Genomic DNA, 235118 nt, shown 5'->3' on the forward strand with positions numbered 1-235118 from the left:
CTCAATGGGTCACACACTTGTGTCACTCATTTTCTCAGGGTCCCTATCACCCTGCCACAAGACTCTGTCCACTTCTCATCCTAGACGCTGTCCCCTCTCACTCCGAGTGTCGTTTCCTGGGTTGTCTCTCTCTTGCACACTCTGGTCAGTGGACCCCACCCTACCCTTTCCACATCTGTGTGGCCCCCCCCCCCGTGTCCCCCTTTCCCTACTTCTGTTCCCTCTCTCTATTCTGTACCCCACCAGGTCTCTCTCCAGTCCGTGCTTCCGCCCGCCCCTCCGTTTCTGAGCCTCTGTCCTGGCCCCCCATCACCCTCCATCGCGGGCTTCTGCACCCCAGGCGCTGCGGTCCCTGTCTCTTTATCCCAGCCCTCCAGGCTCCCCGCCTCCCGCTGACGTCTCGGGACTCCCCGCCCCACTGCCTGGGAAGTGGCGGATCCGGTTTGGTTCAGGGCGGGTCTGGCGGTCCGCGAAGGTGAATGCAGGGAGTCTGGCGGCGGCAGCATGGTGGCCCCCGAGAAGGAGCAGGTATTTGCGGGCTGGGGGCGGGGAGCGGCCGGGAGCAGGCGCCGGGCCCGGCCCAGCGGGGACGCAGTGCGGGTGTGGACGGGTCGAGGCTCCGGGACCGCGACTGCGATCTGCGGTCCCCGGGACGCGCAGGGCTCGGGGTCCCCTGGTGTGGCACTGAGCCCTTCATCCCACCCCCTCCTTGTTCCAATCCCCAGAGCTGGATCCCCAAGATCTTCAGGAAGAAGATCTGCACTACCTTCATAGTTGACCTCTCGGACCCGGGGTGAGGACTTGGGGGCGCCGGGGGCGGTGGCCACGCCCACTCGGTCTCGGGGACCCCTGCTGCCTGCAGCCCTGTCCTTTCTGCTCAGGGTCCCTGCGCTGTTTCCATCCTTCCGTGGGTCTCTTCTACGTTCACTTTGTGTCTCTTTTGACTGTTTCTTTACCCCCTCTCTCCCCCCCCACCCATCTGTCCGGTCCTCTGTCCCGCCATCCCTCTGTCCTGCTTCCCTCCATCCAAGCCACCCTCCTCACCGGGAATCCGAAGGGAAGCAGCCCTTTCAGAGAGTGCAGGCTGGGCAGCGTTTAACTTTTACTGAGCTCTGTGGCTTCGGGCGATCAGTTTCAGCTCTCTGGCCCTCCTTGGCCACCGAGCATGCGGTCAGCGGTCCTCTCAGGATTGCTGTGGGAATTAAGCAGGTTCCTGCGGTGGCACTGCTGGAACCTGAGCCCAGGAGACAGCACCTAATAAGCAGCAGAAACCTCTGCAGCTGCCACACCGGTGTGTTGACCCTGAGGGGCTCCCTTTCTGGGGGGAATGGTCTCTCAGTGGCTTGAGGCTTTCTAGTTCTCTCTAGCCAGGCTGTGCCAAAGGTCCCCATCCCGGTTTCAGGTGTGTTTGTTAGGAAGGCGTTCCTTTCGAAGGGGCCCCTGGGAAGTCCGGAGTTGAAACCAGGGCCTTTGTACGCACATCTGTGGTCCTTTTTCAAAATTTAAATTTAATTTTTTTTTCTCTTTTGGGTCCTGAGAATTGAACTCAGGGCCTCATGCTTGCCAGGCAGGCGCTGTGCTGCTGAGCCACATCCTGGGGCCTAATTTAATTTTTATTTACTTTTAATTTTTAATTTTTTTTAAACTCTAAGACAGGGTCTCACTTAGTTGCTAAGAGCTTGAACTTGAGAGCCTCCTGCCTCAGTCTCTCACAGCGCCACAATTAAAGGTGTGGGTCGCCCTGCCCCGGTTTGTTAGGAAACTATTTCCTTGGTGTGGGGCAGCTTGCCAGCTGTGTATAAACACATTCTGGGGTGTGGTGCCAACGGGAAGTATCACGGCGCTCTGCGTTGCTTGAAAGGTAGACGACCAGGAGGGGGGCAGCTGCCATGGACGGGCCCTGGGCCAGGGACATGCGTCCAGCTGGGGCTGGGAAGGAGACACAGGTGTCCCTAGTGGCTTGGGGGAGGTGCTGGTGAGGTGACATTTGAAGGTTGAGTTGGATTTGACAGGTGAAGCTAGGCAGGACAGCGTCACATGGAAAGTCACCCCGGGAGTAGGCATAAAATATGCAGTCACCCCGATGACAGCGTAGTGTGGCCTGAAAACCGAGTAAAGGTCAAGGAACAAGGTGTGTTGTCCCAAGAGCGGAGACTGCAGAGGATGGTGGCCCCTCCTAAGACCTCCCAGGATCTCACAGGCCACTCTGAGTGGCTGGGATCTTGTTTTCCAGTGCTGGGATGATTGAGGAGGGGGCCACTGCAGGATGAATAGGAGTTTGAGATGCCAAGAAGGAGGTATTTAAGAGTCTAAGAGAGAGGGAGGGGAACAGGTGAGCTAGGTGAGCACTGCAGCAGGAAGGGACAGGGCAGAGACTGCAGCACACAGGGTGGAGCTTGAGGACCAATGGCAGTGGGGAGGAGGTCCCTGTGATGGACGCAGTGATGGCGTCCCCAGACAGTGAAGAGCATGGGCAGGTTTGCGTGCTGTGTTGGGCTGTGTGCTAATGATGAGTCTGGGTGTGCCCAGATGTGTGAGACCCAGGCTGGGGTTCAGGAGGAGGCCAGGCTCCCAGCAGAGTCTGAGAGGTTCTCACTGTCCATGGAAGTGGAAGAGATGTCACAGGCAATATGGCCGCCCTATGGCCACTGTGTCCTTTTCCTTTCCTTTCTTTCTTTTACTTTTTTGTTGCTGGGGATGGACCCCAAGGCCTTCCTATTGAACTCAACCTCGATACCTTTTTTTTTATTTTGAGAAAGGGTCTTACTAAATCACTAAGTTGCTGGACTTGAATTTAGGATGCTCCTGCCTCGGCCTCCCAAAATGTTGGGACTATAGCCACGTGGCACCATGCCTAGCTCTGATCTGATTTTACCAAGCATCTACTATTTTAGACTATGAGATGCCCAGTAATTATAACAAGCCCTTGCATGGTTTGGGACGACAACCCTAAACAGTGCGGGCTCAGGATGGTTCCTAGAAGCTTTGCTAGGCACAGCTGGAAGGACACAGAGAGGTCCAAGCATGGTGCTGAGATGGATACAAAAATACACAGAGGTTTCCCCGGGCCCTGGACGCCTCCCCGCATTGTGATTTCCAGTGTGCCCGGAAGTGGGTGTAGGGAGACTCTTCCTGTGCCTTGTGTGTGCATCAAGGTCGGGCGGCCGTCTGAGATGTATCCTTGGGCTCACTCTGTTGCACAGGCGGCCTCTAACTCGAAGTGTCCTCCTGCCTCAGCCTCCCAGAGTGCCATCTGCCCCTCACGGCTTTTGCTGAACCCTGGTGCCACCTGTATTATCAGTTCCGTAAAATTGGTCCTTCAATGGACTTATCCTGTTACAGCAATCCAGGTCACCTGCACTATCCAAATTCTTTCTGGAATCAGGGACCAGATTTATTTTCAACAGACTTCCTCACCCCCTTGCTCTCTGAAACTCTAGCAGCACCAGCCGCAGAAGCCAGTGAGAGTTATGTGTTAAATTTTACATACGGTGACCATAAAAGGGAATCCTATTCCATCTGAAAGAAACAGGCCAGAGAACCAAAAACAATGAACAGCAAGTAAAAGTATTTTCTTTTAACCTCAACTCTTAACTTGTAAGAATGGAATTTTTTTTGTTGTTGTTTATTAATAAAAGTATTTTCTGACTGGATGATTTGTCCAGTGTTTTCTGGGCTTGCTTCTTTTCTGCTAAAAAAAAATTGTAGCGAAGGGTTAGGCCTGAAGGATACTCAGCTGAGCCTACTCCCTGACTGCAGTCAGCACTGAAAAAGAAATGACTTTCTTGCTGTGTTATTCAAAGTTATTTAAAGCTCCGTGTGAAGGTGTGAAGTTCACGCAGTCGGTCTCCAGCTGGGACCAGCAGGCGCTCCTCCTCTCCTCTGCTCCTCCTCTCCTCTCCTATTGGGAAACAGGGCGTTATTGTTATTTCCGTGACTCCTCAGAGTTCTCCTGGAGTAGGTGCAGCTATTATCTTTTTTTCCCTGGAAGAGGAAATTTAGGCTCAGAGAGGTGAAGCCACATGCTGGAAGTCACACAGCCGCCTCAGATTCCAGCCATGAGCTCTCTTATTCTCTGTCTTATGTATTTATTCCATGGTTTGAAACAAGACCTTGCTATGTAGTTCAGATTGGGCTGGAACTCACTTCATAGTCCAGGCTGACCTTCAGCGCCTCCTGCTTTAGCTTCCTAAGTGCTGGGGTTACAGAGACGCACCATGCCACTATGCCCTGATGGATTTTTCCCCCTATAGTTTTCTTTCCATTCCTTTTTTGAATTTACCTTCTCATGGTGACCATGACCTCTTTGGGCTGAGGGCAGCCAGGACCCTGGCTGATGGCTATTGTGGCTTTTCCCCTGCTGACCCTGCAGGCCACAGTGGGGTGGGGCCCTGTGCACCCTCTGCTTACTTGTAGCTTCCTTCTGGGGGGGAAAGAAGTGCTGCATCTGTCCCGGCCTCAGTCTCCCCAGGCATCAGAGCCACTCAGTCTCTCCAGGCATCAGAGCCAATACCGGGTTAGCATGGACTCTGGCTCCCTCTGGGCACAGAGGGTCACTCGGATGCTCCTACAGGATGCTGGGGTCAGCAAGGACACCCCGGATTCATGCTCTACCTTTGCACCCCCAGAGGGACCCTGTGCCAGTGTGGGCGCCCCCGGAATGCCCACTCCTCGGTGGCTGTGGAGGACGCATTTGGGGCAGCTGTGGTGACTGTATGGGATAGCAACGTGCACACCACGGAGAAGCCCACCGATGCCTATGGGGAGCTGGAGTTCGTGGGCGCAGGGCGCAGGCCCAGCAACGTGAGACTGGGGGTGGGGCGGGGTGGGGTGGGACGGGGTGGGCGGGGGACTGGGGACCCAGAGCAGTGCCAGGGCCCAGGCTGGTCTCCCCACATGGACCCCTGTCTCTCCCTCTGGGTCTCTGGCCCCCTCTGTCTCTGGGCTCTGTGGGTCTCTGTCCTCCATGTCTTTGGGTCTCTGTCCCCCATGTCTCTGGGCCTCTGTCTCCCACCTCCACGTCTCTGCGAATCTGTCCTCTATGTCTCTGGTCTCCATCCCTTCCCCATGTCTCCTCCCGTGTGTCCACAGTTCCTTCGGCTGTCTGACCGCACGGATCCAGCAACTATTTATAGTTTGGTCACCCGAACTTGGGGCTTCCGAGCCCCAAACCTGGTGGTGTCGGTCCTGGGGGGTTCGGGGGGCCCCGTCCTCCAGACCTGGCTGCAGGACCTGCTGCGACGTGGGCTAGTGCGGGCCGCCCAGAGCACAGGTGACCAAGGGCGGGTGGTGACTGGGCCCCAGGGCCACCTCATGCTGCCTGCACTGTCATGGGGCTCTTTCTTCCTCTGAATTCTCCCCTCCGTCCCTCACCTGTCCCTGTACCCTGTCGCTCTGTGCAGGGGCCTGGATCGTCGCTGGGGGGCTGCACACTGGCATCGGCAGGCACGTGGGCGTGGCGGTGCGGGACCACCAGACGGCCAGCACTGGGGGCAGCAAGGTGGTGGCCATGGGCATGGCGCCCTGGGGCGTGGTCCGGAACAGAGAAACCCTCATCAACCCCAAGGTGAACCGGGGTCCGGGAAGCAGCGGGGGGGGGGGGGGTAACGACACCCACATCCAGGGTCTGAGCAGGAGGAGCCTTTCCTGCCCCCTCCTGGAAGGGCTTCTTGTCCTCAGGGTTCCTTCCCCGCAAAGTACCGGTGGCGCGGCGATCCCGAGGACGGAGTCGAGTTCCCCCTGGACTACAACTACTCGGCCTTCTTCCTGGTGGACGATGGCACCCACTGCTGTGCGGGCGGCGAGGACCGATTCCGCCTGCGCTTCGAGTCCTACGTGGCGCAGCAGAAGACGGGCGTGGGCGGTGAGTGGCTGCGGACTCAGGAGCCGGTTTCCTGCGATCGCGCATCTTTTCTGTGTTTTACAAATCTTAACCTTAAGTCTTTCCTGCATGCAGGAAAGCACAGAGCGTGTCGGTCCCCGTCCCCCCCCCCCCCCCCCCCGTGCCCAGCGAGCAGCAGCCAGGCTCCAACCTGAGACCTTGAGTCTAGCAGGGCGGGTGCGCTGCCCCTGAGCTGTGTGTGGAGCGCAGAGCATTTATACCTTGAGTCCTGGGAATGCGCGTACACTCTTGGGCCGGGCTTCTTATAACCCGTATGGACTTCGTGAGTTTCATTCATGGCACTGCATGAGCTGAGTGTGTGAGAGGCCCCCGGGGCCCAGGAAGAAACAAAACTTAGGAGGTCTTTGAACTGAACAATGAGGGTGTGATGCGCACGTACTTACTGGGTCTAATACGTGGTGTGTGTGTGTGTGTGTGTGTGTGCAGATTAAAAAATCCATATACTAGAAAAATCGCGATTCACTGATTTAAGCTTCCCAACTTAAATGTAAAAAAGAAATGTAAACAAACAAACAAACAAACAAAAAAACCCCTAGAGACAGAATAGTAAATCAAAGCTGAGGAAGCAAGGAAATGATAGCCAGAAGGGCAGAAATCAATAAAATGAAACACATGTATGATAGAGAAAAAAATCAACAAAATTAAAAGCAGCTTCTTTGTAAACACTATCTGCATCAACTAATTAACTGTTCTGTGGGGATGCTGAGGCCTGGAGCCAGGGCTTTAGCACTGGGGTACACTGCGACTCGCCTGCAGAACTTCCGGAAAACACTCAGTTGCCCCAGGCTGGCTGGAATTTGAATCCTCCGGCCTCGGACTCCCAGTGTGGGGATAACAGGCACCACCACACTCTCAGAGTTTTAAACTTGTTTAACTCTAGTCAGCTTCAGTAGTATTTTTGAAGTCATCACATAGCATCACAAGTGACTGGTGGGTGCAGTGTCTGCGTGTGGTCATGTGCGTACATCCGAGTATTTGGAACCGAGGGAGGATGCAGACTAGTGCATGTCCGTGTCAGTCTCTAACTCCTGGAACCCACCATCTGTTCTCAATTCCTAGAAGTGTTTTATTTATTTTTTTTGTCACCTTTGTTTTTTCTTTCTTAATTTTAAAAATTAAAAAAAAATTTTTTTGAGACAGGATCTCACTACATAGTCCAGGCTAATCTTGAATTCACTATTTAACCCACGCTGGTCTAGAACTCATGATCATCCTCCAGCCTCAGCCTCCTAAATGCTGGGATTGCAGGCATGCTCCACCACACCTGGCTTGCTTTATTTTTTATTTTTAAATTTTATTTATTTATTGGTACCATGGATCAAACTAATGACCTGGCGCCTGCTGGGCAGGCACTTATGCTGCCCAGCTAAATCGCCAGTATCCTTGTTTTATCTTTTGAGAACTTTCACTATGTAACTCAGGCTGGCTTCGAACTTCCTGGGATCCTCCTGCCTCAGCCTCTGGAGGGCAGGGATCACAGTTGTGCATCTCCATGCCTGCTAGCAGCACTACAGTTTTGTCTTGTGAGGTTGTATGGTAAGTGTGAGCCAGGTTGAGTAGCCTTTATCTGAAACATATGGAATCAGAAACGGCTTGAGTTTCAGAGGTTTCCCATCTTTAGGCATTCCGTGCAGTTCAGCATCTCTAATTAGAGAAATCTGCAATCATGTCAGCATTCGTATTTCCAGTCTGAGCACATGGTCGATTTTGGAGTGTGGGATGATGGTCCATGACCTGTAATTTACTTGTAACCCTTTGAGGCCAGCTTTAGTGTGTGTGCATGGGAACAAATCAAATCATAAAAAGGTATATCAAAAAGCTAATTATTCTCTTTCCCGGTTCCAACTTCTTGCCAGCCAGGGTTATTGAAGTACACCTCTTTGTACATTTCGGTGTGATAAAATTCTGTGCCATAGCCGGGCATGTTGGTGCATGCTTGTAATCCCAGCACTCAGGAGGCTGAAACAGGAGGATCATTGAGAGTTCCAGACCAGCTTGGGCTACAGAATGAGCACAAGGCCAGCTGAACTGCATAGCGAGACCCTGTCTCAAAAAGACGAAAAAAAAAGAAAAAGAAAAAACTGTGCAATTACATTTCCGACTCTGCGGGGTCTCTGGTTTATGGGCCAGGCGTATCCATGTGCTGCTTTTCTCAGGAGCACCTTCAGGCCCAAGTTCTCTACCTTGCTGCTGTTTTTAATCACTGCTGAGCAACTAGACTTGGTAAAAGAGCCCTTGCCTTGCATGTGCCAGGCCCTGAGTTCCATTCACAGTAACACACACACACACACACACACACACACACACACACACTCACATTCCTTACTAAGAAAGTATCACATCAGAGCCCAGCATGGTAGTGCACACCTATTGTCCCAGCACTTGGGAGAGGCTGAGGCAGGAGGATCACTGTGAATTTGAGGCCCATCATAGCAAGATCCTGACTCAAAAAGTTAGATTAATATTTTAATATTATGTTTATTGCCATAAAAATTCTGTCCCTTTATGTGGTTAGGCATCTGCTGTTCCCTTCACGGTCCCTGGGTGGACTGGCTCTATGATAAATGTCCTCCTAAGTCTTTTTAAAAATATCTCACAGTTTAATATTTAAACCTTTAATCCATCTGGAAATGATTCTTCCATCTTTGAAATAAGGAATGCACATTTCTTCCCTTCCTTGGGGAATCATATTTCCTTCATGACTGTTTAATAAATAAAACCATCCCTTAGCCACAGCTAAGTATGCAGTGTTTTCGTATGTTAGGATCCGTTTCGGTTTCTTTCCCACCTCTATATTTATCTGCTCCTCTGCCTGCCAGATGATGCTTGGATTGGAGCAGTAGAGATGTGTGAGGGAGCATCCTTCTAAACGACCTGTCTCCGAAACTTCCTGGCTCTTGTCTGACATTTATGCTCTGTTAAGATTATCTGTTCCATTTCAAAACAGGCACACGCTTCACAGTTCCTTCACCCTCTCCGCCTCCCCCATCACATTCACTCGATGATTAAGAAGAGTGAATTGGTTAGTGATAGTTTTCCCATCTCTTCTGGCCTCAGGCTTAAATGAGACTTCTAAATTTCCTCATAACAATTTTGTACCTTTCTGGATCAAATAATTCCCAGATGTCTGATAGTTTTTATTAAAACATGAGTAAGATACAGGTAATGGTTTTGATTTTTTTTTTTTGTCTTTTTGAGACAGGGTCTCTCTATGCAGTTTGGGCTGGCCTTGAGCTCACTTTGTAGCCCAGGCTGGTTTCCAACTTGCAATGATCGTCCTGCTTCAGCCTCCTGAGTGTTGGGATTACAGGCATGAGCCACCATGCCCAGCTTGATTTGCTGTTTTTGGAGACAGGTCTCACTATGTAGTTCAGATTTGTGTGATCCTCCTTGCCTCAGCTTCCTTAGTGCTGCAGTTACAGGTGTAATCCAGCAAGATACAGATTATTAATCTGAGAAGATTAATACAGATTATTATTTTGACTGCTGTTTTTCTTGCATCAATTCTTTTACCAAGTTCTCTTATTAATATTTTAAGCTTTTAGGACTGGGGATTTAGCTCAGCGGCATAAGGGCCTGCCTTGCAAGCAGGCAGTTGTGAGTTCGATCCCTGGTACCGATAAAAAGGAAAAAGGCATATATATATATATATATATATATATATATATATATAAAAGCTTAAATATATATATATATATATATATATATATTTAAGCTTTTAATTTTTTGCTCAGGTGTCCAGTTTTCTAAGAATGTAAATCATGTTTTATTCAAATAGACACTTTGCTTTTTACAGATTTGTAAAAAATACTAGTTTGAATTTGTTATTCTTTTCTCTTTTTTTGGTCTTTTTGAGACAGGGTTTCCCTACTATGCAGCCCAGGCTGGCCTTGAAGTAGCAGTGATCCTCCTGCCGCAGCCTCCCAAGTGCCAGGATTATAGGCACAAGCCGCCAGGCCTGCTGTTCTATTTTCTTGCATTATTACATTGCTCACAGCTCTAGGATAAGCGGAGTGTACATAGTGGTAATTCAGCCCAGGGTCTTATTTCAGTGGACCAGAGTTACTATGAAGCCATCTTACAGGATTTCGCTGTTGGACTTTGGTAAATGACTTTATTATGTTTGGATAGTTCTTTGCATTGCTATTTGCTTCTTTTCCTATGTGAACTTTTACCTCCCCTGGCTTCTAATTCATTAATCAGTGTTGAGATTGACCCTAGGAAGAAATGCCTGGATCCCTCCGGAGCCCCAGTTCTCTTCTCCCTGGAGAGGTTCAGCAGTGTGACCTCCTCCAGGCACAAAGAGATGATAATTCTCAGCTGGGGCCAGGCATAATGGCCCATACCACTAATCCCAGTACTCAGGGAGGCTGAGGCAGGAGGATCACCATGAGTTTGAGGCCAACCTGGGCTACAAAGTGAGTTCAAGGCCAGCCTGACCTGCATAGCAAAACCTCATCTCAAAATACAAAACCAAACAAAACAAACACAAAGCCAAAACAAAACCAACAAAACAGATGTGGTGGCATGTGATTATGACCATAGCACTCTGGGAGCCTAAGACAGGAGGATGGCAATTTTTAGTTCAGCCTAGACAACTTAGTTACTAAGTAATTTTTATCAAAAGAAGGTGAGAGGCTGGGTATGTAGCTCAGTGGAAAGGCAAAGGGTTCAGAGCTTAGTAAGACACACACGCACACACACAGGTCAGGAAGAGGCACCCTCTTGCCCCAGGGACTCCTGGGAAGCGTGGTCTCCTATACACAGCATGGCTGAGGGGTGGTAACCGTGTTCCTGGCTCTCTTCTCTCAGGGACCGGAATCGACATCCCAGTCCTTCTTCTCCTGATAGATGGTGATGAGAGGATGCTGAAGGTAATAGGAGGGGAGGCAGCCAGGTCTCTGGGCCCCGAGTCTCTCGTGCTGCAGGAGGGGCTGCAGGGTCATTGTCCTGCCTTCTCTGACCTGGTGTCCCCTGCATCCCCAGCGGATAGAGGATGCCACCCAGGCCCAGCTCCCCTGCCTCCTGGTGGCTGGCTCTGGGGGTGCTGCTGACTGCCTGGCTGAGATCCTGGAAGACTCTCTGGCCCCAGGGAGTGGGGGCACAAGGCGAGGTGAAGCCCGAGATCGGATCAGACGTTTCTTCCCCAAAGGGGACCCTGAGGTTCTGCAGGCCCAGGTATGACTTGGGGCTCTTTTGGCTCCTGAGGTGGGAGGTTGGGGCCTGGGCTCCTAGGTATTGGGGGCAGTGGGTTCCAGAAGAGCTGGCCTGGGTGTACAGGATTCCGTGTCTCAGGTGGAGAGGATCATGACCCGGAAGGAGCTGCTGACCGTCTATGCGTCAGAGGATGGCTCCGAGGAGTTCGAGACGATTGTTTTGAAGGCCCTCGTGAATGGTAACCTTTGGGCTCCCTCGTGCTTCCCTCTCAGCTTGGCCTCAGCCTCTGTCCCAACCTGAGTGCTCTGTTAGCCTCGCTTATCTGAGGCTGCATGCCTTTTGTCTCTTGAGTTTTTTCCCTGTTGTGCTTCTCCATCATGAATGCCTGACAGACTGAGAACGGGTCTTAGTCATTCAACAAACAAAAGCCATTTCTTGGTCTCAAGGAGCTGTGTCCTACTGGAGTCATTTGGTGTCTCTCATTCTCTCTCTATGCTGGGGAGGCGACCAGGGCCTCATGCCTGCTAGGCAAGTGCTCTGCTACTGAGCCACACCTCAGTCCTGGACAGAGTGTGAAGTAAAACTTAAGATAAAAGCTTAATGAGAAGTCCTTACCATGGGCAGGGAGGAGCTCCAGGAGTGGGCAGCATTTCAGCTGGACCTTGCTGACTCAGTAGAATTTGGGCTTAGATTGGGGGGATGGGTTGTGGGGCTCTGGGGACCTGAGTGGGGATGGTTGTTTTGCACTGTGGCCCCCCGAGCTGGCCCCCCATGTTTGGGGTGCTAGACAGCAGTAACTTTGGAATCCAAGCTGAATTTGATCAACCAGCTGGGCTCCTTCCTGACTATGTGACCCTCTGGCCAGATTTCCCCCTCTGGCCTTGATTTCTGTCTCTGAGAGATGGAGGTAGCATCTTGCAGGAGTATTGTGAGCCCCATCAGCAGCACCTGATCGTCAGTGGGGACCGTAGGAAGGGGTGTTGTTGTGTGATTCTGTCTCCCTGGGGACACATCTTCAAGTGGACAATGACAGCCAGGCAGATCTGATTTACTTTTCACAAGTTAACCCAGCAGGCTCCTGGGAGAAAAGCATGGCAGATTTGTAAGCTGTGGTTCAAGGGGTGGGGCACACGTGAGCTGGCCACTGGGCTTTGTGGGTAGCACAGGAGATTGCGGTTTGCTCCTTAAGTGTCTGGGGTGCTCAGGATGCTGTGCAGAGCACTGAGCATGCGTATCCAGCCCTGGTCCTCCCCCTCCCCCTTCAAGGACCCCTCCACTGTGTCATTTTTAAAGATGAAGGGACAGAGGCTTAGAGGGCAAAGGGACTTGCACAAGGTCACTCAGTTACTGATGGGTCAGACCTTGCATGACTGAGGAGTCAGCCCCTAACATGCATGGGGCATGCCTGGGAGGGTAAGTGGTCACCAGAGGGCAGGGTATAGTGTCTGGTAGCCAGGCCACCAGGAACCATGGATAACAGGCTGGTGCTGGACAGAGTCCTGAGAGGCAGGGGTGGTGGGGGACAAGGGTCAGTCCTGTGTGTGGAGAGATCCCTGGGAGTGGGAGGGCAGGCTGGGAAGGACACGAGACCTTGACCAAGGGAAGGGACTGTAGTACAGTGTGTGTGTAGCTGGGGGTGGGGGATTGAGGCTGGAGCTGTGGCTGGGGACACAGGGATTGCTCGGGAGACTCGGCAGAGCTGAGGGCTGGAGATAAGGCTTGGGGACTGACGTGCTGTGGGTCGGAGAGGAGGGGACAGGGACAGTTCCTGGGTACCCAGCTGGCTGACAGCAGACCTGGGGAAAAGGGATTTGGATGTAGACTCTGAGCTCAGTATGTGACATGGCATCCACAGAGGGTCCTCGTGATGTACGGTGCCAGGTTATGGGCCACAGCATATAATACGGGTTCTTAAACCCCACATCTGGCCAGGTATGGTGGCGCATGCCAGTTATCCCAGCTACTGGGGAGGCTGAGGCAGGAAGAGTGTAAGGCCAGCCCAAGTGACTGAGACCCTGTGTCAAAATATTTTAAAAATTTCAAAGAAAAAAAAGGGGGGGGGGCTGAGGATGTAGCTCAGAGCTCCCTGGGTTGATCGCCATTACCGCCATATGCCAAGCCAAGGTATTTCCCTTCCTCCTCTCCAAACCATGAAAAAAGCAGGGGAGAGTCACAGAATCACAGACAATTGCGCTCAGAATTCACCTCTGTTTTATGCAAAGGAGTAAAGGCCTTGTCAGGGTCCCACATGTCCCTGCCTCTCTGTGTCCTCAGCCATCAGCCTCACAGGGCTGTGGGACAAGTTGCAGGCTCCTTGGGGTTTGGAACTTTATCCCACAGCTGCTATCAGGGACAACGAAGCCGCAGGGTACCACAGTTGGTCGTCTTTGTAGCAGAGGGCCTTGGTTCCCTGCAGCCACCACACCTGGCTCTCTGTGCTGTTTTCAGTGGCCTCCTGGAGTTATGCTCATGTTCAGGGTTTTTCCAGCCTCATTTTCTGCTATGGTTGCTTCTTTCTTTTTGTGAGGTCTCCCAGGTATAGAGCCTGCCTTTCCCAGAACACCAAGAGACGTGATATGAGTAAGTGATGCTCCTCGGTGGCTTGGTGGTTTCAATCCACTGGTCTGAGTGCCAGCCTCAGTGACCTCACACTTGAGCTGGCCATGGTGGCGCAGGCCTGTAATCCCCACACTCTGGGAGGCTGAGGCAGGAGGATCCCAAGTTTGAGTCCAGTTTGAACAATTTATCAATTTAGGGAAACCGGATCTGGAAGTAAAAGGGCCGAGGATATAGCACCACCCATTGTTCTTACCCTGCCCTGACTCCCTGTCCCTGCACCCTCTCACCTTCCAGCCTGTCGGAGCTCTGAGGCCTCAGCCTACCTGGATGAGCTGCGTTTGGCTGTGGCTTGGAACCGCGTGGATATCGCCCAGAGTGAACTCTTCCGGGGGGACATCCAGTGGCGGGTGAGGCATCACAGCCTGGGGTTTGAGGATCTGGCCAAGACGTAGCTTCCGTGCCCCTCACCCCCAGCCTTTGGACACTTGCCTGGTCCTGCTCCCCATTATGACCGTCCAGCCTTCCCCGCACTGCCCATCCATCTCGATTGTTCTTTTGCTCCCCGCTTGTTCCTTCTGTCCCTCCACCAGTTCATCGTTCACTTGGGGCGGCCCCATCTCCGTCCTCAGCCTTGGAGCCCCCCGGCCTCGGTCCCTGTTCACCTCGTCCCCCACGCATCTTCTCCCGGCAGTCCTTTCACCTGGAGGCGTCGCTCATGGACGCCCTGCTGAACGACCGCCCAGACTTCGTGCGCCTGCTCATCTCCCACGGCCTCAGCCTCGGCCACTTCCTGACGCCCGCGCGCCTGGCCCAGCTCTACAGCGCGGCGCCTGCGCACTCGCTCATCCGAGCGCTCCTGGACCAGGCGGCCCACGGGGTGGCCACCAAATCCCCGGGGCCTAAGGGGGGCGCGGACGAGCTCCGGCCGCCTCAGGTGGGACAAGTACTGAGGACGCTGCTGGGGGAGACGTGCGCGCCCAAGTACCCCACCGTAAACGCCCGGGACCCGCACACCGGCAAAGGCTGCAGGGAGAGTGTAAGCCTGGAGAGGTGCAGGGCACTCCGAGGGTCCGGGGGCGGGGCCATGCCGGGAGGAGAGGGGCCACACAGGAGAGGGCGGGGCCATGGAACATCTGGCCCCAAGTGGCATCCTTAGCCACGCCTCCCGCACCTGCAGGTTTCTCTGCTCTCGGATTGGGCCACCTCAGAACCCTCACTGGAAGCCAGCTTTGGCCAGGCGCCCTGGAGCGATCTGTTCCTCTGGGCACTGCTGCTCAACAGAGCCCAGATGGCCATGTACTTCTGGGAGATGGTGAGTGTTGACTCCCATCTCGCATCTTGGCCTCTCTGCACGATGCCCTGACCTGTGACCTAATGCGCCACACTGCATCCTCACTCCTTGATGTGGGACGCCCACAGCTTCGTCTTTTTTTTTTTATTTCCTCCACAGCTTGCATTTTTCATAAGCTGATTTTTCCATGAACAATGCACAGTACTATATATTGGGCATTCGGTCACACAGAGATTCATCTCATTCTTTCACACTGGTTTCCTGTGGAAGGTTGGACCTGACCCGGTAGCTGACACAAGGAGTCCTTTCCAAACAGTCCCCAGTCTACTTGCACAGCAGGTGGAGCACCTCGGAGAGAGGTCTGAGAAATGAGACAAGTACAAAAACAATCACGGGATTCGAATAGGATCCAAAATGAAGTTGCTTTTATGCCAGAGAATTATCCTGATAGGACCTCTGTTACAACGGGTTTTCCTTTCAGCACTTGGGAGGCTGAGATAGGAGGAGTGCTGTGAGTTTGAGCCTAGCCTGGACTACTAGTGAATTTAAGGCCAGCCTGAATTACAGAACAAAACCCTGCCTCAAAAAACAAAACAAAACCAAAAAATGAACAAAACCCCCAAACAAACAAGAAATAATAGGCTGTTTCAACACATCTGGTCATAGGTTCTGATATTTTAACTGAGATTTTTAAATATCAAGATAAAAATTCATGTAAGATTCACCACTTAAGTTTTTTGTTTGTTTTGAGTTGAGGACTGAACCCAGGGCGTGCAGGCCCTGTGCTTGCCAGGCAGGCGCTGTGCCATTGAGCTATATCCTCAGCTCCTCAGCTTTTTTATATTTCCAAATAAGGTCTTGCTGGTTGCCCAGGCTGGGCTCCACCCTGTGGTCCTGCCTGAGGCTCCTAAGCAGCGGGTGTCTCTGGCATGCACCACCATGCCCGGCCTCACTGCTGAACCCATTTTGAAGTATACATTGGAGAAGCACTTAGTACACTCAGTGTTATATAATCATCACACTACCTACTTCCAGAACTTTAAACCACCAGAAATAGAAACCTTTAGCTTCCTAAGCAGTCAGTCCGCATTCAGATCTCCCCCACCCTCTGCTGACCGATAATCCACTTCTGTCTCAATGCAGTGGCCTATTGCAGACATTTTATCTAAATGCAACCATACACAGTGTGACCTTTTGTGACTGGTTTCTTTCTTTGGCATGTTTTCAAGGTTCATCTATATTACAGCAGCTAGCAGTGCTCCATTCCTTTTTATAGCTGAACAATATTCTATTGCATGAACAGACCACATTTTATCCATCCATCCCTCCATTCATTTGGGTTGTTCTGGCTTTTGGTTATTGAAAATAAGGCTGCAATGAATATTCAAGTACAAGTTATGTTTCAACACTCTTTTAGGCATTTATCTAGAAGTGGAATTGCTGGGTTGTCCAGTAACCTGTGGTCATGCTCTGTGTCTGGATGTTCCCCAAAGCCTCATGCTGTCATAGGTGGAATTTTTTGGGGGGGTCTTTTTTGAGACAGGGTCTTACTATGCAGTTTAGGCTGGCCTTGAGCTCACTTTGTACCCCAGGCTGATCTCAAACTCGAAATAATTTTCCTGCCTCAGCCTCCCAAGTGCTGGGATTATAGATGTGCATCACCACACCTGGCGATAGGTGGGGATTTTTCAGAGGTGGCTCGCTCTAGGGTGTGACTCATGATTCAATGCTAGGATCAAGGGTGCTAGGACTAAGGGTGAGTGATTACCACATTGGTCCCTTGATGGTTTGCCACTGTCCTAATCCTGGTAGTCTAGACAGAATATAAAAGAGGCAGAGGAAAGATGCTAAGGCCCCTTGCTCAATTTGCTATGCTTCCTTCTCCCCACCATGAACTGTTTCTCCTCTGTGATGCCCTCAACCTCAACCGATTATGGGCTGAAATCTCTACATACTGTGAGCAAAATAAACCTTTCCTTCCTTTTTTTTTTTTTTGTACCAGGGATCAAACTCACAACCTTGTGCTTGCCAGGAACCTTTCCTCCTTTAACTTTTGGTTTTGGGTATTTCATCTCAGTAATGAGAAAAGTAACTAAGATACCTTGTGTTTAATTTTTTGAGGAACTGCCACACTTCTTTCCAGAGTAATTGCTGCATTTTACATTCTCATCAGCAATATACAGCAGTTTCATCTTCTCTGTGTTCTTGTCAACAAATTTTGTTTTAAAAAAAATTATAAAATAAACTGGGCATGGTGGCACTCCCCTGTAATCTCAGCTCTCGGGAGACTGAGCAGGTGGATCGCTGCAAGTTCGAGGCCATAGTAAGTTCAAGTCCAGTCTAGACTACATAGTGAGACCCTGTCTCAAAAAATAAACTAAAAAACAATTATAAAATATACATAAAATTTACCATTTTAAGCCGGGTATAATGGTGTACACTTGAAAATTTAGCACTCAGAAGGATCAAGGTTTCAAGTTCAGGCCGGGGATTTAGCTCAGCGGCACAAGTGCCTGCCTTGCAAGCACACAGTACTGAGTTCAATTCCCGGTACCAAAAAAAAAAAAAAAAAAAAAAAAAGATTTCAAGTCCATCCTGGACTACAGTGAGAGTCTATCTCAAAACAAAAAAAAAAAAAAAAAAAAAAGAAAATGAGCATTTTAACAGTTCAAGTGTGCATTTGTGCGGTGTTCGCATTATTGTGCAAACACTGCTGTTATCTTCTTCTAGAACTTCTTTCCAAACTGAACTCTACCCATGATAACTCCAGTTCGCTCAAGCTCCTGGCAGTCACCATCCCGCTCTGTCTGTTGCCAATCTGACTGCTCCAGGACCTCACCCAAGTGGAACCATGGAGTATCTATCTCGGCAAACACTTTTTTTTTTTTTTTAAATCGGTACGGGGGGGGGGGGGGGGATCGAACTGACGACCGCATACTTGCAAGGCAGGCGCTTATGCCGCTGAGCTAAATCCCCAGACCCCAGCAAAGACTGACTTCACCCCCGGCCTCTGATGACCGCAGTTAACTTCCGCCCCCTCCTCTACCCCTCACTCAAACCCTTCTTGCACTGCCTGTGTCCCCAGGGCTCCAATGCCGTGTCCTCTGCTCTCGGGGCCTGCCTGCTGCTCCGGGTGATGGCTCGCCAGGAAGCTGAGGCTGAGGAAGCGGCCCGGCGGAAGGAACTGGCGGCCAAGTTTGAAAGCATGGGTGTCGGTGCGTGGGGGCCACGGCTGGGAGCTGAGCCTGGGGTGCTGGGGGAAGGGCGGGGTGGGTGTGTTGTGTGCACCCTCTGCCTGCACCTTCCCTTGCCCCCTCACCCAGCCCCTGTCCCCAGACCTCTTTGGAGAGTGTTACCGCAGCAACGAGCACAGGGCCTCCCGTCTACTCCTCCGCCGCTGTCCCCTCTGGGGTGATGCCACCTGCCTCCAGCTTGCCATGCAGGCGGACTCTCGTGCCTTCTTTGCCCAGGATGGGGTTCAGGTGAGCATCTGACTCTGGGGACGCCCCTTGGTCTTGAGCAGACCCTGCCCTGAGGACCTCCCTCCTGGGGCTGGCTGGCTCCTCTCTTAAGGGCTGATCTTCCTCTAAGACCCACTCCCACCCATGCCAGTCTTTCCACAGCAAAGCCCACCGCCCTACAGAGTCCCCCTGGGTAAAGGAATTCCTGTTATTTCTAGCAGGAAGTCCTCCTCCAGCCCTCATCTGCAGTCTCACCCACTACTGCTGGAGGAGCTCCCGCTGCTCTCAGGGGAAGTCCGTTGTACTTAAGAGGTCCCCCAGTTTTGGTTCTCAACAGTTAGAGTGACTTCACTCGCTGCTTGTGGTTGTGCACACCTGTAATCCCAGCCCTGGGCAGCCTGAGGCAGGAGGCTCGTTGTCATGAGTTCGAGGCCAGCCTAGGACACATAGTGAGTTCAAGGCCAACCTGAACTATATAGGAGACCTTGTCTCAAAAATAAAAAACAAAAAATTACATAGTGTTCTGAACACAGACAAGTTTTGTTTAGGAAATCCCACCCTTCCTGCAGGAAATTTTTTTCCCCAGGGCAGTACCACTTGCCCCAGATTTCTCTTCCATCCCAACAACTGGACATTTTGTAAACTTTCTCCGTATCCTTCACTTATTTTTTTGAGATGGGTCTCTGTAGTTCTGGGTGGCCTTGATCCTGCTATGTGGCTTAGGCGGGCCTTAAAATCATGATCCTCCTCCTGTCTCAGCCTCCCCAGTGCTGAGATTACAAACTTGTGCTGTGACACCTGGCCCTCAGGGGCCCTCATTTAATCTGACCAGAGGACAGACGTTTGCACCCTCAACAGAGTTCTGTACACCCAACAGGCAGTTTTGTTTATGTGAACAGGAAGTGTTATCCTCATCTATCAGGACGATTTGGCTGGTATTTCAATAATTACGAGAGTCCCTTGCTTCAAATAGCAGAGAAACTGGCAGGTTCCAGCTCTCCTATTTACTAACTATGTTTCCTGGGGTCACTTCCCTTGCATTGGACTTCGAAAAGAAAAAATACCAGTATGGCCCTCTTGAGGGCGTGGCTGGGATGAAGTGAGCTAATCCCTGGAAGTTGTTCAGCCCAGGGTCTGGCTCATGGTTTCCTTAGACATTGACTGCAAACTCTGGGCAAGGTGCCTACCTTTGACCACTGCCCCCAAGCCCTCACCGCTGTGACCCCCACACTGGCACTTGCCCTGCGCCCCATCAGGGCTTTAGTGGAGGCTGAGGGGTGGTTCAGACTCCTGATCCTGCCCATCCCCACAGTCTCTGCTGACACAGAAGTGGTGGGGGGAGATGGACAGCACCACCCCCACCTGGGCCCTGGTTCTCGCCTTCTTCTGCCCCCCACTAATCTACACCAACCTCATCACCTTCAGGTCAGTTCCTTGGGTCGAGATTGGCAGGCGGGGTCCCTAGCTGCTCTTCCTTCTCACTTCTGCCTGCCTTTCTGGTGTGCTCCTTCTCCAGGAGAGGGCCTCTCCATCCCTGCCCTGGGGGGAATGTTCTGGAAGGTGGATCTTTTGGGTGCTCCCTGCAGTATCTGGGAAGGGGGCAGCTCCTCTGCTTTTCTGGTTGTGGTCTGGAGAAGGGTCTCTTTGGGGTGAGTCTAGTGGCCACCTCTGTCTGCAGTGTCTCTGGGAGAAGAATTTGGGAGATTCTAGAGATCCCCATCTGATTCTTTCTCTGTGCTTCCCTCCCTGCCAGGAAACCAGAAGAGGAGGCCACACAGAGGACCCCTGACATCGGCATGGACACGGGCATTAATGGAGAGGGTCCCTTTGGGTGAGTGATACTCCCAGCACAGTGTGTGTGTGTGTGTGTGTGTGTGTGTGTGTGTGTGTGTGTACATACCGGGCAGTTTCAGGACACATGTGGCCTCTGCATCCCAGGAGGGACTGGGTGCAAAGCCTCTGGAAGTTTCTAAAATGTCAAGCTTGAGGCCTGGTTGGAGATTTGCTTCTGCCACCAAGGAAGCCCGTGTGCCTCAGGCTGCATGTGCTTTTGGTCCTCTGTAGCAAGTAGAGTCAGGTGAAGATGTTCATTTAGGGCTTTTTTGTTTTTGTTTTTCCTGACCCTTGAGCTCTTGCTCTGATAGGATGCTGTGGTAGTCATAAAGGTATTTTTAAAGTTAAGCTTACAAATTAGGTGTCATGGTGCACACCTGAAATCCCAACATTCAGGAGGCTGAGGCAGGAGGATCGTTGTGAGTTTGAGACCAGCCTGGGCTACAAAATGAGCTCAAGGCCAGCCTGAACTGCATAATGAGACCTGTCTCCAAAAGACAAACAAAAGAAAACAAAACAAAAAACCCCAAAAAACAAACAGACAAACAAACAGACAAAAAGCAAATGTTCAAGATAAAAGAGAAAATCTAAGAGAAATAGTGCCACAGAGGAAGTTTATATAAAAGCCATCATGCTGGAGGTCAGGGATGGCCTAGTGGCTTCCCGTATTCAGCACTATGTAATGACAGCTGGGCTAATAGCTAAAGTTATAGAATATTCACAATGGACAGCTATTGTGCTAATTTATTTTGAAAGTCAGGTCATTTAATATTCTCATGCAGTAAGGCCTATTACTCAGGTTTTTAAAAGTATCTCACTGTGTAGCGCAGGCTGCCCTCAAACTTACAGAAATCCTCCTGCCTCAACCTCCTGAGTGCTAGGATTACAGGTATGCCCCACTGCACTCAGCTTTCCTGTTAATTTTGACTTGATTATTACTACTCGAATTCATTTGGGTTTACATAAGAGGAACAGGGCTGGGGACATAGCTCAGCAGCACAGTTCCTGCCTGGCAAGTGTGAGGTCCTGAGTTCGATTTCTAATTCCATACAAACAAACCAAGACATAAGAGGAAGAAATTCAAATGGAGGATCAGCACTCAGGCCAGAAGGGTGAGAGATCTGAGCAGATGCTCAGGGCAGGACTCAAAGGCAAAGTTGGCTGTGTGGTCTTCGATCAGATATGGAGAAGTAAGAATTACGGGAGCAGCCTGGGCTGGATAATCTGTGGTCTCAGGAAAGCGAGAAGGTCACAGGCCATTTTGGATTCTGAGTCAGCAAATGGCCTAAGTCAGAGTTTGTGAAGGGAAAGAAGAGGGATTTGGAGAAGAAGCTAGACAGGAAGGAGTCAAAAGTCAGCGTTGGAAAGGTGGGGCGCGGAAGCCAGAATCGGATCATCAGCGACTCGACAGAGGAGATTTCAGAGGTCAGAGGTTGGATACCGGAGTCAGAAGCCCAGCAGCCAGGGCTGGGGGTGCATATATATCTTTGGAGGCTTAGGCAAGAGGACTGCGAGGTGGAGGCCAGCCTGGGCAACTTTTGAGACCCTGTCTCCAAATAAAAGTGGACTGGGGATGTAGCTCAGTGGGATAGAAGGCCTTGTTCATTCCTCATTTGGGTGGGAGGGGGTGGTGGGGAGAGGAAAGGAAGAGAAAAGGAAGGGAAGTGGAGAGGAGGGGAGAGGAAGGGAGGGGAGGAGAGGGGAGGGGAGGGGAGGGGAGGTTTCAGGTCACACAGGGACCCTGGCCATGCAGGTGTGGCAATTGATCCTCCTGCCTCAGCCTCCAGAGTGCCGGGATCACAGGTGTGAGTGAGCCTGGCCAAGGGGAGGGATCGCTCCTGGTGCAGGTCAGGGCTCAGGGCTGAGCCCTCCTCCTCCTTCTTCCCCTCTTCCTCCTCCTCATTTTTCTCCACCCCTCCCTCCGCAGGCCCAGGGACCCCACGGAGAAGGTGCAGCAGCCGGGCCACAGGGGGCGCTGCTCAGGGCGCTGCTGCCTGAGCCGCTGGTTGCGCTTCTGGGGGTCGCCAGTGACCGCCTTCCTGGGCAACGTGGTCAGCTACCTGCTGTTCCTGCTGCTCTTCGCGCGCGTGCTGCTGCTCGACTTCCAACCCGGGTCACCCTGCGCCTGGGAGCTGCTGCTCTACTTCTGGGCCTTCACGCTGCTGTGCGAGGAGCTGCGCCAGGGCCTGGGCGGTGGCTGGGGCAGCCTGGCCAGCGGGGGACCCCGGCCTGGCCACATCCCGCTGCGCCACCACCTGCAGCGCTACCTGGCCGACACCTGGAACCAGTGTGACCTGCTGGCCCTCACCTGCTTCCTGCTGGGCGTGGGCTGCCGGTAAGGGGCCCGAGCACCCTGGCTGCCGCCTGGCCCGGGGCTTGGGGTCAGGGCGGTCTCCTTGGTTTTTATTTTCCCTGTACTGAGCGTATGCAGTGCTCCATCCCTGGCCCTTGTCAGTATTTGCAAATGTATCTTATTCTCTGAAAATGTCCCACAGATTCTAGAGGACAGGATTGGAGCCATCACTGGCTCAAGATCAGACAGGACAGATTGCTTTTTGCCAGAATTTAATGAATGAATTAACTCTTTTCTATACGGCAGTGAGACAAAGTTCTGAAGTTCATGAGAGAAAACATTATCCTAAGTTTCTTCAAGATCTCTTTCTGTTTTCTACTCAAGATAGATGAAGTTACAGTCGTATGGCAACTGCTTTGGATTTTCCTCTCCAATGAATCTCCTTCCTTCTTGCCATTTCCCTTCCTCCCTGTGCTAGGTGCAGTGATGCACACCCAAAATCCCTGTTACTCGGGAGGCTGAAGCAGGAAGATCTCAAGTCAGAGGTCAGCCTGAGCAACTTAATGAGACTTTGTCTCAAAATAAAAATAAAAAGGGTTGGAGATGCATCTCAGTGGTAGAGTGCTTGCCTAGCATGCATGATGCTCTGGGTTCCATCTTCAGTGCTGCGAAGGAAAAGAAAAAAGCAAAAGACTTGGGTGACAGCAATGACTGCTTAAGCTCTGCCAGCTGGTGCAGGAGGCAGCTCCCTCCGTGCTGGGTTACGGTGATCTGAAGTCACCTGACGTGAAGTGTTTATCCAGACAGAGCACACTGCTGCTTCTGTTCACCCTTGTTTACTTGGTGTAAAGTATCTTTTGAGATGAAAGGACAAGGGCTCTTTCTGTTGTGCTCCAGGACTGCCAGCTCTGCTTGGAATATTTTATCAAGTGCTCCAGGTGGCAGAAAATCAAAGTGAGAAGCATTCCATCTTAGGGAGAAGTTTCCATTTACTTCCCCAATTGAATGGATGAATTGCTTTATTAATGAGTGAGTTATTTAAATTTTTTTTTTTTGGTCTTTTTCTTTTTCATAGGTACCAGGGATCAAACTCATGGCCACACACTTGCAAGGCAAGGCGCTTATGCTGCTGAGCTAAATCCCCAGCCTTGAGTTATTTAATTTTGAGACAGGGTCTTGCTATGTAGCCCAGGCTGGCCTTGAACTCAAACTTGCAGCAATCCTCCTGCCTCAGCCTCTCTAACTGCAGGGATCACAGGTACACAGTACCATGCTCATCTGATTCATTGTATTTTGCCATCTCTAGATGGATATTTAGATTATTTCTATTTGTGTGTTTTGTTTTGTTTTTTTGAGGCAGGGTCTCACTGTGTAGTTGCAGCTGGCCTTAAACTCACCGTGTAGCCCAGGCTGGCCTCAAACTTGAACCAATCCTCCTGCCTCAGCCTCCCAAGTGCTGGGATTACAGGCATGTGCCACCACACCCACTTACTTCTATTTCTGTGATTCCTAAACAATGAAAATTTACATCCCGGATGGAAAGTGGGTGGATCAAAGGGCACATACATTATTGACCCAGATTTCCTGTTATGTAGCTTTGCCCACTTACAGGGCCACCATCAGAGCACAAGAGTGTCCCCTTGAAGATGCTTTTGGTAATGCCTGATGCTGTCCATCTTTAACATTTTCTAGTTCTCAATTTGACTTTTCATTTTTCTGTGCATCTGTCAGGGAAAGATGACCTCCTCTGGTTTTAGTTCATGTGACTCTACTTGTTGTAAGCTTACTAGGCACATGGGTACCTATGTCTATGATCTTCATATTTTATCCACCCCACAATTTCATATGACAGTTCACTGAGTACCTGCCCTCCATCCTTCCCTCCCTCTCTCCTGTTCTGTGTTCTAGTAACTTTCTTCTTTTAGTATTTTCTTGCAACTTGAGGCTTGTCTTTTTTTGAGGGTTACTGGAATTGAAACTGAGCACCTTGTGCTTCCTTGGCTTTTTTTTTTTTTTTTTTTTTTTTTTTTTTTTTTTTTTTGAGACAGTCTCACTATGTATTCTAGGCTGGCTGTGAGCTCACTGTGAAGCCAAGGCTGGACTCAAACTCATGAAGATCCTCCTGGCTCAGCCTCCTGAGAGCTGGGATTACATACATGCTCCACCGCACCTGTGCACTTGTGTTTTCATTTTCATATGCTATCGTCAACATTCTTCTATTCTTTAATTTTGCATTTTGAAAAAAATCTGATACTAAAAAAAGTGGCAGAATCAGCCCAAAGAGTTCTCCCTACTTTCTTATAATCGAGGTCTTCCCAATGTCACCACAGGACATGATCTAAACTTGGAAACCACACCTAAAACCCACCAGCTGTCCCACCAACATCCTTTTCTTGGCCCTTTGCCTTTCTGGTCAGCTCTTCTTGTCGTTAGCTGTTGTGCCTTGCGTCCTGTTGAGTGCCCAGTGGAGGCTGGCCTGGGTACCTTTGATGTGGGTTTGGCTCCTGTTCCTTTGGGAATAAATTTAGGCTCTGCATTTTGGGCAGAAATGCTAAGGACGTTTTGCCTTTCTCAATCTCGTAGCCATGTCATCATTTTCATCTTTTTTTTTTTTTTTTTTTTTGAGACAGAGTCTCACTGTGTAGTTCAGGCTGGCCTTGAACTCACTTGGTAGCCCGGCCTGCCTTCAAACACTTGATGTCCCTGCCTCAGCTTCCTAAAAAAGAACAGGCATTACAGGCCATCCCGCCTACTTTCGGCAGTTTTCCAGGCTTGATGACCCTAATCCTTCACTTAGCCATTTACTTACGGGTGTCGGTTACCTGTGCCCCATGTGCATTGGTAACTGAATAAACCCCCTGCAAGTCAGGGTTCTGGGTCCAGCCCCATAGAGGCCTCAGCTCTTCCGAGGGCCTCCAGGGACCCTGCTGCGTGTCTCCCGACCCTAGGCTGACCATGGGTCAGTATGACCTGGGCCGCACCGTGCTGTGCATCGACTTCATGGTCTTCACGCTGCGGCTGCTGCATATCTTCACTGTGAACAAGCAGCTGGGTCCCAAAATCGTCATCGTGAGCAAGATGGTGAGGGCCTTATGGGCCAGGGGCGGGTGGAGGGTGGAGCCTGAGGGGGTGTGGCTTTGGTGGGGGGCCCAGGGAGGGCCCTGTGGAGCGTGGCTTTGGCAGGTGGGCGTGGCTATGAGGGTATAGTGTTGATAGTGGCGGGGCTATGGGTAGGGCAGAGCGCGCTCAGCAGCATCCTCCTCTTCTGCAGGTGAAGGATGTCTTCTTTTTCCTCTTCTTCCTCGGTGTCTGGCTGGTCGCCTACGGTGTGGCCACCGAGGGGCTGCTAAGGCCCCAAGACCGTGATCTCCCCAGTATCCTGCGTCGCGTCTTCTACCGGCCCTACCTGCAGATCTTTGGGCAGATCCCCCAGGAGGACATGGATGGTAGGGACCTGCCTCCTCCCTCTGGCCTCCGACCTCCGGGTCCCCGCTCCAATCCCTGGCAGTGCCTTTGCCAGGCCCCTGAGTGTCTGCTTTTGCAGTGGCTCACATGTTGCTCACGAACTGCTCGTCTGAGGAGGGCGCCTGGGCTCAGCCCGAGGGGCGCCTAGCAGGCTCCTGCGTCTCCCAATACGCGAACTGGCTGGTGGTGCTGCTCCTCATCGTCTTCCTGCTCGTGGCCAACATCCTGCTGCTCAATTTGCTCATCGCCATGTTCAGGTGAGGCCCCAGCACCCACTGCCCCTTCACCCGGTTCAGACCGCTGCACCCTCTTCCTCACTTGGACGTTAGACTCATCTCCCTTAGCCATGGCCAAACTGTCTTTAAAAATTGAGATTAAATACATACAATTTTTTTTTGTCTTTTTTGTTTTTATCGGTACCAGGGATCGAACTCAGGACTGCCTGCTTGCAAGGCAGGCACTTATGCCACTGAGATAAATCCCCAGCCCCAAATACATATAATTTAAATGACCCATTTAGTGACATTAATTATATTCATAGTGCTCTGCAGCTTCACCACAGTCGATTTCCAGAAGTGTGTGCTGTTAAAAACTTCTGTTTCGGGGCTGGGGATTTAGTTCAGCAGTATAAGCGCCTGCCTTGCAAGTGTGTAGTCGTGAGTTCAATCCCTAGTACTGATAAAAAAAGAAAAAGACAAAAACAAAAAACTCCTGTTTCCCTTCTCCAGCCCTTGGTAACACATCTGTGTCTTTCGATCGGCCTGTCCTACATGTTTCACACAGCTGTCCATGGGATTATGCGCTATCTGTCCTTTTGCTTCTGGCTTCTTTAACTTGGCACATCTTCAGGGTTACTCAGAATGCAATGCATTTTTATGGCTGAGTAATATTCCACTATCTGCACGTGTGTCTGCGTGTGTGTGTGTGTGTGTGTGTGTGTGTGTGTGTGTGTGTTAATTACCTATCCATCTGACACAGAGAGTTGGGTCATTTCCATCTTTTTGGCTACTGTGAATAATGCCACAATGACTGTCAGCATGCAGGCATCAGTTCAAGTCCCTGTTCTATTTCTTTGAGCTGTGCACTGAGCCGTGGCATGGCAGGGTTATACTGTAATTCTATGTTTAGCTTTTTGAAGATCTGCCCGCTCTTTTCCATAGCAGTTGAGTCATTTTACATTCCCACCATCAGGATGAGGTTTCTGGCTTCCCCACATCTGCACCAGCTTGGCATTTAACTTTTGTGAAAACCATATTCAGCCTGGCCTTGGGAAAGTGGTGTCTTGCTGTGGTTTTGAGTTGTATTTCTTTAGTGACCGTGTGGTGCTGACCACCTTTCTTTCTGTTAACTGGTGTGCTTGTTTTCTCTTTGGAGAAAAGCATATTCACACCTTTTAAAATAGATTCTCAGTCTTTTTGTTATTGCCACAGCTCTTTATATTTTCTACAGATAAACTTCTATTTATGATTTGTGAACATTTTCTCCCATTCTGTAAGTTGTCGTTCCCTTTTCTTGATAATATCTTTTGTCTTTTGTCTTTTTGAGACAGGGTTTTGAACCCACGGCGATCCTCCTGCCTCAGCCTCCCGAGTGCTGGGATTACAGGTGTGTGCCACCATGCCTGGCTTGATAATGTCTTATGGTGCACAAAGCTTTTGCTTCTGATGAAGCACAAATTATCTGGGTTTTTTTGTGGTTGCTTATAGTTCTGAGGTTGTACGTAAGAATCTATTGCCAAATCCAAGTCACGAAGCCTTCACGACTTTTTTTCCTACAAGTTCTATGCTTTTAGCTCTTTATGTAGAGACTGCTGTTGCTCCAGTTTTAGTTAAGCTTTTATGTATAATGTTTGGTAAGGGCTCAGTTTCATTCTTTGTGCTTGTGGAAATCTACTTGTTGCAGGCTAACTTGTGCAAGAGATTGTTTCTCCTCTTTGATTAGACTTGGTGTTCTTGTTAAAATCAGTTGGCTGTTTTAGTTTCCTAGGGCAGCTGTAACGAAGTCTGAAAGACTTCGTTATTTAAAGACCTGAAAGTCTTTAAATAACAAGAATATACTGTCTTATAGTTCCGGATACAAATTCAATGTCAAGGTTGTGGCAGAGTTGGTTTCTTCTGAGGAGTTTAAGGGCGAATCTGTTTGATGCTTGTCTCCCCTGATCTTTGATTTCAGATGCATCATTGAAATCTCTGCTTTCATCCCTCTGTATGTGCCTGTGTCCAAATCTCCCCATTTTGTGACAGTAGCAACCACCCTAAAGACCTCATTTTAACTTAATCACTCTGTAAAAACCGTATTTCCAAATAAAGGCATATTGTGAGAGGTTAGGATGTGAGCATATGTTTTGTTATTTTGAGGCAGGGCCTCACTATGTTGTTTAAACTCATTTATGTAACCTTGGCTGGCCTTGAACTCAGGGCAGTCTTCCTGCCTCATTCTCGAAAGTGCTGGGATTACAGGCAGGTGCCACTATGATTGGTTTGAGGATGTTTTTAAAGGAGACACAATTTGCCCTATAACATTCATAGATTTAATGGTTCATTTCTGTGCTTTTAGTCTGTGAGTCCGTGCATCTGTCCTTATGGCACTACCAAACTGTTTTGATTATTGTAGCTTTGTAGCATATTTGGAAATTAGGAAGTGTGAGCTCTCCAACTGTTATTTTTTAAGATTATTTGAGCTATTCAGGGCTCCTTGCAAATCCATAATAATTAAAGATTGCATTTTCCATGTCTGCAAAAAAGATTGTTGAGATTTCTTTAGTGATTGCATTTAAACTGGAGATAGCTTTGGGTAGCATTTAATATTTATACAATCTGAAGAGAACAGAGTATTCCAGCAATGTTTTGTAATTTTCCATGTCCAATTCTTGAACTTTCTTCATTAAGTCTATTTCTAGGTGCTTAATTTTTGTAGAAGTTATTGCAAATGAATTGCTTTGTTTTCGTGTGTGTGTGTGTGTGTGTGTGTGTGTGTGTGTGTGTACTAAGATGGAACCCAGGGCCTTTGCACAGAGTTTTTATATTTATTTATTATTACTTTGAACTAAGCTTTTGCTGAGTCACTAAGTTATACTGGCTGGGCTTGAGCTTATGATCCTTCTATCTCAGTGTCCCAGAGTGGTAAGGTTGTAGTATGCCAGCAGGGCTAAGACAGATTGATTTTCAAATGTTGAAATGCCATTAATTTCCTAATATAAATCCCTGGACTTGATTGCTGTTATTTCTGAGGCTGTTTGTATTATATTCATAAAGCTTATTGGCCTGTACTTTCCTATCACTTGGCTTTGGTATCATGGTAATGCAGGTCTCATGGACATTTTATCTCCTTTTTAAATTTTTGAGGAGAATTTGTAAAGCATTTTTTTCTTTAAATGTTTGGTATAATTCACCAAAGAAGCCACCGGCTCCTGTGCTTGTCTTTTTTTTTTTTTTTTTGTCTTTTTGAGACAGACTCTCTCTATGCAGTTCAGACTGGCCTTGAGCTCACTTTGTAGCCAAGGCTCGTCTTGAACTTCAATGATCCTCCTGCCTCAGCCTCCTGAATGCTGGGATTACAGGCATGAGCCACAATGCCCCTCTCCAGTGCTTTTTTTTTTTTTGTCTTTTTCGTTTTTTATCGGGTACCGAGGATCGAACTCACGACTGCCTGTTTGCAAGGCAGGCACTTATGCCGCTGAGCTAAATCCCTAGCCCCATTCAGTGCTTTTCTTTATTGGTAATTTTTTTTTTTCTGTCTTTTTGAGACAGGGTCTCACTATGCAGTTCAGGCTGGCCTTGAGCTCACTTTTGTAGCCCAGGCTGGTCTCGAACTCACAACAATCCTCCTGCCTCAGCCTCCTGAGTGCTGGGATTACAGGCGTGAGCCACCACGCCTGGCTATTGGTAATTTTTTGATTGGTGATTCAATGTCTTTACTTTTGATGTCTATTGAGACTTTCTATTTCCTACAGAATTAGTGTTATTTATGTGTTTTTGGGAATTTGTCCATTTCATCTAAGTTATCAATTTGTTGACATATTCTTTTTTTTTTTTTTTTTTTTTGGAGACAGGCTGTCCTCAATTTCTCAGCGATCCTCCTGCCTCAGCCTTTGAGTGCTGGGATTATAGGCAGGCATACCACATCCAATTTCATATAATTGTTAATAGTTTTCATTTATAATCCTTTTTATTTCTACCATGGTGGCTTCCCTCATGCTAGGCAAGTGCTCTATCACTGAGCTACATCCCCAGTCCTCAGGCTGACTTTTGGGCTTGATTATAATTCCACGTCCAATCTCTACATATATCCACAATGTCCTCCCCATTTGACCTTTGACATCTAACCCTTCGATCATAATTTTGATTTTGTTGACCCTAACATCTGTCTGCTGCCTTGGACTCCGAAGACTTGTTGCCTGACATCTGACCTTGATCCCCACCCCAACTCCTGACCTGCCCTTGACTGTGGATGACCCTTGACCTCTGATTTTGGCAGCTACACGTTTGGCAAAGTACAGGGCAACAGCGACCTCTACTGGAAAGCACAACGCTACAGCCTCATCCGGGAATTCCATTCTCGGCCTGCGCTGGCCCCGCCCTTTATAGTCATCTCCCACGTGCGACTTCTCATCAAGCGTCTGCGCAGGAGCCGCCGGTCCAGCATACCTCCCTCTCCCGCCTTCGAGCACTTCCGTGAGCACAGAAACCTGGCCCTCAGTGGGCGGGGCTGGGGAGAAAGATAAATAGGAGAGAGTCGGGTGTGGAAGGAGGCCCCCAGGACCAGTGGGCGTAGCCAGTCTGGGCGGTGCTGCTCTGGGACCGCCCAGGGGCGGGATCTGAAGCGCACTGGGGACGCAGCGGGAGTGGGCGCTCCCAAGCTGCAGGGGGCCTTTGACTCTTGGACCCGCCTACCAGGTGTGCGTCTCTCGAAGGAAGCCGAGCGGACACTGCTGACGTGGGAGTCAGTGCAGAAGGAGAGTTTCCTGCTGGCCCGTGCGCGGAACAAGCGGGACAGCGACACTGAGCGACTGAAGCGAACGTCTCAGAAGTGAGGGCGGGGCCGGGGGCGGGGCTTCTGGCCATGGGCTATTCCCTGACCAGCAGGGAGGAGTCGGGGGCGGGGCTTGCTAAGGGACGGTGGCGTGGGTGGGTGGGGCTTCTGGGTGGGCGGGGCCGCCAGCCTGAGGGGCGATTTTCCTAGGGTGGACACAGCACTGAAGCAACTGGGGCAGATCCGGGAGTATGATCAGCGTCTGAAGGGGCTGGAGCGGGAGGTGAGGCATGGGGCCTGGCCGGGGGGTTGTGGCAGGGATCCAGGTAGTGGGGTTCCCTTCTGCCCGGGTGTCTCTCCTACTCCCCAGGTCCATCACTGTAGCCGTGTCTTGGAGTGGGTGGCCGAGGCCCTAAGCCGCTCTGCCATGCTGCCACCAGGTGGGCCACCGCCCCCTTCCAGGCCTGGGTCCAAAGGTCAGTGTGTAACGCTGTCAGTGGCTCCTTTTCGGTCACTGACCTCCCTTGTCCCTGGTCCTTCTCTGGTCTCCTTTATGCCATCTCTGCTGCTTTTTCTGGGTTTCTTTGTTTGCCAGTCTCCTGTTGTTTCTCTTCCTCTGTCACTTACTGGAGAGGTGACTTCTCTTCTCTCTTCCCTGCAGACTGAATGCTGCTGGTCTTCACAGAGTGGCCCCCAGTGTCCTGCCCTAGATCAAGGCCCTGATGGGGCCACCTCTGTGCCTTGTCTCTCAGCTGGACCCTAGGCTCCTGGACCATAGTGGGGACACCTTAGGAAGTGTTGCCCATGCGAGCCACAGCAGGCCCGGCTCCTCCCAGTACCAGCCCCACTCTGGGAGGATCAGACTGCAGCCCGAGCTGCCAGTCCTTGGAGGATCCTGCCCCAAGTGGGGGACACAGGAGGGTCCTTGGGGACTACTGACAGGGACCACTGACCTCATTCCTAGCTTCCCCACACTGGGGAAATAAAGCCTTTGAGATCAGTAGTGTCTGGCTGTTTGATCCTTGGGGAACTGGTGGGTATCTCATTTATTTTGTGAGGGCCTGGAGCTAGGTAGGGAGTCCTGGGACCTTGGTGGCTTCAACTTGGGTGTCTGTCACTTCTCCTGCCCAGCAAAAACCCCAGCATTTTGTCTGTACTGTTCTTTTGGTCCCCACTTCAGAGGGCAGGAATCTATCTTAGCTCCCATTTGCTCTGTTTCCCTGGGGAAAAATAACTTACTGATAATCAGCAGATTATTTCCTGGAGAGAGCTGGGTGGGTGGGTGCTGGATACATCTGCCTGGCACTAGACACACAAATGATGCAGATTTGAGGAGATAAATGCATATGTGTCTTTAAAAAGTCTAATTAGTGGAAAATTGCAGGCCACGCACACATGGAGTTGAGGCAGATATGCATCATTATACATGCAATTTAACTAAATAACCCATAACAGTCTAAACTGGTAATGACAAGGCTGAACTGACAGCAATTATTAGTTAAATGGCAAGAAAGCCACCAACAGCCAACACATCCCAAAATCCAAACCAAAACATCTTTCCTCCAAATTGGAAGCTTTCCAACTGGCTGCCTTTTCGGGTGCACAGTAGCTTTGAAACACTGCCAAGAATTGTGTGACACCCAGACTTCTCCTGGAAACCCTGAATCATGGTAATGAGGATGGCAGGTTTTGCAGCAGCAGTGATATGGCGGAATGCGTGCTCTGTGTCTGACTTCGCTTACACATATGAAACCAATGAGTTCTGATAACCCTATGAAGTACTTTCTTTTTTCTTTGAGATTATGTAGTTCAAGTTGGCCTTGAACTCACTATGTAGCCCAGGCCGCCCTCTAACTGTGATCTTCCTGCCTCTGCCTCCTGAGTGCTGGGATTATAGGTGTGTGCCACCATGCCCCACCAAAATAAAAAATTTTCAAAAGGGCTGGGGAATGTAGCTCAGCACAAAGGCCCTGGGTTCAAACCTTGGTACAAACAAAACAAATGGGACTACATGCACACACAAATACTAAATAATTCTAGAAGTTTATATTAAGTCTTGTCTTCATATAGGACCTATATATGTTTATGAGATAGCTATGTAATGTGGGAAAGGAGATACTCAGACCCTTCAGGGATTAGATCCTGGTTTTGGGGGTACACAATTGTGGGAGACCAGAGGATTGAGGCCTAATTGACTTCCTTTGTGAGCACCAAGGATAAAAGCAGCATGCAGAGGTGATGGCACTGCAGGGTCTAGGGAGAAGTCAATACAGCTGAGGCCTGGTTGTTTACCTGGGCCTGTACTGATGGAGGACTGCAGGCAAGAGAACCAGTGTTACTTTAGCTGCTTGTACTCAGGTCTGAATGAATAAAAGGATGAGCCAGAAGCTTGGGCTTCTCTGCCTGCTAGAGCCCCCTGGCTGCCCATGGACTAAACTGTATGTTTGTCTTTCATCCTTGTTTGCCCCCAGTTCAGGGTGACAAACTAGCAAGTCTGGGACCCTACAAGTGGTGCCTGGGTTGGGAAAGACCAAGTGGGTTCGTCCCCAACAGGTGAGGCCCTGGGCAGGCACGTGGAACCCGTGTAGACCAGTTTGCTACACTGGGGTTCAAACCCATGGAGCTACATTTCCTGTCCTGTTCATTTTCCTTTGGAACAGAGACTTGCTGAGTTCCCCATGCTGACCCTTAACATGCAGTCCTCCTGCCTCAGCTTCCAAAGTTGCTGGGACAGTGCCTGCCTTTGACACTGACTTTGAACCTACATCTGTGGGCCCAAATGCTACCACTGTGACTTACCAAAGTGAAATCGTGTGGTGGTTAGGGATAAGTGAAATTTTGATGCTGGGACTTTTGTCACCATGAGTGCCATGGAGCTAGACCCCACTCCTTATAGCTTAAAGTGTGAGACACATTCACCATCTGGGGAAATTGCCAGTTTTGTTCTTTGCCTATGGAGTGAGGGATGCTGTGACAGTGAGGGCCAAGAGAAGGTCCCTGGAACTTTCCTTCTCTACTAGCAAGAAATACACTGAGAAGACACAGGTGTGACAGTCATACATGTTAATTCCACACCGCTGTGTCCTATTCTGAAAGTGATGGGCCTCAGGGAAGGACTGCAGTGTAGCAAAGAGTTAGTCAAGGGGGGACTGTAGCTGTAATTGCTTTTTCAAGGTGGTTCCTTTGCTTGGGTGTTTTGAGTCACTCTAGCAAGTGACCAGACTGACACCCAAGTTTGAGTGGAGTCGGGTTAGCAGGAACTCTTTAAATCGAGCTCTGCCAGACCCTGCAGAGTAACAGCACTATGGTTGTCAGGGAAATGATGCACATGTCCAGATCCTCACTCCGCCTCCTGGCCCCTGGGCCGGTAACAATGTCAATTATCTCGGGCCCAGAAGTCTCATGGCCTCTGGCAATATCTATGAGCCAGCAGTGGACTGATTCGTGAGGAGGCAAAATAACATAGCAGACTCGGTAGTGTTGGCACAGAGGACTGTGGCAGGGGCAGGGCTTCCTGGAATAGGAAGCAAGATCCAGATGCCAAGGTTCAGGGTATGAGGCCACTCCCCAGGGCCCAGTAGGGAGTTCTGTCATCCACGTGGACGGGAACAGCCAGGAATGAGAATAGCCACTGTCCAACCTGTTGATGGGCTGGCTGCTTGTGGCTGGATGTATTGGAAAGGAGCCGACCCCAGGGGGCCTCCCTGGGCAGAGGAAGGGGAGTTATCCCACCTCAGCCTCCTGAGTGCTGGGATTACAAGGGTGAGCCACCACGCCCAGCTGAGAAAAGAAAAAGCTTTGACAGGCTTGGAAAGAGGGCAGAGGGCACTGCTGCTGCTCTGGGTCTCTGCCTCATCCAGTTTGAACCAGGGTGTCAGGGGCCAGAGAGCGGAGCCTGGTGGTGTGAGAGGGGCAGGAACAACCAGGTGCTTGTGGGATATAGGAAGGTGCAGGGCTGCAACTCTAGGCCTGGCGCTGCAGGGAGGAGCCAAGGGGAGCTAGGTCAAGCACTAGCCCTTGCTACTCACCCAGGCCAACCCACCTCTTTTTTGTGTGGTTTTTTTGTTTGTTTATTTGTTTTTGAGACAGGGTCTGCCTATATAGCCCAGGCTGGCCTTGAACTCATTATATAGCCAAGACTGAACTTGAATTGGGATTTTACAGGTGTGCACCACCGTGCCCAATTCGCTTCTGCTACAGAATGCAAATTTCATAAGCGCGGGTTGCCCGGATGCTCCGACCTCTAATGTTCCCTAATTTCGGGACTGTGAGGAGCTGTACCAGAAACAACCGACATCCCAGAAGGAAAGAAAATGATAGCTTTTGCTTTTTTTCTGTCGGAACCCTGGGAGCGTTGAGGTCCTCCTCCAACCGTTTTTATGTAGTTAATTTTGAGACAGGGTTTCTAAAGTTGCGGGATAATCAGAGGCCATTTCCCGGTACCATAGCGCCACCTGCCGGAGGCAGCTGTCCAGCGCACCCTCGGAAAATGCAGCCTACAAGACGTTCTGGAAAGGAAGCGCCTGCGGGGTGGAGGCCTCAACTGTCTGCTTTTAGGATGGGTCAACTCAGACTTGATGACCATAGGTCCGCAATGGTTAGATGTGCATAATATAGTGAAAAGCACAGCTGGACTGGTGCTCGTGTCGTCTGTTTTGGTGGCAGGTACTCCTTTGGAGAAAACGTTGCCCCGGTCTGCATTTCCCGAAGAAATGCCGCTGGCCCAATGGGCCCTCAATTCACAGAGGTTCCTTGAAATCCCTGGACCTGCCCGGCGATGGCAAAGGTTGGCTCTGTCCACTAGGGGACAGCAGGCAGCCCAGCCTGGCATTAACTCGGCAGACCTAAGGCAGTCACTATTTAAGGTATTCTAAGGGAGGTGAGCTTTCTGTGCTACGTGTTGGAAGAAGTCTCCTTAAAAATCAGCCAAGAAGAATGTCTAGTTCACCTTGCTCACTGCTTCCTAGTCTGCGCACCGACCACTGGTCGCTGAGTGCAGCAGTCCAAAGTGGGGCTCTGTTTCTTGGTTAATCACTAGGACCAAAGTGATGGGGTGTTTATAGACTCATTCTGGAAACACAGGGCCCTATTGCTCCTAGGAGAGATGCGCTTTTCCTCACACTGGACACCCTGGCCCCTGCACCCTGTGGACCAGGTAAGAGGCTTAGACTTGGTTCTGGGGGGAGTCATCAGAACTTTCTTGTTGCAGTGACCTAAGTCTAGGTCAAGCATCAGCATACTACAACCCACGGGATAAATCCAGCCTATGACCCATTTTTGCATGGTCCACAAGCTAAGAATGATTTCTGTATTAAGATTTATATATAAAAAAGATGAATACGCAACAGAGACCATATGTCCTGCAGATCTCAAAGTATTAATTATCTGGTCCTTAATAGAAATTGTGCTGACTCCTATCAAAGCCAGCACCACTGATGCAGCATACATCTTAACCAAGAAAAGCACTGGAGATCCAAATCAAGTCCAACAACAAAACTGGTGTGATTGTGTCTTTTGAGGTTATACATATGTACACTGGAAGTTAGGCTATGGGGACATGGGGTGGCTTTTGGGCCCATCCAGTATCAGCTTGAAACCAATGTAATGACCCTAAAGACCAGCAGGTCTAAACTTACTTAAGAATGTCCTAACAGAGAATGGAACAACCCTAGATGATATCATAGCCACCTAAAATAAATAAGATTTGCCTCTTTGGGACATTTTTGCCCGCAGGTTGAATCTGGGCCCCTTGGATTATGGTTGAGGTTGGCCTCATCCTGCTGCTTGGGGTCCTGGTGAAAGTCATGTGCCTCTTGCCTCTGTGTGTGTGTGTGTGTGTGTGTGTGTGTGTGTGTGTGTGGTACTGAGGATGGAACCCAGGGCCACTGGAGACTGTGACTCTCTGTTTTCTATTGGCCCCTGTCACTCTCTGGCTGCCAGCTATTTTCAGTGACTTGTTCTAGCCACTTGCCACTCTTAGCACTAGCTTCCCTTCGTGATGCCAGCACCACAGGTGGGACTTGAGACAGAAATTCCAAGAAGGTAGGGACATGCCATCTGGAAGAGGCTTCACTGTATACGATCAGTGTTGTAGCATAGCGGGGAACAGGGCCTGGATTGGCCCAGGCTGACCTGTGGAAGTTGCTTATATAGGGTGAGCATGGTAGGGGAGGAACCACAGAAGGGCAGAGTCAGCTGTGAGGACTCTGTGAGTGCTGCCTGCTGCAGCCGAAGTAAATATTTCCCGGAATGGCCATGTAGTGCCTGGTGCAGTACAAACCAGCCGCGAAACATTTGGGGTGAATAAAAGTCCCTTCAGGGGAGTGGAGCCCCTCATCCTGACTCACTGTTGGATGTGCTGTGACTGTAAAATCCTGGTCATTCTCCCTTTACCACTGTTTATGCAGCTGGCCACCGTAAGAGAAGAGGCAAATCTCCCCCCACACAGAGGGAGGGACTTGCCTGTGGCTTCCTGTACAGCAGTGGATTCTCATGGCTCCCTGTGTGCTCGGGCATCTCATGCTGCCCTGTGGGTGCTGTGGACAAGGGAGCCAGTAGACCTGCCAGAGTTCATGTGCTTGCTGCACTGGGAGTAATGAAGTCCTTTTTCTCTCACCTGGGAGTCTTGTGTTTTCTGCATATTTATAACATAGGAACAGGCTTACTTAGTAGCTTGAAAATAAGGTAAAATCACATCCCCGATCTGGGCAAGTAGCCATTAGAGGTAAAGATGGTTCTGCTTCCCTGCATACTCAACCATGGGGTTACCGGAGCTTTACCTGCAAAATGTGACTCCTGAGAAGTCAGTACTGGTCACCAATGGAACGACTTGCTTCCGAGATGAGCAGATCCTGTGGCGCCCTTATGCCACCTGCCGTGATGGTGATGAGTTGCCAACTGTCCGTGCCTTTGCTGCTCTGCTCCTTAGGCTGTGATGTGCACTGTCTTGGGACTTACTGAAATAGGCTTTTAATCAGAAGAAGTACAGAAATCTGATCACAAATGGTTTACATTTAAAATGTCACTAAAAGGCTGATGCTCAGAGTTGGAGCCTTTGAAAGGTAGACCAAAACACAGGTGCCATGCTCATCATGGATTAGTCAGCTGTGCAGTCTGCAGGTGGCATCTGGTGGGAAGAGGCTTGTCATGAGGGGCTGCCTTTGGAAGGCAGATCTCCTTCCTAAGCCCCTGGTTGCCATGAGGTGAGGACCCTTCCTCCATCATACCCTTCCACTTTGGAGCCAGCTGAGCATGGACTGAATCCTGCAAACCTGAGCTAAATTAAATCCTTTTTCTCTGAAGTTGTGAGTGTCAGCTATTTTGTTTCCAACAAATACAGAAAATTGGTACCAGAGAAAGAGGGGAGAGGACCCTGTCACCTTATTTGACTTGATTGATTTACTGGTTTGTTGAGACAGGGTCTCACTGTGAAGTTTAAGACAATCCTGAACTCACTATGTAGCCTAGGCTGGGTTTAAATTTGTAGCAATCCTCCTGTCTCAGCCTTTGGAGTACTGGGATTACAGGCATGAGCCACCACAGCTGGCTTGACCACATAGTTTAGAAGCCTTTGAAACTAATTTGTGAAGGGAGTTTAGAAAGGTTTGGAGGTGCCAGCTAGAGAGGCCCTAGAATTCTGTAAGCAGAGTTTTATGGTGATTCTGGCTGGAACTCAAAAGACCAGACTTCTGATAGAAATGCAGACAGTAAAGGCCAGGCTCAGGAGGGGATGGCCAGAAAAAAAAAAAAAAACTTCCATTGGCAGTTGAACTACAGGCCATGTATGCTACACTATGGTAGAAAGTTTTTCTGCATTTTGACCATGTTCTGAGACTTTGTGGGAGGCTGAGATTAAGGGCAATAGACTACAGATATTCTTCATTTTAATGACTTGAGTCCCAGTCCTGTGACAGGGTTATTAAATGAAGACTTGTCTTCATTACTTTACTTGTTGCTGAGAGAAAATATTTGACTGCCAAAGTTAAAGGAAGGGAAGTTTATTGTAGCTTACAGTTTGTAGAGGTTTCAGTTCATAGTTGGCTGGCTCCAACACGGGTGGCAGAGGGGGACTTCAAAGAAATAGTCCGTGGCCAGCAGGCAGGGGATAGCAAAGCAGCAGGCAGCAGCAAGCAATGAGCAGTGACAACAGCTGCCCTCTTTCCGTCCTTTATATTCCACCCACCCAAGGTGGGGCACCCTTAGTCCTAGCGTGAATCAATCCCAGTATCACGTGCTCTATATCCAGCTAAGTGGACCTCTGAAGAGGTCCACTTATGACCTCATGGGGCTTTGGAGGGACATCTAGATACAAGCCATGACAGGTGCTAAATGAGGCATTGTATGTAGTATATACCTTACAATATTCAGAATGAAGAAACTATCAAAATAAACTCCAAATTAATGACTTTTCTTTTATTTACATAATTCTTTCATGCAGTGATGTAATATAGAATAGAACATAAAACTATAGTATGGTACTATAAAAATCAATCTGCAAAAATTACAGCTCTGTATAAACAAGGTATACTGTAAAAAAGAGACACTGAGACTCTATCAACAAGATACACAGAATTGTATAAAAACATGGCACCCGCCCTGGTCAGGAAGAAGGAAGATGTCCTATAGGGACTGTCTAAATAAACTCCAGGAGTGTGGGGGCCAAAACACCTACAGAAGGTTCAGGTGTGCCTCCTGGGAGTATGACTCAAGGATGCAAAAGAGAGAGAGAATATCCTTTAGGTGAGGAGCTCTGGGGTGACCAGTGTTCTCTGTGGAACAAAAGGCCTTGAGTCCAAAAGTTCATGGCTTTTATTGGTATGGATCCAGGATGGGGCAGCAGAGTGCTGGGGAAAAGAAACTTTGCAGGCATCAGCTGTAATGAGAAACAAAGCAGTTTTATACCAGGTACAAATGCCTCCAATCAGCAATACGGCAAAGAGCTTGGTATATGCAAGGCTGGCACCTTTACTGCCAGATTCTCTCTGAGTCCCAGGGCCTCAGCTGAGATGTTGTCTCATGTGTTAACCCTGGAATCTGACAGGCTTGAACCCCCTTCCAGCCATCAGCGGGTGGGAGAAGGGCAGTTCTCACCCACATGATACACCGAGACATCTTGGTATCTTGGCTGGACAAGATCACATTTTTGAGCCAGTGAAGGGAACATCTGGTCTAATATAGCCAGCTCTGGCTATCTCAGTGAATAGGGCTGAAGGAGAGGTCCTAGGGAGAGATCCAGGCAAGGGGCTTCATTTCTCAGCAGAGCACAGATTCTTCAGTGTCTACCTGGACATCTCCTGGTAAGTCACCATGCAAATCATTTGTGAAGGCAGAAAGAGCCAGGGCCCTGGGGGTTCACCTTCTGAGACATAGCCCATGCTGCCCTGCTTGGATTCTTCCTGTGGAGGCTGACAGGGCTCAGCATGCAGCAGATGTTAGGACTGGCCGGAATCTGTGAACTATGAGGTCTGCAGAGGGCCTGCTGCCTGGCAGCATCAGAGAAGCTTCTGCCCGTTCTTTGCACATATAAATTCACTTCTATTCGGGGACAGCAACCAATGATGGGAAAGGGAGATGGAAATATTCACCAGTCTTTAAGACATTCTCAGAGAATTTTACTTTGGAGTCAATGGATACCTTCTTTTCCTCTGATTTTCTACCAGCAGCACTTTCATTCAAAAGGTGGCAGGAGAGGCCCTGAAGTTCTTTCCATTTTCCACAGGAACTGAAAGCATGTAGTTTAATCCATATTATTGACACTTTTTTTTTCTTTTTATGTGGCAGTGTGTCAAAGTACATGAAATCCTTAGGTGATGAGAGTCTTTATATTTTCCTACCCAGACACTCTGCTGAAATGCCTCAAACTTCTTTCGTCCAGTCACAAAGGAAGCACGTGCACATTGGCAGATTCTACGTCCTTGGATATTCAGGATCCAGGGAAGAAAGTCAGGGTGTCCTGCTTCCAGGATTCCACGCAGTGTTCGAGCAGGGTGGTTCCCAAGACACAGAGCAACCTAGTTCCAGGCATCTTGAGGTCTCCTAGTTCAGGGAAAAGGAAAGGAGGTCCATCGGAGTGTGGTCCAAAGCTGTGTCTGTGGTCTTCCTGCACACTTGCACTGTATGTTCTCTGCATGGTGGTGGGAAGAAATAAACCTCTCAGGGTTTTGTGATGACTAGTAGATGAATCAAAGGTGGTTTGGTTCTCACAGCCACTGCAGGTGAGCCCACGTGACAGGAACCTTCTGTTTTGGAAGCGAGGGCAGCCAGATTCACTCTCCTTATCCCCATGCTTAACAGGCTCAGACATGCAGGCCACAGCCGTCACTTTCCCTGTGCCTGAGCTGGAAGTCTTTGTGACTTAGTGGGTTCAACTCTGCTTCCCTCGGGTCCTCTGGGGGATGCCTGCTTCGCCTTGAGGACACAGCTGTACTGCTAAGCACAGGGCTGGCGGTTCATCAGTGAGGGACAGAGGCCTCCAGTGCCACTGAGGCTGTGACAGGGGAGAAGGAAGCCTGAGAAAGAAGGGGCCTGATGGTTTCCCTGTCAAGTTCTTTTGAGGAAACATACTCAGTAGTTTTTTCACCTCTTCCTCAGCATTTCATGTTTCACTATGGAAAAACACAAGGCAGCGCAGAGAATCTGCTTCAATTCCTGCCTCTTGTCTTGGGCTTTCCAGACAGGTTCGGTTTTATGATTTTTGATTCTTTTTGTCTTTTTATTTTTTATCGGTACCAGGGACCAAACTCATGACCACACACTTGCAAGGCAGGCGCTTATGCTGCTAAGCTAAATCCCCAGCCCCCATGATTTTTGATTTCGCTCAGAGCCTCAGAGTCTTTTTCCCTCTCAGCAAGGACCTTGATTCTGGCTCCACGCACTTGTAGCATACTCTGTACTTCAGCCCCGTATCATGGAAACTTATGGATAAGGGTTTGTTTTCCAGTGTCTAGTATTTTCTTCAGAAATGTGTCCCTACAAGTGACTCAGTCTTTGTCTTCTTTCTCAGCCTTATAGGCTCTGGTAAGCTGGTCCTTGGCGGTGGTCTCCCTGATCTCGAAGAAGGCTTTCTTCCGGAACACACCCTACTTGGATGTCTTCTTTTTTTTTGGTCATTTTTTTTTTTTTTTATCGGTACCAGGGATCGAACTCATGACTGCCTGCTTACAAGGCAGGCGCTTATGCCGCTGAGCTAAATCCCCAGCCCCTTGGATGTCTTCTTAATGAGGCCTCAAGTTTACTTCAGCTGCAATAGATCTGCTTCTCTGATTTTTACCCTGCAGCGGATTTTCACAAAGGATGCGGTAACGGCACACGGGCAGTCACATCCCTCCAGTGCCTGCTTACTGTATCTGGGTCCTGGGGCCGGGAAGAAGCAGCCTCAGGCTAATGGGAGCCTTCTGCAGCGAGTTCTGCCCTCTCCGACCCAGTCCCTGGCCAGCATTTCCTCGTTTCATCCTTTCACGGCATTTCTGTTGAACCGCGTACTGTTCTGCTGCATTTTACATTTGAAAATAAGTGGTGTGTTTGACCATCTTCTTGAAAAAAAATTTTTTGGGGGCTGTTTGAGACAAGGTCTTGCTATGTGGTTCAGACTGGCCTTGGGCTCACCTTGTAGCCCAGGCTGGTCTCAAACTCACAACAATCCTCCTACCTCAGCCTCCCAAGTACTGGGATTACAGTTGTGCGCCACCATACCTGGCATATTTGAATATTTTATAAAAAATAAAAAAGATGGGCTAGAGTCTGAGCAGTGGGCTGTAAGTCCAAACAGTCCTTAAATAGAGAGGTTGTTTAATGAATGTGTCTGTAATTAATCTGGTGGAGAAAACTGTTTTTTAAACACTTCAAGTATTTATTGTTGACCCACGTGTGCTGAACACAGAAAAAGATTCCTGACTAAGCATGTTCAATTGTCCAGCCAATGGTGTTTTTAAACTTGATGTGGTGATATAATCTTGACCAGGATACAGAAGGTATCTTGTGGCCTCTGAAAGAGTAAAAATGCTACAGATCATGTGAAACCACTCATAGTACCAGCCCGGTACTCCTCCAGTGGCTCCTCTTGGAATTCCACCTGATTTTATTAGCAGTCTTCATCAAATCCACTGAGGAATGGGATGATTCTGCTTTTGCAGAATCACTTGGTTCTGAAAGTCTCGTGAGAAGACCTGGTTAGACTCAGAGGCAAGAAGATGCATATGGAGGCAGACAGAGGCAAAAGATCTAGAGAAAATTTCAAGACAGCTCCACATTCATGATGTGGCATGAGCATTGCTGGCTTCTTTTAGCCAGACTTATAGTGACAATTGGGTCCAAAACGCAGAGCAGATAAATTTTAAAAACTTAAATTTTGGACCAGAAGGACTAATGTATAAAGTTGGAGCCAGATGAGGTAGGACTGCAGGAGAAATTAGTGCCATTAAAGAGGAACAACGTACTTTGTACAAAGATAAGAAGAAGATGCAAGACGGCATTTCAGGAATTGGCAAGACTGCACCCATCATAGGCTCTAAGGTGCAAACCTTTCATCTGAGAAGAGAATCTTTGGGCACCCTGCTTGAGAAGGGCAAGTTAGGGAATTGGCTTTCCAGAATTCTCTTCACCATGCTCAACTATCCTAATACTCAGTGACCACTACAGCCATGGCCCAGCAGGGCCTGGTTATTACCCACACCAGTGGCAGACCTTGACATTGTTCATGTGATGCTGGTTTTATTGGCACGCAGAATGGATGAGTTCTGGGGTCGTGAAGACTTACACCCAGATTTTGAAAGAAGACCTGAGAGGCCAAGCAGTGATCTAGGAAGCTGTGAGTGAAGTTGAAGGTGCACTGGAAATGTGGAGGTGCCAGGAATGTGGAACATCTGTTGAGGAAAACTGCAGAGAGTAAACCATGCTGAGAGAGACAGAGAGAAAGAGAGACACTGGGACCATGTGGGCTGCAACTAGTAAGACCATAGGGGTGAGGCTGCCCAGGCGCTTTGAAGCTCACATCTGTCCACAACCTTTTCCAGGTGCCAGTATGGAGCTACACAGGCTTTCATGTTTTCTTTTTTTGTTTTCATCTTGCTGTGGTCCGATTTCTTCTGTCCTCCTAGTCCTGCCTTTTGGATTGGGAATGTGTAGCCTGTGCCATTGTCCTTGAAACTGTGTAACTTGTTTTTAAGTTTCACAGCCAAGTGTTTGCTTAGAGTTTCAGAGGAGGCTTTGGACTATTTATTTGAGACAAGGTCTTTTTATGTAGTCCAGGCTGCCCTTGAATTTGCTATGCAGGGATCCTTCTGTTTCAGGCTCCCAAGTGCTGGGATTAAAGGTTATGTCATTGTGCCCAGCAGGACTTGGAACTGTTAAAACTTTGTTGGCTCTTAGAAATGGACTAAATGCATTTACATAGTAAGATGGATGTCAGCCTTTTGGTAACAGAATGTTACAGTTTAGATCTAAACTATCTTCCAAAAGTCTTCTGTTTGGTGTTGGGGCTTTTGGAAGGTGGGTTGGTTATAGGGGTGCTATATTCACTCATGGATTAATCCAAAGATTAGTTCATAGTTCATTAGTTCATGCTGTTTGAGTTGGGGGCTGGGAAGAAGAGTGTGTCAATGGAGGTGTGTCTTTGGAGGGTAGATTGCCCTGTATGGCCCCACATTTCTCTCTCTGTTTCTTGGCTTCCATGAAGTGAGGACATTTCCTCCACCAGGGCCTTCCACCATGATGTTTCTGCCTTGGAGCCAGCTGACCACAGACTGAATCCTCCAAAACTATGAGCCAAAATAAACCTCTCCTTCTTTAAACTGCAAGTTACAGGTCCCCACTCTGAGCTCTAGGCACCCTGAGGGATTGCCCATGGCACAAGAGAACCATGAAAGGACAGGTAGGAAGTGATTTCCCTACTCTCTGAGCTTTGAGTCATCTTAGTTTAATTATAAATAGAATCATATATTTTGTTTATTGAACTTAGAGTCTTGGGGAAAACTGCTTGAACAATTTTAAGAGTTTGGGTGTTAACTTTATTTTTGTTTGTTTGGGTTTTCTGGTAATGGAAATTGAACTCAGGACTTTGCATTTGCCAGGCTGGTGCTTCCAGGAATTAGGAGGCTGAGGCAGAAGGCTTGCTACAAGTTCAAAGCCAGCCTGGACTACATAGCAAGCCCTTGTCTCAGCAAACAAACAAAAAACAAAACCTCCCAAAACAAACAAACAGATATTCTTCATTAAATGAATGAATGAATGAAATGGTATTTGGGGGCTCTGGAGGAAGCAGCTGCCTTTGGTAACTTCCCAGAAGAGATGACATTTCATCTAAGGGTGAGCTGGGAATGAAGCAGATGGGAAAAGGCAGGAAGTTGCTGCAGACAGGGGAGCTGTGTTCAAAGGGTGCAGAGAGGGCCTTGCTTTCCAAGCCTGACATGGTGGTCCCAGTGACCACTACTGGACAGATCTGATGGGGACGTCACAGGGAGAGCTAGGGTTGGCCCTGGGCTGTTGGGGAACCATGGAGAGGGCTTGGAGCAGCGAAGAGTCAGGGCAGGAGGAGAAGCTGGATGGAGAAATGAAAGTGGGAAGGTTCTACATGGGCACTGGAGACCTGGATTCTATTTCCTGTGAGACAGTCAGGGTCACCTTGGGACAGAAGTTGCCAGGGACATTTTGGGAGGTTAGGGCTCTGCCCATCATTTCTGGCAGAGGAAGGTAGGCACAAGACTGCCGGGTAGCTGACAGATCTGTAGCCTTCGAACATGGGTGGTGGTGCCAGCTACAGCCCTGTTATAGGGCAGCTTTTCTTCCATCTTCTCGTGCCTGTCATCACTGACCATGGGTGTCCCCTGTTGTGTGGGGTGATGTTCATGGAGAACAGGGAGATCTCCAAGGCAGGGCAAACTGGGAGGAGCTCTTGCCATGCCTGCTCAGGGGCAGGAGTGGGTGCCGGGGCCAGGGTAGGCTGAACTGCTTCAGTCAGGTCTTCTGGGTTTGGTGCTGGGAAGTGAGGTTGGTTTTCCTCATGGGGTGCTTGAGCCGCTCTGTGGTCTTGGCAAACACTGTGGTTCATTCTGCCCTCCGAGTGCCACCAGCGGTAAAGTGGGTAGACCCAGGCAAGGAAGGCAAGCAAGGTGACCCCGCCAAGGCTGCTCTGTGGGTAGGGCTGCCTGACTTCCTGGCTCTGGGGACAGAGAAAAGGGTGTGGGGTTTCAGCTCCTTTGGGTGCAGCTGGGAAGCTGGGTAAAGGATGCCTGGGGCAGTTGGGCACCAAGATCCAGAAACCTGTAGGGTGCAAGAGCTAACCGAGGCCTCCAGAGTCGTATGGGGGCCTCACCACACTGTATTCCAGCCAATGTAGTAGACAGCCGGCCAGAAGCAGAGATGCAGAAGGCACACAGTGAGGAGGGCCAGGAGCCCGAGCAATGTCACTTATGTGAAGGCCCAGGGGTGTTACAGTAGGCCAGCTTCCTGGCTGAGCAGCTCCTGCTTGAACCTGGGCCAGAATCATCAGTCAGGGAGCTCTGGGGCCTGGGCCCTGGCAAGGATGGGTCTCTGTCTTATAGGCACCCCCTGGTGGGAACCCCTCAATCATGGGGTCAGCACCATTCCCTCGTGCTGCCCCATGTCACTCTGCCACTCCTCTGAGGATCCCCTTCCTGCTCTGTTGCTCTTTGTCCCCTCCTCTCTAGCGCAGGCAAACTTTTCAAGACTACCTTTGACCTCCAATCCAGCTTCCTCATAGACTTCAGTGTAGCCACATCTGCTTCTGCCTACTGCTTATCTGCCTGAGAGGCTTTCTGGGAAGCCTCACCTTTACCAGTCAGCCCGGCAGCTACATCCTCTCTTTGTCTGATGACAACCTGGTCCCTCTGACCCTCATCATCATTGTGACATTCCAGAATGGGGCTCTGGTCTGGATCTATGGAGCCAGAAGGTGATGTATAAGCCCCAGGACTTCCAAGGCAGGAAGCTGGCCTACTGTAACACCCCTGGGCCTCCCAGAGTGCTAGGATTACAGGTAGGCACCACCATGCCTGGCAGATTTTATATTTTCTGTAGGTAGTATTTCTCCGTGTTTTGAGGTAAATTATGTTTTGTCTTAGTTACTTTTCTCATTGCTGAGACAAAATACCCAAGACCCACAAGTTAAGGGAGGAAAGGATTATTTAGCTTACAGTTTGTAGAGGTTTCAGTCCATAATCAGCTGGCTCCATGGTTGGGTGGGTGGCTGAGGGGACATCACAGAGGAGAAACAGCCCATGGCAGGCTTCTTTCTGTTCCTTATATCTTATCCAGGCTACTTAGGGCAGGTAGCACTCACATCTTTAATCCTAGTGCCCTTGATCCTACATTCTATCATGAGTCAACTCCAATGCTGCACACTCTGGATCCAACCACCTTTGAAAAAACCCCACTTAAGACTGCGTGAGGCTCTGGGGGGACATCTAGATGCAAGCCATAATATCTCTGCACGGTTTCTGTGTCGAAGTCCTAATTCTCAGTACCTCAAAAACATGGCCTAGGGTCACTGCATATATAATGAGTTAAGATGAGGTCACTGTGCAGTGGATAGGCCCTCCTCCATCTGATGTCCTTATAGAAAAGGGACATGTGGACACCGATATGCACATTTCAGGGGGACATCAGGTGAAGAGGAAGACAGAGAATGGGATGACAGTTGTACAAGCTGAGGAATGTCAAAGACTGCTGGGAGACCACAAGAAGCTGGAGGGGGGCTGGGATGCTCCCTTAGAAGAAACTAACAGACAATTCAATAGACATTCATTAGATGCACATGGCTACTGAAGTTCAGATTAAAAAAACTTTTTGATCTCATCTCAGCAGCGGTAGAAAAAAATTTTTGAGACAAGGTCTTGCTATGTAGCCCAGGCTGACCTTGAACCCACTATGTAGCCCAAACTGGCCTCAGACTCATGGAGATCTTCATGCTTCAGTCTATCACGTGCTGGGATTATATCACATCTACCAACAAGCTTTATAAAACTGAAAACTCACTGGTTGTGGTGGCACATTCCACTAATTCTAGCATTTAGGGAGCCTGAGGCAGAAGGATCATTAAGTTTGCCCAGTGATCTGAATACACTTCCAATAGTTTCAAGAGAGAAAAACAGCAAATGGAGGAAGTTCTGTTGTACATATTTCTCATTTGTAAGGAGCTTTAATTTTTATGAATAGGGATTGAATTTGTCAAATGGTTCTTATGTGTAAAAGCAGTGAATTAAATGACTGAATTAATTTCTGGGCAAACCCACCCGTTACTAATGTATACAGTGAAGGGTTTGCTAATGATTCTTTTCATCTGTGTGCTGCTTGGTAATTTTCTTAGAATGCCCCTTAAGTGCCTGAGTATCAGGTAGTTATTATGGCCTCAAAGAGACAGTTGAGAAGTATTTCCCTCCTTTAGCATCCAGGAAGTATACTGGGTTCCTTCTTGCTAGACCAATTCTCAGTGTATCCATGGAAGACAATTTCCTTTGTGACAAGGTTTTAAATTATTCACTTAATTTTTAAACTCAGGAATGGGGGTATTTCGATTTCAAGTGTCGATTTTGATAATTTGTGCCTTTCAAGAAGTTTCTCTATTTCCTCTGAGTTGTTGAAGTGATTGCTATCTGCTTGATCACACTATTTACTATTCTGTCAATGTTGGCAGGAACTATAGTGGCTTGTTTTGGATAGGGTCTTGCTTTTAGTCCAAGCTGGCCCAAAACTCACTGGAAGCTCAGGCTGGCCTTGAACTCATGATGTTCATGCCTCAGCCTCCCAAGTGCTGGGGTTATAGATCTGTGCCACCATGCAAAGCTGTAGTGATTTTTAAAATTTGTATTTTTTCTTTTGTATCAGCTCTTAAAGGGAAATGTTCAATATTTCCAATGCAATCTCTGATTACAGACATCAGTTTTTTCAGTTCCAAAAAATTTCTTCTTCTCTCTTCCTCCTCTTTCCCTTCTCTTTCTTCTTGTGCTGGAAATTGGATCCAGGGTCTCATGCATGCTAGGTGTGTGCTCTACCATTGAACTGTACTATAGGCCGTAGGTGTGTGTGTATGATACTGGGAACTGAACCCAGGGGGTTTGCACTGAGCCACATCTCCAACCCCTTTTTATTTTGAAAACTGGGTCTTGTTAAATCACTCAGTCTCCCAGACTGGGCTCAAACTTCCAATTCTCCTGTCTCAGTCTCCCAGATCTGGGATTATAGGTGTTGCCACCATTCCCAGCTCCTGTCCATTTTGAAACTGCCATGAGGTGCAAAGACATTTAAACCTCCTGTTGAACTGATCCTTTCATCATTATGAAATGCTTGTCTTCCTCTCGTACTATTACTTGTCTTTGACTTTAATTTACGCACATTGTTTGCCTGTTACGTGTTTTTTCTTCATCTTCTGACTTTAGACCTATTTGTGACTTCATAAAGAAAGCCACTTGAAAACCAGGCATGGTGGCCCACTCCTGTAATCTCAGCACTTGAGAGGCTGAGGCAGGAGAATCATCTGCAAGTTCAAAACCAGCCTGGCTACAAAGTGAGCCTAAGCCAACCAGAACTGCATAGTGAGACCCTGTCTTGTAATAGCTCAGACCCTGGAATAAAATCCAAGGAAGCAAGGAATCAAGAAATTTGGAGCAAAGGCTTTTATTTCAGGCCTGGCGATGCAGCTCCCTTAGGATGGACCCAGAGACTGTGCGCCACAGAGACTGAAGAAAGGGATTTTAAAAGCAAGAGAGAGTGAGAGAAAAAAAAAAAAAAAACCACAGAGCTGTTAAGCTGTTGACTTAAGTCTGAAAACTGTAAAGCTGTCCACTTAGTTCTGATAACATCTGGAGCTTTTGGTGCCTTTCAAGTTACTCCCATTCTGCGGATAAACATTATCTCGGAATTTGAGTTTTAAACTTATGTGATCCTGCAACTGCTCTTTCCTTTGTAAGAGGGTATTGGTTTAATGGAATTACTGGTATGCCTGTCTAGCCTCTTCTTTGCTTTTCTTTTGTCTCATCTGTTCCTTTTCCCTCCTTTTCAACTTTTCTTGGATATCTATCAAATGTTTTGTTGTCTCCATTTTATCTTTTCTCTTGACTTTTAAGTGTCTTTTTTTTTTTTCACGATCACTCTAGAGCCACGCTGTCTAATGCAGTGCAGTGGCCATGAACAAGCTGTGTACCTGACATGTGGCTAATATGTCAAGGCACTGAATATTTAATTTTAATTTTAAAGATAGGTTATTCAGTTACTGGGAGAGTTGTTGGGTTTTTTTTTTTTTTTTTGTCTTTTTCATTTCTATTGGTACCAGGGATCGAACTCATGACTGCACACTTGCAAGGCAGGTGCTTATGCCGCTGAGCTAATCCCTAGCCCCTACTGGGAGAGTTTTAAGTATGACTTTTTCAATAGTAAAATTTAATGATATCCAAATACAAATTAAATATTTCCCTCTAGCCTCAAGAATTTCTAGTATTTCCCTGGGTACAGATTTTGTTGTGATGAATTATCTCATCTTTACCTCAAAATATCATTTCCCTTTCATTGCTGAAGGCTATTTTGCTGACAGTTCAGTGAGCTCTCCCGTCTGTGCTCTACAACAGTTCATTCTGTTTTACTCTGACATTGTTTATGAGAAGTTAGCTGTAACTCTAATCACAGATCCATTGTATACAATGCACTCTTCACTACTTTGATTACTTGAGAAATTTTCTGTTCATATTTGACTGTCCGAAATTTGACTCTGACATTTAAGTTTGTGCTTATCTTTGTTTTTACTCAGTGTGGGGATCTTCAGAGCTTCTGGTATCTGTGGATTGTTTTTAATTAAATTTGAAAAATATTTTCTCAATGTGTAAATTTTCTATACCAATTCCCCCTTCTCTCCTTTGGAAACTCCAATTATGCATATTTTAGTCTTTTTTTTTTTTTTTGTCTTTTTCCTTTTTACCGGTACTGGGGATCAAACTCACGACTGCCTGCTTGCAAGGCAGGTGCTTATGCTGCTGAGCTAAATCCCCAGCCCCTGCATATTTTAGTCTTATAGACAGGTCACGGAGGCTAAGTTCAGTTTTTCTCTCTGTGAGGTTCATGTTATAGAACTTGAATCTTGGGGCTGGGGATTTAGCTCAGCGGCATAAGCACCTGCCTTGCAAGCAGGAGGTCGTGAGTTCGATCCCTGGTACCGGTAAAAATGAAAAAGACAAAAAAAAAAAAAAAAAAAGAACTTGAATCTTGTTCTGTCTTCAAGTTTATTGATCCCTTCTTCTGCTTCCAGATCATATCAAATCCATTCAATGTAACTTTCATTTAATTCACATTTTCAGTTCTAGAATCTCTACAGGGTTCTTTTTTGACGTCTGCCTATCTTTCCACACATTGTATTCATCTATCCTACTAAATTCCATAACATATTTATAATGGTAGTATTAATGTTCTTATCTGTTTATTCTAATATTGGGGTGCTTTTTTCTCTTGGCTATAGCTTACATTTTTCTGGATTTTTTTTTTTTATCAGTACCGGGGATCGAACTCACGACTGTCTGCTTGCAAGGCAGGCGCTTATGCCGCTGAGCTAAATCCCCAGCCCGGTGGATTTTTAATATCTTGTGATTTTTAAAATTTTATGCTGGACATTACATGACAAAAAACAAAGGAGAAAGGCACGTATCTTATTTGTTTAGTCTCAGTGAATTCAAGCCTTTTATCCCAAAGCCATCCAAAACAAGGGCTAATTATTAGATTTTTCTAAAAGTTGACCTACAGCTGAATGGCACTTTTAATTGTTTCCTCTGTCTTCAGATGGGATTGAAGAAAGCTCACATCGCCACTAAGTTCCCAAATTTCTACACCTCTATCAGGCCCTGACTCCCAGGATGTTGGTCATTATTTGTGTTGGAATAGGTTGGATGTGGCTTTAGATACAAGATTTATCTCGTGATCAACTCCAGCAGGACCCATGAAGCTGAGCACCGGAAAACTCTGCCTCCCAGCTTGTCTCTGTGGCAGCCTCTGCCACCTCCTCAGCACAGCACTAGAATGATGCTAGGAGAACTGGCGGATCAGTCTACCATGTGCTGGAAGCCTCTCAGGATTCTGAGACCTACAGGTGCCTACACTGCTGGACAATTTCCTCTCTTTTGCACAAGGTCTGTGCATCTATGAAGGCTGCTCATGCTCGCATCACCCTTGTCAGGCCTGCACCCCAGATACTCCTGACTCTTTCCTCATTTGTGATTGGCTGATTATTCTCTAGGATTTGGCTTACTAAAGCTATGTGTCCACTCCTCTTGATTAACTTTATAGGAAAGTACGATTTTTATTTTCTCAGTCAAAGATTTTTTGCCCATGCTGAGTGTGGTGGCACATCCCTGTGATTTCAGCACTCCAGAGGCCGAGGCAGGAAACTGCTGTGAATTCCAGGCCAGCCTGAACTATACAGCAAGACCCTGCCTCAAAAAACAAACAAAATAAAATAAAATTCCCACCACTATGGGAACATTGGCTTTTGCATCCTTTAGCTTCAAAAGAATCCCATTGTGGAGGAAAATCCTGATTCAAAAATCTAGTGCCTGGATACATCCAAGACCAAATAAGTCAGACTCTCTGGTGGTAGATCTCAGACATAAATGGTTTTTAAGACTTCTCACATGATTCAAATATGTAGCCAAGGCCAATAATCACTGGTTTGTGACTTAAATAATCGATTTTGAAATCTTCCTTACTCAATTTGCAATTAGGAGCAGTCAAGTCTCTAAGGCTATTTTTCTTGCCTATGAAATAGAATACATCACAGCATTCCCTTCTATTCTTATCTCTGAGAATAAATGTGAAGTTATTACTATGACTGGAGATCTTGAGTTTCAGGTTCTGTGGAGTACTAAGGTGGGTAGAGGGGGTTACTGACTTCTCCACATGTCTGTGGCCACTGGTGGTGGCCCAGAACCCCAGCACTAGAAAGATGACGGATGTGGCCCAGAATGAGGTTCACTAGGCTGAGCAAGGTGACAAAGGAGGCCATCTTGACATAGCTGTCACTTCCATTGCTATAGGAGAAGAAGGTGATGATGGTGCCCATGCCTAGGCCCAGGGAATAGAGCACATGGCCTCCTGCCTGCCACCAGAGGTCACTGAAGCCAGGGTACAGAGCTGTGGAACAGAGTTTGGGAGAGGGCTCAGAGGCTGGAAGTACCAGTGAGCAGGCAGAGGGAGGCTGTGGGTGAGAAGCAAAGAGAAGGGTGAGGAGACTCAGTGTAAGTCTTAGGAGTGTAAGGAGGAAAAAGGTTTGGAGTTGTTGGTCTCACCTCTTTGGTCACCAGACGTTTGACACTAATAAATGCACCTTCTAGGAAGAGTCCTTGGACAAATAAGAGGAGAATGTAGGATAGGAGGACCCAGCAAATCAGCATCAAAACAAGTGGGTTAGGACAGAAACAAGCATTCAGGGGAGTTGGGGAGGAGGGAGGACGAAGACCAGGGTCAGCAGGGACCAGAAGGTTAAGAGAAAACAGTGGGGCAGTCAGACACTGTTACTTCCCTGGGCCTGGAGTAGTGGCCCACATGGGAATGCAGGCACAGGAATGGAGAAGGTGAGGGGACCCATGGGGCAAAGACTTTGTATAAAGAGGAAAAGAATGAGGAGGAGGTTACATAATTACTGTGGGTTTTGAAGTTTCTTGCCCTGGTTGGTAAGCACCCCCTTTCTCTGTGATCCCCCACTAAACTTTCACTAAACTCTCTTCCTACGGGAGTGGTTTATTTGGGGGCTGTGAAGAGATGCTAAGGTTAAGGCTCACTGTTTGGATGGATCCAGGAACCAGGTGAAAAAAGTGGAATTAAGCAAAATGACCTCACAAATACACTGAAATTAATTTCCCACATAAGAAGGAACACTGAGATAAAATGTCCTTCATGGGAAATTGGAAAGGTATCAGCCCACCAGCTCCATTATGGGTTCACACAGGCTGTCAAAGCACAGGGAGGCCTGGGCCGCGGAGCTAGGAGTGAGGCTGGGGATTCTCATGGCTTAGATCTAAAATGGCTCCCCAGATCTCCTGCATGTGCAAGGTGCCTGAATCACAGGAGCTCTGTGCTCATGAGTGGATTCATCTGTGGGTGAGTTTGTGGCTAAAGAGTGGCTAGGAGGCGGAATCTGGCTGGAGGCAGGTCTGTGGGGTGTGAGCTGGAAGGTGTCCCTAGCGCTGCACTTTTCTCTCTGGCTGCCGTAAGGTGAGCAGAATTCCTCTGCCCGGCCCTCCACTAGGCTGTTTCTATCTAGGATCCAGCCAGCCACAAAGTGAGTCCCCTTAAAACATGAGTCAAAAGCAACCTCTCCTTTAAATTGTGGATCTTGGTCATTTTGTCCCAGTGACAACAAAGTGACTAATACAGAGCCTTCAGGTCTCCATGAGTGGGGATGCTGGCCTGAGGATGGTGAGTGAAGAGGTGTCAGGGTGGATATGAGGTGCCCTTCATGCCATCCATGAAGGACAGTGGTTCTTTGTGACAAGAATGGCAGACACAGCTTCCAGGGAGTAGCTTCCTCCTCAGGACCCCGGCTGGAGACCCAGGTGGCTATGCCCAAGCTTGCCTGATGGGTAGATGGGGGAGTCATGAGGAACAGGAAGGAAGGACAGCTGGCAGGGAGGATGGTATTAGGGCAGGAAGCCTGCAGATTTTGAGAGCTACAGGGTGGGGCAGTTTACCAGCACCAAAACCTTCATATCTAAGATAAAGATAAAGAAGAGGATGACCCAAATGGCCAACTGCCCAAGCTGATGTTCAGGAGGAGGTTCGTGATCCCTTCCTCCACGTGGCTTGAGACTTGGAGTGTGGTGTGGGACAGGAAGTACTGGTCGGGGCACAGTCCGGAGGCACGAGAAATCTGGGGGACCCAGGTACTCAACACCACCGCTCCCTCCCTGGCGCTTGCCCCTTGGTGCCTGATGGCCCCTCTCCCCCTCCTTACCAGTGACACTAACATTCTTTACCACAGGGCAGTGCTCCCAGGGCAGAGGTGGCCTGAAAGAGCTGCCCAGATAGAAAAGGCTGCAGGAGACAATAGCGCTGTCATAGGTGCTCACCAAGATGCGTACCTGGAGCCGGACACGGTGGGCCTGAGAGCATGAAGACCACTCGGGTGAGCTAGGGCAACCCCAGCCCAGGCACCTCATTTACCAGCACAAAGGAATAGCCCATGCCACCCAGCCAGGGCAGGAGCTGCTTCCGGACCTGATGTCCACCTGCAGTCACTGCCCCATGGTCATCTCCATGTACAGAAGAGGAATGCGGAAGAGCAGCCGGATGACGACATAGGTCAGGTGGGAGCCACCTGAGAAGACCGCAAGGGCCATGCTCAGGCAGCCAGGCCTGCACCCCTCCAGCCTCTGGGAGGCCTGGGGCCCAGCCCAGCCCCCTATTCCCCAGGACCTGCTGTTCAGGCTCCTCCTTCCCCCACATCAGGCCCCGCCCTTACTTCCTCCATGCTGGTGACACAGGTAAGGGAAACAGTACAGGCTGCTGAACCCAGCGGAGATGAACTACTGAACTAAGGTGATCTCCATTTTTTAAGTCTAACTTAGGTAGTTTGTGGTTCTTACGGCCCAAATCTCCTTGTTCTGAAGGTTCCAGGAGAGGGACTCTTTGGTCCGGGGTCTTCTGTGCCACCTCGGATAATTCTTCAAGGGACTCTATGGGGATCTTCTTCCAGGCCCACAACTCCTGAAGAAACCTTGGGGTCACAGCAGATTTCAGCGAACACGTCTCAGGCACTGGGTGTAAAACTTCACAAGGTTTTGGGGCTGGGGATTTAGCTCAGCGGCATAAGCGCCTGCCTTGCAAGCAGGCAGTCATGAGTTTGATCCCTGGTACCGATAAAAAGGAAAAAGATCCAAAAAAAAAAAAAAAAAAACCTTCACAAGGTTTTGAAAGAAGTGTGGGCAGTGGGGGTGGGTATTTAGCTCAGCAGCATAAATGCCTGCCTGGCAAGCATGAGGTCATGAGTTTGTTCATGAGCATGGGCAAGACTTTAGCTCCTGTCCTGTCCCCCAGTGAGGAGGGAATTGACTTGGGGTAATATTTCCATTTCTGGGAGACTTTTTTTTTCTTATCTTATAAGCAGAGATTAATGCCAAATATTAAACAGCTGCTGTGTGTGAGCCCTGACTCCCCAGAATGGGTGGCACCTTGAAGATTAGAACATCCACTTCCCATCAGTCCTGTCCAGCACAATGGATGTTGAGTGACAGGGACAGGCAAACACAGAGACATTTGGGTATCTTTCCTTTCTCCTTGGTCTACCTTGGAAACTTTAGGCCCAGCTCATACACAGGCATCTGGGCCAGTGTCTCCCAAATGCAATTGTCAACACAGTCATTTCAGCACCTAAAAAATAGGCTCAAAGCCGGGCCTGGTGGTGCTCACCTGAAACCTCAGCCCCGAAGGAGGCCAAGGCAGGAGGTCACATGTTCAAGTCCCACTTGAGCAACTTAGTGAGATCCTGTCTCAAAATTTAAAAGTCTTGTTTTGTTTTGTTTTAGTTTTAGTTTTGTTTTGACATAGTCCCACTGTGTAGCCCAGGCTGACCTCAGATTTGCTGTGATGTTCTTGCCGTGGCTATAGAGTGACGGGATGACAGGCCTGCGCCACCACACCTGGCTGCCTGGCTGGCTTCTGAGGACGAAGCTACACCTCAGGCAAGCTGATGACAGCAGGGACTGAACCCTATCCAGCACCTTGTTCCTAAAGGAAGCGCTCAGAGAAAAGCAGCTGCTGTGCCCACCCACTTCTGCAAGCCTTCACTCCAAAAGAACTGACTTCGCGTGAGGGAGTGTGGGAGTATTCACAGCCATGGGGATCTGGGTGGGAAGCATTTAGAGCAGGCTGGTCATTTATGAGAGGGATGAGCTCAACTGCAGGCCAACTGGGGCCCCAGAGGGACTCAGGAACATGACAGCCAAGATAATCTCATGGGCTCAAAGCAGATCTCGATCCCTGAACTAAAATGCTGTCCCTTTACTGGGTGTGGTGGTGCACACATCTGTCCTCCAGCACTCTGGGAGGCTGAGGCATGAGGACTGCAAACTGAAGCCCAGCCTGGGAAGTTTAGTGATTTAGTGAAAAAAGAAGAGAAAAGAAAAGAAAGACAGACAGACAAAGATTGAGGGGCAAATGCATATAGTTTGGTGTGAAGGTCCTGGGTTTGGTTCCCAGCAGTGCAAAAGAAAACAAACTACCCTTTTAAAGGAGCCCAAATTTAATCAGATCAGATGTAGAATAATTTATGCCCCAGAGTATTGTCAAAACAGTAATCAGCTGGCAACTAAGAGAACCAAAAAGCTGTAGGTGATCAGGGAAAGAAGCAAAGAAGCCTTTCTAAAATTACTGTGATTGGGCTAGGGATATAGCTCAGTGACGCAAGCACCTGCCTGGCAAACCTAAGGTTGTGAGGGGTTGTGACCCTAGGGTGACAAGCATGCCTAAGGCTGTCCCTATTAGAATTACAGACTATGACTGGATGGGATCTATTCCAAGACTGTGGATTGACTTAAGATTTGAAAATCAGTTGATGCAATCCTATTTCTAGCAGTAACCACTAACCTTTTGGGCACCAGGGACCGGCTTCATAGAAGGCAACATTTTTCATGGATGGGTTTGGTATGGGGTGACAGGGTGGTTTGGGGATGATTCCAAGGAGTGCTATACCATGCACTTTATGTAAATTCACTCCTTGAGGCTGAACATGGTGGCACACTTCTGTAATCCCACAATTTTGAGCCCAGCCTGGATAGTTTAGAGTTTTAGCAACACCCTGTCTCAAAATAAAAAAGGGCTGGGGGTGTAGCTCAATAAGGCTCAAGTCTTAGTATTGCAAAAGTAGATTACACAGAGGTAAAGGGGTAATTATTAACCTGAGAGATATACTAGAAGAAAATCTCCAGAATGAAGTTAGGGGATAAAACAAGGAAAACTGGAGAAAACATCGATAGGAAGCAGGTACAAATATACAGAATCAGAGTATCAGCAAGCAGGGAGAGAGAATGGGGAAAACACAAATTGAAAAAGGAAAAGATGGCTGATAATTTTAACAATTAAATGAAGGACACCAAGCTACAGAGTTCAAAAACCTTACTGTGCTCAGTTACTGGCCTTATGGTACCTTGCTAGGCAGCATTATGGTGATGACAGACAATTAACATAAGGTCCTAGGAAATACAATAAGGAGATGTTTTAGAAAGAAGAAATACATTTGTCATTATTTACTGACATGATTGCTATTGTAAAAAATGAAAAATAATCCATAGATATATTATTGGGATTACTGAGTGAATTTATCAAGCTTCTGGATACACAGTTAATAAAATACAATTGGTAGCATTTCTACTAACCAGCAAGAATAAACAGGTAATAAAAAAGTTTAAAGTAACAATTCTAGCCAGACATGGTGGTGCACGTCTGTAATCCCAGCACTAGAGAGGCTGAGGTACTTCAAATTCAAGACAAGCCTGGGCTATAAACTGGACCACATAGTGAGACCCTGTCTCAAGAAGACCAAGCAATGGGGCTGGGGATTTAGCTCAGTGGCATAAGCACCTGCCTTACAAGCCTGCAGTCGTGAGTTCGATCCCTGGTACCAATAAAAAAAAATTTAAAAAAAGAAGACCAAGAAAATAAATGAACAAACACACAACTATAATAACATGAAAATATTTTTAAGTGCCTATGGATAAATCTTTTATTTTTTAATGGTACCAGGGATTAAACTCATGACCTCATGCTTGCCAGGCAGGCACTTATACCACTAAACTAAATCCCCAGCACCTATGGATAAATCTTAAAGAACGTTTAGTTCTAAACTAAACTAAAATGGGGGAGTGGTAAGCAGTGAAGAAAACAGCCTCTTGGAGAGTCACTGCCACGATGCTGGAATATAGCATAGTGAGGAAGACAAGATGGAGGGAAGTGGGTCCACTGAACCCAGGAAGAATCTAAAATGTGAACTAAAGCCCAAAGAGAAAGTGAAGAGAAAAACTTTAGTAAAGAAGGTGGTAGTCATTGGCACCTTCTCTGAGATGGGACTTGCTGCGTGAGAGGACCAATTTGAACCTGCAGATGCAGTGATGGTGACAGTGACTGCTGGTGACCTCCGAGGCCTCTGCAGAGAGACACCACAGTGAAGGGGTGTGGAGAACTTCACTGGCAGGCAAGGAGTGCAGAGGACTTGGTCCTCACACAGGAGACAGTGATTAGTTGGGAGCCATTTTGGAGGCAGCCTGGCTGAGCTAAGAACCCAGAACTGCTGCTGGCTCCATTTAGCAGCTCCTAGCTAGGTTGAGACCCACAGAAATTCTCAGGTAGCAGTGAGTCCAGTGTGTCTGGTCTCAGGGCAGGCCTACTGAGATTATCCACTACCCCACCAAAAAGCTATTGCTGGCTTGCTGGAAGAGATCAGCATAATTCATCGGGACTCTGTCTCCACAGATTGTCTACTAGTGAACCCGGAGAGAATCCTGGAAGTGGATTGTTTGTTTTTCCTTTCCTTTTTTCTTTCTCTTTCATAGCTTTTATATGAATGTGAACATGATTCCTAGCCTCTTTGTGGATGTGGTTCTAGTCTGCCGTTTTTTGTTTTTTGGGGATTTTTTTGGTACTGGGAATTGAACTCAGCACCTTGCACTTGCCAGGGAGGTGCTTCCACCATTGAGCTAAATCCCCGTTCAGGATGACTCTTTCATACTTGCCTTTCCTAGCAAAGCTGTGGAACTGTTTCCCTATCTCTGTGTAAGAAGTAGGAAAACTTTGGCCAGGAGGGGAAAGTGGCTCGCCAGGCGTCCCAGAAACCTGAGGGTTTGAGATGGCATACAGGTGTAGATCTGTGGCTCTCCAGCCTAGACAGAGCCCTCCAGGACAAGAAGCCGTGCCTCCCGGAGGACAAGATGGAGGCCTGCAGAAGGGCACCTCCCAAAAGAGGCAGCAGCTGCGGAAGAGGCCTGTAGATAGTCAGTCCTCCAGCCCCACTCAAGGCTGTGGGATCCCTAGCTCTGTGGGGAGGCACCGCTGTGGAAATCAGCCTTCCTGCTGTCCAGATGATGCTTCTGCAGACACCCCTGCAGCAGCGTGGGTGAATCCTAGGTAAGACTGCTGGTGGTGGGGCTCAAAGGCTGGGGTTGAGGGAGAAAAGCTTTAGTGGAAGGGACAGACGCCTCAAAGTCTCCATCCACCCCTTCAGTTTGGTTCTTGCACCCTGGAACCATGGTGGGGCAGGAAGGGTGATCTCTTGGTTCCCAGCAAATGAGAAGCTGAAGACCTCACCACTTCACCAGAAGCAGAAGGCCTCCTCCTCCTCCACTCCTGCCACCACTTTCCCAGATTGGGCCCACTTGGGGAGGGAGAGCGAGGAGGCGAGAGACACCCTTGGACGGCAACGAGGCTCAAACCCAGCCTTGAAATCCCGGGGATGACTCCATGCTTTCCAAGGCCACCAGACTCACATTTCAGTTTTCTTTTCCTCCAGAAACTGCCCATGGGCCCAGGACTATCCCAGAAATCCCAAGATCTCTGAGAATTTGAGGGGAAGCCTTTCCTGGATCTCTGGGAGGCTTGCCATCCCTGACCTCCATCATCTGTGAGAAGCTGGTCAGAGACCCACCGAGTTCCCAGACCTTGGGCAAACCCACCAGATTCCTCCGGGATGGAACCTGTGCTGTCTCTCACTATGCAGCAATGATGGGACCTTTGGTAGCCCCGCAGTCCCCCGTGACGGTTCCCCATGTACGGGTTTACACATGCACTTGGTTTGCACTGGTGCAAACTCTTTCAAAACAGCCTTCAGACAGGGGCTACCTTCTCAGGAACAAGCACATTCACAGCATGCCTTCCTTTGGTGCCTGGCTTTTCCTAGGCTAAAACCAAACCTTGAATAAGGCCAATCTGGTAATGCAGAATTTGACTATGCCATGGCCAGGGAGGGCAAGGACACGGGGCTAGACATTTGGTTCTAGAAGGAGCAGAAACCTGCTATGGAGAAACCCTCGGTCTCGGTGTGGGTACCTGGGAAACTGAGTCACTGACCTTGCTCCGCTTAGCCCCGCAGGTTTGGTGAGGATGCGTGTGCTGTGGGCAGGGATGGGAAGCTGCAAGCAGAGCAGATGGGGCTCAGGTAGGGGCCAAAGCCAGAACCCTCTGCCTTGAAATCAACGCCCTCCTCGTGGCAATGAAAGCACCCTGCGTCCAGAGACACCAACAGCTGGGAGCCGTTAGATGTGTTCTGAGGGATGTGTGATGTTAGAAAAAAAGAATGGCACAAGGAGGTCAAAGGACTGGCTGATCATTTTTCTGGTTTATTACCTTAAAGAACTTTTCTCTTGGGCCCTTTTGCTGGGCACTATATGGCTCTTTCGACGGGGCGAGGATTTCACAGGCCTGAAGGGGATCCCATGGACAAGACAGTAGAAGAGGTACCCAGGGATGGGGATGATGACCACGAGGTAAAATATGATTATCAAGATCCGCGCCCAGGATGGGTAGTGTCGAATCACCTCCTTTGACTGTGGAGATGCAGGGAAGGGGTTCAGAGAGGGAAAGGTCTGCTCCCACTCATTGAGGTTCCCAGGGCCTAGGGAGGGGCACTCACCGTGCTCGAGTCCCAGGCCACATAGGTGAGGGGCTTCACGATCAGCTTCATCAGGAGGGCTACATACGTGATGAGCAGCATGACTGGAGTCAGGTAGCTCCACACCCAGCTGACGAAGCGGAAGGTAAAGCTGGGCACCAGGGTCTTCATGTCCCCAAGAAACCTGAGGAGGGAAGAGGGTGGGTTATGAGCAGGGCCTTACCTAGCCTTGGGGGCAGGGCCAATCCACCTGTGCATCTTTCAGGTATTCTGTTACAGCTCTGACCCCTGCTTCCTCTTAGGTTCCAGCCTCTGTCAGCCCATCTGCCACCTCCCTCTCATTCACCCCACGAATATGAGCATATCCAAGACGGGCCAGGGGCTCATAAATGCTGGGTACCTGGCAGTGAAAAATGCAAACAAAAGGAAATGCAATCCTCAGGGAATTTATCCTTGTTTTCCAGTCTCATACCCAGCCTCCTTTAGTACATATTCTCTAGCTCAAGAGCTAGGTTAAGAGGGGCCCACTGGCCTTGGTTATCCCTCCTCTTGCTTTCTCTGCCTGTTCATCTGCAGACTCTGCCCCAGGCCCCTCCACTCTCAGACAGGGCCTGCAGCCTGGCTGTTACCACCTCCTGCTAGGACTCTCCTTGTGCTCAGCTAAGCGATCATGTCCCAGTCCCACCTGGCTCTCCTGACAGAGAGTGAGTCTCTAGAAGTGTCTGAGTTCATTGATGAGTTAATAAGTGGAAGAAATGACTCCAGGAGCCACTGCCACCTGTAAATGTCACCCTCTGAGCCTCCACATGAGTTGCACACCTTGGATGCCCACGTATTGGCCTAGCAAAAGTTTGGGATCAGGAAAACCTTGTCTTTGATATGAGCTCTCCTTCTGTTGCTTCCAGCTAGGACTTCTAGGTTCCATCCCTGATTATCTTGGCCCATTTCCTGATAGTTTTGCTTTCCAAAGTCAGACTACTTCTCTCTAGTTGCATCTTTACCACTTGAGCCCAGGACATTGCTAGCTCTACTGGAAGTGTTAGCTCCAATTCTCCTCGCTTCATGCTTCAGTCTCTCCTGCACACAGCAGTCACAGACATCTTTGTAACACATAAATCTGATAATGCTCCTTCTTGACTCAAACCTTCCAATGAGTTAGATTTCACTCTTCATGAACAGGCTAAGTGCCGCCATGGGTGACAAGGCCTTCACAACCTGGCCCACTTGCTTTTGACCCTGACATCCTACTCCAGCCTCTCTGGCCAACTTGCTCCTCACACTCCACACACCATGCATCCTCTGCCCCTGATTCTTCCTGCTGCCATGTTAAGTCAGTCTTTCTCCAGCAGCGTCCTCCCTGGTCCATGACAAAACCTGCTCACAGGTCACTGTCCTAGAGGGCCCTCGCTAGCACCCTGTTAGAATTTGTGCCTCTACACTTTAGCTCATCTTGCCCTACCTCCTGACTTCTTCCTCTCACTTGTCCTTTTTTAGTCTTTGTCAGTTCAGTTATTACCTATCCACACTACTACAATGTGATCTCCCCACAGACAGGGATGTTTTATTAAACACAGCATTCTGGTAACTAGAACAGTGTCTGGTGCATATGAAAACATGGATATTAATGAAATGATAAAAACATTACCCAAAAGACCCTGCTATGTTACTCCAGTTGGTAAGAAGAAGCAACAAGGGGTCACTCCCCGCCCCCGAGACCCATGCTGTCCAGGAGACTCGACTTGGACGTCACCTCCTGGCCCCACAGGCCCAAGCCACAGCAATGTTTTCACAGATGATGACGAAAATGATGGGCATGGGTGTCCAGTATTCGCTCAGCAGTCTGATGAGATATGCGCCAGAGGGGCGAGTGAAGAAAAGGCCACATAGGAACATCAGCCCAGAGATGCCCACTGGAGGAAAAACTGAATTAGAGGTGACTGGGGTCAAACAGAGGTCATAGACCAGGCCAAAGGGCCACTAGGGTGTGGGTCAAGAGTACCTATGAGCAGCTTGGTTTGTTTCCTAAAGAAAGAGAAGGAGTCCTGGAGCGGGACAATGAGGCCCTGCATAAATCCTATGGTGGTACCCAAGCCTAGTAACAGCAGCATCAGGAAGAAGAGGATAGTCCAGAAGATTGACCGAGGAAGGAAGGATGTAACTTCAATGAAGGACAGGAATACAAAGCCTGGGCCTTCCTTAACCTGTAAAGAGAGGAGGAGGAGGAGTTGCAGCATCTTTGAATTTAGCAACAAGAATAGCAAAAGCAAAACACAAAGGTACATTCTATTTTCTCTGGAAAACGCTTTGAAAGCCCTAAATCACTGAGAAAAGCAGATCTTGCCAGGCATGGTGGTACATGCCTAAAATCCCAGCAAAATCTTAAATTTCAGTACGTATATCCCAAGATACTCTGCAAATTATTTAAGGGACATTATCATAACCACTTATGGTAAATAATTTTATTATAGGAAACAAAGGCCATTATGGTCAAAATTTTGGAAAGAAATCTGCTAGTCTCAGTAAGATGTTGTCTTAATGTCAGAGAAAAGGATCAGTTCTCAGCTGTGTCACCTCTGAAAATGGAGTGGTATTAAAGTTACCACTTGCCCTCCTTGAACTACCATACTTAACAAACGAGACTAAGTGAATAGATAAGGCAGCTTTCTGTAGAATGGGCTCCTACGCTAATGAGTCAGGAGGCCAGCCTGAACTACATAGCAAGACCCTGTCTCAAAAAAAAAAATGTATAGAATAATAAAGACTTTTAAAAAAAAGAAAAAAAGGGGAAAGAAAAGCAGACCTCTAAACAAATCTGACAAAGAAAAGTGGATCCACCTCCGCTGTTCATGGCAGTGGCCCATGTTATATTAACAGGGCTGCCCAATACCATGGGGCTTGTAGGGTTTTCCCCATGACACAGAAGTGACATTGTGTTCTGTGGGCCCAAAGTATTCTGGGCCAGGTCACAGCTTTCTGTACTCACCTGCAGAATCCACTCCTCTCTGTTGCACTCAGACACCTCACTGAGTACCAGGCTCTTGGTGTTTGGGTCCAGGCCACTGAGCCAGGAATTGTAGGTAGAGGTGGGGTCACTGTGCAGGTTGGTGGGGGGCTGAGCCTCAGAGGGCAGCGTCCCCATGTTTACCAGCATCGACAGCTTTTCCATGTTCCTGAGGGCAGCAGTTCAATTATACAGGTTGTACAGCCTCTTGGGAGATGGCCTCTCCTATTCCGTCTTTCCTTCTATCTGCCAGCTAGCCTAGCGCTACCAGTTACTGACCAGGTAGGAAACCTAAGAGGCACCCACCCACCTTTGAGGCCATGAATTGGCTGTGTGAGCCTAAAGAGTTGATGACCATAGGCCTCCCAGGAGGAGGGTTTTCTATAACCCCCCAGGGACTTGGGGTGCTTCTTCTAGTGATGGGAACTCAGTCATACCAACCTCCTTGCTTGTTAAGACAGGTAGGTAAAAGTTGACCATCTAAATTTCAAACCACAGAACGCTGGGAGCACAGCTGACTTGGGCTATGTTATCTATAATGTTTCAGAGAGTGCTGCTATGTGACTGAAAACTGCTTGCTCTTGCGCTTGCTCACTCTCGCTAGCTCGCTCTCTCTCTCTCTCTCTCTCTCTCTCTCTCTCTCTCTCTCTCTTACAGCACTGGGAGTTGAACCCAGGGCCTTTGCACTGAGCTATACTCCAGCCCTTTTTAAATTCTTTAAACTTTGAAACGGTTTCTCTTTATGTCACTAAGTTGCCCAGACTGAGCTAGACAGATCTTGTGATCCTCCTGCCTCAGTCTCCCAGAGTGCTAGGATTAGGTGTGTGCCTTAGCCTTTCTAATTTGAACTTTACTGACCACACCAGCCTCATAACTCTATAGTGCAGCTAATGGTCCCTGTGCTGGCCAGATGTAACTATTCAACAACATACTCCCTCCCACCCTGGACCTCCCCGCCTGCCAGCTAACTTGTACAAATCTGTTAAAGCTCAGCAAACAGAATGCAGTAAATCATTAAAAAGATCACACATCATGACCATGTAGGTGATTTTTTTTTCAGGAATGAGAAAAAAATATTTGTATGGGATGTTAAGGGACCCGGAGTAGCCAAAAGCTGTCTTGAAAAAAAAAAAGCAGGAAGATCCACATGTCCTAATTTCAAAATTGAACCAATGAAGCAGAACTGAAAATGCAGAAATAAACCTTCACACCTATAATCAGTCAGTTTTCAAGGGTGCAATGATCACTGAACTAAGAAACAAGTTTATCAGTAAATGTTAAGAGATAACTTCCACAAATGAAGGCATGAATCTATACCATTATAGCCTTACTAAATTAGTAAAACTTGAATATGCTGGCAATCCAAGTGTCTTCACAAATAATCAGAATTTCTATCCCTGGTGTGATTCAAGCAGGCTTGGGTTGCGTTTATATCAAGTTTTACATGCTGCACATTTTGTTTTATGTTTTCCTGTGTTTGTATAATAGGATCGCACAACAGACTTTTTAAAAACACAAAAATACCATTATCCTCTACCACCATCACAAAAATTTAAAAACCGGATGAAGTTTAATCAAGTGTTATGCAATAAAACTGTATACTGAGGAAAGTAACTTGGTGACACTGAAGAGGTATGTGGAAAGAAAATACAACCACCAATATCTTGCAGCTGTTCTTACAAAGAAATCTGTCTCTCGCTCCTTGACCCTTGTGGCTTTCTGACTTAGGAGCAGTGACAAAGATCACATGGCCATGCTGAGGTTTCAAGACCTTCGTTGCCTGCCTTTGTGCTCTTGAGCTGCTTTCTGGGAGAACCTACTGGATGTGAGCCTGGTTGGCACCACAGACAGAACAAGTGTCACTCACTTGGGTGCAACACCTTCAGCCCTCTAGCTAAACAGCCTCATCTGTGAGTTTACACAGGCCCAGGATAAGAACTTCTCAATTCATTCAGAGTCCTGAGAAGCAAGAAATTATTTTAAGGCACTTACATCTGAAATGATTTCTTACCAAGGAATAGATAACTACGCCCAACAACCTCATTCATAGGAATTCATGTTAGAAAAACCTCACAGGTAACATGCATACAAACAGTCCAATTTTGCTTTAACAGTCAACCAGAAAGACTGCAAATGTACATAAAGAGAGGACTGGTTTTTCTTAAACCTGTGATATATATGTATGGACTAGAACACTATGCAGCATTTCAAAAGCGCACACTGGGGCTGGAGGTTTAGCTCAGCGGCATAAGCGCCTGCCTTGCAAGCAGGCAAGTCATGAGTTCGATCCCTGGTATCAATAAAAAAAAGGAAAAAGACAAAAAAAAGTGCACATTAAAATTATACACAATGATGCAGATGAATATTACAAATATATTGAATGACAGAAGTAAAATGAAGGCATCCAGAGATTCTATATGCAACTTCGCAAATTAAATAATATAAACTGAAATACTAAACCATGTGTTTTCAGAAAAGCCCAAGGTCCTGAGTTCAATTTCCAGTACCAAACCAAACCAAACAAAACAAAAAAACCCAACTACATGTTTTGTACAAGTAGGCAAACCAAACCACATCACACAAAGATGATAGAATTTGTCATCATAAAAGTCAAGAGAATGGTTTCCTTTCAGAAGGGAACAAGATTGTGGTTACCTCTATAGAGACACACAGAAAGGTGTTAGAATTATTCCATCTCTTAACATGGGTTGTGTTTATATCAAGTTTTACATGCTGCACATTTTGTTTTCCTGTGTTTGTATAATAGGATCTCACAACAGACTTTTTAAAAACCCAAAAATACCATTATCCTCTAACACAATCACAAAAGTTTAAAAAGCTGATGAAGTTTAATCAAGTGTTGTGCAAAAAAGAGAAAAAGTAGAATTTTCACACATCATTGGTGAGAGAGTAACAGATTAAACCACTTTGAAAATATGACCATCTAAGATTTGCAATAGCCAAAAATGAAGTTCAATCCTTTTGTGACTTCAGACTGAAGGAAAAACCAAAAAAGGCATTTCAATGCACCTTCCCATAGTCTCAGGAAGATCATGTCTTCCCCTTTTCAAGAACTGAGACAGAATACAGTGTTCTCTCTATGCCCATCCGAAAGGATGATGAGGTTCAGCTTGTGTTAGAACACTGTAAAGGTCAGCAGATTGGCAAAGGAGTCCAGGTTTCCAGGAATGTGTCAACCAAACAGGTGCAGTGGGAAAAGGCAAATGGCACAGCTGTCCATGTGGGCATTCATCCCAGCAAGGTGGTTATCACCAGGCTAAAACTGGACAAAGACTACAAAAAGATCCCGGAATGGACAGCCAAGTCTCACCAAACAGGAAAGGAAAAGGGCAAATACAAGGAAGAAACAACTGAGAAGATGCAGGAATAAAGTCCTCTCTTGTATAACTTTAATTAAGAACTGCCAAAATGGGGGGCTAGGGATTTAGCTCAGTTGCATAAATGCCTGCTTGGCAAGTGCAAGGTCATGAGTTTGATTCCGTGTACCACAAAAAAAAAAAAAAAAGAACTGCCAAAATGGAAAAAAATACAACTGTCTGTACTCTAGAGAAATCTTGCATATGTTTACATGTAGAGGCCAGGGCTTCTTCTAGGAGACAGTGCTTATTTGTGGAGGGAGGGTCACTGTGGAGAAACTGCGCCCAGGTTGGCCTTCTCTGGAGACCTTGTGTGACCCACCCAGACATAACATATAGCTTTGTTCTCCATCATTTCCCATCACTAATCACAAGTTCATGTCTGACACAAAATTAATTCCTCTCCTTCTCCTTCAAAACTGAAACCCTAATGAAAGCTAAAACTGGGTCTGATTGACCTAAGGCTCTATGATGTGTACATGATCAACAGGTACACAATTACTGTTAGGAAGCATGAGTCCTAGTGTTCTACTTTACTGAGGATAACTACAGTTAATACTGTGCTACGCACTTCATTCAAAGTAACTAGAAGGGATGACTTTGAATGTTCTCATTCCAAAGAAATGATAAATATTTGAGGTGATGAGTACGATAAATAACTTGATTTTATCACTGTACAATGTATGCATGTATCAAAACATTGTAATATACCACATGTACTAGCAAATGTCAAGTAAAAACAAAACAAAACATATAAATCTCTGGGGGATTGTTTTTGTTGTTTTTGAGACAGTCTCACTATGTAGTTTAGGCTGGCCTTGAACTCACTATGTAGCCCAGGTTGGCTTCAAACTCAAGGCAATACTCTTGCCTCAGCCTCCCAAGTACTGGAGTTACAGGGGTGTCTCACTAGGGGGACATTTTTAAAATTAATGCCTAAATGATAAAAACAAGACTGGTAATGGCAGGACACGACTATGAACCCAGCTACTCAGGAGACAGGAAGGATTTTAAATTTCAAGCAAAGCCTGGGCAACATATCAAGACTGTCTCAAAAATAAAAAGAGCCTGGGGATATGGCACGGGTAGACTTACAAGGCCCTGGGTTCAATGCCCAGTACTTTCAAATAAATAAACCAGAAATGGTCAGACAATAGTCTGTAATTCTGAGAACTGTTTGGATTTAAGTATGCAGAGGGAACAGGAATCGCTAAACTTAGGAGCCCACAGTGAAGAGTGGAGGTAGTCAGGAAACAGACAGCTTCTCTGTATAGGTGTGGTTGTAAGAATGGTTATTTTGTGTGTTAGGAATAGATTAACTTGAGTACGGTCACTTTTAGTGTATCTGTTAGTGCTTGCTATTTCCAAACCGACCGGTTGGCAATCTGTGTCTGAAGGGTCCCTGAGGTATGAAAGGGCTGAGATGACAAAGAACAGGAGGTTCCATGGTCTGCTTTCAGCAATGGGCAAGCAGTGACACCTTTCCCCTTAAGGTCTTTGAGTTCTGATGTTCCCTGGTGCTAGGACCCTCACAAAGGAGCTTGTCTTACTTCTCAGAGCAGCGGTGGGTGAGGACCGTAGCCCAGAAGCCCAGCACAGCGAGGATGAAAGGTGTTGTGAGGAACAAGGTGGCCAGGTTGATCATAGCTATGATGAAGGCATCGTAGAGGCAGTTATTGGACTGGGGCATGTGGGAGGATAAGCAGGCAATGGGACCAAAGCCTAGGCCTAGATCAAACAAAACTTGGCCTCCTGCTACCGACCACACAGTCAGATCATATACAGCTGTTACCTGAAAGGAAAAAAGTAAGTATAAGAGATGATGCAGGGGCCAGGGGTTTAGCTCAGTGGCACAAGCACCTGCCTGGCAAACACAAGGTCATGAGTTTGATCCCCGGGGGGGAGGTGGGGGAGAGAGAGAGAGAGAACGAACATAATAAAGAAGACAAGGACAGCTATAGCAGAAATGCTGGGGGGAGGCAGAAGGCAGTAATGGGACCAGGGGCCCTAAAAATGGGCACTGTGGAGTTCTCCACCTCACCTTGGCAACCAGCAAATGTTTCAGGCCATGTTCTGCCCCTTCCAGTAGTAAACTCCAGATGACGAAGCAGAAAAGGATGACAAAGGAAAGCGACACCAAGACACACATGACCTGCATTAAGAAGGGGACATATCCCCATTGTGTCCCAGCAAGAGCCAACCCACAGGGAAGGATCAAGAGTTCTGGTCAGAGTTTAGCAGGTAGTTGGTCTAGGAGAGCTCTCAGCAAGGGTCGGGGCTGATGGAAGTAGAGCTGGGAGTGAGAAATGTGGAGAAAATGTAGACAAGTGAGGCAGCTATGGATCTGAAAATATCGAGGGACCCAAGCCTGTGGCTCACCTTCCCCAAGGACTTGAGTCCCTTGATCATGAAGGCACCCACAAGACACCAGCACACAAGGAGGGGCAGGCTGAGACTCAAAACCAGCGGCCCGCCATCCTCAAGCCTGTCTGAGACCTTCACGGTTTGCCGGTACCAGAAGTATACGGAGGGTGTCGTCTGTGCACACTCAGGATCTGAGGGGACCTGGCTTTGGATGCGCCTGCCAGACAGGGTGCCCCACCTCTGGGTCCCTCCCTTCTCCCCTCCCCCATTTGTGTTTCCTTCTATCTTCCTCTTCCTTGTCCCTCCTCCCTCCTATTTCCTCTTTCAAATTCCCTTCCAGCTCTCATTTTCCCCTTCTCTTTCTCTTTGGTTTCCTCTCACCAAAGTCACTGGAATTCTTCAATAAGGGACATTTCTCCCATGGAACAGGGTATTGGAAGATGTGACTCAGGTAGAAGAGGATCCAGGAATTCACCGTGTTCATGTACATGCTTGAGAAGAAACATATCTGGGAGCAGAGAGGAGCAGGCTGAGGGATGAGTAGGGAGAGGAAAACAGAGGGAATGTGACAGAGGACTGGGGAGGGACTGCAGGAATATGACCCAGGGGAGTGATCAGGTGACCTGCTCCAGACAAGGGCTGGGCAGCCCAGGGCTCCTCACTATAAAGCTGACGTAGCCCACGCCACCAGCCCAGGGGGTGATGATCTTCCATGAATCCATTCTGTTCTGGTGTATCCTCTGGCCAATTGCCATCTCCAGGAAGAGCAGAGGAATCCCCACAAACAGCAGCATGATCATGTAGATGATGAAGAAGCTGGCTGCAAAGAAGAGTCCAGAATGGTTATGAGAACTATGGCCTGGACTTCTTCCCAGCCCCAAGATGCCACACTCACCACCAGAGGCCTCCTTTGGGGCCTTCAGCACCAAGGCTTACCTGTTTGTACAACCTCACTGTCCCGGGCACCTCGTTTCCTGCTCCCTAATTTCTAGATGGCCCAGACACCCGGCTTCCATCTGCCGAAGTTTGACCTAGAATATCCCCTAGATCTCATGTGATTTGAGGTGGGGCTTTTGGAAGGTGACAGGGTTGCGAGGGCACTATACTAGTGAGTGGCTTCATCCACTAATGTGGTCATAGCTGGAAGGGTGTTCAGGCTAGGGCCTCTCTGGAAGAAGGTGAATTCCTGGGGTCTGACTTGGGAGGAGGTACTCTTACCCCCAGCCCCTTCCTTCCTTTCCGGCTTGTCCTTGTTTTCTGCGTCCACCTGAACAGCTTTCCTCTGCTGTGCCAGCCAAGCCTGGACTGAAAACACCTGAAACTATGAGGCAGAATACATCTTTCGTCCTCTAACAGTGACAAAAAGCTGACTAAATGCACCCTGCTGCTGCCCAGGGCTCTAGCCCTACATCTGTACATCAGATACCCTGTACTGCCAACCCTCTGGTAGATCCAGGCTCCTTGCTCCTATTGTGCTCATAGTACCAACTTTTCAGCATCAGCACAGTTCAGAGTGTGAAGCCTGAGCAGGCCTCCATCCTGCCAGCCCCCTTCCCATGGCTCCTCGTTTCCTGGACTTACCGCTCCCTTTGTGAAGCCACAGGTAGACAAAGTGCCAGAGATTGAACGGCCTCAAGGTGTAGCCCACCAGAGTCATGAGGTATTCAACCTTCCTGGGCCAGAGTGGACGAGCAATGAAGTCATAGCTTTCTTCTCTGTTTGCCTCTTGCCCCTGCTCCATTGCGGATTTCGATTTCAGGACTGAGACAGGTGTCATTTCCACTGAAGAACCTTGCTGCTGTTGCTCAACCCTGGCCTGGGTCCCTAAACTGTATATCTCCCAAGCCTGAGCATTCGAGATCTGGGGCACTGAATCCTCAGGTGCCAAAGACCAGATCATCCCAGATGAGACAGATGTTTGTCCTGAAGGGAAGAGTCCTGAGTTAGTCTGGGAAACCTCTGACTCACTAGATGAGGACGTTTCCAGTCTGGACTCTGAAGTCTGGGCATCTGGCCGATGCTCAGGAGCATCTCCATTGGTTTCAGAGGGAGGGTCCCCTTTCCCAGAAGACCTTAAAAATGTCAACAAGTGCAGTCTTTAGGTTTTAGAATTGAAAATCTACTAAGCTCAAAAACAATCCACACGAATTCCTTAAAGCAAACCTTCCTTTCGATCTCCACTACACATACAAATCCCTCATGTAAGTTTCACTTCTTAGAAATGCTTTAATGTGGGGCTGGGGATTTAGCTCAGAGGCATAAGCACCTGCCTTGCAAGCAGGCGGTCGTGAGTTTGATCCCCAGTACCGATTAAAAAAAAAAGAAATGCTTCAATGCGAAGGTCAGGGACAGAAAGAGCCAAGCTAAGAGGAAAGAATAAAGGAATCGCACTAGAAGGAATCTGAAGACATGGAAGACTAGGGAGGTATCATTGCAGAGGGGTTTTATTTTGTTTGCCATGTTATGGATTATTGAGCCCAGCGTCTTCCCACTGAACTACATTCTCTGACTTTTCCTCCTTTTTTTTTTTTTTTGAGACAGGGTCTCACTATGTAGCCCAAACCGGCCTCCAACTTGTGGCAACCCTCCTGCCCCAGTCTCCTGTGTGCTGGGGTTACAGGCACTGCATCCAGCTGTAGAAGGGCTTTTAAAAGAAACTAATTTAACTCTAATCTGCCTCATTTGCAGGAAAGCTGTTTTACAGGTCTAAACTTGCTTATCTGTAAAACACACTGGTCTCACTCAGGCATTACTGTTCACTGGGGCTACCTCCTGCACCTCCCGTCCCCACTCCCCTCTCCCGCCCACCCACCCTGGTCCTTCTTCACAGCCTTTCTTCTTTCTTGGTCCCTGACTGCTGCTCTATGTCAGCAACAGGATGGGGCTCTACCTCATTTCTGGGGCCACACTCCTCTCTTTTTGCTGTGTTCCAACACGCTGACTTTTCACTGCCACCTCCAAGGCTCTATGGGAGAACAGGCAAGGACTGTGCTGAAAAACAACACAAGAAAATGGCCCATGAATGAGAGGATCTGGGGGTGCAGAGCTCAATCTTTGGTTCCACTTCTACATAAGCAATGAGCAAAGAGACTGATATCAATATATAGTGGGAAAGAGACTTAGTATGTTTATAGCCTCCTACCTGCTTTTGAGTAGTTTTTAAACTGTCTACAAAAAAGTATGTATTGCTTCAATAATCAAGAGAAACAGTGGTAGGGGAATGGGGAAAAAACAAGTTCTATCATGCACAGGTACAAATTCTATATGATGAATGTGATCATTATGTGTATCTAAAATGTAACAATAAAATCTAATTAAAAAAGGAAAAAGAGAAACAGATATCAATAGGTCAAAGTAAAAAGGTGATATTAGACAAAGAAATCAGGGTGAGCTGGGTGGGTTGGCGAACACCTGTGACCCTGGTGCTGGAGGCGGGAGCAGGAGGATTGCCCAGAATTCAAGGTCGCCCTGGACTGCACAGAGAGACTCTGTCTCAAAACACAATTTTTTTCATTTATCTAAATTCAGATATTATATGCAGATTTTGGTAGAACTATTACGTTGAACTTAGTTCTGACCTGTCTTATAAAGAATCGTTTCTCCAGTATATAATATTAGATGAAATAACAAAGCCAGTATCTAAATTTTATTTTGTTTTAGTAACACAAATTAAAATGGTATGTACCATTGTTTTTTTTTTGTTTTGTTTTGTTTTTGAGACAGGGTCTCTCTATGCAGTTCAGGCCAGCCTTGAGCTCAGGCTGGCCCAGGCTGGTCGCAAACTCCAAACGATCCTCCTGCCTCACCCTCCCCGAGTGCTGGGATTACAGGTGTGAACCATCACACCCAGCACCATTGGTGTTTTTGTTTTTGTTCTTTTAGGCATGTATTCACACACAATTTGGAATTTTCTAGTTGTAAGGTCAGGACTTAGATTCACCAAATGAAAACTCTGAGCCACACAAGGAATATTAAAATAGCTAACAGAATTTTGTCTTCGTTTGTCGTTGTCGTCTTCTTCTTCTTCTTCTTCTTCTTCTTCTTCTTCTTCTTCTTCTTCTCCTCCAGCTCCTCCTCCTCCTCCCTCCTCCTTCTTCTTCCTCCTCCTCCTTCCTCCTCTTTCCTCCTCCTTCTCCTCCTCCTTCTTTTTCTTCTTCTTCTTTTTCTTCCTCTTCCTTCTTCCTTCTCCCTTCTTCTTTTCCCCTATCACTACCCTGAGTGTGGAATTCCCACTTAGGGCAGGTAACATTAGTGGTGGGCATGAAGGGACTGGAAAAGTGCAAACCGGTGAGGGGCGTTGGATACAAAGTAACTACAATGACTTCTGTGAGCTGTTTGGTTTTAATGACTTGATGCACTCTTTCACTCAATGTTTGTTGTTGTTGTTTTTTGAGACAGTATCTCACTATGGAGCCCAGGCTGGCCTCAAACTCATGGTGATCCTCCTGCTTCTGGGATCTAGGCATGCACTACCATGCCTGGCTTGATCCATCCTACGTGTGTGTGTGTGTGTGTGTGTGTGTGTGTGTGTGTGCGCGCGCGCACATGCGCATGTATGTCTTTTTGAGACAAGGTCTCACTATGCAGTTCAGTCTGGCCTCAAGCTCACTTTATAGCCCTAGCTGGTCTCAAACTTGCAACAATCCTCTTGCCTCAGCCTTCCAACTTCTGGGATTACAAGTATACACACCACACCTGGTGTTATAGTCAGGGTTTGTAAGGAAAACAATTTAATACAGGATACATAATTTATATAATTTTATAATAGTCATCCAAAGAATCAAATGTGAAAGATTCCACATACTAAAGACCCAAAAAATCCAGCTGAGGGCCAGGATCCAATGGCAATGACCTCCACGAGTCCAGCTGAAGACCTAGAGCCCCCAACAATGCCTCACGCAAATCTTTATCAAAGATCTGCCCTAGGAAGGCCCAAAGATAAGTGGTGGAAGCTAGAAAGTCTGTGCCAGTGGATGAAGGGTCTGTACCAGTAGGCTGAGGGACCTGCACTAAAGCCAGAAAGCAACACTCAAAGTAAGGACTAGGGCTCCCCCAAAACGTACCATAGCCATCCTCAACAACAAGGAGGTCCCAAGCTCCTCTGATGATGGGAACAACTGAGTTCATATCAGGAAGCCAGCTAACAAGCTTTCCCAGGAGACTGAACAGCACACCATGTTCCCCTCTGGAGCCTGGAAGTGATATTCAAAGTAAGGACCAGAGCTCCTCCAAAGTGAACCTCAGCCATTATCAGTGACAAGGTCCCAAGCTCTCCAACGATGACAACAACCAAATTCATATCAGGAAAAAAGCTCTACAAGCTCCTCCAGGAGAACCAACAGTAACAGGAGAACCCAGAATATTACTTCTTCCTCGCCTATTCTCTCATTTTAAATTTTATTTTAAATAAAACCAAACAAAATAAAACATAATAAAGCCATTCAAAACAAAACATTTAAAGTGATATAGAACTTCAAAACAGGATAATAGGAATCAATAATGGCTGCCATGGCTGGTCCGAAGGTAGTGAGTTATCTCAATTGAGTGTTCACAGTCAGTACAGATTGAACTCCTTGTTCTATTCTTTCCCCCCTTCTCACTACTGCACTTGACTAGTCTAAAAAAAAAAAAAAAAAAAAAAAAGGCTGCCATGATGCTTGTCATCTTCAAAATTGCTGTCCTCCCAAGAAGCAACCCTTCCTGAGAATTGGTGTCATGCATAGGCCACTAGGGGGACAGTCAGATGCCAGCCTTTTCCCATGAGTCAGCACCATTCATGGACTGTGGGGGAATAGAATCAGTGCCATGCACAGGCCACTGTGGGGAGAGCCAGATGCTAGCCCCTTTCAGCACGTGGACTAGGAAACAAGAAGAGCCAACCCCACTCCTCATCCCCACCAAAAGCAACCAGCTATCTGGAGAAACACAGGCTGCAATGACAGCTATTGAGGTAAAATAATATGTAATGCTTGTAGTGTTTAGTGTTTTACTGACTACAGGTTTAAAGCCAGTGGTCTGATCATCTATTCAGAGGATAACAATACACAATGTAGCATTTATGGGGGATCTCCTTCTGAAGGTGGCAGCCATTGTTAATTCCCTAGCATCTCGAAGTCCTGTATCATTGTCATTGTTTTGTTGGGTTGGGATTTATTCTGTTTTTGTTTTGTTTTGTTTGATTTTATTATATCTGATCACATCTGATATCAGCTATTTCAAAGACAACAATATATATTATGGCATCCATTTTGGATTTACTCTTATCTTGTTTTGAAGTCCTCTATTGCATTTTTTGTTGTTATTGGTTCTATCTTGTTTTGTTTGATTTTTACTGTCTCGGAAGGTATCTGTAGCTCTTGGAAGACAAGAAGAGGCATTCTGGTAACCATTGTTGATTTCCTATTGTTTTGAGGTCCCGTGTCACTTACACTGGTCTATTTTGACTGGCTTTATTCTGTTGCATTTTACTTGGTTTTATTCCCTTTAAAATAAAAAGAAAAAAAATTGCTGCCCATACTATCAGAATAATAAAATGAAACAAAACAGAACAGAATTAAACCAAAACAGAACACTGAATAAAACAAAACAGGAAAACAAAACAATAGAACAATATTGGGTTTCAAAAACAAGACAGAAGGAAACCTCCCATTTTTGCTACACTGCATACTGCTGTCCTCTCAGCAGATGTTCAGACTACTGGCACTAGGCCTGCAAAGTCAATCAAACAATACAAGTGTTAAGCTGTTTTTGTACCTCAGTTGCTAACTACTCAGCCTATATTCCTCTGAATCAGCCAGTTGCTTATGGGGGGAAACAGGAAGGGCAGGGGGCAGGGGAGGAATGGAGTTCTGGTCTTCCAGCTTGAGCCCTGGTTGGCTCATGGGGAGGGAAAACTGGCTTCTTGTTTCTCCTCCCGGGACCTATATGGCTTCCACTGACTCACAGGAAGGGTTCTCCTCCCAGAACCCAACTAGCTTCTGCCGGCTCATGGGAAGCCAGTTCTTCTTTTTATGTTGTTGGCAACAATCCTCAGATGGGCCATCCACACCCACACCACACTAATTCAGTTCAGCTTGGGTGTTACAAGTTGACTACCAGTTGTCAGTTCAATACACCTGGCTTGATCCATCCTCGTAAGTGAGAAAGTAAACTAATTCCAAATCTATTTAGGGTATAAGTTATTTTAGAAGTATTTAAGATTAACAAAATTTTAAATTTCAGTATTTATATCCCAATTTACTCTGCAAATTACTTAAGACACATTACTGTAACCACTTATGGTAAATAATTTTATTATAGAAAGTGAAGACCGTTACACTTGAAATTTTGGAAAGAGCCGGGCGTGGTGGCGCGCACCTGTAGTCCCAGCTACTCGGGAGGCTGAGGTGGGAGGATCGCTTGAGTCCAGGAGTTCTGGGCTGCAGTGCGCTATGCCGATCGGGTGTCCGCACTAAGTTCGGCATCAATATGGTGACCTCCCGGGAGCGGGGGACCACCAGATTGCCTAAGGAGGGGTGAACCGGCCCAGGTCGGAAACGGAGCAGGTCAAAACTCCCGTGCTGATCAGTAGTGGGATCGCGCCTGTGAATAGCCACTGCACTCCAGCCTGGGCAATATAGTGAGACCCTGTCTCTATAAAAATAATTTTAAAAAATTAAAAAAAAAAAAAAGAAATTTTGGAAAGAAATCCACTAGTTTCAGTAAGATATTATCTTGGATGCCAGAGAAGGGGCGGAGGGGTCAGTCCTCAGGTTTCTCACTTCTGAAAATGGAGTTCTACTAAATTGAAGATGCCTCTTCTGTTCTGATTTGTTGTATTTAACTTTACCCTCTTTGAAATAAAAAATAAAAAAATTGAAGTGCCCCACTTACTTTCCTTAAACTACCACACTTAGCAAACTGGACTAGGTGAATAAATAAGGCAGCTTTCTGTAGAATGAGCTCCTGTGCTAATGAGTCAGGAGGCTGGACCTCTAGTCTTGATTTCTCCAGCTTCCCAACATCTGTATACACCTGCTGTCCCTCCAGAATTTCCATGTGAACAACTGTAGTTGGAGTATGTGTAGCTCCCCAGCCATGTGCTCTCTGATTTTCTATAATAATTTTATTGAGATCTAATTTATGTCATACAATTTTCTCATTTCAACTGTATGATTCAATGTTTTTTAGCATATTCACAGACTCATGCAACTATCACCCCAATCAATTTTAGAACATTCCCATCACTTAGAAAAGAAACTTTACTATTACAGGACTTCCAGGGAAATGACAGAGTAGTGAACATCAGAGAAGGAGAAGGGAAGTGGGTCCCCAAGACCCAGGAAGGATTTAAAACAAGAATTAAAACCCACAGTGAGAGTGAAGAGTGAAACTTCAGAGGAGGAGGAGGACACAGGTAGCACTTTCTCCTTGAGCCTGGACTCACTGTAGGAGGGGCAGCTTGAAACTGCAGGCACAAGGTAACTGCTGTCAAGCCCAGAGGCTGGCAACTCTTTGCTTTCACCAAGAAGCACACAAATGGAGTGTGCAGTTGATGAAGCAGACTGCCATGTCTGGTAAGCTGTCCTAAACAGTCATCCAAAAGAAAGGGCGATTGGCCAGAAGCCACTTGGAAAGGGGCCAACTGAGCTCAGGACCCTGCGCAGCTGCTGGCTCCACTTAGTGGCTCCCAACAGTCCAAATCTACAAGGGACAAGGGGACTACTGCCAACTGGGCGGGTCTGGTTCCAGCCTAGCAGCTGGAGGCCAGCTTGAACTTCAGTGGAAATGTGGGTGGCAGGCTCACTGAGATTACCGTCAACCATGGAGGTGCTGTGGGCTTGCTAGGATTGATGCACATAGATCTGTACTCTGAATACGTTGTCTACCAGTGGCAACAGATATACATCTTGCAGTGGACATTTTTCTTATTCCTTTTTCTATATTTACTTTCTCTTTTTTCCCTCATTGTTTATTCTTGATTTTATTTGAGTGTGAATATGGTTCTAGCTTTTTTGTTCTTGTTTTGTTCTGTTCTTATTTTTATTTCTTCCTTCTTTTCTTCCCTTGTCTTCTGCACCAGTTTCCCAAAGTCTAGGAGAGCCTCCTTTGTCTTTCAGCCTTGGATCTCTTCTACTGCTCTATTTTTTCCCCTATCACCTTTTAAATTTTGTCCCCTGAGAATAAAATCACCACACTGAGGGGGGCTTATTTAGTATATACAATTTTCTGGTTTGTTTTACATTTTTTTATATAACCACAAATCTAGTTCATATAGTTAAATATGGAAAATTGATCGTTAATACAGTTTGTCATTTCCTAGGCAGTGTTTGATTGATTGTACTACTTTAGCCAAGGTAACATAATTGTTAGAATCAGTTGTTCTTCCTCATATGCCAAGACAGATTGCCTAAGGGTCATAAATATACTACGACCAGTGCCAGGGGCTATGCCAAATAGGCAGCAACTTCTCATCCTCAATAAATTAAAGAGGTAGGATCTTGTAATAGACTCAAAACCTAAAAGGCAGCGACAACTGAAAGACATCCCTAAGAATAGTCATTTCCTGAGGGTCCTAAATATTAGCAATAAAGATACCTGCCATAAGCAATTTACAAGCATCAACCTAGGAATTAAACTTAAAAAAAAGAAAGAAAATGAGAAAAATCTTAAGCAAGATGCAACCTCTGACTTCCAGCTCACCAAAAGCAAACTCAGGGAGCAATGAGGCTAACAATTAAAAAACCACCCACCTATACTTGGAAGTGATAATAGCAGAAGTAGCAAACCAGATGAACGAGGCTCTAGAAAAAAATCAAATCAGAAACAATTTCTCAGATAACTATAGAGATGGTAACCATAATGGAACATTTAGTGACCCTAGAGATGATACAGATTAAAAAAAAAAGATATCCTTGAGAAAATGCTAGAAACCATGAATACCCAACACAAGAAGGAAATGGAATCCATGAAACAGATTATTAAACAGAAGATTAAAGATTTCATTGAAAATCTATGTGGCAGAATGAGCCAATGTGAGGATGAAAAATATAAGACAGGATTATGGCTAGTGATCATGAAAAGAAAGAGTTGTTTAAAATAACAAGGGATGAGGCCAGGGATATAGCTCAGTAGTATAAGTACCTACCTGGCAAATGCAAGGTCCTGAGTTTGATGCCTGGTACCAAGGGGGGAAAAAAAAAGACATTTCTCAGAAGAGGAAGTACTACATGGATAGCCAATAAATACATGATTTTTTTAAAAAGGGGGCTACAAGAAATCAATACAGCAGCTGAGAGATGATGCAAAGAACAATAACTTAATATTGATCAGAGTCAATGAAAAAAATGCAGGAGACAGCACAAATGACATTTTTTTAAAAAACCTGTTCATAGAAGTAATCACAAAAAAACTTTCCAAGCAGGGAAATAAAATTTGATGTACAGATAAGTGACACATATAGAACTTCAACTGGCCATCATAAAAAAAAATCTACACCAAGACATGTAATAGTTAAGATTCCAGAAATCCAACACAAGAACAGAAAATTAAAAGAAACAAATCACATATAAAGGGAAGCCCAAAAGAATGACAGCAGACTTCTCATCAAAAACCCTCAAGGCAAGGAGAGCTTGGAGTGAAGTATTTCATGCTCTGAACAAAAACCTCTGGCCCAGAGAGACATACCCTACAAAACTATCTTTCAAAATTGACAGAGAAGTAATCATGATTCCCCATTATGTGGCCTTGAAGCCTTATAAAGTTTTCACTCATTAATTAGAAAGGCTTTATTCTGGGCTTCTTGATATGGAAATATTTGAAGCTAGAGTTTATGAAGTTTTATCCAAATATTTCAAGGAAAAAGACAGACACTATGGTAACTACTATTAAGTCGGGTTATATGGTGGTGAAGTACTAGGTTGCTGAAACAGTCATGCTTTGACCTCTATTGTTATGTTGTTATGTCCTGTTTTATCTCAATCTCCCCCTTATTCTTTAAAAAAAATTAGTTATTTCTTATGTTTGTCTTAATTAAGGGAAAAAATTTAAAAAATTAGGATATATAATAGTAACTCTTTTTGATTTCCTATTAACTTGTTTTGAAGTCCTGTAATACTCCCACGATCTTGTTTTGACTGATTAGACTCTGTTCCATTCTGTATGATAGTATCAAGTTTGAGGATATCGGCAACTACTTTGAAGGCAATAAGATTCACTAAGATGCCCATTCTGGTTTGACTATTGTCTTCTTTGGAAGTCCTGTAATGTTTATAATGCCTAAGTTTTATTGGTCTTGTTCTCTATTGTTTTGTCCAACTTTATAATATCTAATGAGATAGACAATTCTTTTTAAGGAAACAAGAGACAACGTTGATAACCATTGTTGATAACCTTGTACTCTGTTCTACACCATGTGCTATGTTTATCCTTGGTTTTGACTGACAGCTTTGTTTTGCCATATTTGACTGTATTCTCTCCCCCCCAAAAAAGTAATAAGAACAAAGGAGTAATAAAATCCAAAATGTGTAAATTTTGTTGTAAAAAAGAGAGGGGAAAAAAAAAAGAGCTCTAACGGATATAACAGCAAGTGTGTTTAGGGGTGTTAAATAGCTGACTATATCAATGTTTTTGGATCATTGAACACAGCTGTTTGCAATCTCCCTGTTTGAATGTCCACTTTATATTCTTTGATACTGTGATTTGAGCAACTATTTTCAAGATGATAATAAATCTATTAACAGGTGATTTCTTACTGTTATGTTTTTTTTGTAGTTCTGTATTACGTGTACCCTTACACCGCTTTGTTTTGTTTTGTGTTTTTCTCTTTTTCCTCTTAAATAAAATAAAATAAAATAAAATAAAATAAAATAAAATAAATTGACAGAGAAATAAGATACTTCTATGACAAAGAACACCTGAAAAAATTCATGACCACCAAACCAGCACTCCAAAATGTTCTGAACGACATTCTAGAAAGAGACAATGAGTACTACAACTCCATGAATCCCAACAGAATCAATCCATCAGGGAAGACAAGTAATTAAACAGAGAGTGGGAGAGGACCAACAAGAGGAAAGTAACATGACAAGGATGAAGTAATATGTATCAGTTATAAGCATCAATGTTAACCATCTCAATTTACCAGTCAAAAGAAACAGACTGGCAAAATGGATCAAGAAGCAAGAGCTAGAGTGGCTTCATCTGCCACCCCCGTTCTCCAACATGTGAGAACATCTTTCTCTGCCTGTCTGTGGCTGGCCCACAGTCCTTTAGAAACCAAACACTGTGCCTTCAATTAAGTTGCAAAGTTCTGATGGAGAGATATTTGAAGTTGATGTTGAAATTGCAAAACAATCTGTGACAATCAAGACCATGTTGGAAGATTTGGGAATGGATGATGAAGGAGATGATGACCCAAGTTCCTCTACCAAACAGCAATGAAGCAATATTTAAAAAGGTCATTCAGTGGTGCTCTCACCACTTCTCCCCCTGAGGATAAAGAGAACTAAGAAAAGTGAACAGATCATATCCCTGTTTGGGACTAAGAATTCCTGAAAGTTGACCAAGGAATCCTTTCTAAATTTACTCTGGCAGCACACTACCTAGACATCAAAGCTTTGCTTGATATTACATACAAGACCGCTGCCAGTATGATCAAGGGGAAAACCCCTGAGGAGACTGGCAAGATGTTTAATATCAAAAATGACTTTCCTGAAGAGGAGGAAGTCCAGGTACACAAGGAGAACCAGTGGTGTAGAAATGAATGAAATGTGCCTGACATGGTAACACTGTCAGTTGCACTGCTCTGATTATAATTGTTAATATTAGACAAGCAATAGGCAAATGCAGCAGCATAACAGTTGTATTAGCATAGCACTGTCCTCACTGCACGTGTAGTTTGAATACAAATTCCAAACCAATGGCTGAATTTCTTCTAGTCTGAGAAAAAGTTGCTGTTTTTCTTTACTCTGAATAAAACTAAACTTGTGGGTTCTGTGTAGAAAGTCAATATTTTGAGCTTTCCCTGTTTTTTGTAAAGTGATTTCTGCATCATTTATCATCCATTTCACTTGAGTGAGCTTTTAAAATTGGCATTGTAAATAAAGCAACTTGAAAAAAGTTTTCTGAAATAGAACTAACAAAGTATTATCATTATTTAGAAGTTGAGGGGCTGGGGATTTAGCTCAGCGGAATAAGCACCTGCCTTGCAAGCTCGCAGTTGAGTTTTATCCCTGGTACTGATTAAAACAAACAAACAAACAAAAACCAAACAAACAAACAAAAAAAAGAAGTTGGAAACTGGAAAAAGGCTATTTGAAGTAACTATTCCAAGTGGGGTTACGTAGGACGTCTTCTAACTTCCTAGAGCCAAGCAGTATCACCAATATAGATTAGCCTGTAGGGCTCCCTTAGTTGGACCTGAGGACTTGTTTTATTTGTTTTTAAATTTTTAACCTTCTCAGCTTTGAAAATATTGCCTAGAGACTCAGTAACCACCAAATTTGTGGTGTAACTAGACACCTTGTTGGCTTTTCGATTAAAGACAATATTTAATTTTAAAAAAAGAAGCAAGATCCAACAATACAAGAAATACACTAATTCAGAAAGAAATTCATAGACTGGAAGTTACAGAATGGGAAACAATACTTCATACAACAGGAACCTGGAAAAAAGCAGCAGTACCTATTCTATTTGTAGACAAGACTGATTCTATTTCAAGCCAAGAGTAATTAAGAGGGGCAAATAAGGTCACTACATCATTGTAAAGGGAACAATCCAAGAGGTAACGACAATAGTAAATATACACCATCAAATACCAACACACCAAACTATATATAAACAAATATGGGCATGAAAATCAAATAAGCACTAATATAATTGAAATGAAGATCTCAATATCCCACTGTCACAAATAAACAGATCAACTAAACAAAAAAAAAATCAACAAAGAAATATCAGAACTGAACCAAACTTTTGAACAAATGGACTTAGTAGATGTCTGTAGAGTGTTCCACTCCACAACATCAGAATATACATTCTTCTCAACTATACACAGGAAAAACTACAAAACAGATCACCTACTAGCCCACAGAACATGCTGAAGTAAGTGCAAAGGAACTGAAATTGTCCCATGAATATTACTGTCACGCAATGATGCAATGAAATTGGAAATCAAACTGGTAAAGAAACCACAAGAACTTCATTAACACATGGAAAATAAATAATACCCCTTAATAACAAATGTGTCACAGCTGATATTGAAGAAATTAGTCTCTCTCTACAGTTAAATGATAATATCAATATAACACACTGAAACTTATAGCAGTAAATTCCCATATTAGAAAAACAGCAAGCACAAATTAACAACCTAATTTTCAACCTCAAGCTTTCAGAAAAACAGCAAGTCAAGCTCAAAGCATATATGAGGAAGGAAATTATAAAGATCAGAGCAGAAATTAAATGCAGTGAAGACTAATAAAACAATGCAAAGAAGCAATGAATCAAAGAGTTTGTTGTTGGAAAGATAAAATTGGCAAATCTAGGCTGGGGATTTAGCTCAGTGGTATAAGTACCTGTCTGGCAAATTTGAGGTTGTAAGTTTGATCCCTAATATCTCCCCACCCCTGCCCAAAAAAAAATAAAGCAAATCTTTAGCTAACTGCTCTAGTCAGGGTTTATGAAGGAATATATTTAGTATAGAACACATAATTTGTAGAATTATTTTATATTATTCACCCGAAGAATCAAACGCAAAAAAGAGTGCAGATCTGTCCTTGCACTAGAGACTCAATGAACCCAGCAGAGGGCCTGAACCCCATGGCACCATCCTACACAAGTTCTGCTGAAGACCTAGAGCCCAGGGCCTAAGAGGATACAACAATGTCTCCTGGAAGTCTGCATCAAGGAGCTGCACTGAAAAGGCCTGAAAGTCAGTGGTGGAAGCCAGAAAGTCTGCACAGTGGGATGAAGGATCTGTTCCAGCAGGCTGAGGCATGTGCACTGGAACCAGGAAGCTACGTTCAAGGTAAGGACCAGAGCTCCCTTAGAAAGAACCACAGTGATCCTTAGCAACAGTGAGATCCCAAGCATCTCCAACAATGAGAACAGCTGAGTTCATATCAGGAAAACCATGAGACAAGTTCTCCAGAAGAATCAACAGCACACCATCTACCCCTCCAGTTCTCTTTTTATGCTGTTCGCAGCAATCCTTGGGTGAGCCTTCTGCACCTAGAACCATACTGATTTAGTTCAGCTTGATGTCACAAGTTGACCATTAGTTAATCTACTGCCATAACCTTATCAGAAAAAGAAGAAAGAAGAAGAAAAAGAAGAAGAAGAAGAAGAAGAAGAAGAAGAAGAAGAAGAAGAAGAAGAAGAAGAAAGAAAGAAAGAAAAAGAAGAAGAAGAAAGAAAGAAAGAAAAAGAAGAAAGAAAGAAGAAGAAGAAGAAGAAGAAAAGGAAGAAGAGGAAGAGGAGGAGGAGGAAGAGAAGGAGGAAGAAGAGGAGGAGGAAGACGACGAAGATGAAGATAAAGATGAAGATGAAGATGAAGGAAAGAAAAAAAGACTAAAATCATTGCAATTAAGAATGAAAAGGGTAGAACCGGGTGTGGTGGCTCATTCCTGTAATCCCAGCACTCGGGAGGCTGAGGCAGGAGGATCGTTGCGAGTTTGAGACCAGCATAGGCTAAAAAGTGAACCCAAGACCAGCCTGAACTGCATAGCCAGACCCTGTCTCAAAAAGACAAAAAAAAAAAAAAAAGAAAAAAAGAAAAGGGTGAAACCACAACACATTCTGCAGAAATTCAGATCATTAATACCTACCTTCAAGAATCTATATCCTATGGAAAACACAAAAGGAGACAGATTTCTAGATGCATATGAATTACCAAAGTCGAACCAAGAAAATATAAAAACTTAAATAAAACAATATCAGTCAATAAAATTGAAGAGGTAATTAAAAATCTATCAACAGAGAAAAACCCAGGCCCTGATGGAATCACTGCTAAATTCTACAAAAGATTTAGAGACCTAATGCTGCTATTTCTCAAGTTCTTTAATAAAACTAAAAAGGAAGCAATATTCCCAAATTCATTCCTGTAAACAAGCATTACCCTGATATCAAAGCCAGAGAAGGATCCTGATAAGGACCAGCTTGATTGCTGCAGGGTAAGCAACAACTGATATTAATAAACTGGTACAAATACAAATCAAGACCAGCTTGATTGCTGCAGAGTAGGCAACAATTGATATTAATAAACTGGCACAAATACAAATCAAGAGTTTGTCCTAGGCCTGCATGACTTGTGAGACCTACAGTTGGCTTACAGACAAATTAATCTTTAAGTCAACAGCCAGAATTGACACTAGCAAACGGTCTGTGAAGTTCTGATGCCTCAAAGCAAGATAGCACGGCAGCTGAGGACTTGACTCATTCAAATTCCTTCTAGCTTGGTATCATAGTTAGCAGACAGTCGGGTTACTAGTTAACCATGCTCTGCATCAGTGTGCTTTTCCAAAAATGCACAGTTCCTCACTCCTCGAACCTTGACTGCATCCGCAGTTCCCCCTCCCCACACTGCTTTTTGAAGCCCCCTACACAACCTCTAATCAAGCTGTGTACTCAATAAAGGCCAAGGATGCTGTGTCTTGTGGTCTTCATTCATACTCAGATGTGATCATCCCAGTGCCACTTGTAACTAACATATATCTTGTCCATGGTTTCTTCTGCCATCATACCTCTGAGCAGGAGTCTGGTGGTCCTAGGCCAGGGTCCTGATAGAATCCAATCAAAATGTAAAGTACAGGTCAATCTCTCTAATGAACATAGACGCAAAAATTTCTTTCTTTTTTTTTTTTTGGTCTTTTTTGTTTTTATCGGTACCAGGGATCGAACTCACGACTGCCTGCTTGCAAGGCAGGTGCTTATGCCGCTGAGCTAAATCCCCAGCCCCCTGCAAAAATTTCTTAACAAGATACTTGCAAACAGAATGCCAAGATACTAGCAAATAGAATCATCAAGAATATTATATACCATGACCACCAAGTAGGATTCATCCCAGGGATGCAGGGATGATTCAACATATGCAAATCAACAAATGTAATCAATCATATTAACAGAGCCAAGCACAAAAACCATACGATCATATCCATAGATGCAGAAGAGTGTTTGACAAAGTCCAAAACCCATTCAAGATAAAAACCCTACAGAAAATTGAAATAGATTATCTTTACCTCAATCTGACCAAAATAATCTATGAAAATCAACAAGCAGCATCATATTAAATGGACAAAAACTGATAGCTTTCACTCTAAAATCAGATGATAAGGATGTCGACTGGCACCACTCTTATTCAATATAGCTTTAAGAAACTTTAGCCAAAACAATTACACAAGAGAAATAAATAAAAGGAATAAGGATAGGAAGGGAAGAAGCTTAATTATCATTATTTGTGGATGACATTCTTTTTTTTTTTGTCTTTTTTCCTTTTTATTGGTACCTGGGATCGAACTCACGACTGCCTGCTTGCAAGACAGGTGCTTATGCCGCTGAGCTAAATCCCTAGCCCCCCCCCCCGCCTTTTTTATCGGTACCGGAGATCAGACTCACGATCGTGTGCTTGCAAGGCAGGCACTTATGCCGCTGAGCGAAATCTCCAGCCCCATGGATGACATTATTTACAAAGAGGACCCCAAAAATTCCACTAAAAGTTATCTAGATTTAATAAACAAATTCAGTTACAAGCATCATACCACAGTGATATATGCACACCCATATTTACAGTTGCACAGTTTGTAATAGCCAAATCTTGGAAACAGCCCAAATGCCCATCAACTGGTCAATTGATAAAGAAGATGTGGGATTTTTCTATACAATGGAGTACTATACTGTCATAAAGAATGAATTGATAAACTATGCCTTCCCATGAGCCAGCAGCAGCCATGCAGAATGAAAGGAGGATCAAGAAGCCAAACTATGTAAACTTCCAGGAAAATGGCAGAATAGCAACCAGCAGAGAAAGAATCTCTCCAAGTTTTGGTGTCCAGATCCTGGAATATAGCAACATAAGGAAGAGAAGGAGAGAAGCAGGTCCCATGTACACAGGAATGATCTGACTTGAAGCCCATGGAGAGTGACAATTCAGGAACCCAACAAAAATAAGAAAACCAGGGGTGGTGGCCTTGCTGGCTGGGGAGAAGTAGCAAGGAAGACATGCAGCCACACACAGACCCCACTGTGTGCTAGTGGTGGCTCTGCTGGCCAAGGAAAACCAGCAAGGAAGTCATGCACCCCTGTGTACTGGCTGAGGAGAACCAATACAGAAGCTGCCTCCTCCCCTACTGGTAAGTAAATGGGTGTGACACAGGCTGAGATGATAGCGGACACAGGGAGGCAACCTGACATTTATGTTGTAGTTGACTTTGCAAGCCTAGGGCTGGCAATTGGAGAAACTAAAGGATAACAATATACAATATAGTAACAATTGTGGATTTCCTACTGTTCTATCACTGTTTGGTTTTGTTTCATTTTACTGTTCTATTCCCTTTAAAATAAAATAAGAAAGAAACCAAACCATGCCTTCCTGTGAGCCTGTGGCAGCCATGGGAAACAGAAGAATTAAGAAGCCAAACTGTGCCTTCCCATGAGCCAGCTGGCACGCAAGCTGAAATGTGAGAAGAGCAATGTCACTGGCCCCATCCCCCATCCCATAAGCAATTGGCTGATACGGAGAAACTCAGGCGGAGATGATGGCTACTGAAATTTAAAAACATAATAACCTAATGCTTGTATTGTTTCATTGACTTTGCAGGCCTAAAGTTGGTAGTCTGAGAATTTATTTGGAGGATAACAATATGCATTATAGCAACTGTAGGGGGACTTCTTTCTGTCTTGTTTTTGAAATCCAATGTTTTGTTCTATTTTATTGTTTTGTTTTATTCTTTTATCTAATACCTGAGCAACTATTTTGGGTTTGGTTTTTTTTTTTTTTTTTTTTTTTTTGGCTTTTTCTTTTTTATTGGTACCGGGGATCGAACTCACGACCACACACTTGCAAGGCAGGCGCTTATGCCGCTGAGCTAAATCCCCAGCCCCCTGAGCAACTATTTTGAAGACAACAATATACAATATAACAACTATTGTTAAATTCCTATCATCTTGTTTTTAAAACCTACATTGCTATTGTTTTGTTTTGTCATTGTCATTTTGATTTTGTAGTTTTTTTGGTTTGCTTTTTCAGTTTTCTGGGGTTTTTCCCCCTTTAAAATAGAAAAAAATGAGTTCATAAAGATGATGTGGTTGGGGACTTCCAGGAGAACATGGCGGACAGATAGCAGCAGCTATGGAGGCTCTCTGAAAGACCCAGCTTAGAATCCAGGAATGGTGCGGAGTAAGGAATCCTAAGCAAGAGGAGATATGCCCTGCTGACTCAAGAATGAACTGGGCCGAGAGAAACCAACTGGGAATGCAATCCTGGTGCTATAACAGGAACAGATAAAGCCTAAGCGTGGAAGCTGGAGCCTGCACCATTGGAAGCTGTGATTTGGGTTTCCTGCCACCGTAGCTGCATCTAAATCAGCTTGGCAGGGAGAGAGACGCACAAAAGCTCTGAGAACGGGAACTGGTGAACGGAGTTGAGAGCAGGACGGGCGGGGAGCTGTGCATCAACCTGCGGTGAGTGAGGGAAACTGGGATTCTTCCACGGTCTAGAGGATCCAACAGAGGACATTCTGAGACTGGGCAGACTTGCCGGAACAGGGCGCGGTAGTGACTACAGTCACATATCCACCTCACAAGCGGGAGTGGTGAGCAGGGCCTAGCTTACGTGACACTGCTGGCTGAGACTCAGTAGGCTAGCACAACCCAGGTCCCAGCCCTGAAGGTGACCTGGAGGGGCGGGCCGGCATAGGCTGCCTGGTCAGTAGCTCCCTGGTGCACTGTGGTGGGCGGGAACACCTAGCCGGTGCAATTCAAACAGACTGTGGCCAACAGAGAAAGAAGCTGGGCCTCCTATATACGCTTGCATATATAAGGAACAAAGACTATGGGAAGAGGGAGCAATAAGAAAGGCCCCTCGGGACTTCCGTGAGAACATGACGGACAGATAGCAGCAGCTATGGAGGCTCTCTGAAAGATTCGGCTCAGAATTCAGGAATGGTGCAGAGTAAGGAGTCATAAGCAGGTGGAGATATGCTCTGCTGACCCAGGAACAAACTGGGCTTAGAGAAACCAACTTGGAATGCAGTCCTGGTGTTAGAACAGGAACAGAGGGGTCTCAGTGTGGAGGCTGGAGCCCACGCCACTGGAAGCAGCAATTTGGGTTTCCTGCCACACGGCGGCTGCGTCTACATTGGAGACGCGCGGAAGCTCTGCAGGACGGGCGGGGAGCCGTGCACTGACTTGTGGTGAGGTGAGTGAGAGAAACTGACACTCTACCACAGTTTGACTCCAGCGGAGGACATTCTGGGACTGGGCAGACTTGCGGGAGTGGGGTGCTACAGTGACTTCAGCCACGTATCCCCCCCCCAAGCGGGATTGGTGAGAAGTGCCTAGCCTACGTGACGCTGCTGGCGGAGACCCAGTAGGCTAACACAACCCAGATCCCAGAGCCTGAGGGTGGCCTGGAGGGGCAGGCCCCGCATAGGCTGCCTGGTCTACAATTTCCTGGTGTGCTGCGGTGGATGGGAACACCTAGCCGGCGCAATTCGATCAGGCTATGGCTGACAGGGAGAGAAGCTGGGCCTCCTATATAAGCTTGCATATATAAGGAACAAAGAATATGGGAAGAGGCAGCAACAAGAAAGGCTCCTCGGCCCCCAATCCTGAGAAACAGGCAATAGTGGACACCGCACCAATAGACATAAAGCGCTATCTCCAGAGCCTCATAGACGAGGTCAGGAATGAAGTTATTAATGACCTGAAGCTAGAAGTAAGCAGAATAGTTAGAGAAATGCTAAGCACCACCCAAGAAAAAACAGATGGTGGAATGAAAGAACAGAAAAAGAGAGGAGAATTGTTTGATGGAGAAAATAGAGAAAGCATAGAATACGTGAAGCAGGTTCAAAGGGACTACCAGGAAACTAAAAACTCTATCGAAAACTGGCATAACAGCTTGAAAGAAACTAAGGACGGACTATCTGAACTGGAGGGCAGATTTGTAATATGGGAGAATGAAATGAAAAACTTCTTAAAAGTAAAAAAGAAACAGCAATAATACAAAGACTAGAAGATGATAAGAGGATCCATAACTTAAGAATTAAGAACATAAAAGAAGAAGTAGCGACACAAACAAATGAACTACAAAAGCTACTCACAGAAATAATCCAGGAGAATTTCCCTAATTTAGCAAAAGGTAAAGATACTCAGATGTATGAGGCATACAGGACCCCAGCCACCTACAACCCAAACAGAGCAACACCCAGGCATATAATAATAAAAATTCCAGAAATTCAATACAAGAACAGAATATTAAAAGCTGTCAGAGACAAGAAACAGATCACTTACAAGGGAACACCCATTAGAATTACAGCAGATTTCTCTGCACAAACCATCAAATCACGAAGACCATGGGGGGAAATAATTCAAGCTTTGAAAGATAATAATCTCCAGCCAAGATTGATATATCCTGCACAACTGTCCCTGGAAATTGATGGAAAAACAAGATGCTTCCAGGATAAAGAGGAACTGGGGGAATTTGCAACCACCAATTCAACTCTACAGAGAGTATTGCAGGATATTCTAAAAAAGAAAAATACGAAGAATCCAGAAATAGTGGCAGAGAGGCCACCATGAATGGAGCAGAAAACAAAATGAAGAAGACAAACTGACAACTAATGACAGAAAAAGAGCTCAACAGAAATGAGGTAGAGAAGATTGGATGATAGGAACAGCTATTTTGGAGAAAATGACGTCTTAATAGGTAATACTGATTTAGTATCATCTTGTTTTGAAGTCTCATCAAGCTTTTGTTCTTCTGTCTCCATTGGTCTAAACAGGTTGTATCTTATTGGATTTTATTATGTACAATAGTATAAGCAAAAACTTTTAAAGACAAGGAGATTATACAGAAACCATTGTACATTTTCTGATAGTTTATTCTAAATACCCTGTAATGCTGTCATTCTCTTAAATGGTTTTACATTGTTTTGATATATTTGATGCTACAGTATACGAAGTTGTACTCAAGGATTTCAAGGAAAGAGACAATATGGTAACTACTTTTATGTCAGGATTATCTTGTGGTGAAACACTATTCCACTTAAATGGTTATGTTTTGATCTGCGCTGTTTTGCTGTTATGCCCTCTTTTAACCTCAATCTCCACTCCATTATTTACTTTTCTATTTTTATCCTTTTAATTAAGGGAAAAATAAATAAAAATAGCAGGATATATTATAGTAACCCACTTTGACTTTCCATTATCTTGATTTAAAGCCCTGTATTACTCTCACCATCTTGTTTTTGACTGATGTCCCCCTATTCTGTTTTGCTTGATAGTACCAGGTTCTAAAGTTTAGGCAACAGCTGTGAAGATAGTGAGATTCATTATGACGCCCATTCTCGATGACTTTTATCTACTTTTGAAGACCTACAATGTCTCCAATGTTTTGGTTTTGTCGGCTTTGTTCTTTACTGTTTTGTTCAATTTTATTATAACTGATGATATAGGCAATTCTATTACAGATAGTGGGAGGCATTATGGTAACCATTATTGATCACCTTGTATTATGCTTTTACATTATCTATTATGTCCACCCTTTTGATTTGATTGACTCTGTTCTGTTATGTCACATTTGGTTCTACTCCCTTCCAAAAAAGTAATAAGAACTGTGGGAGCAACAAAACCCAAAATGTGTAATTGTCATTGTACAAAAGAGAGGAAAAGAAAGTGCTCTAAACGATAAAACTGCATGTATATTTAAGTGTATAAGATAGAAAATCACTGAGTTTTATTGGACCATTGAACAGAACTGTTTGCAGTCTCACTGTTGGAATGACCACTTTACAAGCTTTAATTTTGTGACTTGAACAATTATTTCTAAGATGACCATATGTAATCCATTAACTAGTGATTTCCTACTGTTTATTTTTTTCTGTAAATCTGTATAACTTGTACCCTTTCTCTGCTTTTTTTCCCTCCTTAAATAAAATTAAAAAAAAAAAAAAAGAAAGGCCCCTCGGCCCCCAACCCTGAGAAACAGGCAATAGCAGACATCGCACCAATAGACATAAAGCGCTATCTCCAGAGCCTCATAGACGAGGTCAGGAATGAAGTTATTAATGACCTGAAGCTAGACATAAGCAGAATAGTTAGAGAAATGTTAAGCACCACCCAAGAAAAAACAGATGGTAGAATGGAAGAACAGAAAAAAAGGGGAGAATTGTTTGATGGAGGAAATAGAGAAAGCATAGAATATGTGAAGCAGGTTCAAAGAGATTACCAGGAAACTAAAAACTCTATTGAAAGCTGACATAACAGCTTGAAAGAAACTAAGGATAGATTATCAGAACTGGAGGCCAGGTTTGTAATATGGGAGCATGAAATGAAAAACTTCTTAAAAATAACAAAGAAACAAACAGCAATAATACAAAGACTAGAAGATGATAAGAGGATCTATAACTTAAGAACATAAAAGGAGAGGTAGGGACACAAACAAATGAACTACAAAAGCTACTCACAGAAATAATCCAGGAGAATTTCCCTAATTTAGCAAAAGCTAAAGATATTCAGATGTATGAAGCATTCAGGACCCCAGCCACCTACAACCCCAACAGAGCTACACCCAAGCATATAATAATCAAAATACCAGAAATCCAATATAAGAACAGAATATTAAAAGCCATCAGAGACAAGAAACAGATCACTTACAAGGGAACACCCATCAGAATTACAGCAGACTTCTCGGCACAAACCATCAAATCACGAAGAGCGTGGGGGGAAATAATTCAAGCTTTGAAAGATAATAACCTCCAGCCAAGATTGATATACTCTGCACAACTATCCCTGAAAATTGATGGAAAAACAAGGTGCTTCCAGGTTAAAGAGGAACCAGGGGAATATGCAACCACCAATTCAACTCTACAGAGAATACTGCAGGATATTCTAAAAAAGAAAAATACGAAGAATCCAGAAATAGTGGCAGAGAGGCCACCATGAATGGAGCAGAAAACAAAATGAAGAAGACAAACTGACAACTAATGACAGAAAAAGAGCTCAACAGAAATGAGGTAGAGAAGACTGGATGATAGGAACAGCTATTTTGGAGAAAACAATGTCATAATAGGTAATGCTGATTTAGTATCATCTTGTTTTGAAGTCTCATCAAGCTTTTGTTCTTCTGTCTCCATTGGTCTTAACATGTTGTATCTTATTGGATCTTATTATATGTGGTAGTATAAACAAAAACTTTTATAGACAAGAAGATTATACAGAAACCATTTTTCATTTTCTGTTAGTTGATTCTAAATACCCTGTAATACGGTCATTCTGTTGAATGGTTTTACATTGTTTTGATATATTTGATGCTACAGTATACGAAGTTATACTCAAGGATTTCAAGGAAAGAGACAATATGATAACTACTTTTATGTCAGATTATCTTTTGGTGAAACACTATTTTGCTTAAATGGTTATGTTTTGATCTGCGCTGTTTTGTTGTTATGCCCTCTTTTATCTCAATCTCCGTTTTATTATTTACTTTTTTATTTTTATCCTTTTAATTAAGGGAAAAATAAATAAAAAAATAGCAGGATATATTATAGTAACCCACTGTGATTTTATATTAACTTTATTTGAAGCCCTGTATTGCTCTCACCATCTTGTTTTGACTGATGTTCCTCTATTCTGTTTTGCTTGATAGTACCAGGTTTGAAAGTTTAGGCAACAGCTGTGAAGATACTGGGATTCATTATGACGCCCATTCTGGTTGACTATTATCTACTTTTGAAGACCTGTAATGTCTCCAATGTTTTGGTTTTGTTGGTTTTGTTCTTTACTGTTTTGTTCAATTTTATTATAACTGATGATATAGGCAACTCTATCAGAGATAGCAGGAGGCATTATGGTAACCATTGTTGATCACCTTTTATTATGTTTTTACATTACCTAATATGTCCACCCTTTTGATTTGACTGACTCTGTTCTGTTATGTCACATTTGGTTTTACTCTCTTCTAAGAAAAGTAGGGGCTGGGGATTTAGCTCAGCGGCATAAGTGCCTGCCTTGCAAGCAGGCAGTTGTGAGTTCGATCCCTGGTACCGATAAAAATGAAAAAGACAAAAAAAAATTAAAAAAAAAGAAAAGTAATAAGAACTGTGGGAGCAATAAAACCCAAAATGTGTAATAGTCATTGTACAAAAGAGAGGAAAAGAAAGTGCTCTAAACGATATAACTGCATGTATATTTAAATGTATAAGATAGACAATGATATTACTGAGCTTTGTTGGATCATTGAACAGAACTGTTTGGTCTCACTGTTTGAATGTCCACTATGTAAGCTTTAATTTTGTAACTTGAACAAATATTTCTAAGATGACAATATGTAATCCATTAACTAGTGATTTCCTACTATTTTTTTCTGAAATTCTGTACAACTTGTACCCTTTTTCTGCTTTTTTTTTTCTTTTTCTCCTTAAATAAAATTTTTTAAAAAAGATGATGTGGTTTGTTTAATATAATGGAGTACTACACTGCCATAAAGAATAAGCTTGAGACATTTCTAAGTAAGATAGATGCACCTTGAGATCATACTCCAAAGTGAAATAAATTGGAAACATGTAAATATCACATTGTTTCTCAAACACTTTCAATGGAAGAAAGCCTCTTTAATGAATGGTGCTGAAAAAAAACTGGTTTTTCACATGCCAAAGATTAAAACTAGACCCACATCTTTCACCATCCTCTAAACTAAACTGAAATAAAATAAAAATGGATGAAAGATCTAAATATTAAAATAGAAACACTAAATCTGCTGGAAGAAAGAAGAGGCAGAACTCCTGTAGGCAAAGTCTATAAACAAAACCCCAACTGCACAGGAAATATCACAGACTCAACAACTGGGATGTCATCTTAATAAAAAGCTTTCACACATCAAGAGAAACCATCGACAGAGGAGACAACTCAGTGTAGGAAAATGTTTGCCAGCTGTTCCTCAAAGAACTAATTTCTAGCATATACAAAGACCTACGAAAGTCAGAACCCCCAAATTTAAAGGCCCAATCCAACAATGGCATTGGAGATGAACACTTCTCAGATTAAGAAGTTGAAACAGCAAATAAATATATGAAAAAATGTTCAACATTACTGCTTATTTGAAATATGCACATTAAAACAATGCTGTGACTCTATTTCATTCCAGAAAGAATGGCTAGCATCAAGAAATCAACCAATAACAAACGCTGAAATGACTGTCGGGAAAAAGAAACACTTCTTTCTGTTGGGAGTGTAGACTGGCCACTGTGGAACTCACTGTAGAGATTCCTCAAAAAAACTAAAATGGAAAGCTCCTTTTGACCCAGCTATTCCCCTTTTAATTCTTTCTGAAAGAATTAAAAGCATCACACCACAGCAAGGTCTGTACACCCACATTTATAGTGGAACAGTTTATAATAGCTGAGTCTTGGAAACAGCCCAAATACCTATCAACTGATAAATGGAAAAAGAAGACATGGAGGTTTTTTTATACAATGGAATACTATTTTGCCATGAAGAATGATAATTTTGAGACATTTCTAGTTAAATGGCTGCACCTTCAGACCATATTCTTAAGTGAAATAAATTGGACACATATGTTTAAATACCACATTGTGATGCTTGCTTCAGCAGCACATATACTAAATACAGCACTGTTTATGTGGTATAAGAAATTGAAAGTGTAAGTAAGGATCAAACTATGACAGATACTGAGAAAAAGGAAGAAAACGTTCAAATGAGGGGCTGGGGATTTAGCTCAGTGGCATAAGCACCTGCCTTGCAAGTACGCAGTCATGAGTTCGATCCCCAGTACTGATTAAAAAAAAAAAGGAAGATGAAGAAAAGAAAATGTTCAAATGAGAAGGGGAACAAGGGAGGGATGAGGGGAAAGGAAGGAAAGGACAAGGAAAAAAGAGAATAGATGGAAAAAGTAGAAACAAAGGTTTTGTAAATAAGAAGAGGGGTTGAGAGTGGAGGGGAATGGGGGAAAAAAGAGGAAACATGATATGATATATCATACATAGTCAGGTATGGTGAAGCCCTGTCTCAAAAAGATATATATATTTATATAGTACACAGGTAGAAATTCCCTATGATGAATATTATCAATATGTATAGCTAAAATGTACCAATAAAAAAACCAGCTAAACAGATAAATGGATTTAATGAAATGATCAGCAGTAGCTGGGCATGGTGGTACACACCTAGAATCTCAGCACTTGGGAGGCTGAGGCAGAAGGATTGCCCCAAGGTCAAACCCAGCCTAAACTGAACTACACTGTGAGACTTCAAAATAAAGGACTCAATCCAAAAAATGGACAACCAAAATGAACAGACACTTCTGAGAAGTACAAATGGCTAATAAACATGCATGTGAAAAATGTTCAATATTGCTGGCCATTAGAGAATTGTAAGTTAAAACATTCAGATTTCATCTTACTTCAGAAAGAATGGCTATCATCAAAAAATCAAATTATAACAAACGTCGGCAAGGTTTCAAACGAAAAAATAACGCTTCTACATACCAAAGTAGTGGTGCATACCTGTACTTCCAGCATTCAGGAGGCTGAGGCAAGAGAAATGCCATGAGTTTGAAGCCAGCCTCAGCTACGTAGTGAGTTCAAGGCCAGTCTGGACTACATAGCAAGACCCTGTCTCAAAAAAATTAAAACAAACATAAAAAATTGCACCTTGTTGATGGTAATGTAAACTGGTACAACCATTATGGAAATCAATATGCAGATTCCTCAAAAAAACTAAAAGTAGAAATTCCATTTGACTTGCCCCTTCTAAGTATATCTCTGAAAGATTTAAAGATACTGTATTACAACACATGTATACCCATGTTTTTAGCAGCAAAACTCATAATAGCTAAATCTTGGAAGCCTGTCAACACATAAATGGATTAAAAATGTGGCATTTATATAAAATGCAGTATTACTTTGCCATAAAGGAGGAAAAAGCATAAGTCATTTGTAGGAAAATGGGTTCATCTTAAGACCATAGTGTCGGGGCTGGGGATTTAGCTCAGCGGCATAAGCACCTGCCTTGTAAGCAAGCAGTCATGAGTCCGATTCCCAGTACCGATAAAAAGAGAAAAAAAAAAAAAAAAAACAAAGACCATAGTGTTAACCGAAATAAACTATAGGGTTTTTTTTTTTTTTTTTTTTTTTTTTTTTGTACCAGGGATCAAAGTCATAAAGTCTGGCAAACCTCACATTTGCCAGATAGGCACTTATGCCACTAAGCTAAATCCTTGGTCTAACTGAAATAAATTAGACACACAAACTTAAACATCTCTTACAGACAAACTCAAATTATAAAAAAAAGAACAAAAATAAAATAAGGAGAGATGTCTTTTGTAAAAGGAAAGGCGACCAAGAGATGGAAGGAGAATGGAGACATGGAGGAAAGGGAATGGGAAAAGGAATTAACATGTCATGTATATGCACCAATTTCTCATGAAGGATATAATCATTATGCACTACAAATATGTACCAATAAAAACATCTATGAATACAATATGCAACATTCACAGAATGAAGGGGAGAAAAGTCATGTGATTATTTCAAATGATATAGAAAAAGCATCTGACAAACTTCAATACCCTTTAATGATAAAAAGAAATCTCAACAAAGTAGGAATAATAGAAAAATACATCATGATAAAATCTAAATATGAAAAATCTACAGTGGTGAAAGGCTGAAGGCTTTTCCTCCAAGATCAGGAATGAGTGAAAGATGCCCACTTTCACTATTTGTATTCAGCAGTACTGCAAGTCAAAGAAATTAGTCAAGCAAAAGAAATAAGAGAGATCCAAACAGGACAGGAAAAAGCAAAATTTGATATAATGTTATATATAGAAAACCTGATCAAGCTCACAAAAAAGTTGTTCAGGGCTATTAATAAATTTGGCACAGTAGGGCTGGGGATACAGCTCAGTGGCAAAGCACCCACCCACCTGGCAAGCTTGAGGTCCTGAGTTTCTCTGTTCAAAAAAAAAAAAAAATTGACAAAGTAGTAGGGCACAAAGTCAACACACAAAAAATCAGCCATTATTTCTATGTACTAATGAACAATCTAAAAAGAAACTTATGCAAACAATTTCATTTACAACAGCAGCAGAAAAAATAAAATGTTTAAGAAATAACTTGATCAAAGGGATAAACAAATTGTACAATAAAAACTACAAAACATTGTTAAAGAAAATTGAAGCCATATATGCATGGAAAGCTGGAGATGGTAGTACACACTAGTAATTCCAGCACTTGGAATGGGGGTGGGGGGCTGAGACAGAAAGATCATCATGAGATTGAGGCCAGCCTGGGATTCATACTGAGTTCAGGTCCTGCATGAACTACATAGTGAGACCCTGTCTCAATCAACCAATCCGTCAAGGGTAATGCACTGTACATATATGGGTTGAAACACTTAATGCTGTCAAGGTACAGGTATCATTTAGAGTGATCAGACAGACTTAGTGCCATTCTTAATAAAATTCCTGGGGCTGGGGATTTAGCTCAGTGGCATAAGAACCTGCCTTGCAAGCAGGTGGTAGTGAGTTCGATCCCCGGTACTGATAAAAAGGAGTAAGACAAAAAAATTAAAATAAAAATGCACAGAAGAAAATGGTATCACAAAGTCTAAAAATAATCAACACTCAGATTACTGACATTAAAATTAAGATAAATTCTAAAAAGTTCCAACAATTATTTTTCATTTGCAAATGCTTTTCCTTTTCTATTGGGACAGGGATGGAGTACAGCAGGAACTAAACTAAAAAACAGATAAACATTCATTCAATTTGCACAAAAGCTAACCACGTGGAGAAAGTTGGACACATTTCTCTAATACTTGTCAGCTTACTTAAGAAGCACGTATCTTCACTACTACTAGATATTTTGTCAAAAGTTGAAATACAAGAGATCTCAAAATAAAAAGGACTACTTTTCTGATTCTCAGAATTCGTGTTGTTAAACCAGGCATGGTGGTGCACACTTGTAACCTCAGTACTGAAGAGGCTGAGGCAGGAGGATGGCTGTGAGTTCAAGGTCAGCCTGGGCTGCCAAGTGAGTTTAAGGGCAGCCTGAACTGCATCGTGGGACTCTGTCTCAAAAAGACAAAAAAAAAAATGCAAATAAAAGATTTTCCTTTTCCCCAACACATTGAAGAATAACGCTGGAAGTGTTACTGCGGGCCTATAGCTCCAGCGTCAGTGTGGCTAGAGGTCTGCTCTGAGTTCGATACCGCCACTCTACTATACTAAATGAGATCAAAGCTAACTTGGAATACAGAGTTAAAGCCCTGTCTCCAAAAGAACAGAAAATAAAAAATAAATTAAAATCTTTGAGTAAAATGGATTTGGAAAAAATTTAAAAAATTAAAAACAGACCAGGGGTTTAGCACAAGCACTTGCCTGGCAAGCATGAGGTCACAAGTTAGAACCGTGCTACCAAAAATAAATAAATATTTTTTAAATAAATTTTTTAAAAATTATCCTTACAAGTTTTTTGCTGAACTGGTCATTCGGCCCTTAAGTGACACAGATGAGTTCTGGCCACCTGGCCTCCTTGATACCCTGTCCCCACCCCCACTCTTCCTTGCTGGGCGAAGGGGGTGGGTGCTGGCCGTGGCCAACACTGTTGTCCCCGTAGCGCCCTGGCTCCCCATGGAGGCCGTGTCCTCTGGGGGCGTCTGCACCCTACCTCCTTCCCTGGACCAAGAACCTCTGAAAGGGCACAGAGAGCTGGTGTCCAGGGTCCTCAGGCAGCAGGAAACAGCTTCCGTCCCCAGCAGGCAGGGACACGGCCGGCGCGGGTTCCTGTCCAGGCCAGTGGCTTCCGCAGAGGGCAACGCCGAGGCCAGGCCCGGCGAGGCGTCGAGGCCGGGACTCCACTACTGTCCCGAGGGCGCCGGCCTCGAGGATAGCGTGTTGCTGGGCTCCCGGGGCCACTCCCCTTCACTTGGCCCTGAAACCTGCGCCTTCCTCTTTGGCTGGTCAGTCACACCGTCAAAACTTTAGGCAAAGACGCATCAACTGAGACGCCTAGCAACGAATCCATATCTCGCCTCTGCTTAGATCCAGCAACGCTCCTTTGCGCACGCGCGGCCTTTCCCGCCGTTTGTTTACACATGCGCCGCAGCTTCTCCTAGCGTGCGCCCTACTTTACCTAGAGCCTTTGCTGCTCCGCTGCCCCAACACGTTTCTGGCATGCAGGTGCTCACAACTCGAACTGCGCATGCGCAGATATGTTACCATCTTGTTCTTAGGACCAACCCCTTTCCTTCTCCACTGTCTGCTGATGAATTCCCTGGTCTGATGGTTTCTTTGAAGTTCCCAAGTGAAGTGGAAGTGTGGAGGAGGTAGGAAGTCTCTTCCCATTCATTCCTTCCACGGTAGCCACCAAACTTGATACACTCAAAGATCCTCATGCCAGTGGCCTAACCAATATGTATCCAACAAGGCAGACAGGGATCTTGCCTTCAAAGACCCCAGAAGGTGGCACACTGTAATCCCAGCCCTCCAGAGGCTGAGACAGGAGAATCACCGTGAGTTCAGGGCCAGCCTGAACTACATAGCAAGACCCTGTCTCAAAAAACCAAAACCAAAACAACAACAACAACAACAAAAAAGAACTCAGAAATATACGGGGGTGATAGACAAGAATTAAAAAAAACAGAGCAAGCCATGCCTGTAATCCCAACACGCTGGGATGCTGAGGCAGAAAGATCCAAGTCTGAGTCCAGCCTGAGCAATTTAGGGACTTATTGAGCCCTGTCTGAAAATAAAATGGACTAGAGATGTAGTTCAGTGTGAAGGCCCTATTTCAATTCCCAGTTGGGAGACCTCAGACAGATTCACTAATATCAAACTGATTTCAAACTTTTTAGTCTCAACACCTTTTTTGTACTCTTAGAAATTAAGGAGTCCAAGTAATTTATATGGCTTACATATATATATGGGTTGTGTGTTTACATGAATTATATCTATCAATGAGAAATTTCTTTTTATCGGTACCGGGAATCAAACTCACGACTGCCTGCTTGCAAGGCAGGTGCTTATGCCGCTGAGCTAAATTCCCAGCCCTATCAATGAGAAATTTCTAAAATAATCATTGTCATTTAGAACTCTTATATAGCCAGACACAATGGCTTGTATCTGTAATCCCAGCACTTGGGAAGCTGAGGCAGGAAAATTATAAATTCAAACCTGATCTGGACAGTTTAGCAACTCAAAATGACCCTGCCTTAAAATAAAACATAACAGGGCTGGGGGTTTAGCTCAATGTCACAAGTGCTTGCCTGGCAAGCATGACTTCATGAGTTAGATCCCCAGTACCAAGTAAAATAAAATAACAAAGGAATTATAGCTCAGTGCAATAGCACTGGGTTCAATCTCCAAGAATAAAAAAAAAAACAAAAACAAAAATAAAAATAAAAATGAAAACAAAAAAACTCCATCATGTGTCAATATAAATAGCACTTTTATTAAAAAGTAATTATAACTTCCACTCCAGAAGAAAATATCATGGAAGACTGACACTGATTTACATCTTTGTAACTCTCTTTATAAGGTCTAGTTGAATAGAAGACAGTTGTTTCTCGTATCTGTTTATGTATTGGACCTATTGAAATACATTGCTCATATAGTTTCTGGGAAATATCAGTGTACACTCAAGAGGACATGAGAGAGATGCAGCTGAGGGATAGCACACTTGCCTAAGCATGTGTGAGTTCTGGGTTCTAGGCCCAGCACCGCTGGAAAAAAGGTCACACATTAGAAATCACAGGCTTGCAGGGCATGGTGGCACATACCTGTTAATTCCAGCAGTTGGGGGGCTGAGGCAGGAGGATTACTATGAGTTCAAGGCTGTCCTGGACTACCCAGTGAGACTCTGTATCAAAAAACCAAAAAATAAAAAACAAAAATAAGAACAACAAAATCACTGGCTTCAATTGTAGTGATTAGACAAAGGCATACAGGAAATTTTCTGGATTCTGTAAGAACTCATTACAGGGGCTGGGGATTTAGTTCAGCGGCATAAGCACCTGCCTTGCAAGCAGGCAGTCGTGAGTTCGGTCCCCAGTAACGATAAAAAGGAAAAAGACAAAAAAAAAAAAGAACTCATTACAGTCTGAGGGAATCATTCAGTGCTTCAGCACAGATTTCAGAAGGGCTATGAAATGTCAGGTACTAACTGCCCTTGGTTTTTTTGTTGTCTTTGTTTTGTTTTGTTTGCTTAATTGCAATAGGAAAAAGTTTTATTAATCACAAATAATTTCCTACTTACAAGTTTGTTTAATACGATGACAAAAAAGATGGGACAAATTCTCTGAGTTATTATGATTAGAAGTGAAAAATGAAGGATAATTTGCTAGATGAAAAGTAAGAACTGGCACACACCTGTAATCCCAGAACTCAGGAGGCTGAGGCAGAAGGATCTCCAATGGGCTTAAGGCCAGCCTGAACTACATAGTAAAACCTTGTCTCAAAAAATAAATAAAGGGGGGCTGGGGATTTAGCTCAGCAGCATAAGCGCCTGCCTTGCAAGCAGGCAGTTGTGAGTTCAATCCCTGGTACCGATAAAAACGAAAAAGACAAAAAACAAATAAATAAATAAATAAAGGAACCCATAAACAACACTGAAGAGAACATTCCAGGGAAAGAAAGAGAAAAGAGTAAAGGCCTAGAGGCAGAAAGATACCTGAGGTATCTTTGAAAGAGCACAGAGTCTGCTATGTTGGGGTGACTGGGGAAAAGATGGTCAGAGATGGGTCAGAGAAGTGGCAGGAAATGAACGTGCATGGAAGGTATTGTAGTCATAGCAGGAATTTGGAGGTTTTTTCAGAGAGAAATGAGAACCCATTAGAGGCTTCTGGCTCAAGGAATGACTCAGGTTAGGACAGGGGGACCCTGTGGTTTAGGGGCAGAGAATAGGATGTAGGGGTTAAGGGCAGGAAGACTGTCCCAGGAGTGCCTGGAAGAGGCCATGCATGGTGGCACATGCTAATCATCCTAGCATTCTGGGAGACTGAGGCAGGAGGATGACCAGTTCAAATACAGCTTAGGCAACTTAGACTGTGTCAAAAATGAAAAAAAAAAAAAATTACACAGCTGGGGATTTAGTTTAGTGCAAAGGCCCTGAGTTCAATCCAGAGTACCACAAAGACAGACAGAAAGGTTAGATGGATGGACAGCAAGCTGACCTTTGGACACTGCAGCCCTACCCAACACCTGACTGCATCCTCGGGCAGCACTGAGCAGGAACCATCCAGCTCGCTGCTCCCTGATGCCTGATTCACAGAAAATTGTACGAGATAAGAAATGTTTGCTGTCTTAAACTACTAAACTCAAGGTCATTTGTCATGAAGTGTTAGAGAAATAATGGCAGGTGGGTTCGAGGAATTAGAGAAAGACAGTACTCAAGAAGGCCTAGCCAGGTCTGATGGTGTTTGCCTATAATCCTAGAACTCAGGAGGCTGAGGCAGAAAGATCACCACAAGCTCAAGGCCAGCCTGCAAGACCCTGTCTCAAAAAACCAAAACAATGAGAACAGTTTAGAAAGGGGAGGATACAATGGAGACTGAGAAGCAGGGACAGGTGAGGAAGAAAGAAAGCCAAAAAGACAGCTCAGAGGATAGCCAGTGCTTTCAGCAGTGGCAGGGAGGATTGGTTCTAATGCAGGGCACTGGGCCAAGAGCAAAATCCCTGATCTAGTCGGTCCCCTTGTTTCCTAAGATTGCTGTGCAAATTACCACAAATTTAATGGTTTAAAACAACTCAAATGGTTCTCTCCCAATTCTGGAGGCCAGCAGTCTGGAAACAAGTGTCTTCAGAGCCATTTCCTTTGAAGGCTCTCAGAGGGTCCTGCCATGCCTGGTGACCCCAGGCGTCTCTGCGCTTGTACCTGCATTGCTCCAATCCCTGTTTCTACCTTCATGTGGCCTTGTCCTCCAGGATTGTCACTTCTCTGTGTGTCCCTTATAAAACACGTCACTTCACTGAGGGCCCACTCAGGTAATCAGGTGGACCTCATCTTGAAGTCTACCTCAGTTACATCTGCAAAGATCCTCTTTCCAAGCAAAGTCATAGTCACAGGTTCCAGGGATAAACCTAAAGTATGGTACCAAAAGGAGAAGGTAACATTGATTATATCCCATTGATTTTATACAATATAAACATTTAAGGGGTCAGGGATATACCTCAGTGGCACAAACCCCTGCCTGGCAAGTGCGAGGTCTTGAGTTCAATCCCCAATACCAAAAAAAAAAAAAAAAAAAAACAAAAAAAACAAAAAAACCATACTGGCAGTAAAGATTTTACATAGCATTTGTAAGTCCCTGAATTTGAAGCCCAGCACCACAATAAAATCTAAAATATTTTATGTAAGTGCAGGAGAAACCAGGGACCTAAACTCCTTTCATCTCCTGAGCCTTCCATCACTGCGGTATCCCCTGAATTTCAAGGCCTTCAGAAGCCAAATGACTAAATGGAGACAGAAAGACTAAAGTTTATGGAAGACATTTTAGAGGCAAGTCCAGAAGGGACCTACGGCCAGACACTAATTATGAGGCCTCAAATTCACTGCAAGGAGTCCTGAGAAATGAGAGGAGAGAGGCAGGAAGGTGCCTGGGTCCAGGTGGGAGAGCAGGGGTCCTGAGTCAGCCTGCGGTTCAAGCCACAGAGCAGGGCTGAAGTGAAAAACAAGATGGGTCTGGCTCTAGGACTGGGAGGGATGTGGCAGAGGGGAAATAGGTTAAGGGGAGCCCGGGGTGGGGAGTGGGGCAGCCTTGGATGTGGAAATCAGGCAAGAGAGAGATGCTGGAGGAGGCCTGGATCTGTGCAGAACACAGTGAACACGGTCAGCTGAGTCCTCAGAGGGCGGTTTGCCAGAGTCTATGTGCTGGGGAGCCCCCAGCGCTGGAAATCTGTGAGGGATTGAGGCCTGACAAGAAGGCAGGTTTAGCTCAGCGGCATAAGCGCCTGCCTTGAAAGCAGGCAGTCGTGAATTTGATCCCCGGTACCGATAAAAAGGAAAAAGACAAAAAAAAAAAAAAAAAAAAAGAAGGCAGGACTCTGGATAGACTGCAAAGGTGCTGGGTACATTGTGGCAATGAGACCCCCCAAGCCCTGGGCTCCCCTGGGGCCTCCTCCTCAGGCCTCTGCAGAGGGAGGAAGCCGTGCCTGAGGCTCAGCTTCCGCTTGCTGTTGGCACAGTCTCGCCATGCTTGTCACTCCAGGGACCCACCTCCGTCTGCAGCACTTTCACTTCCCCAGGTGCCCAGCCCCTGCCCCCAGCACGTGGGAGCAGCAGGTCTAGAACAGGATGCAGTCTCCCCTGAGAGAGAGGGGCCAAGACAAAGGGGGTGGGGAGAGAGAGGACAGGGCCTCAGAGAGAAGCAGGCAGAGAGACAGAGGGAGGAAGAACAGAGACAGGGAGAGGCAGACAGAGACTGAGAGAGAGAGGGAGAGAACTAGAAAGAAGGGACAGAGCCACTGAGAAGGGGAAGAAGAGAAGAGGACAGAACTGGAGTCAGAGATAGCAAAATTTAGCAGCCATGAGGCCAAAGTGTCTCTGAGGTCAGCTGTGGTCCAGGGGCAGCCCTGGAGTCCTGGGGTCCTGGGGCTCAGGGGTGAGCCATGGAGACCCGGGAGGGCTCACCTACTATGTTCTTGGTGGCCACCTGTTCCATGGCCCCTCAGGGACCAGTGTGTGTCCCCTCTGGGCAGGTGCAGGAGTCAGAGACAGACAGAAAAGAGTGTCACTTCTGGTGAAGAGGGGTGGAGCCCCACCCCTGGGACTTCCTTTTTCTGTGTTCTTCCTTTCTGCCTCTTCTCGGCCTCTTATTGTCTCCTCCCCAGCCGCTGTCCTTCCGTCCATCACAGCCACTGCCAACAACCCAGCTGTCGGTGTCTCCAACTGGTCTTTCCCCACTCTAGGCAAAGATGTCGGTCCAGGGGAACTGCCTCAGCCTCATCAAATACTTCCTCTTCGTGTTCAACATCTTCTTCTTTGTGAGTTGCCCCATGGCTCCCCAGCCCTGGCCCCAGTCTCTGCCGCAGCCCCTCCTGCCTCAATCCCCAGACCTCACAGCCCACCTGCGCCTCCCTAGCCCACTGCCACACTATCATCTCCTCTCCAGGCCCTCGGCAGCTTGATTTTCTGCTTCGGCATCTGGATCCTCATTGACAAGACCAGCTTCGTGTCCTTTGTGGGTGAGAGGGGCAGGGATAGTAGGGAGGACTTTCCTGGGACAGATCTGGGCCTACCCTCTCCCCATGTGACCTGCGAGAGTCTCCCTTGTCCTGTGGAGACTCACACAGCCTGATTCTGCAGGCAAGAACCTGGCTCCCACTGACCACTCCCAACTGGGGCTGGGCCTCTCAGAGCACTTAGTCTCACAGTGCTTAGTCTTTCTCTAGCAAATGGGGTTGTGTGAACCAACAATAATAGGGACAGTGACAATGATAGCCATTTCTGAAGCACTTCCTGTGTTAGATTTAGACTAGTGCTCATCAGATTCTCCCACAAACCTTCCCCTCTCTTGAGGTTCAGAGAGGGGAAGTCCCTTACTGGGTGTCACACAGCAAGGAAAGAGGAATAGAAGTAATATTGAGAACAATAAGGAAAATAATAATGGAGTAATTATCCAAGTCCTAGGAGCTGGTAAGTAGCAAGTATTTGCTTTGCATGAAGGGCTGAGTTGAACACATGTTCTCATGTGTCCCTCAAAACAACCACAAGGCCAGGCTGGATGGTACAAATCCATAGTCCCTGTTACTGTGCAGCACAAAGAAGATCACTTGGGCCCAGGAGTTTGAGGCCAGCCAGCTTGGGCAACATAGTGAGATAAACATTTCAGAAAACAAACAAACACAACTAGGAAATGGGTAACAACTATTTCCTTGGCTTCAGGGAAGTTTAAGTGACAGAGCTAATGTCACGAACAAGTGATGGGGTTGAGGAGGGGCTGAAGGCAAGAGGATGACTGAGATCCAGAGAGGGGGCAGACAGGGGCTCAGAGACAGGAGAAGAATTCTCAGCAGGAAACAGAGACTCAAGGTGGGGCAAGGACAGAGTCCCTGGGCCATTGGTAGTCCAATCAGAAACCCCCTGAACATGGCCAGAGATGGGGCTCCCCACTTGGAGGCTGTCTGGGTGGGGCCTGGGGCTGCTCACAGCTCTGCCCACCAGGCACACCCTCAAGGCCTCTCACCTCTGCTTCCAGGCTTTTCATTTGTGCCACTGCAGACCTGGTCCAAGGTCCTGGCCATCTCTGGGAGTCTCACCATGGGCCTCACTCTCCTGGGTTGTGTGGGGGCCCTCAAGGAACTTCGCAGCCTCCTGGGTCTGGTGAGTGCCCCACTCCCACCCTAGGGCCGCTCTTGTACCGTCCCACCCTGAAGAGCTGCCTAGGGAGAGATAGGCCTGACTTCTCCCTTTTGCCCCAGTATTTTGGGATCCTGCTGCTCCTGTTTGCCACGCAGATCACCCTGGGCATCCTTATCTCCACTCAGCGGGTTCGGGTGAGCTTAAGGCTGCCATCACTCACTTCTGGGGGGTGGGGGGTGGAGAGCAAGGGAAACAAGGCAAATAGGAATCAGACACGAGAACACTGAGGGAGATCTCAAAGGAAAGCAGCGAGTGGTGACACCTACAGTCACAACTCCTAGAGAGGATCGCTGAGTGCAGGTCGAGGCTAATCTGAGCAGTAGAGAGAAAAAGAGGGAGGAGTGCAAAGCCCTTGGAGAAGCAATAAAGGTGTAATGACCTCTAAAAATAGGACTGAGCTCTAAGGAAAAGATACACAAGCAGGTGAGGAGAAACAGAAGCCAACCCAAGCATGGGCTTGGGGATCCCTGGGGGGGCAAACGATCTGGGAGTGGCTGGTGGGGTAGGGCATATGGGGGGCGAAGCCTCACCTATCGCAGCCTCACTCAACGCCTCTCAGCTGGAGAGAAGGGTTAAGGAGCTCGCGCTGAGCACCATCCAAAGCTACGGCTCCAACCCGGAGGAGACTGCGGCCGAGGAGAGCTGGGACTACGCCCAGTTCCAGGTGCGTGGCCCCATCGCGCCTTCTCCGGGGCTCCGACCTGACTTGGCTCAACTTTGGTTTCAATGAGACTATCCCTGGACGTGGCCCATCCTCCAGCTCCAGTTTCCTAGCGCACCCTATTCACTCACCTTAATCCCAGATGATGACATAAATATCTCCAAGGTGTCAGACGCTGGCGTGGCTACGCCCCCAGCCTCAGGCTCTGCCCCTGCTCCCGGCCTGACCTCAAACCCATCTCCCGGTTCCCTGATTCCCTAACAACATCTCGCATCACCGCGGGTCCTGAGCCCTCACTTGCATCCCTCCCTCAGCTGCGCTGCTGCGGCTGGCACTCTCCACAGGACTGGCTCCAGGTCCTCATCCTGAAAGGCAACGAGTCGGAGGTGGACCGTGTGCCTTGCTCCTGCTACAATTCATCCGCGACCAACGACTCCACAGTCTTTGAAAAGATGTACTTCTCCCAGCCCGGTGGGCTCGGATCGCGGGCGCGGTCCAGACACAACACAGACTTGTGCTCTGTGCCAGCCTACAGCCACATCTACCGCGAGGTAGCTGAAATTTGGATCAGGAGCTGCTCAATGGGAGGCGGCCCTGCCGGGGGTGTGGCCTCGTGAGACTGGGCCGCGGAGCTCCGCAGGGCCACAGAGAGGCGGGGCTACAAGGAAGAGCTCAGTCTTACTAAGGGGAAGGGTAACCAGGGGGCGGGGTCTTCCAAAGGGGCGGGGTCTGGAGAAAAGGTGGCCCAGGAGCACTGACGCCTAGAGAGCCAAAGACTGGAAGAGGGGAGACGGATGCTCAGAACTGAGACTAGAGAATTCCAGTAACTAGAAAAGTGGGGGGCTGGGGATTTAGCTCAGCGGCATAAGCGCCTGCCTGCAAGCAGGCAGTCGTGAGTTCGATCCCTGGTACCGATAAAAACGAAAAATACAAAAAAAAAAGAAAAAAGTGGGTCGGTGCTTGCAAGAGAAAAGGTGAGGTAGAAAGAATACTGAGTCTGGGCTTGAGGACGAATCCCGGAAAAAACGCCACCTTTAACTTTTCCCCTACATCCTCAGGGCTGCGCGAAGAGCCTCCAGAATTGGCTGCACAACAACCTCATCTCCATAGTGGGCATTTGCCTGGGCATCGGTCTACTCGAGGTGATTTGGCTCCGCCCCCACTCGCGATTGGTCATATAGTGGCCCCGCCCCTGCCCCGGGAGGACGCATGCGTGAGAGTATCCTTCCCTCATGGCCCTCTGGCCGCGGCTTTGGGGACTGGAGGGGGCGGAGACCTATCTTCTATGAGCTGATTGGCTATACGTAGAAGACCCGCCTTTGATTAGGCACAACACCCCTCCTTTGCTTTGCTCGCAGGTAAGTCTGATAGTTCGTAGCTGAGCTGTGCATCGATCCGCCGGTAACCCAAGCCGCAGGTCTCGGGCCTCCGACGCGCCGCGCTCAGCCAGGGACAGCAGGGCTGGGCGCTGTGGCCACTCCCTGTGGGGCACCCGGGGTTTGGCGGGAATCTGACCCACCTGAGGATACAGGGCGCCGCTAGGCAAGGTGTCTACCGTCCTGGGGCGCTGGCTGCTGTGTGATCGAGATAAGGAGCAGCCCGAGACCAGGAGACCAGGAGCGCAGATGCGGTGACATATGAAGCCCCAGAATAAAAACTCCTAGGCTTGCTTCGGACTTCTCCTTACCCTCGACGAGCCCCGCCTCCCTACCTGCTACCGTCTCTGCTGTCATTCAGCCTGCTCTGCTCACTTACTTCTCCCAGTTCTCCTGTAGCTCTCGTTACTCTTTTTCGCAGTTACTAGAGATTGAACTCCAGTCCATTTTTATTTTTTTAGTTTGACAGTCTCACAAAGTAGCTAAAATGCCCAGGATGGGTTTGAACTTAAGATCCTCTTGCTTCAGCCTCCCAGAGTGCTGGGATTACAGGCCTAGGACACCACTCCTGGTTCCTAACTGCTTCTTTAGCAGTCTAGCAGCCCTCTTTCCACCCGCTGGACCCTGTCCCCTGACTTTTCTCACGTGGGGCCCCACTCCCCTCCAGCACACTTCCACCATCTCCATTCACCATCTTCTTTCTCTGTAGCTTGGCTTCATGACGCTGTCGATATTCATGTGCAGAAACCTGGACTACGTCTATGACCGACTTGCTAGATACAGCTGAGCCCGACTCCACCCCTCCCGTGCCCTCCCCGCTCCCTGGAACTATAAGTATTTGTTTAATCCCTAGTTTGCCTGGGCTTTGAGCGCTCCCCTTATTCCCCTGGGGCACCAGGTGTCTGCCTACCCTATAGCCACCATTTTCCCCCCAGGGGAACCTAGGGCTTCCTGTCCCACACTTATCTGATGGCCAACCACCTCCCACAAGATTATTTTTGACCCAAACCTCAAATAAATCCCCTATGTTTTGGTAAAATAACTTTATCCTCTGTCAGAACACAAACCAACACGCTTTGGGAGGGAAAGGGAGGCAGCAGTCGAGTCCGGGTCTCACATACAAGAAAAAGGGGGTGGGGACTCAAGGGCCTCACCCCTCTGGGATACAGTCACAACCCTAATACCCATGTATAAATATCTTGTTATATTAAAAAAAAAAAATATTTCCAGGGCCTCCCTGACTCTGCTCTTGCACAGAAAGGGTTAATTTCAATTTGTGATGTCATATCACAAAGAGGAGTGATAGGAAGAGGCAGATATGGGTGGGGCCAGGAAATGGAACTAGTCAATGTAATCAGGGCCCCCAAAACATCCAGAAGAGCAGGGGGCCCCTGAGGGTTGTTCATTCCTGTCCCCAATCCCTGACATGCTACTTGGCTCTCTTCCTATTAAGGGACAGTCCTTATTGCTCAGGCCTCTGAGGTCAGCCCCTTTCAATCACAGCCCCCTCCTCAAAAGAGGAGTATGGAGAGCTGCAGGGTCCTTTCTGTGAGGAGGGTGTTCTGGGAGCAGGCCAGTTGTGGGGTCCCCCTTCAGTCCCTGACCAGACGGTAAATATGGTGCTGGGCCCCACGCTCACTAGTGGAGACCTCGAAGACATAGGCAGTGCACAGCAGCAGTTCCTGGGTGTCTCTATTCGTCACCACCTGCCAGGAAGCCAGGAGAAAGAATGCTTAGGCTTGGACTGATGATCCCCAATGGCAACCAGGAGACTCCAGTAGGCCTTTTTGCCACCACCCAAGGAAGGTGCTACCATATTAGAGGGCTATGCTAAGGGGTAACTGTGGGGCCCCCAGTACCTCAGTTTCCTGGATGAGGCCCCCCGGCCCACAGTCACCTGCAAGATGGTGAAGTTCTCCAGGACGCTGTTCATCATATAGCGCTCAGGCAGCTGCCGCAGCTTGTGCAAGAAATTCACCAGGTATTCGCACATGGGCGAGCGTAGCAGGCGGTACACGAACCGCCCATCCTCCAACTGGGCCCGCTCCGTCTGAACCAGGGGCAGAGAGTGGGGAAAACAGAGGCTCAGAGGTTTATGGTCACCCCAGGAACCAGGTGCACTCCATAAACTCTCTGGTCCTCTGAACCTGCAAACCCCAGCCCCTCAGAGCAATGCTATAAATTCTCGATGACTTTTGATTTCATCTGGCCACCAACCCTCTAACAACTCCTCTCTGCCATCTGACAGCTGTACCTGAGACCATGCAAGTCCCAAGAAATCCCAAAGTGTAACTTATGAGCCTCTTTACCCTGTAAACTCTGTAGGCACAGGAGCCTTTTTAATCCTAGTAACTAACTCTCAACCCCTTTCTCTTTTTGATTTTGAGACAAGAGTCTCATTATGCAGTTAGGGCTGGCCTTGAACTCACTATGTAGCAAACTGGCCTTGAACTTGTGACGATTCTCCTGCTTTGGCCTTGAGTGCTAGGATTACAGGTGTGTGCCACCATATCCAGTTTAATCTCTATACCTTCCAACTCTCAAAAATGGTCCCTTCTAACTTTTGAACTCCATCACTGCCCCAAGCCCATGCATTACATCCTCTAACAGGCTAAAGCCCTCCCACCAGACAAATGCCAAATGCCTGCCCCATCGTGGCTTCCTGGCATTGTGGCACCCAGCCTGGCCTCCAGCCTCACCTCCACTTTCTCCACCACCTGCTTGCCGAAGGAGCAGACTTTGGAAGAGCAGGTGAGGGTCATGTGCTCCAGGCTCTCATACTGGCTGCTTACTCCATAAAAGCCACCGCTGCCACTGCTGCCACCGCCAGCACCCGCCTCCTCACCACTTGGGCCCCAGTTCAAGTCAGCCTGGGAGATGGGGAGCACAGGACAGGTGGAAAGGACATCATTAGAGACTCTGCCCAAAGCCTGCTTCTTCCCATTGCCCACCCCTCTTTCTGAGTTCCCATCTCTCCAGGAAACGGTTTCAGAAAAGACCCACCCTTAGGGGCTGGGGATTTAGCTCAGTGGCATAAGCACCTGCCTTGCAAGCAGTGGGTCGTGAGTTTGATCCCCAGTACTGAGAAAAAGAGAAAAAGAGAAGACCTACCCTTGCCCTCAGTATGGTGAGGTCTGGGCCTCAAAAAGTTCTTGACCCTCTGTCCTTAGTATACAAAGGGACTGGGAAATCAACTTCTTCCCCTTGAAGCTTCCAACTCGAGTCCAGCCCCTCCCAAGGCCTGGTTACTAAGGATGCAGTTATCTCTAGCAACCAGCTAAGACCCAATCATGTGACTCCCATCACCACCCTGGGTGCTAAGGCAACAGTCCAGGTTGCAGTTCAGAATCCTCTCTAGCCTTTTCAGCTGATGCTCAGAGTTGAGACCCTCTCCATGACCCCAGAGGACAAGGGCACAAACAGTTGTCCTAGAGTTATTAGACCAGGCAGGGTCAATGCACCCTAAGATAGCATCAGAGTCCACTAGTTGGGACTCCGGGGTCACTCCCTCATCCTGGTTGCAGTCACTCTTCTCAGGGGCCTGACTCCATCCTCCATCCGCCATCCTGGCAATCAGGCCTTACAAACCATGCAGCTCAAGGCCTCACCTGAACCTGCAGAAGCCAGTCCAGACCTGAGAACTAGGGGCTCTGGTTTAAGCCTTGACCTGGGCAGCGCATGCCCAGGGCTATGGTACCATTTCATAGGCCAGGAAATTTTACAACCATGATCCATTGTGCCCAACAAGACCAGTGCAGTTCAAGCCCCATGCTGGTTACCACAGGAGTTCAAACCCCAAAACATTCACTGACATTGGCTGAATCCCTATAGCATCTATCACTGTGCTGGATACCAAAATAAACAGGCCTAAAAAAACCTGAAATAAGCTGGGTGTGGGGTGCAAGCCTGTAATCCCAGTGATATAAGAGGTAGAGTGGCAAATCGGTGGGGAAATAAGTAGGAACTATACATTTCAAGATCCCAGGGCAAGGCCAGATAACCCTCAGGACCACTTATATAGAACTTCTCACCAAGCTCCCACAAGAAGTGGACAGCATAAAGGAGACAAAATACCACGAGGAGCTACTATCATGACTCCTCACGACAGCCCAGTGCTGGAAGTACAGGCACGCACCACCACACCCAGCGTGGTGAGCCATTCCTAAAGGACAACTCCAGCACTCAGGAGGATGAGGCAGGAGGACTGTCATGAGTTCAAAGCCACCCCATGCTACAGAGTGAATTTAAGGCCAGCCTCAACTACATGGTGAGACCCTGTCTCAAAAAGAAGAAAAAAGAAAAAGAAAAACTTAACATAAAGATGGATCCACTTGCTGGGGATTTAGCTCAGCGGCATAAGCGCCTTCCTTGCTAGCACATGGTCATGAGTTCAATCCCTTGTATCAGTAAAAAAAAAAAAGATGGATCCACTCTCACAATACAGTTGTCCCTCAGTACCAGTACCAGGATTCTCCATGGTACCAAGGTATCATAGATACTCACGTGCCTCATATAAAATGGCATAGTAGGGCCAGGGATTTAGCTCAGAGGCTCAAGCACTTGCCTGATAAGCATGAGGTCATAAATTTGATCCCTGGTACCAAAAATAGAGAGAGAGAGAGAGAGAGAGAGAGAGAGAGAGAGAGAGAGAGAGAGAGATTATAGCTAGGCATGGTAGCTCACCCCTGTAATCCCAGTACTTGGGAGGCTGAGGTAGGAGGATCCTTACTGAGTTCGAGACCAGCCTGGACTACAAAGTGAGCTCAAGGCAAGCCTGAACTGTATACCCAGACCTTGTCTCAAAACAAAAACAAAAACAAAAAAAGGCATAGCATTTGCATAGAACCTGCATACATCCTGCTGGGGTTTTATTATTGTTTTGGGTTTTGTTTTTTTTTCCCTTTGTTTTTGGGTTTTTTGAGACAGGGTCTTGCCGTGTAGTTCAGGGTGGTCTTGAACTCACTATGTAGTTCAGGCTGGCCTCAAACTCACAGTGATCCTCCTACTTCAGCCTCCGAAGTGCTGGGATTACAAGCATGCACCAGCATGCCTGGCCCTCCTGTACACATAAATCACCTCTTGATGTCCAGGTGGTTCTCCACAATTGTGGATCTAACTATATTCTCCACCTGCAGCTGGCTAAATCTGCAGATGTAGAATCTATACCCAAGATACCAAAATGCCAAATGGTACCTAGTATCAAGCCTATGTGTAATATACGTTCAGTGAAAGTTGCATACAGGTCTCTACAAAGGCAGCTCCTTCAATCACTTCTTCAGGGCCAGACATTGTCTGGTAGAAAGTAACAAAGGGGGCTGGGGATTTAGCTCAGCGGCATAAGTGCCTGCCTTGCAAGCAGGCAGTCGTGAGTTCGATCCCCGGTACCGATAAAAAGGAAAAAGACAAAAAAAAAAAAGAAAGTAACAAAGCCCAGTCCCCTCCAGAGAGACCAGAACCACCAGGCCCAGCGGCAGATGCCTACATTCCCAACACTAGGAGGCCGAGGCAGGAGTATGAAAAGTTCAAGCCTACACAGGGCAACTTAGCAAGAACTCATCTCAAAATAAAAATTTAAATTAAATTAAAAAGAAAAGAAAAAGGAATGGAAATGTAGCTCTGTGCGAAAGCCCTAGGTTCAATCACGAGCACCAAAAACAGACAGGAGGACATTGTTCCTTGGCAACAGGACTTGATGTGGTCAGGTGAGGCCTGTAGATGCCTGAAACATGGCAAGCCAGTCCCAGCGCCATATTAGTCATGCAACTGAGGTGGCAAAGTCTAACGGGATCTGGGGGCACTCTGGGGACCAGAAGTTATGTGTCCCTTCTGAGGGGACACAGAGCCATGGGGGCAAAGGGGCTCACAGCCATGAGGACAGAGAATAAGGCCCTGAGACGGAGTCCCTTACAGCCCGGACCTTAGTGGGGACACCACATGGCTCATAAACACTTGGGTCTCGCAGCCAGAACTTACCCAGAACTTGACCAGGAAAAAGGCATGGGGGGGCCCGCGATCATACAGCTCCCGCAGACCGCCCTTCTTCTCTGGGAACTTGTCGTAGATCTGCCGGACGTCCACACTCTCCAAGGGGGGTGCGCCGGGGCTGGGGCAGTGCTGGCTGATGTGGACGAACAGGTGCCTCTGGTACTGAGCAGGGTCAGCCTTGTAAGGAGGGGGCAGTGGACCTCCAGCCTTCCCTGCAGGCGCCCAGCCGGCGCTGTTGCAGTCCCCACAGTGTCAGCTAGCTGTCCACACTGCCCACCAGCGCTGGGCCAGGCCCTGCACTGTCCGCCTCCTTCTGTCCTTGCACCCCCATACCTGCTTGGTCCTTGACTCTTGGCCCCATCCCCTCTTCTCTGCCCAGTCTTGTGCCTCATCCTCTCTCGCCCTCCATCTTCAGCTCCCTCCAGCTCACACTCGGCCCACAGATCCCCAGTGCCCATAGGCGAGCCCCACCCCCATTCAACCTGGCCCTGGATGGAAGAGGGGCTGATGCATGTTCACTGGAAGGATGAATGGGAGCCCATCCAGCCCACATGCAACTCTGTCAGTCCCCATTCTCATGACTTCTCTCAACTTTCTCCAAATCCTACAAATCCTCCCAAATTTCTCCTCCAATACAAATCTATCTTTCCAGACCCAACTGCCTCCAAATCTGTGTGTTCCTGGACCGTTCCCTTGATCTCAATCAGACAGGATCACTCTACTCTCCCATCCTTTCCTTGGTTCCTCAACTACCTTAGAAGTCTGCATCCCTCAGCTGCATCCCTGCCAGCTCCTCCTGAACCTGGACTGCCCACCACTCTTCTCCTGGGCCAGGATGAGGATGCTTGCTGTAGCAGATGGAAAGGCTGTTAGAAAAAATAGCTGCCAACTCCAAGGACTGAACAGAAATTTCTTGGCTCACATAACACGTCAGTGTGAGTGTTCTGCAGGAGCCTTCCATGCAGTGATTCAAGGCTCCAGGTTCCTTCCTTTGTTTTCCTGAAATGCCATCCTCTGCCCATCTCTATGCCTAAAACATCTGACCCTGCACACGGGGAACCCCTACACAGCCCTCAAAGCCCAATTCAAAGACTGCTGTCTCAGGAAAGCCTTCCCAGGGTGACTTCCTGACTTTCCCCCCATGCCAGCACACTCGGTATCCATCCAATCATGCACTGAGAGGACTGTTGTGCATAGGTGCTGGGGCTCTCAAAGACGGCAAGACAAAGTCCCTGACCTCAATCACAGTCTACCGGCACAGAAAGAAAACTGAAAGATCAACTCGAGGGATAATGTAAACTTCTGAGAGTGATGTACGCTGCAACAAAGCTCACAGTAAAGTGCGGTAAAGGGACCAAAAAAGGTGGCCTCTGACGTCTTTCATCAGGTGATGTAGGAAAGCACATTCAAGACACTGAGTAAAGGCCCAAATGAATTTGGAGTCAGTCACAGTAGCATCTGGGCAAAGCACATACCAGGCAGTGGAATGGCAGATGCAAGAGCCCTGAGGCAGGAATGGGCCTGTGTGTTTGAGAAAAAGCAAGGAGACGAGACTGTAGTGACTGAACAGAACGAGCAAGGCAAAAGGCAAGAATGGGGGTCAGACTACAGATCTTAGTGGGCAGATGAAAGGACTTTAGCTTGTGCTACAAGTGGGGTGGTAGGTTTTAACATAATCAACTTGAGTTTTACAGCAATTGGCAATTCGACTGGCATTTATCTACATGGCAGAGACCTAGTTCCTTCATTTACACTGTGATAAACTACATTTCCCAGGCTCCTTTGCAGTTAGACCTTAGACAACATGATTTGTTTTTGACCAATGGGATGTGAGCAAACCAGTCAGATGCCACATTCAAGCCAGACCCATAAAAACTCCTCACAATCTTGCCTTTTTCCCTTCCTCCATGTGCTGGCCAGATGTGGAGAATCTAGCAGCGGATTTCCAAACCCTAGAGAACAGTGAGCCACAAAATGGAAGCACCTGGAGCCCTGAATCACTGCGTGAAAGGCTCCTGCCGAACACCCACACTGACATGTTGTGTGAGCAAGAAACTTCTGTTCAGTCCCTGAAGTTGGCAGCTGTTTCTTCAACAGCCTTTCCAACTACTACAGCAAGCGTCCCCATCCTGGCGCAGGAGAAGCCTAAGCCCAGAAATAAAGATCTGCTTTCCCAGCCTCCTAGTGAGTATCACAGAACCTATTGGACAGTGGGAATCTAAATGGGTTTGATAAATGAACAAGTAAACAATGTCCTGGAGTTTTCCTGACCTTCCCAACCTGTCACCCACGACCTTCCAGTTCCTTGACACTGGGGGATTTCAAAGTATGGTTCCCCAGAGCAGCTACAGCATCAGCTAGGAATGTTAGAAAAAAGGAATTCTCCAGCCCCACCTCCAGTAGATCTAGTGAATCTGAAATTCTGAGAATGGGGCTATTAACAAGCCCTGCAGATGATTTTACACCTTTTCCATCACCCTCTGCCTTCCAAAGAGCTCCCAAATTGTCACTCACAGAGTCAACTGCATCTGGAGGTTCCACAAAGGCTGAGAACTCCACCAGCTGCAACCGGGCAGTGCCCAGGGCCCGAGCCTGCCAAGCTGGTGGTGATGGAGCAGGTGGAGGCAGGGGAGAAAGGGCTTGGGGGGGCTCGTACCCTAGAGAGAAGAAATAACAATAAAAATTGCTAACATTCACTAGCTGCATTAGGCACTTTTCTCTCTTGCCTGTCTCCACTTGGAAGCTGAAAAAGCTAAATACTCACTTTCCCAGCCTCCCATGCAGCTAGAGGTGGCCATGTGACACAGTCCTGGCCAATGAGACGTTAGGGAAAATCTGCTGGGGGGCTTCTGGGAAGGAGTTTCTTCCTGAATGAAAAAGACAGAACTTTGGGAGGAGAAAGCTTTTGGCCCTGGCTAAGTCCTGCTTGGGACATGATGCCTGGAGTCACGGCACCCATTTTGGCACAATAAGATAGAAGCTAAGGGAACTGCAGAGACAACAGTCCTGATATTGCTGAGCTTCTGAGCCAGCTCTGGAGCAACTCATCTCCAGGCTTTATATTATATAAATAGCACCATTAAAGCCTATTTAAGGCCCAATTAATTTCAGTGTTCTGTTACTTGCAGCCTGAGATATTCCTTAGTGATAAATCTAAGAGCTAGAGACTTCTTTCACTGGTTAGTCTAAGCATTCAAAATCACCTGAGCATGGTCTCCGAAAACCATCTCGGTGGCCAGGGAGACAAGAGTCTCCCTGGGAATGAAACCACAACTAGGGAAATCAAATGAAGACAAGTCCTACTGCTTCCACTAAGACCCTGGATCCAGCCATGCCTGAAGCTATAATTCTGGACTATCAGTTATTTGAAGTAAGAAGTTCTTTTTCCCCTCTTTAGTGAGCTTCATTTGGGTTTCTATCACTTGTGGTCGAAAGCCTATTGACAAATCCACTTCCCTTTTGTTTCAGAAACTAACAAGTGACAAAACACAAATCCAGGATGGGTGGCTACAGAGGCCATGCTCTTAGCCACCACAAACTCTTATCACACACGCTCTGCCCCAAAACACCCTGCCTTAGGAAGATGACTCGCCTGACTGATGGGAAGGAAAGAAAGAAAAGGCAGCCAGGGCCACAGAGAGGGGAGAGCAAGAGGAGCGTGGAGCAGGCCCTTACCTGGAAGGTCAGTGGATGGGGGCGTCAAGGACAAGGAGAACTGTGTCTGTGAGAACGGCTTCACACTGTGGGAGGAAGGAAGCCAGGTAAGCAGGCGAGTGGGGCTAAGGTCCCTGGAGGCTGTGACAAGCCTGATCCTGTGCTGGGACATCACATGCACGATGCATCTCACTGAAGCCAATGAAGTGCAATCACTGCACTTCTCCTTTTACACATCAGGAAACTAAGGCATAACGGGTCAACTAATCTGCCCAAAGTCACACAGCAATTGCACAGTAGAGCCTGGACTGGAACCAAGGGCAGCCTCAACCATGCAGCCCATGGCTTTTTGTTGTTGCTTTTTGTTTTCACAGTACTTGGGACTAAACCCAGCGCCTTTGCATTAAGCTGCTTCCCAGCCCAAATTAATCCATGAATTGTCTTTTGAGACAGGATTCACTATGCAGTTCTGACTGGCTTTGAACTCACTTTGTAGCTCAGGCTGGCCTTGAACTTGCAACAGTTCTCCTGCTTCTGCTTCCTGAGTGCTGGTTTTACAGACGTGTGTGCTACCACGCCCAGTGCAATTTTTATTTCTTTATCTTAAGATGGTAAGCTGCACAGGCTAGGCTGGAACTTGAGATCGTCCTGCCTTAACCTCCCAGCCACCTAAATTACAGGTGTGCAATACTGGCATTTTGGCGCCTCCCATAAAATGGCAGAAGAGAAAGCAAGTTGAGGGAAGTGCAGAGACAATGGGGAATACAGACAACAGAGGATGGGTGAAAGCTCAGCAGGGTGGGAGGAAAATGACTGGAGGTCACATTGACAAAGGTTGAGGTGGGGAAGTAGTGCTATCCAAAAGAACTCCCTGTCTGCTGGACTGTCCTGCCGCTGCATTGTCCACCCTGGGAGCCACCAGCCACATATGGCTTCTAGCAATAGTGCGGCCAGGATACCTGAAGAACTGACTTTTACATTTTATTTAATTTTAACTAATTTTAATAAAAATAACCACATGTGGCTAATGGTTACTGACACAATCCAGGAGTATCGCGGGAGACAGTAGCAAGGAGACTGGGAGGTCAGAAGTCAGGAAAGAGGTCAAGGGTCAAAAGACCAAGACCAGAAAGCCATTCCAGGGACCTTCAAACCCTGATTTGCAAAAACTCTGCCCCAGTCCTTGTCATCTCAGTTCTGAAACCTAAACTCCAAGATTCTGCTCAGCAACAGAATCATTTGTCATCAGGACTATCATTCAAATGCCACCTCCCCAAAAAGGCCTTTTGTGACCTGTGTTTAAAATAGCTCATGGGGGGCTGGGGATTTAGCTCAGCGGCATAAACGCCTGCCTTGCAAGCAGGCAGTCGTGAGTTCGATCCCCGGGACCGATAAAAAGGAAAAACAAAACAAAAAAAAAAAAGTAAAATAGCTCATGAGCTGGGGATTTAGCTCAGTGGCACGAGTGCCTCCCTGGAAGACTCAAAGTCATGAGTTCGATCCCTTGTACCAAATAAATAAATAAAACAAAATAAAATAGAGCTCTTGCCAGGCATAGTGATGCTCAACTATAACCCCAGCATTTGGGAGGCTGAGACAGGGGGATTGTTGCAAATTCAAGCCAGCCTGGGCTACAAAGTGAGCTCAAGACCAGCCTGAACTGCACAGGGAGACCATCTCAAAAGACAAAAAAAATAAAGTAAAATAAAATAAAGCTCTTTGGCTAGGAATGGTGGTGTGTGTCCATAACCTCAGCACTTAGGAAGCTAAGGCCACAGAATTCACATGACCAACCTGGGCTACACAGTGAGTTCAAGACCAGCCTGAGCTAGATAACAAGACCAGCTTAAGTAAACCCAAAAATAAATATTAAAACCAAAAAAGAAAGGGTTAAAACAGAGCTGTTGGCGCTGGTAGACCACCTACCCAGCACGTGCAAAGCCCTGAGTTGGATCCCCAGCACCACAAAAATAAAGTGTACTAAAGTTTAACTGCTGTGGTGGTACCCACTTGTAATCCCAGCACTCTGAAAGACTGAGGCAAGAGGATCATAAATTCAAGCCCAGCCTGGGCAACTTAGTGAGTTAGTGAAACCGTGTCTCGAAAAGTTTAAAAAAGACTGGAGATGTAGCTCAGTGTGGAGGCCTTGGGTTCAATCCCTCACACCAAAATAAAAAAAAAAAAACCTTCATATGCCTTTCTTTATTTATTATGTTTATTCCTTTCCTTATGAATTCTTATTGTTTACGTAAGCGTTATCTCCTCCCCTTCCCGGGACATACAGCTCCCTAAGTCAGGGATTGTCTAGGTTGTTCATGCCATGTCCTCAGACTGAGCGCGGTACCCACCCCTAAGTATGTGCTCAATAAATATATGATGGGCCAGCTGCTTCATGCACTGTCCTTTCACTCCCGACTCCTGCAACTTCCCAAGCTTTCCCACCTAAGGGCAGTGTCACACAGTGTTTTCTCTGCCCTGGCCCCTACCTCATATTTCACCTGGCTAAATCCTCAGCTTTCAATACTGCTTCTTCAAGAAACCCCTACAATCTTCTCCTCAACCCTAGAACCCTTGCTGTGGGTGTTCATAACGCGTCACTTCTCATTTTCCAACCTCTGTTTATGCAGATGATTTTGTTAAAACTTGCACCCCTCTTTAACACATCCTGTCACCCTTGGCGCCCTCTTAGAGCTGAGAAAGGCCCTCCTCAGGGGCCCATTTTCTTCCCAGTCTGAGAGATCACCCCTGCTTTATTCTCAGCCCCAAACTTGCTATCAAGGGGATGAAAATGAGTCTTCCCAAGAAACTCTAAGGTTCCCTCTGTCTTCCCAGGAGTCTCTGGGCCTATAACTGCCTTCCCATGAGCCTCTGGGAATGGCCTTCCACAGGCGGCCATCCTGTGAACATCCTCTGGGCCTCTCTCATGCACAAGTTCCATGTTGAGCTCATTACTGCCCAGATCTGCGCCTCTTGTGGGCTACACACCTCCAAATGGGCCCAACTCCAGTTCCCAGGCAGAGCCCAGGATCCATCCCTGCTCAACATGCCCTTCCCTCTGCTCCTTGTCCTCCTCCTTACTATGCCACCTCAGAGCTGGTCAGTCCTGAGCAGATGTAATGTGCCAGGTCCTAGCCTAATCACTGTACCTGTCACCCTCATTTATTCCATTGACAATCCTGTGAGAAAGGTGCTCTTGCCCAACATGTCAGCACACACTTATAATCCCAGCACTTGGGATGCTGAGACAGAAATATCCCAGCAAGTTCAAGATCAGCCTGGTGAATCCCTATGAGACCCTGTATCACAAAAAGGAGATAAAGAAGAGGAAGAGGAAGAAGAAAGGCAGTCTTATTACCACCATTTTTGGTTTTCTGTTTTGTTTTGAGACAGAGTCTCCCTATGTAGTCCAGGCTGGCCTCGAACTCACAGAGAGCCTCCTGCCTCAGCCTCCTGAGGCAGGATTATAGGAGTACACCAGCTTATCCCCATCTTAGAGCTGAGAAAACAGAGCTAGGCTTCAAATCTAGACAGCCTGCCTCCAGAATCCAGGTTCAAAAGACAGCTGAGAGCTGGAAGATGGGGTGGAGGTGGAGAGCAGGTGCTAAGCTGAAACACAATGTACTCACTCTGGAACATTCCAGGGGGGGCCAGAGCCCCCTGACCAAAACTGGAATAGCTCAGTGGCCTACAAATGAGACAAAGAAAGGGGCATTAGTTGGTGCTTATTGGCAGCTATTGATCCATCCCTACAGCTCCGAACCCCACAATCCTCAACCGAGGCACCTGAGGACCGGCAGGACCCAGTTTAGCCTGCAGGGAAGGTGCGGAGATGAGCTGGGCAGAGGACATGGTAGCCATCGTCTGGAAAGCCTTGTCCTTGGAAACCTGGTCCTGGGAAAGTTGGAGATCCACGTTAATGGGGTGTCCTGGTCAACACAGCAAGGGCAGGACCACGAGCGAGTAGAGCAAGGATGGGAAGAGGCAGATTCGGGGAGTCCAGGAATTGGGTGGGCAGAGGATGGCACAGGGCCCTTTGCCCCTCCTGGTCTCCTCGGGGCAGGGGCTGCCATCTGGGGCAGAGCGGGTGGGACGGGGGCAGGAAGACTTACCACATTCAGGGCCTGCCAGAGGGGATGGGGGAAGGTACCAAGGGAGGAAAGAAAACATGACTTAGGAAGCGAAGGCTGAACTCCCCACTTCCCTGCCCTACCAGCCCACAGGGCCCGCCACTCTGAGCTGAGCAAAGGGGCTACAGGGGAACTGAGGCATGGATAAGAACAGGACAGAGGTAGCCAGCCCTAGAGGGGAAAGGGTTTCCAAGCCCAAATAAAAGATAGTAATGAGAATTTCTAGGGTCAAGAAAGAGCCAGAAGTAGAGGTTTCCAGATGCCCAGGCAACAGGAAATGAGAATTTCAGACCCCAAGGGAATAGGAAGTGACTGTTTCCTAATCCAGACAAAACAGAAAAGGTATAGAAAAGACCGGAAGTGAAGGCATTTAGACCTAGAGAGAAAGGAACGAAAGCTTCTAGGCAGAAAAAAAGAACAGGAAGCAACTGTCCCAACTCCTCCACAGGAGGCAAAAAAGACCTCACATCAAGCAGGGTAGAAAGAAACAGGAAATCCAGAGGATGGAGAAAACAAAATGAGTATGAAAATTTCCAACAGGAAATAAGGATTTCTAGGCACGAAGAGAGTAGGCAGGTCACAAGAGGGGCTGGGAAATGGGACAGTGAACCAGACAAGATGGGGGAGCACAAGAAGGCAAAAGAAATGATACCACTGGGAAGGGACAGGATCAGAGGAAAGGGAGGAAGACAAGGACGGTAGCCAAGGGAGAGACTCGGTAACCCATCCTCACCTGCCCTGACTCAGCCTCACCCTCCACCAGCTCTCCCCTAGGGAAGGGTCTCAGCAGCCCACTCCCAGGCTCTCCAGGCCTCCAACCCATCCCTCTGGGTCTGTGGTCATCTCTGGGCTTTGGGCCCCCAGTTTTCTGGGTCTCCGTTCTCCACCCCTGGGTGTCCAGCCTCTCTCCATCTGTCTCTGTCTCTCTCTCATCTCTGTGCCCCTCTCTCTGGATCTCTGGCCCCCTCTTTCCCTGTCCTGCTCTCTCTGGGTCTCTGTCTATCTCAGTCCTTACCTTCAGTTTGGACTGGATTTCTCTCGATTTCCTTCGAGCCAAAACCTGGATGTGACTAGAGACCTGCAGGAATGGACAGAGAAGCAAAATTGGAGCCATGGTCACCCACTTTGATACTGCTTCTTCTTCTCTCCTGCCCGTAGTGCCCCTCGACAGGAAGGATGGCGAAGATGTGGGACAAGCAAAAGTTCCCTCCCAAGAACTGACTACCTTATGGATCACCTTGTCCCACCCCCGTCCTCCCCTTTTAGGCTCTTTTGGTCTCCAATTCTGCTTCTACAACAACCACTACAGAAACTATCCCCCAATAGGCAGTGCAGTCATACTACCAGGCCTGCCAAGGAGCCAGACAACAGCCCATGAACCAGACACCCTTGACTGGGGAGCCCACAGGAAGAGGTCATCCCGAAGGAGAGAAGCCAGCCCCAACAGAAGCCCACACGCCAATCCTGAGACCTGTTTCCGAGTCCGGGTCTTCCCGGTTCTGAGCTTGATATAGCGGGCAATCAGTTCATTGCGACCTGAAGAGTCCACACAGAAGAGTTAGCTGGTCAACAGAATTTCCTTACTAAGGACTGCAGCCAGCTGGGCTCCCAGGTCTGCTCGGGTACAGGGTAGGGGCAAACTCCTGTGAGCAAACCCCAGCCTTGCCACATACTAGCTCTGTGACCTTAGGCAAACCACTTAACCTTCCTCTGTCTCAGTTTCCTCATCTGTGCAAATGGTGATGCTAGCTTCTAGCCCAGGTGATGAGACAGATTTTTTACATGGACAGTGTTCAGGGCTCTATGAAGGTGATTATCGTTATTACACAGTAGGGGTCAGGACAAGAGAGGGGTGAACTCACCATACATCTTGCCTTCATCAGACAGGATGATTTTCCGGCGGCCACAGGGTGGGTAGATGGCCAGCGCCTCCTGGAAGCTCTGCTCAATGTCTGGGCTCCAGACACCCTCTGCATCTGGGCCACCATCACCCCCGGCCCCCTCGCTGCCACCCGTGCCCTCCTCACTGCCTTCCTCACTGCCAGTCCAGGTGCTGCCATCCTCCAGGGGGGCCCCAGCCCGGGGTTCCCCCATCTGGGCCTGGAGGAACACAGAGCTCAGCAAGCTTCCCCGATCCACCCAGAGGGGCTCAAAACTGTAGACTTGGGGCCTGGAGTCCTGGGTATGAAGGAGAGCTGGGCCGGGACCCTCACGTCTGAGGGAGGAGGACAGGGACCTGGGGACTGCCTAGGCCTAGTTGCCTGGGTCTCAGGGGAGAAAGAGGATGAGTCTCTGGAGTAGTTTGGGAGGGGAGGTTGTTCTCCCCTCAGTTCCCGAAGAGTTTGCACTGCCAGGAAGCCTAACCACTCCTGAGTAATGCCTAGGACCATGAGGGCTGCAACTTTTGAGTGTGGGTGACCAGTTCAAAGAACACAGCAGTTGGGTCAGTTGCTGGGCAGCAGAGTGTGGGGGAAACCTCCCGGTCCCACCCCTAGAACAGGTGTTAGGAAGCCAGCAGCTGCAGCTAGAAAGGAGGAGGGGCCTAGGCCCAACACAGGCTGAGCCGAGAGACCCAGGGAGGGGACAGAGACCAGCGAGGGGGAGGGGCGCAGTTGGGAGATGGGGGCACGACAGAGATTGAGGGAGGGGGCAAGGGGCCAGAACCCAGAGAGGGATAAGGGAACGGGAGAGGCGGGAGCAGAGACCCAGTGAGACAGGAGCAGAGATTGAAGGCGAAACTGATGCCGACCTGGAAAGAGCCACAGAACCACAAGCTGGGGGACAAGGGCGCCCACAGAACTACAGCTGGGAGCACAGAGGTGCCCACAGTACCACAGGCTAGAGGACAGGGGCGCCCACAGAACCACAGATTGGGGGGACAGTGGCTAGGACCATCTGGAGAGCCAGAACAAAGGGCCCAGGCGTCCCCTCCCCCAGCTTCCCACAACCCTCGTCAGGGGCGGGGCTGCCAGCCTGAGCGCCACCCCTCCGGCCCGGCCCCGCCCCTTCCCCTCCCGCTATGCCGTAGGCTAGATCCAAGCCAAGTTCCCTGTGACTTTCCAGAGGCCGGGAACGGGGAAAACTTTTTCCAATACAGTATGATCCCGCCTCTCTGGAGGTTCAATGTCTTCCGCAGTTCTCCCAGGACCCGAGTCTAGATCTCCATCCCCGCTCCTCCCTCGAACCCCAGACCCAAGGCAGAAGAAGACAAAGACCCGAGGCCCAGCCCAGTGCCGCTGCGCGTTCAGGACCCCCCTAGGCCAAAACCCTAGCCCAGCCCTCCCATGTGGCCAGACAAAGAGAAGGAGGCGGCGGGGAGGAAAGATCCCCCCTGATTTCTCACCCCAGGCCTCAAACCTCAAAAGCACATCCGGGATGCCCCGCAGCCCTCCCTCGGCCACCCAGGGGGGCTCCTCGTGTCCACAAGGCGGGCCGGACGCCCACAAATCACACCCGCACACCACCTCGATCAGAAACACACTTGAAGTCTTTCTCGTGGCCAAGTGGCACCAAGACTCCACGCCGCTACTTGCAGGGTCCCAGATCCCGGCCACCCCTCTTCCAGATCGCACGCGTCCCCAGCGCCCCAACTCCGCCAAAGTTCCCACTGCGCCCGCGCGCGCGCAAACTCGCGCCTTGGGCCGAGGGGGTGCGGGCCTTTTCCAGAGTGTTCCCAAACGCAACCTCATCTCATCCCGCGTTAACTTCCCACCCCAACTCACACACCCCAGAGCAGGATCTCGACTCCCGCCGGCGCCTTCCTACCTCCCGGCCTGGGGCTGGGGAGCCGCGGGCGGGCGGGGCGCGGCGGCGGAGAAAGTTGCCGGGAGCTTTGTTTGGGAAAAGTGGGAGGGACCGAGGGGGGGCGGGCCCGAGGCGGCCGGCGGAGGGGACGGGATCCCACAGTGACAGTTTGGGGGAGGATTCTCGCTTTAGGAGAGAAGTCTAACTTCTCTGGGAAGAACTCGGGATTCAGGCGCTTGAGTCCCCAGGACATAAAAAGAGGGAAGGCTTGGGACCTCCCGGGTCTGAGGGAGGTGGCTGGGGGACCTAGGCCTCCTGAGTCTGAGCGAGGAGGCTGGACCTGGACCCCTGGCGTCTGCACCCCTGGCTATCCTCTGGGACATAGGTCCCTGTGGTACTGATTGGTAATTATACAAACACGGAAGAATCTTTAGTGTCAGCCCCAAGTATATTCCTGAAGCTTAGGCCACTGGGATGGGTCCGGTTGACTCCTGTGCAACATGGCTTCCTTGTGACTTCACCCATTTAAGAGTCCTAGACAAGATCTACAGAGGTTGTTAGAAGTCCCGGGAGGTATGGGATCGAGCTCACATGCCTCGGTGGCCTGGAGGCCGTGGTTGTCCTAGGATGGGACAGGCCTCAGCCCCAGGAAAAAAGGGTTAAGACCCTGACTCCTGATTCTTTAAAAATGGAAGAGTGGCCAGATGTGGTAGCATGCCTGTAATCTCAATACTCGAGAGGCTGAGGCAGGAGGATTGCCATGAGTTTGAGGCCAACCTGGACCAGATAGCTAGAACCTGTCTCAAAAAAATAAAGAAAGAAGAATAAAACAAAAAAGAAGGACTGAACGCCCACCACCATGTGCTGCCAACTGGATTCTGAGATCCTAAAAGGAAAATAAACCTGGAACCTTAACCTTGGAAGACAAAGCTTCCAAAGAAAGCAATGTTTTCACTTTTTTTTTTTTTTTTTTTTTTTTTTTTATTGGTACCAGAGATGGAACTCACGACCACCTGCTTGCAAGGCAGGCGCTTTTGCCGCTGAGCTAAATCCCCAGCTCTGAAAGCAAGGTTTTTAAGTGGAATCAGATACAGGAAAAGGAGAAGGGAGGAAGGAGAAAGCCTCAGAGGTAAACCGAAGGAGCCAGGGGAGGTGCTAAACTCCTCCTGTGATCTCAGCTCAGCCTGGGCAATTTAGCAATTTGGCGACAAACTATGGCAAAAAATAAAAAAAGGGTCCGAGGATATATAGCTCAGCGGCACAGTGTCTGCCTGCCTGAGAAGCACAAGGTTCTAAATTTGATTCCTGGTACCAAAATAAGTAAATAAATAAATAAATAAGGGCTGGGAATACAGCTCAGTGTAAAGGTCCTGGATTCAATCTCCCGTGCAAAAGAAGAAAATAAAAACCCTCATGAGGAAGTAACTAGAATGCTCGGATCACGGCGTTTCAAGAGCACAGGGGGGCTAGGAATGAAACTGGGGTAGGGGACTAAGACACACAGGAGACTCAAATTTAGGAGCCTGTTCTAAAGAGAGGGGTGTGGCCTTAAAATGAACCAGCTATTTGAGATATAGTCCTTTGCACCAGGACTAGCATTGAAGGGCTAGGTCAGAGCATACAGCTCTGATAGTGTACTGGGTCTCCAGGGTTAATACGCAGAAGGGGCGTGGTCTTTGAAGGAGGCGTGACCAAAGGAAAATAGGGCTATGGTTTGTGTTTAAGGGAGAATGGAGGCGTGGCTATGAAATAGAGATGCAGACTGCAGGATGAAGTCAGAGGGTGGGCGTGGTCAGGACACGGGGGCGTGGCCACCCCTAACGCTCCAGGTGTCTCGCGTGGGCTGGAGACCAGAACTGTTTGGACTGTAACTGTCCTCCGCTGACTGCAGGAGTCAGGGAGTCTGGTGACTGCTGTGGTCTAGCATAAGGGCGGGACACAGAAGAAGGGGCGGGGCGTGGGCAAAGGTGAGGCCTCAGGTGGGACTAACTCAAAAGAAATCTGGGAGGAGGGCAGACTGTGTGGGATGGAAGGGGAGGGAATGGAAGAAAGGCCGAATGGGTGCACAGTAGGGAGTTGCATCGACAAGGACCAAGGACCGGGCCTGGGCGAGGGACAAGATGGAGGTGTCCCAAGGGGGTTGTGGCCCGGTGGGATGACCGCCCTGACCCCCTTTTTGGCACAGCCTGTCACCTGGCCATGTGGCATCCGCTGGGCCTGCTGCTGCTGCTGCTGCTCCCCTACGCCTTGGTGCCCCCCTCGTCCTCGGCCCCCATCCACGACGGTGAAGCCCAGGAGAGCTCCTCAGATTTCCTAGGCCTCCAGAGCCTCCTCCAAGGCTTCAGTCGACTTTTCCTGAAAGTAAGTGTTGGCGGGAGAAGAGCAGGGAAAAGGAGAGAGAGACAGGGCTATAGAAGACAGGAAGACAGAGAAGGTAAGAGGCAAAGAGGACAGATAAGGAAGAAAGGGGTGGGAACAGAGACAAAGGGACAGGTGAGAGACAGGAGTATGGGGCTGAGGACAGAGACAGGACAGATAAACCTTGGGGAAGAGAAAGACTTGAGCCAAGGCCTGTGCGCATCCCGGGAGACAAGGTCCAGTAGCTCACCGGCCGCCCCTCGGGCCCTAGGATGACCTGCTGCGGAGTCTGGACAGCCTCCTCTCTGCCCCTTTGGACTTCTGGGGCCTCCCCAGAGACTTCCACCAACAGCAGGACCAGGAGCGCCAGCTGGGGAACAAGACCCTCTCCAGCCACCTCCAGATTGACAAGGTGCCTCCGAGGGGAACCCTGGCCTGCAGTCTCCTGAGCAGAAGGAGCACGGGGAGCAAAATAGACTTGTCTTCACTTTCCAACCCTTCTGTCCCAATAGGTGACGAACAACAAGACAGGAGAGGTGCTCATCTCTGAGAAGATGGTGGCCTCCATGGAGCCAGAAGGAAGCCTGGAAGGTGACCAGAAGGTAAGGACATGGACCACCCCAAGGAACCCCTACTTTTTCTGTTGTTTAGGAGGGGAAAGGAATTCACCTCCTGCTTTCTCTGGATGCGACTTCTTGTTTTCAGTTTTGTCATCTGTTAAAGGAGAAACCAAAAAAAGGTGTGTGTTGGGGGGGACCAGATCAGAGATGAGGTCCACAGCCTCAGAATACATCCCCAGGGCCAGAGATATAGTTCAGCAGCACAGTGCCTACCAGGTAAGTGTAGTGCTGAGTTCAAGTCACAATACAAAAACAAAACATATATATATATATATATATATATATATATATATATATGTGTGTGTGTGTATATATCCTCAACTATTGAGGAAAGCACAGAGAGTTTTGCGAGCTCCAAATGCTTTGTAGACTAAGATATGCTTTTACTTCCAAGGGCTTTGTAAGATTCACACAAACAAACCTCAAAATATGTTTGTATTCAAAATACGTGTTCTTCTCCAGGACTTAAAAAATCTATCCCAAGTCCTTGTTAAACTTCTTCCTTGTAAATTTCAAAAGGTATGCTTTGGGGCTGGGGGTTTAGCTCAGCAGCATAAGCACCTGCCTGGCAAGCAGGTGGTCGTGAGTTCAATCCCTGGTACCGATAAAAATGAAAAAGACAAAAAAAAAAATTTCAAAAGGTATGCTTTAACCCTGGACCTTCATAATGATCTATAGCCCCAGCCCTTTTTAATGTTATTTTAAATTTTCAGACGACCTTGCTAAATTCTCCAGGCTAGACTCAGACTTGATTTTTCTGTATCAGCCTCCCAGAGTGCTGTGATTATAATTGTATGCCACCACACCCAGCACAAAATGTGTTTTTTGGGGGGCCAGGTATGATGGTGCATGGCTGTAGTTCTAACACCTGGGAGGCTGAGGCAGGAGGATTGCCATGAGTTCAAATTCAGCATGAACTACATGGGGAGACTTTGTCTCAAGCCAAGCATTGTTGGCTATTGGTGGCACATGCCTGTAATCCTAGCACTAGGGAGGCTGAGGCAAGAGGATCACCATGAATTTGAGGACAGCCTGGGCTACCTAGCTCAAAGTCAGCCTGAACTATGTAGTGAGACTCTGCCCCACTCCCCCCAAAAAAACCAAGGGCTGTGGTGCACGCTTGGGAGGCTGAGCCAAGAGGATTGCTGTGAGTTCAAGGCCAACCTGGTTTACACAGCAAAACCCTGTCTCCAAAAATAAACACAAATAGGGGGGTGGGGATTTAGCTCAGAGGCATAAGCACCTGCCTTGCAAGCAGGTGGTCATGAGTTCAATCCCCAGTACCAATAAAAAAAAAAAAAACCCACAAACAGTAGAAATAAAATGTTTAATATGTTTGTTTATTTATATATTTATTTCTGAACTGTATGACAGGAATTGCTGACATCAAGATATTTTCCCCTAAATTCTTGCACAACATCTTGTAAGAATATTCTCCCTTGTGACCTAAGTATTATTTTTATGGCCAAGAAAAATAATGTTGTTTAAAAAAAGAAAAGAAATGTAATGCTGTTATCAAACTTATCTCTGTTTTATTTTACTAGGGCTGCTATAACAGGCCCACCAATTTGGTAGCTTAAATGATGGAAATTTATTGTCTTACAGTTTTAGAGCTTAAGCTTTCAAGATCAAGGTGTCAGCAGTCAGTTTCTTTCTTTCCTTCTTTCTTTTTTAGTCCTGGGAAATCAAACCTGAATACTTATTATATGGAGCTACACTCCCAACCCACTTTTTAATTTTATTTTGAAAAAAGGCCTCAGTTTCTCAGACTGAGCTGCAGTTTGTAATCTCTTTGCCTCAGCACCCCACCCCGCCATCCCAAGTGTGGGGGTCCCAGGTGTGCGCCATCATGCCCAGCTTGAGAAGTTTCCTTCTAAGAGGTGCAAGTGAGAATCTGTTCTCTGCCTCTCCCTCAGCTTCTGGAGTTTGCTGCGCATCCTGGGCATCTCTTGGCTTTTCGATGCCTCTTCCTGATCTCTGCCTGCATCTGCCTGGCATCCTCCCTGTGTGTTTCTGTGACCAAATTTTCTATCTGCATGAGGACACCAGTTAGATTAGGTCCCAAACTAAGACTTTATCCTAACTAATGAGCTCTGCAATATCACAAACAAGGTCACATCCCAAGATATCCAACATACAAATTAGAGAAGGGTAGCTATCTACCCCGAAGGCTTCTCAAACTTCAGCTTGTTATGTGCAGACACTGGGTGGGGTAGAACCAACTAATCTTTGTCCCTCCCACTTTGAGTAGCAAGGTCCAGAAGAACATTCAGTCCACCATCAAATTTCCCCACTTAAAGCTGTCCTTGAAAGCTGGTTTCATTTTTGATCCAGGATTTGATCAAAGATCCCACACTGCATTTATAATCATGAGTCTTTGGTAAACCCAAGAGCGTTTCGTCGCAAGGCCATTTGTACATTCAAACTGCCTTCTAAACCTCAGTCTTTAATCCTAAAGTGCTTTGTAATCCAGTAGGCATTATAAACTCTAAAGTTCTCTATTTACTTCCCTTTTAAAACCCCCCAATTGTATTTTTAATGCCCAACTATTGTAGAAATCTTAGTGTCTTTAATTCTAAAGTATTTGCAAACCCAATGGATTGTAAACCTCAGCTTTTTAACCCCTAAGCTCCTGTCAGCTCTTAAGTGGAGTGAGCTGAGTGCTGGGTGTGCTATGTAGAGTGTGAGTAAATCTTGCCTCTCCTTCCCAGTTTCCCAAGGAGAAGGAAGCCCTGGTGTCCCCTGGAAAGGGCATAGGTAGCTCCCATCCGCAAGCCCACCGCCGAGTGGCCTTCTGGATCATTAAGGTGCCACAGAGGAAGTTCCATCAGGAAGCTAAGGAGGTCGGCAACTGGCAAAGCGAGAAGAAACACCGCCTGCAGGCCATCCGGGAGGGGCTCCGAGAGGGGGCCCATGATGGTGTCGTGGAAAGTGGGGCCCAGGACTTCCGCCCCAGGCTGCCTGCCCGCAAGACCCACTTCGTGTATATCTTCAGGCCCTCCCAGCAGCTGTAGAGGTGGGGCTGGAGGGCCCTGCACAACCCCTCCCCAGGTCCCACCCCCAGCACCATATGGAAATAAAAGAGTTCTAACACCTAGTAAACTCTCCAGGTTTGGTTTCTCATTCAAACGGGGTCTAGCTCCCCAATGAGCCTGTCCCTTCTAGCCCTGTCTGCCCTCTCAGCCCCCAGCTCTTTCACCCCAGTCCTGACTGTCTGCTTGGCTACCATATTAGTTTCCTGTGATACCATAACAAGTAATCACTGATTTAGTGACCCCAAAGCAACACAATGTCTTTTTTTTTTTTTTTTTTGAGACAGGGTTTTGTTCAGGCTGGCTTTGAACTCACTATGTAGCTTAGGTTGGCCTTGAACTCACAATGATCCTCCTGTGACAAGAGATATCATCCCTGGCCACAACTGGCTTGAAACTCAAACCGATCCCAGGTGACTCCATTTTGTGGCCACTCCAGATAGCTCTGCCCTTTAACCTGTGACTCTGTCCCCTCTGGTGTTACTTGGAAGCTTCTCAGGTCCAGTAAATATACAAAGCTGAGCATGCATGGCCTACTAGAGTCCTCAGATCACTTGAGGGGTCTCCTTCCCACAGACTACCCACACCCACCCTGTGCTACAGCACAGGTCCCAGTAAAACTCACTGCAGGGGTTCTGTAAACCTACTTGCTGTTTGTACCTCAAACAGTGTGAGCAGAGCAAGGCACATTAAAAAGAGCTGTAAACAAATAGGGGCTGCTAACCCGGAAGAGCTCCAGAGACCCGCAGCAGCCCATGAAAATCTGAGCAAGCTGATGGCAGAGAACATCAGACACTGGCAGTGTCCACCAGCTGGCCAGTGACAAGCAGCACTGACCAACCACAGTGATGGACATCGACTGATAGTGTTTGGCAGCGACCAGCGGAGAATCCCAGAAAGGCAGCAGGAGACACTGGGAGAGCTCCAGAAAGCTGCCAGAGGGCACTGGGAGCCTGAGCTACAGAAGGGCTGGTGGGGGAGCTGGGAGCTGCCAAGGGCTGTGACTCTGGGGCCAGAGCCACAGGCACTCAAAGCCTAGAGCTGCTGATGACACTGCACTTTGCTGGGCCGTGACTGCCATCCAAATTGAGCAACAGAACCCTCAGCTGATAGGTGACAAGATCATAAAACTAGAGGTAGAATGGAAGAAGGTTGACCAGGAAGGGTATTTCGGTAGCAAGTTTGTTCACTGGTATTATGGATTAAAAACTGATGGTCAACTGAACGCCAGCTGGATTACATCAGCACGGTGCTGAGAATAGATGTCCCACCTGAGGAAAACTGCCAACATAAATAGAGACGTGGAGAAGGAGATAGGAGGCATTGAGGCGTTAAGGCATTGAAGCATTGTGGATTCTCCTACATGTTGCTGTTTGAGCCGTCAGTTCTCCTGGAGAAGCTCTGGTTCTCACATCGAGCACTGCTTCCTGGCTCAGGAGGGGAAGATGTGTGCTGCTTAATCTCCAGGATGAACTCATCATACTGGCTTCCTGGCATGTACTCCACTGTGCTTATAGTTGGAGGAGCTCAGGGCCTTCATGTTGCTGAGGATGACTGTGGTGCTTTTCAGGACAGCCCTAGTCTTTGTTTTGAGTGTAATTTCTTGGCTTCAGTGTAGCACCCTCAACCTACCAGCACAGTTCCTTCACCCTGCTGGCATAGACTTTCTGGCTTCCACTGTTGATCTTTGGGCCTTCCCAGCACATATCCGTAAAACAGACTGGTGTGAGTCCTTTTTGTGGGCTCTAAACCTCCAGTTGGACTCATGGGAGGCATTGTCATGAGCTCTGGGTTTTCGCTTGGACTCATGTAAGACATTGTTGTGAGATTCAGGCCTTAGCTGAATAGTCTGTGTCTTTGGTGTTGTTGATAAATTTCCTGCACTTTCTTATGTTAACTCTGGGTGACCATCATAAAATAATATTATAAACTCCATGTCCTGATTTTAATTGTTCTCTGTACAACCACTGACTACAACAATTGGTTTGCAGTTCTTGGGTTTGTAGACTGAAATTATAGACATCTGCTTCTATGGCCATTTGGTTTTGGTTTTGGGGAGTTTTATTTGTTTGTTTTTAGAAGGGGTCTCCATATGCAGTTCAAGCTGGCCTTGAACTCACTTTGTAGTCTAGGCTGGCCTTGAACTCACAATGATCCTCCTGCCCCAGCCTCCTAAATGCTGACATTACAGGCATAAGCCACCATGCCCAGCCCTCTATGGCATTTGATATTGAATTTCTGTATTATTCTCTCTGCAACAGAAAAAAAAATCTACATTTTATAATTAAAGAAGTGACACAAACTTACTTACTTTTTAAAAAATATATCCAAGCAAAGCACAGCGACATGTACCTGTAGTCCTAGCTACTCAAGAGGCTGAGGCAGGAGACTTACTTGAGCCTGGGAACACAAGGGGTAGCATCATGATGGGCAACATTATAAACTCCAGTTAAAGAAAAACATATTTTCCCGCTACTCTAATGGAGTAGGTAGTATCAGAGTAACTCTCCCACCACAAGTACCTATGAGTTCTGAATATAGCTAATAAAAATGACTATTCTGCCAAGGATTTACCTTAGTAGCATAAACGCCTGTCTGGCAAGCACGAGGTCCTGAGTTTGATCCCCAATACCAAAAAAAAAAAAAAAAAAAAAAAAAAGGGACTGGAATCATAAGGGTGCCAAAGCAGATACAATTCACAGAATCATGGTTCCAGAGAGCAGGGAAATGTGGTGAAATGAGACTGCCTTCAAATGATTTCCTCTCAGGTTTTGCCAACTCTTAAAAATACGCTGGGAGAACAAAGGCAGAAAATTGCTGCCCCATGGGCAGAGTTCAAAGGAGAATTTAGAGCCTCACAGCATTGGGGAAGGAAGAATTTGAATTCAGGATCTGGCAAGGAGGAAGGAGCCAGGAAACACCTCAAGCTTTCAGGCAAGAGCCAGAAAAAGCTCTACTCTAGAACTGGGAGCAAACTCAAAACAGATCAGCCTCAACTGGATCAAGACGATCTTTCCAAAGCTGGACATGATGGCACATACTTGTGATCCCAGCACTTGGGAGGCTGAGGCAGGAGGACTCCACAAGTTTGAGCAGTTCAAGGCCACCCTGGCCTGAATTGCATAACAAAATCCTACCTCAAAAAAGTAAAAAAAAAACTTCCCATTCTAAAAATTTAGTAGACAATTTTCACACTGGATTAGACCCAAGAGAGAATCAATCAGTAAAAATATCTGGTCTAAGTCAAAGAGAAAATGTATGGAAGTATATTATGAGGGCAAAATTATAGAATGAAAAACTTAAAGACATTTAATGTAGCAGTTATCAGTTGGTGGCCTGTGACTGTACTCCTGCTGCCTGTCACATATTAGCCTGCTAAGCTCAGCCAGCCTTGACTGTCTGCATCCAGCCGCTTCTCCCAGATAAGTGATGGGTCAACATGACTGCATGCAGCTGTATTGTTTGTGTTTTTCTTGATTCGGAAAAATATATACAGTTTCCCAACTTGCTTCCAGGACTTGATGTCTGGGACAGACTGGCCCAGTCAAGGACACATTTAACTCTACCTGCTTCACTCAAGCCCCCCTCCCCTCATTCCTGGAATGTAAATACTTCCTTTTGGGTTAATTTACTTATAACTAGTTAGCTTGATAACATGACTTAATTCATGTAACCAATCACGTAATAACCTGCCATCAGCCTTGTACTCTGCCTTCCAAACTCCTTGGTGCAGAGCATTTTCCTTTCAGTCTAGGGTTTTTCCACATCATAAAAAGTATATGAAATGTATAGATCACAATGTCTAACAGACATATACTGTAGTCTTAGAAGAAAAGAAGGAAAAAAAGAAGAAGGAGAAGAAGGAAGAGGAGGAGGAGGAAGGGGGAATGAGAATAAAGGTTGTCACAATTTATATCTTAAATATCCCCCAAAAGGCTCCCAAGTTCAGCAGTTGGGCTCTTGCAAGGAGCCCGGATCACAGCTCATCAGGGAATTCATCTGCTGAAGAGTTTGGGGCTGGACATGCTATTAGGAAGTGGGGTCTGGCTGGAAGAGGCAGGCACTGGGAGTGTGACCTGGAGGAGCATATTTTCCTCCCCTCCCTCTCCCTTCGCTCTCTCTGCTCCTTGAAAACCTTGACCTGTGCTGTGTTCTGCCACACCCTTCCACCATTGTTGGGAGCCGCCGACACCGGTCGCCTTACTTGGCGGACGTAGGGCCTGTGGGTGGGAGCGGAGCCTGAGCTAGATTGCCCCTCCCATCGAGTGAGTCAAGTTGGCGCCTGCTTCCTGCCCCCTGATTGCGCTGGCGACTTAAACAACCCGCTCTGTAAGATAGTCTGCCTAGCAACAGCTGATGTTAGCCAGTCAGCCCGCATCGCGCGCTTTGAACTGATTGGCTACTGTTGCCCTATAAAAGTGAATGCCTCTCCCGCCACGAGAGGAAGCACAGAGAGGAAGCACAGAGAGAGATAGAGAAAAGTCCACCGGCGAGAAAGGGCTGGTGGCAGAGAGGAGGCCTCGCGGAGCCCACGCGGAGATAAATAAAGGCAAGATTGCACACCGCCAGACTTTGTCGTGTGTCTTTCCTGCCGGCCGGGAGCGACCTCGACATTTGGTGACCCGCACGGGGACTGATCAACCCCGAGACACGGCGGTGGTGTGCAACGCTCCAGCGTGGTGCTGCCGGACAGGTGAGTTGGGGATAAGCCTGGGCTCTGGGTGGCGCGCACCTACAGGGCTTTTAGACTCCCCTCAGGCTCACGAGTAGGTGACGGGTTCTTTAAGTCACACGCGGTGAGTTACAGCCCTTAGAGGTTGAGAATGGGTAATTTACCGAGCGCGGAGGCGCGGCCCTTGGTAAAGGCCCTTAGAAAGCTTTTAAAAGCTAGAGACCTCAGGGTAGGTCAAAAAACACTAGAACTATTCATAGCAGAGATAGATAGGGTGGCTCCCTGGTTTTTACCCACGGGGCATTTAAACCTGCCGTCATGGGAGAAGTTAGGCGGGGACCTCGCTTCGGCGGAATTGGAAGGGGATATTTCGCCGGCTATTCGCCCCCTGTGGGAAATGATACATGCGTGCCTTGACTCCTATGCCGAGTTGCGCCGCGAATTGTGTGCGTGCGCCGCTCGAAAAAAGCAGAGAGAGGAAAAAGGGCCCCCGAGCGCTCTCTGGCGGGGAGGAGATAGAGAGCCATCCGCTCCGCCCTGGAGCTCTTCTCCAGAAGCGGCTCCCCGCCAAGAGGCCGCTACAGGGAACCCTCCCTTCTCTCAGCCGGCACAGGAAGTGACGCCCCGTTCCACTCTGTCGCGACCGCCGTCCTATGACGTTGCGCCGCGGGGCGGACGGTATTTTCATGGGCGGCTACTCTGCCGAGCAGGCTGAGAAAAACGCCGGTTGAGGAAACGGGGGCTGGGGATTTAGCTTAGCGGCATAAGCACCTGCCTTGTAAGCAGGCAATCGCGAGTTCGATCCCTGGTACCGATTAAAAAAAAAAAAAAAAAAAAAAAACGAAAAAGACCAAAAATAAAAAAAAAATAAAAAATAAAAAATAAAAAGGGGGAGTAAGCCAAGGCCTGCCTCCAAAGGCACGGTTATCTATGGCATGACAATGGATGGGCCCGGATCCGGTGGTTAGCTGGAACCGAGGCGCGGTTTGTGTTTTTCTGCAGGAATCGGGACGAGAACCACTGTGGGTCCCAGAGAGGTTGCGACAAGTCCCTCGACTGAAGATCAGGCCTGTTCCACCAGAGGCCAACCGCAGACCCAACAACAAGATGAGCCCTAAAAGAACTGCAGGACAATCCCTTTTTGGGGAGCCTGGAATGGCTTGCTCCCCTATGTTTTACCATTGTTAGGTCCCCTGTGCTCCTTGCTTCTGCTCTTACTTGTAGGACCATTCTTGCTCCGATGGGTTACATCATTTATTAATGGGCGCCTTGCGGCGGCCTGGCGTCAAGTACGCCTGGTTGCCCATGCAGCCCTGGCAGCAGCCCGTGATGGGCACAATGACCCCCAGGCCTACGCATGGCTCGCTCTGGCCTACACCGGGTCTAGGTGTGGCGGGTCTTCCGCATTCCTTCCCTAATGACACCACACAGCAGGGTAGGTGAGTCAATGACGGGTAAGAGCGTGCCTCCCCAGCACGACTCGACCTAAGCCAGGCCCTACCCCATGGCGCACGAAAGCCGCTGGATTACTAGAATCTGCCCAGATCTAGATGCCTCTCCGAGGGGATCACACGGAGGGGCATGAGTGCATGCCTATGTGCATCCAGGTTCCGTCCAGTTCACTCCTGGCCCTGGAAAAAGGACGAGGGTCTCAAGGCCTTGGCAGACCCGGGGGCGGCCGACCAGGGTCCAAGCCAAGGGCCTACGGTGGGCCTCAACACAGGGCATAAGCCTCTGCACTCGATCCAGGGCGGGCTGCGATGCATACATTCATTCAAAGTAAATAAAATAGGGGGAGATGTTGGGAGCCGCCGACACCGGTCGCCTTACTTGGCGGACGTAGGGCCTGTGGGTGGGAGCGGAGCCTGAGCTAGATTGCCCCTCCCATCGAGTGAGTCAAGTTGGCGCCTGCTTCCTGCCCCCTGATTGCGCTGGCGACTTAAACAACCCGCTCTGTAAGATAGTCTGCCTAGCAACAGCTGATGTTAGCCAGTCAGCCCGCATCGCGCGCTTTGAACTGATTGGCTACTGTTGCCCTATAAAAGTGAATGCCTCTCCCGCCACGAGAGGAAGCACAGAGAGGAAGCACAGAGAGAGATAGAGAAAAGTCCACCGGCGAGAAAGGGCTGGTGGCAGAGAGGAGGCCTCGCGGAGCCCACGCGGAGATAAATAAAGGCAAGATTGCACACCGCCAGACTTTGTCGTGTGTCTTTCCTGCCGGCCGGGAGCGACATCGACACACCATGCCTTTCCTGCCCTGAAGCCAGCCAGACATGGACTGAATCTATAAAACTGTGAGCCAAAGTAAACATCTCCCCCTTTAATTTGTGGGCATTAGGTATTTTGTTCAGTGACAAGGAAAGTGACTAAGACAAAGCTAAACAATATTGAAGAGTCCTGTCCCAAAAAGTTTACTAAATTGATGAAAAACATCAACTCAGATTCAAGTTTTAGCAAAGCGAAGGATCATAAGCCCAAGGAAAACCACACTTTGGAATTTCATAATAAAACCTATGAAAACCAAAGACAACAATGGCACAAGTTACCATTATCTGTCATAGCAGATCTTACAATATTACATAGATAATAAGAGAATATTATGGACACTTTTTGCAAATGTGGCAATTTGAATTTTGAGAGAGAAATATGGGATAAACTCCCTGAAAAATCACAACTTGCCAAAAACAATGTAGAGCAATTGAGTAGTTATATTCTTTCAAAAGGAAAGTGAAAGTTGGCTATGATAGTGCCTACCTGTAATTCTAGCACTCAGGAGGCTGAGGCAGGAAGAACACTGTGAGTTTGAGGCTAGCTTAAGATGTATAATGTACTCAAGGCTAGCCTGAACTACATAGCAAGATCTTTCCCTAAAAAAAAAAAAAAAAAAAAAAAAAAAAGATGTTAAAAAGAGGTTTCTTTCAGAGTAATGATTAGGACAAAATAAGATGAAAATTTTTAGACTATGGGCAATACTATGTGTGTATGTCTTTTTGATTTTTTTTTTCTTTTTTGTCTTTTTCATTTTTATCGGTACCGGAGATTGAACTCACAACCGCCTGCTTGCAAGGCAGGTGCTTATGCTGCTGAGCTAGATCCCCAGCCCCTATGTATGTCATTTTGAGACAGGGTCTCACTATGCAGTGCAGGCTGGCTTTGAGCTCACTTTGTAGCCCAGGCTGATCTCAAATTCACAGCAATCCTTTTTCCTCAGCCTCTTGGGATCTGAGGTTGTAGGCATGCACCACCATGCCTCGCTCAAGAGTTGGCATTTTAGCTGGACATGGTGGTGCACACCTGTAATCTCAGCACTTGGGAGGCTGAGATAGGAGGATCATTACAAGTTCGAAACCAGCCTGGACTACAAAGTGAGCTCAACACCATGAACTACATAGCGAGACCCTGTCTCAAAAAAGCCAAAACAAAACAATAAAAGTTGGTGTTTTATAATATGGTAAAACTATTTTTAAAATATTCTGTTTTTGTGGGGTTTCTTGTTTGTTTGTTTTGTTTTGTTTTGAAACCAAGTCTTGCTTTGCAGCGCAGGCTGATCTTGAATGCATTATATAACCTAGGCTGGCCTTGACCTTATGGCAATCCGCCTACCTCTGCCTCCCAAACTCTCAGATTACCTTCCTGCACCACCATCCTGGCTTAAAAATATACATATTTTTAGATTTTACAATATAACACAGCTCTAAAAGGTGAAGGGAAAAATAAAAATACAAAAGAGATAATTGAAAAAATTCTAGAGTTCTAATAAAGCTAGGGTGTTCACTACTTGCATCCTGTACTGAGAAAACCCTTGGCATTCATTCTTACTAAGCCATCATGAGACCTCATTAGTCTGGTGTGGCAGTGCAGGCAGGTAATTCCTACACTTGGGAGACTAAGGCAGCATGACTGCCATGAGTAGGCAGGAGGACTGCCACGAGTTTGAGGCTTCCTCTGGGGTCTTATAGTGAGTTCAAGACAAGCCTATATTGTACAGCAAGACTCTGTCTCCAAACAAAACCAAAACAATAACCAACAAATGAAAAAAACCTCTTGAGGTGGATGTTATTTTTCCCAATTTAGAGAAAAAGCCAATGTTCAGAGAACTGAAGTCACCTGCCCAGGTCACATAGCAATGGCAACAGGGGCACTAGATTTGCCTGATTATCCTTTCTTTCACTTTTAACTGCTCAACATGCCACTTGCTGAACAGGTTCCTTTCCAGGAGTTAAATAAGCCAACATCTATCACCCAAACTAATAACTAGCAATTAACTTCTAGAAGCCTAGGATTAGCACCTCAAGTCCTCACAGCAACCTAAGAAGCCAGTATCATTTCCATTTTCAGGAGAGAAATTGAGACTCAGGGCAGGTAAATCACTATTCCAAGGACACAACTTTTTTTTTCCTCCAAACGGAAGTTGCCAAGTCTTTAAAATGGCCAGGCTGTGCTCAAACTTGCAATCCTCCAGCCTCAGCCTCCCACAGTGCTGGGATTACAGGTGTACGCACTATATACCTTGACACCAAATATCCTTCCTGGAGGGTCAATTTTGGATGTAATCCTCTTCCTCTAACCATGGAAGATAAGTGGTTTTTCCCTACTCTCTCTAAAAAAGAATGAATGAAAAAATTTAAGAGAAAGCTTTCAAGGAGCTATTAATACAACAGTGTGCTGGGCATGGCAGTGCATGCCTGTAATCCAGCACTTACAAGGTTGAGGAAGGAGGATTGCTGCAAGTTGGAATCCAGCCTGGACTACATAGCGAGTTTAAGACCATCCTGAACTGCACGGCCTGTCTCAAAACAAAAAAGCACTTAAGCAGATCAGGTTGGGGAGACAAGACCACAAAGCTGGACATCATTGTCAGGATTCTGGAAGGCGTGGCACAGAACAGAGGACCACAAAGGCATAGCTGAGAGGCTGAGAAAAGGAGGGTGGACAGAGGCGCCCTCAGTCCAACTTTCCCTTGCTCAGCCCTATTTCACCAAAGCTTAAAGCTGAACAGAAGATCGCAGTTCCTGGTTTTCATTGTTTTATTTTGGTTGGTCTTATTCTGTTTTGTTTGGTTTGATTTTATGTTATCTGATGGCATGCGCAGCTGTTTTGAAGATAAGATACATTATGGCAGCCATCGTTGATTTCGTATTATCTTGTTTGAATCTTGTATCACTTTCACTGTTTTGACTGGCTTTACTGTTTTGTTTGGTTTTATTCTAAGAAGAAGAAAGTAGAGGAAGCAAAGGAGGGAAAAGAAGAGGAAAAAAAGGAGGAAGAAAAGGAGGAGGAAGTAGAGGACGACGAGGAAAATAAAGAAGGAGGAGGAGGAGGATTGCAGACTAAATGGCCTCTCCTCTACACCACTAGCTACCAACTCTACAGTGGTCCAGCTCTCTGCTAGTGTGTGCCTGGCTGCTCCAAAAGGCTGCATATGCCTCCTGCTACGCATGCGTAACTGCCAGGTCACAGGTAACAGAGCCTTGTGCGGAGGGAGGAGTCCAGGCGGGGCGGGGCTTAGAAACGCATGCGCTCTTTGCCGCCACTGCGTGCGTTGGGCTCTTTTGGAGGGAAACACGCGCCGGTTTCTTGTCTGCGCGCTGCTGCTGTTTCTCGCTCTCGCTCGTAGCCTTCAGCTGTGTCCCAAGTGTGGGATACGACTCCAGGTAAACCCTGCCCATGGCACAGTTGTCTAGAACACTCCTGTCAGATAGCCCCATCTGAATCCTGACAGAGCTCCCCAAGTTGTAGGAGAAACTGGTCAAAACTAGGGCCTTATGGAAGCTTTGGCCAAATTGCCCCGGAAATGCCACAGGAACCCACTAGGAAATATGGCAGGTGACCCCTGAAATTCTCACAGAATCTTCCAGAAATTCTGGCATGCTTCTCAGAGCCCGAGTTTCCCTGGATCCTTAGAGACCCCCTCCCCCAATCCTGTCAGAGACCTGAAAATCTGTGGGAGGCTCGGAAACCTGAGAGTCCCCAAATCCAGCCAGATTCCCAAATCTCACCTCCCCAAAGTGCCACCAAGGACCAGCTTCTGCCAGGCTGGATGGAGATGTGTCCATCTCCCCAGCCAGTTGTGACGACGCAGGTCTGTAATGCCAGCACTCTGAAAGGCCGAGGCAGGAGAGTTGCCATGAGTTCCAGACCTGGTTATGATGGAGATGAGGCAGGACATGATCAGGGCACAGGAGAGTATCTTGCTCTCCAGGGACTCCAGAAAACCTCCTGAGGGGGCCCAAGAGCCTGGAGCAGGGCCATGGACAAGCAGACTTGTGGGGTGGTACTCAGGTAACATCCTAAACTGCGTCCTGAGAGCAGCAAGTTTGGGGGATGGTGCTGAGCTCCTATGAGCCTCAAGAGAGTGAGGGACTTAGGGGTTGTCAGAGAAAGAGAAAAATGACAAAAAGTGGCCAGGAGCTGTGTGTATCACTCCAGCCTGAGTGTCCTGGGGTACTAGGGAGCCATAGGACACCTGGGAATAGGTAGGGTCAAACTGGCACAAGAGGCCAGTGGTTTGAATCCGAGCTAAAACAGCAAGAATGCCAGCTGCCAAGCTAGGTATGATGACACACACCTGTAATCTTAGGAGGCTGAGACACTTAGGAGGCTGAGGCAGGAGAATTGCCTGTAGTTCAAAGCCAACATGGCCTATATAGTGAGGCCCTGTCTCAAAAAATAGAACAACATGGGGCTGGGGATTTAGCTCAGTGGCATAAGCACCTGCCTGGCAAGCTTGAGGTTGTGAGTTTGATCCCGAGTACCACAAAAAAAGAAAAAAAAAAGTGGGGCTGGGGATTTAGCTCAGTGGCATAAGTGCCTGCCTGGCAAGTGCAAGGTTGTGAGTTCAAGCCCGGTACCAAAAAAACAAAAACAAAAACAAAAACAAAAACCAACAACAACAAAAGACTGCAGCTGTCAGGACCACATGGGAGCCCAGACACACCTGATTTGTTCTGGGTGCAGGTGAGAAACGTTTTTCAGGGAGCAGCGATAAGAAGGCAAGCCAAGCATCCCAGCAGAGACCAGAGATAGAGACAGTTGGGCCAATTTGAGGAACAGGGTATAGTTTGGAGCTGCTGGAGAATTCAGTGTGATTCAGGGAGGAGAACCAGGTGGCCAAGGTGGGCCTTTGTCTGCCAACTTGATCAGATTCTGTCCTTGGTGCTGGGAAACCAAGGGAAGGGGAAGACGGGTCTGCTCGTGGGAATGGCCTAGAGCCTGGGGGTGGGAAAGGAGCTGAGGCAAGTGGCTGACAGGCTAGTCAGGTGAGAGCATAAGGAGAATCACCCTGATTCCACAAGGGACGTAGTAGCCCCCTCCCACTATCCCCACTTTGATCTCCACCACCCACTCCCAAGGTCCTGTTTTGCCAACCATAAAACAGGCCAGAGCAGGAGCTGGCCAGTGTGGGCAGGGCTGGCAAACAAGTTCTGAGAACCCAGAGGGCCCAGGCATAGGAGGAAGGATGGGTCCCCACCCGAGGGTGGCTGCACTGAGAAAGCCACGCCTTTTGTGTCCTCCTAGGTGCTCTCTGGGCAGCCAGTCCCTTTCCCGACCCTCCCAGGCTTGGAGAGAAGCTGATAGCCTCTCGGCAGCCACAGAGGCAAGCTTGGCCCATGGACCAGCCAGACAGCCAGGCTGGCGGCCCAGCTGCAGAGGGTGAGTAGCTGGGCCCTTCCTGACCCCAGAGGTGGAGGGATCTAAGGTACACGGGCATCAGGCTGGGACTCCAATGGGTGGTGCAGTCCTGCTGGCCTGCGTACCTACTCTATGCCCACCCACCTGTTCGTGCCACTCATCTGCTCTGGGGAGGCCACACCATACACCCAGAGTCCCCTTCCCCTCACCTGCAGGACCCCTCTATGCGGGGCGCTACCCCACTCCCTGAACCTGTTTCTTCAATAAACCCAAGGCCCTGTTGTGCGCTCCCCTCCCTGTGTCACTTTGCTGTGCACTGACACGTTTGTGGTCTGTTTCATCTCTGAGCTCCACAGGCTGAGGCTGATTTACTCCCAGTCCCTAGCAAGTGCTGCCCCACAGAAGGGTTGTATGAGTCACGTATGTAATTTTTAATTTTTTTTTGGTACCAAGGTCAAACTCATGACCTCACACTTGCCAGACAAGTAATAAGATTTTTAACCTCATATACCCTAATAATCTTTTCTGCTATTAGCAATATTAAAATGTACAAGGACTTTCCTTTCAAATGTCATCAAGACCTAGTGTGTATTTGACAGTAACAGTGTCCTGGGTGCCACTCACCCCAGCTCAGGTGCTCAGAAGCACGTGTATGAGTTGGTTCTATGCCTAACATAGCAGGAACTGTCACTGTGTGGGGCACATGGGCGGCTGCAGAACCGGCTTCTGGGGAAAGGTGATGGGCCACTGCTTCCACCCTTAAGGGAGCACATCCTGATGGAAGAAGTCAGGCGCCTTTCTCAGAGGCTCCCCAGTGTCCCCCAGCACAGCCTACAGCTTTTCCCAAGGCCCAGGCCTGGCCACTGGCCACTGGCCAGGCTTTCCAGATAGGAGGTCTGAGGCCCTCACCAGGATGAGGAGACAGAAGTCAGGCTCACTAGCTGAACTACCACCTAAATATCACTTGTGCCAGCAGAGGGCGTACAGGCACCAGGAACCATGGACCAGGGCTGAGCCAGTTTGGCGGGCTTCCACAGAAAAGGGAAGACACACCCAGAAGGCAACAGTGCCAGGAGGGGTGGCAGAGGGACAAGCAGACACAGAAAGACAAGGAAAGAGACAGGAACAGAGGAAGAAGAGAAGGCTGGGGAAGAGAGTTGCCAAGATACAGGAAGAGAAGCACAGAATTGGAGAGACGTGTTGCCAGTCAGAGCACAGGAAAGATGGAGAGGAAGTGGAGCAGAGGACAGAGAGGGAGGCCCTGAGTACTGAGTGAGACACTGAGGTGACATCTCCCTCATAGCCCTGGGAAGGGACTGCAGATGTGCTGGTCCCCAGATCTCCTAGCATCACCCAGCTCAGCTCCCCACTGCGCAGCAGCCTGGGCAGGTGACCTCACTGGAGCACTGAGGCCTCTCCGTAACACAGGACAGAGGGTGACCAGAGCCCTGCCTTCCCACTCCCCGAGGGTTCCAGCCATCAGGGCCAGTTATGGTCACAAGACTTAGGAGGTTGGGAAAGGGAGTCCCTCAGCTGGACAAGGGACCCTGGGCAAGTTCCTAAATCCCGGGCCTCAGTCTCCTCATCTGTAATGTGGGGCTGAGGAGAGCTGCCTCCCATGCTCACATGAGGTGTGGCACCTACTAAATGTTCCACAAGTACCTGCTGTATCACTGCATCTCTGCCACATGCCAGGCCTCTCCAGATTCCATGCCCCACCCCCAGGACGGTAACATGGCATCCAGGCCCCAGTGGAGCAGCTGAGGCAGGGAATCTCTTTCCCCAGGCACTACTGCATGTCCAAGCTGCAGCCCAGGTGTCTCAAGCCAGCAGCCTGTGCTCAGGAAGCTGCTGCCACTGTCTAGGGACCTGGAAGGTTGCTGCTGGCCCTGGGGGGACAGTGGGACCAGCCTCATGGAGACCTCTTCCCATGTTACAGAATGCATGTGAGTGTGTGCTGCGTGCAGGCAGTGTGCAACTAGCAGTGAACAAACAGCCCCTCGGGACACACAGACACACACAGACACACACACACACACACACACACACACACACACACACACAGAGCTGGCTCTCCCAGGCCTGGTAAGTGGGGATCCATCTACCCACCCTATCCGTGCTTTACTGGGAGGTGTTTGAGGCTCCAAAAGAAGCGACCTCACCACAGACACACAGGCAGCTCAGAGGCAGATCTGCCTGGCCAGATCCAGCTCCTGGTCACCGTCCTGCTGCCCACCCTGCTGTGACCCATCCCTTTGAGTCTTGGGGCTCTGGCCCAGGACTTGGCTCTGGTGACGTCAGCCTTGCCTAGGGATGTGGGGAGAGAGAGCCTTGGTCCCTGGGGTAGGCTGTGGACCGGAGATGCGGAGATGCGCTGGTGGGATCAATGCAGGCTGCCCACACTTTATTGGATTGTTCCTGGCTGGGGCGGGAGGGGGCACGCCCTCAGCTCCTCCCAGAATCCTCCCTTCTTGCCCTCCCCCACACCTGCCCCCTCTGAGCCTGGCTGATGAGACTGGAGAAGCCAGGAGGACCAGGTGATCTCAGAGCTTGTCATGTATTCCCAGGCCCCCTGGACAGGGCAGAGCAGGGGACTTCCTGGGCCGAAAGATGCAGTGCCCTTGGGGGGCTCAAAGACCGTCACTCCTCCCTCACCTGAAGCTCCCACCTTCCCCACCGGCCCCAGTCCCAGGCAGCTCCAGTTGCGTCCCCTCCCTTGGGAGCCTGAGGACCAAGGACAGTGTTGCCCTCTTCCTCTCTGCTCTCTGACTGGGGGCCTCGTCCTCTTGTCTCCTCAGTTTACCTCTGGGAGCAGCCAGAGGACATGAGCCTGGGGCCACTGCTCAGCTTAGAGGAGCAGATTCTCAACTCCACGTTCGAAGCTTGTGACCCTCAGAGGACAGGTGGGCGGGGTAGGCTGAGCACCTCGGAAGCAAGATGGGGATGGAAGTGACAGGGCTGGGCAAGGCAAGAACACGGCAGGTGACTGACCATGGGAAGCTTCATTCAGTAAAGAAGAGGATGGGGCCAAGGCAAACCTGGGGGCCATAACAGAAGGTGGCAAGTCTTTGGGATCCTGGTGGGAATGAGGCTGCTGTCCCTCAGCTCTGTCCTCATTGGTCTGCTTGGTGAGGTGGGGTACCTGGGCCCCACTTCCAGATAGAAAAGTTGACCTAGAAGAGAGAAAGAGACTTGTCTTAACATGTCCCCGTGGGTGACATTCTGTACCCATGCTACACTTGGTCCCTCTGTGCCACCCACCCGCATGGCGTGCTCTGTCTCAGGCACTGTGGCTGTGACCCGTGTGCTGGCCTACCTAGAGGCTGTGACTGGCCAGGGACCGCAGGATGCACGCCTCCAGACATTGACCCAAAGCCTGGACCCCAATGGGGAGGGTCCTGCAGCCACTGTGGACTTGAACACCTTCCTGGTGGTCATGCGGAACTGGATCGCTGCCTGTCAGCTGCATGGGTGAGGTCCTGCACCTCCAGCCTCTTCCGGGTAGTCCTTCCCAGAATCCAGCCTCGAACCAGGCCCATAGAAGGAGGGGAGGGGAAGAAAAGTGAAGAGCGGGTTGGGTAGGGTGAGAGGACAGAGTGCCTGGGAGATGGAGGCACCTGGGATCTCTGAGTCAGAACTGAAGAGGCCCAGAACTAAAGAGGGAGAAGGGGAAAGCTGGGAGGCTCATGACCCCCACCCCGTCCCTTCCCAAACCCAGTCCCCACCCCTCCTGCTTTCCCATCTGGCCCCAAGGCTTGCCATCTGCCCTCACCTTCCTCCCCACAGGGCCACAGGACCACAAGCTCACCTGTCCTGGCCCCCTCTGCCTGCCCAGCTTGGGCCCCCTGCAGGGCCAGGTCAGGATGGTGGCAGGGTGGCTGCAGGGGCCTTAAGCCTCATCTCTTTGATACAGGGGATTAGAGCTGGGAGAGGAGACCGCCTCTGAGGGAGCCCTGACCTCCCCGCAGCTGCCATCTGGTGAGAGCGCTATATATAGAGTGAAGCAGGTGGACCCAAGGGGCAGCCCGTGGGGGGACTTCCGATGGGGCAGAACAGGGGATAATGTGTGACCAGGACCTTTGCTTTCTCCTGGAGCTGTGACTTTGGCTTTCTTGGTGCCTTGTGTACCTGCCCCTTTGTCCCTTCATTGAGCTTTTGGGGTGGGTTTCTTCCTCGGAACTGTTCAACCCTCCTACCAGCAGCAGCCTACAAGAGAGCCTTGCAGGGCCCACCCACCCCTCCTTACTCGGCAGTCCCCAAGGTCCCCCGCAACACAGGTGCCACCTGGGTTTGTGCCCAGGCTGTTTGCAGCCAGACTTCCTGCACCTCCTCAACCTTTGCACCTTGGGAAAAGGGGAAGCCCTGATCTGCCCAGGCCTGCGGCTCCTGCTGTCTCCACTCTCTCTTCTTGGAGCTGTTTTCACTGGCTTAGTCCCTGCCCTCCTGTTAGGTTAGCGGGTGTGCTCACCACCCTGTGCCCGGGATCTGGCTCAGCCATGGAGTACCTGCCTAGCTTATGTGGCTGAGGCAATGGGTTCCATTACCAGCCCTGAAAGTGGGGGGAGGCGTGTACACTTCTCCATCCTTACAAAGCTGGAAATGAAGTGTTTTTGCCGCCATCTTGAACCTTCTTTGTGAGCTTGGGGCCAGGGGAGGGCTGTGAGCCCACAGGAACAAGCCAGACAGTGCAGGGCCAAGAGGGCAAGGATAGAGAGAGAGACCAGAATCCAGGAAGCTTGAGACTTGTGGGGACAGAGAGAAAAGGGTAGTGTCAGAGAAAAGAGCCAGGGGAGCCCAGTGGCTGGCAGCTGGCAGGAGACCTGCAAAAGGAATTGGGTTGGGGAAGTTAGGGTGTCCCAGGGTGTAGAAGGGGTGGGGGAGGGGGTTTATCCAAACACCCAGCCTGGGTAGTGATGAGCCAGGGGCCTTTCCAGGGGGAGTCCTCTAGGGTCTCATAGCCCAGAGAGCGCAGAGGAAAGGGGAGTGTGGAGGTTGTACCCCAGTGTTGAAAGTCACCCAGCCTAGCCTGCTTTCTTCTGCCCCCCTCCAGGATGCCCAGAAGCCGAGGAGCCAGCCAACCTGGAAAGCTTTGGAGGCGAAGACCCTAGGCCCGAGCTGTACCTACCCTCAGATCCCCGCCCCAGCCCCACTCTGTCTCTAGTTCTCCAGATGCCTGGGTTGGGTAGGGCTTGATGCCCAGTGGTGATGGATATGGGCGGGTGCAGGGCAGGGGCCTTGCTAAGCTCAGGGAGAGCAGAAAAGTCCGGCCACTCTTTCTGTTTCTCTGAGCACCCCCATCACCAACACCTACACCCACCTGACCTGGGAGAGGGCGAGGGGCAGCACAGTGACCACACCTGTCACTCTCCAGGTCTGCCACTGCCGACCTGCTGAGCACCCTGGAGGACCTGGAGCTCAGCAACCGGCGGCTGGCTGGGGAGAATGCCAAGCTGCAGCGCAGCGTGGAGACGGCTGAGGAGGGCTCTGCTCGCCTCGGGGAGGAAATTCTGGCCCTACGAAGGCAGCTTCGCAGGTGGGCTGCACCCTGGCCACCTGCCTCACAGCCCCAGCCCAGCCTCATCTGCACCCCCCCCCCCCCGCTGGGGGCCTTTTCTCCGGTTGCTGTCTTTTAGCTTTCTCTTTTGCATCTCAGTCCCCCACCCTTTCTGGTTTTGTCAGTCTTTTCCTTTAGCTGTGGATCTCACTCCTCACAACCCATTACTCACAACTGAACTCAGTGTCTTCACGATGAGCTACATTCCCAGCCAGAATCTCACTGAATAGCTCAGCCTGCCCTTGGGCTTTTGATCCTCCTGTCTTAACCTACCAAGTGCTGGGATGACAGGCATGGACTCCTCTGTCCTTCTCTCCCTGGCCCTCTGTGGCACTGGCCTTGTCCTGCCTCTGTGCTTGTGCCCCACGTCTGTCGTGGTCCTGTTCTTTAATCGCCCACTTTCAGGTTTCTGTCCCACCTCCTCAGTCTTTAGGTTGAAACTGAGTCTCTGTGGCCCCTGCTACAGAAAGGGCAGTCTCTGTGCTCCCTTTCTCTCTTAGTCTCTGTTCCCTTGCTGTGTGGCTTGATCTGCCCCACTGAGTGCCTGCCACTGCCCTCCCCACTGTGGGATTTCTCTGGCTGCTGTCTAAGTGGATCTGTCTGTGTCTCTACCTTGCTCTCCTCACATGGCTCCTTGCCCCTTCCCGATCAGTACCCAGCAGGCTCTGCAGTCTGCCAAAGCTGTGGGCGAGGAGCTGGAGGACCTGAAGACTCTGGCCAAGAGCCTGGAGGAGCAGAATCGATGCTTGCTGGCCCAGGCCCGGCAGACGGTGGGTGCTGGCCCCTTCCCTCCTCCTTGGAGTCGGAGCAGCTGCTCCAGGTCCTGCTCACTTTGTCAGGCCTGCCTACACTCCTGCTGCAGTAACAGCAGGAGCCATTCACCTATCCCTGGGCTACATTTGCTTTGTTGTTTTGGGGAGGTTGTTGAAGTGTTTTTGTTTTTGTTTTGAGACAGGGTCTCACTTTGTCCTGCAGGCTTACTTTGAACTCACTGTGTAGCCTGTGCTGGCCTCAGACTCATGATGATCCTCCTGCCTCAGCCTCCTGAGTGCTGGGATCACAAGCATGCACGACCATGCCCAGCCTGGCTTGGTTTGATTTGGAGTCAGGGACTTGCTGTGTAGTTCAGACTCCCTTGAAACTCAGTGACCCTGCTGCCTCAGCCTGCTGAGCACTGGGATTACAGGCCTGAGCTGCCACACTCAGCTCCCAGGCTGAGGCGGGGAACTCTTGAGGCAGAGTCTAGAGTGAAGCCTTTGTCCTCTTGGCTTGGTCAGGAGAAGGAGCAGCAGCACCTGGTGGCGGAGGTGGAGACCCTGCAGGAGGAGGTAAGCCAAGGCCTGGCAGCACCTGTCCCCCTGCTAGGCCAATGCCCCAGGAGCCCACAGCTTAACAGCTTGAGCCTGCAGGTGAGCCCGTGGCATCCCAACAGCGTGTGAGTGCCCTGGGCTACGTCACAAAGTAAGAGCTACACCGTTGACAAGAGCGGGCTCGGGAGGGTCCTGGGCTTGCCTGATGGCCACCGAGGTGGGCACGGACCATTGCTCCCCTGCTGTGGCTCAGCGTGAGCAAAGCAGAAGACACAGGTAGACGTGGAGGACATGCTTGCCAGGAGTTGGCTAGCACCATTTATGTGTCAGCTCTACTTATGGTAAAAAGAACATGGGCTTTAAAGTCTTCCCTGAACCGGGGATTTAGCTCAGTGGTGTAAGCACCTGCTTGGCAAGCACAAGGTCATGAGTTCAATCCCTGGTACAAAAAAAAAAAAAAAAAAAAAAAAAAAAAAAATCAGCCCTGAGTTCAGATTCCTTCTCTGCCACTTACACAGCAGGTAGTTTCAGACACAGAGCTTGTCCTGTCCAAGTCCTACTTTGTTTCTGCTTTACGGTACTGGGGATGAAACCTAGGCCTCAAGTGTGCTAAATAAGGGCGTCACACCTGCAGCCCAGTATCACCCCCTGAGCTTTAGTTCCATTCTCCAAGAGCCAAGGAGGAGACTTAGTTGTTCTGTGAGGCTGTTGTGAGCTGTAAACACTAGCCCTCCTGCCAGGGCTCGCCTGTCTCAGCAAGTGGAGTTCAGCCTCACATCCAATCCCAGCCTCATTTCATGAGACAGAAAACGTCATCTTAGTTCGTCCTGGATCCACCTAGTTCTTGTAGCTGAAACTGGAATGCCACAGTGATGGCATTGCTGGTGCCCACTCCGCCCTGAGGTGGCATCTGAGTTGCAGGGGATCCACAAGGGGCCCTGGTGCTCCAGGAAGCTGCAAGTCTCCGCCGCATACCCATCCTCTCAGCTCCTCAGGAGATGCCTGATCTTTCTCCCATCTGTTCCCAGCCTAGGGAGGCCCATGCTGCCTGCAGATCTCTGCACTCACAGTCCTGGCCGTATCTGCTGGTGGCGCCTGCAGCCATCTGCACACCCTTCCAGGGCCCCAAGGAGGTCTAGCTGTTTCCCATGGGCACACAGGGCCTTGCCAGGCCTCACATGGCATTTATTAGTCCTTCCCATCTGTGGATCTGAGGTTGAGCTGGGAAGGGCGCAGAGCCTCTCGGATTCCCAGACTTGCCTGGGACTCTGCTGTTCTGTGTCCATCCCCTCTACCCCTCACAGCTTGGGGCTAGCTCAGGACTCATTTTCAGCCTCTGACCTCCTTTTTTTTTTTTTTCTTATACTGAGCTACATCCCAGCCTGCTACTTTTTTATTTTGAGATGGGATTTTGCGAAATTTCCCAGGCCATACTCAAACTTGTGATCCTCCTGTCTCCAGAGTGCTGAGATGACAGGTGTGGTTTTTCTCTGACTCTTCAGCACTTTCCCCCAGGTCTGAGCATCTCTGCCTGGTCAGGGTGGACCACATATTCCCTCTAAAGCTGTTGATCCTCTAGATAGGATTTTTACCTTGTCTCTGCAATTTTTTCCATTATAACATGGTTCTTTTGTCAGTCCCTGCCTGGGACAGTGGGAATCACACAGCAGGTGGCCACCCTGGTATGAGGTGTTGTGTGAGTGTGGACAGGATGAGATGGTTTCTTCCAGAGCATCTTTTCTACAGATGAGAGAAAGGCTCTTCCTGGCACCCACCTCTTCACACCTGATGGCCTCCATGGACCGCAGAAGTGACAAGCAGGGGAGTGGCAACCAGCACCCCTGCTTGGAAGTGGCAGAGAAGGCCTCTTTCAGCCTCAGCCTGTAGTACCAACACTGAGGTGCAAGCTGCAGCCATTCTGGGTCAGCACCCTCACCCAGCTGCCTACAGAGCAGCTGTAGATTGAGGTCTCCGGTTACCATTATGGTTACAGTGACGGAGGATAATGCCAGTAATGTGACACTTGCCCGCCCAGAAGGACACTCAGAGGACAAGGGCAGGCTCTGGTTTCTGCAGCAGCAGCTGAGTACCAAGTGCCCCACCGAGGGGCCCAGGCTCTGGCCCGTAATCCCTGCCAGGTGGACAGATGTTGATGCAGCACTCCTGCCCGTCCTTCCTTCACCCTTCACCTGGCAGCCCAGGCCGCTGAGACTGAGACTGAGCTGAGCGAGGGCAGCTGATGGAGAACTTGGAGCCCAGCCTGTGGAGCAGGATGGCGCTGGCTGTAGTATCCCCAGGCACAGAGGAGGCCACACCTGAAACACCAGCCAGACTGCATTGCTGCCTAATGCACTCCCTTTGAACACTTCCTCACCAAGCACATCCCTGCTGTGCAGCTTGGGGGAGGCTTCTGGTGCTGGACGCATCAGGCTGCAGTTTGGGCTGAGTTGCACTGGCACCCTCTGCCATGTCCACCCCTGCTTGCCCTGCCCTCCTGGTGGCCAGGTTGAGGCTGCTTCCCTCAGCGCCCTGTTCTCACCCAGCACCGCATCTTCTATGGGGGCAGCCTGAGCTTGCAGACAGGGATTTGAGCTTACATTGCTGGGGTCTGCACCCACTTCCCCTCATTGCAAGCTTGGCCAGGGCTCCTAGCCCCGAGCTCCTCTGCAGTCTCCGTGAGGCTGGCAGCGAGGCTAGCGCGGAGCACTGCCTGGGAGCCTGCTGCAGGTCCCAGATGACCCTCACCCCAGCACAGAATAACAGCAGCCAAATGCAAATGCACCAATGGCACAGGACAGATGACCTGGATTTTATCACAGACAAGGGGCCCAAAAAGTACCTGTGAGGAAAATGACTGTCAGATTAAAAGAAATGACACATTTCAACCCAAGGCAATGACAGGCCTTGTTCTACACAGGAACCTCAGCTCCAGGTTGAGCTATGTGGCAAGGTCCTGTCTCAAAAAAAAAAAAAAATACTGAATTAAAGAGTTAAGTATCTGTGTAAACATGCATAGCATGTATTGAGCACTGTGGGCACTGGCTGGCAGTGCCTATGCTCACTGGCATTCAGCAGCATGTGGCATGACAGGCAGGTTGTGTGGCCTCTCTGTGCTTGAGTTGCCTCTATCTTTAAAATAGGGACTGGGAACTGAGCTGACACAGGTGAGGTGCTCCAGAAGTGTCAGAAAATACTAGTGAGTGATTGAATCCTAAGAAAGACCTAGGAAGCAGGTCCTTTTTATCTTTCCCCCATGCCTACTCCCATTCTGGGGGTTAAACTCAGGGCCTAGTGCTCTACCACCAAGCTCCATCCCCAGCATTTTTTTAAATTTCAGATGAGTCTGGCTAAGTTGCTCCAGCCATTCTCAAACTTGAGATCCTCCTACCTCAGCCTCCCAAGTAGCTGGGACTGTAGGCATGTACCACCATGTCTGGTTCCCTTTTGGTTGATGGGATGCGCACACAAAGAACTCGGAGTTGAGGCTCCACTGAAATGAGGGGATCGAAAGGGCCACACATGCGAAGCGCCTAGTGCAAGGCCAACACCCTGAGTTTTCAGCAAATGACAGTTGTTGACATAAGTGTCAACATGCTCTGAAGCCAACTGTCCCGTGCACTGTTCTCTTGGGGCTGGGGATTTAGCTCAGCGGCATAGGCCCCTGGCCTTGCCAGTGTGTGGTCATGAGTCCGATCCCCGGTACTGATAAAAAAGAAAAAGACCAAAACAAAACAAAAAAACAAAAACAAAAAAAACCCTGTGCACTGTTCTCCAGAATGGGAAGCTGCTGGCCGAGCGGGAGGAAGTGAAGAGGAGAAGTGAGGAGCTGGCCACAGAGAAGGACGCCCTGAAGGTGCTGCCTCTGCCTGCTGCCGGACAGCTTTCCCCTGCAGGGCCACTGTCACTGTCCCAGGTTCAACTACCAAGGCCCTCCCCGACTGAGCACAGGACTCCTCTGGCAGGATCCAGCTCTGCAGCTCCAGAAGCTCCCCTGGGACCCCCTTGGCATAGCTGACATCCACATTGTCACAGAGGGGCCAAGGAGAGGCCTGGGAGCGGGGTGGTGGGGCCCAGGCCAGGGCATCCCGCAGGCTGGAGACAGATGGGCTCCTTCCTTGGCAGCGGCAGCTCTATGAGTGCGAACGCCTCATTTGCCAACGGGACACCATCCTCTCCGAGGTGAGGGCCCCCATGCACATCTGCCCCTAACCTGTCGTCCCAGAGTGGCCAGAAGGTGTCCCTGAGGTCACAAGCATGGGATCTGGAAGCCACTCTTCCCTGGCTGTCCCCTCTCAGCCCCCAGCCAGTCCCATGATGAGTAGCCTCTGCCTCTGGAGGCCTGGGCCTGGCCTCAGCTGGCTTTGTGTTTTCCCAGCGTGCACGCCACACCGAGAGCCTGACCAAGACAGTGGAGGAGTATAGAGCCACCACGAGGGTAAGTGCCCAGCCTGCCATCCAGGGGACCTGCTGCCACCTCTCTGCACACAGAGCTTCAGCTGTCTCCCATGTCTTCCTCTGCCTTCCAGGATCCCTCCCTCCTTCCCTCCCCCACTCCTCTCCGTGCTTCTCTTCTTGGGCCAACTCCCTGCAGCACTTGTTTTGGCCTCTGGGCCACTCTGGGCTCCTACCTTTGTCTCTCACATCCTGTGCCTCCCTTGTCCCTCTCTGAGTCAGTCTGTTACCATCCGTACCGCACTTTTCCAGAGGTCCCCACCTCTGCTGCCTTCCCATACTTTTCCTGGCTGTGGTGCTGTCTCTTTGGCTTCCTAAGTGTGTCACTGCTCTCTTCCCCTGGTCCCTTGGCACTGCGAGTCTGGAGAAGTGGAGAGGAGTAAAGAGTGGGCAGAATGGAGAACCCAGTGTCCTGCTCACCTCCCCTGCAGGAACTGAGGCGGGAAATCTCTCACCTGGAAGAGCAGCTGTGTCAGGCCCAGGAGGCGCCAGATGAGTGAGTGGGCGATGGGGTGTGGGGAGGAGCCTGAGGCAGGCAGGCAGGGCCCCTGGGGGTGGGCTGGCACTGGCCATAAACAGAAACAGCATCCATGTCTGTGTGGCCAGGTTGCTGGAAGATGCCCAGGCCAGAGGAGTGGGCTGGACCATGCCCCTGCCCCCATCACTGGGCTTGGAGATTGAAGCCTCTTGGCAGGTAGGCCTGACACCTCTGGACTATACTGGAGGCCAAGACAGAGTCCCTCCAATCTGATACTCACATTTGGCCTGACCCATGGCCCTGAAGCTCTCTTGGTGAGCCCCTAAAGCACACTGCTGCCAAAGAGCTTCCCACCCTAAACTCAGTTCTTTTCTCCTACATCAGTTCCCAACCCCAAATCTACCAGCAATGCAGGCCCAGCCCTGTCCCACCCTCCTTTTGGCCATCTCAGTCCTCCACCTTGTCCCTAACCTGTCTCCAGGCCCCCTGCCCACCCTCACATCAGGCCTCCCCCACCTCCCACCCTTCCCAGCCCCACACCTGCACCCTCTCCACCTCTGTCTGGCCCTTCCTAATCTCAGAAGTGGCTTCTTCCCAGAAGCAAGAAGTGGCAGGTGCCAATCTCTGCAATCCCCTTTGTGGAGTGTGGCACTGGGGAGAGACCAGCCAGGAGGAACCCGAGGCTCCATCTGAAGTCCCAGACAGGGGACAGGTGAGCAGGGAAGGGCATGATGCCACAGGAACCCCTTCATACCTTTCCCCTGCCCCCCATGACCTGCTTCATGAGCAGATGCTTCCTGAAAGCCCACTTCATGCCAGACCTCAAGCCCCCAAGCCACGTGAATACCATCCTTGTCTTCTTGGGATAGACTCGCAAACACTAATTGAGCAGTGGCTTCCATTAATAAAACCCTGCCAGGGATCATTTTACCTAAAATTGTAGCCAGGCATGGTGTTACATACCTGTAATCCCAGCACTCAGGTGGCTGAGACAGGAGGATCTCTGTAGGCTCACGACTTGTCTGAACTACATAGTGAGACCCCATCTCAAAAAAAAAAAAAAAAAAAAAGAGAAGGAGAAGAACATTAAGTGGTTCAAAGAATGAAGCCTTTCCAGGCAACAGGAACAGCCTCAGGGGCCTAAATCCATATCACACTTGGGGGTCCTGGTGGCTCAGGCTGGCTACTGAGGGCTGAGGCCCGGTCAGGTGGTGAAAGGGATCCCTGTCATCCTGAGATGTGGTGCTTTTCTCTGTGGGACCACAGAAAGGCTCGGTGCAAAGGTGTAGGGATGAGCTCTAACAGCAAAGAGCACTCTGGGCTGCGTGAGGGACCAGTTGGAGGCCTTGGGGACAGAGCACAGGGACATGTGATGAGGATGGAGTGGACAGGGCTAGGGACAGCCAGCTTCAGGAGTGAGTGATGAGAAGACAGCAGCCAGCAGCGGCATAAGTGCCTGTCTCGCAAGCAGGCAGTCGTGAGTTCGATCCCTGGTACCGGTAAAAAGGAAAAAGACCAAAAAAAAAAAAGAAGACAGCAGCCAGATGACATCCTGAGGGCCACCATAGGCAGCTGGGCACACAGGCAGTGACTATGTTTGAAAGCAGTGTCAGGTCTGTGATGGGCGGAGGTTGGGGAGGTAGCCTGGGGCGCACAGAGGCCCTAAGGTGGGGGCTGGCAAGTGGGAGAGATGCATGGGAGTCCAGGCCACCAGGCCCTTGACTCCTGGGTTCTGCAAGAGGGCATGTGGGGACTCGGGAACAGCTGTCCTATTTGTGGCTTCTGCCCTGGGAGGGTGACATAGTCACACAGGAGAGACCTTAGAAGGTAGAGAACTCACAAGAGGCATGTGCACGGTTCTGGGGCGCAGGGGCGGTGGGGAGGGGGGAGCGGGAACTGTGCAGCAGATGGGGCCAAAGCCTGGGGCAAGCGTTCTGAGTGGCAAGAGTGAGGGCCACTTGTCCTTTTCATTCCCACAGAGAAACTCAGAGGAAGAGCCAGAGCCTGAGTGCCCTGCAGGAGTGGGAAAGGAGCTGTCCCCAGGGTAAGCAGCGAGGTCATCACTGAGCAGCTTCTTACTCCCAGTGACACCATTCACCCCCAGTGACCCCACTAGTGGATGAGTGTCTCCCCTTCACTCACACAAAACCTTGCTGAGGGGCCCAGGCCTGTGGCCAGAGCTGGGCGAGACCCTGACAGCTCTGGGTGAGCTGTGGCACCTGGAAAAGGCAACCCGAGGGGGCCTGCAGCACCAAGGGTTTAGCCCAGGAGCAGCTTTGAAGGAGGCAGGGTGGTCACCTCCTGCTAGGCACACCCTCCTAGACCTTCGGAGGCCAAGCAGGGATGAGACCCTCATGGGTGTTGCTGGACCACCTAGACTTAGCACTGGGCTGGGAAGCACATTGGCTGTACCCCTAAAGCCCCATCCTGGTGACTGACACATGGCTGTCACAAGGCTGTGTCCAGGCCCCTTGGCATGTAGAATGCATTCAATGTCCAGGCCACCCGGACCCCAGGCTCTTGGTGGTGTCTCCCTGTCCCCTCCACTGCAGGGACTACTGAGGCTGCTCACCATGGCCTCTGATGAGACTTGTCTGGGAAGAGCTGAGATTGGACGGGCGGGTGTCCAGAGCTGTGCCCTCCCTGCGTCACTGTCACCCCAGAACAGAGAAGGCCCCAAGCACAGCTTGGGGCAGGGCCGGTGCCAGCTGTTTGCAGGGAGGGCTGGGGATCTGGGAGTGAGCAGGGTGGCGAACACTGGTGTCAAAGGTGGCCAGGGCTGAGCCTGACCCTGACAGGTTTGGGGGGCTTAACCTCCTGGGTCCAGAGTAGATCAGACAGCTGGGGAGAGGGGCAGAGCCTGCTGCCTGACGCAAGGACTGAGGCCACAGCAGTGTTGTCGCTGAGGGTGTGAGTGGAGGCGTGGACGGCTGGGTGCTTGAGAACTGAGTCTCCAGAGCAGCACTGAAGGGGCTCAGCGGCCGTGATCCCGGGGGAGTGGAGGCTTCAGATGCGATTCAGGCAGGGGCAGAGCTGAGCAGGAGCTTCGGCCTCACAGCTCCAGGAACTGTGCAGGCTGGACAACAGTGCTGTGGAGCACAGGTGCAGTGCGGCACAGGGTGTCAGAAGTGGGAGAACCTGAAACCCCTGTTGAGAAAACACATTGGAAGCAGAGGCAAGAATTCTGTTCCGAGATAAAGAGGATTCCTTCCTATTTGAGGGGATCAGAGTCTGGAGAATTTGATAGAAATTCCCCCCAGAAGCACATGCAGGGGACCCCAGGCCCTCCTTGGGCCCATGTGTGCTGTGACCCCACCTCCTTTGAGGCTGCCTCTCAGGCCCCGGGGCAGAGGAAGCCTGGCCAAGGGAGGTGGCTTCCAGTGACTTCCCTGCCCTCAGGTTGCATGGAAGAGAAGAGGAAGCAGAAGCGGAGGCAGTGGAGGAAGCAAAACAACTGCTCAGGGTAGGCAGTGCCAGCACCCTTTCTGGTGCCCCGTAGTCACTCCAGCTCCTCCACCCTGCCCCAGGCTAACTCCTTCCAGCCCCCACCCCTCCAGGACTCCTTTGGAGCAGGCGGAACATTTTCAGTGCACCTTGAGATAACCAGGCCCTCACAGTGGCTGAGGTGGGTACAGCCAGAAACCCCACAGCCATCACACAGTCATGCAGTGGGCAGCCCTCCCCAGCTGCCACATCTCCCAGCTTAGAGCCCCCACTCCTCCCTGCAAGGGAGAGACTGCAGCCCCAATTCAGTCACGGGGGAGAGGAAAGGAAGCAGTGAGAAGCCCGTGGTCTTCAGCCGAGGTGTGCGAGAGCCAGCCTGGCTGTGTCCCTGGCCCCCTCAGGACACTGGTGACACTCTGGGGCCCAGATTGGCCAGATGGCTGCCCTTGGGGATGCTCCACTTTGAGCAGCCTGGCCCTAGAGCCCACCGTGCTTCTGGCCCAGACAATGTCAACTCAGACTCTGCTGCCCAGCTCTCCTGCTCACAGCCACGCAGTGCAGGGCTTGGTCCCTCGCCTGGTACAGTGGTGGCAGGGATGAAGATGTGTGTGGGGGCAGTCTTCTGTTTTTGTTGGGTTATTGGTGTCATCATCATCGCCCCTGGAGCAAAGCTGTGGGAGTGGGAAGGCCCAGAGCTGTGGAGAGGAGACCCTACCAGAGCCCCAGGCAGGAGGTGACCTGTGAGCTGGTCACAGGCATGGGGCAGTGTGAGGCCCAGCACGGGGATTCGTACCTGCAGAGGTCCTGGCACTACCAGAGCTGGATGGGATGTCTGAGATGGCAGCGTGAGGGACTGGTCAGTCACATGCTCTTCTGAGCCCTGCCCACTTTTTTTCCTTACTTTTTTTTTTTTTTTTTTTTTACCGGTACCAGGGATTGAAGTCACATCCACGCGCTTGCAAGGCAGGCGCTTATGCTGCTGAGCTAAATCCCCAGACCCCTTTCCTTACTTTTAAAAAAAAAAATTTGAGACAGGGTCTTGCTGTATGGTTCAGGTTGGCCTTGAACTTGTAATTGTAGTGACCCTCCTGTCTCAGCCTCTTGAATGCTAGGATCACAGGTATGTGCCACCATGCCCAGTTTCCTGCATTCACTCCTCTAATCTCCATGGTTACCCTATAGAGAGGGGACTGTCACATCCCTGACAGGTGAATGTAAAGAGGCAAAGAGGTGTGGCATGACCTGCCAAAGGATGCATGGCCTATAAAGTTGCAGAGCTGGGGCCCCCACCTGAGCTCATGTCCCAGAGATGCTCCCACACAACCTCCTGTGTGCTTACTGCATCCAGTGGGCTGGCCCAGGCCACTTCTAGTCCAGGACCCAGTGCCTCAGTGGTGTCTCCTTTGTCCTCCCAGGCTGACCCACCCATCCTTCTGAGTGACCTTCAACCTGGAGACATTGCAGGACAACCTCCTGAGAGGTAATGGGACCCACCAGGACTGTGGAGCTTGGGGACAGCTAGCTGGAGGTAATTGCTTCCCTTCTGTCCCTCCATAGTCCTGCCGAGCCAGTGCCCCAGCAAGCCCTGGTGCCCGTGGTGAAGGAGCTGGTCCCAGTCGGGAGGCCCTGGGGCCAACACTGCCTGTCCCCACTGTATCCCCAGCCACCCAGGTGCACCCTCGAAGCATCTCCAGAGGCGGGGCGGGGGGGTAGCCAGACCGGGGAGGGGGTACCTCAAATTCACACTAACCCTAAGCCCCCTCCTGCCTCCCACCAGGGCCACTCGGCACCTGCTGCTTCCCCCTCGGGTCCTGGGCCCAGTGCTGCTGCTGCTGCTGCTCTCAGTGCTGCTGCTGGGCCAGGCCCCGCCGCCCACCTGGCCCCACCTGCAGCTCTGCTACCTCCAGCCACCGCCTGTTTAGGCACCACCTCCCTCATCCCAGTTTGGTCCTCTCATGGCACCAGTGCACGCCATTGTGTTGGGAATTTATGTGGCATTGCCTGATTTCCTGCTGCTGTGACTCCATTTCTTAACAAAAACAAAAGGCACCCAGCAATAGCTTTGACACCATGGATTATTGATCTAACCACGAAAGACGAGCAGGGAAGGCGGCAAGGCCAGGATCTCTGCCACTCTGCAGCCTTCCCTCACACCCAGAAGATCACAGCTGTCATAGCTGCCAATATCCCATTGGGTGGGAGGGTGGGTGCCACTGCAGGGTCGGGCACATTGCTGCCCACGCTCAGTCCTTGTGTTAGTAGGGGGCACCGGGCAGGCAGATAAGTGGCCCACTGAGTGCATCCGGGGCGAAGGCAGACCACAGGGCCGGAGCCCACTGCACTGCCAGGCTGGATGGAAAGGGCTCCCGGAATCCAACTTCGGCCTCCTTCCTCCCTGGTCTGTACTCCACCCGGCCCCCATCAGGTAGTGACTGGCTTCAGCTGCCCTATGGCCAAGGCCAAGGTGGTTCCTGTCTAACTGCATCCTAGGTCGGTAGCCGCCCCTGGGTAACGCTGACCATCTTTACAGCTGTGCCGCGTTATGGTGTTGGAGACCCCCTCCTAGCCTCAGTTGGAGACCGAGAAACCCCCCCCCCCAGTTAGATCACCACATAGGAGCGTGGGACTGGGCTTGTGCAAAGGGTTCTTCCCAGATGAGTCGCACGTGCCTTTGGCCTTGGAGATGGTGTGGCCCGGTGACAGTGATTTAGGAGGGTGTGGTAAGAGGCAGAGGAGCAGAGTCTGTGCAAAGACCAGGCGGTGGAAAATAGACGGGGGGGGGGGGGAGGCGATGTCCCCTGTGCTGCGGTTTTTTCTGTTTTTTTGCAGCCCGGGTAGGGTCTGAGGCTGCGGTGTGTTGGGAAGTGAGATAAAGAGGTAGGAGAAAGCAGCGTAGGGGAAGAGCCCAGGCCATCCCCAAACCGCCAGACTCTGGAGCCCCGGCTCCGGGCGGGGCGCGTCCTGCGGTCTCGGGAGCGCGAACCCTCGCCGCAGACCAGAAGAGCGCCGGGTTGCTCCTTAGCTGCAGAATCCTGTCTTGCTAGAGTAGTGGGGAGTCTGCACCTTTGAAATTACTCGCATTTAGATTCCAGCTATCCTTATGTCCCTTGCTAGCTGAGAACTTGGGAAAATTACTGCTGCCTTTAAGTCGTGTTTATTTGTAGTATTAGGCCAACTCCCCGGACTTGTAAGGAACACTTACTCCTCCTCGTTGAAAGTCTGTGGACACAGTCCCGCCCCACAGCCTAAGGGCCAATGAGGGCGCGCTTGCCAACCAGTACGCACAAGCCCCGCCCCTCTGTGAAACTCCACCCTCCTCCATTTCAGACCAATCAGAGTGCGGTCCGCACGACCTTCCCCCTCCTCCTCTTTCGCCTGGTCGTGAGTCTGAGCCCGCTGCGGCTGGTGCGGAGTGTTTGGCTGATTAGGGTTGAGGAGCGGGGCCAAAGGACTGTCGGCCCAGCCTCCAGAGAGAGAAGCAGATTCTGATTGGCTGCCTCCTGGCTCCTCGCTTCACCTGCGGCCGAGGTGACTCCCCGCCTCCGCCCCTCCCCGCCTGGCGCCCCCTGCTCTCTCCGGCAGCTTGCTGTCAGAAAGCCCTAAAGAGGCTGCGGTGAGCCAGGAGGAAAGGCTCTAATTAAAGGATTTTTCTACGAGTGGAACTCTATGCTGAAGCACTGTATAGTACAGGATCTGGTTTAATCCTCATCTCACAGACGAGGAAAGGCAGGTTTAGAAGCCGTGTTCCTAAGGAGAAGTCTAGGGCGACAGCAATATTGAGAGCAAATGAGAGCTGAAGGACAGAGAACGGAGATCCGGAGGCCAAAGGAAAAGGAAGTCATGGGAAAGCCAAGCAGGGGAAAGGAGCAGGGTAATTAAGAAGGGAAGTTTCGGAACCAGAGTTGAGAGGGGAAGCAGAGATCTCCAGAAGGCCAGGCGCGCGGGAGGACACTCAGAAAAGGACCCAGTGAAGGGGCAGGGACACAGCGGGGACAGAGACGGCGAGATGACAGGGCTACAAAGAAGCGGCAGAGACGGGAGTTGGGAGGGCAGACGCAGTGCAAGTGCGCACAGAGGTCCAAGGCGAGGAGGACTGAGCTGCCTGGGCAGGGCGAGGTCGGGAAGGAGGAAAGAAGCCGGCTTCCCCGAGAAAAATGGAGCGGGGGGGGGGAGCTGGGCGTGGTGACGCACAACTGTCATCTCGGCACTCGGAAGACTGAGGCAGAAGGATCGCCGCTAGTTTGAGGACAAACGGGGCTACACAGTGAGACATTGGCAAGCGTGAGGTCCTGAGTTCGATTCATGGTATCAAAAAAAAAGCGGGGTGGGGGGCTGAAAGGTGAGACGTCCAGAGTGGCCGGCGCAGACCCCACACAGAGGCGCAGGACACTAGCGGGCGGAGCAGTCTTTATTGGCGGCTCAGGGCGTGTCCAGCAGCAGCAGCCGGTGCATGTACGAGTTCAGCCAGTGGCGGCGCTCGAGGGCGGCCAGCAGGCGCGCGCGCTCCCGGAAGGCCGCGTCGTCCGCCAGCGCCAGGCTGCGCCGCGACAGCCGCGTAGCTGGACCAGCCCGGGCCTGGAGGGAGGTGCGGGAGCTGCGCGAAGACGGGGAGGCCGGGTTACTGCGCACCCAGACCCCGCCTGCCGGTGCTCCCTGCGGTCTAACTCGGAGCCCGGTTACTGACCTGGTTAGGGATTCTGCCTCCCCTCCCTTTGTTTCCCACCCCAGTCCCTGGGTTCCCTCGGCTCGAAGCGCCCTGAGGACCCAGCCCTAGCCCAATCTTGTGCTCAGGTCACGGCCTTGCACAGCAGAACCGAGCCCGCCGTGCGCTGAGAATGAACTGATGTCCAAATCTCCGCTGCCTCGCCCACACCTGTCCCCTCATCTTCCTCCTGCCCCTCCACTTCCCTCCTCTTCTCCCTCGACACGGTGCCAGATGCCGCCCTCCCCTCTCTGGATCTCTTATCCCTCTCTTGGGCCTCTGTTCCCTTTTCTCTGGGTCCCCACCTCCCATGGGAGTCCTGGGTTTGGCACCTACCTGAGGACTCCCACGAGGGGCAGAGCGACACCCGAGGCGGTGTGGGTGTCCCAGGGCATGACCAGGAGCAGGAGCAGCAGCAGCCGCATCCCGGGGGCCCCGGACAACTGGCGAGTCTCCATCGCCTGTGGAGAGAGGACGGGATGAAGTCCAATCCCAGCCCAGATCCTGGCCCCCCAACCGCCCACCCCTAGGCTGCCCGCAGGGCACCCTACCGAGCAATGGGCTTGGGCCAGCCACACGGGCATCCCCCTTTTATTGCCTCCCCAACCCCCGCACTGGGCAGTGACGCAGGCTGGGCTGGGGGTACAGGGTCACTTCCCCCCCCAGGCTCATTAGGAGCTGCTGGCGGTAATGAGGAGCCGGGGGTGGGGGCCCTGCCACTGCTTGGCCGCCACCAACTAATTGGAACCAGGAGCTGGGACCTGAGACAAGGGAGGGGGAGAGAGACAGAGAGGAGGTTACAGGGGGTGTGTCAGAGGGATAAAAATAGAGGCTGTGGAGGGACCATGAGAGCACAAATCAGAGACAGAGAGAGGGACCGGGAACATAAGAGAGGAAGCACTGGTGACTGGTGACGGGAGCAGGCACAAAGGGAAGGAAGGACAGAGACAGAGGCCAAGGAAGGAAAGGGGATTAAGAAAGGGAGCAGCAGAGCAAAAAATAAAAAGGAAGAGATGGCGGCAAAGGGGAAAAGCTCTCAGACAGATAGAAGGACAGGAAGGACAGCAGCCTGTTGCACAGGCCCAGTGACAGCCCAGCAGGAAGAGACCAGCAAGACTGAAGAGCTGGGGACAAAGGAGGGACTGGAAGTGGCAACAGGCACCTGTAACAGGGCTGTGCAGACAGGTGACATGATGGGTAAACTTACAAACTCAGAAAGCGTGGGACAGGCCATGAAGCAGGGACACAGACAAAGACCCTGAGTTCTGGGCAGGAGTCAGGATATTGTGATGATATAGCCCAATACACCCACTGACTCTTACAGTATTTTGTTTTCCTTTGAGGCAGTCTCCTTATGCAGTCAGGATGACCTTGAACTCACTATGTAGCCCAAGCTGGTCTCAAACTCATGGCAATCCTCCTGCCTCAGCCTCCCAAGCGCTGGTATTACAGGCACGCACTACTACACCTGACTAAAAGGGGACTTCTATACCCAGTGGGGATGTGGGCGAAGGTTGGAAGTCCTAAAGGGTAGGACAATCTGGACCATGGGAACCTGGACTTCTAGTTCCCCAGACAGGAGGAAGCCAGAGCTTGGATTCCTGGGCCTAAGAGTGGATGAGATGAGGTGAGGCCGGGCACCTGGATTCCTGTATTCTGAAACAGGAAGGGCTGGCAGCCCAGACTCCTGGGTCTGAGTAGAGGGAGCTAAATTAGGAAGGAACTAGGGGCCTGGACTCTTGGGTTTGGGAGGAGAGGGCAGAAGATCCTTGGTTTCAAAGATAGTTTGATTGGGTGACATCTCTCTCCACATCATCTAGTTCCAAACTCCCTTCTCTACCCTAGAGACAATGTCTTTCATCCGTGTTCCTTTAAGAGCCTCAGTGCGTTGCTAGGCTCCCAGGATCCCCAAGGAGGGGGTCAGGTGCGTCACCTGTGCACCTATGGGACCCTATGCTGCCCCACCCAGAGTCAGTCTGCAGCGTTCACCTGTTTCTGCCTTCAGCCTCATTCACCTGCTGCTCCCCTGGACCCCACTGAGCAGGTAAGAGACCCCAGGCCCCAGCGACGCTGTCCATACAGGCGCCTGCCATTCTGCCTCCCCTTCCCACAGACCATGTGTGTATTCAGAACATCCTTAGTAAACAGGGAGCCCAGAGTCCCTGCTCCACACAGCTATGGAGTCCAGGCCAGGGCTCAGAGGTCCCTAATGCCCTCTAACTCAGGGCCCAGGATCAAGTTCAAGATTCCTAAGCCTCAGTCCTTGGAAAGTGTAGACATCTGAACACTCAGGTTGCTAACCTCTCGAAAGAGCCAGGGATGTAGACCCCTGGACCCTCTCCCTGGGGGAACCAGGAGTCTGAACCCCCAGCAACCTTCCTACCCTGGGGAGTCCAAGAGTCTCACTCCTCCCTCGGACCCCAGATGTCAGCCCCGGCCCTTCCTTCTGAGACTTCTCTTGTGTAAAGAACCTTGAGTATAGGGTCTTGGGGACCCTGGAGATGAAGGTGACCCCCTGTCCCCTAGAAATCTAATGCCCTCCAAAACTGTAATCTAGAAATTCTATAGGCTTGGAAACATACTATACTGGGCCTGCTTGGTAGGCATGAGATTGTGAGTTCGATCCCGGGTACCAAAAGAAAAGAAACATAATATACTTTCCCAATTTTACTGGGATCCCTCAAGGGAGTAAGGAAATTATCTGCACCTCCCAAGAAGCCAGCGCACCTGCCTCCCTTCCCTGCTGCTGACCCTCAGCTTGGGCCAGGCCTTAGCAGTGAGGATCTGCTCCCCTCTCTGACGCCAAGCAGGCCCCTTAAGGACCGGTTCACCTGGGACCTGGGAACCGGAGCAGCGGAGGGGCCTCTGGAGTGTGGGTGGGGGCTCGAGAGAGGGCGGGGCACCGCGGAGTGGGCGGGACTCCAGGAGGCTTTGGGTATAACCCATCCTTCCCGCTTCACTCTCACAGCTAGAGGCATCTCCCTGCGCTATGAAATTCTACAGTCCGATTCTCTTTCTCCTCGTCTTCCTCCTCGCCCTCCTGGGCTCCCAGGCTGCACCTTCAGTCTCTCCACCCGAGGGCTCCCATTTCCAGGTGATGGGCCACTCCGAGGCGACCTCCCCTGGCGCTTCTGAAAACACCACTGGAGACTGGCCTAACATGCAATTCTCTGGGACTGTTCATCCTGAGCCCCCCAAAATGCCTCATGCAGTTTCCCCTGAGAACACCCCCCTCGATGTCACTGAGACCCCCAGGCCTGATCTCCTAGAAACCCCACACCCACAGTCCCCTGAGACCCACCAGCCTGACCCACTCACAACCTCAGAAGCAGAATCCCTGGACAGCCGCCTTACTAACCCGTCCAAAGCAGCACTCCCAGAACCTTCTGAGATGCCGGATCCTACCCTGATAGACACTTCACACCTCGGCTCTTCTGAGACCCCCACACCTAGTCCCTCAAAACCGATACCCTCAAAATATCCTGAGACCCTACCTACTAACCATATGCAGTCCACCCACCAAGAGTCCCCGGAGATCCCCACACTCAACACGACAGAAATCTCACACTTTAAAAACCCTGACCCCACCAAGCCTCTTGAAACCGAATCTCTAGAAACCCATGATCCTGGCACCACTGAGACCCCCAATTCTCAATTCCCCCTGATCATCCATCCTGACCCCACAGAGATCCATCACCCCAGCCCTCCTGAAACGCTCCAAACAGAACTCCCCACATCCCAGCACCAGGATGCAACCAAGATCCCCAAAACTTTCGCCCCTGAAGTCTCCACTGGTTTGCACCCTGAAACTTCTGCATCCGTCAAGGACGTAGCCACTGCCCTCAGTGAGCTGCACCTGGGTCCCTACCCCACCCTTGCGGCCACCCAGCCTGATGCCTCTCAACCGCCTACCTCAGATTCTCCTGGGACCCGTGAACCAAAGGCCCTCCAAAACTCTGACCCCAAAGGCCTAAGAGCCCCTCCACCTTTAGCCCGGATTGTGGGCCTCCCTGCTCCTCCAGAGCCCCCCAGTCAGCTGCTCCCTGCAACTCCTCGGGCTCCTCAGCGGCGCAGCCGAGAGGAAAGAGTAAATACTATCATCGTGGTGGAGCACGTGAAAGAGACCGGTGAGGGATCAAGTCGGAAGTGGGTCTGAGGGAGGAGGCCGGGCCTGGAGTCCCGGGTCTGAGGGAGAAGTGAGCTAGGGTCTCGAATCATGAGCGAATCCCTCCACAGGCGTGACTCTCGTGGGGCGCCCACGCGGCTCGACTGGAGGCGCCCTATGCCTGTTCTTTGCTGGGACTGGGCTTTTGATCTTCATCGTCCTGCTGCTCTGGTGTCTCTACCGGCGGGCTGCCCGACACCGGCCCTTCGCACACCACCCGCTTCCGGACAGTGGAGACGAACCGGGTGAGTGAAGTGTTCCCTTCATTACCTGCTCGTTTCCTCATCCCTCTCTTGCCGGACACTTTCTGACGCCAGAAAAAAAAACACAGGTCTGCCATCCAGTCAGTGAAAGGCTTGACCCCTCCGCGATCACTTCTGTGCCTAAAAATCTGAGATGTCGCGCACGCCCGGCCCGCCCCTAGCCCAAGAGAAATTTGCCTGGAGTCCAGAGCCCCGGACCGCTGAGAGGACGCAACCAATCCCCGAGCTCGCCCCGCCCGCCCCGAGGCCCCACCCCTGGAGTAAGCCCCGCCCCCAGAGGCTCACCACGCCCCTTCATTTGTTCAAGGGGCCTTCCCGCTTTTCTTTACAAACTCAATTCTAGCGATGCTCCGGACTCCTCATTGGCCCGAGGCCTAGCAGTGAGATAGGCCTGGTCAGGCTAGGGGTGACCTCTTTCCTTTGCTCCTACAGTTATACATCTGGATGCCCCAAAGGAGCCCTACGACCTCTACTTTTATGCGCCCGATGCCTGGATACCTTCACACATCTCTACCAAACAGCCGCCACCCACACCCCCGCTGCCACCCAAGCTCCCCCCACCGCCCCGCGGGGGATGCCCCCAACGCCTAGAGCCACTGTCCCCCGAAACGCTCCCCAACAACTTTGTGTGAGCCCCTTCAGTCCCTGCATGTTCACAAGAGAGCAAGAACCCCTGTGTCCTGTCCTCCTGGAAGCTTTGCTACTTAGTGGGCCTCTTGGATAAAGAGTCCAGCACACAGGTGCTTTCAATGGCAACTGGAGAACTCTGGGCTGAATAAACCAGATGTTCCCATGGCTACGCCTCCTTGGGGGGGGGTAGGGGAATGGGAGCGAAGCTGGGTACCACCGGGCTCTGAGCGTCTGCTGGGATTGGGGATTAGGGGCTTGACTTTCTCTTTGGACACAGGAAAGGGCTGAGAGCTGGAGCCCAGGGCCAGCATTCCTGTGACCCAGAGTCATCGATCACTCAGTGTACACCAAAGCATTTTATTGGGAGTGGGGCCGGGCAGGATTTACAGTCACAGAGACAGAGACACCAAGACACAGCCCTGCCCGAGGATAAACACCCCTCTCCCCAGCCCCCTTCTCTTTCCTGGGATTCTGTGACTTCTACATATGTTCCCAGAATTCTAGGCTGAAGGGGGGTGTGAGAGGGGAAACATCCCAGACTTGTAAGTCATTGAGCCCCCTAGGGACATCACAAATGGCCACTGAGAAATGAAGGGTAGTCTGAAACCACCCAGGAGAATAAAGTGCAAAGGAACTGGGCAGAAAGGGGGCATCTAGAAACCACCACAGGAAGTTCAAAGATGGCGGCTTCAGACCACTGAATTAATAGACTTGAGCAGCCACTATTTAGACCTGAAAATTGTGTCAGAGAAAGTGCATGGGGTGGAGAGAGGCATATCATTAAAATGACCGTTTTGGTTATTTCCCCTAGACATGGCACAAAGCTAGGGATAAGATGGGGAACCTGGTGTTCAGCAGAACCTGCTGGGGGCCTGGGGGGGGGGACGGGACTTAAAACCGCCATTTTCCTTCAGAAACGCTGGTGAGAATCAATCCCTGGAATGGCGGGGATGGGCGATTGGTTAACCCAACCTAGAAGATGCAGACTGTAGTCCGGAGAGATTTGGAACTTCTAGAGGAGGACATTGAATTTTTCTGAAGGGGAGTGCTAAGTAATCCCAGGGATCAGCCTGAGAATCCCTTGGGTCAGAGGAAAGGAGGAGTTGCCTCAAAACCACAACAGGACAAGGTTAAACTGTCCATTAAAATAAAGCCCTGAAAGGAGAGATTTCAAACAATTGAGGCAGCACAAATTGAGGAGGGAAAACTTTAGGGAATTTGGGTATCCTTGAAACCACCAGACTGCGGCTTCACTACCCCTGAGAGGCAGTTGGGATGGGAAGAGGTTTTGACAGCACTGGGAATAAGAAAGAGTGCTTCTTTAGGCCTGAAGCAGAACAGAGAGGACACTGTCACTCAGGCCAGAGTTGTATGGAGGTCCTGGAAACTGCCATTCAGTGGGAGGCACATGGTCAGTAGTCCCGGACAGGGGGTGGGGGCCTTGGGGGCTGAACTGTGCTGTGTATGGCCCCATAGGAAGGAGGTGGGGCAGGAGGAGCCCCAGGAGGCTCAGCCTCATCCTCCATTTCACTCTCGTCACTGCCAGCCAGTTGGTCGTGGCCAACGAAACCACACTTCTCCTCGCTCATCTCCTCTGGCTCGGCCCACGGCTGCTTCTCTCCGGAAGCGAAGACCCCATAGAAGATGACGCCCCCGTAGTGCACCAGGGAGGCGATGAGGAACACGTACTGCCACTCCTCCCGCGTCTGTGGGGGAACCACAGGGATGGGGTCAAAGAAGGGGCCAAAGAAACAGGATGCAGCGGGGGCCAACGGGCGCCCACCTTGTGCTTGGTCATGGCACCCACGATGATGGGGCACACCATGCCCGACAGCGTGCCCACCCCGTTGGAAATGCCCATGAGGATGCTGGCATAGCGTGGTGCGATGTCCAGGTGGTTCACGTTGAACCCTAGTGGGAGAAAGGTACGATGCATCACACTGGGACACTCCTGACACCCTGTGTGGGGTGCACCTTTGTGAGGCAGCTTCATCCTAAGCTGATCAGAGACCCCCACACACACTACAGATTTGTGCTTCTCACCCGAGATTGCGAAGCCGCTGAAGCCCACGGCAAGAACCAGGAAGGAGATGGCGACGCCCTTGGAGTGCGAATAGCCCACCACCAGCAGAAGCGTGGCTTCCATGCCGAAGCCTGCAGAGTGGCAGGTCTGCTGAGCGCCCCCAGTCCCGCGCAATGCCCCCCCCCATTCCAGCAGCTCCACCCACGATTCCAGCACCTAGGCCCCCAGCGGCTGTTTGTGGCCCTAGGGCTGGAGATCCAGGATCTATGTCAGATCCGTGTACCTTCTCATTTTTCCTCTCTGCTTCCACTCCAGGGGCGGCTCATCCTCTCCAGACCCCAACTCTGAGCCTTTTTTTTTTTTTTTTTTTTTGTCTTTTTCCTTTTTATCGGTAGGGAGGATCAAACTCAGGACTGCCTGCTTGCAAGGCAGGCGCTTATGCCGCTGAGCTAAATCCCCAGCCCCTCTGAGCCCTTCTTTCTCCCTAGTTGGTAGCCTGCTGCCCGCAGCCCCGAGTAAGCCTCACCCTTACACTCTGAGTTCGACCGCCCCTCAAACCAGTCCACAAGGTGGTCTCGGCCTGACTCAGACGTATTAGTTCCGTGCAGCTCCGCCCTCACCCATATCTGTCCAATCAGCTTCTCTTTGACCAGGGCTCTGCCCATACCCCACCCTCTCAGCTCGCCCATTGGTTGTGCCTCACAGCGCGCTGCTCCGCCCAGGAAGACCAAGGCCACTTGCAGCCCCGCCCCGACCACGCCCACTCACCCCCGCAGTTCATCAGCTTGCGCACGTTGGTAGTGGACATGATGCGGCGGCTCCGCAGGAAGTCGGCGATCTGGCCACCAATGGGCACGATGATGGTCATGACCAGGTGAGGCAGCGCCGAAACCAGGCCCACCTGGGAGAGCAAAGTACGGAGTAGTTGTAGGGAGGGCCTCGGGGGTTGCCACTGGGTTCTCTGCTCCCTGCATCTCTATGCAGACCCCGTTCAGGTCTCCTCTCCTCCTGCCAGGCCCTACCTTGCTGATCTCGAAGCCGAACACTTCTTCAAAGTAGGCGGGTTGGGAGATGAGGAGCAGGTAGAACGTCCAGCTGCGGCAGAAGTTGGCCACGATGATGGCATACACCGGCATGGACGTGAAGAAGCGCCGCCAGGGGGTGTTAAACTTCTGCAGGGTGGAAGGGGCTGCTAAGACTTTGGCGCCCAGGACCGGATACTTCGCCAGGGGTCTTGGGGACTTCGCTAGACTCTCTCAAAGAGCCAGGGACCCTGATTTTGCTGAGATCTCGGAGACCCAAAGGCATTAGCCACAACATGTTCCCAGTGGTATCACCAGGTGACAGTTCATGGCTGCAGGGCTGGCGCGGGCTCACAGTGACCCCTCAGGTTCGAAGATGTTTGGACCCCAGAGTCAACCTCAGGGACTCATAAATGTGAGCCCAGAAGTCTCACTATACAATCACATCCCTTAAGTGTAGCCTCACTCACTCGAAAGAATAGTTGTTTTTTGAGAGGAGGCCTCCCTGTGTATTACTTTTTTTTTTTTTTTTTTTGGTCTTTTTCCTTTTTATTGGTACCGGGGATCAAACTCACAACTGCCTGCTTGCAAGGTAGGCGCTTATGCTGCTGAGCTAAATCCCCAGCCCCCTCCCTGTGTATTCTAGGCTGGCTTTAAATTCACCCTGTAGCCCTGGCTGCCCTGGAATTCATGGTGCTCCTCCTGCCTCACCCTCCTGAGTGCTGGAATCACAGGTGTGTGCCACCATGTCCGGCCACATCCTAATCCCCACATTCTAATTCGGTCTCCTCTGCTTTTAACCACGACTCATCCGTGCTTCTAGTTCCCTGCTAATCTCTCCTCCACCAGGTGCTCTCGGGCTCTCAGGGTCTACACCCCACCCCCTTCGGTTCAGTCCCATCTCCTCTGAGAGTCTTCAGGAACCTGCCAGGATCTACATGGGGTGCAGGCTCGAGCCCCACTATGCCCCCGCCCCTCCTTGCAGACTGGGCCGGACCGTGAGGGGGTTCATGAGCTTGGCACTCTCGCCGATGGCGTCCTCAATGTACTTGCGCTCCTCCTCCGAGATGCTGGGGTGCAGGGCAGGGGACTCGTAAGAGACGAGCAACCAAAACAGGTACCAGAAGATTCCGAAGCTGCCTGAGGAGGGTCAGGAGGGGTATGGGAGCAGGTGACAATGGGTCCCACTCCTCCCCAGAGCCACCTGGAACCAGGAATCCGGGTCCCTTACCGTAGACATAGAAAACAGAGCTCCATCCCGAATACTGCACCAGGACCCCAGCAAGAGGCATTGCCACCACTGCCCCGGCGTAGGAACCTAAGGGGTGTGGGGGTGGACAGAGAACACACCCATCTTTCGTGGATCCGGAAGAAGGACCCTTCCAGCCCTCGCCTTTCTGGGACACAGAGGTACAGGCCACAGGCCCTGTCCTTAATCGCAAGAGCTGTGTCCTCTTCTCCCTTCCTCTCACCGCAAAAGGCTGTCGTGGCCAGGCGACTCCGTTCTAAGGGTGGGGCCCATTTGCTCCAGATCCCATGGCACGCAGGATACGTGACCCCCTGGAGAAGAGAAAACCCAGGTCAAGGAGAAGAGACCAGGTCAGGGGGCTGGCCGGGTTGTAAGAGGCTGGGCTTTACCTCTACCAACCCCTGCAGGATCCTCACGAAGATGACACAGCCATAGTGGACACGAGCAGCCGATGGGATCAGCATGTTTAGCGTGGAGGTGGCCACAATGGCAAAGCCAAAAACCCTGTGAAGGTAGGAGAAGCGGGTCCAGCTATTCCGTAGGATTCTACCCTTCCTGTGACTCCTACCTGGCCCAATCGCAAGCCCCACCCTCAACCCCAGTCTCTTCCATTTTCTCCAGATCAAACGTCCCTGCAATTGAAAATCACACTAAGTCCACCCACACAACTGTAGCTCCCACCCATCTTGAAATCCCACAAGGCACCTGTTGGCTGCGAATTTTTGGCAGATAAATCCTCCAGGAATCTGAGTGACAATGTAGCCCCAGAAAAAGGAGCCATGTATGAGGCCGACAGTCTCTGGATCCCAGGAGAACTGGGCTTTCTGCAGACCAAAAGGCACATTAAACCAGCGGCCCTGCCAGAAGGCTCTGCCCTCCAGCAATCAGCAACCTGGGAACACAGCATCTCAGCCAATCATCAACAAGGGTTCCCTCATGCCTCCAAAACTTGCCAATCAAGGCTTACAACACCATCGACCCCACCAGTTGACAAACTGCTTTTCATGTTGCTTAGGGCCAGCAGATACCAAGGGGGCCTGTGGCTGTGGGCCCTAGAAGTCTGGTGCGGCCTGCTTCCTTCCCTCAAGCCCCCTCCCAAAATGTCCGGAGGACCATGTACAGGATGGCTCTTTATCTAGGTCTCTCCAGTTTACAAACTCTCCCTGGGTAGGGTCAAGGCAGGGACAAGAATCAGCTAAATCAGAGACCGTCCTGATTGTAAAGAAGCAAAGGTCTGGCTTCAGATAGGCCAGGAGTGTGGCTTCTACAGTACTGGACTTAAGAGTGACAATTCTGCGAAGCCAGAGGGCTTCAGGTAGTGGCCAGAGCAGGAAGGTGGAGGCTGAGGCAGGAGGCCAACCTTGGCCATTTAGGGAGACTCTGTCTCAAACCAGAAAGGGTGAGGGATGTAGCTCAGTGACTGAGTGCTTGCTTAACATGTCAGAGCTCTGGGTTCCATCCTCAGGACCTCCAAAAAGAATCCAGTGTGAAAAAGCAGGGAGGAATTTGGGATTGTGATTAAGTAAATGTGACCCAAAGACATGAGCCTGTAGCCCAAGCCTGAAGGAAACTGCTAATAGGTTCAAAATGGAACGGAAGTAAACATAGGGGACCATAGGGGGCGGGGTCTACTTTTCTAAATCAAGGATCCAGAAATAGGTGCGGAGCTTCATTCTGATGGGGCGGAGCTTCATTTAGATAAAGGTGGCGCTTAAGAAGGGAAGAGGTCAGAGTTGAGGTCAATGCTGAAGGGCAGCACGGGTGGGTGAGGTCACCATGCGGTGGGTGGGGTAGAGGGGCGTGGTCCTGGAACGAGCATGACATCACTGGGCGGGGTTCTGCCCGCAGCTACCTGCACCACCACGTGGCCCCCGCGGTGGGTCGTGCTGTTGTTGACCATGGAGACGATGGCCACGCCCAGGTTGCAGCGGATGCCAAAGCTGATGCAGAAGCCCAGACCACTCATGATGGCGATAATGTAGCGGCGAGGGAGGCCAAAGCAGGTGCAGTCCACCACCGGCGGGTCCCGGGTCTGTGTTGTCACTGGGCGCCCGTCAGCGCTCAGCTCCAGCGTCTCCGCACCTTCCTGCCGCTTCTCCAGAAGACTGCGGCAAGAGTAAAGAACTCCACAGGCCGGGCCCTCAGCCTGCTTCTCCCGCGGCACAGGCATCCAGGGGAAACCCTCCAGCTCGTCAGGAGCCAGAATTCTAAACCCACAGCCTCGCCCTCCCCAGAAATCCAGGTCCCAAGCTATCTTCTCCCAGGCTCCAGGAATCTCCACCCCAGATCCAGCTCCCTCACACCAGGAATTCAAGATCCCAGCCCCTGGCTGGGGATTTAGCTCAGCGGCATAAGCACCTGCCTTGCAAGCAGGCGGTCGTGAGTTCGATCCCTGTTACCGATAAAAATGAAAAAGACCAAAAAAAAAAAAAAAAAAAATCCCAGCCCCTTTCTCCCCCACCATCCTATTATCGCAGGCTTTAGGATCCAGAGTCTATGCCCCCCCACCCCCACCCCAAGCCCCAGAGATTTCCCAGCCCCCTCTCCCTGATCTGACTCTATTTTGAGGAAGCAAAAGGTGTTAAGGAGAGGCCTCAGCAAAGGTGTCAGCTGCTTCCCAGCCAGGTCTGTTATATATACCGCCCTCCTCCACTTCCAGGATGCTCCCTGCCTGCTGCTGGCCCAGGTGTGGGGCTGCCAACAGCTGACGCCAACGAGGCCACCAGAAACCCATCCTGGGGATTCGGAGTGGGAGAGGGGACAGGGCCATGGAATCCAGCAGCCCAGCCTGGGCATCCCTGGGAAGCCCGGAGTTCAGGTTGTCGGCCTACGGACCAGGGAGGGAGAGTAGCGGGTGGTGTCCTGGCAGGGGACAGATGGCCCTGGTAGGGAGATTGGCTCATTCCCCAGCTAGGCTCTCGCCCCCGCCCATTCTGCCTGCAGGATGGAATCGGAGATGATGGATGGGCCACTTGGAGGCCACCTCAGACCCAGGGAGAGGCTGCGGGGAGAGAGAGGTGCTGTGGGGAAAAGAGAGTAACAGAGATGGGGCTTCCACAGAGACTCATGGAGACAGGTGGGGAGAGACACAAAAGGAAGGAAAGATGGGGGAAGGGGTCCAGAGAGAAGGGGGCATTGAAACCCCAAAAGAGTGGAGCAGGGATGCAGAGAGGGAGACGGAGATGCAGAGATAGGGCAGAAACCCCGCAGACACGACATAGCTGCAGAGGTAGAAGAGCCCCAAAGGGCTGCAAGACGGCAAAATGAGGAGACAGGAGACACAGGCTGTGAGAGGTGTGGCCCACTCCGAGGCGGGGAGGCAGCCAGGGTATCAGGCTGGAGCCCAGGAAGGGGCTGGAACAGATGGAGGCGAGGAAGACTGGGACGGGGGAGGAAAGAACAGCCAGACGGTCTGGGGGGAGGGCGGTGGGAGGGATTGGAGCACACAGCCGCCCCTCCCCCAAACCTAAGGTGGTGGAGGGGGCAGTTAAGGAAGGGGATGGAAGGGGGGGGGCGGTGGACAGCGTGGGGGTGCGGGAGGAATGAGACCCTGAGAGGGGGCAGAGGCAGCTTTTGGAAGAGAAGCCACCAGAATGAGTCCTGTAAGGGGAGCAAACCCCCACCAGAATATGTCAGCCAGTGAGATGAACCTTTGGCCCCACGTTGCTACTGATGACATTTGATCCTGAAACTCACGAAGTGATGGCAGTCCCTGGAATTTGGAGTTCACTACTTATGAACTGGGGTCTCAGTATTCCACCTCTATAGAATGGGGGAAGAGAAGGCATACGACTTACTGAAAGGGGAAGGCCAAGATGGCAGTAAGCTAAGACCAAGGATGCAGATGACAGCACAGAGGGGAGAACCTGCAGGGAGAGCCTCGCCTGGCCTGGAAATTTGGTGCTGAGAAAAAAACCGATATTAAGAAGGTTTTCCATCACCCTCTCTTAGAATCTCTGTCCAATCTTCAGGTATCTGTTCCCTTATGTCTTTTAGTTTCTTGACGAAAGGTCTCTAAGTAGCCCAGGCTGGCCTCACAGAGATCCTCCTGCTTCAGCCTCCCAAGTGCTGAGATCACAGCCTGGCACCACCACAACCAGTGCCCTTATGTCCTTTTGGTTCTCTCTTATCTTCCCAGTGTTCAGCTGAAGAAATAGAATCAGAAAGCAGAAGTGTCATGGCCAAGGTCATGCATGAGAATGCAGTGGGGCCTGATCCATTCCTGGCTGTTAGTAGGACCTGGCTCTAGCACCCCCTCCCCTATGTCCTTGTCCTAAATTGCCCTGGGCAATTTTTTCCGGTCTGGGAGAAACGTTGGCCTAAACCAATATGCACATCCAGGAAAATCTGTAGCCTCTGCCCCAGGCTTTGAGAGAAACTGATCTGGGATGAAATGATGGGTCTCATAGTCAGTCATTGATCCCCTCACTCCCAAGTTGGGTCTCAGTTTCTTAGGCTGGTCTAGAGAGTCATATGGGACACTATGCTGTATCCAGTACAGGGCTTCCCCACTCCCTAGCCATCCTAGGGAACCCCACCACATTCCCAGCTTTGCCTGATTGTCCTGGCTGAGGTTGTGAGCTCTTGGGTCTCTGGGCTCGCAGGGGGGTCCCTCAGAGAGGTGAAGATGAGGCTGTGATGGACAGAGAAACCCAGCCCCAGAGGAGCAGCTGAAAAGCAGAGACCTAGGGAGGGGCTGAGGCACGCATCCCCAGGCTGCTGCCCCCAGCCCCCGCCGTCTGCGCATCTCTCCCGCTCTCCTGACTTCGCACTGATGTATTTTGAGAAACTCGTGAAAGGAGGCGAGAAAAAGGGTGGGGAGGGGCTGGAAAATTGGAAAAAAGAAGGGGTGAAGTTAGCTCCCCTTCATCGCCCTCCCCACACTGCGCCATCCTCCTGCCTGCCTCCTCCCTCCGGCTACCTTCTTCCTAGCCTGACTCCAGTCTCTCCTGTTACCTGAAGCTAGCAGGGGACCCGCAGCAGGCAGGACTCCTGTCAAACTAAGGAAAGGACTCAGATGGCCTACTGAGATGGACTGAGGGTCCCCCAAGGTTGGGTCAGGGTGGTGGGCCAAGGGCACAGGGTCCCAGGGCAGGGTGGCAGAGGCAGGGCGCTGACGAGGCGTCTCCTCCCTCTCTGTGGCCAGATATTTTTAGGTTTTCCCGCAGCTGAGTAATTTTTCTGACTCCAAGCCAGAGCCAGGGTTGGGGGTGAGAGATGGGGCAATGTCCAGAGTACCTTCGAGTGATACCAGGTCACTGGGGTCATTGCTGTGAGTGAGAGGAAGTCCCTTGAGACTCCAGCCTGCTCCTTTGGAAAGTCTGTCCTGTTTTGTGGGCCTAATTTTTTAACCAACAACTCCCTTCCCCCAGCCAGGGACCTGGGACACCCCAGCTTCTTCCTCTCAGATTAACCCCCCTGAAGGACAAGGGCCAATGGGCCCCAATCCGCTTTATCGGCAGATTAAACACTCTGACTGACAGAATCGCAGAAAGACATGGAGAGAGGAAAGACCCAGGACGAAGACAAGAGAACCCACAGAAAGCCACAGAGATACAGAGACCCCAAGAAACAGGACTCAGAGAAGAGAAAGTGGAAAAGAGAGGCTCCGAGTCAGCGGCTGCCAGAGATTTAGTGACAGCCAGAGTGAAGGAGGGGACAGAGACCCAGAAAAGACAGGACAGAGACCCAGAGATAAATGGGAAGAGACAAGGACACGTGTAGAGGGAGGGGAGAGCAAGGAGACTCAGGCAAATGGGCAGAGACGAGGGGTGAAGTTAGCTCCCCCTTCTCTTCTGGGGCTGGAAATGTCCGGCCCCAGAAGAAGGGAGGACCTCAAGTGCGGTGAGCTGCAGAAAAATGAGCGAAACTGGACAGGTGTGGACGGGAGGACCGCGCCGTCGGACCCAAGTGAGAGACCGGGCTGATGGGTGGACCCGACACGCACGCGCCTGCCGGGACTGCCTGTCCCTCTGTCCATCTGTTCCCGGAGTCAGCGCCTCCCTCCGACCCGCACTCTTTCCCCTCCCGCGATCCCCCCAGGCTCACCGGTGCAGCCTCCCGAGGGCGCGACCCGCCAGCTTCCGAAACTCCTCCTGGCGGAACTCCATGGTGGCCGCCCCTGCAGCGCGTCCCCCCGCCGAGCCCCCCGCGCGCGGGCCCGGGCGGCCGCGTCCGGGTTCCCGGGGTTCGCCCCGGCCCGGCCGGCCCCGCAGCTCGGCTCGGGGGGAAGGAGGCTGCGAGTGCCTATGCCCGGGGGCCGGCGCAGGAGTGAGCGCTGGGGGCGGGGCGGGTCGAGACCACGCCTCTCATCCTAGGCCCGCCCCCTTCGCAGCCCGCCCATCCTCAGTCTGCCTCTGTGAGCCAGACCACGCCTCAGGTTCTCTCAAACTCGCAGCGCCCCCCACTTGAGTGGGTTCCCAAAGTTAGATACGTGAGCCATCCTTGCACCCAGATTTTCACTCCCGACCTGTGTTCTTTTCTCCATGAGATTCGAGGAACCCACCTTAAGCCTCGCGAATCGCCCACGTTTCCATCTCCTTTGGGTCCATCTTCCTCAGCGCTTCCTTCTGCGTTTCATCTGCCTGGTCCTCCGCCCCCACCCGTGCCCCTCAATTCCGTGCCCATCTCGTGTCACCTCTGGTCCCACATTGTCATTCAGACTTCTTCCTCTTCTTCAGGAAATCCTTTCCCTCTAAATTCCAGCTTCTACTTCTACCCATCCATTGTTCCTCTTTTTCCTCCCCCTGCCCAATTTCTGCATCTTTGGGCTCCATCGCTGCCGTCTTTCCCTTTTGAATGCCACACCCCTGCGGCTCCACAGCCCTCCTGGGCGTGATCCCTGGGTTCCATTCCATCCCCAATTTCTTCCCTCTGAATCCCCTTCCCCGCGGCTATATCCACCTCCCACTGTTCGCTGCGACCCCAACGTTTGCTCTCGACTCCGGGACCCTGCCCCCTCCCCGGGGATCCATCCTTGGGGAGTCGTGAGCCGGCTGGGCGCTGCTCCGCCCTTTAAGTCATCCCCACCCCCCGGGCTCCGGCTCCGCCTTCTGGGTTCTGTCCCCGCCCCTAGATCTGCCCGCCCCCTTGTCCATTGGTTGCCCTCTGGGACCCTGTCTTCCATCCCTCGAATCTGACCCTGTCCCGAGTTCTCCAGGCCCTGGGGATTTGTTCGCGCCCTCTGAGCGCTGGCTCCACCCTATTCGTTCCAGCCCCGCCCTTGGGTGAAGACCCGCCCCTGGTAGAGCCCCGCCCCCGGGGGGTGGGACCCCACTCCCTCTGCTGTGTCCTGCTCTGGCCTGCACTCCAGCCCAGGTCCGGGCTCCAGCAGCGTCCTCCTTCACCACCGTCTCCCCGCACCGGACCGCAAATGCATTTGGGATTAAATTTTCATGATGCTCCCCGCGAAGGGGAGAAAGACGCAGACTCTGAGGCGGGCGGGCGCCGGGGAGCCGGGAAGCCACTGAGCGCCGTGGTCTGTCACCTTCAGCCTGGGCTGCCTTGTGACCATCGGTGTCCCAGTAGTGTCTATGGTTGAAAAAACGCCGGATACCTCGAGAGGAGGCAGTTGCGAGCCCAAGGAAGAAGGCGATGGGGCCCGGGACTCCTGAGGCTAAGGAACAGTTGAGGAACCGCTCACGTGCGCCACCCCGTGGCGACAGAGTCCCGCGCTGAGCGCGGAGGCGGCGGCCGCGGCTCCGGGCCAGGTGTGCGGGAGGAGCAGATGGTGAAGAGGAGGGAGTGGGAAGGGGGCCGCTCCGATGCCAAATCCTGGTCCTCGCCGGAATCATCACCATGGAGACGGAGAAAGGAGGAAAGGACCCAACCTCACGCTTTTCCAGTCCTGGGAATGAGTTCTATTGCCAAGGGTCCCCATCGAAACTACAAGTCCCACAGGCGGCTGGGCTTCATGAGTGGGGTTCATTCCTATCGGTTTGCGCTGATAGGAGAAGGGATGCTGGGAGGTGTAGTTCTCGGAATCTGTGACCTGAGATCACGTTGCGCCCTCTGGTGGACACTCCTACGTTCTTTGCACATCCAGCCGATTGGTTTTAGCTTGCTGACCTTTTGGCCTCAGTTCACAGGGCTTCCACTACACTGGCCTGCTCTTCCACATTTACCCTTGAGGTCCCTCCACTCCCTTATCCCTTGGCCTCAACACGGAGGGAAGGCTGTTGGTCATCACTCATAAACCCAACTTACGATTGCCAGATGCTCTCCCACGATGGAGGATACTTACTTAGCCCAAGAAGAGAAAGTATGAAATTAGGGCCAGGCTTTATAGCACAGACCTGCAATCCTAGCGCTCTGAGAGCTAGAAGGATCAAAATATTTGAAACTACTCTACGATTGAATGAGGTCCTGTCTTAAAATGTAAAGGGGAGAGAGTTATAGTTTAAAGGTCTTGTATTGACAAAATATATGAAGTTGGAAGTTTTCTAGAATGTATAAAAGGGCTGGGAAGAAGGTGTGGGGTAGTTTAGTTCAATGAGAGAGCCCATTTGGAGAGGCCCTGAGTTTCATCCCAGCAGCAAATAAAGGGGATAGGCCTGGGGGAAGATAGGGGTTTGTACCCCAAGTTAATCCAGGTCAGCTAGCAGTGGTGGCTGAAGCCCTAGAAAATCTGGTGTGACCGTGATGCACAAGTTTTCAGGAACTGGAAGTGAGGCTCACACTGCAGATGACATGGGTGAAGGGACCCGAAAGTGCCTCCGGGGAAGAAACCCCTGCACAGGCTGAAATCCCTGCATAGACTTCCTGGGTGAGGGGCCTGGAGGATGCTCTGTGAGGACAACCCGGCCCCAGTGAAAGGGACAGGCCGAAAGGAAGCCAAGCGTCATGGAGCCTGAGCACTCAGCTGAGGGGCTAGACCTTCTCTTTGGAGTGCTAGGAGCCCCAGAGGTTGTGCGCTGCAAAGGGCAAGCGCAGGCCGGAGAAGCCAGGGAAGCCAGCAAGGGGAGGCACTGGAGGCCAAAATTCGGGCTCAGGGCCCACAGGGACAGGGATTTTACGGAACTCAAGACCCAGTGAATTCTTCCTGCCCATTTCCCAACACACACACACACACCCCGCATCCCTAGCCAGAGTCAGGAAAAAGGCAAAAATCTTTTATTTCAATTTTAGAATTCAATTTTAGAATTCTCCATTTGCAAGAATGGGGAGATACGCTGGTTAAGAAGGCACAGATAGCAGGGGCATGGCCACCATCAGTTGCTGAGGAAAAAGAGAAGTCGGATTCAGGACCCAGAAGTCCAGCCCTGCCCTCCACCTCCAGACCCCAGGTCCAGGCTCAGCCTCCTCCCTCATATCTGGGGTTCTAGGCCCCCAGGCCTCTCCTTGGGACCTTTCGCTTCTGGTGGAAGGCCGCTTTGCTTTCCTCAGAGTTGATCCGCAGCGGGATGTAGGCATCCAGGTGATACAGATTCTGGGAGTCCCCCATCACCAGGCGATTCTCTCCAATCTCCAGCAACAGCCCCAGAGTTCCATCCTGGAAATGTGTGGGTCTCAACCGCGCTCAACCCAGACCAGGCCAGGTGGCACCACGTGTGGTAAATATAGTGGGCGAGGGCATGGGGAGCATGAGGCCCAGGGCTAGATCCCACCACCCCTGTACCCCTCCAGCCCCAGCCTCAAAGCTGAGGCCCCGCCCCTGCCAGCCAGCTCACCAGTTTAGGGAGGTCAATTTCAGCCAAGAGGAGGTCGGGGGCTTCCAGCCAAAGGCTCAGGTGCGGCTTCTCAGGGCTGAGGGAGGACAAGACTAGGGGGCTGAGGGAGTAGGCAGGTCTCAGGAAGCAGCAGCCCCAGCACAGGCCATAGGAGGGTCTCAAGGCAGGAGTTCCATCTTCTCTCCCAGCTCCCTCCCGGAGCCCCACTGGGGCTAGCAGGGAGACCACTGGGAGCTATTTGGGATACCCGAAGGCTCACCTTCCCTCAGGGCCCCGGGAGTCAGGCACATGTAGGTTCCCCAGCTCCTGGATCCGAGGACGCTGCTTGGAGCGGATGTTCTGCTGCGAAATGGAGCCCAGGAAAGTCCGGTTCTTCATCATGCGCCATTCTAAGGTGAGAGAGGCAAAGATCTGTCCTTCTCACTCTTAGGTGGTTGGGTCTAGAGAGCTTCCATAGAGGCTCCGCCCTCTCCGAGAACACCAGCCCCGACCACGCCCCAAGGCGTGGCTTAAATAAGCCACACCCACATAGCCTCTCACTTCCCAAGTGGGAAAATCACTTCTCTAGATGCCCTGGCTCTGTCCCCTACCTGGATTCGGGCTCCTTGCACCACCCCTCACTCTGGGGATACCCCATCCCTTCCCTGTAACCCAGTCTTCAGAAAGTAAGAAAATCCCTGCCCACACCAAGCTCGTCTTCCAATGGTGGCCCCTAAACCTTGCCAGGCTCCACTCCTGCCTGAAGGCCCAGGCCCCACTTCTCACCCGGATTCAGCTGTAAGTTGTACTTATCCTCAAGGCCCTCCCTGGCGATGGTGATCACGAGCTCCCGCAAGAAATCACTGTTCTACCAAAAGAGATGAGATGGTGGGTCGGGAAGTCAGGAGGCCAGGAAGGTGAGACCCTGCCCAGACCTCACCCGGTACCCACCAGCATCCTCCGGTAGAAATCGCTGTTGACAGCTACATCATATGCCGTGCAGCCCTGGCCTTCTGTAAGAAGAAACAGCTCATGAGACCCCTTGCCCGCTGCAGGAAGCCAGGCATAGGGCCAGTGAACCAGAGAGCCCCACAAGTGACAGAGCTCAACACAGCACTTTCCAGTCAACTCAGACTGGTGTCCTCAAAGGCTGCAGCCTTTCTCCTCAGTTTGCAGATTGCCCTGTCCCCAGGGATGCCCCTGCTCAGGAATCCCCTGGTCTGGCTTTGGAGGTCCAGCGTCCTGCAGGCCTCCTACCTCTGAGGAGAAGCTTCCCTCTCCTCTAAAAGTGTTACCTGTTTAAATTTTTTCAGTACCCGGCCACCACAGGTTGATCACCCAATCATTCTACCTCCACATCTGGCTCCTCTGTCCTCTGCCTAGAGCCAAGAGCCTTCTTCTCTGTCTCTGCTTGATGAGCTCCCATCCCTTCAAGTCTTACATCTGATACTTCCTCCTCAAAGAAGCCCTGGGTATCAGTGAAGACCCTCTAGGGACCATGTCCTCTTCCATGCAGCACAAATCATACCACACCCTGAAGTTGCCCAGGTGCCTTCGCCCTAACTCATGACTGGGAGTTCCTCAAGGATGGGATCTGGGTTTTGTAAATCTCACTTCACAGGACACAGCCCAAAGCTTGGGCCCAGAAGGCTTCCAGAGATAGGTGTGAATTGGGAAAAAAAAAAAAAAAAAAAAAAAGATCTACAGGCAGAAACAGGGACACACAGAGATGGACACCAAGAGGACAGGGGAGAAATTAGGGATGAAAGTCTGAGAGCAGGCCAGAGATGAAAGCAGGAGATCAGTTAAGGAGCAAGGAAGCCCCTACCCAGCCCTCCTCTTCCCTCCCCTCCCCAAGCAGGACAGCAAGTAAGCAGCTTAGCTGGCCCAGCAGCACCAAAGCAGCTGCCTGGGTGCTGGACTCCCAGGAGGCCAGGGCCAGGCCAGAGGGAAATGGATCAGACTGGAGGCAATTTCCGGCCCCTGAGGGAACAGGTCCTAGGCCCTGGTTCCTGGGTCTTAGGAAAAGGAACTAGGGGCTCGGACTCCTGGGTCCTCTGAGGACACTGACTTGCATCCAGCTCAGCATGAGGCTCTCCCAGACTCATGGGGATCCGAAAGCCGGCTTGGTCCTCCTCTAGCATTTGAAGCAGCTCATCCTCAGTCAAGTCAGCCGGAGGAGGGATGGAGGGAGAGTGACAGATGTTGATGAAAACCTTCCCTTCCGATGAGTTGGTCTTTATGCAGAAACCTGTGGGAGTGGATTTGTCCTGCCCATCTGTCTCTGCACTACCTCTGTCATCATCCATCCTCCCTCTACCCTTTCCTCTTTTGAACTGTCTTCTTGCTGGGCCTCTATCTCCCCTCCACTGGGTCTCTCCGTCCCCTTTTTAGTGATCTGTGCCCCTCCCTGTCTGAGGCTCCGACCCTCTTCTTATCTTTGAGCATCTGTCCTGTCTGTCCTTCCGGTTTTTATCCCTAGGTGATCTTTCTGGGTGTTCGTTCATGCATCTACCTCATTTATTTCCCAGTATTGTGTCTCTTTCTACCCCCAATCCCTTTCTGTGTCTCCTGCCCTCCAGCTCTATCTCTCCTCTCTGGGTTTCTGTTCTGCTCTCTCTGGGATGAGTCTCTAGCTCTCTGGGCTGCTGTTCTTCTCACCAGGCTGAGGCTGGATCTGTGTGGATTCTGTTGTGGCTGCCTGGGCTTGCTGGAGCTCCCTGGAAGCCTGTGAAGGAAAACAGCCTTCAGCTTTGAAGTCTGTGCTATCAGATCCTTCATTTGTTCCTCAAATGTTTATAAAGCAACTTATACATGAAAACTATTTGTAACAGGAAAAATGAGGCATTCAAGGGCCTCTTCCTCCTTCAAGGACATGATGAACCCCAAATCTACTCTCATTTCTTTCACAGCCTGGTAAACTAAGTCAAAGAACTACAATTCCCATAGGTCTTGTCACTCTAGTGCATTCTGGGAGCTATAATCCAATCACTAGCACCAAAGACCCTAATGTTCAGTGACCTAGGCATCCGTACCTGCAACAGCAGCTCCTCGAACCTTGTCGTCTCATCACCCATCGTCTCTGCCTCTCTCAGCTCTGGTTCTAGCAGTGTCGAACTTGACATGACCCTGGGAAATAGACCTAGGTATCCTCAGCACCCTCGATGACATGGGGAATTTTCCCCGGGATCCAAACTCTGCATCCCCCCCCCCATTTTTTTTTGTACCGGGAATCGAACTGAGGATCTCGTGCTTGCCTGGCAGAGGCTATGTCACTGAGCTACATCCCCGAGGGGATCCAAACTCTGGAGCCTAGCCTCAGGCTTTCAATTGATTCCCCAACACACACTTTTCCTTTCAGAAACCTAAATGTGGGCTGAGTCTATAACTTCACCCTAGATCACATACAGTCGTCAAGTCTACGATCAGCTGTCATCTGCAGACACACCGCAACTTGTCAGATGTTTCGGTGAAAACCACACTTCCAGTCTGTGTCCTCCCATACCCTAAAGTAGCCACAGATCGTCCAGCCCACAATTATTACAGAGCAATTAAATTCGAAATCGGTAGCCACGCCCCTCACTTCATCCACTCAAAAATAAACCCCGAGACGATTCTCCAAACGCCACACTCCCTATAGAAAGTCGCACTTCCGCTCGCCCCTAGCAACCGCTGTAGGGTCTGGTTACAGTGCAGTCAAGGCTGCCGTACTTAAAATCAACGTCTATCCTAAAAGACTGTCCTCTAATCTTTAAAATATCACTTCAAGAAGTCCCTCTCCAGCAGCCTCCCCTCGTGTACCCGCTGCCTCGTCGCGTGGAGGAGACCGCATGCTCCGAACTACATTTCCCAGAGTCCGCCCCTAGGCCTGTTCCCGGGTCCGCAGGCGAGGGAGTGGGCGGGGACACCCGTTTCGTCCTGTCTCCCCCTGCACTTCTCCTGGGTCCCGCCCCTTGCAGTTTGGAAGGGGCGGTGCTACCCTTCGGACCTCAAGGTTCCTCTTGGTCTGAGCGCACCGCAGTTCTTTGTGGAAGGCCGTGCAGGCGAGCGATGACTGCGTCGGACGCAGGGCCCAGCGTCCGCGAGATTTTTTCCACTCTGGAGTACGGACCCGCGCCGGAGAGCCACGCATGCGCACTGGTGAGGGCCTGCGGCGCCGTTGCTCCCCCTCCTTTCCCAGTCCTCGCGGCCTTGGTTCAAGCGCGGACTCCCGTGATCCTCCGCCGCAGTTCAGCTACTCCGCCCCTCTAGGCTTCCGTCCTTTCCCGTGGCGCCTTACGACCCAGCCCAAGGGGGTTTCCCGAGAGCTTCTTAGTGGCTGGCTCAGCGCTTCAGGCTGTTCTCGTGATCCGTAGTGTGGTTCCTCTGCTCCGCGTCGAACTCCACTCCTCAGAACCCTTTGAGAGGCCCGTGATTCCTAAGGAGTCTCCCCCAGCCTCCCATGATTCCCCTGAGCTCTGGATTCCAGTGGGGCCCCGGAAGTCGCGACTTTCCAAGTGCCTCAGATCTGCTGTGGTTCTCATGGTCATCGGGGACCCCCAAAACACATGGTGCTTCTTCAGATTCCCCCCCCCCTTCCCTGCACGGGGGGTTGAACCCAGGGCCTTCCTACTAAGCTAAAGAAAATCTCGCAAAATCGCTGTGGACTGTCCAGGCTAGCCTCGGATTGGAGATTCTTCATCTCAGCCTCCCTGAGTGCTAGGATTACAGGCGCACACCACCACGCCCGGCTCCTTAGCGTTTTAGTACTTGTAGTTTAGTTTAGTACTTTAGGGATCTCCCAGAACCCCAGAATATGTGAGAATTTATGTGGTTATCTTAAACCCCTCAACATCCCAATGGGAAGTCTGTGATCGTGGGAGTCCCATGGGGGCCTGTGATCTATCCAACCCTAGTCAGACTCCCCGGAGGTTCCTATGATTCTTCAGCGCCCTGAGAGCCCCCCAAATCTCCTTAGAACCTCCAGGGACTCCCATGATCTCAATAAAGTCCTCGAGAATACTAGGGGTTCCTCTTGGTAAGTAGGCTGGTGGGATTTTGTCCTCTCCAGTTCCTTCAGGGAGCAGTGGTTCCGAGCGGAAGCAAGGTGGCCCGAGCCGGGGCAGTTTTTGGAGATTGGGCAAGGGGGTGAGACTGCTGAGGAAGAAAAGGAGGTGGAGGACTGAGGGGACTGCAGGTGTGAGAGCCCCGAGACAGCCACAGCAGTGGGTCAGAGTTCTATGCTGATTGGACCTTGCCTCAGGACCATTGACCTGGAGACAAACCTGGGACTCACCAGTGCAGACTGATAATGAAACTCGCCAAGCGCGTTGATGCACAGCTATGATCCCAGCACTGGGAGGCTGAGGCAGGAGGATCAATGGGAGTTCCAGGACACCTGGGCCACAGTGTGTTCAAGACCAGCCTGGACTACACAGCGAGACCCTGTCTCAAAAAAACAAAAATAAAGAGATCAGGCAGGTGTCATCGTGCACTTGTGTAATCCCAGCACTCTGGGAGGCTGTGTCAGAAGGATCACAAGTTCTACTCCAACTTGGAAAATTTAGCAAAACCCTGTTTGAAAATAAAAATGACTTGGGGATGTAGCGCAATGATAGAGCACCCCTGGGTTCTTGACATCACACACAAAAATGTGCACTGAAATTTGAATTTGAGTCCTTGGATTTTGGATCTGTGGTTTTTCCCCCACCAATAATAAAGGTCACAACCTCAGTGCCTGGGCCAGACTCAACCAACAAACATGTTTCCTTTGGCCTGAGCTTTTGTTTTTGAAAATGTCAGCTGCTGGACAATTAATTCCAAATAAATACCCGGGATTCCAGCTTCTCTTGGAAATAAAATTCCATAATGTAGCAACCTCTGGCTCCAGTTCCCTGACAAAACTCATCTGGAATGAATTGTTGCTGTCATTTTAGATTAGGTTGTAAACTTTGCAGTCCTCACAGACCCTCTGTTCCACTTACTTGACCTGCCAGGCCCTGAGGATGTTCCTTTGGGATTTTTCTTTCAGGAGATTTCCCATCTTCTTCTGAGTAACTGATACTTATAAATTCCCACTTACCCCTCTCAGCTTCAGTAGTTATCAACATCTTATCCAGTGTTTCCCATCCCATTTTTCTTTTTGCTTTCTTTAAGAGTCCTTTAAACAAATCCCTAATGTCATATTATTTTCCCAAGCATACTTTGACTTTCTTTTTTTTTTTTTTTTTTTTTGACACAGTCTTGCTTTGTAGTTCAAGCTGTCTTCGAACTTATGGTGGTCTTCCTGCCTTTCCCTCCCATTTGCTGGGATTATAAGCATGTGTCACCATACTCAAGGCTTTGTCTCTGTTTTTAACAGATATGGACTCACTTTGTTGTGGAACTATTGCTCAGTTATTACATTTCACAGCATTAATAGTTAATTTTTTCCCCAGGTACTGAGAATTCACCCCAGGGCTTTCACACTGAACTATCTCCTCAGCTCTTTTTTTTTTTTTTTTTTTTTTTTAATTTTGAGATAGGCTCACTATTATGCCCGAAGATACCTCAAACTTGGTATCTTCCTGCCTCAGCCTCCCTGAGTGTTGGGATCCCCAGCTTGGCATAACGCATTCTTCATTCATGATTACAAATCCCTGACTGTGGTAAAAATGGCTCTTTCCATCTGCATATTTGGGTCACTTCGAGGTGACCATTTTGTTTTATAGAGAAATAAGACAGGCAGAAGGCTGCTGAGACAGGATGCTAAGAGAAGAACATTTAGAGGAGACAGTGGGATGTGTGTGTTGCTTTAGCAACAAGGAAAATAGGACAGGGAAAGAAGGAAACCTGGGACATATGGAGAAGATAAGATACAATAAAAGGAACAGCGAGCACCGGAAGGAGAGTTATTCTGGGCACGTAACATGCCCTGATTCGTGTAATCCTCACCACGTTCTTGTAGGAAAGGACTGTGATTAGCCATGCTGCAGATGGCTTCACCAGAGGTGAAAAATATTAGAAACCCCTGGCCTGAGCCAGGCATAGTTGCACTGCCTGATAATCCCAGCATGTAGGAGGCTGAGGCAGGAGAATCACTGCAATTTCAATGTCAGCTTGAACCACATAGCAAGACCTTGTATCAAAAAAACCCTAATAGGATTCAGCCCTGGCTGTGTATCCTAACTCTAGGGATGCCACCATGCCCAGGCCATTAGGCCTCACAGCCCAAATAGGCTGCTCAGGGCCAGGCAGGGTCAGGCCTTGGATGCAGGGGGCAAGATCAGGTGGGCAAATGCAGGAGTCCCAGTCTAGAAACCTAAGCCCCACATCCCAAAGACAGGTTTCTGGTCTCCTAGGGTGCGGAGCAGGGCTGTGCCCAGTTACAAGAGTGCAGAACATCCCAGGAAGTACCAACTCTCTGGTTTCCTGCTGGGTAGTTCTGGTACATTCCCTGTCCTTGTGGTGTAGGTACTGTAGTCCAATCTGGGGTCATTGTCACCTAGTAACAGCCAAGTTATGTAAGGTTTCTAGAGAAACAGAAAGTAAGCCGGAGGTCATTTCTCTGTAGAGGAGAAAAGGGTTTAGTAATCATTTATTCAAGTTCTCCATATGTAAAAGTCCAGGAGAAGCTGGGGTGGTGGTAAATGCTTATACTCCCAGAGCTCTGGGAGGCTGAAACCAGAAGATCCCAAATTCAGTCCCAATCTGAGCAACTTGGCAGGACCCTGCCTCAAAATGAAAGATAAAAAAGGGTGCATGGGGTAGAGAGGAGTAACATGCCTGTCATCCCAGCATTCAAGAGGCTGAGGCATGAGGATCACCTCAAGTTTGAAGCAGGCCTGGGCTATACATTGAGTACAAAGCCAGCCAGAACTACATAATGAGATCCCATCCCCCCCCAAAAAAAAAAATCTAACAGAAGGAGACTGTAATATGTATTAGTGTGAAGACCTGGGGTTCAAACTCCAGTACATGAAAAAAAGTTAATAGAGGCAGGCACACCTGTAATCCCAACTACTCAGGAAGCTGAACCAGGAAGATCTCAAGTTTGAGGTCAGCCTGGGTAACTGAGCATAACTCCGTCTCAAAATAAAAATTTTTTTAAAGAGGGCTGGGAATTTGTAGCTCAATAGGAGAGCACTTAGCTCAGATGAAGTCATGGATTCGAGTCCTCATGGCACTGGCTGGCTTGGGTCCCTGTCTTAGTAGAAATGAGAATTAGAGCTAAAGCAATAAAAGAGTTGACAGGCAAAAGCTTGGGTTGGAAAGTAAGAGAATGCTGGTTTCAGCAGCACCTGTGCTAACATGGGAACCATGCAAAAGATTAACACATCCCCTGCACAGGATGACATGCAGATTTGTGAAACATTCCATATTTTTTAAAAGAAAAAAGAAAGCAAGAAAAAGAAGAAAATGGCCTGGGTAAATTGGGGATTAATAAGCTTTGTTCTAATAAATTTATCCTAAATGAGCAACATACATTTGTCTGCAATAAGGGAGAAAGGGAGACTATAGAGTTCAAGGCCTGGGGATGTAGCTCAGTAGCATGGCGCCTGCCTGGCAAGTGTGAGGTTGTGAGTTCGATTCCCAGTACCAAAAAAAAGTTCAAGCTTTGTGCTGTTTTGAGTTACCTGCTGGGCATTTGTAGGCCCAAGTGAAGAGTTGCAAGATTTTTTTTTTTCTTTTTGTCTTTTTCCTTTTTATCGGTACCAGGGATCAAACTCACGACTGCCTGCTTGCAAGGCAGGCGCTTATGCTGCTGAGCTAAATCCCCAGCCCCAAGAGTTGCAAGATTTAGCAAAACACTATTTTTAAATCTCTGACTGCCTCTGAAGAAAACATAGGTCATGCTTTTAGTGAATAACAGGTTAAGGGCTGGAGTTAGTTTGTCCTTTGTCACATGGGCTATATCACCCAGGACTACAAAAGAGTCAAGTGAAGTGGTACCTGCCTGTAATCCCAACACTTGGGAGGCTGAGGCAGGAGAATCTCTTCAAGTTCAAGGCAGCCTAGACAGTGAGTTCAAGACCAGCCTGAACTACATGGACCCTGTCTCAAAAAAATGAAAAAAGAAAAAGTTAAAGCCAGTGAACTTTAGTGATGGGAATGTAAAGTGGTAGCTGTGGAAACTGCAGTAAGCTCAGTGGGTTTACCTGTAGCCCTGAAAGTCTGCCCCCGTGTGTACCTCAGGAGACAAAACCACAGGCAGAGTTTTGCACACTTTGCATACTTAGGCTGAGGCAGGATAGAAACACCCAGTCTAGCTTGGACAACCTACCAAGACCCTGCTTTAAGATTTAAAAAAGAAGGGGCTGGGATTTAGCTCAGCGGCATAAGCGTCTGCCTTGCAAGCAGGCAGTCGTGAGTTCGATCCCCGGTACCGATAAAAAGGAAAAAGGCAAAAAAAAAAAAATTTTAAAAAAGTAAAATAAAAAGGGTTAGGAATGGAGCCTAACAATAAAGAGTGCCCCTAGATTTGCTCCTCAGTACTAGAAGAAAAATTAAAATTTTCTTCAGTACTAGAAGAAAAATTAAAAAAAACAAGGTCCTGATATACATCCTGCAACACAAATATACCTGGAAAACATGCTAGGTAAAAGAAAGGAGTCACAGAAAGAGCACACTGAGGGGTCCTATTTTTATGAGATGCACAGAATAGGTAAATCCACAGCCACAAGCAGATTCGTGGCTGCTGGAGCGGGAATGGAGAATGACTTTACCAGGTACAGGTTGCCTTTGGGACGGATAACTGTTGTAGAATCAGATAGAAGCGATGGTTGCACAACTATAAATGTACTATAGGGCACTAAGTTGTATACTTGTTTGGAGTACTGGAGATGGAACCCAGGCCCTTGGCACTGCCAACCCTTTTTAAAATTTTATTTATTTATTTATTTGTTTGTTTGTTTTTATCAGTACCAGGGATCGAACTCACGACTGCCTGTTTGCAAGGCAGGCACTTATGCCGCTGAGCTAAATCCCCACCCCCAATTTTTTTTATTTTTAAATATGGTCTTGGGCACCTTTCTGCCTCTGCCTTTTATGGTGCTAGGAATACAGGTATTTGCAACCATTCCTGCTAAGTTGTACTCTTTAAAATGATTAGAATAGTGAATTTTACCACACTAGAGAAGAAACCAGGAAGATGAGTAGCTAAGCTACTCGTAGAGCAGGGGGCCCTAGATTCAATGGCCAGTACCTCATAAAGAAAAAAAAAAAAAAATAGAAGAAAAATAATGAGCTGATGCAGCGAAGAGGTACCAGTGTCTCCCCCAAGAAGATTCTGGATAGGGACTGAGCTGTCCCAGCTGTGTCATAGGCCCTTTTCCAAAATGTCCCCTCCCCCAGGCCTGGCTGGACACCCAGGACCGCCTCCTGGGCCACTATGTAAATGGGAAGTGGCTAAAGCCAGAAGACAGGAATTCCGTGCCATGCCAGGACCCCGTCACAGGTACATGTTGTCCCCCATCATCAGGAGAGGGCCATTTGTGTCTTCTAGCTGTGCCCACCCCATTCTCTTGGTTGGGGGGGTCTGTGGGATGGGGGTGGGACTTCTAGCCAGCCCCCCCCACCCCCGAAAGTCATCCCAACTGCTGGGGGAACCTTCCTGACATTCTTAGCTATTACAGTCCCTTCTGTGCCCGGTAATCCAGGAATGACCAGGCACAAATGGAGGAGCTGGGGACCAGCTCTCCTGCCTTCAGGTACCAGCGAGCTCTGGGAATCTTAGCCTAGCTCTCTTCTCACCTGAGTCCCTACATTTTTCTTCCCAGGAGAGAATTTGGCCAGTTGCCTCCTGGCAGAGCCTGACGATGTGGCTGCAGCAGTGAAGGCAGCCTTGGAGGTCCTGGGAAGCTGGAGCAGAGTCCCTGGAGCCAAACGGGCCCAGCACCTGACCAGGTGATGAGGGAGAAGTGTGGCCCGTAAGCCACTGAATTAATTGGCACCCGAGTTTCAGATTCCCAGCATGCATTTGGGGCATTAGTGTTTAGAACACCCATTTCCCGTGATTCTCTGAGACAGGAATGAAAAAGCATCTTGTTTCTTAAAATGCCCTCAGGATTCAGTAGGGTTCAGTATACCCCCAAAACCTGTTCTCCACTGCATTTTGGAAGCAACTATCAGCAGAGATTCCATTTCTCAAAATACAGTTGAGACTCATATTCTCACTATTGGGTTGAGGTGGGGGTTATGGAGGGCCAAGATACACAGTACTCCCAGGGTTTGAGAAATTCCAGACTACATTGCCCATAAATCTTTGGTGCTCTATGCTTCTGGTGAGATGCAGGGGTACCCCAGGTATTGATGGGGATTGTAGTCCTGGTTGCCCTAGGACTACCCAATCCCCTTGCTTTCTCCATAGGCTGGCTAAGATGATCCAGAAGCACCAGCGGCTGCTGTGGACACTGGATTCCCTGGTCACTGGGCGGGCTGTTAGGGAGATTCGAGATAGGGATGTCCTGCTGGCCCAGCAGCTGCTTCAGTACCAGGCAGTCCAGGCCCAAGTTCAAGAAGAGGCGCTGGCAGGCTGGAAGCCCATGGGTGAGGACCTAGTATCCCATCCCCAGGTCCCTTTCTCTGAGAATCCAATGTAGTGACCCCTATCCCCCTCATTCTTTCCTCGTAGGAGTCATCGGCCTCATCTTACCACCTACATTCTCCTTCCTGGAGATGATGTGGAGGATTTGCCCAGCCTTGGCAGTAGGTAAATGATGGGTTGGGGTCCTAACCCTTTGATCTCAGAAAGGAGGAGATTGGAGGCCCAGAAACTCAGGTCTAGGGAGGAGGCTGGGCCTGGACCTCCAGGTCTGAAGGAGGAGGCTGGACCTGGACCCCTGGATGCTTGAGTTATTCCCCTTCCCTAGGCTGCACCGTGGTGGCCATTGTGCCCTCAGCCTCCCCGACACCCCTCCTTCTGGCCCAGCTGGCAGGGGAGCTCGGCGCCTTCTGTGGGATCCTCAATGTGATTATTGGCCCTGCCTCCCTGGGGGCCACCCTGGGCCTCTGTCCTGGGGTGCAGAAAGTGGCCTTCTGTGGAGCCGTGGAGGTACCCTCAGGGCTCTCATTGGGGGCAGAAGGGGCTGGGCCCGGCGGCTCCTGCTCCGCTGAGCCCTGCGGGTTCCTCAGGAAGCACGTGTGCTGCGGCAGAGCCTGGCGGGCCAGAGGCTGGAGCTGAGCCTCGCGTTGGGCACAGAGTCATTGCTGCTGCTCATGGACTCAGCTGACCTGGACTCAGCCGTGGAGGGTGTTGTGGACGCAGCCTGGTCTGACCGCAGCCCGGTGAGACACATGCACTGGAGTCCCCAGCGTCCTGGGGGACGTCAAGTCTCTGCATACAGTAGGGTCCCACATCCCTATTCATGGGTATCCAGTTCTTAGGGACTTAAAGCTCTGTCTACACCACATGCGTCTGGACTCCTTGCTCACTTCGGAATCTCTGTGACAGGCCGTCCTATCTCGGGCCCTCTCAGGCTCTGTGTGCGTCGCCCTTAGGACTCTTCATTTCTCTGGGTGTCCCTGTCCCTGGTCTTCCCATCTCTGCCTTTGCCATCCCACCTTTCCATCCCTGCATCCCCATATGGATTTGTTTCTCCATAAGCCTCCTCTGTCTCTGCCCCAGCCCTCCATGGGGACATCTCATCCGCTTCCTGTATCCACAGGCCCTGATGTTGACCACTTGGGTGTCCATTCCTCACAGGGAGGTCTCAGGCTCCTGGTCCAAGAATCTGTGTGGGAGGAAACCTTCAGGCGACTCCAGACCAGGATGGGGCAGCTAAGGTGTGGCCGAGGACTAGATGGGGCCGTGGACATGGGAACCCGGGGGGCCGCTGCCCACTATGTGGCCCAGTGCTATGTGCAGGAGGCCCAGAGCCAGGGTGCGGAGGTGAGTCCCAGATGGAGAAGTCCCAGATAGGAAGCCAGGTAGGGCAAGCCCGGTCTGAGGGAGGGGCACTGTGTGATGGAAGATTCTCTGGTTGTTTCTCTGTCTCTCTAGGTGTTCCAGGCCATCCCTGTGCTCTCAGCCAGCCCATTCTATCCCCCAACATTGGTCTCGGGTCTGCCCCCCGCCTCACCATGCGCCCAGGCAGAAGTGAGCCCCTTAGGATCCCAAAGATGTGGTCTCCCCAGCCCACAGTCCATCACAGGTCCCTGGGTGCCCTCATCGCCTGGGCCTGGGATTGCTGACTGCCCTAAGCCTGTGCTCTAATGGGTGGGATTTTGGAAGGAGGGGTTCATCAGACCCCTGAGCACCCAGAATCCCTTGCAGGTGCCTTGGCCTCTGGTCGTGGCCTCCTCTTTCCGCACAGCCAAGGAGGCACTGGCAGTGGCAAACAGCACACCTCGGGGAGGCAGCGCCAGCGTGTGGAGCGAGAGGCTGGGGCAGGCACTGGAGCTGGCCTACGGGTCTGTGAGCCCTACCAGGCAGTGGGGGCGGCCTAGCCTCCCCTCTTTCCCCCCAGTTCCATCCCCTTCCCCAGCAGCCTCCCTTCCCCCTTCCTGGCTCAGCACTCCAGCTTCCTGTTGTCCTCTCTGACTTCTCCATCCGTCCCACAGGCTCCGGGTGGGCACAGTGTGGGTCAACAGCCATGGCCTCAGAGACCCCGCAGTGCCCACAGGTGGTTGCAAGGAGAGTGGGTCTTCCTGGCACGGGGGCCTGGATGTGAGTGCCCCTCCCCATCACCACAACTGTGTCCCCTTGATCCCTGTTCCCACCTGGGGCACCTTGAAGCTCATGACACAACCCTTCTTACAGGGTCTGTATGAGTACCTGCAGCCCTCAGGGACCCCTGAGCGGCTGCCCTTTGAGTACCAAGATCTGAACTATGACAGCTTTGGTCTCACTGTACCAGTGAGCCTCCCGGCAGGGCCTGAAACAGGACCCAGGTGAGCTGTTTCAGTGCCAGCTGGTCTTACACTGGAAGGAGAGATTATGTCAGGCTCCCCCAAGGACAAGACGCCCAAAAGGAGGCTGGCTAGGGCCATTTTTGGGGTCACTGGGTCCTGTGGAGAGTGGCATGGTCAGTCGTAGTGCCTCACTCACCCCAGGCCTGAGGAGAGCCTTGCCCTGCTCCATAGACATCTGTGCTCCACCAAGGGTTTGGGGTGCACTGGAGGCTCATGGGAATGGGAATTGGAATCCCCCAGAGGCTCATGGGAATGGGACTTAGAGATTCTGCAGGACTTCATCAGAGCTTGGGAAGGTTATGCAGTGGGGCTCCTCACACCTCACCCTTGTCCAGCCCAGTGCCCCCCTATGGGCTCTTCGTAGGGGGCCGATTCCAGCCTCCTGGGGCCTGGAGCTCCAGGCCCATCTGGGACTCCTCTGGGAACCTCCATGGCTATGTGGCTGAGGGCGGAGCCAAGGACGTGCGAGGCGCCGTGGAGGCTGCTCACCAGGCCGCTGCTGGGTGAGGGGATACTATGGAGAGCTTGGGTCGCAGGTGGCAAGGAAGGGTTGTGGGGACCCCAGCGGCTGCCGAGCTGGGACCCCTTGGGGAGGGGCTGGGACGGGGTGTATATCCGGGAACCAGACCGGGGGAGCCCCAATGTGCCCCGTGCCCACAGCTGGGAGCATCAGCCTCCAGGGGTCCGGGCGACCCTGCTAGTGGCGCTGGCGGCTGCGCTGGAACGCAGGGGAGCTGGCCTGGCCGAGAGGCTGCAGCAGCACGGAGCCGATCCAGAGGCTGCCAAGACGGAGGTGGAGCTCAGTGCAGGGCGACTCCGGCTATGGGCGGCCTACGCCCAGGCTCAGGCCCAGGGCCACACCCTGCAGGTGAGTGGGCTCTGCGTAGGGCAGCCAGATAGGATCGCCACCTACCTAGAGGCTCTTGAGGAGCCAGGCGTGGGGTCGGAGCCTTGTGCCCCCACCTGCGGTGAACAGAGGGCTTCACTTCCTCTGCATTCAATTTCCTGTCTGTGTCACAGGCAGACAGTGTGCCGTCTACAGTGAGGTTTCTGCAGGTTGGGTTATAAAGCCTGTTTAATGCATGTAACTATGATAGGTTTTTTTGTTTTTTAAATCGGTACCAAGGATCGAACTCACGACCACCTTGCAAGGCAGGTGCTTATGCTGTTGAGCTAAATCCCTAGCCCTCTATGATAGGTTTTTGTTTTTAAAAACAGAAAAACAATTGGAGCCAGGAGTGGTGGCACATGCCTATAATTCCATCACTCAGGAGGCCGAGACAGGAGACAGGAGGTCAAGGCCAACCTGGGCTATACAGTGAATTCAAGGCCATCGTGAACTGCATAGCATGACCCTGTCTCAGCAGACAGACAGACAGGAATGGTGGCACACACCTGTAGTCCCAGCACTTGGGAGGCTGAGGCAAGAGGTCAGCCTGGGCTATACAATGAATTAAAGGCAAGTCTGAATTACATAGCAAGACTATCTCAAACAAAAAAGCATAGCTTAGGGCCAGGAATTTAGATCAGTGGTATAAGCACCTGCCTGGCAAGCACAATGTTGTAAGTTCGTTCCCTGGTACAAAAAAAAAAAGCATAACTTAATTAGAGTCAGTTATATTCAGCTACTTAGCAATGAAATGCTTTTTATTCTTTTCCTTTTTTGAGACAAGGTCTCACTAGGTTGGCCTTGAACTCACCTCAAACTCCAAGTGATCCTCCTAAAAATAAAAATAAATTTTTAAAAAAGATCTTCCTGGGGGCTGGGGATTTAGCTCAGCGGCATAAATGCCTGCCTTGCAAGCAGGCAGTCATGAGTTCGATCTGTGGTACGGATAAAAAGGAAAAAGAACAAAAAAAAAAGATCTTCCTGCCTCAGCCTCTAAGGGCTGGAAATTATAAGCCTGTGCCACCATGCCAGCTTTGAGCATATTGTTGTTGGATCTGTTATGAAGAAAAAAAGATGAGAACAGGGAAGGTGATGAGAAGGTGGGAAGGGTAGCCAGGTTCCCCTGCCCGGTCCCTGACCTGCCATCTGTCCCTACAGGTAGCAGGGCTCAAAGGCCCTGTGCTGCGGCTTCGGGAGCCACTTGGTGTGCTGGCCATTGTGTGCCCTGATGAGTGGCCTCTGCTTGCCTTCGTGTCCCTGCTGGCCCCCGCCCTGGCTCACGGCAATGCTGTGGTCTTGGTGCCCAGCAGGACCTGTCCCCTGCTGGCCCTGGAGGTTTGCCAGGTACAGTTACCTGCCTGCTGCAGCTCCCAGCAGACTCTGGGGCAGCACAAGAGGTGTGGCAGGGCTCCTTGGTAACTATGGTAACCTGAGTCCCAGTGTCCCACCCAAGGCTGCATCTGTATATGGCCCCATCCCTTCCCTTCCAGAGCCTCACAGCCACACTCCAGTGCTCACTCTTTCACCCCCAGGATGTGGCCTCCATGTTCCCCGCTGGCCTGGTGAACGTGGTGACGGGAGATTGTGACCACCTGACGCGCTGCCTGGCCTTGCACCAAGACGTTCAGGCCCTGTGGTACTTCGGATCTGCCAAGGTCCGCTCTGTTTCCCCCTCAGGGTTTAGTGTCCACAGACGAGCTCCTCCTGTCCCCACACCCCCGTCCCAACTCCTCTAAAGAGGGGAAAATACCTTGGCCACAAGGTTCTGAGGTCTTGCCCCTTTACAACCACAATTGCTAAGAAAGGGCATCTCCTTAGCAACCAGGGCCTAAGAGCTGGTCCAAAGACCTCATCTCATTGGATGACTCATTGCTTAGGACCACACCCGAGTGACAGTTGGAGCTGGAGCCCCAAGTTGGCCCACCCACATCCCCTATTGGTACAGCTGGGGACTCCCAGTGACTGGTGCCCTAGACCCCAGTCCCATCGATGTGGGTGTCCATGGGGAGGAAGTTCCCTAGCCACAGAGGAACTTTGCCCCCAGCATCTGGAAAGGTTGCTGGCTGGAAGGCCAGGCCTAAGGTTTCTCCTCTCTTAACCTGGTGCTAAGAAAGCAGCTACTTAGCAGACAAGCCACTGACAGCACTAACCCCTCCTCTCCCCACCCCAGGGCTCCCAGTTTGTGGAGTGGGCCTCAGCAGGGAACCTCAAGCCCGTGTGGGTGAACAGAGGCCACCCTCGGGCTTGGGATCAGGAGCCCCAGGGGACAGGCTCAGAGCTGGCACTGCGGGCAGCACGAACCAAGGCCCTGTGGCTGCCCATGGGGGACTGATGCCCAGTGCCAGTCCCATGGGGTGGAGACAAACCCAGCAGACACCAGGCAACTGGAACTTTCCTCTCATGCTCCTGTGTCCTCCAATAAACTGTCTGACCAAGCCTGGCTGTGCTCGGAGGGCCAGGGGGGTGAGGGATGACTTCTAATCTCCTTGGAGGCCTTTAGCTCCTAGAGTCAGCAGCCCAGTGGGCGGCTTCAGGACAACACTGTGCTTGTGAGACAGATAAAGGGGACTCTGAGATCCCCCACCCAGGGCATTCTGATGAGGGCGGCGGAGGGGTTTTTGGGAAGTCCCTGGAAAGGCTCTAGAGTCCTTCTGCTGAGCTTGATTTCGTGCATCGCCTCGGGCCTTGAATCCATTAATCCTGTTGTCACAGCCACAGCCAATTGGGGCAGGAAGGGCCGGGTCCCTCAGCCCCAGCAGGGGATCTAATTGGCCAGCTTGGGGTCAGGTGTCCTCCTTTGTCCAGTCACGTCCGGCCTGGGCAGCTTGCCTTGGACATTGGCCATCCCGTGCGACCATTGACCACAGACACTGATGTACCAGTGTTTCCTGTCACTACGCCCCCAGCTTGCCATAAATGGAGTTTAGAGAAAACAGCCTGTCAGGATTGTGGAACTCAGCATCTAAATGAGCCTCACTGAGCTAAGCCAAGGGGTTGCCAAGGCCTCATGCCTTTTAGGAAGCTTTTAGGCCTCTTCATCCAGTATCTTTGTGTTTTGTGTTTTTGAGATAGGGCCTCACTGTGTAGTCCAAGCTGGCCTTGAACTTGCAGCAATCCTCCTGCCTCAGCCTCCTGAATGCTGGGTTTACAGGCTTGGGCCAGCATCCCTAGTTGGGCTTGCTTTTATATCCAAACCACTTCCTCCACAGCCTGTGACACTGTTAATCCATGAGTTAATGCACTCAAGATCCAGTCACCCCCCAAAAGACCCACAGCCAAATCCAATTAACATATCAACTTGCTGATAAGCTGGCAATACATGAACTCTGAGGGGATCCACACCAGAAACTTCATGGGTGTATGGTTCACCATCACACATGGCCTGGCCTGTCACTTACTCTGTAGTGTCATTGGCCAAAGCAAGGCACATGACCACATAAGCTTCTGGGCCTGGGTCCCTCCCTAGTGATGGGTGAAATGGAAAGGGCCAGAGATGAGAGAACCACGCAGAGGAAGGAACTGTACCTCATCCAAGTTTAGAGTTTTCTCAGCTAAGGCTGAGAAAGGACAAAGTGATACCTGTCAGGCCTGCCAGGTACAGTGGATGCTTATACTCCCAGCACTCCAAAGGCTGAGGCAGGAGGATCCCCATGACTTCCAGCTCAGCCTGGGCTACGTAGTGTGACGCTGTCTCAAAAAATCCTTGAGCCCTGTGTCCAGGTCCTGGCCAGGTACAGCTGTCATCCCAGAGGACAGGGAGACAGCTCAGCAGGCCCCAGGCCTAGCCAGGAGATCCCATAGTCTCTGCCACAGGACAGGGTACAAAGGGTATGGGAGGTTCAGGTGGGAACAGATGGGAGCTGAGTTTGTTAGGAATTTGGAGTGGGAGAAATAAAGCTGGGGGCAGCAAAAGCTGAGCTCTAACTCGAAAGAGAGGGCCGGGGATTTGTTCTAAGGTCAGGGCCCTGAGTTCATCCCCAGCACTACACACGGAGATTACACATGCACAGGCACACACACCTGACCTGGAGACAAGCCAGGCCTGCAAGCTGTATACACTGAGCTACATCTTCAGCCCTTTTTACTTTTATTTTATTTATTTATTTATTTTTTGGTACCAGGGATTTGAACTCATGACTTCACACTTGCCAGGCAGGTGCTTATGCCACTGAGCTAAATCCCCAGCCCTCTTTTTACTTTTAAATCTTGTTTATTTTGTCTTTTTGAGACAGTTTTCACTACACAGTTCAGGCTGGCCTTGAACTCACTTTATAGCCAAAGCTAGCCTGGAACTCTCAGCGATCCTCCTGCCTCTTCCTCCCTAGTGCTGGGATTATGGGCATGCATCACCACACCCAACACTACTTTTTAATTTTGAGAAAGGTTTTTGCTAAATTGCCCAGGCTGGGCTCCAGTTTGCAGTCCTCCTACCTCAGCCTCCCAGAGTGTTGGGTTTCCAGCCATGTGCCATCATAGCCAGATACACAGACATAATCCAAGGTGACATGTGCTAGGAGAACAGAAAAAGTGCAGGGCAGTCAGTGTCCCAGGAAAGCCCCCAGTCAGCCTGGGGGCTGTATATGAGGGTGGCAATGGGAATCTTCCCAATGAAGGTGTCACTGGCATTGAGATCACTTTTTTTGTTTTGTTTTTTTACATTTTTTTTTTTCTCTTTCCTTTTTATCGGTACCGGGGATCGAACTCATGACCGCCTGCTTGCAAGGCAGGTGCTTATGCTGCTGAGCTATATCCCCAGCCCCAAGATCACTTTGTTTTTTAATTGTAAATATTAACTCGCCTGGGCAGAGTAGCCTGTAGCTGCAATCCCAGCACTCCGGGAAGCTGAGGCAAGAGGATAGAAAGATCAAGCCAAGCCTGAACTACTATATAGCAAGACCCTGTATCAAAAAACTAAAACCAAACTTGATGTGATAGCCCATGCCTGTAACCCCAGCATTCAAGAGGCTAAGGCAGGAGGATCTCTGTGAAGTCAAGGTCTAGAAACAGCTTGGCCCTGTTTAAAAATACCAAAGAAAATGTCTGGAAAGTGCTACAGTCATAGCCACAGTTTTACCCTAAAAAATACAGATCACAACTGCGTGTGGTGGCCCACACCTGTAGTCCCAGCTACTTGGGGCTAAGGCAAGAGGATGGGAGGCTCAAATCCAGCCTGGGTAACTAGGTGAGACTTAAAATGAAAAGAGCTGGCTGGTGGTGTGGCTCAGAGAGAAGGCCCTGGGTTCTGTCCCCAGAGCCTCACGAACCAAACAAGCACTCACATTAATTATGCAAATTAACTGGTCTGCTATGCCCTTCCCGAACATTTGTAGCTGTACTGTGCCTCAATGGTACCCATCCTTTCCTTCCTCCTCTCTCCTGGTCCTTCCTCCCCCCAATCACAGTTGCTCTTCTACTTTCACATTTGTTTGTCGTTTTGGTCTTTGTAACACAGGGAATTGAACCCAGGGCCTTTGCAGTGAGCTAAAAGCAGCCTTTTCTATTTTTTATTTTGAGACAGAATCTCCTTAAGTCACTAAGTTGCCCAGGCTGGACTTGAACTATCCATCCTCCTGCCTCAGCCTCCTCCTGGGTGATGGGATCCCAGGTGTGTACCAAAATGCTTGGCTTTTCGTTGAGTCTTGAAGGTCAGTGGGATCCAGTTCACCTTGGAAAGGGGTGGCATTAAGAACGTCCTGTAGGGGCTGGGGATTTAGCTCAGCGGCATAAGAGCCTACCTTGCAAGCAGGTGGTGGTGAGTTCCATCCCCGGTACCAATAAAAAAAAGAAAAAAGACCCAAAAAAAAAAAAAAAAGAACGTCCTGTAGGGGCTGGGGATTTAGCTCAGTGGCATAAGCGCCTGCCTTGCAAGCAGGCAGTCGTGAGTTTGATCCCTGGTACCTGGTACCAATAAAAACGAAAAAGACCAAAAAAAAAAAAAAAAAGAACCTCCTGTAACAGGAGGCAATCTTGGGAACCTGTAGTGAGTTGAAGAGCCCCTAAGGAGATATGTCACATCCCATTCCCTGGAAGCTATGGAGGATGCCTCACTTGGAAAACCGGTTTTTGTTTTTTAAAGCCAGTCAAATTTAGCAATGGGGATGTGGTATACCAACTTTAGTGACACTAATATTAATAAGTTCTGATAACCCACTGCCATCAGACCAGCCAGAAAACAGGTTTTTATAGATGTCATTATATTAAGGATCTCAAGATGAGTGTCACCCCGGGTTGAGCTAAGCCCCACCTACACCCAGTAACAAGGGTCCTTGACACAGAGAAAGACAGAGTAAGAGGCTATGTGAAGACTGAGGCAGAGATGGGCCACAAACTGAATGCGGCAGCCACGGAAGCTGGGACAGTCGCAGGGCCTGCAGCACAAGGCGCCTGCCTGGACCTTGGCTTTGGCTCCGGCCTCCAGGCCCCATTGAGAGGGAGTAAGTGTCTGTTACTCAAAGCCCCGGAACTCCTAATCGTGTGTCACATCAGCCACAGGAAACTAACACAGTCCTGCGACCAGGAGGGTGAGAAGGAGGTGGGCAGAGCACCAGGACCATGAGCCAGCATGGAGGTTCCCACTGGAGGCCCCAGGGGCCACGGGGTCTGAGACCGGGGAGGCCCAGATGACTGGTGTCTTTTTGTTCTCCAGTTCTGAGGGTGGAACCTGGGGCCTTTCCACTGAGCTACATCCCCGGCCCTTTTTTGTTGTTTTCTTTCCAGATAGGGTCTCACTGAGTTGCTAAATAGCCCAGGTTGGGCTTGAACTTGTGATCTTCCTGCCTCAGCCTCCCAGAGTGCTGGGATAAGGGGCATGCAACACCAAGCCTGGTGTCTTCATTTATTTATTTAGGTACTGGGAATCGAACTCAAGCCCTTGCTTTTGCCAGGTAGGGAATTATGCCACTGAGCTATATCCTGGCCACCATCTTTAAAGTAGCATTGAGATAGCCATTCCTGCTGTGACCTCTGGGAGTTTGCTGGCATGAAATCCATGTGCCTCACACTGCTGCGAGCAGGTGGCATGGTGAAGCCTCAGCCCACAGCGCCCCAGTTCAGTGGCTGTGCTCTCCCTGTGGGCTAAGGGTGCCACCCCTATAATCCTACCTTCATTTCAGGATCCCCCTTGGGGGGTCCTCAGGTCACCTGCCCTTCCAGCTACAAATTTGGGGGCTCCCATGGCCTCTGGAACTCACAAAAATGTCAGGCACAGTGGCATACCCCTGTGATCCCAGCACTTTCTACACCAAGTACAACCATGCAAATTAGAGCAGAAGCTTCCTCCTCTGGGGACCAGGTGCAAGGCTGTGGCCAAGATGTCATCAAAGATGAGACACGTCAGGTGTGGAGATGCCCACCTGTGATCCCAGCACTCCAGAGGCTGAGTCAGGAGGGTCGCTGTGAGTTCAAGACCAGCCTGAGCTACATAGCAAGACTGTCTCAACAAACCAAAAAAATTCACAGAATTCCAAAAAATTCAACTATAGCCACATTTTTACTCTAATGATAACAGATCACAACCAAGCATGATGGGCCACACCTGTAGTCCCACCTACTGGAGGCTGAGGCAGGAGGATCCCCATGAGCTGCAGGTTAGGCTGGGCTACTTAGTGAAACCCTGTCTCAAAAAAAATTTTTTTAAAGGCCTTTTTACTGGGGCTTCATTAGGTAGACACAATCAGCTGCCCTTCCCAGGTGCTAACTGGAATCCAATCACATAACTGGTCTTCCAGGCATGCCCAGCCCGGCTTCCTGACTCATCTCCACATAAACTCAGGTGTGGAGGTACAGCCAGGGAAGCAGTGACACCCTGAATGGTGGGGAAATTCCAAGAATTTACCAGAGCCAACACCAGCCAAGTCCTCTCTTATACAACAGAGGGGAGAAAGAGGTTATCCTGACCCACTCATGCATTCATTCAACCAGTGTTTGTGAGCTAGGCATGGTGGTGCAAACCTGTAACCTGTAACCCCAGCACTGGGAGCCTGAGACAGGAAGAAAGCAATTTAAGCCTAGCCTGGGCAGTTTAGCAATTTAGGGAGACCCTTAAAAATAATAAGGGGTCAGTTGGGTGTGGTGATGCACACCTATAATCCCAGCCCTCCAGAGGCTGAAGCAGGAGGATCACTGTGAGCTCAAGACCAGCCTGGGCTGCAAAGTGAGTTCAAGGTCAGCCTGAACTGCACGGTGTGACTCTGTCTCAAAAAACACAAAAATTTTAAACCAGATCTTTATGTGAAAAAAAAACCACAAAAATAAAAATAAAAAGGGGCTGGGGATTTAGCTCAGTGGCATAAGCGCCTGCCTTGTAAGCAGGCAGTCGTGAGTTCGATCCCTGGTACTGATAAAAAGGAAAAAGACAAAAAAACGGGTGGGATGTAGCGCAGTGCAAAAGCCATGAATTCAGTTGCCAGTACTGAGAAGAAAAAAAAAAAAAAATCCATGAAGCAGTTGCTATAGTCAGGCATAGCTCTTGGGGAGTTGGACAGGTCACAACTCCTTTGCACCAGCTGAAGATTTCCTGGAGCTGATGTCCCCATGGGGACAAATGACAATTAAGAAGATAAGTAAACCACATGGTGTGTTAGAAGGTGATAAGTACCAAGCAGGGGGAACAGGGGTGGTGGGAGGGGGTGCAGCTTGCAAAGGATGTCAGGAATCCTTTGCTTCTTTTGCTTTCTTATTTTTGCAAAGGCCTGAGATGGGGGTGGGCTGCTTTTGTGGGTACGTGGGGGCAAGGCGTGCAAACCGCAAGTGCAAAGGTCCTGGGGCTGGAATATGCTCACCTCAGACACAGCAAGGAGGCCCAGAGGTGGAACTGGCTAGGAGAGGGACAGAAGGTGAGGGACGAAGTTATGGGGGTGCGTCCTGTTGCTTCGTGTGGAACACGAAGAGGATTCGGACTTTTACACCCGATGAGGTGGGTGCCACCTCATGAGCGATGCATTGGGGTCAGGGCTGAGGCAGGCAACCAGGGAGGAGGGGACCGCTGAGGTGCTTCCCAAAGATCAGTGGGGTAAGGACCTGGACCATGGCTGTTGGGGTGGCGAGAATTGGTCGAGATTTGGAGAACCGAGTTTTGGACACAGCCCAAAGGTGGAGCTGACCAACCTGAGGCGAGCCTGGATGGCCTAGGGGCAGCGAAGGGCAGCAAGGTGGCCGGCACCCGTAGGGAGTGGCGACCCCGCGATCCCGCTGCGCTCTGCGCTCGGTGCGCGCCTTCCAGGCTGAGCCCCTCGAGGAGCCGCTGTCACCGCGAGGGGGCGCCCTCCGCCGCAACCCGCTTTCACCCCTGCTTGCTGTCTCCCCCCAAAATTCCTTTTTACTTTCGATCCTTGGCTGTCACCCGGGTTGGCCCTTCCACACCCAGCTGGGGCGAGCCTGGTGCGTGAGGGGAATGGGACTCCGGGTCCCGAGGGGTGGCGCCGAGGTCTCCCTTCCAAGGCCCGGGTTTGGGGTGCAGGGGGGTGGGGCCCGGGTGCCGGGTCCCGGCCGCGAGCCGGCTGGGGCGGACGCCGGTTCTTGGAAGGGGCGATGAGCTTTCGCCGTAACTGGGGCTCACGCAGGAAGCCGGGGGATGCAAGGTGCGGAAACCCAGCCACATCAAGGGCGCGCGGCAGGGGCGGGGAGGCCAGGGGGCGGACGGGAGAGGGGGCCGCGGGGCGCCTGTCCGAGCCCAGTTCTTCTGTCCCCTCCGAGACCCGGCCACAGGCATGAGGAGCCCCGGGGCGCGATGACAGCGCTGGCGCCGGGCTGGAGACCGACGGTGCGTACACCTGGGGCGCAGGATGGGCGAAGCCGAGATCGGGAGGCGGACAGAGGTGGAGGAAGCAGACAGGAGCCGGGTGCAGATAGCAGTGGGGGACCCGCGGGGGGGCCGTGGAGGAGCGCTGGGACCGGGCCCGGTGAGCCCAGAACTCAGCAGAGGCAGAGCCAGAGCCCGGGGAGACGGGCGAGAGGAGCCGCCTGGCGCGGAGAGCAGAGAGCCAGGCTGGGAGGCGCGCGGTGGCTGGGGGGCGCCCCGCTGACGGCCCGGCCCCCACAGTGCACCCTGCTGCTGCTGCTGCTGCTGCTGAGCCCCAGCCTGCTCGGGACCCCCAACTGCTCCTTCCCCTACAACCCCATCTCCTCCAACTTCAGAGATAAATTCAACGAGCTGGTGAGCAGCCCCGGCCCGCGCTCCTGCCGGCCCGCTGAGGCCGGAGTGGCGCGGGGGCGGCGCTGAGTCTGTCGCCTCCCCGGGGACCTACTCTGCCCTTCTCTCCGTCTCTGCCTCCATCTTTGAGACTCCATAGCTTTGGTTACCCCAGTTCTGAGCCAGGCCTGTCCTGCTTTCGCCTGCAGTCTGACTACCTGCTCCAAGACTACCCAGTCACGCTGGCCGCCAACCTGCAGGAGGTGAGTCATGCCCGGGAGGGGCCAGGTCGAAAGTGGGGAGCCGCCTGCAGCAAGGGCAGCACCTGCGGGCCAGGGCTCCCAGGTGGATGACAATCACCACCGCCCAACCCGGGGCCGGGTGGGCCCCGCCTCCTTCCCAGGCCCCAGAGCCGGGCTCCCCCTCTGACCCCAGGCCTTTCCTTCTCCCAGGAGCAGCTCTGCGGGAAGCTCTGGCACCTGGTCCTAGCCCAGCGCTGGATGGAGCGGCTCAAGACAGTGGCCGGGCTGAAGATGCAAAAGCTGCTGGAGATGGTCAACACGGAGATCCACTTTGTCACCGTATGTGCCTTCCAGGTCAGTGCCGAACTCAGGAACCAGGAGGGGATGCGGTCCCTGGCTGTGACACGGAGCTCCCCGGGCATGCTTTCAGCTCCCGAGGGGGTGGAGCCGGACCCCAGTTCCTGAAGTCCCCGGGATCTGTCGGATCTGTCGTTGGGGGACAACGCATGGCTAGGCCCTGGAAGATGGTGCAGGGTCAGGGTCCAGGAAGGGTGCTACTAAGGCTGCTCTGCCCAGCACCCTCAGCCTGAGGAGAAGCCGGCAACTCGGTCGTGACCTCTCCGCCCTGCCCTCAGCCCCTCCCCAGCTGCCTTCGCTTCGTCCAGACCAACATCTCCCACCTCCTGCAGGACACTGTGGCTCAGCTGGAGGCCATGAAGCCCTGGATCACCCATCGGAATTTCTCTCAGTGCCTGGAGCTGAGGTGCCAGCCTGGTAACAGCCCCAGCCCCTTGCCCACTGACCCAAACCCCAGGTCAGGAGTTCCATAGCCACATGGGGCAAATGGCTGCTATTCTGGTTGGCCTGGTACTATAGCATCAAAACAAAGTAATTTTATTGTCATATGATAAAAGACAATGCCCTATGAAAATTCAATTTTTAGCTGGGCGTGGTGGCTAACCCCTGTAATCCCAGCACTCAGGAGGCTGAGGCAGGAGGATCGTTGGGGATTCGAGACCAGCCTAGGCTACAAAGTGAGCTCAAGGCCAGCCAGAAATACATAGCGAGACCCTGTCTCCAAAATAAATAAATAAATAAATAAATAAATAAATAAAAAACCCTGAAAACTCAAACTTTTTTTTTTTTTTTTTTTTTGGTCTTTTTGAGACAGGGTTGCACTATGCAGTTCAGGCTGGACTTGAGTTCACTTTGAAGCCCAGGTTGGCCGTGAACTCACATTGGTACTCCTGTCTCAGCCTCCCAAGTGCTGGGATTACAGGCATGCACCACCATGCCCAGTTGAAAACTCAAGTTTTTGTGTTATTGAAGTTTTTATGTGTGTGCATGTGTGACCAATAATTCGATTATACTGAGTATGTACCTAGTCGTAGGAAATGAATAGACAGTTTGTTTGATAGGATCAGAGTTATATCTAAACATGAATATATGTATATATTCTAGATAGAAATTCTACATAGACTATTATAGTTAATACATAAGTAGTCTATCACTGTTGTCAGCTTTTTGTTTTGTTTGTTTGGAGACAGTCTCACTAAGTAGCTGGCTGGCCTCAAACTCTTGGAGATCCTCCTGCCTCAGCCTCCCCACGGCAGGGATGACAGTCATGGGCCCCATACCGGGTCACACGGCCAGTGCCAGGTGGGCCTCTCTTCTGCTCTCTAGGTACAGACCCCTCCACTGCCCTGCCCCCAAGGAGCCCAGGGGCCCGGGAGGCGACAGAGCTGCCCACCCCAGCATCCCAGTCCCTGCTCCTCCTGCTGCTGCTGCCACTGGCCGCCCTCCTGCTGCTGCCCACTGTCTGGTATCTGCTCAGGCTGCGGTGCAGGCCAAGGTGCGGGTTGCCCGGTGAGGGTGAGGCGGGAGCCAGAGGGGTGGAGGCGGGGAGGGGCTGGAGATGGAGGCCCCGCCCCCAGCCTGGGCCTGACCCCCTGGGGGCCGCAGGTGCCCCCTCCCCACGTGCCCAGTGAGGAGCTGCCAGACACCTGGTCCTGGTAAGTCCTTCAATAGCAGTGGCGTGGGGCGCCTGTGCAGATCCCGGGCTTGGGCGGATTCCTGGCGGGCAGCTAGACTAGAAAAGGAGCAGTGTGGTGGCACCCATTTGTGATACCAGCACTCCGGAGGCTGAGGGAGGAGGGTTGCAAGTTGGAGCCCTACCTGAGCAGTTTAGTGACTTGGGAGACCCAGTGTTCAGATAAAAAGGCCCAGAAAGGTAGCTCAGTGCAGAGGCCCTGGTCCCATCTCCAGTGCCCAAAAGATAAAATTAAAACAAATGGAGGGGTCTGCTTGGCTCAGTCCTCAGGCACCCAAGCTCAGGGAGCCCCAGTAATGTCAGCCAATGGAGAGGGGAGCCTACTGGGGTATGGAAGGAGGAGCAACTAGAAACACACCAGGCAAGACTAGAGGCCCTGGGGTCCCTAGGCCCAGCAGACTCTAACAAGAAGGAGTCTCTGTCACCACTGGCACAGGACACACCTCAGGGACCTGGCCTGCTGCCATAGCTGTCCAGGGATAATCGCTTCATTGAAAAGGGGGACCATCATCATCACCCCCACTCCACAGCAGGAAGCCCAAGCACAGAGAGGCAAATGCCACACATCGTAAGGGACAACCAGTATTTAACACCAGACTGTCTTGTTTTATTTTTTATTACCAGGGCCTCATGTGTGCCAGGCAAGTGCTCTGCCAGTGAGCTACTTTCCCAGCCCCAAATGGCTTATCCACACACCCCCCATTCTTGGAGAAAGGGTCTTACTATTCCAGGCTGGGCTCATACTTGCTGAGATCTTCCTGCCTCAGCCTCCTGATTGCTGGGATTACAGGCCTGTGCTACCACATACCACTTCAAATAACACTTTTTCTTTTGAGACAAGTCTCACTATATAGTCGAGGTTAGCCTCAAATCCTGCCTTAGCCTCCTAGGAAGAAAGCAGATTTCTATCAGAAACACCAATAAATATTTATTATTATTTTTGAGACAGAGTCTTGCTATGTGGTTCAGGCTGGCCTTGAACACTTAGTGATCCTTCTGCCTCAGCCTCCCAAGTAAGCGCTGGGATTATAGGCGTGTGCCATCAGGCCCAGCAAAATCAATTACAATTAGGTGAAATGAAAAACGCAGCTCTTGGGTGGCACTGGCCGCATTTCAAGGACTCAGGATTCACCCACTGCGGGGGCTTCCCTGCTAACAGGTGAACCACCCTGCAGCAGAGGCCGCTGGGCAGGCGCCTGAGCAGAGATCGCTCTCCGTCCTCCTCCGCTGACCTGCAAACAGCTGGATGAGGCTGACGCCCGCTTGTCATCCTGTTCACAGAGGAGGACCCGGTTCCAGCTAGAGGAGTCACCTGCCAGAGGACGCGCCGGGCACAGCGGAAGTTGGCCGCAGGCTGCTGCCTCCCTCGTCAGTGCTGCTACCCTGGCTCTCTTCCCAGGACGGAGGCGATGCCAGGACACAGCCCTGGCCCCACTCACCCCTTGCTGTACAAAGCGCTTGTCCTCAGCAACCTGTATATAAATCGTTCTTTTCTACCAGCTCGGGCCGGCCTGTCTGTGGAAGGGACAGGGCATGGATGGCGCTGTTTCGCCTTTGATTTTTCAGTTATAACACAGTGCTTCCTTTAGTTCACCTTTCTTCTTTCATTTTTTTTTTCTTTTCTTTTGTTTGAGACAGGGTCATGTGACATAGCTCAGGTTGGCCTTGAACTTTTTTTTTTTTTTTTGGTCTTTTTCCTTTTTATCGGTACCGGGGATCGAACTCACGACTGCCTGCTTGCAAGGGAGGCGCTTATGCGGCTGAGCTAAATCCCCAGCCCTCTTGAACTTTCTTTGGATCGCCCTGTCTCAGCCTCTCAAGTGAGAGGACAAGGGTGCACCATCATCCCAGTCTTCAGTTCCTGTTTTCTGTGGACTCCTGGGACTCAAGGCCAACGCTGGGCAATGCCAGAACTAGATCTGAAGTCTGGTCTGGCATAGGATCAGCTTTTTTGTTTTTGTTTTTCCTTTGTTTCGTTTTGAGACAAGGTCGTGCCGTGTGCAGTTCAGGATTGGCGTGAGCTCAATATTTAGCCCAGGCTGGCCTCGAATTCAAAGTGATTCTCCTGCCTCAGCCTCCCACCAGAGGGTTGGGATTACAGGCACGTGCCACCAAGCCTGGCAGGGATCCGGGTGTTTGAAGATGTAGATCTGGGATCTGAGGATTAAGGGCTGCCAGGCCTTTAAGGAGGCAGCATAGGGAAGCTCTGGAAGAAAAGACCCTGAGCCAAAGGGAACGGTGTGTGGTCAGCCAGCTTTAGAGGGGCAAGGGTGTAGGGCAGGGAGGTCACTCTAACTAAGCAGGAGGCAGAACGCTGGTCAGACGCGGTGTTGCGTGCTGTAATCTCAGCACTAGGGAGGCTGAGACAGGAGGATCACATAGAGTGTGAGGCCAGCCTGGATTACACAGCAAGACCTGTCAAGAAGCGTGCCGCTCAGTAGCAGAGCCTCTCCATAACTGTCCTAACCAGACCTCTGGGAGTTGCCCCAGAATCTGCTCCCAGACTTCACCAAAGCGACCTCCTCCGCCTGTCTCACAGCTGCGGACGCCGAGGGCCAGCCAATGCCTTGGAATTTGTCCAGGGTTCAGTGAACCCGGGGCAATCCGGACGTCCAAGCCGAGCCTGAGGCGCGCCAAGCAGGTCTGCTCGCCCCCTGCGGGTCACCATATGTCCTGCAGCCTTTACTCGCTAGAGAGAGTTATGGGACTTTCCCTCAAAAACATGGCGCACAGACCAAAAGAAGAGGGTTAGCGGCCCCTCATAAATATGGCGGCCAAGGCTGGACGGCCCCGCCCAGCAGAACAGCCCGGTTAACCACGTGATTGCTCGCCCCGCACAGCCATGGCTGCCAAGGTCTGCTCCTCAGATTGGACAATCCGAGAACGACCCGCCTTCCAGTGGGTTGTCTCTACGCACGCGCGAAGCACCTTGGCCAATCAAAAGACAAAAGGGCATAAGCGCGGCCCAGGTTGCGTCACTTCCTCCGCCCCTGAAGCAAAGGATAAGAAACCCTGCGCCAACATTTCTTCCTTTCCCAGGCAGCTGCCGAAGATGGCGGAAGGGCAGGTTAGGTTTGCTGCGGGTTGGAGCGGCATGGGGTCGTCTGGGAATCCGGGCGGGGACGGAGTTTAGTCCTCTTGTCCTCCTATTTGTTTTGTGAAATTTACGGTGGTACTTTAGTAAAGTGGGGCCGCTTGACGTGAGGGAACTCTAACGTGGGCTTGGGCAAAATCGTTGCGGTTTAGTTCTAAGGCGTACTTAAAATTGTGGCACTGTATTTTTTCTCGAGGTGAAAGGTAGTGGAGAGAGTGCTGGCCCAGGGATAGTCGGTGGGGTTTTTTAGCCAGATCTCGCTTATTGTCTGCCCTTCAGGTCGGGTCTGGCGGAATAAGTTAAAAGTTTTTTTGGAATAAGTTTTTTTTTTTTTGGTCACCCCAGCGATGCTGACCCGCATTGAGGGCTGTGTTGTAGCGCCGAGAATGGGCCACAACGGACGCAGCTGTTCCTCGCTGATACAGGGACGCCAGACAGCGGGGATCCCTGCACCTTGCAGTGCTTTAATTCTACGACCCCTTTCGTAGCGGGTCGCGGGAGTTGTTGTCCCCAGTGCGGGAGAGGGTCCCAGGAGGTCTTTCAGCCTCCTGGGTTGGTGGATGCCTTGAAGGTGCACTGGCCCTGGAAGCGAAGGGCAGTGATAAATGCCTCTGTAATGGGACTTAAAGCCGGCCCGGGGCCGCTGGGAAACTGCCTTCGGCTCGCCGTCCGGCATCTGTACATGGAGGGTGGCTCTGGGAATATCTGCCTTGGGAGTTGTTATGCTTATGCTTATGCCTTTGTTGGGCAGTGAGCTTCCAGTCTGGGCCAGGCACCTAGGGTGAATGGCAGGGCTGCCAGCACGTGGTTCCTGTGGCTAGTTTGGAAATCATTTCTGGTATATTCCTGAAGCCAATGCCAGCCTCATTTTTACAGGTGATAATATGGGACCTTGGACAGATAATTTAGCCAAGGTCTTGTCCTGAAGTCTGCTTTTAGATTTACAGTATTCTACACTGTCCCCAGTAATCAGAATGTTAGTGGGTTGTGTGGTGGTACTGTGTTTCAATATATATAAGGGGTTACAATGAGAACTTTTTGCTTTTTTTGAGGCAGGTTTTCACTATACAGTTCAGGCTGGCCTTGAACTCACTTTGTAGCCCAGGCTGGCCTCAAACTCACAGTGATCCTCCTGCCTCAGCCTCCTGAGTATTGGGATTACAGGCGTGCACCACCACGTCAGGCTACAATGAGAACTTCTGTTCTTGGTGACGCTGCTGAGGATGAGCTTCTGCAGTTTTCCCCAGGACCTAGAAGCATCTTGGGCCTTGGACTAGTCTCTCTGACCTTACCGCACCTGAAGCTGTCTTGGTAGTTATGAAATTTGTGGGAGTGTTGGGTGTGGTGAGGTTTAGCTGTAGTCCAGCTACTGGGGAAACTGAGGCAGGAGGAACTTGAGCCCAGGTGTGAGCTGACCTGGGCAACATGGCAAAGAAAACACTTTTAAAAATTCTGGTAAAAACTATTTTGTATGTCAGAAGAAAGTCATTGATTTGTGACACAAGTGATAATAGTTTTATAGCTGGATGATTGGGGACACTATATAGTTGGATAGAATCCTATCATCCTGGTGTCCTAGCTCATTGACACCGGTCACCCCTCTTGAGACTTTCTTCAGCAGAAAGTGACCCTTCAGGTGTGACAGAAGTCACCTGGGTAAGGTGGGATGTGGTCTAGTTCGGGAGAGTTTGGCTGTCATTCTCCTAAGGCCTCTCATCATCCTCTACAGGTCCTGGTGCTGGATGGCAGAGGCCATCTTCTGGGCCGCCTGGCAGCCATTGTGGCCAAGCAGGTCCTGCTGGGTGAGTTTTTCTGCCCCCTTCTCCCTTAGCTTCTCCTGGAGGTCAGTGATGAGCAACAATCACCATCTTTCGTTTGAGTCTCACGACCTTGAGATCAACCCCATGCACCGCTCTGAGACCTGCCAGCTGGGGGCTCCCCTGCGGCTGGAACCCCGCTCAAAAGGGACTTGTGTTGAGCAGGAGGCTGGCTTGCTGCTCTTGTGCCTCAAAGGTGATGGTCCCCTTGCTGTCCTCACTTTCTTCCCACTTTCTTCCCACCAGGGCACAAGGTGGTGGTTGTGCGCTGTGAGGGCATCAATATATCTGGCAACTTCTACAGAAACAAGTGTAAGTTAGACCCCCAGATGACTGCTGGAAAGGGTCTCCCCGTGGGGGCTGAGGCTCCTCAAGCTGAAGGCATGAAGACCCTAGGGCTCCGGGGTCACCTGGGGGCTGTCACGGTCTGACAGACCAGGCAGGCGTCCTGTGCTCTCCCTCCAGTGAAGTACTTGGCCTTTCTCCGCAAGCGGATGAACACCAACCCATCTCGTGGCCCCTACCACTTCCGGGCCCCTAGCCGCATCTTCTGGCGAACTGTGCGAGGTGAGTGTGCATGGGGTGAGGTGGGAGGTGCTGGTGGCCGATGATGAGAACGTCTCCCACTTGTGTTCGAGTTCCCCAACCATGAGAAGACTCTACATGCACTACCATCTGAGGCCACTGAGCTGGCCCTGGAGGGGAGGTGGTTGTCCCTCAGCTCCTCAGAGGAGCCTGTGCCTCTCTGTCCCCAGGGATGCTGCCCCATAAGACCAAGCGAGGCCAAGCTGCCCTGGACCGCCTCAAGGTGTTCGATGGGATTCCACCACCCTATGACAAGGTGAGCTGCGCCCACCTCCAGCACTGGTCTGCCTGGCGTCTGTGATGTTGCACAATTACCTACATTGTTTGAGCTTTGTGAAAAGAACATTGGCTGAGACGCCTGCCCCAGCAGCCTCTCTCGCATGTCTCCAGCCCAGCCCTCTGAGCCACTCTGTCTCCACAGAAAAAGCGAATGGTGGTTCCTGCCGCCCTCAAGGTTGTGCGCCTGAAGCCAACAAGGAAGGTGAGTCCCAGGTTACACTGGGGTCTTCCTGGCACAGGGAACTTAGCCTCCTAAAGACTGGCAGATGATGGCTTTTTCTCACGATGGTCTGCGGATGCCACTGGGCAGTGCCGATAACGCCAAAGGCTCAGCTGATGCCAGAATGGGGGAGCTGGACACAGGGTGGGTATGGGCTCTCAAGGTTAGGCAGTCAGACACCCTCACAGATAGGACTCCTGCCTCTGGCACAGGGGGTTCTGGTTCCTCCATTTGGGGGCAAGGGGTGGGGACAGCCCAGGACTTTAAACTGAGGCAGCTCCTGCTGCATGTGAGCACTGGGGACTGGGGCAAGCATCATCGCCTTTCCTGAGCATGCTCAGTTTCTTTCCCTCTGCAGTTTGCCTACCTGGGTCGCCTGGCCCATGAGGTTGGCTGGAAGTACCAGGCGGTGACAGCTACCCTGGAGGAGAAGAGGAAGGAGAAGGCCAAGATCCACTACCGGAAGAAGAAGCAAATCATGGTAAGGCTGGTGCTTCTCAAGGCTGTACTGTCCAGCTGATGGTTTGCAGCCCAGGGCAGCCACTAACTACCTGCTGTCCTTGTCCCAACAGAGGCTACGGAAACAGGCTGAAAAGAATGTGGAGAAGAAAATTGGCAAGTTCACAGAGGTCCTCAAGACCCACGGACTCCTGGTCTGAACTAATAAAGACTGTTTTCTGCCTCACGCTTGGCCTGGCTTGCCCTTCCTCCATCGCCGCCCTGGGATGTGGGGGACTCGGGGAGCTTGGGTAAAAGGCACTCTAATCTATGCCCCTTCAGGGGCCTCCCATGAGTATACTTTAGCAGCTTTAAGTCTTGTATGTATGGATGGTGTTTCTAACCTGCTCCTTCCTTCAGGAGCGCCTTAGAAAAGTGACAGTCCCCTTTTAGTCAGTACAGGGCAGCTCTGTCTCTGTGGCTGGATGCCATACTCTGCAGCTGTCGGAGAGGCACCTGACATGCCACCAGGTCTGCAGGTGCCCAGCTAAGGGATTGCAGCTGTGGTCTTTGCCCCCTTCCCTCTTTGTCACCAGAAACAAATAAATTATTTTTAAGGAAACATGGTGTCCTTGCATGTGTGCTATGCAGGCAGATACGTGGAACACAGGCCCTTCACAAGGAAAGGAGCTTATGCACAATATGCCTTTAAAAAAGGGTTGGTGGACATCTTTCATGTGCCTGTTGCCAGGGTAACTTGTACATGCTAACAGGGCTGCTCCATTCCAGTTGGATAAAGCAAGCTCTAACTTGGCTGCAGAGTATGGTTATTCCCACACTGTTTTTTGAGACAGGCTGTTAACTACTTCAGGCTGGCCTTGAACTCGCTGATCCTCTTGCCTCAGCCTCTGAAGTGCTAGGATTTACAGACATAGGCATTGTGCCACAAAGGCCAGCATGGAATTGCCAGTGTTGGGCTCCCCTACCTGGCTGCAGGGGTCCCAGTGCAGGAATAAGGGGGTGTTGATTGAACCACCTACCCACGTGGGGTTTGTGTGGATTCCCCACTAAGCTCAGACATGTTTGAGGTTTTCCTACTTTTTTCATTCTTTTGGTACTAAGACTGTCAGGCACTGCAGCTGAGCCACATCCCTGCCCCATAAGGGGTTAAGTCAGTAATCGGGGCTCATCCCCACGACCCCCACTGTGTTAGCAGATGAGGTGTAGGAGGTTTCACCCTGAGTTACCCTGCTGCACAGCTTGGAACAGCGCCTTGTCACAGCTCATGGGGCCTTGTCACGGGCTTACTAACCTTCTCAAACTGCAGACAACACAGCAGCCCGGGTATTTTCAGTAGATGGTGGTTTCTTTACCAGACCAGAGAAGCTAGCTGTGCAGAGACTTAAAAGCACAAAGCTCTACCATACGATGTAATGTTTCCAAAACCAGGATCCACTTAAAAAGATAAGGGCCAGGGGCTGGGGATTTAGCTCAGCGGCATAAGCCCCTGCCTTGCAAGCAGGCGGTCGTGAGTTTGATCCCTGGTACGGACAAAAAAAAAAAGTAAATGCAAATCTGTTGTTCAGCACAGTAACCATTAGCCATTGGGCCTATTTAAATTTAAAGCCACTAAAATTCTCAGCAGCAAAAGCCATGTTTCACATGGCTAGAGTGATGGCAGCGGCACAGAACATTTCCACTCTCGCCTTGTACATAGAAAACACCAGAACCACCCCTCCGTCACAGTCTGGGGTGAAGTGGGACACGAGAAAAGTAACTTCACAAAGCTTCTGAAATCTGGGGGGAAGGCTCCGCCTCTCACAATGGCGGCACCGTGGCAGTCCTAGGACCCTTGTGCCTGTCCCACAGGAAGATGGCCGCTGCCATCTCTTCCCGTTCCGAGCCTACACTTACACCACCATGCGGTCTCCAATTTCCAAGCGAACGTACGCCCCGCAAAAACAGGGCGACCTTCTTACAAGTCTCGCGAGAATATAAGCCACACCCATTCTAAGAGTGCTTTCAGGCGGAAAACTAGACGGAAATCTCGCGGACAGTGTGCACGTTTTCCGCTCCTCCATCCTTCACCATTATGGCCGCGTCCATGTGGTCCCCGAATCGTGTGGTTGGGTAATGTCACCTGTCGATCAAAATCGTACCTACAGTACCGCCCACAAACGTGGGCCCGCCTCCTTTCGTCACTTCCTGCCTAGACCCTGCACAGTCGATAAGGAAACCCGCACGGTACGGTCGCTCTCTTTTTCTGCCGGCCGGGAAGATGGCGGACATTCAGGTAGGTTCTCGGAGCTGGGGCCGAAAGAGTGGGCCCTCCCCCGCCTTCCTAGTAGCTTCCGGGAATACAGGGCACTGCGCCGTTTGGAGTTTATTCCGGGCGTTTCCTATCGGGTAGGCAGTAACCGGAACGACAGATTTAACGTAGATTACTGCTTTCTAAATCCTGCGAACTCGCATGTTAATGGAATGTCAAGCATTTTAGGAGTTAAACTTTTTTTAGGTGGTTATATGTTCGGTCTTTAACCTTAAGGTTTTAATTCTGGGGATGAGTCCTAAGGGGTGAATTCAGGTAGCGGGAGGTGTGGAGCGTACGAATTGAACAGTCCTGGCTTAGATTGGCGGGCATCTGTGGATTGCAGATAAACTCAGTTTTCAGAGTGGACATGTGGTCCCAGGCTACTATCTGGGAACTAACTCCGTAGAGGGTGGGTCTGGGGGCTCCGGAAAAAGCAGTTCTAGTCCAAGTCTTGGCCTATGCCAAGTTCACCAGCTTCCTTCTCCATCCCTGCAGACAGAGCGCGCCTACCAGAAACAGCCGACTATCTTCCAAAACAAGAAGAGGGTGTTGCTGGGAGAAACTGGCAAGGAGAAGCTCCCTCGGTACTACAAGAACATTGGTCTGGGCTTCAAGACCCCCAAAGAGGTGAGGAAGGAATCTCCTAAGAAAACAAGACTGCCCGGTGCCTGCACGTGTGGGAGTGGAGGTGTCTTGACCATGGCACGTTTGCCGCTGGGGCTGCTGGGAATTGTAGTTTGTGTCTTTGAGGTCACGCCCCCATTTCTGTTAAGAACAAATCCGGTGTTCACTCCTCCAATGCTTTTTATCCTTCCAGGCCATCGAGGGCACCTATATCGATAAGAAATGCCCCTTTACCGGGAACGTCTCCATCCGAGGGCGGATCCTATCTGGTGAGTGGGGGACTCCAGGGCTGACCTACTGGAAGAAGCAGTTGGGGCCCTGGCAGGTGATGTCTGTTCTCACGATGGTCTTCAGAAGCCTGCCACAGGCACTGCTGAGAAAGCTGATTGGCAACACTGATGCCAGAAACAGGGTTTGGGGACCCATGCTCAGCTGATTCTGCTTCATTCCCAGCACGACCTGGGCTCCCATGACTCCTTTTCCAACAAGGCCTGAGTGACCAATGATCTGTTGTCTCGCTCCCAACTCGCAGGTGTGGTGACCAAGATGAAGATGCAGAGGACCATTGTCATCCGCCGAGACTATCTCCACTACATCCGCAAATATAATCGCTTTGAGAAGCGTCACAAGAACATGTCTGTGCACTTGTCGCCCTGCTTCAGGTGAGTGACAGGGCTGAGAGTCCTGGCACATGGCAGCCAGGAAGTCGGGTCAGGTTTATTGCTGCTGTCCTGTGTGTCAGGACTAAATGCCTTATGACAGTAGCCTGGGAGCAGGGTGGGTGGCTGCATGTGCTAAGGGGGTAGCATGGTCCCCAGGCTGTTCTGGGGGCCCCCCTGGGCCAGGGTCAGTGGGTGACACTTTCTGAAGGTCTGCTCCTGCCCGCCCCCACAGGGACGTCCAGATTGGCGACATTGTCACCGTGGGCGAGTGCAGGCCACTGAGCAAGACAGTTCGCTTCAATGTGCTTAAGGTCACCAAGGCTGCCGGCACCAAGAAGCAGTTCCAGAAGTTCTGAGGGTGCTTAGTTGCACCCCAAAAGGAATAAAATTATTTTGGCTCTCACAGACCAGGCTTGGGTCTGTCATGGCGAGGCTCTGGGTGTGGTGGGTGACATGGTTGGGCTGCCCTGCCTGCTGCATCCTGGGGTCCTTTTTTGGCCCTTGTCACTTTATGAACCCAGCTACCTGGTGCTGGCAGTCCTCTGCCCTCCAGTCTCTGGGGAGGAAGTGAGGAGGGTGGAGGTGCCCTATGTTGTGGCTCTAGTCACAGTGTCTCCTAGTTCTGGGCTTCGTCTGGGCCTCCTGCCTCCCCACCAGCTAGGAGAGGGGCCCCAGAGACCCTTTCACCCCACATAAATACCTGGGTAGGGGCAGGCACCAGCCAGTCTACCTCAAGGCGTGAGAGGTTCGAGTTTGTGTCCTTTGCTGCACCAGGGGCTATGCAGGCTAGGCCAGCCCCAGGGAGCAGGCCTCCAGGACAAGTGGCCTGGAAGGGACCTGATGAGTAGCCCAGATCTCAGTACCCCCTTTCCCCCTCATTGAGCAACCTCCCAGGCCCTCCTCCCCAGCCACCTCCTTTTTGGATAGGATCTTGCTAAGCTGCTCATCTTAGGCTTGAGTTTGTGGTCTTCCTGCCTCAGCCTCCCAGAGTGCTGGGGTTAACGGGTGTGTGCTGTCTCACCCTACTTGGGACCTAACAACCCGAGAAAGCAGGGTCCTCAGTTGACTCATAAGTGGGGACAGGGTCAAGATGTAGAAGTGGGAAGTGGCAACTCTGGCAGCCCCAGAGCATCCTCTGTGGCAGCCAGGGCCAGAGGGTAGTGCAGAAACCTTGAGCCGAGAGGTGGGCCCACAGACACACAGGCCAGGACTCTGCAGAGCAGATGTCAGAAACATTCAGAAAGGACAGAAATGAGCCCAGTACTGAGGAGGCTGAGGCAGGAGGACTGCCGAGAGCTTAAAGGCCAGGTCTGAACTACAGCAAGAGCTTATCAGAAATAAGCAGGAAGAAAGGAAGTCTTGCACCTGAGTGTAGTCCAGGATGCCTGAGGGCAGCAAGATGCCGGGGGTCTTGCCTTCGCCGGGGGCCCACAGGTGCCACAGTCCCCAGTTCCCTGCCCCCCAGGCCTGTACCAGCGTCTGAGGCACAGCACTGGTACAAGGGTTGGGAGACAGGGCCGTGAGGAGAGAAGTGGAGTGGCCGCCAGGAAGGTGCACTGACACCCGGCACTGCCTTTTACCCAGCTAGGGCGGTGGCTGCCACAGAGGAAGTGGGCTGCTTGGGGGGCAGGAAGGGCGGGCGGGGCCTGGTAAGTGCAGGCAGGGGGGAGCGGGAGCTCTGCAGAGAGGGGCACCTGGGACAGGGAACACAGCCCAGGGAGAGGACACAGGTGCGGCTTCCAGGCCGCAGGTGCTTCCGCTCAGGGTGGGGCACTGTTTACAACAACAGCCAGTACCCAAGCTTCCTCCCAGCAAAGCTGGGGTGCCCTCCTCACCGCCCAGCACCTCAGTTCCCAGGCACAGGCGAGCTCTGGCCATCTGCCTGGGAGGCCGCGGACCAATGGGACCTCTTCCCTTCACAGCCCTTGCAAAGCAGCTGGACACTGATTCTGCTGCCAGCCCTTCACCTGCGCCCTCAGCCACCAACATGGCTCCGCCCAGCCCTAAACCGACTTGCTTGCTTCCTTTCCTTTCAATGCTAGGGACTGAACCCAGGGTCTGTGCATTAAGATACTCCTCCACCACCAGCCCTTTTGCTATTTGAGACCTTGCATTGCTATGTTGCTAAATGGCCCAAGCTGGACTGGAATTAGAAATCCTCCTGCATCAGCCTCCCAGAGTACCAGGATTACAGGCAGGTGCCACCACCTAGGCTTCCTCCAGTTCCATCCCTTCCCTCAATCGCATAGCAGGCTCTAAATCTGCACCAGCCTCTTTCCACTTGGCCAGTCTCCAGCTCCCACCTCCCCCCATGGCTTTAACACTCCATCCATTCAGGTGGAACCCATTTCCTTCCTGCATAGTAACTGCACACAAATACCACTGAGCTGCCCTGGGCCACAGCGCCTTCCCTGCTGCCTGGGGATGCCAGCTGCTAGCCCTGGCACCTGCATCCAATCCTCTGCTTCGGACTCAGCGCATTAATTCTTCCCTCCTACCCCAAGGAGGATTCAGGCCACTGCTGGGTCAGAACCCTGAGCCTGTGGTCTTAGAAAGGCTCCATGGAGTTGCACACCTGCCCTGTGGGCCCTTGGACAGATCCAAGGTCTTTGGCAAGTAGCCCAGGGATGTTACATGGTGGCAGAACCCTGGTTTGGTTCTTTGGGTGGGGTGGGTGGGTCTTGTTTTGTTTTCTCGAGACAGGGTTTCACTGTGCAGTTCAGGCTGGTCGTAAACCACTTTGAGGTCCAGCCAGGCCTGGAACTTGCAACAATCCTCCTGTCTCAGCCTTCCAAGTGTTGGGATTACCGGCGTGAGCCATCATGCTTGGCTCCTTGGCACCACTGCCCTTTCTTAGGGAAATTAGCTCTGGGTGGGTTGTGTGTTTTTGCAGTGCTGGAGATCAAACTCAGAGCCTTGTTGCTTAGCTACATCCCCACCCCTTTTTTTTTTGGAGGGTGGGGCATGATCTGGTTAAGCTGCTCAGTGTTGATTCTCTTGTCTCAGCCTCCTAGGATGCTGGGATGACAGCCCTTGCACAGCCTTTCTCCAGGCAACACAGGGTCCTGGTTTTACTGTGGCATCCTCCACCTGTGCTTTCAATTTTGGGGGTGGGGGGAGAATGACAAGGGGATGAAGAAAATAAAGATAGAACTGGGTGTATAGCTACTAATGGGATAAGCACCTGCCTGACAAACACAAGGTCCTGAGTTTGATTCCCAGTACCCCTCCCCCAGCAAAAAAACAGGAAGAAAAAGAAGAGACAGAAAGCTGGGCAAGGGGGCCCTGCCTCCAGGTGGGCGGAAGTGACTGCTCACCACCACAGTGGGTACTGTGTGCATCTTTCCCGGGCTGCCCTATGCCGCCCTGTCCCTAACTAGCTCGGGTTCTTGGGGCTGGAGCGCCTGTTCGTGTGGGCACTGTGTGCCCTTGGGACACTCCTTGGGCTCTCTGCTTTCAACTCCACACCTGTGGGCAGTCACTAGCTCATCAGTTCCCAGCATCTCCCCTTTTCCTGTTTCTGTGGCTGATCCAGTTGAATTTGGAGGAACAATGTTTGAAGGCCTCTGCAGACAGCTTGCTTTCTTAGGGTTACGCTTTTCTGCTGGATGTGTAAAACCTGGTCAGAGTGAGACCCTTACCACTCAAAATCAATCTCTTCCATCTCTCAAGTTCAGTTAAGTCTCCTCAGGAATTCTCCTAGAACCATGGCAGCACCTCTTAGTATTTCTGTCGGTGACAGCCATCTGGATGAGTCACAGCCATTGCTTGACCAAGTGGCTTTCTGTGAAAGCCTAGGAGATCTCCCTCTCCTGGTGATTCTCCTTAGCACACCACACATTATAGATCACTTTCGTCTGTGAGCCAGTAAACTCCCTGACCAGAAGACTGAGGACTCACAAGTTATAGGATAATTTCAAAAAATTTTTTTTCTGATACCAGGAATCAAATTCAGGACCTTGTGCTTGCCACGCAAGTGCTGTGCCACTGAGCTATGTCCTGGCCCCAAGTTTTAGGCTATTGAGGCACAGGTTCTCTTGTGTCCTGGGTCCTCCCTGATCTTTCTAATCTTTCAGTCTCTAACCTTAGTTGTTGAACATCCAGAAGAAAAGATTAATGACGTCACATAATGGATCGTAAGCTTAATGTTACTGTCATATGACTATCAGCACCTTAGAACATGATATAGAACTGTTATTCTATAACAACTATGGATATTCTAATGTTTGAGTCCTTAAAGAATATTAACAGATGGGCTGGGGATTTAGGGATTTAGCTCAGCAGCATAAGCGGCTGCCTGGCAAGTGTGAGGTCCTGAATTCAATCCCCAGTCCAAAAAAAAAAAAAAAAAAAAATTAACAGATAACAGTCATATATTTTACACAGAAAATTAGAAACCCGAAATCATACATAAAATTGCAGCATGACAATCATACTGACATTTTGTAACATTTAAATTTTCATTTTGACATAGTATTACTTCTTTTTTTTTTTTAATCAATTAAGTCTAATACATAGGAAACTTTTACCTAAGTGATTGGCTTCTAAGGGGATGTATGTCATGTAAGTTCTTTGTTAAAGACATGTCTAAATCTGAAAGAAAAATTTATCACTAGAAACAGTCCTTATTCTACCCTATGGAAGACCTGTAAATCTAAAGGCATGAATACCCTTAATTCACTACAAAAACAACAATAATATCATACTCAGCCAGATGTGGTGGTGCACTCCTGTAATCCCAGCACTTGGGAGGTTGAGGCAGGAGGATCATTGCAAGTTCGAGACCAGCCTGGGCTACAAAGTGAGCTTAAGGCCAGCCTGAACTGCACATCGAGGCTCTTATCTCAAAAAAAAAATAAAAATAAAAATAAAAATTATACCCATACAAAAATCTTTTTTCCAAGCCAGGCATGGTGGCTCATGCCTATAATTCCAGCACTCAGAAGGCTGAGGTGGGAGGATTGTTGTGAGTTCAAGACCAGCCTGAGCTACAAAGTGAGCTCAAGGCCAGCCTGAACTGCATAGCAAGACCCCATCTCAAAAAAGACAAAAAAATCTTTTTACCAAAGCATCTTTAAATGAAAATATTGTCTGGAAAACTTGTTCCTCTTGATGACCAATATAGACATATCACAAATTTTTTTTGTACCAGGAACTGAACTCAGAACCTTGCACTTGCCACGCAGGTGCTTATACCCCTTAACTATATCCCCAGCCCACAATAATATATCTTTAATAACATTTATTGGGGTGTCTCTTACAAGGTTATGGAGATCATTAGGGCTTCCTATTAATGAGCAAAGGCTAGGATTTTTCCCAGGCAGCTGCTCCTTTATGCACCAAGGGAACCCTGACCAATAATTCTCCAAGCCCAAAAGGTGCCCTTAGTTATCTTATCAAATTTCTGATGAATTCTGAGAAAACCTATCTTGCTGTTATTTTGACCAGGTGGTAACACATACTTTTAAATCTATAACCCAGGTTAAATTACGAACATATGATCCAAAAATCTGAAAGAAAAAAAATTGAGCTCAAATTTAAAAAAAAAAAAAAACAGCTGTTTATGGATATGACAAACAAACCAACACACAGCTTTACTGATTGGGAACCAGATACACAGGCAGATTGACAGTCAAAACATCTTACAAAATCAGTGCATTCAAATATATATTTGTGGGGCTGGGAATTTAGCTCAGCGGTATAAGCGCCTGCCTGGCAAGTGCAGAGTTGTGAATTTGATCCCTGGTACCACAAAAGAAGAGCATCTATTCCAAATATATATTTGTTTTGTTTTGTTTTGGTTTTTTGTACCAAGGATCAAACTCAGGACCTCACACTTACCAGACAAGTGCTTGAGCCGCTGAGCTAATTCCTGGTTCAAATGTGTTTTTAACTGAATTTATTTTTCCAAATTATTTATTTATTTTCGGTACCAGGAATGTAACTCAGGATCTTGTGCTTGCTAGACAGGTGCTGTGCCGCTGAGCTATGTCCCCAGCCCCCTAATTAAATTACAGTACAACTTTTACAATTTTATGAATTTATAACTATCAACAGACTTTGCTGTAAGTCAGTGAGCAGAGATCTCTCAAGAAAGCTTTTATCTAAAAAAATAAATGAGGGCCAGGGATATAACTTAGCAGCATAAGCACCTGCCTTGGCAAGTGCAAGTACCAAAAAAAAGAAAGTCTTTATTTATAGTTAATACATATTTTTGTATTTTTTTTTCTCTTTTTATCGGTACCGGAGATCGAACTCACAACTGCCTGCTTGCAAGGCAGGTGCTTATGCCACTGAGCTAAATTCCCAGCCCTTGTATTTTCTTTTAACACAAAAATATTAGTAACTTTATGTCCCTTTCTTTCACTTTGCTCTCTGTTACCTTGTACACTTTACCACCTTCCTCAGACCCTGATTCCTATTTTTGGTTGCCATCTCCTGGGCATCCTGCCTCAGTTCCTTTAATCAGCGCCAGGTCAGCCCAGCCCAGCCCCATCCTTGTCTCTCAGTTGTGACATTGTTTCCGAGTCATTGCTGTGATCAGCTTCTCGAATGGTGGAATCAATTCCATCTCAGAACCATCTTGTTTAACCTGTTGAACCCAAAACCCTTGCATCCAAAACTCTTGGATCCCCTTTTCTTATTTTTAAACTTTCCAGCCTTTATGAAAGGAAGAGCAACTGAGCCATATGAGAACTTGGCATGACCTGAACGGTTTAGATAGACTGAACCATAACCTTACTTTCCCTGGTGGCAGGGCCAGAGAGAACCCCCACAGAAATTTCCTGAAATAGTCTGACTGTCCAGCTGGGGATTTAGCTCAGTGGCATAAGTGCCTGCATTGCAAACGTGTAGTCGTGAGTTCAATCCGCAGTACAAAAATAAAAAAAATAGTCTGACCGTCCAGGTTAGTTTAATCTTTTGTTGTTGTTGTTGGGACCAGGGATTGAACTCGGGCTTGCCAGGCAGGCACTTAAGCTGTCGAGCTAAGTCCCCAGCCTACATATTGGTTTTAGATCTGCACTCATTTGCTCAGTGATACCCTGGTGTACATCTTACAAGCACCAGGCTTTGTTAGAGGACCTGATAATGGCTTTGCTGCCCTTACAGGTGCAGCAGGACAGTTTTAGGCAAAATTGCCCTCAAATCCACAGCTAAAACAAGTTCTGTTCCCACCCTCTCCCCAGGCTGTGGGTGACTGACCCAAAAGACAGCTGCTGCAAGGCCACCACCTGCACACATGAGGGGCCAAGGTCGGCACAGTCAAATCATCCCAGCCAGCGTGGCCCGTTTTATGTTGCCCTTAAAGCCTCTTTACACCATGTATTTACATTTTCAGAAGCCAGTTGTTGGACTATTAACTTAGTACCCTCCGTATGGCTTATATTTCTCCCACTAACTTGCAACAAGTGTGCTGCAAAATCTCCAACGGAGGCCAGATCAAGGGATCTCACCCTTGAGGGAAGTTTCCTCTGGGTGCTAGTGGCAGCTATTTTAATCTGCTCATAGCGGGCTGGGGATTTAGCTCATGGGGCTGGGTTTAGCTCAGCAGCATAAGCGCCTGCCTTGCAAGTGTGGGGTCTTGAGTTCAATCCCTGGTACCGATAAAAAGACAAAAAAAAAAAAAAAATCTGCTCATAGACTTGCAATTCAAAAGTAAGTTGATTACCCGTGGTGTCAAAGGCACCCTCTCCAAGCCGCACATCCTTGGTAAAGGCTGTGCTGTGAGCAGTACCAAGTGTGGCCTGCTCTGCACACAAATTCGAAGAAATGTCATCTCCATAACAGGTAAGCCCCAGACTTAAAAATGCTTTAGCTATTCTTCTCCAATTATTTGGGCTATGGCCTCTGACCCTAGGAACCCTGTTAAACCTATGGTTAAAAGGGCGGTGAACAGCCTGGTGTGGTGGCACATTGCTATAATCCCAGCGCTCAAGAGGCTGAGGCAGGAGGATCCTTGCAAGTTTGAGACCAACCTGGGCTACAAAGTGAGCTCAAAGCCAGCCTGAACTGCATAACAAGACCTTGTCTCAAAAAGACCATAAAAAATAAATAGATAGATGTAGGGAGCCGAGTGACAGGCATTGCTGCCTCGATCTCTCTCTCTCTCTCCCCTATGGGCACTGTGTCTGCCTACATTAACCATAATCCTCTTCTGCTTAAGTCACTTATCCGGATGTGATGGTAACCCTGTTGTATTCATCTGTTTAACCTCTTCCTGTCCCAGCTCCCACCCTTAGCCTATAAAAGGTGTGATTATTTTCTAAATAAACCGAAAGCTTGATCAGATTATTTCGACTTGCTTTCATCTCTTTTTGTCTCCCCCATGTCTTTTATTTAATCCCCGTTTCCCCTCCAGGAGTTCTAAACTTGTTGATCTGCAGGCCAGATCAGATAGATAGGGTAAGGGGACAATAGTGGTGTTCATTTTAATTCCTTTAGAGTCTTAAAATATACAGCTCATGAAGATGCACTGTTTGTTCAGGGTTACTTCGGACTCAAGTTCAGTAACTGGGTCGATGTGTCCAAAACTCTCCATAGACCCTCCTGCCCATCTAGCCTCCTCTAAGACCAATGCAAAGGAGGCAGAGAAAAGGGCTCCTTTTCCTCAAGGAGGTGTCAGCCTGCGATGCAGCCAAGCTTCTCTGAGCTGAAATGGTGGGAATCTCTGCTCATGGTTCAGTTAAAATTCATCAGACACTGCAAAATAAAAATCACCAGGAGACTCCCTCTGCCCCCCATCCTTCCTTGCCTAACAATGAAATCAGAGAGGGGGCTGGGGATTTAGCTCAGTGGCATAAGCGCCTGCCTTGCAAGCAGGCAGTCGTGAGTTCGATAAAAAAGGAAAAAGACAAAAAAAAAAGAAGAAGAACGTGTTTGTCCCATCTTTTAGTACTTGCTAAATCCTATACACCTCTCCCTCTCTCACCCTAAGGAGCCAGCTTTTCTCCCTCTCTCGTCCCCTCACCTGCTATTTCTTTTTCTTTTTTCTTTTTCAGTTTGTATCGGTACCAGGGATCGAACTCACGACCGCCTGCTTGCAAGGCATTGAAAGGCAGGCGCTTATGCCGCTGAGCTAAATCCCCAGCCCCTCGCCTGCTATTTCTTACCTGGGTCCCTGTTTGGGTGCCACATGTCAGGTTCGTGAGATCGCTCTACGTTCCCAGGAGGAGGAATAACGAGAGGATGAAAATAATAAAGATAGAGACAGAAAGCTGGGGCCAGAAGGAGCCCTGCCTCCAGATGGGAGAGGGAGACTGCTCACCACCACAAATGCGTGTATATATACATTTGTCTCGTGCTGCCCTTTTGCTAACTAGCTCTTGCCTCATGCCCTGTGCTCTCCGGGCTGGAGCACCTGTTCACCTCCGGTGCTTCGTTCCCCTCGGGTGTTCCTCAGGTGCTCTGTGCTTTTGGCTCCACAGGTGTGGATGATCACTAGCTTAGCAGCTCCCAACAGTTTAGTCATACCCAGAGCAGGGCAGGTCATGGTTGCATCCTGCGTACCATGGCTCCAGGCCTAGGGCAGTGGGTCATGCAATGTCACATTATAGCCAGGCTGGCCAGCAGGGCTGGCTGCAGTCCACGGTGAGCCATTATAATAGCAACGTTTCGGGCCTGGTAATGGACCCTGTAGATGTGATGTGGGTGCCACACCCCCGTTATGTTATAGCTGCCGGGTCAAGTCCTTTATGTAAAATGGTACAGCAGGATGTGGTGGTACATGCTTAGAATCGCAGCCTTCCAGAGGATAGCAGTGAGTTCAAGACCAGTCTGGACTACACAATAAGAGATCCTGCCTCAAAAAAATAAACAAAACAAGGTCGGGTGTAGTAGCATGTCCCTGTAGTTCTAGCACTTGGGGGGCTGAAGCAGGAAGATTGCCAGGAGTTCAAAGCCAGTCCAGGCTACATGGCTCAAGGCTAACCTGAACTACATAGCATGATCCTGTCTCAAAAATAAAATAAAAAAATACAGGGGCTGGGGATTTAGCTCAGTGGCTAAAGTGCCTGCCTGTTAAGTGCAAGGTCATGAGTTCGATCCCCAGTACCAATAAAAAAAAAAAAAACCAGTATCTGTGTGTCACCTTCTATCTAGATGGCTTGTAGCACCCAATACAATGTAAATGCTATGTAAATAGTTGTTACATTGCACTAAAAAAAATCTGTATATTTTCGGTTCAGTACAGATACAGTTTTATTCTCCAAATAAAGTATACTTGTTCATTGTCCACTTCTTGGGAGAGAAAAAAAAAAGTATACTTGTGTGGGTAGCAGCGCTCATCTGACTTTTCCCAGAGTTGACTGCTGAGGGGGACTGAGTCTGTGTGTGTTTCAGCACCCCTACAGCGAGTCCAGCATTGCTGAGCCCTGGTGTAGGTCCTGGGTCTATTTCCACTTACTATTGTTTTGTGCTGGAATGGAACCCAGAGCCTCATGCATGCTAGGCAAGTTCTCTACCACGTAGCAGGCCTCTGTTAGATTTATTTTTTTCTGTCTTTTTGAGTGTGTGGTTCAAGCCGCCCTTGAGCTCACTTTGTAGCCCAGGTTGGTCTCAAACTTGCAAGAATCCTCCTGCCTAAAGCTCCCAAGTGCTGGGATGATAGATGTGCGCCACCACACCCAGCTCCTCTGTTATATTTTATAACCTATTATTTGTTTCCAGGTGGGTACGGACTGCAGAGCCCCACAGTAGGACAGCCAGACCCATCACGAGCCACCCCGAAGGCCCTGTGGGGACCTGGACAGCCACCTGGCCTGGTAGAGAGGAGGTGCTAAGAGGAGCAGGTGCCACACCTGACACCCTTACTAGAAGCCCGGTGCCCCTGGTCAAACCTTGGCTCCCCAAGCCCTCTCTAGTGAGATGCAGGTACAATTACTTAGTTTTCTCATCTCTCTCTCTCTCTCTCTCTCTCTCTCTCTCTCTCTCTCTCTCTCTGTGTGTGTGTGTGTGTGTGTGTCTCTCTCTCTGTCTCTCTCTCTCGTACCAGGGATTGAACTCATGAACTTGCATTTGCCAGGCAGTCGGAGCTAAATCCCAGCTCAAGATAGGGACAACTATTGTCCCCATTTTTTCAGAGACCGTGGCTGTGATCCCAGCACTCCAGAGGCTGAGGCAGGAAGATAGCCACAAGTTTAAGGCCAACCTGCGCTACATAATGAGTTCAAGGCCAGCCCAAGCTACAAAGCAAGACCCTCTTCAAAAGAAAAAACCTGGGGCTGGGGATTTAGCTCAGCGGCACAAGCACCTGCCTTGCAAGCAGGCGGTCGTGAGTTCGATCCCCGGTACCGGCAAAAAGAAAAAGGCTGGAGATATGGCTCAGTGTGAAGATAAGTGCAGGGGTTCGATCCTCAGTACCAAACACAAACTGAGGCTCAGAGGAGAGGGCGGGAGGAGTTTGGACTGTCGCCACTCGGGTGTGATGATCTCCCATGGCCACTGGGTGGCGCTGCGTGCAGGTGCAGAGACGGGTGCAGGTTCAGCGCTGCCCGGCGCTCTCCGCACAGACAACACCCGCTCGCGCCAGCTTCCGGGCTGACGCGGTTCGATCACAAGGAATCGGCGCTGGTGCGAGGCTCTACTTGAGCCTCCTTGAGGTCACACAGGGAGCCCTCCCGACGTGGTCATTTTGCAGGAGACCTGCGGGGAGGTTCTGGGGGAGCCCAAGTGAAAGCCTAGGGCGTCCTCACTGCCTGGGACCCCAGGCCCCGGCACCCAGTGGGGATTCCTGGTGTCTGACAAGAAGCCTCTCGAGGCCTTTGCACCTTTTCACTGTTTTGTTTTTTGTTTTTGAGACAAGGACTCGCTGTGTACCCGAGGGGACATGGACCTTGCTGTCTTGCCTGCTCTCCCAGCATCCCAAGTGCTGGGTCCAAGGGCCCTCGCCACCACACCGGGCTCCTTTCTGTGTGTGTCTTGACTCAGGGCTAATTGTTTCTTTCCGCCTGTGTTTCCGACCTAATCATGTCCTATTTCACTGTCTCCCTGCCTTCCACCCACTCCTTGAACCCAGGGTCTTACCCCTGAGCTAAATCCCCAGCCTTTTTTATGTTTTTGTTTTGAGACAAGGTCTCACTAAGTCTCCAAATTGCTCAGAGGAGGCTGGAATTTTCAACCCTCCTGCCCCAGCCTCTCTGCATGCGAGGGATTATAGGCCTGCACCACCCACCGTGTTGTTTCTGTTTCCTTACCTGTCCACCTGCCCAGCTGTCTGTGAGTCTTACCTGGGGAGGTCAGCGGTGGGTAGGATCTGGGGGGAGGGTCTGATGATAAAGAGAACCCAAAGGTAGT

The 235118-nt window shown here is 49.8% G+C and overlaps 14 protein-coding genes, 2 long non-coding RNA genes, 6 other non-coding genes and 2 pseudogenes across 68 annotated transcripts; 18 read left to right on the forward strand and 6 right to left on the reverse strand.

Annotated features, from left to right (window-relative positions):
- Window positions 1–347: 347 nt before the first annotated feature.
- On the forward strand, window positions 348–31932 carry Trpm4 (transient receptor potential cation channel subfamily M member 4). 2 transcript variants are annotated; one of them, XM_063253070.1, is made up of 25 exons: window positions 349–528; window positions 726–793; window positions 4629–4803; window positions 5092–5272; window positions 5403–5566; window positions 5680–5863; window positions 10715–10776; window positions 10889–11080; window positions 11198–11297; window positions 13913–14025; window positions 14310–14654; window positions 14796–14930; window positions 17995–18124; window positions 18246–18391; window positions 19683–19795; window positions 20124–20201; window positions 22131–22538; window positions 25445–25577; window positions 25768–25942; window positions 26041–26218; window positions 30438–30634; window positions 30857–30989; window positions 31143–31215; window positions 31303–31408; window positions 31594–31932. In XM_063253070.1, exons 1-25 carry the CDS (start codon window positions 505–507, stop codon window positions 31596–31598), a joined length of 3618 nt encoding a protein of 1205 aa, XP_063109140.1. In that variant the 5' UTR covers window positions 349–504; the 3' UTR covers window positions 31599–31932. The 2 variants fall into 2 exon arrangements, 1 of the variants encoding a protein (XP_063109140.1); XR_010048676.1 differs by lacking the exon at window positions 31143–31215 and having other exon boundaries at window positions 348–528.
- A 9296-nt stretch (window positions 31933–41228) lies between these two features.
- LOC134476889 (uncharacterized) lies at window positions 41229–52749 on the forward strand. Its single transcript, XR_010048677.1, has 2 exons — window positions 41229–46923; window positions 51705–52749. It is a non-coding gene; the product is annotated as an uncharacterized LOC134476889 (long non-coding RNA).
- Window positions 52750–61220: 8471 nt separating this feature from the next.
- Window positions 61221–109794, reverse strand: Slc6a16 (solute carrier family 6 member 16). Of its 10 annotated transcripts, none has more exons than XM_063253077.1 (17): window positions 109611–109794; window positions 103240–103319; window positions 97968–98075; window positions 86973–87008; window positions 73145–73245; window positions 71836–72326; window positions 71473–71559; window positions 70917–71074; window positions 70636–70762; window positions 70270–70445; window positions 69932–70042; window positions 69441–69682; window positions 64496–64682; window positions 63512–63713; window positions 63263–63422; window positions 61534–61696; window positions 61221–61447 (listed from the first exon to the last, which is right to left on the reverse strand). In XM_063253077.1, exons 3-17 carry the CDS (start codon window positions 97980–97982, stop codon window positions 61244–61246), a joined length of 2460 nt encoding a protein of 819 aa, XP_063109147.1. In that variant the 5' UTR covers window positions 97983–98075; window positions 103240–103319; window positions 109611–109794; the 3' UTR covers window positions 61221–61243. The 10 variants fall into 10 exon arrangements, with proteins under 10 accessions (XP_063109147.1, XP_063109144.1, XP_063109150.1 ...); XM_063253074.1 differs by lacking the exon at window positions 86973–87008 and adding an exon at window positions 99386–99412 and having other exon boundaries at window positions 63263–63434; window positions 70878–71074; XM_063253080.1 differs by lacking the exon at window positions 71473–71559.
- On the forward strand, window positions 67480–67904 carry LOC134476890 (large ribosomal subunit protein uL24-like; annotated as a pseudogene).
- On the forward strand, window positions 79057–83000 carry LOC100725629 (S-phase kinase-associated protein 1-like; annotated as a pseudogene).
- On the forward strand, window positions 107218–111897 carry Cd37 (CD37 molecule). Of its 2 annotated transcripts, none has more exons than XM_013147923.3 (8): window positions 107218–107440; window positions 107569–107641; window positions 108655–108779; window positions 108878–108952; window positions 109378–109482; window positions 109794–110030; window positions 110538–110621; window positions 110838–111149. In XM_013147923.3, the coding sequence occupies exons 1-8, from the start codon at window positions 107372–107374 to the stop codon at window positions 110859–110861; spliced, it is 792 nt and encodes a 263-aa protein (XP_013003377.1). In that variant the 5' UTR covers window positions 107218–107371; the 3' UTR covers window positions 110862–111149. The 2 variants fall into 2 exon arrangements, with proteins under 2 accessions (XP_013003377.1, XP_003465476.1); XM_003465428.5 differs by lacking the exon at window positions 110838–111149 and adding an exon at window positions 111565–111897 and having other exon boundaries at window positions 107227–107440.
- On the reverse strand, window positions 111884–128498 carry Tead2 (TEA domain transcription factor 2). Of its 7 annotated transcripts, none has more exons than XM_013147921.3 (13): window positions 128387–128498; window positions 126484–126721; window positions 126093–126157; window positions 125637–125699; window positions 124604–124615; window positions 124278–124385; window positions 124121–124179; window positions 120516–120580; window positions 119355–119497; window positions 116829–117017; window positions 113555–113725; window positions 112753–112905; window positions 111884–112561 (listed from the first exon to the last, which is right to left on the reverse strand). In XM_013147921.3, exons 2-13 carry the CDS (start codon window positions 126713–126715, stop codon window positions 112448–112450), a joined length of 1374 nt encoding a protein of 457 aa, XP_013003375.1. In that variant the 5' UTR covers window positions 126716–126721; window positions 128387–128498; the 3' UTR covers window positions 111884–112447. The 7 variants fall into 7 exon arrangements, with proteins under 7 accessions (XP_013003375.1, XP_013003376.1, XP_013003372.1 ...); XM_013147922.3 differs by having other exon boundaries at window positions 128348–128466; XM_013147918.3 differs by lacking the exon at window positions 128387–128498 and adding an exon at window positions 128086–128334.
- Window positions 128499–130156: 1658 nt separating this feature from the next.
- On the forward strand, window positions 130157–134445 carry Dkkl1 (dickkopf like acrosomal protein 1). 2 transcript variants are annotated; one of them, XM_013147713.3, is made up of 5 exons: window positions 130157–130332; window positions 130551–130726; window positions 130995–131135; window positions 131236–131325; window positions 134055–134445. In XM_013147713.3, exons 2-5 carry the CDS (start codon window positions 130565–130567, stop codon window positions 134355–134357), a joined length of 696 nt encoding a protein of 231 aa, XP_013003167.1. In that variant the 5' UTR covers window positions 130157–130332; window positions 130551–130564; the 3' UTR covers window positions 134358–134445. The 2 variants fall into 2 exon arrangements, with proteins under 2 accessions (XP_013003167.1, XP_063109156.1); XM_063253086.1 differs by having other exon boundaries at window positions 130160–130271.
- A 10094-nt stretch (window positions 134446–144539) lies between these two features.
- Window positions 144540–163976, forward strand: Kash5 (KASH domain containing 5). 7 transcript variants are annotated; one of them, XM_063253091.1, is made up of 20 exons: window positions 144540–144701; window positions 146566–146700; window positions 149478–149591; window positions 149964–150150; window positions 150593–150657; window positions 151730–151796; window positions 152051–152212; window positions 152886–153003; window positions 153511–153561; window positions 157319–157396; window positions 157666–157722; window positions 157919–157978; window positions 158427–158491; window positions 158602–158689; window positions 159072–159185; window positions 160453–160517; window positions 161873–161936; window positions 163333–163397; window positions 163475–163588; window positions 163695–163976. In XM_063253091.1, exons 2-20 carry the CDS (start codon window positions 146658–146660, stop codon window positions 163837–163839), a joined length of 1722 nt encoding a protein of 573 aa, XP_063109161.1. In that variant the 5' UTR covers window positions 144540–144701; window positions 146566–146657; the 3' UTR covers window positions 163840–163976. The 7 variants fall into 7 exon arrangements, with proteins under 7 accessions (XP_063109161.1, XP_063109162.1, XP_063109163.1 ...); XM_063253092.1 differs by having other exon boundaries at window positions 159075–159185; XM_063253093.1 differs by having other exon boundaries at window positions 153514–153561.
- LOC134476892 (uncharacterized) lies at window positions 149663–150633 on the reverse strand. Its single transcript, XR_010048679.1, has 3 exons — window positions 150488–150633; window positions 149996–150202; window positions 149663–149852 (listed from the first exon to the last, which is right to left on the reverse strand). It is a non-coding gene; the product is annotated as an uncharacterized LOC134476892 (long non-coding RNA).
- A 2331-nt stretch (window positions 163977–166307) lies between the features above and the next one.
- Window positions 166308–171260, reverse strand: Pth2 (parathyroid hormone 2). 2 transcript variants are annotated; one of them, XM_063253122.1, is made up of 3 exons: window positions 171055–171260; window positions 166956–167080; window positions 166308–166511 (listed from the first exon to the last, which is right to left on the reverse strand). In XM_063253122.1, the coding sequence occupies exons 2-3, from the start codon at window positions 167075–167077 to the stop codon at window positions 166337–166339; spliced, it is 297 nt and encodes a 98-aa protein (XP_063109192.1). In that variant the 5' UTR covers window positions 167078–167080; window positions 171055–171260; the 3' UTR covers window positions 166308–166336. The 2 variants fall into 2 exon arrangements, with proteins under 2 accessions (XP_063109192.1, XP_003465473.3); XM_003465425.4 differs by lacking the exon at window positions 171055–171260 and adding an exon at window positions 167171–167356.
- Window positions 167549–171826, forward strand: Gfy (golgi associated olfactory signaling regulator). Its single transcript, XM_063253090.1, has 5 exons — window positions 167549–168246; window positions 168465–168663; window positions 169588–170746; window positions 170856–171029; window positions 171480–171826. The coding sequence occupies exons 1-5, from the start codon at window positions 168167–168169 to the stop codon at window positions 171677–171679; spliced, it is 1812 nt and encodes a 603-aa protein (XP_063109160.1). The 5' UTR covers window positions 167549–168166; the 3' UTR covers window positions 171680–171826.
- Window positions 171827–172020: 194 nt separating this feature from the next.
- Slc17a7 (solute carrier family 17 member 7) lies at window positions 172021–182194 on the reverse strand. Its single transcript, XM_003465518.5, has 12 exons — window positions 182020–182194; window positions 177824–178076; window positions 176677–176795; window positions 176361–176475; window positions 176195–176282; window positions 175954–176040; window positions 175720–175862; window positions 174723–174872; window positions 174469–174601; window positions 173721–173831; window positions 173461–173588; window positions 172021–173383 (listed from the first exon to the last, which is right to left on the reverse strand). The coding sequence occupies exons 1-12, from the start codon at window positions 182079–182081 to the stop codon at window positions 173090–173092; spliced, it is 1683 nt and encodes a 560-aa protein (XP_003465566.1). The 5' UTR covers window positions 182082–182194; the 3' UTR covers window positions 172021–173089.
- Window positions 182195–185060: 2866 nt separating this feature from the next.
- Pih1d1 (PIH1 domain containing 1) lies at window positions 185061–189789 on the reverse strand. 4 transcript variants are annotated; one of them, XM_003465517.5, is made up of 10 exons: window positions 189607–189789; window positions 188654–188747; window positions 188280–188346; window positions 187690–187869; window positions 186570–186631; window positions 186405–186486; window positions 185899–186028; window positions 185640–185715; window positions 185318–185461; window positions 185061–185187 (listed from the first exon to the last, which is right to left on the reverse strand). In XM_003465517.5, the coding sequence occupies exons 2-10, from the start codon at window positions 188741–188743 to the stop codon at window positions 185146–185148; spliced, it is 873 nt and encodes a 290-aa protein (XP_003465565.1). In that variant the 5' UTR covers window positions 188744–188747; window positions 189607–189789; the 3' UTR covers window positions 185061–185145. The 4 variants fall into 4 exon arrangements, with proteins under 4 accessions (XP_003465565.1, XP_005001823.1, XP_005001822.1 ...); XM_005001766.4 differs by having other exon boundaries at window positions 185640–185739; XM_005001765.4 differs by lacking the exon at window positions 189607–189789 and adding an exon at window positions 189420–189555 and having other exon boundaries at window positions 185640–185739.
- Aldh16a1 (aldehyde dehydrogenase 16 family member A1) lies at window positions 189579–202811 on the forward strand. 3 transcript variants are annotated; one of them, XM_063253088.1, is made up of 17 exons: window positions 189579–189758; window positions 195930–196032; window positions 196355–196481; window positions 196945–197123; window positions 197209–197286; window positions 197447–197628; window positions 197709–197861; window positions 198280–198465; window positions 198577–198672; window positions 198850–198986; window positions 199137–199242; window positions 199336–199466; window positions 199823–199990; window positions 200148–200355; window positions 201535–201720; window positions 201867–202031; window positions 202547–202811. In XM_063253088.1, the coding sequence occupies exons 1-17, from the start codon at window positions 189669–189671 to the stop codon at window positions 202706–202708; spliced, it is 2457 nt and encodes an 818-aa protein (XP_063109158.1). In that variant the 5' UTR covers window positions 189579–189668; the 3' UTR covers window positions 202709–202811. The 3 variants fall into 3 exon arrangements, with proteins under 3 accessions (XP_063109158.1, XP_003465563.1, XP_063109159.1); XM_003465515.5 differs by having other exon boundaries at window positions 201909–202031; XM_063253089.1 differs by lacking the exon at window positions 195930–196032 and having other exon boundaries at window positions 189617–189758.
- On the forward strand, window positions 193858–193961 carry LOC111755555 (U6 spliceosomal RNA). Its single transcript, XR_002790111.1, has one exon. It is a non-coding gene; the product is annotated as a U6 spliceosomal RNA (small nuclear RNA).
- A 2261-nt stretch (window positions 202812–205072) lies between the features above and the next one.
- Window positions 205073–214296, forward strand: Flt3lg (fms related receptor tyrosine kinase 3 ligand). Of its 15 annotated transcripts, none has more exons than XM_063253107.1 (8): window positions 205073–205981; window positions 210070–210136; window positions 210416–210529; window positions 210715–210768; window positions 210958–211101; window positions 211383–211510; window positions 212431–212599; window positions 214079–214296. In XM_063253107.1, the coding sequence occupies exons 2-8, from the start codon at window positions 210104–210106 to the stop codon at window positions 214277–214279; spliced, it is 843 nt and encodes a 280-aa protein (XP_063109177.1). In that variant the 5' UTR covers window positions 205073–205981; window positions 210070–210103; the 3' UTR covers window positions 214280–214296. The 15 variants fall into 15 exon arrangements, 14 of the variants coding, with proteins under 14 accessions (XP_063109177.1, XP_063109187.1, XP_063109186.1 ...); XM_063253117.1 differs by lacking the exons at window positions 205073–205981; window positions 212431–212599 and adding exons at window positions 209091–209290; window positions 212295–212406 and having other exon boundaries at window positions 211437–211521; XM_063253116.1 differs by lacking the exons at window positions 205073–205981; window positions 212431–212599 and adding exons at window positions 209092–209290; window positions 212295–212406 and having other exon boundaries at window positions 211383–211521.
- A 1448-nt stretch (window positions 214297–215744) lies between these two features.
- Rpl13a (ribosomal protein L13a) lies at window positions 215745–219477 on the forward strand. 3 transcript variants are annotated; one of them, XM_063253121.1, is made up of 8 exons: window positions 215745–215864; window positions 217621–217693; window positions 217955–218020; window positions 218152–218275; window positions 218464–218549; window positions 218715–218774; window positions 219151–219273; window positions 219365–219477. In XM_063253121.1, the coding sequence occupies exons 2-8, from the start codon at window positions 217634–217636 to the stop codon at window positions 219449–219451; spliced, it is 606 nt and encodes a 201-aa protein (XP_063109191.1). In that variant the 5' UTR covers window positions 215745–215864; window positions 217621–217633; the 3' UTR covers window positions 219452–219477. The 3 variants fall into 3 exon arrangements, with proteins under 3 accessions (XP_063109191.1, XP_003465562.1, XP_063109189.1); XM_003465514.5 differs by having other exon boundaries at window positions 215835–215864; window positions 218174–218275; XM_063253119.1 differs by lacking the exon at window positions 215745–215864 and adding an exon at window positions 216954–217202.
- Window positions 217732–217815, forward strand: LOC111755561 (small nucleolar RNA Z195/SNORD33/SNORD32 family). Its single transcript, XR_002790115.1, has one exon. It is a non-coding gene; the product is annotated as a small nucleolar RNA Z195/SNORD33/SNORD32 family (small nucleolar RNA).
- LOC111755560 (small nucleolar RNA Z195/SNORD33/SNORD32 family) lies at window positions 218309–218393 on the forward strand. The gene has a single exon (XR_002790114.1). It is a non-coding gene; the product is annotated as a small nucleolar RNA Z195/SNORD33/SNORD32 family (small nucleolar RNA).
- Window positions 218583–218653, forward strand: LOC111755562 (small nucleolar RNA SNORD34). Its single transcript, XR_002790116.1, has one exon. It is a non-coding gene; the product is annotated as a small nucleolar RNA SNORD34 (small nucleolar RNA).
- On the forward strand, window positions 218834–218918 carry LOC111755563 (small nucleolar RNA SNORD35). Its single transcript, XR_002790117.1, has one exon. It is a non-coding gene; the product is annotated as a small nucleolar RNA SNORD35 (small nucleolar RNA).
- Window positions 219478–221314: 1837 nt separating the features above from the next.
- Window positions 221315–223232, forward strand: Rps11 (ribosomal protein S11). Its single transcript, XM_003465513.5, has 5 exons — window positions 221315–221523; window positions 222037–222168; window positions 222359–222434; window positions 222698–222827; window positions 223060–223232. Exons 1-5 carry the CDS (start codon window positions 221509–221511, stop codon window positions 223181–223183), a joined length of 477 nt encoding a protein of 158 aa, XP_003465561.1. The 5' UTR covers window positions 221315–221508; the 3' UTR covers window positions 223184–223232.
- LOC111755565 (small nucleolar RNA SNORD35) lies at window positions 222486–222573 on the forward strand. Its single transcript, XR_002790118.1, has one exon. It is a non-coding gene; the product is annotated as a small nucleolar RNA SNORD35 (small nucleolar RNA).
- Window positions 223233–235118: the final 11886 nt, after the last annotated feature.

Source organism: Cavia porcellus, unplaced genomic scaffold (genome assembly GCF_034190915.1).
Source record: "Cavia porcellus strain 051 isolate PalLab524CR breed Dunkin Hartley unplaced genomic scaffold, mCavPor4.1 scaffold_7, whole genome shotgun sequence".
Classification (NCBI taxonomy): domain Eukaryota; kingdom Metazoa; phylum Chordata; class Mammalia; order Rodentia; family Caviidae; genus Cavia; species Cavia porcellus.

Coding starts and splice junctions, on each gene's coding strand:
- Rps11 (XM_003465513.5), top strand. Junction 222,169..222,358: donor GCTTCAAGACCCCCAAAGAG/GTGAGGAAGGAA, acceptor TTATCCTTCCAG/GCCATCGAGGGCACCTATAT. Junction 222,435..222,697: donor CCGAGGGCGGATCCTATCTG/GTGAGTGGGGGA, acceptor CCCAACTCGCAG/GTGTGGTGACCAAGATGAAG.
- Kash5 (XM_063253091.1), top strand. CDS start 146,658: ATGGACCAGCCAGACAGCCAGGCTGGCGGCCCAGCTGCAGAGG. Junction 150,151..150,592: donor GCTGCCTGTCAGCTGCATGG/GTGAGGTCCTGC, acceptor TCTTTGATACAG/GGGATTAGAGCTGGGAGAGG. Junction 151,797..152,050: donor GAAGACCCTAGGCCCGAGCT/GTACCTACCCTC, acceptor GTCACTCTCCAG/GTCTGCCACTGCCGACCTGC.
- Slc17a7 (XM_003465518.5), bottom strand. CDS start 182,081: ATGGAGTTCCGCCAGGAGGAGTTTCGGAAGCTGGCGGGTCGCGCCCTC. Junction 174,602..174,722: donor TCGGCTTCGAGATCAGCAAG/GTAGGGCCTGGC, acceptor TTGCTCTCCCAG/GTGGGCCTGGTTTCGGCGCT. Junction 173,384..173,460: donor GTGCCATGACCAAGCACAAG/GTGGGCGCCCGT, acceptor GTTCCCCCACAG/ACGCGGGAGGAGTGGCAGTA.
- Pih1d1 (XM_005001766.4), bottom strand. CDS start 188,743: ATGTCAAGTTCGACACTGCTAGAACCAGAGCTGAGAGAGGCAGAGACG. Junction 186,487..186,569: donor ATTTCTACCGGAGGATGCTG/GTGGGTACCGGG, acceptor CTCTTTTGGTAG/AACAGTGATTTCTTGCGGGA. Junction 185,462..185,639: donor AAATTGACCTCCCTAAACTG/GTGAGCTGGCTG, acceptor ACACATTTCCAG/GATGGAACTCTGGGGCTGTT.
- Trpm4 (XM_063253070.1), top strand. CDS start 505: ATGGTGGCCCCCGAGAAGGAGCAG. Junction 5,567..5,679: donor AAACCCTCATCAACCCCAAG/GTGAACCGGGGT, acceptor TCTTGTCCTCAG/GGTTCCTTCCCCGCAAAGTA. Junction 30,635..30,856: donor TCCCGCCTTCGAGCACTTCC/GTGAGCACAGAA, acceptor CCCGCCTACCAG/GTGTGCGTCTCTCGAAGGAA.
- Pth2 (XM_003465425.4), bottom strand. CDS start 167,203: ATGCCCGTGTGGCTGGCCCAAGCCCATTGCTCG. Junction 167,081..167,170: donor TGGCCCAAGCCCATTGCTCG/GTAGGGTGCCCT, acceptor CTCTCTCCACAG/GCGATGGAGACTCGCCAGTT. Junction 166,512..166,955: donor CCCCTCGTGGGAGTCCTCAG/GTAGGTGCCAAA, acceptor GTCTTCGCGCAG/CTCCCGCACCTCCCTCCAGG.
- Slc6a16 (XM_063253074.1), bottom strand. Junction 70,446..70,635: donor GAAGAATTCCAGTGACTTTG/GTGAGAGGAAAC, acceptor AGGTCCCCTCAG/ATCCTGAGTGTGCACAGACG. Junction 69,683..69,931: donor AACATTTGCTGGTTGCCAAG/GTGAGGTGGAGA, acceptor TTTTCCTTTCAG/GTAACAGCTGTATATGATCT.
- Flt3lg (XM_063253103.1), top strand. CDS start 209,226: ATGGGGGTGCGTCCTGTTGCTTCGTGTGGAACACGAAGAGGATTCGGA. Junction 209,291..210,069: donor GGACTTTTACACCCGATGAG/GTGGGTGCCACC, acceptor GTCCCCTCCGAG/ACCCGGCCACAGGCATGAGG. Junction 210,137..210,415: donor CGCCGGGCTGGAGACCGACG/GTGCGTACACCT, acceptor CGGCCCCCACAG/TGCACCCTGCTGCTGCTGCT.
- Tead2 (XM_013147918.3), bottom strand. CDS start 128,310: ATGAGGTTGCGTTTGGGAACACTCTGGAAAAGGCCCGCACCCCCTCGG. Junction 113,726..116,828: donor TTTTCCTGGTCAAGTTCTGG/GTAAGTTCTGGC, acceptor CCCATCTCCCAG/GCTGACTTGAACTGGGGCCC. Junction 112,906..113,554: donor AGGTGGTGGAGAAAGTGGAG/GTGAGGCTGGAG, acceptor CCCCTGGTTCAG/ACGGAGCGGGCCCAGTTGGA.
- Aldh16a1 (XM_063253088.1), top strand. CDS start 189,669: ATGACTGCGTCGGACGCAGGGCCCAGCGTCCGCGAGATTTTTTCCACT. Junction 196,482..196,944: donor CGGGCCCAGCACCTGACCAG/GTGATGAGGGAG, acceptor CTTTCTCCATAG/GCTGGCTAAGATGATCCAGA. Junction 200,356..201,534: donor CCCAGGGCCACACCCTGCAG/GTGAGTGGGCTC, acceptor CTGTCCCTACAG/GTAGCAGGGCTCAAAGGCCC.
- Cd37 (XM_003465428.5), top strand. CDS start 107,372: ATGTCGGTCCAGGGGAACTGCCTCAGCCTCATCAAATACTTCCTCTTC. Junction 110,031..110,537: donor ACAGCCACATCTACCGCGAG/GTAGCTGAAATT, acceptor CTACATCCTCAG/GGCTGCGCGAAGAGCCTCCA. Junction 110,622..111,564: donor TGGGCATCGGTCTACTCGAG/GTGATTTGGCTC, acceptor CTTTCTCTGTAG/CTTGGCTTCATGACGCTGTC.
- Dkkl1 (XM_013147713.3), top strand. CDS start 130,565: ATGTGGCATCCGCTGGGCCTGCTGCTGCTGCTGCTGCTCCCCTACGCC. Junction 130,727..130,994: donor TCAGTCGACTTTTCCTGAAA/GTAAGTGTTGGC, acceptor CTCGGGCCCTAG/GATGACCTGCTGCGGAGTCT. Junction 131,136..131,235: donor GCCACCTCCAGATTGACAAG/GTGCCTCCGAGG, acceptor CTGTCCCAATAG/GTGACGAACAACAAGACAGG.
- Gfy (XM_063253090.1), top strand. CDS start 168,167: ATGGGAACCTGGACTTCTAGTTCCCCAGACAGGAGGAAGCCAGAGCTT. Junction 168,247..168,464: donor CTAAGAGTGGATGAGATGAG/GTGAGGCCGGGC, acceptor TCTCTACCCTAG/AGACAATGTCTTTCATCCGT. Junction 168,664..169,587: donor CCCTGGACCCCACTGAGCAG/GTAAGAGACCCC, acceptor TCACTCTCACAG/CTAGAGGCATCTCCCTGCGC.
- Rpl13a (XM_063253119.1), top strand. CDS start 217,081: ATGAGAACTTCTGTTCTTGGTGACGCTGCTGAGGATGAGCTTCTGCAG. Junction 218,276..218,463: donor CTTCTGGCGAACTGTGCGAG/GTGAGTGTGCAT, acceptor CTCTGTCCCCAG/GGATGCTGCCCCATAAGACC. Junction 219,274..219,364: donor GGAAGAAGAAGCAAATCATG/GTAAGGCTGGTG, acceptor TTGTCCCAACAG/AGGCTACGGAAACAGGCTGA.